The following is a 233,595-nucleotide window of genomic DNA, read 5'->3' on the forward strand; positions in this document are numbered from 1 at the left end:
GAAGAAGAAATTGAGCTTTATGGTATGACCAGATCTCAATCCTATCGAAAACTTGTGGATTGACTTGAAGTGGACCATGAATGCAAGTAAACAACACTATTACTGAAGTAAATAACACTATAATTGAAGTAAACAACACTATTACTGAAGTAAATAACACTATAATTGAAGTAAACAACACTATTACTGAAGTAAATAACACTATCATTGAAGTAAACAGCACTATTACTGAAGTAAATAACACTATAATTGAAGTAAATAGCACTATTACTGAAGTAAACAACATCATCACTGAAGTAAACAATCAATCAATCAAATGTATTTATAAAGCCCTTTTTACTTCAGCAGTTCTCAAAAAGTGCTTTTACAAAACACCCAGTGTGAAAACACAAAGGAACAAGTAAAAACAGTGTTGATGTGGCTAGGAAAAGGAAAAGTTTCCCAGGTAATACGAGTTCCATTGCACAGGCAATTTTTATTTGACAACCAGCTGAATAAAATATCCTTGTTTGGGGTGGACTGCCTACAAACATAAGAAAAAAACAAGACCACATGCAAAAATGAATGAACTTTCTCTTTAACTTTTTTTGTACTTTGCTAAGATGACCTCTCAGAATCTTTAGAATGCTACTTGATCCCCTTGTGTGTGTGTGTGTGTGTGTGTGTGTGTGTGTGTGTGTGTGTGTGTGTGTGTAATGGGAAACAGCACCTTCCCTTCACCCCAGTATTCTTGATCCTCTGCAGTTCAGGTTGAGCTCTGATTCTTATCATACAATGAAGTGCATGGCGACTGGCCATAACCTTGCCTGAATCAGGTGGCTCTCAGCAGTGCTCCGGGGTTGTCATGACATTTTCAAGTAGAAGTTTAATGAATTGAAAGAAACCCATTCAGATTGTAATGTTTCTGTAAGTGCTAATTGAAACCTGTTGAGCCATATTGTTATAGCGTCATATTTAAACACAGGGACTATTAAAACACTGCACGTCTCAGAGTGTCGATTCCCGGATACAAGTGACACCCCATGGAGTTAGACATTTTTTCAGTACTTATCACTGAATAGCGGAGAGATGAGAAGGTGACATTGAAACACAAACAAACTCTTTATTCGCCATGCTTCTCCCACAATGGAGTGGGTGTAGCTGCACGTTTCTCAAAGAAATGAGTGATAATAATATCATCCTTATTGGTCTCAACAGAAATGCCACAATCATCTTGCAGATTACTCCTTGATGAGGAAAATGCAATTAAAATGTCAACTAGGTTTTATTAGATTCTGCCCACCCTCCTTTAGAAGCCCCCTGAGTGCTGGCTGCACAGTCGATGGATGGCATGCCATAGAGAAGAGAGATGGTAGCAACATTAGATGCTTGTTGCCAAAGAAGTAACACATACCGTCTCATTAACTGCTTCAAGTTCTGCTGTACACACAAATGTTTTGAGTTTTTCCACTGGACAGAATCCATACGGAGTTTGAAATTCAATCAAAACCGGATATTGGAATGTTTACGTTTTTTACACATTACAATCCACCGCACAAAATATTTTCGGAATACATTCTTCCTCACACCCTCATCATCATCAGCTACTGTGAGACACAGACACAGCCAACTCTGGCAGCCATTTATGATTGTTTCTGCCTTCATGTCTAGCCCAAAAAACTTAACTGTTTAATTAAGCGAAGTTCTTTCTGTATATTTCCCTATTAAATATGGTTTGGAATATATTTCTCCATTAAATATGGTTCCTGTCTTGCCCTTCATTTTTTGCTTTAATTCTAAGCTTAAAATTACATTAATTATTCATATAGGAACATTTCGGCGTAATGACCTTTAAGAGGAATTTGTTTTGTTATATTTGATAGGATGACTCTGTAGGAAAAAAATCTAAATGAAGAAAGAGGAGGGAAAATAATCTTTTTAATAGAGTTTAACAAGGTCTCTGGTGTGTTCATTAGGATGACCAGTTTGACTTATTTTACAGCCATTGGTAATTAGTATCTCTAGGAGTTATTGCCATAATCAGGCAAGTTTTTCTTTTGACTTCTTTTTGTCAGCCATTAACTTTGGTGTTGCTAGCTCTGAGATGGCGGTCAAATCCGTAAAAAGACAGCAGCGCGGCAACTCATAAAACTCTAGGGTTCCTTCTGGAGAACTTTAATACTTTCAGAGATATGATGATTCCTTTCACTTCAAAGCAGCCATTAAAAAGACAATTCCCTCAGCCTTGATGGAATTGTGGAAGCCAGTTGTATGAATGTGAGGAAAAATAGATCTTCTATTATTTCTTTAGAGGCCATGTGCATAAAATACTTAACAAACACATACAGCAAAGCGAGGATTACAAACTCTTTAATTGGAGACTAGAAAGTCATACTTTTAAGGTCAACCTTTTACTGTAATTGCTTTGAAGGCTCACACCAATGGACACACCCTCCCCCTGCCTCTTTAACACACCTGACCTGTTTTCAGTATGAGAAAAAAATTGGTGGAGCATTCAAAGAAACAGAAACAGGGCTTTACCAAACTAATCAGTTGAGAAACGTACAGGGACTGGATTGTGGGATCAAACTGCGCGGTTTGCTTCAGAACATGTCCGTCATTGCTTCAAGCCACAGCCAACCAAGGTGTTGTTCAGTGCGGAAACACGGTAGCAAATTGAACCCACCCTAGAATTGGTTCTCATAACCACAAATCCTTTCCGCCTCCCGTGGAACCGGGGCGGCCTATTCCCTTCCACTCCCTGTCGTCGTGTCGACCTGAGGTAGAGAATGTGTTTTTATGTGTTTGGAGATTTTAATCCCAAAGTAGATCGTTCATGTGTCCCTTTGAATCCTGTATGTATTGGCTGAATGAACCCCGGGTTTTTCTGTCCAATTAGCCTGTTCTGCACTGTATTGAGTATTTCTGCTTAGTAACAACATTCTGTCTTGTTTGCTATTGTGTCGTATACATCGGTTTCCTACTATCACAACATTGCATGAAGGCTCTGAAAGCCATTCCATACTCTAGTCAATTCCCCATGCACTCCAGTCTTCTTGTGGACTGCCTTTTTTTTTGGTTAACTGGCGATCAACTATTCCTGCATTCTTATGGAAGCACCAGAGTGGCCATATCAATATTCCACTTAGTCTAATGTACAGACCTTTTCTTGAGTGGTCTTCACTTACCTGTGACTTTGGAATTACATGGATGCCAAACAAGTGGCGCATGGGGAGAACAAACTACATTTTGTAAACCTATTATATGCTCATTACATTCCCAAAGACATCGTCAATGGCCATAGTATGCTGTAGTATTCAATATATAAGGGTTCTTGAACATTTTCAGACAGAAAAACCACCAATGGAATGAGTGTCTGGAAAAATAACTCCTTAAAGTGTACACCGAGAGGCGTCGAGTTCGGTCCAGACGTCGTTTTTTTTATTTTTTATTTCCTGCGTTTTCACTGCCCATCAAATGGCTTATTTATTACATTCATTCTTTAGAAGGCTGTTCCTGTGTGGCCTAATTATGGCGCTACTTTGGAATTCCACAATAATTATGAGCTTCGTTGTTTTAATAAGAGTCTTGGCAAGCCGGTTCTTTGGTACATCTTCACAGTTCCCAGAGGGGATTTTTTAAGGGCAGCACCAATGGCGGACAGATGGAATGCAGCCTTACGGTCGGTAAACATTTTGACTGGAGAGATATCTGATATATTTTATCAAGTCTCACTGCAAAACCACCAAATCCTGGGATTATCCTGCTGCGAATGCTGTATTAGGATTTTAAAATCCACAAACAATTTCAACACATTTCCTGATTCTTCCAAAAAATCCTGGTCGAAGTATATTGGTATAGGGAATAGGTAGGAAATCTCTCATCTTAAAAGGATATCTAGAAAACGAATGGTCTGTAATGAGTTATCATATCACACACCAGTCTCACTACATGTCAGTAGTTTAAAATGCCTAAAATTAATTTAAAAAACAGGATAGGTAAGAAATATCCAGCCACTGCTTTCTGGTGAATAATCCTGTTTGGATGAAACAGCCCACGGAGTGCTACTGTAGTAGCATGATTTATGTTCGATGTGACATTTTTTGCTCAATGTGAGACTTTCGTTTCCAGTTCCAAAATTTTCTTCCCAAGACAACCAGTTTTGTTTCCTCGCCTGGTATTAGCTGGCTACGTCTGACATGCACAAACTAAATAACAGTTTTTTTTAATGCATTTTGTTTGGCCTTTATCGGCGGCCCGCTGTTAAATTCTAATTCTCCGTGCTATGTAGAGGTCCTTCCAAGAAATGTCCCACGATCCACTGTAAATCCGTCAAGATACGAGAAATCCTCATCCGTGATCAGTGAGGTATCGCTGTCCAGAAATTCCTGACTTGGGCCTTTGTTTCATTCTTTTGGATGGTGCCAGTGTTTTTTAGTCTGTTGAGATCATTAAAGGTATTAGTTCTTTACCTCTTCCCCCCCGTCCTCATTAGACATGCAGAATAAATTTGTTTAGCAAGCAGCTGAGGGAACCGAGGAGTGCACACCCAAGCCGGGGATTGATTTATTAAGACTGATTTCGGCCTGTGAGACCATCATGATGATGATCATGGTGCTGCAGGAATTTCAATGGAAAGGAAAAACTCACTCGCTGCGACGTTCGCTCGCCTCAGCTCGAGCTGTAATCCACTGTGAGCACTCGAAATCCATCAGCGGAGGGGGCAAACAATGCGGAGGCATGGCCAGACGTATGGAAAAAATACAACGGATCGCGTAATGGATATCAAAAGTGATGATATGAAGTCACGGTGAAATATGAATAAGTTACGTCAAGCAGATGTTTGTGTGATAATAATCTTGGAGAGCTGTGAGTACCCAGCTGTTTGTGGTGATTTTTATCCTCTGTTACAATTCAAACCTCTCCGATATGTTTTATAATGAATCTACATATTTCCATTCTCCAGGGGGATACACATTATTGGGAAGCACTCAATCTCTGTCTCCATTTCCTGTCGGCTTTAATAGCTTCCAGGTGAAAGGTGTTCCTCTGCTCTCTTCTGGTAATGCTTATTAAAACTGTTTTCCTATTGATACAGTTGGTTTGATACTTACCAGATTTGACAAAGTAAAGATCTCATGTTTGGCATAATATAACAAGTGTAACATAACTGAATTATTTGGCCTCAACGACTGGAAATGTAACATTGTTAAGGCGCAGACCCTGAAACTGAAAACGGTGTCCCACACCACATTTGGTTTTCATTATTTTCTCGAAGAATTTAACAATAGCACCCAGGGATTAAGTCATTGGACAGGTCGCAGCCAAGCTAAACATCCTGCCTCCCACAGAAAAAATGAAGACAGATGAAAAAGGGAAACAGGTGTAAAGTGCTTTCCTTTTCGTTTTCCTGGCGAGGTGTCCGTTGCAGTGCCTGTCTTCAAGAAAAAAATCTCGACGTCCAACAGGGAGAAGGTAAAAAAAAAAAAAAAAAGGTCCAAGCAAAACAAAACAAAGGACACGCTCCTCCTTCTGCAGGAACTATTGCGAGTGTGACCGTGGATCTCCAGGGGCGACTTCTGGAAATGCGGAGCCTTCCCTGATTTATTCCATATTGATGAGGTTGGGTTTCCTACCTGAGCCCGGCTGAGGGAGCCCTGATTGGCATAGTGAAATTCATCATCAGCTGCCCTGCCTAAAACACACACACACACACACACACTTGAGTGCATTTATATACATTTGAAATGAATCGTTCAAACTAAAGCGCTTTTTTGTTTCCCGAAGTGTCTGCTGATCGTACTGTCTGTAACAATTTAACACCTGAGGTCATGTGTGTGGACAGATTACCGACAGGCAGTTGTTTCTGAATGGCACGTCATTGGAGCGACAGTGGTGCGCGCTAACCGACGGACGTTTCGTGTAGCGGGGCTTATGTCATTATTCTTCAGTGTCGCAGCTTCTGGCTGGTGCTTGCTTTCTCTTACCGATGAGCCATTTCAGAAGAGAAAAGCACTCAGGCTTTGAGGGCTGGGCTACTGATTTAAGAGGTACTGACTCACCAGCGATGTTGGGCGGGTTTTCTTGAAGAAAATAAAAAAAATGGGTCAACACTGACCCTAACCTTAACCCTAACCCCTAATCATAACCCGTAACCCTGATTCTGGGGATTGGGCAGTTGCTCTACAATTGTCTTTATTCTACTGATCACCAATATTTAGAATACATATGTAGCTACACCAACACACATGATCAGAATACACCGATCAGCCATAACCTTATGACCACCTGCCTAATATTGTGTAGGTCGTTCTTTTGCCGCCAAAACAGCCCTGATTCGTCAAGGCATGGGCTCTAAACCTCTGAGGGTGTGCTGTGATATCTGGCACCAAGACGATAGCAGTAGATCTTGTGAGGTGGGGCCTCCATGGATCGGACCTGTTTGTCCAGCACATCCCAAAAATGCTTGATTGGATTGAGATCTGGGGAATTTGGAGGCCAAGTCAACACCTTCAGCTCATTGTTGTGTTCCTCAAACCATTCCTGAACCATTTTGCTTTGTGGCAGGGCACTTTATCCTGCTGGAAGAGGCCAATGCCATTAGGAAATACTGCTGACGCTTTTCCTTCCTTGGACCACTTTTAATAGGTACTGACCACTGCAGACCGGGAACACCCCACAAGGGCTGCAGGTTTGGAGATGCTTGGACACAGTTGTCTAGCCATCGCTATTTGGCCTTTGCCAGAGTCGCTCAGATCCTTACATTTGACCATTCGTCCTGCTTTTAACACATCAACTTTGAGGGCAGGCGCCATGATAACGAGATTATCAGTGTTATTCACTTCACCTGTCAGTGGTCATAATGTTATGGCTGATCGGTGTATATCGAAAGGTGATAGAGGATATGGGTGAGTGCAATTCAAAGTTTTAAACCTGCATAAAATGTAATTCTTCTAATCCTAACCCTGAGCCCTAAACCCCTAACCCCTGACCCCTAACCCTAAGGGTTCAAAGACAAACAATGGTTTGACTTAACCAGAACTGTCTAGTAATTCAAGGCAGAGACAATCAACTTGGGCAAAAATCCTTTTTGATTCAGATTAATTTATTAAAGGCTTTATTCCATTGGCAGGTGATCCTGAATTTAATTTAATCTGTGAAACCAACACACTCTAACACCTCTTATACACTGAGAACCATCAAGTAGCACTTGTCATCCTTGTGTAAAGGTGTGTGTGTCTGTGTGTGTAGTGTTATGGAAGATGTGTTTTGGAAGGTTTGTGAAGGTGTCATGTTGTCTGGCATCTCAACTCAGTGGGACATCCTAATCTCACACCAATGGGCCTATTTGCTTCCTGAAAGGAACGTACATACAACGTGGCGGCCAAGGTAGCCCCATCCGCTCAGACAAACCAGGTTGTGAGGATGGACAAATCAACAAAGTAGAAATATGACTTTCGTTGGATTAACCTTTACTGATGTTTGGTCTGTTAATGTGTGTCCCATAAAAGGATGAACCAATCCAATAGGTTTGAATGCTGCACATGTTATGTATCGTTTGTTACACAGAAGTGTTTACTGGATGAAGAATTCTGCAAGACCAAGTGTCTAGCTTTGGTTGCTGCAAATTGAATATATGTAAATGTGTGAATGCCGGTTTCTTTGTTTTAATTGTTTTAGCCAAGGTGAGGTGAACCTATTATAGATGCAATGGGGGAATTGGTCTGTCTTGTTGGGATAAATTGGACCGCTTGACTTAGTTCTAGGATTCTATCGTTAAAGGATGCTCCTAGAACACCTTTGTGTTGTGGTGTGTCTTAGATACATACAATATTCTTAGTGGACTTGTAGACGATTTGGGAGGACATTGAATAGTGTTAGTATGTAACTATGTTTTGTATTGCAAATGTATTACTTGATTGTAATAAAATGTATTACTTCGAAATATAGATTACGATGGCATTCCTCATTCATCTTCATACTCGAGCACACAGAGCTGCTGATAATCACACACATATAAGTAAGTGACCAGACTTGGCATTCCTGAGTCCTGGATTTTCGTAACATTCTGTGTAGCACAACAGATGTTTGGCTTGTGATGATTGAACAGCTACCTTTAAGAACCTCCAGCATATTGCGGTCATTTATGATTGCGTATGTTTACAAACAATATGGAGTCAGATTATAAAATGTTAAGTTATCACGTGGGTCATAGATTCTCCCGGCACTAATTTCCCTACCTATCCCGCCAACTTTCTAAGGGGTAACATGAACCCCCTTACAGTCCATGTGCATGTGTGTCTGGTGGTAGGTGGGAGGTTGCGGTGACTTAAAACGTACATACTGTGTCACTCACTAAACAGTATTATGTTGTCTATGAGGTTATGGGACTGCCAAGCCAGTCTCAGTGCTTCGCAAAACAAGACAGGACCATTGTCAAAGTGGGTGGACTAGTTGACTGAGCAGAAATATTGACCGCATATCTATGTGACTTAGCTGTACCCTGGTCTAGCAAAATGTGATATTAGTATTTATATTCTTGTAATTTAAATGTTGCCATTGCAATTGATTGCATCAAGGAATCCTGCAATACTGCTTTTTTTTTATATTAATTTGCTAATGGAGAAGTCGCAGTCGGCACTGCTTTCGTTCTGCTATGGTGTAATAAAGGGTGACGTGGAAAGAAACAACGAACAAAATAATTAACACGCCTTCAACCAGCATGTGGAAAAGGTTTCTTGAAAAGTAACATCCAATTGCAAGCTTCACTCTATTAAAACGTTTTCGAATGAGGCGTGGCGAGATTTGTGGGTACGTATGGCCCCACTGATTAGGTGTAGCGTGACTATGTTGATTCAATAGGCAAAATAGGTATGCGGATCTGTTTGTTCACTCAGGTCACTCAGGTTAATATTTTGGTTTAAGGTCTGCAAGCATTTGATGGAAAGAACAATCCCCAAGGGTTTTGGAGGGTCAGAAAGGGGACAAACACTTTTTCACCACACTTTATTTGAAGATATGAGAGCCTTCTGTATGACTAAACTGTTAAAAGTCAAACAACTAAGTCAGTAAATCCAATGGAAGCATTACGGAAAACAACTAGCCTCTGTCCTCCAAAAACCTGAACATGGGAGAATTGTTCGTTGGAACAATTATACACATTCAAATTATACACCACAAACCCAGTAGGCAAGAGAAGCCAGACAGGATAGCCTACCTCCAAAGGGGTAAAGCATACATAATGCTTTGTGTACTCCATTGGGTTGCTTTTGGGTGCTTGTTTTGGTTTCTTTTGAGTACATTTGGGGAACATTGCTTTGGGAACATTTGGTTATTTTTGCATTTGTGTTATTTTGGGTACATCTGGATTGCTTTGGGTTGCATGTTTGGGGTACTCTGGGGTTGCTTTCAGTTCTTTTGGGTTATGTTTGAGGTATTTTTTGATAAAAATTTTTATACTTTGGGTATCTGTTTGGAGTAAATCCATGTTTGGATTTTGGGTACCGGTACTTGTCTGGGTGCTTTTCTGTACCTTTGGGGTTTTTAAGATTCTTTGGGGGACATTTCGGTTGATTTTGGTGATTACTAACCATCTGACGATAAGGACACATCTGTGAATACAATGTAATATGCCAAATTGTTACAGAGCCAATAGTTTGCAGGACTCAACAATAAACACCCCAACTCTCCGTCCTTGCTCCAGAAGACGAGGAAATCATTGAACCTCACAGTGAAATACTGTATGTGCTCTTTTTTTGACAGGGCATAGCTTGCACAACACATGGTTTTGATGGGCCAACATCATTTTTCTTAAGCTCCTCCAGCATCAGTCCTTCCCAGGAAACATGGCCTTCCCAGGAAACGTGGCTGGCTCGGTTGAACTTTTGTTCGGGTGATTTACATACCTTCTTAACTGTGCAGAGTTGGCGGTGGGCTCCTATGTCATCACGGGCTGAGGCCCAAGGCATTTCCTGTGCAAGATGACTTACAGTCCCTGGTCGGTCCTGAGTGCATTTTTACTGTTATGAACCCCCCACCCCACCACGCACGCTCCCCCACTACCTCACCCCGCTACCTCCTCAGCCCAAAACCAGGCCTGCGGTGTCCCTGTGACATCATCAACACACAGGAAATGTACTAATTGCTCAACATTCCAGAGTTCAGACTTATGGCACATAGGCGTGACATAATATCTCCTAATTCCCTCATACCAAACGAGCACCCACATAACATCTATGCCCTCTCTCATTTTATAAAACATTTTACATACTATTACTACAAGTAATTGTATTGAGGCAGCGTCAATGGCCTAGGTTGAAAGTTCCCACTTGTTTACAACCATCCAGTCCTTTTAGATTAGCAATTTTTCAGTTATAAATTGCTAGTAAAAGAGGTTTCCAGAGGTATGTAGGAGAACCACTGTCATCGTTTGTGGGAGGTTTTTCTCCCTCTCCCTCCTCCTACTACCAGATGCTTGATCCCTATTGGCTGCCAACTTATCTGGGAACACTGCAACGCCCTCCTCTTTTAGGGTGTGACCGCACACCCTTCAAGCATCAACGGCTTCACGCCCTTTTTCCACAAAATATTTACGGAGGAAACCCTTAAATATGTCAGGACCGTTAATGGCTTCTCTACATGACAAACCACTTGTTATGGGAAGCGGGCCATGTTTTATGTAGCCTGGGCTGCACTGCTAGTATATTTTGGCTCTGGAAACGAAGGCTTACAGGGGGAAGGACTCTGGTTCTGGGAGATGGTTTTATATGGCCATGCTCCAGAAGGCTCTGGGTGAAGGCTCTCGCTAACGAGCATAGTATGCCGACAACAAAGAGTCATCAGAACTCATCAAAATACTGCTGACTACCAATTTAAGGTTAATTACTTACAACCTGTGGCTGAGGAAGCTAATGGTATCTAATCAACGTTTCCTTTTTGCAGCCTCAAATGGTCAAGTCCCTCAGATGGCTCATGTTCTGATCCCACTATGTGCTTGAAGAATGAAAAACAAACTTCCTATTAAGGGAATGCCGACTTGATAAAGATTTCTGCTCTACTATAACGACACTGAAAACAGTTAATGGCAGGGTAAAGGGCAGCTATATCAGGAAGTGACCACACCCAATGACATCTGACTAGGGCTTGCAAAGAATTCTGTGAACTTAATTCCTATTTTTCCCCCTCATATCCCTGTGGGTGTATTCCTAGAATTGGAAGGGAATTCTCTAAAATCCCTATTAGCGTAATCCTAGAATTGGGAGCGAGTAAGATAAATAATCCGGAATCCTGAAAATTTGCACAAACTTTGATCGATTGGTTCGAATGAGCACTGGTCAATATGTCATCTGAGAGGCCCAGTTTGAGGTTTTGAGAGCCAAGATTTTCATCATAAAATGTGATCTTTGGAGGTTGTTACAAAAACATCTCCTATAGACTGAGAGATGTTGCCAAGAACTAGATTTGGAAGGTTTCTTAGGAAGCCAGGAGTGCTTGGTTTTTCAGTCCTGTTGCCCATTGATATGTGAAGGAATATCAGATCAAAGATGTGTAGCCAAAGCACATTGACGTCACTGCCAACACAGCACCCACAGCAGGTAGAACACCAGCTCTCCAAGACAGGTTTCAAGCCAAATGTAATCTTTATTAGACTGTTTCTGTACAAAAAGCACTGGATCACAGAAAAAAAAACATGCATCTATTTACAGCATGGTCAAAGACAGAAAAGGAAAAGCTGGGGAACCCCCACCCCCCATTTGTACTCTAAAGACATTAATTAAACATTGTGCTTTAATATACTTTGATGATATATTTCATATTTCACAAAGATGCAGTACCTCTCTCCTTTTTCACATTGAATTAAACATTGAGAAAGTACACTTTGCAGTTTAAAAAACCTTTGCTGAAAACCAGGGCAGCAAAAAGCGAGCTTTCTACAACTACAATGACAAAAAATATTTTTGCAAGCTATTAAAAAAACAAATGGATGGAATGAAAGGAAACAAGATGTGGAGCTGAAGGGGAGAACTGTGAGAAGTCAGCCAAGTTTTAACTCTGAAATACTTGTCTTTTCATTGAAAATGGTTTTGGAATCAATAATATTCAATTCAGATGCTTTGTAAAGTGTACAAGCAAACTCTAAAAGTAACTCTATGAGCTGGCCTTCACTATCATAATAATACAGATGATAAAAAAGATGTCTTATTTAAAGAGTAACAGACTTGACATTTCTTATGTTCCACAAGTCAGATTATGACAAAAACGCGGTATCACACATGATGATTGTGGATACAGAAGGAGCAAAACATCAGCATGTTTACTCAGGCTCATCTTTGAATCGTGACCTATTGTCAGCGACCATTATGTTGAAATGAATATATGTATATGTACATATATATATATAAAGATGTATCGTTCAACATCCCATCAACTACATCACGTTTAACGACAGGCCAGTGACATGAACACCACCGAATTAAATAATTTATTTTAATTATTAGACATTAGCTTATGCATAAACAAAATGTCCTAAGATCACATGTCTATTATGGAATAAAAATGAATGAAAATGCATTGTTTTGGAGGACGCTCCACTGTAAGGCATCAATTACGTAATGTGTTCGTTTGCGCTTCAAAACCATTCCACTGGAATGCGGAAAGACCACTTGCATTGCGGTAAATACTAATTGCATAAGTAATCGACACAGAGTGTGCGCAGTGACAATTACGCAGCCACCCACAACAACACTGACATTGACTGACGTTTCGTTGAGGTCAGTGAACATCACACTCATGTGGTCCCTCTACAGTTACTGACGGTTTACTTGGGTATCAACTTCCAGTTGATTCATACAGGCATTTGTACTACATTCATTCTTACCAAAACGCAAGTAATAGGCCTGGTTCCATTGTAAAGATGGGAGTGGAGTTTAACAGATGTTTTTCTTTTTAAATAACCGATGGGTATGCCTAATGGAAATGGAGGATAAGAGTATTTTGAAATGGAGAAATTCACATGACACTGACTTTGCCAATCCAGCCTCAATGACAAAAAATGTGAATCCAAGAAAAATAAAGAATTGGTGCATATTTGAACTAGTCTTTGTCTTTTCACATTTATTTTCTTCAACTTTTTATTTTTTTTTGTCTTGCTTGCTAAGATGCATTGCTCTTGTAAGTGCCCCAACTAAAATAGTGCTTTAAGAAGTAACTATGAATATACACATTTCACAATAATACACAAAGGACAAGAAGAACTGAGGAAAACACAAATGCTGTATACAAAAAAGTTAAATATTGTATCGGAAAAGCATTTCTATACAAAAGTGGTGGAGCATATGTCCTGCTTTAAAAGACAGGGTGACCATGTCATGTTGATTTTTTTGTTTTTACAAAAGGGTTGTTCTCCTTTTTTCACTCTTTACAATATCTAAAAGGTATTAAGACATCAAATGTGTTTTACATATATATTTGAGACTATCATTCAGGCCTAAATCACAAAAGGAATCCCAAAACATACTTTATAAATACATACAAAATAAGCACAATCAGAGGAAAAACAAGAAATCTGGTACTTAAATGTGATTAAAACTGCTACAAGCATTTCTGGTTAAAATCTACCAATCAACACGCCCGGAAATATATTTATTGTACTGTACTGAAAAAGAAATGATGGTGGACAGCCTTTTTACTTTAAAACGTTGATCTCTCTTGGCATCACTCTGACAATGAGCAAATGTTACTATAACATTTACTATTCACACCTTGGGAGGGTGTTTGCCAACCCTTTCATTACATTAGAAAATTACAGCATTTTCCTTCAAATATGATGACCACCCACATTATCAAAACCTATGATACACAAATGATTTCGGCAGGACCCCGTGACATTACATTTCAAAGGCCTTTTTAAGAGAGTTTTTTTTATAGACGCTTTGGGGAACTGGTTTTGAACTCCCGTCGATTTTGAGAAATGGCAGAGAGCTCCACATCCCTGGATAGTTTCTCCATAGTTTCAAACTGCCGGCCATCACACTCTCACCACTCATAGTGGTTAAACGACTGAAAATGAACTTGTTTCATTGGAAGATCGAGTCAAAAGAGATTTTCAGACATGCAAACAAACCTTGCAGGATGCAGAACAATACTCACACAACACGGAGTACTGTATCTTACCCGCCATTTTGGATCTCGTCTCGTTATCGACGTCGCTGTGGTTTCAGATTCGTTTTAACTACACCGTACGTTATCTATTGGACAAGGCATGACTTTTACGTCCCCAGAAAAAAGGAAGAAAAAAAACAAAAACACAGAAAGTGATGATGAAGTGGACTACTGAACCAACACAAACATATTCTAGCAAAATTCTACAGGTTTCAGGTTACATGGATCCTCTTTGTTGTGCTGTTCTTTTTCCAGGAGTGAGAGGGCTTGGCGGTCCGGCTTCTGGAGGTCGATGAGATTTAAGCTGCTGTCGTGAAGATTCTGTGAGCCAGTATGGATGCGGTCTGGCGGAAGTTCTTCTTCACATGGGTGGGACTATTAGACCTGCCATGGCTGGGAGACAACAGAAAGACTGGTTACCTGAAAATGTGGTGAGGCTGTTTGTATCCATAACACATGAGACATCGATAACACTGTAATATGATGTTGTAAGGGTTCATATCCCGTAAGAAAACATTACACACCCTCTTAAATGAAAAGCCGTGTGTTGACGTAACTATTAAATGCATATGGGTTTGCTGCAAAACCTAAGAATGACAAAATTATATTTTTTAAAATATAAGAACTTTTCCAGTCATGTCACATTGACTTATAATCAGTCACTTTACGTCAACAAACATTCTCAGCCAATTTTGACTGCAATAAATGTTTTTGAAAAGTCACTCAGATTACAATATCAACTTTACCAAGAGCCAGTTTGTTATGGATCAACTTTGACCTTCAATCCAGTCCTATCTCAGTTCTTATAATTACGTTGAGGTATTTTATAGCACTACAGGATCTCCATGACACGCACCACTTTGTTTAGTTTTTTTTTTTTAACAATGACCCAGCTAAAAGTGGGCGGGACCGAGAGGCAGGAGAGGGCGGGATGCTCACCCTGTAGGCTGCTGCCATTGGTGGTGGTGCAGGTGGGGGGCGGGGAGGTCTGTGGCCGCACGACAGGGGCGAAGGCGCTCTTCTGTTTGACTGCAGAGATCATATGGACAGGAGAGAATGAATAAGGGCCTAGGGGTCCACTGGAGAACAGAGGGATGGAGGAGGAAGAGGAGGAGTAGGAGGAGGTAGGGGAGGTGGTAGATCCTGACAGGGAGAAGACAGACAGACAGAGGTTTTTGAGTGAGTGGACTGAGATGAGTTGCACAGTAAGGGCATGCATTGGGGGGCTGGGGCTCCAGTATGGATGCCTGCCTGAAGAAGGGCCAGTCTGCAGTAACATGCTCGGGGCAAAAGGTTCCCAAAATGTGCAAAGTTGATCCATAACTCAAAGGCCCATTTAAGACTTGACACAGCACCAACACCTTGTTCTTGAGGATAGCAGCGACCTCCATCCGCGGTCGCAGGGACATATTTTTTGGTACCTGCGCACGTGAAGAACGTTCATGTCCGAAATGCTGACTGTGATGAAGGCGACATTTTGTTTTTGAGTACAGTTTAAACCCGATTCTTCCCCAAATACTGGCTTGTTTCACTTCTGTAACTAGGAGTTGTTTATTTTTTTTAATTTTTTTTACCACAAACAATTACTTAGTCCAGTAGTTTGTGAAACCCTGAAACAGCTTTCAGTCCCATTTACCTCACAAAGACAAAAGTATTAAAAGAAAAGGGACAGAAAAATGAAAATAAGTCTGTTGGCGTATCCATACAGTACATCATCATACAGGAATAGGTGACTACTCTGCAGTTGAGAGTGTTTTTTTTTTTTACCCAACTTGATGGGTTTGGCCCAAAGCATTAAACACACAATGAGGGTGTTAGTATGTGGGTAGTGGTAAGTAATGAAAGGAGATGGAACAGGATATAGGCAAAGCAGAGGAAGACTTTTACAATGCAAGGACAGACAAACCCAGCCTCTACATTCAGTAGAAAATGTATTGCTTTCCACAATGTTAAATGTTGGACCAAAACCTATTTCGAGTTTACTGTTTAGAATCTACAACTAAAAGCCCCAAAAAAACAGGCCACTGGGAGACTTTGGTCCCTTGTGCCGTGTAGCCAAGACAAAAGGGAATTCCAAGACTCCCAGTGGGAGACTAAATACCTGCGACCTCAGAGCAGAATTGTGAGCCGTGTTAATCAGAGTGGAGCAGTGCAGAAAAGACAGGGACAGAGGTGGGGTCCACTCCAAGAGAGGTAAAGAGGGCTTCTAGCCATGTAATCCATGACATGTGTGAGAGAAATTCCAATTCTGACCCCATTGTAGGTATCCTTCAAAACTGAGTCCCTCAATGCTATATTTATACTGTGGCTCTTTTCTCCGCGGTGAAATTAACCCACAGAGTGGTTTGGGGTACAGTAAAAAGACTGACTACCATGATGACCCAATTTACAAGTAATTTTTTACATTAGAATGTGTGTGTGTGTGTGTGTGTGTGTATGAGTGTGTGCATGCAACAACTATTCCTTATGGAGACCCCACGAAAACATTGCTCGGGTGAGTTTGAACGAATCCTTGCCTGAATCGGTGACACTGATTTAGTTGACCCGCTTAATGCCCCAACTGGTTTAGTGCCCCAACTGGCTTAGTGCCCCAACCGGCTTAGTGCCCCAACCGGCTGTAAAGAGGAAGTGACACGCATTCACCGCATTCCCACCTGGACTGGAACCGAGCACCACAGTCCAAGATAGGACCGTGTGCTAGCATCCCACCACATTACGACTACCCAAACGACACAGAGCAGGAAGTAGACCAGGCCCGTGTGCTAGCATCCCACCACATTACGACTACCCAAACGACACAGAGCAGGAAGTAGACCAGGCCCGTGTGCTAGCATCCCACCACATTACGACTACCCAAACGACACAGAGCAGGAAGTAGACCAGGCCCGTGTGCTAGCATCCCACCACATTACGACTACCCAAACGACACAGAGCAGGAAGTAGACCAGGCCCGTGTGCTAGCATCCCACCACATTACGACTACCCAAACGACACAGAGCAGGAAGTAGACCAGGCCCGTGTGCTAGCATCCCACCACATTACGACTACCCAAACGACACAGAGCAGGAAGTAGACCAGGCAGGAAGTAGACCAGGCAGGAAGTAGACCAGGCCCGTGTGCACTGAGACGCGGTCAGTAACCGTAATCGGTTCAACCACTGACAACGAAAAGCGCTGCACTTACTTGCGTAGGGGGAGTTGGCGGCGGAGCCGTTCAGGAAGCTGGGCGAGCCCGGCACCCCGAGGTTGGTCATGCCAGCTCCGTAGCCATTCATGGTGGACGTGATGGTGTTATAGTTGGACTGCTGGGGCGTGGAGCTGGGCACGTAGCCGCGGGGCGACACGCTGTTGGAGTTACGGGAGTACCCTGGACGGAGGAGTGAAAGGTCAGTCTAAGGTCATCCTCACCACAGTACAGTTTGAACGACGTCGGGTCAGTGTCTGTAAAAGTGAGTGTTCTAACAGTAAATATTAAAGGAGCAACGGGGCAATGTGGTAACTCCTGAATTCTCTGTCTCAGCTGAGATGTACCACCGTGAGAAACAAGAAAAGAAAATCTAATTTTAGCCATTTAAAAGAGAGAGAGAGAGTGAATCCCCGTCTCCAAATGACAGGGTCAGTTTAAGACAAGCAGAGTGTTATTGGAGGAGCTAAGGAATTTCAATGGAGTGATTGGGTGACTACAGTGCATCTTTAAGCCTAACACCCCCTGAAGCAGCAGTCCTCCGCTTCTCAACTCGTTTTGAGAAAAATTCCCTTTACACCTCGAACCAGAACATTGGGTCACATTACAAATCAAAACTTGCTGAGAGCAGTTTCCCACTTTTAAAATGGAACCAAGGTGTGAAATGTCCGTGCAACCCCCCCCCCCCCCACACACACACACACACACACAGCCCCGCACCCACAAAGAACTGCCGAGTTAAAAAAAACATTGCAACTTTTTGGAAGGGATAGTCCCTATTGCCGAATCCTCCTCTGTTCCTTACATATGGTTTCCATCGCCTGCACACTCCCTGATCCCAGGGCAGCGCTCAATCACACACTCTCCTGCTGGGAATTGCGTTGGCTCAAACCAGGAAGTGGGGAAAAGAGAAATGGGAGAGGGAGAGAGGGAGAGAGAGAAAAGGAGAGAGAGGAAGTGAGCCCCACACTATGCTAGTTGGCATACTTAGCCATTCTCTGTGGTCTTTAAACCAGCAGGTCACTAGAAGCTCTGTTGTCCTCGGATCACTGGAAACTCTATTGCCCTCAGCTCTGTTGCCCTCAGCTCTGTTGCCCTCTTGTCACTGGAAACTCTACTGCCCTCAGCTCTGTCGCCCTCACCTCTATTGCCCTCAGCTCTGTTGCCCTCAGCTCTGTTGCCCTCACCTCTATTGCCCTCACCTCTATTGCCCTCAGCTCTGTTGCCCTCAGCTTGCCAAAAGCTCTGTTGCCTCCTAAAGGGAAGAGAGGTATTGCAGGTTTTCGTTATGTCCTAGACGAGTTCTGGGGGTTGGTAAGGTGGAAAGGCAGTCCTCTGTGGCCTGGGTTTGAGGGACAAGACTGGCCCACAGGGAGCGTTCAGTAACCCTACCCGGCAATCGTTGCCTGACGCAATGACAAGGTCAGCCTCTGGAGGTCAATGAGACTGAGACGCAGCACAGGATTTGTGTCCCTATTCGCTCCAGAGGAAACTGTCAACAAGCAGAGCGTATGCGCATTCTGGAAGACAAACTCCAGAGGAGAAATTATACAGGCGTTTTTTCCCTTTGGAGCAAGGACGGGCAGAGCTAAAAATCTCAGTCCGGAACTGCTTCATTAAATTAAGCTGCGGGTTGGTTTAACGTGGCTCACCGTTTCAATATTAGTCCTGAAACGGTGAGGGGCATTTGTAGTTGTGCAAGTCTGGGTAGTAATCTTCTTATGATCATGACATAAAGTATGAAATGAAGTACTTTCACGATGGCTACAGATCTGTTCCCATGACCTCATAGATTCCTGTAGGTGTTCTCTTGTATGTTGATGTAAAACACAGACATGGAGAGGGAGGGTGGGAGAGATGGAGGGATGGAGGGAGGGAGGGAGGGAGGGGAAGTAGAATTCTGTGAGGTGTCAGGGGAAAGACAACAGTTCTAGATATCGCTCGCATTTCCTCTTTCTACCAGTTTCCTCAGCTCCGACGTGAGCCAATCTGTTCAGCACAAGTTCAGACCTATTTCCTGTGCATTAGTCAGAGCTGCTTTGGCAAAGGAAACACAGTTCTCTCTAGGATAGTTGGAACAGTGTGTGTGCACATTCATGTGTGTGTGTGTGTGTGTATATATATATATATATATACATTCATACGCGTCTGCCTGCATGTCTTTGTGTGTAAGTTAATTCAAACTTGCAAAAATGCTGTCAAGCATACACCGAAAAAGACACACACACAAACATTATAATGAAAAGGACACACACACTAAGACACACACGTACACACTGCTCTCAGGAACCTTGGGAAAGCTGCAGTCTCCAGCTGTATGTAGTGTCTAAACCCTGGCTGTTTTATTCATGCCACATCGTCTGCATTTCTGAACTCATTAGCACCTTCTCTTCGCTTACACTCTTCATGAATAGTGACAGGGAGTTGATGTTCCTGTCTGCCGCACACACACACACACACACACACACACACACACATATATATATAAACACACACTTTTGAATGGTTGGACCTGAGGGGATCTGGACAGGGCCAGGCCTGCTACAAGCACAGGACAAAGATACTGTAGCATCGCTACTGACAAAACATGATCTCTGGCATGAATCTATATCAGCCACTATTATTGAGGCTAGGGTATGAACGGGTAAGGAGAATGGTCCAGGGTTAGGGGTATGAACGGGTAAGGATAATGGTCCAGGGTTAGGGTATGAACGGGTAAGGAGAATGGTCCAGGGTTAGGGGTATGAACGGGTAAGGATAATGGTCCAGGGTTAGGGGTATGAACGGGTAAGGATAATGGTCCAGGGTTAGGGGTATGAACGGGTAAGGATAATGGTCCAGGTTTAGGGTATGAACGGGTAAGGATAATGGTCCAGGTTTAGAGTATGAACGGGTAAGGATAATGGTCCAGGTTTAGGGTATGAACGGGTAAGGATAATGGTCCAGGTTTAGGGGTATGAACGGGTAAGGATAATGGTCCAGGTTTAGGGGTATGAACGGGTAAGGATAATGGTCCAGGTTTAGGGGTATGAACGGGTAAGGATAATGGTACAGAGTATCTCTGTAGGGGCTCCTCACACCCACCCTGGTCTCCCTGCGAGGCCTCAGAGATGTTGACGGCCAATTGGCTGCTGAAGGAGTTGACTCCCATCATGCCAGAGTGGGCGGCCGAGCCGCTGAGCGAGGGCAGCTGGTTATGACTGCGTGGGACACTGTAGAGGGCCTCGGTCAGGTCTGCTGCCCGCTTCAGAATGATCTCCTGGGGGAGGGAGAGACAGGGAGAGAGACGGGACCATCAGTGACTGGGAGGTATCATGAGCAGACATTCAACTGATGGTATCTTTTCATTCGTCGTCCTTCATTTGTTCCTGGGCTGCGTACACCACCTGGACACTTTACAGCTGTTACAGTCCTGACCTCCAAGGTCCCTGTGACATGGCTGTTCTGGGATTATCAACGGAATGTTCATGTAATCTGCGTTTGATCAAATGAAGTTAAAGTCGATGAAGATGAAGACTATTCTAGGATTCTCCACGTTAAGACGGCAAGAAAAAAAAGGAGACGTGAATGTCGTGTTCAGAATGATGAACACCGTAGTCGAGGCAAATAAAAAACATCTAATGACATACCTGGTTATTATGAGGCATTCCGTACAGGGCCTCCACCAAGTCTGCCGCTCGTTTTAACAGCACCTCCTGAAATGACACAGAATCACATGCTACTGTTTACTGTATCATCAATTAGAATAAAAATGGGAGTATGTTGAAATATTCCACGCTCGTTACAAATTCAAGGTCCTCAAAATGTTTTAGGATTCCTAGTAAAAATAAGTGAGGTTTGCCTGCTTTTATTAACCTACAACATTAAAACCCAAAACATTTGCTGTTTTGGGTTTTCTGAGTGTAAATCATTTAACTGTAAAACTGTTTAAAAATAATAAATAGGTTGCCTTAAGTGTCAGGTCTAGATTATGTGACTTTGGGTTGTAGAACGGGAAAAACATTCAAATGTAATCATTGTTTTACAGAGTACAAGTCAGACATTAGCTTTAATGACGAGGCCTGTGTGTGATAAACAACCCCAAGAAAGCAGCTGTCTGCATCTCATTTTCACTCCCATCCTCTGTTCCTCTCACACACATGCAGGCATGCACGCGCACACACTCACACACACACACTCACAGACACACACACACAGTCCCAGTCATATCCCCGTCCCACAACGCCCTCCAGCACTTATGTCCCTTCTACCTGAGGGGGGAGGGGAGGGGGGGGGGGGGCTGCATGTGTGTGTGTGTGTGTGTCTGCATGCCTGTGTGCTTGTGTGTGTTTCGTTACAGCCCAAATGTCGTCACGGCACCCACGTTACAATAAATTGTCATGATCAGAGGATATCTGTACTACGCCTCCATCAAAATGGCTGCCGATGCACCCTGGAAGAGGAGTGGGAGGGGAGCAGCCTGAGGTTGGGGGGAGCCCATTAACACTTTCAGACTGCCTTCAGTGCTTCCGATCTGCCACTTCAGAGCCTTGCTTATTAGAGCCACATTGCATCTGTTTATTGAACCCCCCCCCCCCCCAATTCACCCCTCCCCTCACGCGCACACTCACTTTCTTCCTCCGTCACCCCTCCACCTCCCCCATTCGCCCGCAGGCTGTTTTCCCATCAACCCACAGGAGGAAGCGTCCAATCTCTCCCTAGTAGCCCGCTGGGTCGCCGTGGCGATAGCTCTTAATAACAACAACAGGCCTGATAAATAGATAAATAGGGTCTGACGCTTGCAGGGGCTAACTGAAGGGACACACACACACTCACACACGGACTAGTGGCGATTAGAGGAGAGGGAGAGGAGCTGGGGGGGGTGTGGGGGGGGGTTACAATACGAGACACATTGAGAGGAGAGGGAAGTTGTGAAGTGAGACGAACAGAGAGGAAGAGGTGAGCGTGCTGGGTTGGTTGTTTTGTTTCATGTGCTCTGGGGATGAGTGTCGGTGTTGTGGGAGCCTCTGCTGGAGGTCTCTGGGGTATTGCAGTGAGGAGGGACTAGATGTGGTTCATAAGACAAATCTACCCCCCCCCCATCCCCAAAACAGTATAAAAGTTTTACTTTAGTGCCTATTTCTAAACATGTGTCCCAGAGAAGCCCTTTTCTTCTTCTAATGGTTAATCATTTGGCTATGGCTACACTGTTGGCTCAATGTTCAGCGTTTGACATGAGGACGATATTCTCCCATTTCCCACGACAAAACATGACCTCGGGAAAAAAGATCAGTACAGCGAAAGCAGCCTGAGGAATTACCCACATGGGCAGGAGCAATGACTAAGTTATACTGAGAAAGGGATGAGTGTTTTTTGTTAAACTCATGTATTCTCTGAATAAATGCTTTTCATATTATGGTAGGTTTTTAATTTTTTTTCGAGAAGAGCATGAGTTTAATTGTTCATGTGTCTGTCTGTTTGCATCTGTGTCCGTGCGTGTCCCCCTGTGCGAGTGTGTGCACGCGTGTGTGTGTTTCTGCGAAGGGGATCCAAATAACGTGCTTGTGTACAGCTTCACATCGTTGACCCCTGGAGGCGCAGAGCGACACGGGCCCCCACACCCGTCCCACCGCTTCCCGGCAACGCTGTTCTCTGTCCGGCTCCTGTCAATCTCCACCGCGGCCCCTGCCGCTACGCCCAAACCCCCCCACCCCCACACCCACACATCCACAGAGAGCGGGCGCAATCTGTCGCAACCCTGGCACTGGCGACTGTCATGCCCCCGTGAGAAGTGTCTCTCGGACTCCTCCTCTCTCCCCTCATCCTGTCTCCTGTCCTCCGCGCCTCCAGCATGCCCTCGCTTCATTAATCTCCATTACAAAACAGAAGTTACTTAATGTCTCTGAGGCTTGGCGGTTGCAACGCCCAGGCCGCCACAGGGAACTATGGCAAACCCCCCCCCCCCCCCCCCACCCAATCCTTCCATGTGAAATACCAGCGCGCAGACGTGCACAGAACACGATTTAAACAAACGTCAACGTAAACCATCTCGCCGCCAGCGTCCGCGACACCGAAGGCCATCGCCACTTTGAAGTAGCTCCTATTCTTCTTCTACTACCTCCGCAAGTCGAAATACAGAGTGAAAGGGTGCACGCTGCCACCTAGAGGTGGTTGTTTGAACAAGCGTAGGGCCGAGTGTGTGTTCTACTGCCACCTGCAGCATGGAATGTCCGCTGCAGTTGACTCCTGCAAACTGTCAGAAGTCCACAATGGGGTTTGCTCAAGCTTAAATCGACTTCTGGGAACTAGAATCTCCAAGGGACACACGCAAATACAAGCCCTCGCTCGCGAAGCGATGTGCAAAATATCCCAAATACAAATATCCTCTGGTTTCTCGTTTACCACAGCCCATCTCTCTCTTCGCATTTTCATTAGGCAGTGGCGGCCACAATCGCCTCCTCAGGGTAATGACGTCTTTGAAGCCTTCCGGCTTGCAAGCACTACTTGGCTTTTGTTTGTGTGTGTGTTAAATTGTTTGAAGTGTGTGGCCAGTTTTTGGTCCTGAGAACAATTGTCCTAATTAACCAGAAATAATGATAATACACTCTAAGTAAAGATACTACAGAGTATTGTTGTGGAATAAGTCAAGTGTTTGGTGCCATACAGAAAATTCTCAGCCTGATTTGGTAAATTATCTCCGAACAAAAACAACAACGGCATGTCGGAGCAGGAAGTGGCCATCTCTAGTGAGAAGCTACATTTAATCTTAGGTTACTTGACGTGGCTCATTGGAAATATGTCACAGCACTTGTTAAAAGAGTGAGATTATCTATGTCTGGTTCTTGGAAAACTTTAGCTGTGTGTGTGTGTGTGTGTGTGTGTGTAATGTTTATACTATCCCAGTGGGGATACAAAATCCCAGGAAAGAATGGCAGAGTAAGGAAAACATTTTGCCCATCCCCATGATAAACAAAGCTATTTTTGGCTTAGGGTTAGAAGTTAAGTTTAGGGTACAGCTGAGGTTTTTGGGGTTTACGGAAAGTATTAGGGGTCCCCACGAGGACTGTGAATTGTTAAATGTGTGTATGTGGAAATATAAATACCCGCAAAGACACTCACACACACACACACACACACGTACACCCCACCCTCCCAACACCCATTCCCCACCGACACACACCCCTCCCTTTAGTTGCGCGGAGAGAGACAGCGCCATTGGATTCCTGTCAACGCAAGTGCCGGCAATCACCGCGCGGGTGCTTTAACACCGCTGAAAGCTCTGCCCCAATCAATACGGTAATGCACTGCCTCCCAGTTATCATCATAATCTCTTATCGCTGCCCCACACCTCCGCGGGCCGGGGAGGGGGGGGGGGGCGGAGCATGGCTGGGGCCGCCGCCCACTTCCTCTCAGGAACGGACAGAGAGACGCTAGAAGCAGCGTTTGATGGCTCATTCAACAATAACCCCCGGCCCGTGATCTGAACAATTTGGCAGAGGGAGATATTCACGCACGTGGCGTGTGAATGTTGCTTCGGCGCTGCTTTTAAGCCTGAGTGTTGGTTGAGTTACATCCAAAGGCAATGTATTGGATTTTTCTTGATCCTGATTTTTCTTGATCTGATTATAGAGTATATTTCCTCTGTGAATAAACATAAAACATGGAACATGAGTGGTTTGAAAGACTCACTAAAAGGGAAAATTGCTTTTCTTTTCTTGCTTTACTTTAGAATAACAATCTATTCGACAAAATTGTGTTATTAATCTAATGATAACACAATAAAAAAATAAAACACATGGTTACTATGGAGAAGTTTAAATGTGGTCTCTAATGGTATTCTCTCAGAATAAAAAAATAACAAACATCCAGGGACTTATTAGTGGCAGTTGCCCACCAATAGTTGTTGTGTGATCTCTATTACTCCCAGGCTATGGTCTCCCTGTAATGTTTCTAGCTTCGACACTCCAGTATGACCCAACAACCTTTCCACTACACATACACACACATGCAACATATATGGAAACACACAGGCGCTCACACATCCTGGCAAGCACTTTGCACAGACACGGGGAAGGAGAGCATTGGGAAAGACAGAGCAGGAGAAAAGGAGCACCTAACCACAGAGAGGGAGCTCAGCGGCAGGGAGGGGAAGAAGCTACTTTGTCCTCAGTGGTTTTACCGCCAGTTAGGGATGAAATGTTGGCCCAACAGGAGCCTTCCTCCATCTGTGAGAGCAGGAAGAGTCTGTTCCCAGCCTCTATTCTGGAAGCCTCAACACTGATGACTTTAAAATATTTGCTACCCTGGACGGCAGGAGAACAGGTTTTAGCTAGTGTCTTTTATGACCACAGACAGAGGGGGAAATGATTTGATCTACCATGCTGCGTTCTCTCCCCTCATCTCACTCTGGCCCAAGAGAGAACGGCACACACGGCACTGTGACAGACCACACATCTACAGAGGGAACGTCTCTTTAGGGTCCTTCGGGGATCCAGGTGGAATAACTCACAGGGAGAACAATATGAAAGAGCAGGAATTATGGAATCCCTCCTTTCTGTACTGGCTGGGGTCATCGTCAAGTCAGGTCGATGGAGGAAACGAATTCCGGTATGATTCATGAGTGGAAAAATGCCACACTTTTCTATAAGGACTTTTTGAATCTTCAAATGAATTGCAATGAATTACCTACCGTCCGGAAAACCCTGTCAATGTCAGATACACCCACCAACCATTCTACAGGTGGCGTATTTTATAGCTTTTAGTGACAATACAGAAACATGTCTCTGAAGGAATTTAATTTCTTTCACATGTTCAGATAGAGCTTAACAGGTGTGTTATTTTCCCATGGAAGGGCTAAGAACGGCCCCCTGTATCTCACACCATGTGGTTGGGCATCCCTGCCATCAGGCGCAGGAGAAAAACCTCTCCCCATATCTCTTCTAACCCACCTCATTTGATCCAAACCTCTAGAGCATCAGCCCCAGGCCCCCACTGCTCCAGTCCTCCCGGCGTCTGTCTCCAGACATACTCCCCCCCCACCCCCCCACCCCACCCCCCTCCAAACCCCATTCTCTTCCATTGCTTTCCAGGGGCTCAATTATGGGAGGATGGCTCCCCGGTTCGAGAGGTGCCCGAAGAGAACGGATCAGCTGACCTGGGAGAAGAAGCCATCCGACAGGTCCTTTAACAATGATAAATCACCTGGCTCTGCACAGCTAGGCTGCTACAATGCTGAGGGGGAAGCTACAGCTACCACTTCCACAGCACACCATTGATCTCTTCAGTACATCGCCTAGATTAGCGGTACACGCTCTCAGCTTAGGTAATGAGAAGCTACAGGGCGAGCAGGGTTTGGTTCCGGCCCAACACTGCCCAACAGGTAGTGAACGCATCGGAGATCATTGAAGGTCAGAGCTTCTGTTATTTTTTTTGCCAGTAATGGTATACGATAGAATAGTATAACGCCTGATGGGCAACAGCACTGGTCCAGTAAATGAAAGGTTATTGGTTTCATTCCCCAAGCCAAGAAGTTGCTTGAGCAAGGCGCTTCAAATGACCCCGCGGACTGGTTCGGATAAGTACTTAAAATGTAAACATAGAACCTTCCACTTTGGTTTGCTTTCATTTGTGTGTCTGCAGGTCTGGGTCCTCTGCCGCAAAAACTTCTGGGACAAAGTGACGCCTTCAAATATGCTGCTGCCTCCCCGTTCCACTAATCCTACATCTATCTGGACGGCGTAACAGTGCGAGACACAGGGAACGGAGGCAGTAGCAGCATTCTGGGAAATCCTACGAACGCCACAAACGCCTGAGGCCGGGGAACAGCTACAGTCTCTTTTGTATTCCACTCTCTGCTGCCCCAGAACCGCAGCCATAGTGGCCCTTTTAACTCCCCCTGATGAGGCCTGATTAGGGGCCGTCGTGCCTCGTCAGGGGGCAGCAGCCAAGCTGTGTTCAGAGACAGCAACTGGGCTGCGTTCAAAGGCCAGGTCAGGTGGTTTTCCCCGGGCGTTGGCCTGACTGATACTGGAGAGGGTGGGTTCACACCACAACGGGAAAGTGTTCGCTTGTGGCCAAGGCAGACTGGAAATGAAATTAGAGGCGAACCTGATGCAGGCCTGTCCTTCAAGGTCACCAGCGACTAGTTGGCTTTAGCCCTTGTCCTGGTTTGTCTGTCCGTTACTGTAGCTAGGATTTAATTTCTGACACCGGTTCGTGAGTGGGCGCCAAATCTTCTGATCCAATCACTCAACATGGGTTTCTCAGCTACGGAGGAAAACACCAGAAACAAACTGCGCCCAGAGGAACAACGATCAGTGTTTTCCTATCGTTGTTTTCATTATTGACATGGAATCCCCTCTGTTCCATAGACTTTATTGGTTGCTTTCTCCTTCAGCTGGATCCAGAAGCCGGGCGTTGCTCTCTGGATGAACGTTAGAAAGGGGATCTTAGTTCCCTCCCTAAGAGAACAACAGTGTAAAATCTATCCTGGCTGACATTTCTGTCCTACAAGAGAAGAGTGGGGGATAACAAAGAGGGATATGTCAACGTAACAGAGTCAGAGTGACCCCGTGAGTCTGTCCTGGTAAGTCACGTTGGGCGAGAGCAATAAGCTGCTTCGCCATCTACGTGTTATTTCCTTTTATAGTGCAGCAAAAAGGTCGGCAAAGCATATGGCTGGAGGTAAGATGGAGAAAAATCTATATTCTTATTGAGTTCTCTTTTGAATAAATAAATATATACCAGCTGATAGGGATATTCCCCCTCTGACACAAGCCAGGGCATCAAAGGGGCTAGACAATGTACGCTTACTATTAGTATCAATTTACAAATAAACAGCTTTTTTGGTGACTGGATCTCAGATGTCAGATTTTGATAAATGGTTTCAATTTGGCAGCTGCTTTAGACTGTCAGGCCCCATCTGATCGCATCCCCCTCTGCAGCAGTTCCCTGCCCGAAATAATCTCGCTCATTTAGTGGCACACTTTTTTCAGGGGGAAAATAATCTTTTCATGCTAACCAGGCGACGATCAGGCCGGGACACCTGATGCCTGCTTGTGTTCTTGGCCAGACGATGCTGTGTAAACCACCCCACGTGTGTCAGACAGGAAGTGCTGAGCCTCATATTCATATTTACATTTGACATTTTCACCATTTAGCGCACGTGCACATCCAGAACGAATTACGGGGGAACGATTGGGGCTATGTGCTTTGCTCACGGTCAAGCCAACAGATTTTCTGTACTGTTGGTTCAGGAGTTTGAACCGACAGCCAAACACCCTAAGCTCTAGGCAATGCGTGTGTGTACATCTATTTGTATCCATTATGTTAGATGCTGAATATGCATGGCCGTTGCCACCTCAAACCCAAGAATAAATCGGACGGGGAATGTCTCCCACACAACGTCCCACAGACCTGTTTTCATTTGTACTACTTATCGGAAAACAATATGCGCCTTTAAAATCGTTCTTGAGGTCAGGTTTCGCACCGTGCAGAACAAATTAATCCAATCAAACCATTAGGTTTGGTCCTCCATAAACTCAAACATTTTGGCCTGAAATAGTCTGGGACGTCTTTAGGGTAAGAACAGGGAAAGGGGTTCTCTTTAGAGTCCCATGCCGACATGCCACTGACCTTAGGTAACCTCTCAGGGTCTCCTGGGTGTCTGGGGATCACCTTCTGTAGCCTCTGGAAGCCGTAGTCGATGGTGGGCTCATTCAAGGCTGGAACAGAGAAGGGGGGGGGGGGACATAGTTTAAAAAACTGGATCAATTTCGGCGACCCCAACCCACCATGTCTAGCCCCTTCCATTGCTTACAACAGTACAGCCTTTCATATGATCCTAATGGACACCTTACGCCACATGCTAAGCTAACACACAGTGGCCCCGGGAGTGTCGGTCCGGTGTCAGTGGATCTCTCCTTCCAGCGTCTGCTGTTTTATTCTCCGCTGTTTATTAAACGTGAGACCTTCGGCTCAACCTGTCCCTGTTGCTATCCCTTTCACGGAGCATTCCCTAGTAATTCAATTGTGACTCTCTCGCTCGAAGACCCATTTTACGCACCCCCCCCCCCCCCGCCCTCAATTCCCGTTCTCTTGGAACAACGCAATCTTAATTCTTCTCAGTTTCAAATGCGAACGGGGGGGGGGGAGAGAAACACCCGGAAACGAGTTAGGGAGATATTTCTCCATAATCAAGCCCATTAATCATAAAAGGCTGTCAAATTTGACTTTGGGGACAATTTGTCAGCCTTCTTGCCCACTCCGCTTTTGTCACTGGTGCCTCTTGTATTTCGTAAGGATGATTGACACACCAAATGCCAGTGAGTAGAATAGCTAGTTTGCGCTAATATGCATAACCGCCGCTTTCATGAATAAGAATAAGGAGGCCACGGCGGCGCAGGGTCTTTTTAAAGGCCCGCTGCCGTTTGTTGTGAGCGGCAAATAGATGTTATTACCATTATAACAATATTTGTTTTTCTTTCCCAGGGAATGGGCACCCGAGAGCTGCTAAATCAAATTTGTCAAAGGCCCGTTTCACACCGAGGGGGAGAGAAAAAGGGCTTTCAGGCTGTGGCTGGGTGGGGACGGTATCTGAAGGGTGACGGGGCCTAGACGTGTCCTCTCCACAGGCTGCCATTTTGAATCTGGGCCCCTGTCCCCTGAGAGGCCCGCTCAGGAACGGTATCAGGCCCAAACGGATTACTCTCTCAATTTCAGCACAACCAAGGAAAATTCCAGGGAAGGTACAAGAGACGATCCACAGAAAGGAGCCACAGCCAGACAAAAGGAGTCATACACACAGGGAAAGATAAATCAATGTCATAAGGATTGTCTCCAAATGAATCTCTCGATGTTGAGAGACAGGAGGGTGGTGGAGCAGACATCTCTTCCTCCAAAGCCCCTCAGAAATTAAGCCCATTACTTCCCCTTATTAAAATCCCCCTAAACTTTGACCCCAGCGCCCCATTGGCTGCCTGTAGGCCTATGTCCTCTCAGCCAATCGATACGGCTGCCTCCTCGCAAAGAGGCTGAGTAATTGGAGAGCGGCGATGGACCCCCCCCCCACACACTTGTGCGAACCCTGACCCCCTACGCATCACACAGCCCATATGAAGATAGATTGCCTGATTTAGTGTAAACATATGCTGCAATTCCAGCCATCAGTGCCACTTTCTCCATCGTAATTTGTATTGATTTTTTTTTTCCGGGGGCCTGGCCATCTTCGCATCTTTGCAATGTCTGACGTGCATGTTTTTTTCTCCTTCAAAAGAGAAAGATAATGCACTTCGCCGGGTAAAGAAGCAGAGAAGAGGTGCAATGGAAGGCGAGAGGAACGGAGGACGAGAGAGAGGATGGGAGGAAGGAAGGAAAGGAGTGAGAGGGAGGGAGGCGTGCGTGGAAGTGAATGATTGTTTTTTTATTTAATCATCCGTGTGTTGCCCTCACTCCCCACGAAAGTGATCAAACGATCGACTGGGGCCTTGCTAAGCAGTGCGCTGTTATTAGGTGACTGAACGGAGGGTGATGGTGAACGGGATTTCCACTAACACACTCGGCCACGCCTGAGAGGACGGCCAGTGAAACATAATCCCAGGCAGCACAACGCGTAGGACATGGCGTCCCTGACAGCACGAGGCAATCCTGGTGGAGACAGGCATTTTCAGACTGAGGACGGCAATGGAGTCCGAACTGACGGATGGACAAGGCCGACTAAAATATTCCTAAATTCTTATTGAGCATGTTAATGTTCATTGGACGATCTCTTCAATCTTCTGCCTCAGGTAGTCTGATATATCTCTGACTTCCACAGATTCCACAGACACCTGTCTTGGTTGTGAGTATTGTTATATTTTGAACCCCTGGGGGAAAATGTACAAGGTTGTTCTAAAGATTTGGAAGGGGGCTACCTGAAGCTCCCCCAAAATCAATTCCCATGATGCCCTCTGTCTAATTTGCAACAGCTCTGCCTTCAGTTAGCAGGATCATTGAGCGGTTAAGACGGAGTTAGAACACTGTACCTCTAGAAAGTCAAAGCGATCAGAAGGGACGCCTGGCCACTGCTGTTAACAACCGGTACCGTTAACCGACAACATTTTGGAGTTAAGCTGGGCCAGGTGCCAATGTTCTTAAATGGCCTCAACGTGTCTCCTCTGATGATTTACCAGGGCGCTGGATCAGTCCTCACCTACACAACCTTTCTGCAGAAGTACGTTCCGAGACAGAGGTTGCCGACTTTCAGGTTGGATGTCAAACTGGTGTCCTGGCTCTGTGTTTATTAGAGATATAAAAGTAAACCCAGTGATCTGGCAAATTTTCCAATCCGGCCCTTGTATTGTTACGGCCACCTAATCATCCCCAGCTTTCAAATGGCTCATTCAACCTCTTTCCTTCCTGTGACTACATTTTTTATAAAGCACTGTAGGACCTAAATGTTTGAGATCTCTAATGTATAATGAACAAAAATATAAACCCAACACGAAACATTTTCAAAGATTTGACTGAGTGACTGCCAGATACAGTTTGAGGCCGGGATTTGTCCATAAAGAGCACATTTCCCCAGCGTGCCTGTGACCATCAAAGGTAAGACCACTGAAGTCCGTCACGATCTGTTGTGAGGGTCAAGACCCTGGTGATGAGGATGACAAGCATGTAGATGAAACGGTTTCCAAGGGGTTTGTCCAGAAGGTCCATTCAGTTGTTCAGTTGTCTGGTCTAAGACAATCCCACTGGGGAAGAAGCCAGGTTGGCAGGTACTGGACCGGTGTGGTTATGAGGGGTTGGACAAATTCTCTAAAAACAACTTTCGAGGTGAATTGTGGTAGAGAAGTGGACATAACGTTCTCTGGGAACAGCTTGGGGGTACAGTCCTGCACTTGGCACACCAAATGCGCGCTGCCTCGTAGCTGCAAGCGTCTGTGGTTTTGTTCGGTCTGCAAAATTTTCAGAGACCTTCTATTGTACCCAGCACAATGGTGCAGGTGTATTTATCATGCCATCCGCTTCTTTATACATCACACCTGGCATGCGGAAGGATTATCTTGGCAAAGGAGAATTGCACACAAACGCTTCAACCTCTGATTCAGTTCATGAAACTTGGGACCGACACTTGTCACGTTTCTCTTCATGTCCAGTGTCACGCTGGATAAGAATCAGATGAAATATTAAAATGTACAAAAAGCTCATATTTAAGTCCTTATACTCCAACCTGTTTACATCAATATATGTTAAACTAGTTTTCGATTTAACATTTCTCCCCTCCACTGCATTGCCAGCCACTGAAGCAGTGCCTGCTTTTTTACTATGTCGCTTGCCGATTTTTTTGTCTTTACATATTTACCAGGTATTACTGAGGGATGGAAAATGCACTTTGGGAATTTCTTCACCTTGACGCATTTCCTTCTTTCTCTTCACTCCGGTGATGTGCTTGTTGAAGGCATAGTCATGTCCCCAGATGAGGATAATTCCAAAACCCATAAATCTCCACCGTCCTCCCTCAGCACTCAACAAAGAGGCTCGCCGTGGTTTTTCCTATATTGCACATATCATTTGAAATGGATTCTACGTTCCATAAGAGATATACCATCAAGGCCCAGTCACAATCTGCACCCCCCAACTGTCAGAACGGGGCATACCAGGGGTTTGAAGCAGCTTGTGTCCCACAGCAACATGGACTCTTAAATTGTTCCATCCTGATCCTCTATACTCACATATGATTGATGCAGGTCATCTCTGCGTTTGTCCCCCCCCCTGCCCCACCCCCCCCCCAACCAACCTAAAGATGTGTGCATCGGATAATGTCCTCCTCCTTCCGGGGGGGGGGGGGGGGGGGGGGGGGGTTGACGGACGCGTGGCGGTGTGAGCCTTGACTGGAAGGGCCTAAGAACGTCGAGTGGGTGTCCATGTGTGTGTGTCCCTGTGTGTGTGTCCGTGAGAGTGTGTGTCCGTGTGTGTGTGTCCGTGAGTGTGGGTGTCCGTGTGTGTGTGTGTCCGTGTGTGTGTGTCCGTGAGAGTGTGTGTCCGTGTGTGTGTGTCCGTGAGTGTGGGTGTCCGTGTGTGTGTGTGTCCGTGTGTGTGTGTCCGTGAGAGTGTGTGTCCGTGTGTGTGTGTCCGTGAGTGTGGGTGTCCGTGTGTGTGTGTGTGTCCGTGTGTGTGTGTCCGTGAGAGTGTGTGTCCGTGTGTGTGTGTCCGTGAGTGTGGGTGTCCGTGTGTGTGTGTGTCCGTGTGTGTGTGTCCGTGAGTGTGTGTGTCCGTGTGTGTGTGTCCGTGTCCGTGTGTGTCCGTCCGTGTGTGTCCGTGTGTGTGTGTCCGTGTGTGTGTGTCCGTGAGTGTGTGTGTCCGTGTGTGTGTGTCCGTGTGTGTGTGTCCGTGTGTGTGTCCGTGAGAGTGTGTGTGTCCGTGTGTGTGTGTGTCCGTGTGTGTGTGTCCGTGTCCGTGTGTCCGTGTGTGTCCGTGTGTGTGTCCGTGTGTCCGTGAGTGTGTGTCCGTGTGAGTGTGTCCGTGTGTGTGTGTGTCGTCTGCTGAGAGCTGTGGAGCACCAGCCCGTCGACAAGCATCCACAGCTCTCCATTGAACACGTGCGCCACGCTATTGATTTTCTCTCCTTTCATCCCCCCCCCACCTCTCTCACTAATTTGTCCCTCATTCGATACACGAGGACGTCACAGCACACAGGACGCAGGCGTGTCACTCACGCAGACGTGTCGCTCCGGCCGCGTGTGCATGATGACGCTTGTGTGGGAACGCTTCATTTCACAGGACATAGATTATGTAAATATTACACATGCCTCTTGAAGTAGACATACCCCACACGCGCACAAACACACACACACACACACACACCCCTCCCCACACGCACGTACCACAACACACTGTAACCATGGAATAGAGAAATTCAACACGAGGGGCTTGATCAATCACCCTGGCCCACTGTTCCAACAACGCCGCTCCCCCCCTCACCTCACCCCTCTTTTCCAGCCCCCATCCTTTGCGATCGATGCTCATAGAAATTTCATGAACTTTAAACTGTGATTGACAGATAGACAGTCAGGCCCCAGACAGACAAGGCACTCCTTAAAGTGGAGGGCCACCAGGGAAGATGAAGAGGCCTCTTCCACCCACTTCCCTCACCAAACACGCGCTTTTAATTAGTTCCAGAACACAGCGGTGATATGGCATCCATTAGCCTGACTGGTGTTCACGCCTCCCATGTACTCCTGTCGCCCCTGCCGGACAGCACTTCGCTGGACCACATCGTTTTCAGGACAGAGACCAAAGAGGACAGACCACACCTGACTCAGGGAAAGGGAAAAATATTTTACGGATCATTTATGAATAAATATGAGAAGCCTATGGGTTTACCGCGTTCTGAGGGGAATGATGAATGTACAAGGCCTATGGGTTTACCGCGTTCTGAGGCAGGAACACACCCGTGTGTCTCTGTAGATCACACAGAAGTCAATGGGACATTTATATAACTCGTGTCGGGATCCAGCCCCAAGTCAATGAGAACTTCACCTCTATTTAATGCTACCGTCGATGAAGCAACACTTGTACTTATCGTAAAACCTTTGAAGTTACCGGCGGAAGGTTCCTCTTTTAATAGATAGAACAGGGTTCTCCACCGAGGGGAATTTCCCCGTCTTCCACAGAGACATGCCATTCATATATCAAAGAAAGGTCTGATCGCCTGTCAGGATGGGACTTGTGGAACTAATATCAGATCATTAGCATTTCTGCGGGGGGCATATTAGGCTGTAACTCAAAAATAATAACTTAGGTGGAGGGGAGGCTATTTCTTTGAGGCACACTTCCTTCCCAGCCTTGTCACTCCAGTCTAATCAAGGTACCAAGGAGCTAATTATTCGCCACCTGATTAACATACCTCGCCTCCGAAGCGGATGCAAACTCTAATCACGGGGGGGTGGCGTCATTCTCGGATCTCACAGGAGTCGAGTGAGGCAACAGAAGGGAGTGGGAGTGCTGCTGTCACCTCCACTTCTCTGCTGTGCTCTGGAGGACAATAATGGCTGCCATGTTGTGAGGAAATGAAATGCTTGATCCCACCGTCGTTCAGCGTGCGGTGTGTACACTCAATGATATCAAAATCCACTGTTCAACGTCAACCAAAACCTGGAAGACGTCCGGTTGCGTAAAAGGCTTTTTTTTTTTTTTTCCAGGTACAGTACCTGCCAGTTTATTCCGTTCATGGTTATGCATAACTACCTCAGTGTTTCCGTGAGAATGGTTCAACAATAAAAGTGCAAGAGTCAATTAGTCAACGCGCAGTACTTCAAACACAGTCGTCGACTGGGACGGGCCAACACACCACTTTGAGTGAGTAAAATGTTTTACAGAGGTTCAAATTTGACACTATGACGAAGCTGAGGTATAACTTACACTCCTTTGTTACATGCTCACAAGACCTTTAGAGTACCTTATGGAACATTTAGCTAATGTCTTCCATATGGCTGGCCCAAGTGAGAGAGAGAGAGCGAGAGAGAGAAAAGAGAGAGAGAGAGAGAGAGAGAGAGAGAGAGAGAGAGAGAGAGGAATGAGAAAGGGGAACGAGTGAAAACGAGGGAGATAGAAAAGAGAGGGGAAAAAGAGAGAGACAGGAAAGAGAGAAGTGAAACTGTGAAAGAGGGTGAGGAAAGAGAGGTACGGTACAAAGTGGTCCATTGTTTTCTCCTTGCGGCGATAGGACCACTGGCCCTGCCCAGCGCCGCGCCAACCTGCCCTCTGAGGAATCAGTGACTTGGCCATGCTGAAAACCTCTTAAGGGTTTGGTGGCGTCTTAATGGGCCTGGAAGGTAGCGGGCAATGGGTCCACCTCACACAACAAGCAGCCTTCAACGCCAGCCCCGGCACGCCATCCCTGCCACCAACTACTGCCTTTTTCCAGATGACCTCATCTGAGCAGTACCGGAACAACTGCCACAGAATTGTCAGATTGACACAAATAAACGGCTGGCTGGCTTCTCACCTTGATTCTAACACCCAACCTCTGATGTGCTCATAAAGAGTAATAATGTTGCTGCTTTCATTTCCATGCTCCCCTTTGTGTTTCTCCTCTTTTATAGCACTAAGTGTGTCATAAACCGTCTGAGCGCTCTCTCTGACAGATTCCCTCCCAGCTTCTCTCCAAGCTTTAATCCTCTCCCAGCTTCACTCTCTCCCAGCTTCACTCTCACCCAATTTCACTCTCTCCCAGATTCTCTCATAGCTCCAGCTTCCCTCTCTCTCAGCCTCTCTGTCTCCCAGCTCTGCTCCTCAGCTTCTCTCTCTCTCATTCAGCTTCTCTCGCTCTCATTCAGCTTCTCTCTCTCTTTCTTGTCCTTTTCAGCTTCTCATAATATCTCTCCTCTCGCTCTCGCTCTCTTTCAACGTCTGTTAATTTCTCTCTCCCGCTCCCTTTCTCACTCTCTTGCTATACGCCGCTCGCTCTATTTCTCAAGTTCTCTCTCGGTCTCTCGGTCTCTCTCTGAACCACACTCATCATAATAGGGTCACACCTCCTCCCCCAATGGACGAGTGGGTTTGTTGTTTGGGGGATTTGGACAAGCTGAGGCCTGCCTGAAGAAGCCCCTGAGGCTGGTGGAGCCCCAGGCTACAGGAATAGTAGTCCCAGCTCTGACTCAAACCACGCATCCCTCTCTGAAATGGATCTCCCACAAAACGTGTGCTGATTTTACACTGCACTGCCATTCATGAATGTCCATATTCACCTCTGCCACAGTTTCTCACAATGGCTAACACTCTGAAACTGGTTCTCTGAAATAAATATACACAAAGCCAAATTCAAGAAGGAGGAGCATTTACTTGAACCCATAAGCAATATTCACCTGTTTTGACGGACATTCTCACACTTTCTGTGATAACTAAAATCATCGCAATTCTGACACTGCAGACAAACAGCTTTTGAGGTATAAATACAACAAGCATAATAATTCACCAAGGAATCAAGACTTTGGCTTGAATTAAAAGGGCCACACGTAAGATCACCTGTGTTAAGATCACCTGTGTTAAGATCACCTGCGTTAAGTTGTGGAACAATAGATGACATCAGAGAGTGAGTCAGAGGAAGAATAAGAGCAGGTGGACTAGGGAGAGAAAAAGAACAAGAACAATGACCTGTAATGACATTTGTGACCAAGTACTTGACCATGTTCTTGCACGAGAGTGCAGCCAAACTCGATCAGTTTCACTGTTGCATGAATTCTCTGGACTTTCAGAAATAAAAATAGGTACGGCAACCTCAGCTGACCGGACAGAAACAATGCTTGTATGCATATTTTATGAAATCCATCAGTTAGACACTGATTTCTGAATCGGTCAAGAACAGAAACTCAATAAAAAGGCATTTTTCAAGATACACAGCGGAAAGTATAGCCAGAGAAGTGGCTGAAAATCCCAGGCCCATGTCAACTGGACCCAGCCCCCTCCCCCCCATACTATCTACAGGCTACAGTGTCGCCCCAGTTCTCATCTATGGCCCTGAGGTGGAGTGTGTCCCCAGCTTCAAATTCCTGGGTGTCCACATCTCCGAGGACCTCTCCTGATCCCTCAACACCTCATCCCTGGTCAAAAAGGCGTTGCAGCGCCTGTACTTCCAGAGGAGGCTGAAGAAGACCCATCTGTCCACCAAGATCCAGAGTGGTTTGGTGGTTGCACCGCAACGCGTGGTGAAAACCACCCAGCACATCACGGGTACCCTGCTCCCAGTCATTGAAGATCTCCAGCGTAAGCGGTGTCTGCGCTGGGAGGGCGGCATCACCAGGGACCCTTCACATCCATGACACAAACTGTTTGCCCTCCTCCCATCAGGCAGGCGGTACAGGTCTCTCTGTTCTCGCACCGGCAGGCTCAGGAACAGTTTCATTCCATCTGCTGGAACCCAGCTGAACTCTGTGACTTTCCATCACTAACTATACCCACCCTTTGTACTACTGGACTCTGTCACTGCCTTACAAGTCTGATACGGTTTTTCAGTTTCAGTCTTCTACAGGTATGTGTCATTGCTGCTATTCCTGTATTCATTTGCACATGCAAACTTGCACCTCAAAACTTGCCCTCACGGCACATTTAGGACTGCCACTGCACTTACATTTTCAATTGTTACATACACGTCTACCTCGGGAACCTCATTGCTGCTATCCCTGCATTTCAGTTGCACATCCTCTATTTGCACTTCTGGTTAGACGCAAACTGCATTTCGTTGTACTGTACTTGTACTTGTTCAGGGACAGTAAAGCTGAATCTAATCTGTAATATCATGTGAAGTACAAAAATCATAGGGGGAATTCTGGAACACAATGTGGATACTGAGTCATTAGATGGTTTTAGTCGCGTTGGTACCAATCACACTAGTATGTGGTAACATTTCACCACTCTTGGTACAAGAAACACAACAGATCATCAAACAAGCCCTTTTTTCTAAACTCTTAAGCACATCTGACATTGACTGAGTACAACAAACAAGATGGAACATCGGTGTGCAAGCTAGACAGACACGTTTCACATGGAAATACATGATGTTCTTATAACTGGCGATCATAACTTTTGATACGATTTTCTTCTCCATTGTTAAAACACCTTTTACTATTACTGTGGGACATTGTTCCTGATTGATCATCACTCAACCATTTGGGGAATACTGTGCAAAGATGTTTACAAATCAAATGGAATGCATAGTGTGATCAGGTTGGAGTCTTAAAATATGTTTGGAAAAACCACAACACACTATGGATAATAGCACCAAAGCTACAAAAAAAGCTGTGAGAATTCTGTGGTTTGCTGAATATGTTCTGCGGGTTTTGCAGTTGTTACTGCGGTGAAAAACTGTAATAATATTTTCATCAACTTTTATAGTATAGGAATTAGTAACCCTTTAAAAATGTATAGTAGCATTAGTAATAGGAGTATTTTTAAAGTAATAGCAGTAGATGCACTCACAATAGTTGTAGTAGAAGCAGTTTTAGTTGAAGCAGTACAATAGTAGTAATTATAGTAATAGTGGTAGTAGCTGAAGCAATCCAGTAGTATTACTAGTAGTAGTAACAGTAAGAGTAGTAGTAGTATTGGCAGATATAGTAGTAGTAGTAGTAGTAGAAGCAGTAGTAGAAGTAGTAATAGATGTTGTAGTAGTAGAGATGCAGTTGTATTAGTAGTAGACATGGTAGTAGTGGGGGACATAGAGGTACTAGTAGTGGACATAGTAGTAGTAGCAGCACTACTGGTAATAGACTCAAATAGAGACAAGTTGTAGTCCCCATAACACCTAGTAAAAGTAGTAGTAGTATAATTAGCAGTAACAATACTGTGGCGGTCCAGTAAAAGCAGTAGCAGTATTATCATTTAATAATTTAGTGAGGCAGTGTTAAGACGGTGTTGAGGCTGTTTACAGGCTGTGTTAAGGCTGTGTTGAGGCTATGTTAAACTATGTTAAACTGTGTTGAGGCTGTGTTGAAGCTGTGTTTGAGGCCGTGTTGAAGGTGTGTTTGAGACGGTGTTGAAGCTGTGTTGAGGCTGTGTTGAAGCTCGGTTGAGGCTGTATTGAGGCTGTGTTGAAGCTGTGTTGAGGCCGTGTTGAAGCTGTGTTTGAGACGGTGTTGAAGCTGTGTTGAGGCTGTGTTGAAGCTCGGTTGAGGCTGTATTGAGGCTGTGTTGAGGCCATGTTGAAGCTGTGTTTGAGACGGTGTTGAAGCTGTGTTGAGGCTGTGTTGAAGCTCGGTTGAGGCTGTATTGAGGCTGTGTTGAGTCTGTGTTGAAGCTGTGTTGAGTCTGTGTTGAGGCTGTGTTAAGGCAGGGTGGTGGTGGTTGGGCTAGATCCATGCTGCCAGCCTCGGTGCTTGTAATGCATAGATCAATGTGACCTATGGGGATGGGGAATCGATGGTTGCTGAGTTATTGCAGTACTTGGCCACTGATTTTTAGAGAGCTGTGTTTTCCCAGGAAAGTCAATACCTCCAGGCTCCTCTCATTAATTTCACCCTCCCCTCCTGGAGCTGCACCTGGGGATATACAGCCCATGAGAGAGACTGAAAGTCTGGGGGAGAGAGGAGCGAAAGTGGAGGGAATGAGAAGGACTGGAATGAAAAGGAGAGGAAAGAGAGAAAGACAGGGAGGGCTGGGAAGAAGAGAGTGAGGGAAGAGTGTGATGAGGAGGTGGGCTGGGAAAAAGAGAGGGATGGGAGAAAGGAGGAGAGAGGAGGAGGAGAAGATGGAAAAGGAAGAGGGGAAAGAGACAAAGAAGAGGAAAGAAAGTGGGGAAAGAAGAAGAGGACGAGAGGGAAAAAAACAGAAAGTAAGAATAAGAGGGGAGAGAAGACCGAGAGACAGAGAGAGAGAGAGAGAAGGGGAGAGAAAGAAGAAGGAGGGAGGGTGAGAGAAGAAGGGAGGTTATGATGGAGGTGTGGAAGTAATAAGAGTTAGGAACAAGAATACAAGGGGGGGATTTTGTGAGAGAACATCACATCTGTACGTGTGTTAGATATGGATTTCAAGTCCACAACAGGAAGAGTCCAAGGAGGACTCAGATGATTCTGACTGGAGGGCAAACAACACTAGAAGCCCCTGATCAGTCAGTCTCTGTCAGCCTCTCTCTCAGACTCTCTCTCAGCCTGTCCGTCAGCCTGCCTGACTTGTGTAGTTACGGGAGAAAACAGTGCCTACAATATCTGTCCAGACACCGACCAAATACACCTCGTCATCTCCTATGCGAACACGACTCACAGGTAAAGTTAGACCCAGACGTGTTAAGGTACCGTGAAGGTCAGTGAAGTCCTCTGTGTGTCAGTATTTCAGATTAGCTGCAGGTACGTTAACAGCACTGTGACCTGTGACCCTAGGAACAAATACCACCTCAGTTTTACTCTATCGCCCGTGTAGCCAGTAGCAACGGTTGTGCACTCGACATCTGGGATCAAAGGCTGGAGCAGTTCTCAGCTACAGAGGACGAAGAACGAAAGAGGCAGGGAGGAACCGCCGTTTGTGTGAACTAATGTTGGGATTATATTACCTGTAGGGGTCTCTCTCTCTCTCTCTCTCTGGCCGTGGAGTTTAAAGGAATAAAGCATTTTTGAACCAACATGTCCTTCTTCTATAAGTATGGGAATGCTCGGTCTTCCTTTTGGCCCAACATCAAACAAAATAAATGTGTTACATTTTCTCAAACCTTTGATAAGTCATCATGATGTGAGTACAGCCCCATCTACAACTCAACTGATTTGCTGCGCTATTCATCACTGTTCGGTAAAAGAGGCCTGTGTTTTTGGGAGGGGAAGCGCCGAAAGACAAGCTCATTTAGGCATTTGGGGAGTTCCCTGGAGAAAATGACATCACTGAGACTGGATGCATTCTCCTTCCTGCTGAATTATACACAACCCTGCCTGTTTAGATATAAAAGCGTGCCTCATTTCGCATTCATGAAAACAGCACACTCCTGGTACAACAGATATGCATTAGAAATGCACACGGACATTTTCCCAATCTTTAAATATGTATACATACAACAGATGAGCTGTTGATGTGTTCACAACACAGGCCTCAGCCTGGAGGCCTGAACCAGAGGAAAACAATGAGTTGCATCGTTTCTCTTCTTCTGACAAGTTTCTGATACAGCCACCTGTCTGTTTCTGAAACTGAGGTAGCATTCGAGTCAATATTTTCTTGTTCCGTTCTTTACTGACTTGAAAAGTGAATTCCAACCACATTTTTGTCCCCCCCGGTAATTGATGGAGTAGCTTGCCTAATAGCACAAAGTAAAAACAACTTCTTCCAGGGTTTCAGAACATAGTTTTGCTCTGAAGAACACCTCCCACTACCTAATGCACAAATAGAACGGTATAACAGAGGGCCTCTTTTCACCGCAACGAAAAAAGCTAAACACATTGACCACTTGTCAGTCCTATCGCTGACTGGAATCAGATATTACCATCGCAAAAGGAATCGTCCAACGTCAGCCCGGTCCGACGACGATTGTGAAGTTGTCCATTTGCTGCGCTCACTCGCGTGGGTGTTTTGAACAATGAGGTGAGAAGGCTATGTTGAACATAAAGCCTTAACACACTCCCCCCCTTTCATTGGAAACACAGTGACATTTACTTATCTCGCTAAACAGTCATCCATCTGACCTTTCTGCTACTTTGAATGGCATCTGGATATTCTGACGGAATAATCGGGAAGAGCAAAGCACTGATTTAAGCGAGCGATACTCCATTCTGGTGGCGGCCTACACACAGGAATAAAAATCAGACAAAAGCTAGAAGGATAACCTGGGGAAAAACTCCTGGAAAAAGGATGGAACTCGGTGCCCTGGCACCAGGGAACGTGTTTACCACCTTGAAAGGACGGAGGCGAGGGAAAATAAATTCCCCAGCATTATATGTACGATTATAAAGGCGTATGGGAAACAATAAGTCACCCAGGAGGACCTGCACACGCGGTCCACACTCAGTATAACGGTAAGAATGTAAGAATGTTAAAAACAGCAACAATGGCAGAGAAGGAAGAAGAGATGGGGTGGTGGGTGGGGGGGGGGGGTAGAAACAGAGAGACAGAGAGGGTTTACCAGATGGAACGATGTGACGAGGAAGAAGAAAGCAGAAGGACCGAAAAGCTCACCGGTGTAGACAAAGCGTCCTGGTGCCCCTTTGCAGAACTGCTTGGATTTGTAAGAGAGCGTGACCTCCACGACCCCTGGGATGTGACGAGGGGGCGTCTGGACTCGAATGGCGTGGGGCGTGATTAGCTGGAACACGTGGAGACACAGTTTTAAAGCCAAGAAGACTCATGACACATTCACATCACACGCCAGGTCTCAGCACAGAAAACAGTGTTGGTTCGAACTTTAACGTCTTCTCACGGTCTGATCCGCAGCTGCGCAAAATCCACATTTTCATATTCAGAGAAGTCTTTTAGAAGACAATCCGGGGCAACTCCCGTTGCGGTCGATACATGGGAAATGCGGTTGATACATGGGAAATGCGGTCGATACATGGGAAATGCGGTCGATACATGGGAAATGCGGTCGATACATGGGAAATGCGGTCGATACATAGGAAATGCGGTCGATACATGGGAAATGCGGTCGATACATAGGAAATGCGGTCGATACATGGGAAATGCGGTCGATACATGGGAAATGCGGTCGATACATGGGAAATGCGGTCGATAGGGTGCCTGTTACACAGCAGAACGCACGTTGATCAAGGTGGCGGAGTTTGACAGTTCCGGTCAGTTTGCGTAAGAGACAGAGATAAACTGGAGTGGGGGTGTCTTCCAGTCCCCGCCAGGTTGAGCTAATCGGCCTGGTCAAAAAAAATTAAAAAAGCACCATGCAAGTGTGTGTGTGTGTGTGTGTGTGTGTTGGTAAACCCACCTCACTCCAGACCAGCATGGTACCAAAGACCACCTGCAGACCGTCGAAGAAGTTGTCCCCGATGATGATGACAGTGGCCCCACCCGTTGTCCAGCCTTCACTCGGGCTGATGGCTTTGATGCAGGGCGTAGCTGCTTCGGAAACACAGACAGCGGAACAGCTGTGAGCCCTACCGATCATAGCTTCTCAATCCGCCGACTTTCTGGGTGGTTCAATCCAAACAAAACGGTCTGCATGTCTGGTTGCGGGACGACGGATCGTATGCAAGGCTTGGACGGAGAAATCACAATTGTCTCAAGCGCTCAATAATAATAATAATAATAATAATAATTCATTATATTTATATAGCGCTTTTCAGGGACCCAAAGACGCTGTACAAATGTGACATGGAACAATAAAACTAACAGAAACAAAAGAAAGACTATGAGAAAACAACGAAGATTGAGAGTGTGGGACTTGGCGTGGCTATGGGTAGGCGATTTTGAACAGATGAGTCTTGATGTGTTGCTGGAAGATGTGGATAGTCTCAGAGTCACAGATGGTTTTGGGGAGAGAGTTCCAGAGCCTAGGAGCAATGCCCTGTCACCAAAGCCTTTAAGCTTGGACTTGGGGATTATCAAAGTTCACATGGCGGAATCATAAAAGAATACCGTCTTGCTGTTCATGATCTCGATTAGTCCACTCATCAGAAATGCACAATCAGGTTTAGTTTTTATGTCAGATGATCAATAGGCTCAAGTCTGTTTCAGGAGTGAACGGAGGCAGACAGGCTGACTAACGGTTACAGTCGCCAGAGTGTCTGGTCAAACAGCCACTGCCCAGCGAGAAGAGGAAGACGCCTGGCATCAACATATTACAGTGGCTTTGCCATGCCGTCTTCCAACAGATGCTTGGAGACTAGCGAAGGACATACACAGTTAGCATTGGTGGAACAGGAGGGCTAGCTGCTGCAACCAACAGGTTGCTAGCTTGAATACCCAGGCCACAATTTGAGGTTTCTTTATGATGTAAATGAGGCCCCGTTTTCTCCAATGGGAGACTGTTTACCAGAGTTTCTCTCATACCACTCGACAGTCGTTGTTCTGGTCGTTGGAGTTGACTGTTTTCCCTGGAAGTCAACTGTCAATGTTACTAATTTCCCTCTGTCACAGCAGTAAACACAGAGTCAAACGAGGGACAGCCCAAATTTAAAACAAAACAGACAACGCCCTGAAAAACACTGTGAAAACTTTGTGTATTTATCAGGGGCTGGTTTTGGTGTGCGTGTGTGTGACTGGTGGTGGGGGGGGGGGCTTGAAAAAGGAGACAGGAGCAGATGTTGTCTTTATCACTTCCGAAAAACATCCCAATCAGGCTGAGATGAAAGACGGTGAGATTCTCTCAGCGGGGTATCACTGACGGCCTCACAACTTCTGCATCGTGGAGACAAAGGAGCCCTGACTCACATGACGTCGCCGCGCCGCTCCGCTCCGCACTCCTGCCAGCACCATGTCGCCGGCGAACCAACCGTGGAACGGGCTCATGAATGACAGAGCAGGGCTGCGCGAGTGCTTCCCCCCGCGCGCTCTTAGTTATTCTAAATCGGGGACTCTGGGAAGTTACTTCAAAGCTACACGTTTGAACTGTCTCACATTAACTGGCTAGGCCTGGTGTTTGATGGGCAGGTTAGTTATAGGGGGTCAGCGTGTTTTAATGTTGCTCGAAAAGGACAAGAGCGCCGTTCTTTCTAACGACAGCTCTGTGTGACATCATAACCGCAAACCACACGGTGAGGTAGATTTTACAGTGTGACGGACATTTTTGTTGTCAGTAATAAGGGTTCCCACTTCGAAGAATGATATCATCATTCTTTTCCACACCTAAGGACATGGTTACATTAAGCCCATGAAAGGCGACGCTGTATATAAAAGTCATGAATTCTGTGGTGCAAAAGAAAAATTGTGAACCGTTATTTTGAGCACAGTACGGTTTTGTACACTGGGAGGGAGGCGGAGGACGTCAGGGTTAAACCACGTTTCCCGTTCTCCGTGCCGTACGCATGAGATAGTTCTACCTTCAGAGGGGTCCAGGCGCCGGGCCCTCCTGCCATGTTTGGAGTTGTTGTGGACAAACATGTTGTCGGAGACGGCCAGGACGTGGCCATCGACATTCACCGTAGTGGAGACCACCACCTGTGGATGAACGCAGCCGTTACCGTCACATTCCCCTGGCGTTGTCGAGGAATCGGCTCAAACCAAATGTCCGAGTCTCACCTGGAATCGTCTCATGTCCCTCGGATTGCCGGCGTTTTTCAAACAATTCTGATTGCACTTGAGGAAGAACTTCAGGAAGAATCTGTGAACACAAGAACAGACGTGCAGTGTCAACTTTAATCTGAACTCCGGTCCAGCTAAAGGTTACATTTCGTCACTGGGGGGAAAAAAAAGCTGATTACATCTGAACGATGATGTGTTAGGGGGTTAGGGGGTCGTTCATACAATAAATGCACTGTGTTTGTATCATGCGGTTTCAGCAAAGTCAAACAAAGGAAATTCATCCAATAAAAATTCAAACATGTTTTTTAAAAGAGCGTCAGAAAAAAACGGCAACCTTATCAAATAAATGACCCTCCTTCCCCTCCAGACTCATGGTATCTCATTAAGGACGGGTTGAGATTTCTCCTTCTTCCCAGTCCACTCCCCTGCCCCCACGTGTTGATTTACTCCTGCTTTTACAGCGGCAGAGGGGTATTGATTGGGAACGGATATCAATGAGGATGGGCCGTAATAACCAAGTAGTTGGCGCTAGGACACCCAGCCATACAGGAGGAATGGATTGCCATGTTAATGCATTTCCCTCCGCCATGTAATCTCCACACATTCATCACCCTGGACCATAAGCCCCCTGTTTTGATGGAGCGCTTTCTCTTTAATTGCCACATTATCACAATAATAATCCGGGCGGTTAACAACCGGCAAGGTCACAGACAGCCATGTCACATTAACCAGAGGATAACCTCGCCCGGCGCTACCGCCCCCCCTTAAACCAGGAGTCCTCCTTCGGAGGGAGCAGCCATGTTAGGGAGACGGAGAGGGCGTCCGTTCCTTCCTAATCAGAAGGCAACGACGCCCCTAAAACGCACGCGCGGTAGTGCGAGAGGTCCTCTCCCTCCACGGCACAGTGGCGCGAAGTCGCGGAGAGGACGTGCGAATGCAAAGGAGCCACGCTGTGTGAAAAAAAAAAAATCTAACGACGGCCATTTTGTAACGACGCGCCGAGGAAGAGGTAGGGAAAAATGGCTACTCTCTTTAGTCAGTATTGACTGAAACCCGATCTGGGTCATACTGCGGGCTACTAATGCCCTTTATAGCAGTGGAATACAACAATGTGAGGAGACGATCCACAAGCTCCATTCATATGATATTGGAGTCCCTGGGAGGAGAGATAGGAATCAATAGGGATTGAATTAAGACACAGCTGGAGCCAAGGGCCCGGTAAGCCAACCAGCCGCGTTGATATCAGACCTACACTGCGTTTTTCAATGGAACTCAACTGGGGCGAATCTCAGTCAAGCAAGGACTACAATTAAAATAATAACCATAATAAAAAAAAAAGTGAGAATCTGAGGGGACACACTCTCTCAGAAGCCACGGATAGAGTACCAGTTCAGAGTTCAGATTCTCCCCAGCTTTCCAAAATGACAAGAAAATAGCAGGGGAAAAAACACACAAAAACAGGAATGTAGAGCTGATGGTGAGGTTTGTGAAGGGGTGGGGGGGGGGGGGGGTGATGTGGAGTCTCAACGGCCCCAGATCATCCATCTGCCACTGGGCAGGAGTTGACAAGGAATGGAAGATTCCAGGTCTCTTCATGGAAAAGCGGCACCAGATCAAAGACTGGTTCCCTTTGGAACGGTTCCGCGATAGCTGCTCAGAAGCAGAGGGGGGAAGAAGCTACTTGTAGAAGATGACAAGACGGAGGTTGAACGTTGAGCTCAAAGTTGAGAGACGGAAGCGGGAGCACGTGGTCCGTTTTTAGACTGAGCTGGTGCTGTAAATGGTATTTGGTTCACAGCTGTGCAATTATTTCCTAACTCAAAAAAGGATAACCAAAAACAATTGGAAAAGTCAACAGATTACTTTTAACAAATGCCTGTACATTCGGGGCGATTTCAAATTATCGTAAACCACTAGTGTTCTCATAATATCATTAATGTGGACGCCACACACCTGTTCTGTTGGCCTACTTTGAGAGCGCTAGAAAGCCAACCCGAAACAAGCGTCTGACTTGCAACGATTATTTTGTTTTCAGCCTCTGAGTTGGCAGAGAATGGCAGGGAATTTTAATGAGTTTATACGAGACACATGACAGTGGGACCTCATTATCCCGTCAGCGGCGACTGAAGGCGGCGTGAGGAAGCGACTGCGCGCCGCTCAGCGATGAAGCCCATGTGTTTTACCGGGAATGTCACTTGAAATGTTCCACATATGGTCTCTCCGAGCCCGGCTGTGTCGGGGTTCCCCGGCAGACTGTACCTCAGTCCCGTGAAATCAAGCTCAAAAACGTTTTCCTTGGTTACTCCCGCGAACCCACCGAAACCCACCTGGGTTGGCGGCCTCTGGTCTGAGGCACACTGCGGCAATGCAGTACCCTTGAAACTTGCACAATTTTTTTTTTTTTCCAAACTTCCTATCAGGCACACATTCAGAATAATAACCCTGGGAGAATAAAAAACAAAGGTAGACAGGCAGGGAGAAACTTACTCATTCACCATCCGACACATCTCTCTCACCCCTTCCTCCACCCAAGCCTCCCTCCCAATCGAAAACGTATTAAAACACCATAAATAATGAATGTCCATCTACAGGCAGGCCTCCATTATTAGTTCCCGTCTGCAACCCCCCCCCCCCCCCACGCCCGCCGTCTCTCCACTGCTCTTAAAAAGTAGGTGAAGATAATGAGAGAGCCTGCATCTCAGTTTTAAGCCGTCACCTCATTACGCCGCCCTGCAATCAATTACAGACAAGCTGTGTGGTCCTGCCGGGATCCTCAGCCGGCTGGTGGAGGGAGCTACGGCCACTATATCCCGGCAGACCAGATCGGCTCCTTCGCCTCTCTTCAGGCCAAGTTCCCATTCCTAGGAAGCACGTCCTTTTCCCTGAAAATGTGGGTCTTCGGTTCAATCCCTCTGCAGTCACTGGGACGAGGGGAAAGGACTGCGGGGGGGGGGGGGGGGGGGCTCCAACAGCGTCTGACTACAGCACAGGGTTAGTCCCAAACACCACAGTGAACAACCCTGGCACAGAAATGGCACAAAGCCGTCCAGGAAAGAGGTTTGAACAAAGGCAATGTCCAACGCATCACCGGGGCCTTGCTCCCACACATCCAGGACAACAACTCTAGAAGCTATTTGACAACGGAATGCTGCATTCTGGGACCCTACGCGCCCCAAACCCTCACTGGTCACGTCCAGATGTATCAGATGGCGGGGAAGTAGGCTAAAAGGCTCAGAGACAGTGTGTATCTGCACGTGGAACAGAACACCCGACCCGGTCCCAGTAGATGTTTGGACTTTGCTGGGCGCACATCCAGTCACACACACACACATATACACACACATATACACACATATATAAAACACGTTTAGTTAAATACCCATGTGTCATTAATATTAGTATTGTTCTTTTGTTGTTATTATTGTTAATACATATTTCTTAACATTGTAAGGTAATGTCATTGTCTGGTTTATCCAGTGTGTCTCGCACATACAACTAGAAAAAACAAAAGCTTGAGACTGCCTCCGACTTCTAGAGCTAATAAATGATTGTTTCTTTATTACTGGGAGGCTTGATGAAAGCCACAGTTTGTTGTCTGAAACAACTAAAGATTCAGATGTTACATGTAATGTCCACTAACACTGAATGGGGCTGAGTTGGGAATAAGTGAGTGACTCCAGTGTCATTTTCATTACAGCCGTGAGCTAAAGGTCCACTCTGAATGATGTCACTCCAGGACCACACCCACAGCACTATACTGAGGCAATTATTTCTGTCTCAAATTACAAAGCCCTTATGACTTCTTACGATGAACACCACAGACACGCACGAGCACACACACATCAACATACACACACAGAACTTTGAAGGGGGCGTAGCGTTGCGGATCCCTGTATATTGGGCCATGTATTGTTCTCACATACACACACATGCGCACACGCACAGAAATACATAAAAGACACACACACACACACCTTTCCAATCCCCCGAGTCCATCACTTATTATGTTAGGCAAGGGAAAAAAATCAATATTCCAGCAGGGGTATTTTTAAAAGCTGCCGCGTTTCCAATTCTGACCCACCATTCGCCTTTCAGCGTTTGGTGCTTTCTATGAAAGGCGCGTGTCGCACGGTGGCGTTTACTCTAAAACGAGCGGCGCCACGAGACGGCGAGGCAGCGCCACAGATTCTTTGCGGGTGACTTCTCCAATTTCAAAACTGAGGTTGGAATCAGCTGAGAGATGACACGCTGCCGAACTGCGTCATGGTTCACCTGAGAGCGAGAGCTCTAATAGAAACGCAAGAGGACTCCAGCATGTTGAGACACGAGGCACCCTTAGCATTGTCGTTAATTGTCTTGTGATCAGTTGTTATTTAATTGTACACAGTGTACACAGGCATATTGTTGCGCTGGTGAATCCCAGGAACCATTTCCCCGACATCACAGCAACTCGCATGCCACACGCTCTCATTAAGGTCTCTGATATTTACCCGAGCGCGTTGAAAAACAAATGCCCACTTCGCATAATTACTGACAAATTCCGTGGACGCTCCAATTAGGATATGAATTGGGTGGAGTTCACATTGTGGCTGTGTTTGTGTGCATGCGTGCGCGCGTGTGTGTGTGTGCTTGTGTGTGACCCCTCCTCCTGCCCACGCTCCAAGACTAGGGTACTCCTCAGGTCTGCTACATGCCATCAATAATTTAGTAGCCAAGATGGCAATTACAGGACCATGTACAATCAAACTAAATATTTGATGAGGCACTAAAACAGTCCCTGGAACAGATCTCTCTCTCACACACGCACATACACACACACACACACACACACTCTCACTCCTCACACACACACACACACACACACTTGACTGTCTATTGTCTTAACAACGCATTAGAGCCCAGTCCCTTATTCCCCAAACTTTACCAGAGACACAAAAGCAGTTTATTCTGCTAAGAGTGTCTTGCACAATTCATTTGCTACTTCTGAAATATTGAGTGGCCACATTACTCTTTAAGGGTGTTTTGTAAAGGCTCTATTCTTTAAGGGTCTGTTTCACTTCAAACATACTAAGGAAGGCAGTCTCACTGCCTGGAAATGAAAATGTGGAAATAAGAGAATTCAGCAATACTGACTAACTGCTTCAAATATCCTACTGAAAGAACTTGAAACCAGGACAATGCTTCTACCTCACCTTTCATATTTGATTAAATGTATTTAAAACAATGCAATATAAAATCCATTAGAAATGTGTGGGTGATGACTAAGTCTCAATCAGGTTAATTGGCAGTTGGACATTTTCACCAACGAGCTGATTAATAATTTGATTATAGGTAACAATCGACTATTCTGCATTTGCATTGTGTCAAGTCCACATGGTCCTTCAGAAAGCAGTCCCATAAATGGGCAACAAAAAGAATTAACAGCATGCGGTTAAAAAAGGGAAGCGTGTTTAGCAAAATCCGTTACAGTTTCCCCACTTTCAAGGGGTCCATTATTTGAAAAGACACAAGCAGAATTCCTGGAGAACAGATTTGAACAGAACATCATCATTTTAACAGCATCGTTTTATGCAGGCAGCCTGGCTGGCTCCGTTCTGTGTCTGGATGTGAGAAAGTGCTATGGAGTACAGAGAGAATGGAAGTGTGTTTGTTTTCATTCACAACCTCCTGTCTGTCTTTACCTAACCAGTGTTACATCGTCAGCCTTTGCCGACACACACGCGCGCACACCTGCACACACACAAACACTTAAGCACACACCACACTCCCATATAAACAAACTCGCTCTCACACACACACACACACACACACACGTTTCTGCTGCACCAAGATATTCTTTGGTCCCTCAGCTGTATTTTGGTTCTGTTGCCATGGCAAAGAACATATTTGTCTCTCCAATTGAAATCACTCCATGACATAATGTTCTAACAAGAGAAAATAAAATATGTGACTTGCAGTGACCTAACAGCCCAGAGACGGACTCGAAAATTGTGGCAAACTGCAAAAAAAACAGGCCTTAATGTGCTGAGAAACACATTGTCGTACCACACACCAGGACAAAGTTTGTTCAGAAACACAGTCCTCGATATCAAATAAAGATTTAGTGTTTCATTCATTGGCGTTTTGGCCAGCACTTCCTGTGGGAGTGGTTGAGATTACAAAGAATACCTCAGAGCTGTTAGGAGTGTTTGAAGAGTTTGCACAGGCATGGATCTGTTGTCTCTGAGGTAGAAAAGGCATGTTGCTGTTTTTTTTTTTGTCAGCATTGGAATTTGAAGCAGCAACAGTCCAGTTACTGGCCCACTACTGTAACACTGAGGCCAAGGACAGACATTTTATGTAGGTATATATAAAGCAGAGAGCGTCAGACAGATGTGGTCAGGGTGTGTTCAGAGATGTATAGCACCACAATTAAACGTGGAGAATAAGAGAGCCCCGCCCCGCGGAGGGATTCAGCTGGGGTGAAACAGCAGGCAGACATGCACACACACACGCCAAACACATGCACAACACACACACACATGCCAAACACACACACAACACACACACACATACACACCACACACACACACACACACACACAACACACAGACCAAACACACAACACACAAACACACACATGCCAAACACACGTACAACACACACACACACACATGCCAAACACACACACACCACACACACACATACACACCACACACACACACACACAACACACAGACCAAACACACAACACACAAACACACACATGCCAAATACACACACAACACACACACATGCCAAACACACGCACACACCACACACACACACACACACACCACACACACACACACTAAACACACACACAACACACAGACCAAACACACAACACACAAACACACACACGCCAAATACACACACACCAAACACACACACAACACACACACAGACCAAACACACAAACACACACACACGCCAAACACACCCACACCAAACACACACACAACACACACACACACACAGACCAAACACAAAACACAGAAAAACACACACAGACCAAACACACAACACACACAACACGCACAAACACACACACAACACACACACACAGATCAAACACAAAACACAGAAAAACACACAACACACACAACACGCACAAACACACACACAAATAAACCAAACACAAAAAGAACCACACACTAACACAACCACAAACACACGCACAAAGGGACGAACAATACAGCCATGCATGGGCTGCACAAACACACATACATATTCACACACACCCACACACACAGACACATACCCCCACACACACACGCATACACACACACACAGACACACACACACTATGGTAAGTTCCACAGTGGGAGTGGAATCCCCACAACCAGAAGCCCTGAACAGCAATGTATGGAGCTGAATGCAGAAGCAGAGCCCCATCCTTCATACACGTGGCGTTGAATAATTCATTAAACCTTTAACTTGATTAGGACCAGTGACAGCTTGAATCAGGAGGGTTGGAACATCAACGGAGTCCATTTATATAAATTAGATCTCGTTGAGGAGGTCTGACACAAAATGTGGTACTATTCAGATTGAGGCTTTTGGCTGTGTCAGGCTAGAGGATCACGCTATACGATAGACCGGGTGGAGCTTTTCACAAAATACCTATTCCTTCGAAATCCTTACAGGTCTTCAACACACGAGGAGCCCGTTGCCTCTAAACTAGGAGTCAAGGACTTGAACAGAAGCGCGTCCTTTCCGACGTGGTCGAAGCCCCGGAGCCTCTAAAAGGCACCCCCATCCGTGCCGGGGCGGCCGGACGCACGACAACCCAGCGGACGAATCCAGCCGATGGGCGCAGAAAGAAAATCCCTCCCTGACACCTTGACTGACAGTTCCATCCAGGCCCCAGTGCCCAAATCAAGCTGTCAGTCTGGGGGGTCGGATTGGGGGGGCGGGGGGCGACACAGGAATTGTTCCCTCAGATTTAAATACAGCTTATAATGGGACCCCATCTATCAGGCCCACCGCCCTGGTTATTCTTAGACACACACATTAGCCCTTGGCCCAGATAGGAATGTCACCAGATTAAACATCCAATTTGTTAACCGGTCGGGCCAGAGGCGCTGCTCCCTGACAGGACTTACAAACAAGCACAAATGGGCCCATTTTTCACAGCCGGGGCCCGCCAGCTCCTCAATGCACAGGCTGCCTGGGGCCCGGCGACGGAGCGGACAGGCTGTCAGAGCGAGACTGAGGGAACAGCGAGGTGGCTTAGTCGAGGGGCACTCGCTCGCGCACACACACACACGCACACGCACACACTAAGTGGCACACTTGCGCACCGCCAAGCACGCCAGGGTGACCAAGCCCGGGACACCACGCTGGCCGACTCCCGACTATTTCAGTTTTTATTTCTCTCTCAGAAACACCTCCGTTGTTCACCTCCGCCCAGATTCAGGCGCGGCACAACCGAGACAGCGGAATCAATCAGGCCTAATCCGCCGCAGCGGCGCGGATTCACCGTACGGCCCGAGATGAAGCAATACATTCCAGTCGACGTGGGGCCCCTACAGACAGATTGGGAGCATATTGGTAAACAGAGGGAGAGCTGGGAGAGCAGATGCCGCCAGTTAAGATCCTGCAGACCGGGAGACAGTGTGAGAAGTACAGGGACACGGCCTAGCCACCAAGCCCAGCCAGAAGCCACGGAAATGGTCGCCCGGGAGACATCTCACTCGGACGTGCACGAGGGGGGCCACAATCTAGGCCACAATGCGGAACACCGCGCAGCTCAGCGACCAGAGTAACCAGACGAAGGGACTAAACCCAAGTTGTGTCATCGAGCAGCCATTACTGCAGATGTAGCGCAAATGAACTGACTGTGCCGGCGAGTAACGTGACCACGGACAGACCAGAGATAGAAATAATGAGTTTTTTTCCCCCCAGCCAGGTTCCAGTGAGATGCCAGACACTCACCATATGCATTCATAATATTATAAAACCAGATCAATCTTAACAATGGAAACCTTCGGTGTCGACCATTATAATGACCCAAGGAATGGACACCGGTAAGAAATATAATACCGCTTACACTGGCAAACTGTGTTTTTATTATTCCAAACCGTTCTTCGGGGGAAGACGGATTTATCCTTCACTTTGTTCATCAGACAAATGTTTCTCTTTATGTCTATTGCCATTCCAAACGAGGCCTGGCATTCGGGAAACTAATATACTGCGTGAAGTATTTAATTAAGTATCTTGGCAGAGACGGGTGAGCGTCTTGCTTTATTGAACCAAAATTAAAAAAAGAACTTGCCCATTTGAATAAACGGCCCGAGGGGTGCCTCTCACACGTTTCATTTACACATAGCTCATGCCACTTTAACCTCTTTAAGCCTCGGCCCCCTCAATTGTTTGTGAATGGAGACAGAGCACACACATCTCACCAACTGTGGACAGGCATGGCCGCCTCCTAGCGGCTCCGCTGTTTGTTTTGTAGGCTGCTCTGTGTGTGTTGATGAGAAAGAATACATAAAGAGAGGGTGAAAGGAGGGAGGGAGCGAGGGAGGGAGGGAGCGAGGGATGCAGGGATAGATAGATATACAGCCGGTGATATGTTGATACAAAAAGAAGTATAATGATGCAATCGTTAAAAAGTAAATGTAATTTAGGCCCGCCTTTGAAGTCAGCGGGGAACCCCACTAGCCAGAACACCCCAAAAGCCTGGTTTATTCAAACACGTTGGGGGTCTGAATACATGGGGGGGGGGGGGGAAGAAACATCAGCCTAGAGTCAACATAACACCAAACTACACACCACGCTGGCCTTGGGTAGAGAGAGACAATTTAAGTTAGCTGTTGTGTTGTGCTCTTTTTCTAACTGGGGCTATCGCAATTCCAGATGTCCCATTTTTAAATCAGAGAGGGAAAAAAACTCGGTGATATGCTCCATCTGTTTGGCCCGGGTCTTCTCTTAGCTGCTTCGGGAGGGAGGCGGTCATGGACAAGGTGAACTTCACCACACCATCTGCCTGGAACCTGGCCTCGGACACTGTTTGGGGGCCAGTTTCAGCCTTGAAAAACACTCTGGGTCTCAGGGAGCAGATTCAGTTTCATGAATACATTATTACAGCAGTTTCCTGCTGCTTTAAAAAAGGACTGGAGAAAAATGGGTGTTGTGGTTGTGATTGTAATGGTTAGGAGAGCAAGCTACCTGGGTTTCTGAATGTGTCACAAAGTGAAGCTTGTCGGGCGACTTTGGTGGCGAATCAACTGAACTTGTCTCAGTGTTTCTGCGTTACACGAACAATGATTACAACGTGTTAATTATTTTTCTCTGGGGAATTAACGAAAAGTGAAAAATGTCAACTATAAAAAATATATAGAACTGAAGGCATTTCTTTTTTCAAAACGTAACTTCCATTCAGTCACTGAAAACATGAATGTATGAAAACATGATTGAATGAAAACATGAATGCAATCCCTCCTACCTCCCACTGGACCACAACGGAGAGTTCCAGTCACGGTGTTTGAGTTCTCAAGAACCGTACAGAATATTAGTTGGAAAATATCCTCCCTACACTCTGACAATACCACCCAATGAGAGCCAAGGACCACAGCAACGAAACATCAAATAATCCACTGAATTTGAATTTATGCCGCGTTCAACTTTTATTTAAAATTTTAAAAACAATGGGGCCGCTTTTTTCGTCAGCGATGACCGCAGCGTCCCTTATTGTTCAGAGAGCAGGATTGATGTCAACATTCATCTTTTCATATTTCCAGTCAGTGTAAGTGGATTACTCATGAAATCATTCACAACTAATAGCCTCCAGACGCCAAAGTGCCAGATAGGAATAGAGAAGTAAAGCAGAAGTAAAGCATCAGATAATAACTGCTTCCCGGAGCACAGAAATATGGCCTCGCGATTGTCATCCGTATTTTGACAATACACCCAAATATACGAACGGAGGAAAGGTGAAAATATTATTTTGATAGAACAATTGCCTCACGTTTGCGCTAGGTTTTACCCTAAAAACATTATGCAAACACACACACACACACACACACACACACACACAAAGCAGACCGATCATTGGACTTGACAGTTTTAAATAACCTAACCCTACTTATCTAGGTAAAACAAATGGGCCTCAATCAATCGGGCACAAGAAACAAAGACAAAGTTAGAAGTGGCACTTTATTGCAAATATCATGAATATTCATGAGCGTGTGACAAGTGAGGCGTAATGGATATGGGACTGCTGGGAAAGCAGTGGATAATCCAGCAGGGCTGACTGCCATTGGAGACTGGAGAGGGAGACCAGTCCCTGTCTGGGAGAGAGGTGCAGGTGTAGAGCCTGGATCTATCCCAGACACACACACACGCACACACACGCACACACACACACACACACACACACACACACACGCGCGCATACAGACAATCAGACAAGTAAATACAAAAAGACATGCAGGTTCTTTCTCTCTCTCTCTCTCACATACACACACACACACACAGACAGACAATCAGACAAGTAAATACAAAAAGACATGCAGGTTCTCTCTCTCTCTCTCACACACACACACACACACACACATACAGACAATCAGACAAGTAAATACATGCAGGTTCTCTCTCACAATCACACACACTCAAGCAAAAAAATAAGAACATGCTATGCAAACCCACCAAGATTACAACTGAAAATAAAAAGGTACACAAGACCACAATAAGTGTAGACACACACACACACAAACACACACACAGACATATACACACACACACACACGCAATCACACACACAACACACAAACAAGACTAGCACAAATCTAAGACGACAAACAGGTCACTGGTTCAGAGTTCTTTAACACAAACAGCAACACACCCTGAATCACACGCAGCCAGCGCCAAACATCTCCATGACAAAAGCATTATCTCAACATCAGCTGCAGGGTGGGCCTCTCTGGAATTCACATTAACCCTGCGATTCAACCATTCAAATGAGAGTCAAGAGTGCGTTCGTGTGTTTCTTTGTGCTTCATAGGAATCACATACATTAGAAGGACTAAGCCAGACATAACACGAACAACACAAAGCAGAGAACTGAGGTCAAAGGTGTCATCGCAAAGACAACAACTGGAGACAAATTCCCTGGGAACCAGTTTATATCTTGCTGTCATTTGCATCACCGCATATTTCGTGGTTTGCAGTTTGGGGATTGTCAGGATCAGCTGGAATGTCACGTGCTATGACCGGGCTTGGTTCTGTTCACCATGGATTCCTGCGGTTCTACCGTTATCCAGCCATGGCACAGAACTCCATCCACATCAGCCATGTTAGAGAGGAACCAATCATTACGGTTTCCTGAAACAGTCACTAAATAACTCAGAAAGGCCACAACGACTAAGTTATAGAGGCGTTTGAAGGTTTGTGTGTACGCTGATCCAGTCCTGATTGGGTTCCCCTAGTCAGGACCAGGCCCTGTTTGACTGCAACAACGTACGGGAGATTCTGGAGCTGGGTGTGAATCGTCAACAAAACACCAAATTATGGAATTTCTTGCGAAGGATAATGTCTCATCCCTCCAGTAAAGTTCTCAGACACTTGGACCATCTATGCCGAGGCTCATTGAAGCTACTGATACACTTTATTTCCTTTACTTTTTGCAGTGTACTGGGGGACTATAAACACCTGTCGGTTAACCAGATGAGCTGCTGGACTGAGGATATGTCCAAATGGACCCACGAGGGTACAGGTCCGGTCAGGGTAGGCTGAGCTAAGGTGAGCTTTTAGAATACCGGTCAGGTCTAGGTAGGTTGACCACGGATTCATTTAAATCTGGCTATCAATAAATATTTGATTGGCATACGGAGACATGATGTTTAAGTAGAGCAGGGAAAGGGGAAATATTCAACACAAAGGAACAAAACCTTCGGGACTCATCTGGGAATGTCAGGGGCATAAAATGACTACATTTACAGCAAATCTGAAAATGCTAGAAATGTATCAGTGAATCAACAACAGATGTACTTTATAAAAACAATATGCAAAAATAAAAAGACTATTTCTGAACAGATATTTTATTCAAGACTCACTTCAAAAAGAAACTGCAATGGTCCTGAAGCACAGGGAGATGTATTGCACTTCCAGAGTAAAAGCTGCAGAAGGCTGAGATCCACCTGTTTCTATGAACCTCTGTGTTTTAATGCATCTTCAAAGGGCAATCCTATTTAGTTGGTTGCTACCCATTTAGTCCTAAAGGGATATAATTAACAAATGCCTCACAAGCTTAGTTCTACTGTTCTACCAAACCTGAATCCAGAACAAAAGCGTCTTTAACCTCATTGTCCGTGATGAAAGAACATGTTAAGAAACAGTGTAGGGCCTCAAAACGTGATGGCATTTTCTGATAACACTGCTCATCTCTGTCCAGAACCGCCAGTGCATTTACGTTGCTCCAGCAACCATCCCTCAGCATTTTTTTTTTGTGCCAAAACCCAGACGAGGAAGACACTTTGCTACCGTTTCAACTGCTGATTGGCATGTTAAGATGCCTGTACTCCTGTCTCTGAGGAGCTCGGCTGAGAAGAACAACTAGGAATGGAACGCTAGCATAGACACTTGCTTGCACAAACACAAACACACACACACACGCACACCCACACACACAGACACACTGATTTGTAGGTGAAGCCAGTGTGTAATTGAGGCAATTTGTTCTGTGCCGTTTTCGGACGCGAGGACAGCATACATTCCTCCCGGCTAATTAAGGTCGGTGTTTCCCAATGCTGCCACCGCCGCGCCCAAGTTGACTAGAACTTAGGCACCACACGCGGGGTCAAGAAGGTCATACGGGAACTAGAACGCGTTGTGTTGTGTTTTTTTCCTGCATAGTTCCGGTCCAGCTTTGCTTCCATTTCGTCTGGCTCCCTAAATGCCCCATCAACATGTTTAATCAAATTAGTAAGCAGCCAAAAATTGACGCTTTTCATTAATTATACAGGATAATTCTAATTGCAAATTCAAATGTATTCGCTCCGAACAGAAGGTGTTCAGTAATATTTCAGGAAATTTGCATATTAAATGGGGGTCGTTCTGCATTATGTATGGTAATGTATGCGCATTGTCTTTATTTTTAACTCGCGGGCCATATGTGCGGCTGCTTGCCTGAGCAGGTGAAAAAAGTCCAGAGTGTTTAATTTCGCCGAACATACGCATTGAGGCCGCTTGTCAGGCGCTGTATGCTCGGTGTCAATCTTTGTTTCATTCCCGCTCGCCCGGCACTGCCTTTGATTAGCAGCAGCTACGGCGTCACCGGTAAACAAACCCAAGTGTCACCAGGGCAGGAAGTCGCTGCTGTTCATTTCTTTGGCTTCCTGTTTTTCTCTTCCCTTGGTTTCGTCTGGCCTTTTCCCCTGCCGGCAGCCAGACTGGACACCGGCGCCGTCAGCGGATTTCACAAATAGAGGGCATCCATGTTTCACGGCACGCAGCCACCTCTGCGTAACACGAACGATGTGGACAGCCTACGATGGGGTTACGGCCATCAGTTGTATTGACGTGAACGAGCGGGCCTGATGGTTTTGGGTAACACTGCCTGCAACGCTGAGCAACAGCATGCTGCTTCCCCCTTAAAAAGCGTTCTCGGGCTACCTGGTTGCAAAGTACCGGGGAAGAAAATAACGTGCGCGCGAGGGCCCGTCACTGCATTTATGTTTTTCGAACTACACAGCATCCTAAATCTACCTCTCGGCCCAATCCTCCACGTCCCAGGCCAATCCGTCGAGAGAAGAGGCTCTTCTGAAGAAGATGAAAGGATGTTATCCCCCCCCAAGTTACAAGCACTACACCAATGTGAACAACGAAATCATACGCCGCCCCGGTAAAGCTGAACATCATTCACACAGATATTCCTCTATGCCGTTTGAACCTGGCACAATGCTACACAGGCAATGGTAGGCAAATGTACAGCTGCTTGTGAGAGAAAAGCTCCCCTGGTCCAACATCCACACTATCAAAACACATAGGAGGCGGGACCCCTTAATGTTTTAGAAGTCAAATCTCAACGCAGTTCAGCGGGGCAGAGAGACTCGTCAGATCAGTTCAGCGGGGCAGAGAGACTCGTCAGATCAGTTCAGCGGGCAGAGAGACTCGTCAGATCAGTTCAGCGGGGCAGAGAGACTCGTCAGATCAGTTCAGCGGGGCAGAGAGACTCGTCAGATCAGTTCAGCGGGCAGAGAGACTCGTCAGATCAGTTCAGCGGGCAGAGAGACTCGTCAGATCAGTTCAGCGGGGCAGAGAGACTCGTCAGATCAGTTCAGCGGGGCAGAGAGACTCGTCAGATCAGTTCAGCGGGCAGAGAGACTCGTCAGATCAGTTCAGCGGGGCAGAGAGACTCGTCAGATCAGTTCAGCGGGCAGAGAGACTCGTCAGATCAGTTCAGCGGGGCAGAGAGACTCGTCAGATCAGTTCAGCGGGGCAGAGAGACTCGTCAGATCAGTTCAGCGGGCAGAGAGACTCGTCAGATCAGTTCAGCGGGGCAGAGAGACTCGTCAGATCAGTTCAGCGGGGCAGAGAGACTCGTCAGATCAGTTCAGCGGGCAGAGAGACTCGTCAGATCAGTTCAGCGGGCAGAGAGACTCGTCAGATCAGTTCAGCGGGGCAGAGAGACTCGTCAGATCAGTTCAGCGGGCAGAGAGACTCGTCAGATCAGTTCAGCGGGCAGAGAGACTCGTCAGATCAGTTCAGCGGGGCAGAGAGACTCGTCAGATCAGTTCAGCGGGCAGAGAGACTCGTCAGATCAAATCGTCCATCGGTCCCAGTGCCTTTGCACGGCTTAAAGGTTTTCTCTCCCTGTCGGAGAGCGTGCCTCATCCTGACACTTTACAAAAGCTCCGGCGAAGGTGTTAACGCGGCGCAGGATGGCCGAGGACGGGAGAACACGTATCCTTTAGGAAAGGTAAAGATGTATTAAGGTGCAACATGGTGGAGACGACAGCGCTGGCGTTGCTGATGACAGGTTAGCTCTCAGACTGGAGGTTTCACTAAATGAGCTGAGATCACAGCTCCCTTCACTCCTTGTCAGTTACACAGGACAGCTTTTATTAGCCCAGACACACGCGCATACACACACGAGCACATACACACACAGGCAGACACACACAGACATACAGACAGGCAGGCAAAAAGACAGACACACACTCGAACAGATGTACACAAACGAAGATATGCAGACAGACACACACTCACAAACCAACACAGAAGTAGGCCGATACACCTCCAGTGAACTGGCAGATAACTATAACTAACAGGCAGATAACTATAACTAACCGGCAGACAACTATAACTAACAGGCAGATAACTATAACTAACAGGCAGATAACTGTAACTAACAGGCAGATAACTATAACTAACAGGCAGATAACTATAACTAACAGGCAGATAACTATAACTAACAGGTAGATAACTATAACTAACAGGCAGATAACTATAACTAACAGGCAGATAACTATAACTAACAGGCAGATAACTATAACATACATAGCCGCAAAGCGTTCATCACTCAAAGTAAGCCTCTATGATGAAGGGAATCATGACTTCACAGCGTACGCATGATATCAGCATAGCAGAAACACGATTTCTGTCACCTGTCCTGAACAGCCGACGAACAGAGAGTTATCGCGGTCGGTGGGCGGCGGTGCGTGACGGTGGGGTGAAGCGGCGGACGAGATCGTGGGGGGTTGCCAATTTGACCACAGGGCGCCAGCGGGCCCGAGCCACTCTCAGCAAGCCATGGGAAAGTGCGACCTGGCACCGGACGGGCGGGCTGGGGCCGCTGCCCAATCAGGCCGGGCCTACAGCGAGGTGTACCTCTGGCCGGCGGGGAGACGCCAAGGACACATCTCCCCCGGAACAACGTTAGCCGGGCCAGATGGGGATCTGCGGGGCCGTTTCCAAGCCCCGGCGAAACCAGCCACTGATGTCCAGCCAAAGCAAGAACAAATCCGCTCACTCCGTGTCCGGCTGGAATGGATGCGGAGACAGCGGTCGGCCGGCTAGACCTGCGCCAGGCCTCTTTAATGCGACTGTTGATTTAGCTACCAGTGACAATGCCTGACCACGCCACCGCACTGAAGTGATTGAGATCTCCTTCTGAGGTCAATTTAGCTGTGGGACTGAGAGTGCAGCAGAGCTAAGGGCCAATGAAGTACAGACACACAAACACGCAGACGCGCTCGCCTGTAAATGTATTGGATCATTAACCCCGCTTTAACGGGTATTTACATTGATCGACTCCCTGTATACAAGCACTGTGTTAAGACCCCATAATTTATAGGGGTTTATTCAATGGCATGTACTGTAGGGTGCTTAATGGGTGTTATTGTGTGCTTAATGGGTGTGTTAGATACGTTCAGGTTGTGATGCATTATTGCAGTTGTAGCATCACCTGACTAACCGACAACAACTTAAAGATTAATATAATGATTTCACCTGTCTAATACAGAGGAACGCTCATGAGAAGAGAATATAAAGGGAAAATCAGTATTGCCTTGGTTGCATATGGCTTATGTTAGCAAGGCTTTCACTGATATCAACATGGCACCGTTTATCTTGGCATGCATTTCTGACACTCAGAAGGCAAACCAGTGACGACGTGAAATTAGAGACAAAACACAGAGGAACACAACCCTTGGAAAACCTATCCATCAGAAAACATATTTAACTCCATTAAAAACTAAAACTAGGTTTGCCGACTGACCCCGGACCAGCGAAGAGGTAATAAAACCACGATCTCCGATCGGTCCGAACCAGTCAACGCGCTCAGTGAAGGAGTAATATCCGGGTAACACAAAACGAGGCCAGTTAAGAAACACAGCACGGAACGCATAGAGTCGTACAGCGCATGGGGGGTGAGGGGTGGGGGCTCTTTGGGCTCTTTGGGCTCTTTGGGACACGGAACAGGGTGACAGGTTGGAGCAGAGAACGGACCAGTGAGACGGTCCACACCGAGTCACCTGGCTTTGACGTTTAATAGAATGTGTTGCTCCAAACTGTGTATGACAGAGGAAGGCCTTAACGTAGCCAGAGATCACAGCTTGTCAGGCCATATATGGTTCTGTACTATCACGGCACTGACCATATTTACTGTACTATTACGGCACTGACCATATATACTGTACTATTTCGGCACTGACCATATTTGCTGTACTGACTTCACTGACTGTTTCAATTGTATGTTTTTAGTGTACTGACAGTATTTACTGACTGTATTGACTGACTGTATTGACTGACTGTATTGCTTTACATTCTTGGTATGTATTATATAATAATGAGACCACATTTCAGTCAGGCCTGTTGAAAATTTAAATGTTGTATTATTGTAAAATGCCAAAGTATTTTCTACAAAATATATTAAACTGCACTTCAAGCCAGTGAAATACAAATAAAAAAGAGTCAAGTATTTTAAAGCCAATCTCTGATTTGCTCATCTCTAATGATCCGCCAAATAGGTTCTGCGTGTTCTAACAGCTAGAACATTTTGGAACTAGGCAGGTTCATCTGTAACTTGAGGTCCTCACTAGATCACATCACGACGTCAGCAAGAAGTTGAGTGGGAGATGAAATAAAAACCAGCCTGTTTCTCCCTTTAGCATTACGCAGCTGAATGTCATTAAGACACTGATTTGGGCACTGAATATAAAGGGGCATTCTGTAGAACACTGCCTCCAAACCATAACACCACTTGTCCCCTCCTGGTCTTCCCTTAGATAGACCAGTATAAAACTAGCTAGCTGGTTTCAAGGGGTGGTAGTACTGTGAGAGTCTATAACAAGATTACAAGTCAATGCAAACTGATAGAAGGATCGGCGAGAAAGCTTAAATGAGGAATATGCCAGTCACATGGAGCCCTTCTGTAGATGTTTTTTATTTGAAACATTAACTTAAAACATTAACTGTAGACGTCTACTGGTCATTTTTTCTTGTATTCATGCTAATAATACAGTAAATATCTGACATACTGCCTCTTAAAACTGGCGAGTTTTCACAGTTTTTTTTAGGTTTGCTACGGCTTCATCCAATCGCTTCCAATCTCGTGTCAAATCGGCAAGACAAATGCGGTGGAACCGCCTTCCAGATAGGCCGGGCCTCCACCACCGTGGCGCAATTGAAACCTAATTGACCTCTGCTCCAAACTGGGCTTCATCTCAAGCCCAAACGGAGCCTTTCTGCTGCTCTGGACAGACTCGCTGTCCTCCGTGGGCTGAGTGCTCTGAGAGCCTGCGGGTCACGGGGGCAGAAATGTGTTTCCGTTTGTGCAAAAGGAGAAGGCTGTGGAGTCATGCCTCAGCATGGGACAGCGGAGTCAGCTGGATCTGCCGCCGTTTCCCAAGAGAAACTTCAGCCACTTCCTCCCAGCGCTCCCTCACTGTACGAGGAAAAAGACAACATTCCAGGGTTCCAGCCTCTAAATACACAACACATGTTCCTCTAAAGAAGGGACCCCAAGCCACGGATCATAAAGACAGCCATTCTTTGCACATTCACGCTAATGCATAATCTTCTAAGTGTTGCCTGTCCAAAACCTGTTTTCATCCATTTGTGAATTTACAGTCAACCCAAACCCCCCCCCCAAAAAAGTATGGGAATTGCGGTATATGATACCTAAACCAAGCATTACTTAAATGTAGCTTTTTTATACGTCTCTGTTTACAGGTGCTTGGTTAACCGCGGATGAGGTCAATCCTTGTTCATGCCTAATATGTATGTAAAACTAGTGTGAATGAGAGGCCGATGTTTTAACATCTGGACTAACAAAATGCCCTCAGGTTGAAAAGCACCATAAGCCTGCTTATGGAAATGCAATTACTTTCAGTTAAATAAAAAAGGTTCTCATAATAATAAAATGGCCATAAGCAGATTCATTAATTCTTCTGAACAAATCTCTGTTGTCAGAGTGCAAACTGTTGTTGTCGAACGCTACTAAAACTAATAGAGACGTTGAGACAGATTCTACGTTTTCTCTGAATTAAAACGCTCCTACGCCGACAAGAAGCGAACATTTCTTTCATTATAATCTTGTCAAGTTTCCTAGCTCTACTGCAACCAAGGACTACCCTGGTCACTGGAGTAGCTTACAATTAGATAATGATGGGACAAAGCTTGTCCACACTTCATTATCTTCATTTCAAATGTTCCCGTCAGCACATTTCTCTTCACATGGACATTCCAGAGCAGGCTAGTTTTTCTGGTGCATTATTGAAGTGCCAGTGTGTGTGTGCATGTGTGTGCGTGTGTGTGCGTGCGTGTGTGTGTGCGTGGCAGGAGTGACAGGCTAGGAGAAGCTAACGGTGAGAGTGCTTTAATTAATGACTGACAGCTAAACAGCCACAGCATTAATAACCCTTAAGCCTTGGTTGGTCTCCATCAGTCGAACACCAATCGATGGATCGATGCCTACACACTCACACCTCCCACACACACACACACACACACACACACATAAACCATTTCACACACACACACTCACACCTCCCACACACACACACACACACACACACAAACCATTTCACACAAACACACACACACACACCAGTTCCGGTACACACAGACACACTAGCGTGTCCTCTGCAAACTAGGTGGCCCGCTGCCCCTGGCTCTCCTCAGGAGGAGTAGGGGTTCCAGGTGGAACACAGCGTTGATTTGTACTGGAGGTTTTTTTGCCCCCATCCCCCCCGAGCCCCTTCGTATTTTCCCAGCATCCATCCAGGGCTGGATTAGCTAATTAAGGGGACTGGGTCTGGATCTTTGAATCTTTGATTGGTGCGCTGGGACGTTTTGACAGGTGGGATTAGCAAGGCACTATTAGGAGGACGTCCACGTCGGCTTCACTAAGCCCCCCCCCCCCCCCCCCCCCGTAAGCCCTGCCCTGACGCAGAGAGTAACGCTGTGCATGCTGGGAAAACAGGAGACCCGCGGCTCCGGAAAGGGTCTGGCCTGCTGCCTACCGGCACCACCGCTCCGCTGAGGGCTTTGGGGAAGAGCTCGGCCACGCGGACAGTGTGCACGGCCGCTGCCGGCTGGTTTGGTGGGCTTTTTTGTTTTTTTGTGTGTGTGTGTGTTTCGCTCCATGTCGCCCCTCCCTGTGAGCTGGAAGAGGCATTTGGCCGCGGTGGTTACGGCGTGGCCAGGCGCTGGGGGCAGTGACGCCAGGCTCTGGGGGGTTCTCTCACCGCCGCGGCTCTGTGGTAAATGAACACCTGGCTAGAGAGTCCCGTCGGTTGACATCACGCGGGCCAATGTTTTCTCACCAGATGGGCTGGAATTTACTGCGGCGAGCAAAACCGAACGACCACCACAAGAATCACACGGAACAAACTGTGCGGAAATGACAACCGGTGAATAAATGCTTGTGTGTGTATGTGTGTGTGTGTGTGTGTGTGTTAGTGTGCACGGCATATGTTTGTGCAAGTATGTGTCCAGGTGCAGCTACGCACACACACACACACGCACACACACACCCACACACACATCCTTGTGTGTTCCCTAATGTGTTTGTAATCCCTCACAGAGCCACCTCAGCAGGTGAAGAGCATCACCAGAGAAGGCTATAGGATTAACATTATCTAAAACTCTCCAGCCTCCCAAAGTATCATCCAGCATGCTTAAGTTAAGGTGCAGGACCGGAGTGATTTGCATAAGTAATTAGCTAATGTGCTGTTCAATTTCTCTCCCATCTGGCTTCATGAGCCAGACCTCATTTCTCAAATTGACAACCTGGTCTCTATCGCTAGCCACACTGCAACAAGGCGTCCACCAAATTAATTTGTCAACCTTCTCCAGTAATGGGACATTCACCTTGAAAACTCAATTTACCTGAGTCTGTCTGAGAGGAAAAAGCAAGAGAATTTTCTCAAAAAACACTTTGGTGGGGGGTGGGGGGGCTAACCCAACAAAAAGCATGGCGAAGATGTTGGTATATGACAACTAATTGAGTATGTGTTGAGAGTAGAAAATTGAAAGAGGGCGTTGAGCTGGTCCAACACCTCCTGTTGTTTGTACTGTATGAATAACTGCCGAATGGAGGCACAGGAACAGGCACTGGGAACAATTCAATAATCAAAACAATAAGCTATTGATAGAGCTTAATTAAAGACATACAGTAGCTCTCTCTCTCTCACACACACACACACAAACACACACACACACTACCAATTTTTTGTAGCTTAAAATCTGAATGGACATAAGAAGTATCACAGAGACCCGATCCAACAAAATCACCACAGCTGAAGGCCAGAGTTGCTTGACAAACAACTGAAACAGCCTCTCCACCCCCATGCCTCCATTTTGAACCAACGTGCTCACTAAAGCACAGCGGGCTCCTTCTTTCCCTCTCCACCTCCCTTTCTGTATTTTAGCAATTCCACCCCCTCTCTAGCTACCCCTGGTGATTCCTAACGGCCCGCGTTGTGACGGGCGAGACCGGGGACTGGAGGGGATGGTGGGCAGGGGGGGGGGGGGGGGGGGGGGGGGGGGGTGAGGGAGCGGGCGAGAGCGATGCCAGGGCGCTCTGCTCAGGGACCCACTCAGGGAAACGGGCCAAAAAGCCAATCTAATGAAACCCCCAAAATTAATTTTCAGTCTCATCTTTAGCTGGAGGCGGTGTGGAGAGCCAGGGGAGGCTGTTTGTGGAGAAAAGGATGGAGGGATGAAAAGAGAGCAGAGAATATGGGGGGAGGAGGAGTTGAAGAGGGTGTAACACCACATCATATTGAAATTAAAGAGAAAATGACTCCCAGTGTAACCCTCACTCTTTGTATTCTCTGTCTGTCTGTCTCACTGTCTGTCGGTCTCTCTCTCTGTTCTCCTGTTTCTGTCTCTCGATTCTCCCTCTTGATTTTCTTTCTGTTCCTGTGCCTCTCTATTGTCTCTCTATTCCCTTTCTGCCTCTCTCGGTCCCTCTCTTTTACTCTTATTAAATTCCTTTGTGCTCTGCGTCTGTTCCTTTCCGACTGGTGTTAAAACGGCTATTCATTTTGCCAGCTGCCACCCTGGTACTAAAGGCGAACTGTGACTATGATGCCAAACCTCTGGGCATAACATACTACCTCACCCACAAACACAAACAAAGAAACACACACACACACACACACACGGTTCTGCTGTTTAAGCAGTTCTGGCACCGGTACATAACGTATGGAGGTATCGTGGTGTCACGGTTAAGCACAGCCCCGACCTGGCATTTGGTTCCAGACGGTCCAGATATTTTCCTCTGCGCCGTTTAGCCGCGCCACTCCTGCACCAGTCACATCGACCTTGCCGTCGTTCACCGGTGTGGCTGTTGCCATCTGCAGACGGCAGGCTTGGGCAGTAAAGCATCCCGACCCCGAGTTTTTGGGCCTCCACCAGGGGCACGGACAGATGGCATTACCCACTAAGAGGGTTTTACTGCGGCTAAAGACGACCGGGCAGAGTTACCCGCCTCCCTCCTCTCAGCTGGTGGTGCCAAATGGCCCCCCCCCCCCCCCCCCCCCCCTGCCTCACCTCCCTCCACCGCCATCACATCTCACACAGCATTTCAGTCCAGCACCAGACAACAACGATCCCTCAAAAGAGTAAGACTTGCTTAACGGCAGCACATCAAGGACCCTCTGCAGTGATGTGGGCAAACAAGCTGTGGAGGAAGGTCAGCTGGTTCGGTGACAGGGCTGTGAAATGCACCTCGAAAAAGTTAAAATCCCGCCTTATAACTCTCTATATCTTCCTTTATTATCAAGTGTGGACACGAGAGAGACAGACATACAGTGAGACAGACACACCTACAGAGAAATGAAAAGACAGACCGACGTACAGACAGTGAGACAGACATACGTAAAGAGAAATGAAGAGACTGACAGACAGATTGACAGACAGACAGACAGAGGCTGTGCCATTACGACAAGTCAAAGGATGTATGGATCACTTCTCTCAGGTGAGGGAACAATAAGAAAATTGTGCTTGTGGTCTGAAAAATCAATACCTTCATCTGAGCAGAGAGCTGACCGGTGGATGTGCTGGGAGACTGTTGTATGTGTCGGGGTTGGCTAACGAGATAAAACATCATGACAAATAGGATATCCCTAAAGTAAAACCAAGTCTGACCACACATTGGGATCTAATATTGTTTATTTGACTGCTTGTTGTGAATTTCAATCCCACATTTTATTTTGTTACATAAGACTTCTGCCCAGTCCAAACTGCTGTTTTGCCATTATAATACCTTACTTACTTAAGAGTATTAAACAACAATAACTGTCCAACCCTTATTGTTCCCACGGCCTGAAATAATACATTTGGAGATTGTGTGTGTGTGTGTGTGTTTGTGTCTTCACAACATAATTGTACACAATAACTAGACAGAACCGTCTCCACTAACTATAGTTAAATTAGAAACAGTTGACTAATAAGGACATTTTTCCTGTCCCAATATTGAAAAAGACATTTTAGGGTAACAATTAGAAGGTTTAGGGTAAGAATGAGGAATAAGGTTAGCAATTACTGGTTATGTTTACAGCTGGAATTAAACATGTATGGCTATTATTATTATTTTTATATTATTAGATTATTGAGGTTAAGTTTAGTGTTAGGTTAGGGTTAGGATTAGTAAAAGCATGATTTCTTTTAAGGACAATACATTTTGGCCTCCCCCTTTAGAAAGCTAAGTTAACGTGTGTGTTTGTGTGATTGTGTGTGCTTGTTTCCTCATCGAGGTCACCCAGCAAATAGCCTACCCAGCACATCTACCAGCATATAGCTAGTGGAGCACTGATCTGGGGTTCCTAAAGGGGTTAGTGAGCTGAGGACTGCTGGGAACACTCTCCACCTGACCTAAACCTCCACTTTGGCCCCCATTCCCCAGCCTACACCTGCTTGTGTGTGTGTGTGTGTGTGTGTGTGTGTGTGTGAAAAAGAGAGAGAGAGTTACAGTACATCCTGTCTTTCTGAACAGAGTAAAGGCATGCTAGAGGGGTAGCGGGTTCATTGGGCTTTACATTACCAAGTAGTGATTTATTTTTTATTTTTTTGGACTGCTTTATGACATGATTGATTTTCTTTCAGCAAGTCAGAGGCTTCCCCCCGGAGATGTGAGACGGGGGAGGGGTGGGTCAAGAGAAACTACAGTGATATACCTCCAAAAACGATGCAGGGTCATAATTTGAGCCCATTTGCTACCACAGGAAAATAATCTGGCAGCAGGAATTGCAATAATAATGGGCATAGTAATTACTGGAATATGGTATTATTCAGAATATTAAAATAATCTGTGTAATCCATAAAAATCCACTACTACTGTGACTAGTACCTGCAAAATGCGCAGTTCCTGTGTTTTTTCGGGATCCACATCTCATCCGTCTGCTTTGAAAACATAAAAATGAAATCAAAGTTAACCAACGCATGCCCAGCACCAACCAGGGTCAAATCCAGGCACAGCATCTGTACGCGGTGTCTTTCCACACGCTGTCCGCGCTCATGCTCCGCGACGCGTCAGAACACACCGGCGTCCGCCTGACAAAGCGGTGCGTCTCCCGGTGCGTCTCCCGGGTGGGCCACGCCTCCCGCTCCCTGACTCGACCGACAGGCTACTCTCCACCGTTTGCCTCTCAGATCCCAGTTGATCGGTGCCTTACAAGGCCGCAGGTCCACACGGAGGGGCGCGACGCTGCGTTGGAGCCCAGATTGTCACAGCAGACGGACACGATGTACCGCGGACAAATCACTCCACTTAGGACCGATCCTTAGGAATGTAGCCCCCCCACCCCCACCCCCTCCCCCACCCCAGGCTTGCCGAGGCTTCGCCCCACCCTCCCACCCCCACCCACCCCCCCCACGCCCGCCATTATCCACTTTATTTCATTCTAGGGATCAAATCTGTATCCAGTTAGTCCTCTCATTTCTAACTCAAAGGGAATAAATAAAACGAGACTTTATTGCTCAGCACCCCGAAACAAGGAACAAGGGGGGGGAGAATCTCCAATTCATTCGGATCGAGTCAATAACACTGTAATATTTATGAGGGCTGGAAGCCAGCCTGGCCTAAAACCCAAACTCCAGCAATCCTGAATTATAAATTGGTATTGATTTGTGTTGTGGGTGAGTGAGCTTGTGCGTGTGTGTGTGTGTGCGTGTGTGTGTGTGTGAATCCTTTCATGGAGAGTGTGTAGTCTAGACAAGCCGGCTTAAAGTGTACTGTAAGCCCAAATACATGCTTTCAAAAGCATGTTATAAACATTTGGCGGTACTGTATATTTATGACATGTATATAGTCAATTTAAATGTTGCCTACACATATTAGCAGGTGTGGCGACATGCTTGATTGTAATGAATCTGCCCCCAATTTACTAACATTCCAAGAACTGCAGTAATGACACAGTAATTACACTGGTATTACTATTTAACTACACATTAATGTTTGCCAAGGGATACGTTATCACAGGCAGAACAACAAAAATGGAACAACATGTTGGCGGGCCAAAGGCTAAGACACTGATGTCACTGCACATCATGTTGTTCAGTGTTTACATCTCACATTTAACGATCCATCGCAGTGTCTAAACCACACTGATCTAATATTGTCATGACGACACCAGGACGTAGTTACAGTAGATGTAACGCTGCACATCACGTCATACAACAACCCATTACTGTCGGGATGTGCATCTCTGGATGTGTGTTATTACCTGGCTCCAGGGATTCACCAAATCAAGAGAGAAGTAATAGCGTTGTAGTTTAGTAGGCAATACTATTGATTTAATCTGCTGGATTGATGGTAGTGGCTCAGTTTAGTTACCTGTACCGAGAGACACTTTGGAATTAGTTAGCAATCAGGTAATTGACTGGAGAAATGCAAAGTGTGTCATCCTGTGATAACGTCTATAGTGGCCCAACGTGGAAGTGAATGCGTGATTGCACATCCCTTGTTCCAAACAGATCCCGCAACAACCACATTAACGCGTAGTTATATAGTAATACTTAGGTACCAACTATGTTGTCACATCACTCATTAATGTGTTACATGAAATGAAGGCCATTTATTACCAACTGTTGCCATGTGCTTGCAGTACTAGCTCCAGAAAAGCAGTGGGATTTTCAACAAAAACACAGGTAATCAGGAGGAGACGGAGAAGGACAAGGTAAGGGAAGAGGAATGACTTATGTCAGGTACAGCGTGCCGCCTTTTAGATAACCCATAACACGTTAACTTGTGTGTCTGTACTAACATGTTCTCTCAGCCAATCACGGCTTAGCTGTTTACCCATCTCACGCCCCTTGAATCTAGCCGGACTGGGACAGCTGAGTGGAGAATGTGTCCTGTTGAAGAGTGTAATATATGTAAATTTAAAGTCAGCGTTAACAGCCAGCAGCAGAATTGATTCCACCATTCATAAGGTTCGCTGCTCAGTTAGCAGCTAGCGCAAGCAGCTGGCCTAGCCGTTAGCTTTTTGCAACGCGGCCCTCCTCTGATGTTCGTACAGATCGGTTTTAAATAGATGATCACTTTGTCTGTTCATACTTAACGTGTCCCGTTAAGGTCAACGTTGTAGCCCTACTATTAAAAACTGTTACAAGCAACTGCGGAGGTTTAGCCGGCAGGACACCATGCTAGTGCGTTTGCCTTCGTCTCCTGGCCTCGGAAAGTTTGCGTACTCCTCAGTCAGGTGACACGTAAGGTGTCACCTGACACGTAAGGTGTTCAATTTTGTTCACACAGTCCAAATTGCTCTTCGCATTTCATGTAACTAAGAGCTGTGACGACTTCACTGCATTGTGTAATTCAGACTGTGCAGTTAGTACATGTCAGGCCGGTGTGTTTTAATTCAGTCACACTCTCTGTATACTCACAGTGTTATTTAGCTGTACTACAGATGCTCATCACTGTGTATCTTTTCTCAGAACCATGGGCAACATTTTCATTAAATATCCAAACTGGATTGCTGGATTGCTGACATCTTCTTCATATAAGATTAGGTCTATAATTGTACAACCAGCAAAGGAAAATAGAATAACTCACGTGTATATGTGTGTGTGTGTGTGTGTGTGTGTGTGTGTAAATGTTCTACTATCCTAATGAGGGTAGAAAATCCCCACAATGATAGAAAAACAAGGATAAGTTGAACATGTGTGGACAGTCCTCCAGGCCCCATGAGGAACAATACTATTTTCGGCTAAGAATTCAGGGTTATGGGGATTAAGGTTACTGGTTAGGGTAAATAACATTTTCCATTGGAATAAGGTTTGGGGTCCCCACAAGAATAGTAAAACATAAAATGTGTGCGTGTGTGTGTGCTTGTGTGTGTGTTTGTGTGCATGTGTGTGTGTGTGTGTGTGTGTGTGTGAGGAGGGGGTGGTGAAAGCTATACGGTCTCACCCTGCCCCGGCGTCAGAGGAGCATAAAATATAGATGATCCTGCATCCACTGCCAGATACGTACACAGTCCAAAACAAAGCCTTAATTCACACACACAGACACACACACAGACACACACACAGACACACACACACACACACACAGACACACAGACACACACACACACACACAGACACACACACACACACAGACACACACACACACAGACACACACACACAGATACACACAGATACACACACACAGACAAACACACACACACAGACGATTTAAACTGTATTTACCTCCTACCGCTAACACACCCAACTTGACAGACAACCCAGCCTACAGCCTGCTGGGAATACTGCACAGAACTTCATCCGAGCAATAAAGACACAGTGTCACAGGTGGCTTTATGATGGATCAAAACGTCTCCCCAACAGTTCCTCTCTGGTTAAGCCCTATGTGTCATAATTCTGCTGCCGGAAGTGTCCCGTCATGTCGTCTTGTGTTTTCTTTCCAGGTAAAGTCCCAGGAAGTTCCCCACGAGTGTCGGGAACGTGAACGTTGGTTTTATGTGTTCTATGTCTTAATGTGGAGTACGATGGTGCATTCGAACGCTCGTTCTGCGCGTCGGCACTGTCAACTGGTCGGACTGATGACCTCTGGAGACTCGTACTGTTTATTCTCTCCCTCTATTTCTGTTTTTTCCTCTCTCCTCGTAATCTTCTTCTCTCTCCCTCTCTCCCTCTCTCCCTCTCCATATACCTTCTCTCTCTCCATCTCTTTCTCCCTCCCTTTCTTTCTTTCTCTCAGCTGGCCGGCCCCTCTCCAGCGACCCTACTCATATCAAATCTCTGAATCTTTATATAGAAATCAATACCCTCTTAATCTGCTCCTCTTTCTCCTTCCCTCCACCCATCCACCCCTCTCTCCAGTCGTCCACCTCCCCCCATTCCATCTCATTCTCACTCCCTCCCTGCCCCACCTCTCAACTCCACCACCTCTCCCTACATCTTCTTACACACCTCCGACCCCTACTCTATCCTGTTTCGTTCCCTCCTTCTATTCTTCCGTCGCTCCTGGTGGCTGGTTCAGGCATGCCAGGTCCAGATTGTACTCTAACACCACAAAGAAAATGACGTCCAGATTGTCCTCTAACACCACAAAGAAAATGACGTCCAGATTGTACTCTCACATAACTTATCAAAAATGAGACCTGCTTGCCGATTATTAGAACAACGCTGCGTTGCAGGCCATCATCACGTGGAATGACCACCATCATTACATGGAATGACCACCATCATCATGTGGAATGACCATCATCATCACGTGGAATGACCACCATCATCATGTGGAATGGCCACCATCATCATGTGGAATGACCATCATCATCATGTGGAATGACCACCATCATCATGTGGAATGACCATCATCATCATGTGGAATGACCACCATCATCACATGGAATGACCACCATCATTACATGGAATGACCAACATCATCATGTGGAATGACCATCATCATCACGTGGAATGACCACCATCATCATGTGGAATGACCAACATCATCACATGGAATGACCATCATCACGTGGAATGACCATCATCATCACATGGAATGACCATCATCATCACATGGAATGACCACCATCATCATGTGGAATGACCATCATCATCACGTGGAATGACCACCATCACCACATGGAATGACCATCATCACGTGGAATGACCATCATCACGTGGAATGACCACCATTCTCACGTGGAATGACCATCATCATCACATGGAATGACCACCATCATTACATGGAATCACCATCATCATCACGTGGAATGACCACCATCATCACGTGGAATGACCAACATCATCACGTGGAATGACCAACATCATCATGTGGAATGACCAACATCATCACGTGGAATGACCACCATAATCACATGGAATGACCATAATCACGTGGAATGACCAACATCATCACGTGGAATGACCACCATCATCATGTGGAATGACCACCATCATCACATGGAATGACCATCATCACGTGGAATGACCATCATCATCACGTGGAATGACCACCATCATTTTATGGAATGACCATCATCACGTGGAATGACCAACATCATCACGTGGAATGACCACCATCATCACATGGAATGACCATAATCACGTGGAATGACCAACATCATCACATGGAATGACCATCATCACATGGAATGACCACCATCATCACATGGAATGAGCACCATAATCACATGGAATGACCATAATCACGTGGAATGACCAACATCATCACATGGAATGACCATAATCACGTGGAATGACCAACATCATCACATGGAATGACCACCATAATCACGTGGAATGACCACCATCATCACATGGAATGAGCACCATAATCACATGGAATGACCATAATCACGTGGAATGAGCAACATCATCACGTGGAATGAGCAACATCATCACGTGGAATGAGCAACATCATCACGTGGAATGAGCAACATCATCACATGGAATGACCACCATAATCACATGGAATGACCATAATCACGTGGAATGACCAACATCATCACATGGAATGACCATCATCATCACATGGAATGACCATCATCACATGGAATGACCATCATCATCACATGGAATGACCATAATCACGTGGAATGACCAACATCATCACGTGGAATGACCAACATCATCACGTGGAATGACCAACATCATCACATGGAATGACCATAATCACATGGAATGACCAACATCATCACGTGGAATGACCAACATCATCACGTGGAATGACCACCATAATCATGTGGAATGACCATCATCACATGGAATGACCATCATCACGTGGAATGACCAACATCATCACGTGGAATGACCAACATCATCACGTGGAATGACCACCATAATCACATGGAATGACCATAATCACGTGGAATGACCAACATCATCACGTGGAATGACCACCATAATCATGTGGAATGACCATCATCATCACGTGGAATGAGCACCATGTTGGGTATTTGTAAAGATGATTGTATGCCCCAGGCTTGTAGGAAAGGTGTCTTTGTTCAATGGTAAAAAAGCTGCAGATAGAGAATGGTCGATATGTGGAAGATGTATATATATATATATACATACAGATACCTGTTATTATCGTTTATAACAAGTATTTTCAATGAGTGTGTGGTGATAATGGGCACTATCACTGCATTCATAATGCCTTATAAACATAAGCTTCTATCTTGCATCAAATTGCCTCCTCAACTCGTCACATCTGGCAGGACTTGGCTCATGGATGGACCAACTTAATTAGCCACACACCACCCACTTCCTCTTGGTTTAACTCTGTGTGTGTGTGTGTGTGTGTGTGTGCATGTGAGCCAGTGAGGGTTGGGATGGAGGGTAATCTGTGGATTCTTAATTGGGAAACCCTTTGATAAGCACAAGACAGAGAGAGTGAGAGAGAAAGAGAGAAAGATGGAGAAAGATAATCATGGTGGAGAGGAGTTGGCCAGTTTCAGGCGGGGCTCTTGACAGGATGAGCCTGAAGCCCTGTGGTTTCAAAATCAGCCACAGACTGCACCAGGAAGCCAAAGCTGGGGTCAGAAGTCACCAACTGCAACGGGGGGGGGTTGGGGGTTTGGGGTGTCCCAGCCAAGCCTTGGCAGTTGAGTCAGTGGGGAGGCGTGGAGCAGCGGGCTCAGTGGGGGGGGGGGGGGGGGGCAGAGGTGTGTGTGCACGCAGGTACTTTCCCCCGGCGATGGGTCTTTGAAAATCATGGGAGGCGGCGACATGTCAACAGCAGGATCAACAAACTGGGATCGATAGCTTTTCTCTCAGCAACAGGTAGCAAACAGGATAGTGGCAGCATCAGTGACTGGATGGATTAGCAGCTGGCTGGCCTTCGGAGGGGGGCCCTGTTAGGACCAGGGAATTTCCCAGTTCCCGTGCCCACGGATGCAGCGCTATGCTGGGTGGGAGGGCGAATCCGGAGCCAGTATCCGGGAGACGCTGCTGGATCATTTTGGAAAAGTAGCCGACAACTGGTGGGTCAGTGTCGTCTGAGTTCGGTCCGTCCGCCCGCCAAGAACTGACTCAAGGAACCAGGACTCTGAGATGCACAACAGAGACTAAACAAGGACGGAGCTGAAGTCTATGTTGTCTTCTCTCAAGTAAAAATGTTTACGGATCACTCCAGTCCGGTGCACCCCCCCCCCCCCACCCCCACCCCCCACATCACACCATCCCTGCTCAGCCCTGGGGGGATGGGGGGGGGGGCCTGCCGGAGGCCCTGACGCCACCCCACCCAGACGGATATTACCACAGGCTGCGAACGCTAAGACAGGTAGCGAAACACCCCTTCTGTTCACCAGTGCCTGCCAACTGGGTGACTTGCCAGGGGGGGGGGGGGGGGGGGGGGGGTTAGAGCCTCCAGGTTTTTAAGAGACTGGAAAACACCTCTCAGAATGGTAAATGCAAGATGATTGTTTAATGGCAACATCTGTATTTGAATAATTGCTTGAGGAGCTTTTTGGTCTCCTTGAGGAAAACACAAAGATCCAATAACTTGTCGGAGAGTGATATGGGGTGGATATGAATATTGAATCTCCGCCGAAAAGCACTGAGAAAAGGGTTTGTGCGTAAGAGAGATAGGAACAAAAGGTTGTTTTTGTGGAAGCGTTGTGCTCCAGAGGCACCTAGTCGTATCATATCACCCCCAGAGTAGAGTAAGATCACGGCTGTGGTTGTGTGGCTTTCTATACTGGGGGAGCTGTAGTGTGTGTGTGTGTAGATGTGTCTGTGTGTTTGGCTGTGTGTGTGTGTCTGTGTGTGTGTCTGTGCGGGCTTGAATAGATACCCTGCTGAAAGGCGAGAGGGGTGAACCACAAACACATTTCCCTCTTACCCTGTGGAGCAGACATCAAGGTCGTCTGGGCTAACCCAGAAACAAACCCAGAAATAAAGAAGCACACCCACATACACGAACACATGTCTCGGTCTATCTGTCCGTCTATCTCTGCCTGTCTGTCTCTCTGTATGTTTCTGTATGTCTGTCTGTCTATCTATCTCTGTCTGTCTGTCTCTGTCTCTCTCTCAGATACACAAACAGTAGAAGCAGAGGAGCTGCTTGTGGAAGAGTTAATGTGTGTGTGTGTGTGTGAAAATGTACATTATATTGTGATGAAAGAAGAAAATAATCTTAGTATTTAGATACTTAGCAGAGCCGCGGGTGGGGGGGTACAGTGCTGTAGTGTTGGACTGCATGTACCTCACACAAACACCTCTCCCACTCCCACACACACACACACACACACAGTGGCAGAGAGGACCTCAGTCCCCAGTCCCCAGAGTGATTCCAGACACCATCAGTCCGCCGATCAAAGAAATCCTACTCAAGAGGACGATGTCCAAACCACGACCTCCGTCTCTTCCTGTCTCCCTCTGTCTCCCTCTGTCTCCCTCTGTCTCTCTTTTCCTCCACTACTACCTCCTCAATCTCTCTCTCTTTCTCCCCTACCACCTCCACAATCTCTCTCTACCTCCTCTAAAAGATCATTTTGGGGTTGTGATGGAGCCTCGTTAGGCCATCGCTCTTCTGTGAGGGACTGAATAATTGAGCCAGAAGCCCAGGCCACCTGCTGGAGCTACCGACAGTCCCACATACATATTTTACACCTACACCACTGTCTCTGCCCCCCCCCCCACTGCCCAAACACACACACCATACACACACATAGACACACACACACAAACATACCCAGAAACACACACATGCCCGCACGTCAGTTGGTTCGTACACTCTCCAACAACCAACAACCCCCCCCCCCCCACACACACACACATTTCCCGAAACAGCATCATACGATACGAGGCTACCCATAATGCAACACCCACAACTATTTGATCTCTGTAATGTCTGTGTGACAACAAGCCATAAAAACAATGACCAAACGGAGGCGACTGGCTTCAATAACATACATAAAACCCAATGTGAGGTCATGTAATGGCACCACATAACCTGTCTCCTCTAAACGTAACCCCCCCGGACAAATGACCCATAAAACCTGACAACGACCCCCATCCCCAACCTGGCAACCCCTCCGTCTCAGTTCCCAACCTGGCAACCCCTGCCCCGTCTTGCCCTCTGACTCATCCCGGCGCTCCACGTCCAGAACCTCATCTTCTGGGTTTTTTTCCATCTCTACCCGGGCTGCTCGAGTAATGTCCTGGTTTTATTGTAAATCTATACTCCTAATCTGGCCGACCGCGATGTGCTCACTGGCCGATCAATAGGCTGCGATTGCTGGGAAAGGCCCAGAGAGGCTGATAACCCCATCACCCCCCGCGGAGTCCACCTTCACAGGCAGTCTTTGCACGCACGCACTCACACACACACACACACACACACACATACATAAATATATGTGTTAAAACCCGTCCACGCAGACATATATTCACATGCTAGCCGATGTCGGCACACTGACTGATGAAGTCGAACATCTCCAGTCTAATGCTGATCGCATGACAAACGAGGGGCGTTTCAATCAGGGCCTTGGAACCTGCTGGAGGAAGAGGTGCTGAAAAAAAAAAATGAGTGGTGGAAATAGAACCAGGGCTGAATGTTCCGCTAGTGTTCTGGGATTTAGGTATTCTTTTCAATAGCACGAGAAGCGCTTGACGACATACATTCACGTTCCAAAATGCCGTTTCCGTGTTACCAGGTGCTTGCTGAGTTTCGGTTCTACCTGACCCTTTCACCCCACGGTTGAACAGAATTACATATTAATGACCGGGCACTTCAAATCCTGAATGCCGGTTGGATGAACACTGCAATGAGGCACGAGGGGGTGTGGCCATCAACCCATGGCTAAGAGCTGTTCTTAGGCACGACTCATCACAGAGGACATATTGGCAATTTTCCAAACACCCGAGATGACTTAGTGGTCTTATTAGCCGGGTTACCAACACATGGAGAGCAGCAAAAAGTGATGTGACATCACAGCCGTGGTATACAGTCTCATATGCCACATCTGTCCTCCAATAAGTATTCAGGATCATGCCAATAGACCACAGCTAAATGGGGCATCAATCACTCCAGGACAGCTCTTAGAGGTATAGTGAACCGGTACTACACCTCCTCGTGCCTTCTTGCTTAAGTAGCCACAATATGAACACCTAGTCCTCAGCCTGGACCCCTAGCCCTCAGCCTGGACCCCTAGCCCTCAGCCTGGACCCCTAGTCCTCAGCCTGGACCCCTAGCCCTCAGCCTGGACCCCTAGTCCTCAGCCTGGACCCCTAGCCCTCAGCCTGGACCCCTAGCCCTCAGCCTGGAGCCCTAGTCCTCAGCCTGGACCCCTAGCCCTCAGCCTGGACCCCTAGTCCTCAGCCTGGACCCCTAGTCCTCAGCCTGGACCCCTAGCCCTCAGCCTGGACCCCTAGTCCTGCTGATACAAAAATAGATCACGGAAAACGTGCAAGGACACAGGGGGCCGTGAGGAGATATGGAATGCTGAGGAGGCGTCCTTCCATCGCCCATCTCCCTCGCCACTTCACACCCGAGCTAATGACATCAAAAGTCACAAATGGGGACGCTGAGGGGAGGGGAAGGGCATGACTTCCATGTCCAGCAGGCCCATTACGATAAGAGGATGAAAGGGGACGGGGGAAAAGACCGGGGAAAGGTCAGGGCCAGTGAGGTCTAGCGGGGTAATTAGCCACTAGCTGTCCTGTAAGCTCAGACACTCTGTGTGAATTTATGGTCCCGCTCAAGAACTGTCCCGGCCGTAATTACAAAATTAGCTTGTAATAACACCTGTTTTAGGGGCCGCAGCCCAACATTTCACCCCCCAGCCCATTAGGAAGCTTTCAGCTTGCCTCTGCAGAATCTGCCCCATTAAATGACAGAACTGGAAGCAAACTGCTTCCTGGTTTGAGATGGAGGTCTACTGATTAGTGAGAGGGATGACGAGAGAACGAGAGAACGACAGGACGACAGGATGACAGGACGACAGGAAGTCAACGCTGCACTTTTCTGAATAAAGAAATATCAAGAGCATTGGGCCAGCAAACGAAAGGCTCCTGGTTCTGATCTGACAGGATGATAAACCATGTTGTTCCATCCCAGAGTAAGGCAGTTAACACAAAATTGTTCCTAAGCTGTTGCTCTAAATAGCCATGTTTTGTTAGCATACCTACCTGGTAAAATAGAGGGAAAAGAAGGTTGCCATTATAGGGAATGAGAGTTTGATTTAAAGGGCCTTTCTGATCGTTTGAAACAACAGCCAAGGCCAATGTAAGTATGTGTGTGTGTGTGTGTGTAGGGGGGTGAGAATTGCCAGTATTAACCACTTTACAGTGGCATGTGATGGAGGTGATTTGCATGGCGGGTCACCAACAGCAGCCCATCCACCCGGGCGCCGTGGCCAAATGATTCATGGGTGTTGTTTTAAAGAGCTTGAGGTGGCATCCCCATAAATCCAGCATCTCTTAATAGGCCGCTAAAATGCAGTGATACAGGCCATCCTCTAATAAATCAACAGACAGGCATCGCCCCCAGTTTGGAATGGGTTCGGGTGGGCTGTAACGAGGGCAGTCAGGCAGTGCGGCTGACCACACAGTGACACACACTCACGACACACACACACACACACACAGACACACACACACACACAGAGACACACACACACACACACACACAATCCCGCACTACAGTTGATGATGATGTGAGACATTCCTCCAGATTTCCTGCCCGCCGGGATTTCAGAGGGACTGGATGAGTTTGTGTCTGTCATCCCGTGATGTGTCTGTCATCCCGTGATGTGCCTGTCATCCCGCGTGGTGTGTGTATATGTGTGTGATGGGTGGCCGTGTGTGTGTGTGGTCAGCTGACAGGTACAAATTGAGAATGGAGAAAATCGTGAAAGATTTCCTGAAACAGTGCAACACGATCTCAACGGCTTTGAAGAATAACACCTGACACAGGGACCCCATGGCAACAAGAGGTGAGAATAATTGTCTGTGTGTGTGTGTGTGTGTGTGTGTGTGTGTCTCTGTGTGTGTCTCTGTGTGTGTCGTGGCCGTATGTGTGGTTCACTGGTTTCCGAGCTCCAAGCCGTCCTGTCCCCTGGCTATTCTCCAAACTCAGTTTAACAAGCCAACATGGACTCAGTAATGACCCCTGTGCCCTCTGAGGCCACTGCCATCCTTCTGGAGGAGGTCACGACGCTCCAGTCAGCCTGAAATAGACCCAAACACACACACACACACACACACGCGCGCCACATAACACTACGGTCCTGCTCACCTGTCTGGTCCCGCTGACTACGTTCTCAGAAACGCCTGTGTGACAGAACGAAGGAGGTGAGGAGGTGTGTGTCCTTACCTGTCGATGATGACGGGGTCAGAGGGCGTCTCGTTGCGGTTCCCGCAGCTCTTCTTGTCACAACACCGACTGGGAGCGAAAACAGAACAGAATTTACAGTCAACTCAGGGCTTTTCTGGAAACGCTGGGTGCCGTTTGTTTCTGGTTGGACTGTGGGCAAACTAGAGTTAGAGAGGAACCACGTCCAATCTGCCGGGTGCCAGCCACATTTACCGCGCCCCCACCTCCCCCACGCGTTCTCCCGTCTCTCCATGTGAACCCCCGCCCCTTCCAACTCCACCCACACTCCAGCTGGGCAGGGGTCCAGCCAAGGTCAGTCGGCGACATGTTGACAGTTTGGACAGCGCCCAGAGATGGCCCGCCTGGCCCGGGCCGGTGCCGAGACGCCGCTCTCCCTTTCTCTTCATGTCCCTCATCCTCTTTAACTCTGTCTCGCTCTCTTTTCCATCTCTCTCTCTCTTTGGCCCTCTTCCTCTCTCTGTCTCTCTCCTCTCTCATGTCTCTCTTATCTCTCTCGTGTCTCTCTCTCGTCTTTCTCTCTCGTGTCTCTCTCTCGTCTTTCTCTCTCGTGTCTCTCTCTCTCTCTCTCTTCCCTCTCCACTCTGCTGCCCCCTGTGACACTGCCCCTGCCACTCCATCCCCCCAGGCCATCCTGGTCTGGTCTATGACACTGCCTCTCTGCCTAACCGCTCAGGTGGCGGCACGGCATTACAGAAATCTTGTGTCAAGGGTGGTCCCATTCATCGCAGTTAGGGCCTCCGCAACAACAACATGTTGACGCTAACAGGGCCTGTCGGGTCAGTAAATACGTTGTGCGGCTGTTTGTTTTACATTGGTAGTAGTAGTAGTAGTAGTGGAGTACTTCCTGGTAGATTATTATTCCAATTACATGAAATTCTTTGGACATGAAAAGAAAAATACTTTGTTTCACTAAAATACAAGCAGGAGTCCTGATTCCACGGGTCGTAGCGTTAACTAATGTCCCATTTTAAATATAAATGTGTTATTCTGAAGGTAATTGAAACAAACCCTCTTATTCTGAAAAATTAATCATACTGCCTGACCTGCTGAGGACCAATTATTCCCATACACTGACCCCACGCTGTCATGAATCACATTGCCATTTGACAAACAAGCTTCAAATCGAGCCACCGAATGCCAAATGAACCCAGTTTATGAATCATTTATCACACCGTTTGATCTCTAAGTAGAAAAAAATCACATAAACTAAGCAGAGTTTTTTTTTTGTCTGGTTATGTATGTGTGTGTGTGTGTGTGTGTATGACTGTTGCCATAGAACGTGCCACAATAATTTATTCCCCCAGCTACTTGGAACCATTAGCAAAGTTCCAGGAGACCAATTAGCATTGGAAACCCAATGGAGCTGCTGTAGTGACAACCTGCTCAAACTGAGAAAGAAGTGTTATAAACAAACTGGACCCCAGGAGCACTGCCGGGGCCCTCGAGGGAACCGGGGCCCTTCGCACACGAAAACAAACCTTGGCTGAGCGTCCACAATATCGCCTTAATGACGTTCTTCCCCCGGGCCGGGCCAGGCTAACACCCGGGCCGGCTAATGACTAAGAACACAGGCCGTGAGTCAGACGAGTCGCGCTGAAACAACTGGAAACCCGGTCAATGTTATCGCGGTCTCTTCAGCCACAGCAGAGCAGTGGTACTAAAGATACAAGCGACAAACTGTGCCAGTACAACTAAACCAGACGGGCCAAAACAACAGAAACAAAACCGAAAGATTTGTTGATTTAGCGAGAAGGACCCAGGGCTCATATCCCCATGGCGGGAGCCGAGGCTGGCCGCGCCAACGTTAGCCCATGACGGGCACCAGGCGCTGGCTACTCACTACAATCACAACCGATTGGCTTTTCAGCCAGCCAGGCCCACTTCAAATGATCCCCCAGCAGTGGAATCTGGTGAAACACTGAGTAGGTCGCCTCGGCAGGGCTCAGAGCCCAACCATCAAAAGTTCGGCTTTACAAACAAAACAGAACAGGAGAAGCCTTCAAAGCCCCCCCCCCGGGAGGAACCTGAAGACTGGCATGAGAGGGACGGGTAACAGAGGGAGCCTGTTGGATCACAGGTCTGCCACAAGACGTGAACACACTGGCTGTCAACGGAGGGCTTGTCTTCAAAGGGCCAAGCGCTGTAATTACCCAGACCAATCAGGAGGGCCGTGGCCAGACCTAATGATAGGCATCAGGACGACAGGCGGGCAGCCGGCTTGGCCGGGAGGGGACGCCTGTGGCAAGCCCCCCTCCCTCTCTCCCTCATGCGCCGTGCCCTCTTCAAGCCTGGCACAGGTTGCCGGAGCGCCGAGCCCAGTCCTGGCTAGATGGTGGGCACGCCGCGCGGTCCTCCTGTGGCAGGCCTGCGCCAAATGACTGCCACGAAGCCAGTTCGGCAGTTTTGGAAATGAGCGAATTGTGGGTGAACGGGGCCGCGTTGACAGCGTGAGCCAGCCCAAGTCACATTGTGGGGGTACGCAATTACGGGGGGTTACCTCGGTCCGTTTTTTTTTTTAATCAGCTGCTGACAGTGTTAAGTGTGTGTCAAGCAGGGGGGAACGTTGACGCTTGAATAAATGCCTTTTAGAAAACACTGCCGGGACTGAAGGGTCGCCTTGGATTCTACCCTGCGTAACATTTGCCGTGTGTGTGCCGACGCCTGTCTAGGTGGCATCATGCAGAATAGTTTTGCATTGCAACGACAGAGGCGCACCAGATTCTGTGGTCAAACGGAAGAGCAGCGTCCTTCCTCTCTTCAGCTAACTTAAAAACAGAAATTAGAGGTATCCACTTTAAATTCATGGCAAATCTGTAATGACGTAAAACATTTCACAAGGTTCCGTGCTTTTAACTCAGAGATGATGAAATTCCTCTTTGGCATTAGAAAGTTCTGAAGAAGGGGAACGTATCCAAGCAGAACTTGCCCGGGAAAACCAGGGACCACCAGGGACAACCAGGGACCACCAGGGACAAGCAGGGACCACCAGGGACCACCAGGGACCACCAGGGACCACCAGGGACCATGCCTGAGTGGATCCTGAGCAGCTGTCAGTGTCCTCGTATCACTGGCCGACAGTGTTCCTCCACACACCAGCGGCCAGGTAGCATCACCGCGAGGGACCAGATAAAGACACCCCAGCCATCACATCCCTATCGCCGGTGAGACAGAGGGGGAGATAGAGGCCAACGGTGAAAGGCAGCGCATCTCTCATCCCCTTCTCATTAGCGCACAGAAACACGCCATTCATCAGGAGGACGGCTAATAATCGCACTCAATCACACAATGACCGACTCATAATGGAGCCGTCGTTATGAGAATGGAACCCGGTATCAGAGCAGATCTACGAGGAGGAGACAGTGGGTCCTTTGCTCAGAGAAGGTCCAGCGTCTTTGGCTCGACGTGTCTGAAGTGGGCTTAGAGGCGAAAGAAAATGCCTCGAATAACGTTAAGATGACGGTTAGGCATTACACCATACTGCGTCCCCAGCTAGGAAATAAAATAAGTACATTTATACCAAATGATATCAAAATAAAAGACCCAGAGTTTTCAGGGTCAGCCAAATTAGCATTCGCTCAGCAATGTGAGACGCATCGACCCGACTAACATCCTGGCTGGACGAGCTGTTTGTGAGAAGCAGAATAGCTTGGCAGAGCTTCCTTCCGCTGAAAAAACATCTCTCCGACTCCCAGATTCGGGGTTACATATCAATCCACACGGGTTCCAACAGTGACGACCGAGTTCACAGGAAAAGGCAAAGGTCAGTGTGAACCCCATCCGCTTCCTCCTCCACCCCATCTTCCTCCTCCACCCCACTAGGGCCCCTGCTGGCGTGAAGCCCTCCACCCCCTCCATCCCCTCCACCCCCTCAAACACACTCACACACACTTCCTGTATTGCATAATTAACTCTCGATTCCAGGCCCCCAACCAACCCCCTACAAACATGTGCATGAAAACACACGCGCACACACACGCACACGCACGTGCGCACCAAACCCACCCTACACTACAGCCCACTGTCAACATGGACCCCGATCGGGGAGACAGTGGGCAGATAATTACTCGGGCTGGTAGGCAATCCAAATATACTTCTTTAACAGATAGGACCGAGTAGTCCACAAATACCGAGGACTGTGGAGTCTCCCAGCATGCAACTCACCGGTTTGGGGGCAATGGGAGTTCAGACACGTGGAAGTAAACGGTGCCACTACAGGTAACATTGAGCTCAGATAACCTTGAGCATTGTGATGATCCCCTAATTAAACCCAAGGTTAATCCTTACACACTGTAACAACATGCCAAAAAAAAGAAAAGAACACCCTCCCGAGTCGTGGCTTTGATCAGAATACATGCCATTCATATTCAGATGCACCAGTAGGACACCAGATCCAAATCCGCCATTATTCCATAAGTCCCATTCGCTTGATTTTCCGGTGACATAATTGCCTGGGATTTCGGAGAAGCACTCACCTGCACATGATCTCGTGGGTGAGGAGCACGCGACACATCTCTGGGTTTTTGTCCTGGCCCTCGTAGAGGATGGCCTGAGAAGAGAACACATCGTGGTTACGTTCAGCTTCACCGACAAGTCCTCGTCCGTGTCCCCGAACGTTACAATGATGGTTTGTGATCATAGCGTCGTGAAAGAAAAAGGGCTCATTTTGGAAAACGCTTTGTGCGAGTGTTTGTTATCAGGACCCTGATGACCCGCTGTTGCTTGAGCTTGAGAACCCCTGCATTCGCTCGGTTCTAACCGGACGACACGGGACAGTATCACTGAGCCCAGTGTACACGTCGTGTGATTAGCAGTGGAGCGGTTCAGTTCGGACCCCCACCCCCCCACAGACGGATGGCCACGCGAGGCCCGGTAAGAGAGGCCCACCCCCGGGGCCTCCTTCACACGACCTGTCATGTCGGCCCCCGATGACAGGTGACCACTGAGAGGAGCAGCTCCCTCCTTCCTCCTCTTTACACCTCCTCTTTTAGGAGGGATGAACGAAGATTGAGTGCTCCATTCCAGGCTTCACCCGATGACCTCCCTGTACCTCCTACACCTATGTGGTCGGTTACACACACACACACACACACTGACACACACACACAGACTGACACACACACACACACACACACACACTGACACACACACACACTGACACACACACACACACACACACTGACACACACACACACACACTGACACACACACACACACACACACACACACTGACACACACACACACACTGACACACGTATACCCCAAGGGAACAATACTTTTAGGATAACGACCACTTCTGCATTATTGATTCCTCCTTGCCTCTCTTCCTCTATATTAAAATCTTCCAGTTTGGCCAGAAGGGGTGGGGGGTTTGCAACAGGGACCAGGGAGTGTGTGTGGGGAGGGGGTAAGGAAGAGGAAGGAGAGGAGAAGGGAGCAGGTGTACTGGGGGGGGGGCATCCGCTCGATATTTACACATCACCACTTCTGAGTCATGTAGCCCCTCCACCCCGAGGAGCTAGTCTGAGTCTTCATGGGGTATGTAATAAGGGGAGATCATGGAGGGAGATCATGGAGGTATATCATGGAGGTATATCATGGAGGTATATGGAGGTATATCCTGGAGGTATATGGAGGTATATCATGGAGGTATATCATGGAGGTATATCATGGAGGTATATCATGGAGGTATATCATGGAGGTATATGGAGGTATATCATGGAGGTATATTGAGGCATATCATGGAGGTATATGGAGGTATATCCTGGAGGTATATGGAGGTATATCATGGAGGTATATCATGGAGGTGTATCATGGAGGTATATCATGGAGGTATATGGAGGTATATCCTGGAGGTATATGGAGGTATATCATGGAGGTATATCATGGAGGTATATGGAGGTATATCATGGAGGTATATTGAGGCATATCATGGAGGTGTATCATGGAGGTATATCATGGAGGTATATGGAGGTATATCCTGGAGGTATATGGAGGTATATCATGGAGGTATATCATGGAGGTATATCATGGAGGTATATGGAGGTATATCATGGAGGTATATTGAGGCATATCATGGAGGTGTATCATGGAGGTATATCATGGAGATGTATCATGGATATTTATCATGGGGTATATCATGAAGGTGTATCGTGGAGGTGTATCGTGGATGTGTATCAAGGGGTATATCATGGAGGTGTATCAAGGGGTATATCATGGAGGTGTATCATGGGGCAATAGCCTAGTGCTTAGAGCATCTGACCAACTGTCTTTCTGCTCCTTAGCAAGACAGTTAATCCAAATTGGTAAAAAAAGAAGATTTTTAAAAATGCATGTATTTAATGGTTTGTATATCATGGGGGTATTTTTTGGGGACATGTTATTGGGTATATTATAGGGGCATGTTATGGGGTATATTATAGGGGCATGTTATGGGGTATATCATTTGTGGATGATTAGGGTAGATTGTGGAGGATAGGTCAGGTTGTGGTTGATAGTGGACATAAAAATAACCATACCTGCCTACACAGTACTTTACGTCCACCATCGTAGAGAGATGCTGTTATTCCTATTATGTTATTGTTTTTCTATGTCAGGAAATACAGTCAGGACATTCAACAGGAGTTTCTGAGTAGAGGCTCCAAGCACAACAGCCAATCAATAGAGCCGTGCCAGCCACACACCCCGGTCCCGCCCCCCAGTCGTTTCTATGCTCATTTGTCTGCAGGTGGGCTCACGTACCATACTGGAAATCTGCATGGACGTCTGTCTGTCCCAGTCTGAGCTGGAGGGAGGGATTTAAGTGGCGCACCAGAGGTAGAGAGCATCTCGTGTTGTTGTCAGGATTATTGTCTCCAGCGGGCCGCCGCGGCAGCACATTAAGGGCTATTGATTGGTTTCCGTGGCTGACGCTTTGTCGAGGACCTGGTTGCCACATCGATCTGTGACAGCCTGACATGGCGACACAGTGATGGCCCACTGGGCTGGGGGGGCAGGAAGACACAGCACAGCGAATGGCCCGGTGGGCAAAGCCAGGAAACACATCGGTGTCCGCCGCCCACTATGCCTCGTGGGTTCAAATCCCAGACGGGTGTTTTTTAACTCACGGGAGACACTGATTATAAAATGGACAGTAGAGTTGCTGCATGAGTTGGAGTATTGCTTCGTTGGAGGGACAAAGAGAGACAGGGACACTTCAGCTGTGTTCTGTTACAGAGGATGGGGGCAGTGTGGGGAAATGCTCACCTGTTTGGTCATAGAGTCTATCAATCGTACAAACAGGTCTTGTTCCGTCCTGATGCCTGTAAAAATGAAACACAAACAAATGAGTCATCCTGCGTTTACCCTCTGGGGGATTTTGATGATTGAAACGTTAATATTTATTCACAGAGTAACAAAGTCATCCCCATCTGTAAGTTATTTGCATAGAAGTAGTAAGGACGGGGTTTAGCCAAATAAAATGTCTGAAGCAACAAATGTCCCTCCACTAAAATGCTAATCCATTTCTTGCACAGAAAGAAAAACATAAAAGGCTGATTTCTAATAATGTCTTCTAAATGAATTCTGTTATATTTGCGTCCCCACAGAGTATTTATGTTTTTTTTAGCGCTTGTCGTGTAAGCTTTTCTAACCCCCCCCAGCAAAAACAAACAAGTGTTGCTCCGGAGTTTTAGATTATTTATAGTGTTGCCGGCATTAACTGTCAAGTTCCCCCTGCTCCTACAGAATGTTTCCTCTAGGAGAACAAGGAATTCTCATTCACGGACAAATTAAATATCAATCACGATTTTCTTGTCTTTTATTAGCTATGCAATGGAGCGCAAATATGACATGAACATGACAGGGGGATCATGGGAAACTGTTAGTCGGTTGTCCTTTCTTGCCTTTCATTGTGTCAGACGCTGGTGTTTTCTCACCATTTATGTGCGCTTGAAAAAATATATGTTTAGGTTACTGAAGATTTGTACCGAAGCCCAACTAGCTAAGTCTTATGTCTCCTCCCAGAACGTGGTCTCAAAACAAAATCCATGCCAATAGAAATCTAAGCTGTGTGCTTTAAAAGACCACAGAACCATGTTCAAATTTCAAGTCTTTTCCCCAATGACCAAAACAGACTCTGAGATTTGGTGGTCGTTAAATATTATTCCAGATGTGATAAGGATTATCACTTATGTTTGCACTGCCTTTTTTTATTTAATGTTGTTTTTCCTGAAAGTGCTAAAGCTAATCTCTCCGCAGGGAGTTGTGAGAGGAAGGGAAACTCTGCAGCAATATGTTGGGTGAGATTATCAAGGGATTATCATGGTTTTACCGTTACTGTAAAGGAGCTGTAGTCTGTAATGGATGCCGTTGTTGGTCTTCTCTCCATTGTACTCCTGAAAGGGTCCAAGAGAAACACAGAAATGATCAGGATGACTCTTAGCTGTCGCGGCGACATCATCAACCAAAGACAACATTATCCCATTAGTCGTGATCCCATTAGTCCCAGTTGTGATGTAATCATAAAGGGTTTCATGGGTAATCCAACACCTCACAGCAGAATGTACTAACAAAAAAAACAACTAGGTCCTCCTAATCTATGTACATCCGCTTTATCTGCCCTGTCGATGAAATTCTCCACGCAGAAAGGCATTAAACGAAAGTCCTAATCCAAGCAGATGTCGGACCACGTAATCCTGACCCCAACTCTGGTGCCACAGGGAATACCCGGACTACTAATGCCTCCGAATGAAGAAGGACCGGAGAACTAATTACCTGTTATGCGCTCTTATTACTGTTATTACCTTGTAGTTTCATTAGCTCTAATTAACTTGCAATTAGACGGCTGTCGTGGTTTGCTAAGGTACATCACAATAAAAGACAAGTGGAATAACGGTATGCAACCGGAAACAAGACAAATATTTATAAAACACACAAATATATACATATATATTGTCAGGTAGACAATTCTGGGAGAATTTGTTCTAGGGGTGACTTGAGAAAATATTTTCCTATAAACTCTCAGGATAATCCACCCAGTTCTAAGTTGCTAAGCCCTTGCTATTTTCATATATTTGCCCAGGCCCAAAATCCCACCACAGGTCCAATCTTTCCTCCAGCTCCCCTCGCTGACATGCAAATATCAAGCCAGCGTCATCACAGTAGCATCATACAGCCACAAATAAATCAAAGTGGACGGACATGGGGACAGACCTCGCGTCGAAGCGACAACTGTGGCTGGGAGAATAAATCAAAGTGGACGGACATGGGGACAGACCTCAGGTCGAAGCGACAACTGTGGCTGGGAGAAGAAGGGCTACCACAGAGAAAACACAGGGACAGAGAATGAGAGGGGAGACATTGTCTCTTGTCCTCAGGACATGGGCCAGGCAGCATTGGTCGCCATGATCACCAATGACCTCAGTTCCCAGGTGGACCAAGGGCCTCTCACTGTGCTTGTGTCCAATGAACAGATATCCTCTTCCTATCTGTCTCTCTCTTCCTATCTGTCTCTCTCTTCCTATCTGTCTCTCTCTGCCTATCTGTTTCTCTTTCTTCCTCTGTCTTTCCCTCTCTCTTCCACTGTCTCTCTCTCTCTTTGTCTCTGTCCCTCTCATCCTCTCTGTCTCTCTCTCTCTCTCTCTCTCTTTTCCTCTCTTTCTCACTCTTTCTCTTCATCCCTCCTCTGCACGGTGCCAAGTATGCCATGATGGCTTGGCAGGGTACCAGAGGCAGGCTGGAGGTCAGGACAGAGGTGAGCGGGCAGGGAGGACAGGGCGAGCGTCCGTGCCAGCTGGCTGGCGTCCCTCCTGACCGTGGGCGGAGCTGTTCTCTGTAACCTTTTACCGGCTACAACCCCCCGGCAGCGCGGTAGAATGGAGCAGGCGGTGGGCAGAGGAGTGGGCAACCATTACCACAGAGAGCACAGGTACTCAAGAGCAATACCAAAGCATACACACAGACAGAGAAAAAGGAAAAACAGAGAGAGAGAGAGAGAGAGAGAGAGAGAGAGGTAGCCTTGAGTCGTGGACTAGGAAACTATGAAGCAACCAGCCTGTACATTAATGTGCAGTAAATTACACAACAAAATCACTATAAAATAATATTATAAAAATATTATAATAAAATAAGAATAATATAAAAATGTGTTTTTGATAATAGTATCTTTTTTTTCCTGTAGCCTTACATTATCAAAATGATTTAATTTAATAATAAACTATGTAAATATTATCTCTGGTTTAAAGGTGGATCAGAACTGCTTTCATACCTGAACCTTGTGCCTTGAGCTCATCATTGCCCTCTAACAGGTTTTTGGGGAACTACGAGTGCATCTCCTATACATGTGAAGGATTTCTCTCAAATACTAGCTCTCTGGATTACAAAATGTTTCATTACTCTTCACATTTCAAATGACTTACTTAAAATAGGTAAGCCTACTGACAATATCTCAGGCCTACTTACAGTTCATTGAATAAAAGCATTATCTTTATATAGGTAGTTGACATTATATGGTATATAGCATATTGCATTATCTTTAAAAGAAATTCACACAATTCTGATTATGCAAATTAAATTAATCTAATCTAATTGGTGTGTATAAGATAATGTAATACTGTTAAATCATTTCAGAATGCAAATAAGCAAAATTCATAAAAATAGAAATCCCCAAATAAATGCATTATAACATGGAACATAATAAATCAGTCTACATTATAGGACATTATCCTATAAAATATTGATCATGACTTAAATATGACTGTATCCACAGTTTGTACACAACACATCCCATCAAGCCACCCCTACAGCCCTGAATGAAGCAGGAGGAGTGACCTCTCCCCCAAAACACTGGACCCAGCGCCATGCCCCCGAGGCCAACTACACTCATTACCCTCCCTGAGTGGGTCTTACTTTGTCCTTCTCCACAAAGTCTATGTAGGAGGTCCTCTCGATCTCCACGGGCTGGCCCTGTCGATCATACAGCGCCAACACAAAGTGGAAGAAGTTGGATTTGCGCAGGTTGGACGGGGGTTGCTTTTCATAGTGAGCCCTGGCCAGGCCTACACCGCTGTGGAGAAGAGGAAGATGGGGGGGGGGGGGGGGGCGAGAGAGAGGAGATGGGGAAGGAGAGAGGGGGGCCGGGAAGGTGAGAAAAGGGTGTGGTTAGTACTACGTACACCAGGTGCATCACAGCAATTTAAATTACAGCCAACCGCTATTCAATCAAAAACTTCCACTACAGGTAAGACGAATTCCGTTTGCTGTCTGAGATAAACCTGGTAAGTGTAACATTTTAATGGTTCGAATGCGCTGCCCAGCTAACACACCCAGCGTCAGTCGTGGCTGACTGTGGCCTATAGAGCCCAGTAAACTAGGGGTTTCATCTAACCAAACCTACACACGGAGGTTTTCAAATGTGTTCATTGTCCTGACAAGAATGGATCTTCATCGGGGGGTAAACAACCACTTCATCAGAAACGGCAAGAAAAACAAAAAAAACAACAACATCCGTCTTTTTAAAGAAAATGAATTAAAACCGGCGCACAAATAAGGAAAAGACTAAGAGCTCAGCAGAGTGGCGAGAGAGCGTGATAAATAAAAGACACTTGGCTCCCTTCACAATCCCCGTGTGCGCCACGCGTTTCTTTTGTGTTATTTGTCTCCTCGACCACCTCAACAATGTGGACTTGGCTGGGTAGCAGGGACCCCAGAAGGCAGCGTCTGCCTCGGTTCGTGCCAAACACTATGGGGTACCGTTTGGCTTGCCAAACGCGGCACTCCAGTTTTCCCTGACCTGTCAGTCAAACTCACTCTGCTCTGCCTTGAGTCCCCTGAGCCTGGAGAATAAAAGACCTCCGCGCGCGTACACACCCACAAATATACACACACACACGCACACGTGCCTGTTCACCATTGATTTAGAGATGGAGGATGTCTGCTTGGCTAACACACCTCCCACATGCTGCTAACCAGGGTTGGAGTTATTTAAATTAAAAGTGAAATTTTGAAGTAAATGGCAATTCAGAGCTGACAAGATGTGGACCGGGTGATGCATTGGTATGGAAAAGGTTCCATCGTTTTGTAGATGAATTTGAATTGAAGGTTTTTGACCTTGGTTTTTAAAAAGAGAAGGAATTATGTGCAGAAGTGGCTGAATGGGTGATGTTGTGACACGTTCACTGTCAGTCATTTAGGTTGCTAATATTAGGAAATTGCTGTGACAGAAAAGTGCATCTTGGGATGTCTAAAGACCATATGGATTAATTGAATTGTCCAAATTCCCTCAAAGTGGGCTGCAATTATTTTTTTTCTACAAAAAAACATTATATGAATAGTGCTGTCTTGAATTTGTATGAAGTAACATTTAGCTAAATTTGGTTAAATTGAAAAGGCACACTTTCTTTAAAATCTCCGTCAACTTGTTTTTATATGACTGATGATTTTAGCTATAGGCTATGTTTTTTTTACAGGAAGAAAAACGCTGCACAAAATTACAAAACATTAACTTGAATAAATGGATTAAATCTGACAGCACTGCCAGACACAAATATCAATAACCACATGAAAAAATAAATGTTGATGCCAGACAGTCAAGCACACAAAAGAAAGAAAAATTTAAATTAACATAAATGTAAAATGAAAATGTTCCAGAGTCATGTGAACAAAATAAATGAGAGGAAAGATTGCTTTGTGTCAACCAAGTTAAATGATTTACTTTACTGTTGCCTTGTAGCATATGTTAACATGTGCTCTGGAAGAAGCACAACTGCTCCTAGCCAAGGAGTGAAAGTCACACTTTGAGTAAGATATCGTCTGCATCTTTCTGCCTCTCATAGCTTAAAATAAACAGATTTTGAGATCCAAGAATCAATTCGTCATTCAGGAAAATTGTTTAAAGATGCATGAACGTAGTTGCCTTAAATGCAGACAGATCTATAAATATATATATACCCATATATATACCCATATATATATATATATATATATATATATATATATATATATATATATAAACAGATCATTGCAGCCAGCAATAGGAGGTATGTTGTTAAATCAATGAAACTAAAATATCATAACACTTCGGTATCAATCTCTGTTCAACTCGTTTGCTAATATCTCATTTATCTACACGAGAAAAAAAAAACATGATCAATATGAGATTCCAAGCACAAAGCAGTTTATAAATACAAATATTTACTGTTGTGCAGTATTTGTCTTGGAGGGCAGAGATATTGTTTTTGGAAAGCTGCCTGGTTGCTTTCTCTCCGTGCTCAGGGATCCATCCCCCCGAGGATAGATGAATACAGCCATGACCTTTCTACACCACCATTACCAATGCTTAATGCCTCATTTGTAAACCAGTTTGTTGAAAGCTAATTCCTGGACTCTGAGTTGAAGACGCGAAAGACAAAAAGGTTGCACAAGGGAGGATGGAGTTTTACGTTGGGGAAGATGTGAGAGAGAGAGAGAGAGAGACAAAGAGAGAGAGACAAAGAGAGAGAGCGAGAGAAAGAGAGAGAAAGAGAGAGAGAGAGAGAGAGAGAGAGAGAGAGAGAGAGAGAAAGAGAAAGAGAAGGTCAATCTAGGGCCTAATCAACATCATGGCTTCAGAGCTCCTAGATGGAGTGGGACTGACAGAGGCATATTTCACCTCCACTGTAAACCTACTCACCAATCTTTTAGACATTTTATTTTCAAATCTCCCTAACAACGCCCCACAAGAAACATTTGATAAAAATGAAAGATTTCATGAAGCCGCTAGATTTTTTTGGGCAAAAGCAAACTGTTTCACGGCCCATACGCTGAACGAACTACTGACTATTTGACTTGGCATATAATGACTGTATATTGACCATACTACTGACAGCACTGCTGACAAATGTCAGAAAATGGAAAATGTTCAGGTTTACAACCCAGACCACAGAGCCACCTGCCTGCTGATAAAGACTCTTTCGAAAGTTGATCCTTGGAATCTACCCAAGGATCCAACCAGGACCCTTGGAATCTACCCCCCTCCCTCCAACCAGGACCCTTGGAATCTACCCCCCTCCCTCCAACCAGGACCTTTGGAATCTACCCCCCTCCCTCCAACCAGGACCCTTGGAATCTACACCCTCCCTCCAACTAGGACCCTTGGAATCTAACCACCTCCCTCCAACAAAGACGCAAAAAACTTTGACACCGTCTTCGCAGCTACAAAGCTCCACCAGCTGACGCAGAGAGAGACCGCCGCCGACCAGAGACAGCCCGCTCAGGTCTCTCTGCTCTCCGACGCGACACAGAAACCTTGTTAGCATTATTATTTCAATTATGCTAATTGCAGCCACATCCACTCACGCTCGGTGGCGTCGGGCAGGAGAGCATGGCAGTGGCACTCAGTGTAATAAACAGTATCGATGGCCCGGGAGCTTTTATTACACCGGCTCCATGTAAATCAGAGGCCAGTGGACAACAACAAATGCAGCCAACAGCTCTTCCAACGGGCCAGCGCTCTGCTGTGAGCCGGACCCACGGTTCCCCTGGGAAGGTGAAAGGTCGCCCAGGAAATGAAGTGGAAACGGGTCATGAAGTACACCCTCCACACACTGAGCTGATATCAGAAACAAAGTGTACCACGGCAGCGCTCCGGATAGGAACCGGGTTTACAGTTCACGTTTTTTAACCTGGGCTCGTACATTTCTCCTAAATGTCACGGGGCACTCAGTTTTGAGTTGTGGTTTCAATGACTAGGGAGTAATAGTTAGCAATTTAGAAAAAAGTCAAACATTATGTTAATAACGCTGCATTTTCCAGGAGTATATTTATATAAAGGCCCATCATTCCCCCACATAGAATTAGTATGGTCTTCAAAAGTGTGCGCTCCTTGGCTTAATGCAATGCAGTAAATTCTAATTATGATAAATGAAAAAGGTAACCCCAGGCTAAAGTCCTTACGGCTGGAGGGCCTGCAGCCTTCAGGGAACAGGATATTAAGCACTGAGAACCCTGCTCCCAAACGATGTACTGATCAACGCGCCGGACGACCCTGTCTCTATCCAGAAAACCCGAGGTTGTGGACTATATAGTACAGTGAGTCCACGTTCGGGCTAAAGAAAAAACATACAGATAATATACTATTCTGCATATTGGCGTACATCAGCACCTGACAGCGGCTAGTCAAACCTACAGGCTGTGGCTTTGAGGGAGTGATCCATGTGTGTTCCCCCCACCCCCCTCTGGGTAGACAGCCGCCCCAGGTGCCACCAGGGTAGGCACACTGGACGTGCCTCGCGCCCCTCCGGCATTAATCAGCTGGGTGATGGGGCGTGACCGGCCGGCCGAGCGGAGGAGTCCTTAACTGGCTTGGCCGGCTGCTTCCTGCAGGACGGCCTAATGAGCCATATACCATCGCCTTGTTTATACAAATGGGATGCGCGCAGAGTATTAAAGATCTCCCTCACTGGCCTGCCGCCACCATGTTAATCTAATAAACGGTGGAACTGCAGAATCTCAGAACCTCAGTGGTGCTGCTACGCCCCCCCCCCCCCCCCCCCCCCGCGTGCAACGACTGGGTTCGTACCTCGAGTGGGATAGCGGGACTAACGCAGAGAAGATGCTGAGGAGAACACCAAGGACGAAGGAGGATATAATAAGGTTGTTGTTTTTTTTTTTTAAGACTAGAACAGCATTGGAAACTGACGTGAGGAACTGTGACCTGTCTGCCTGTGGTTCAGGCCTACAGTAATTGCATCAGCAAATGTGAATGTTTGGGGCGATCACATGAAATGTGTGTGTGTGTGTGTGTGTGAAGAGTGTCGTTTGTGCTGCCAGCACACATTTACCCAGGCAGTGACGTATCAGCACTCCTTCCCGAGCGCTTCTTTGGTTAGCGCTTATTAGCCGTGTAATATGAGCTAATGAGTGGAAGCCTGAAACACGGCAGGAGGACAGCCCCCTTCTGTGTGTCTGTGTGAGCGCGTGTTTGTGTGTGTGTGTGTGTGTGTGTTTTGAAACACGATAACCTCGGAAGGCAGGAAAGGCGGTCTCAGTTGCATTCAGTCTGGAGATATGTCATGTGATGAAACCGATGATCAGACACACATATATTTCTCCTCTCACTGTTATATGACCAACTACTTGATATTACCCAGGTATTAAACAGTAGTTAGGCCGTGCAAAAAATGAAAACATCACACTTATTGTGGTTGAAGGACCAGCTGAAATTTGTTTTAGCAGACATTATTGTTTTTATTCATTTATTTTACCAAGATTTGCAAAACGTGTTTAACAAGCTTTGAGATCTGATCCCATAGGTTCTAGTCAGTTCAAATCAACTATCCCATAGCAATAACCAGAACCATAATGCACATGAACCAACCCTAAAGCAATAACCAGAACCATAATGCACATGAACCAACCCTAAGGCAATAACCAGAACCATAGTCCACATCTCAGATATAGCAATCCAATTGGACGTATCTCAACCTGCCATTTTAGCCCTCTTTTGGCCAATTCTTTCAGGTCACCTTTTATCCAACCAGCAAACAATCCAATCTCACAGTATACTCAGTATATATATATATATATATATATATTTACTGGGATCAGATCTCATATATATATATATATATAAATATATATATATATATTATACATATACATATAAATATAGTTTATACGTACATACCTCATAAGTGTAATCACTATCAAATGGTCACATCTGAACCAAATTCCATGTGTTGCTATCAAGGGCGTAGGAGTGGGTTGGATATTAGGGCGACAATTTACCTGCTTACAACATTGGGGGGGACATGTACCCCCCCCATGCCCTTGGTTGCTATAACGATACGTGCTAGAATCAATCACTTTGCAGGGAAACAACATTGTTATTTCTCTATCACTGTTTCCCATTGTTTTAACACCTCACTTCAGCAGAGCAATACAGAAAACTCTCTTCTGCCTCACTCTCTCTGTACATGTCACCTCCTGCTGCTACAGGAAATCACTAGAGATTCGTGCATCATAAAACGAGCACCTTCTATTTAAGTAGAAACGAATGAGTGTCTCTTCAAAGAATACGAAATACAACTCTTAAAGGGAACTTGAAAAGTCACCGGCCCAGAAAACCACCCCGACACGTTTACAGCGCATTTAAACACACCAATCTACCAGCAGACCCACGACTGGACGGTTTTCTCACACTTACAACTCGTGTTCACGCACGGAACAGCGCTCACTGAGCACTAATTGGGGCACACACATTGTATTCACACTCGCTCACACTCGTGTTTCACACAATGTCAAAAACATTGTGTGTCCCCCCCCCGTCTGCAAGAAGAGTATTGTCACAGGGTGAAAATAACCCTTTCATAACTCCTCTGTCTAATTGGAAAGTAATTGGAACAAGACCACTTCACTGTTTCTGGACGACGGAGTAACGTTTCTCTCAGATGTCGGCGGAAATGAACAGCGACACGTAATCAAGGGGTTCTCAAATGAAAGTCAAACGCTGACAGTTGGCCTGTTTTCTCAACTAGTCCTGTGGCCTCGCTCACGGAAGGACAGCGTGCTGCACATACAGGTGTGTGGATCAGTTCATGGGACGAGTGATGACAGTAACAGGCAACTTGTTAAGTTAAAGCCCAAATGCAAAGTGAAATGGGTGTGGGCAAGCACTCGCCTAACACTGCCTAGTGTAAATCAGTGCTCTTTCTATCCACAGCTTAGACCCTTCAGATACGTCCCTGTATTTGACATATAGTACCCACCAAACAGGTCAATTACTTACAGTGTGTCTTAAACCCGGAGTTGTTCACGGTTTGGCACAAGCAAGCTAATTCCTCTGACTCCAGCAGTGTGTTTCACAGACACGTCTCCACTTCCCGGCATCTGCCGTTTGGTTTAAACCGAAGGCGCACCCACCGTGCAACTGTAAATCAAAGAAACACCCGAGCAACGCACGTACACCCACAAACCTGTGGGTCACAGCTGAAACCATTAGCTTAGCGGCTCACCTGCACACACCTAATGGGGGCCATAAAGGAGGCGGCCCCACACAGGCCAAATAATTGTTTGCACATTTGGAGCCAGCTGGGGTGGAACACTTGTTTCTGTGGGAAGGACCCAATGAAGTGGCGGTTGAGACGCGGTGTCTGAGACGTAGCAGTGTATGAACGAGGGGCCGTTGGCTAAGCCGGGCGTCTGGATTTATTCACCGCCATTGTTGTTGTCACTGCCGCGCTGTGTCAGGGAGAATCGTCAGGAACACCCTGCGAAACGGGAAATGACCCTGATGTGTGCGTGTCTCGTTTGAACTCACACTTTTTCGACAGCACTCTGTAACATTTATTTGAATTGAATACGGGGGGTGTGTGTGGGTGGGTGGGGGGGGGGGGGCCAGGGTGATATGGCGAGGAGGTGGCGGAAGGGGGAAAATGCTAAATGCTCATTTGACAGTAGTTCCATTTCACTCCTTAAAAACGAGCTTGCAGAGAGCTGACTTATTGACCTGACGGCTTGTGAATGATTGTAGGCTAGAGAGAAGGAAGCTCAGGACGAAGATCTCTCCCGGGGTGACATGTGGTGGCGTGAAGAATGGGAATGCCACCCACTAATGTTTCCCCGGGTACGAACGGGCTTCTCCTTCCCCTGTCCCCAGGGCCAGCGCAGGGGGATTGCCTCCATATTTTGAGCCTGGTGACTGGTGATGATTGAGGCAGTGACGGATGGGGCTCTGGATATAGAATGCCCTGCTGAACACTGAATACTCAGTCTTCTGTGAACCTTGGGAACCTGCACTTTATTAAGCAGACAAAGACGGGGGCAACATGATTCACTTAGCTCGATTTTTGTGTCAGGGTGGCAACTGAGGAGGGTCAAGTTAAATCGGCTCCCCAGTAATACAATCCACTCAGTCACTCCCACACACACGCACACACACGCACACACACGCACACACGCACACACACACACTACACATACAGTCAACAATGAACATATCTTATCAAAAGTCCCTTTTCACTTCACTGTCTTGAACAGACCCATCCACAACCACATCCTTTGTTCTTTGGTGTCAGAGGTTCTATAACCCAGAGGATGCCAGACCTCTCCAGAGAAATTTAACACCCGCCAAAAAAAAAAGCTAATTGACAAGTGTAGAAGTGCAGCTCCTAACTGCAATGTGATTTGACATACAGAGACCATCTCAATGCCCCCCCCCCCACCCCCCCAAAAGGAGTATTGGTGAAATCATGTATTTTTTTTATCAAACTTTTTGTGGTATGTTAAATTGGTTATGAGTAACGCGCATTGCACTTTGGTTAACATTTAATCCCTCAATTCCTCAGAAGCGAATTTCCTTCACATTAGTTTTGGTGCCTAGACCACATATTACTTGCCCAGTGGACTTAGAATAATTTCGTCATACAATTTACATGACAAAATGGCAAAGGCACATTACATTGCACTGCACAATAGTCTAACACAGTACAATAATCCAAACCAGTAACTTAGGGTAATGAAAATGTGTATGTCCTTCACAGAAAATAGGATGGGTTTTCTGATGCTTTTATGCACTGCAAAAGAGAAATATCTGACAAATTTTAATAAAAAACTACAAAATGTCATTTTATATTATAGAAAATAGCATGACATAGAAAATCACAAAATTGTATTGTATCAATCCATTTTAACACATTTCAGATGTTTTCTATCTATAACAGTTTATCCAATAAAACAACTCATGTATGTCATTTAAATAACTAGTGTCACTAATAAAAGCCCCTTCTTTATAACTGCATAATTCCCCTTTTTCAGAATGTTTCTAACTGTAGCATAAGGTTACTCATTTTAAATCATTGCATCATATATCAGTTAATGTAAATACACTTGGCTACGTGTTAGACACACAACTGTCAACCTGCTACAGATCAATAGCTTTTTATAACGCTGACGACCTTATAACTCAATACATATAAATGTATATGAGTCCCCTTTTTGTTACAAGGTAAATTGTGCGCCACGTGAGTTCAATCCACTTCAGCTGAATTTCGAATTAATTGAATCACTATTCTACAGCAAACATTAAAACTGACATTCGGTTATAAACTATCCATCAGAGAGGTCTATTTGCCCCCTAAAGATATCAGAGCATTGTGATAAACGGAAAAATATGAACTCATAAAAGCCAGTTTGTAGACATAAAAATGTATTGACAACGTAAGAAAGTCCATGGCTACATGGTGTCGACGCGCTCACCCGTGAGCCGACGTGTCAATTGACCCGCTTATCGGACTTGAACTCCCGGGTGGATGTCAGTGTGTGTTCGACGGAATGACACCTAACACAGGAAAAACGTCTCCATTCTAATTCATTAAATGCTTAATCTCTTGACCTCCGGTTTTATTTGAAACCTGCAGCCGTTGACCAACAGGGCAGCACCGCACTTAGCCTATAAGGGGTCACCACACACACTGAGCCTATATTGGCCCATATACAGGTCTAATTTGGGTAAATGAGAGCTGTTAAATGTAGTCCACAGATTAGAATATAGTTGTTTATACCACTTTATTTTTTTTATTTTTTTTATTGGGGGGGGTCAGACAATGGAACACGACAACTGTCAGTTATTTAAAAAAAGATTGATGCCAAAAACTGCCACTCGGTATTAACCTCCACAGAGAAACAGGTTTTGTTTGTTTAGGATATATCTATAGTTAGCCTATAATAATAAACATATATTCTGCTATCGCCTTATTTGATTTAGTCAAATTCAAGGGACAGTGCTTTTTTGTAATCTATTTTCGTGCGATGACAACTTTTCGCGGTGAAGAAAATGGACACATAAACCGTAAAACCAAAAGGTAACTAATGGCCTAAACAAATATTCAACATCAGATGTTACAGAAGAAATTGCAGGCATTTACATGGTCTAGATTATTTGCTGTCAGCTAAAGCTTATTTAAACACTTGAGTGAAACAAATCAATGAATGCTATAACACATCATCAATATGTTCCCACCATATAGGATATTATACTATATGAACAGTATTTTTTTTTATGCGCACACTGTCTTAATTCAATATTTAATCAATTCAAGTAATTCATGATAAAGGTTTTTTGTTATTAAAAAAAATCCCAAAAAATGTGTCCTCTCTCTGATCACCTTAAAAGTAATACATTTTGGTTGGCCTATCTCAAAAAATATCCCCTCAACTTGTGTGTCATAGTGTGGCTGTTAACACGCTGTCAATCCTCACTTGAATAACTTATGATGGCGCGAACAAGTCCTCACGACGTGGAGTTGTCCACGTGCACCGCAATCTCATATAGCGTAAACGAGTTACATTCGATTTAAAGTGAGTTGGTATACTTAACTATTTCTGGAAAAGCAATTTTGCTCGTGTTTCTGTAGGAAATTCAATATGGGTAAACACAAATGTCATATTTGAATGCAGGCGACTTTACTTTTAGATCTGATTATATAAATATATATATATATATATATATATATATATATATATTTATTTTTTTTTTTTTTTACGTATGCTAGGTTATACCTGTTCAACACAAAGCTATAGGCCTACCCTACAATATTTTCGGGGTTACTTGGAGGCCATGTGTAAAAGCTTCACTAAGAAACGAACTTATGCATTAGACAGCAACAAATTCTTCCGAGTTAGTTATTGCCCAGGATGTAAAACTGTGTGCGATTTACATTAGGCCAATATATAAATACGTTCCGTAAAATGACACATGCATATCGCAAAGTTGTGAGTTATTTGCTTAGCAGTATCAAGCGTTTTCGTCAAATTGCCTGGAGCACTTTCCGGAATAGGCCAATTCGCCCCTAAACTTCTGCCTCAGAGCTCGAAATTATAAGCGGCTCAAATAACCTTTTTGTCACATAAGTGGAGGCATAGTCGGTTACCGTATAGAGCCATATAAGTATTTCCAAAATTGTGATAATCCATTCAGCGTTGTATCAACGTGAATGCGTATTGCGCTCTTGTGCACATCCGTGCACGCCTTGTGAAGCTAGGCTATTTACACATGCTAAATGTTTTCAAGTGTAACTGTCTGCCGCACGAGTCATGTAGCAAATCATTGCGGGATACGTTAGACTAAAACGAGAACCGTTTCCGACTTTACAGATGACTTCATTTTGGGAACGTATAGCGTATTAAGATACGTATAACGTTCTTGTGTTTTCGTTTAAGGCGTCAGTGCATTGTCTGACAAATCTGCACTGAACTGTCCGCATTATGTCCAACGCTCGTAATAAACATAGTTCATGTTTACCTTTGTGCGGCTGTGTTCGCGTCCAATATCCCCGCGCTCTGCATCCAAGAGCGGACCGGTGTCATGCCACTCGTGAGCGGTTCCTCTTTCATGGTCAAGGCTCCCCGCGGGAGGCTGTCCTGGATGGAGAACATGAAAGTAGCCTTCTGGGATCTCTCTCTTGACCAAATCACGCTAAATAATCCTCCTGCACACTCAAAGCAAGGCCACCCGGATTAACGACGAGCAACTGAAAAGGGAAGAATCTTCCCCAAATTGCAACAAGGGGGAAAGCGATAGCGGTCCTTATCCAAAGACGAGCGTCGACCGTATCCCTTTGGGTTTTCCGCTTTATCTTAAATTCCAACCCCAGTTCAGTTCGCTCAAGCTTAATCGGTCTCAAGTTAAAAGAGGGTGGAGAGAGGGCGAGTGTTAGAACAGTTAAGCATCTCAAAGGAGAAGAATCAGCCGGGATCTAGGAGACCTTTCCGTCGCGAGGAAAGAGAGGGGAGATGCCGAAGTTGATCAGAAGAAGGCGAACATACGCGCACGGGATTGTGGAATGAAAAGTGGGATAAAACAAGCGACTGCTTCAAAAAGGAGTAAAATGAAATGATTAGAAAACAAGAGAGAGGGACGGACCATGGAAGGCTTGCTCTCCCAGGGGAAAAGGGGGATTGGGTAGCAAGAAATCTCATTCCCTCCCTCCCCGTCTCTTTACGCTTCTCTGTCCCAGCGGAGCGCACCTTCTCTCGGGTTCGGAGGCTGTAGTGCTCTCGGGGGGGACAAGCATGGACTTGGTAAGGGCGGAGCCTAGTCCTTATTAGGAAAATCGTTTAACTGTCAATCGCAGATCTAGCTTTTCATTGGCTGAAGTCATCCATTACGTCATTTTTTTGAATTCGCCGCAAAAGCTTTCAGTGTGTTTACCAGTACTACTACTTAACACGCTTTTGCAGGGCTAAGCGCGTGGAAGATGCTGATCTCTATAGTAGTAGGCCTGTTTGCAATATAATAATATGACTGCTACTTATTGGGCCATTTGCATGTTTGCTCATTTATTTTTATGGGCACATAAAGACCTGCATTTGAAATCATTTACATACTGTCCTTCAAGTGCAGCGTTACGAGCGCGGATTATGTGTGATTGATATTATGTCAAGTCTTTGTTGAGGCTTTTTAACTAACAGTCGTCATGTTCTTGAGGAGCAATATATGTCCACAACGTGACCAAAAGCCATTTTAATGTTGATACACGAAGAATGTTGCAAAAAGACGTCGGCAAGAACATTCACATGCACGAACAAACATACGCACGCATTGTCTAGGTTTTTTACAATTGAAGATTTTTTTTTAAATTGCTTAATTAACTTTGGACAAATTGTTGCCTATATATGTCTTGAGGGCTCCATAGTGTTATTTTCCTGCGCCAACATTTCTTGCTAATGTTCAATGGTACTTTAATGCTCGTAGAGATTTAACAGTGCGGCGTCCTTGAAATTCTTTACATCCACTGGTAATGAAATAAATCACAACAGCCTAATAATAATAAATATGATCATCATATGCGCATAATTATTATTAATAATAACTCATATGTATGCCATTAGTTCACTTCATTTGACTGTTCAGTTAATTAAGCGCTTGCCTGGTATCATAAGGTGACCAGAACTCCAATTTCGTTAACTAGAAACCTTCCAAAAGCATCCCCAATTAAATATGTACCCCACTTCATCCTTTCTAACTTAAGAGACCAGAATGTCCTTGGGGGATAATGACTGAATGTCCATTTTCATCTTTTCATCTAAATTAGCAAGATGATTCTTAAAAATATTTGTTTGCACTATCGTAGTATTACTTTTAGAAGAAATTAGGAATATCTGATCAATAATTTAATAATCACAACAAAATACTATATATATTAAATTAATTTGCAATTAACATTAATGGAATAATCAAATACTGCACATACATTTTTCCTGTTAAAAGCTAATTATTATACATAGACTTATATTAATAACAACTGCAACACGAGTAAGAATAACAATAATAATATATTCATCTTCAGCATTATTTAGATAGTTTGGTGGACTGTTAGAATATAACAAAAACGTTGTTTAATAATTAGCCTTTTGTCTGACATAACGTTTTTCAACAATTGATGTAAAATAAATGCATTGATTTAGGCGTATTTTATTTGCTATTGATTTATTGCACTTCAAGGACACAATCAGATGCTGCGATGGTAACTAATGTTAAGGTCCAATATAAAAGGCTGAGAAGTCGGGCATACATCTCTGCACGGTTTTGAGGTCTTGAGACAAATTTATAAAAGGAAACGTTCTGTGACATTCATAATTCAGCCGTACTTTCTAGTGTCGTCAAGGCCCAACGGGACAATTTGGAGGCCACACAACACTCATAGGACCATCGAGAATATTGAACGGCAAACATTTGTAAAACCATTTGTAGTAGAATTGGGAATTGTAATTTAATAGGATCTCTAGGTATCCTTATTTGGTAAAGCAATGTCTTCTCATTTGGCTATTCATTCAAGTAACATAATTGACGCATCATTCCAGCAACATAATTTACGCATCACTCCAGCGTATGCCTAACAGAGGTCCCATGTACTGCAAATTAAGTTAATGAAATATATAAGATTGCACGTTGTCTGTTGTCCAAATTTGGTCGAAAATATCCCGCATTCATACAGGACAGAAATTAAGTAGTTCAAGACCTGCAGTAGAAGTAATATAAAAAAACGAATTTGTAAAAACAATTATAATAATGTCAATCCATCTTACCTGCGGTCATATGCTAAGAGGCGTTTTCTTTTTAGGTTAGTTTGAGTATTTCACTGAAAATGGGTTTATTACTTTTGTCGGTTTTTCAGTTTGCAGGCGATTGCTGCCATCTAGTGGTCGTAAGGTGCAATATGTTACGTTTGTAGGGGGAAATGCCGAGGTAGTAGGTATCCTTTTCCTCTTCAGTGTTTGAACAAAAAAATCGAATAATATAAAGTACGTCTAGATAGATGAACGGTTGAAAAGCCCTAACATGCTGCCCACAGCTATATACAAATCCAAAAAGATGATTGTTTAACATGTAACACATGATTGTTTTTCTCGTTCTTGTCGAAACCAGAATTGCCTACAGGGAAGGAGCCTATCTGCTATTTCAGCAGCTTGATCAACGGCCAACCAGTTTATTTCAGGGCCTTTGCTCATCAGAGAAAATAAAAAATTCCTCTACTTCAATTGAAGGTTTCAGTAGAGTTGGATTAGAACAACTATAAACATGCCGGGGACAGTGACTTCTTTTTTAATTTATTTTTAAATAGATATGCCTGGATTTTGTCAAGTATGGCTTTTATCTACTTCCACGGAGACATATTAACCTGTGGACACTGCCTTCACGTCTCTCTATTCAGTGTGATCGATATTATTAGGGCAATGAATGACAAAATGTACAAGCTGTACAGGTGTTTCAGTAGACTTTCAGTAGACGGTCGTTGTTGCCCTAATCGGCTGGTGCTAGTTAGAGTTGGCTTGTCAAACTACCTCTAACTTCCTTCATAGTGGATGCAGGCATGACATATAGAAATAGTATACACACATGCACCCAACTATGCAGAAGTAAATAAAGTAATTAGTTAACAGAATTCTGAACGACCCTTTAAGCCGCGCACTCCTCCACGGGACACACTTGACACCCGCATTTAACGAACTTAAACAACTCCACACAACCACTTGACATCATACTGCATTAAACCAGTACAATTTGGAAAGCTGTTTGTAGATCTCCAAAGCAAACATTAAAAGCTACAGTACACCATCTAGTGTTCATAAAACGAAACTACTTCTAAATCAAAACAAACGTTATCTGTCACATGGTTACGTAATAACAGCTATCATAAGGCCTCCTACAAAAAGGAAATGTAGGTAAACCGAATGAAATGGATGAAATAAAAAATATATATATTGACATGGAATGTATAAAACATGAGCAAAAAAATGGTCTGTTAGCAAATTTCCGTAGATTATTTATATTATCTTATTATCTTTATTATCTTATTACTTTATAATCATAACCCATTAAATAAGACAAATGGACTGTGAGATCAAATCCGACTTAGAATTCCTCTTTCTTCCTTCCAGGTTTTGCACAGTCCTGCATTGCAACCAGGCAAGAGTAGAATGACTCAGCCAAATCTACAGATGAAACACAAATTATTATTATTATTAATTTCACAGTATCATCTTGATATATATTTTCTTACTCTATAACGGTATGCATTTAGTGCTTGGTATAGTTACTACAGTTAATAGATGTTTTGTGTGTTTCAATATTTTCAACTGCCCAAACGAGGAAATAGTGGCAAAGGATCAAGGGTAACGGGTGAAAGTACAACACCAACCTGACCAGATCTGCTTCATACCCTGATTAGCTTTTGGTTTCCATTTCATTGCCTCAGAACACCTGTCTATTGCACAATGAGCCATATCTGAAAGAGAAAACACCTTTAGACTCTTGATTTAGTAGGGATTGGTCTGCAAATTGACTGAAACTTACGTTACCTCAGATCATGAAAACAACACTTATTATAATTGAAAACACCAGTGTAGAAGGTGTAAACTTACCATACACATTGTCATCACTATTCTGGTCAAATGCTTTAATAAAAAGACAAATGACAGATACTTTCTTTAATATATGTTTAGTAAATGTTATATTCAGACAGCAAGAAGGGACCATGGACAGCAGTCATTAAAGCTCCTGTTTAAATGTAAATCTACTAAAAATACAGGTTATACAAAACACACAGCACTATTCTATCTCACAGTGTTGTTTTATTCATGTAGTGTTTGTTGCTATCATGTAGATATCCTTGCAGAACTAATTTTCACGGTCTGTCCTTTAATAAATAAAGGTGGAGGATCAGTAAATAACTCACATGTGTCTTGGTAAATGACATCATATCCCAGGTGAATACATGGCGGTACTGTTTCAGAGTTATAGTAGGAAAGTCCCGTGGCTGAAAAGAGAAGAGAACAGAAGAATCATCAACCAGCCTGATTGGACACCCACTATTTTGTCTTTCCTCTGGGACAAGACAAACAAAACGTCCACTTCTCAGGAGGTTGGAACCAGTCTAGATGTGGCTTATGTTAAGAGTTTGTTTTGAACTGTCTTCTTCAATACGCAATTCTGAGGCAGATGACAATGTTACTGCACTGGAGCCATTTAGCCATTGGGCCCTGTAAAAAAGGAATCCTAATAACCCCTAGAGATCGCCCCAAAACATTAGGGCATAGTCTCAAACTCATCCGCTGCCACAAAACCTTTCACACATACTGCCTGCGGGAGGGGAGGGAAGTATTGTTACTTATAAATTGCACTGACTTTCCAAAAATATTATGGAAAAAAACATCTGACCCATACCTTCATTGAATTCACGATTTTTCAGTTGGGCTGCTGCAATATTTTTTTTCAGACAATCTGTTATATTTGGATACAAGAAAATCAAATGCGTATGACTACCCATTGCAATGTGCCACAGGACGGTGCCATGGCACCATAAATTGTAAAGAATATGATAATACACAGAGATCCAAGGAACCAAGAACAATGGTTTACCTGATATTTCATCCACAGGGAATATGCTACCAGAACTGACAACAACCACCCCTGTGAAGAGGAACAAAAACCTGTCATCTATTGTCTTCACATTACACATGAACTGGTTGTGCCTGATTAGTCATCAAGTCAGAAAAGCGATAATCACGGTTACAGCAAGAGCTAAAGGGAACAAGTAATGGGCACCTACCTGCCAAGAGTTTCACGAACACTAGAAGACAAGTACCTTTAAACATGTTTACTGATTTCTTGTTATATATATATATTTAGGCTTGAAGAGCAAATTACAATAACTTGGTTGAGCCAGAATCTCAACTCCGCACACCCAAGCCACCTATGACAATGAAACCAAAAGCATGTCACATCACAAAAAATGATCTTGATGTAATGTTATGCAAGCCAAATCTGGACTATGTCTCCCCCTATGGAAAAATAGTATTGTATGCTATACTCTAAATACTAGTATTACCTTATAAGTAGTATTCACTCTATAATTTTTGCTCATATATACATAATGTAGTATTAACTGTAGTGTTTTTGCCACCATTTACTGCACTGTTCTTATCACAGTTTACTGCAGTGGACTACAATTTAGCACAAAAGCCTTAAAATTCTATAATACTATTAGTATAGAACCAGAGTATTTATAAGACAATGACCCCAAACATACATTAAAATAAGCAGAGAAATTTGATATGGCTATTATACTAAATAAATAATCACATAGCACTTAAAATATAGCCTACTGCCTTGCAAACATTTTCAAAGCCTTAACCAACTCTCATATGTATTGGCCAGTCTGAGACATGGCTTTTCTTTGTAATTCTGCCTAAAAGATCAGCATCCCAAAATCAGCTCTTCACTGTTGCTGTTGAAACTGATGTTTTGCAGGTGCTATTTAATGAAGCTGCCAGTTGAGGACCTGCAAGGCGTTTGTTTCTCAAACTAGACTCTAATGTATCTGTCCTAACTGCTGTTGAACTTTAAGGCTTTAGGCTGGGTATCTCTGGTATCTCTTCATGACAACAGCTAGTGAATAAATAAAAAATAAATTAGATTAAAGCTGGACAGGCTACGGACTTATGAAACCTCAAGTGTAAGCCATCTCTATAAAAGATTTTGGTGCATCGTGTTTTGTATTAGTTTTCAACAGACCAGTGTAAACCAACCGGGAATAATTAAATGACCTACCGGATTCAAGTGAGAACCAGCAGACCTTCCTGATCGGATGCTGCGATTGGGTATTAAACCTATCACCTGTGATAATGTGCGGTGTGCTCTAGCATGCAACCAAGACTGGTCTGTGGCATTGTCTACTGTGTATGTTGTTGTGCTTTTGTTAATCGTCAACTAAATACTACTACTAATGGGAAATATAGCCTAATGCCTTTTGGCCTCTGGAGGGCTCTATCAATGTCAGTGATCTGACCACGAATGGGCTTTTGAGAGTTCAAGATCAGTCATTTGTTCTTGCATTTGCCTTCATTGCACATCTATAAATGCCACTTGTAACATACATGATGCTTAATACTTGTACATTTCTGCCCTCTTCTATTTGCACTTCTGGTTGGATGCTAACTGCATTTCATTGTACTGTAGCCTACTTGTACTGTTCAAAGACAAAAAGGTTGAATCTAATCAATTTGGGTTTCTCAGTCTAGACTTGTCTAGACATGTCTTGAAGTCAATTTAAATATATATATGAATATATAAATATATATATATATATATATATTAATATTCATATATATATGAAATTATTCATATATATATATATGAATAAATTTACCAGACTAACCATGGGAATCCTATTTTTTAAAAAATATATTAAAAACGTGATTTCACATTTCCACCGTTGTTGTTTTATAAAATAGACCTGTGAAAAATAAACAAGTGAATTAGATGTTCCTCAAATATCTAAATATATGTTTACTCTTGAAACCTTATTTGTCAATTGCATGTCTACTACGCATGCGCAAGATCCTCAAGCAATGAGCATCCAGTGATGGTGTAGGAGGCTAGAAGGAAAACGGTGTTTGGGAGGAAGAGCATAAAAGTTGGATATATTTTTTCCTTCTTTATCTCGTCTCTTTGGTTATTGACAGTGTTCATGCTTCTCGTTTGTCATTGATAACATACCGCGTTTTTTTATCGAATACTTCACAATCTTGATTTCAGCGACTGCACGGTACGTAGCTAGCTAACGTTAGCTTACTAGCTAACTACTAGCAAGCTAACTTAGCTGGCACTTGAGCTGTTGTGTTCTTTTCAATAATTACGTTTTTTCAGGATAACGACGGTTATTTGTTAGCTTTGTTAGTTTTTCGTTAGTTTTGCTACACAGCTTGGATTCATAGTGTAGTAACTACACAAGATAGTTAGCCAATCGGTTGACTAGATTATCAACTAAAGCAAAGACAAGCTTACGGCAGCAATTTTAGCTTACGTTAGCTAGTTAAATCTCCAGTGGTGTTTGTAGTACTTGTTCTTCCTCACTCCCTATAAAGTTAGGCTGTGTCTTGTTCCACTGATGTATTTGTAGGTGAGTAAATGGTCTATTATATGCTAACAATAAAAATAATTAGTCGTAAGTTAGATAAACTAGCTAGCTATTTAGCTAGCTTAAACGGTTAAGCACTACTGGTTTACAGGGCTTGGACAGTATGAAGATTATGCTGGTAACTAGTTAACGCTGAACAACCTGTATTAGGTAATGTTGTTCATATGTTGCAATTCTGCTTGGCATAGCCCCCCATATCCATCGTGTGATCGTCAAGGCAGGGAACCCATGGCGCATTCGGTGGAGACGTTCCAGACCCACCTCACCTCTGTCATGGACAGTTTGATCCGAGCGTCGGTGTGCGAGATCACCAAACTGTTCCAGGACACGGTGAACGACTATCTGGTGGAAATATCTCTGAACAGGAAGGAAATGGAGGCTCTGAAACTCCGACTCCGACTTACGGAGAACCAACTGAGGAATGAACGCAAGTACGGGATGGGGTGGGCAGAGAATCGCCGCAATGCTGGTTTGATACTGCCTGAGGACGGTGGGCGGAAAAAGCGGAAAATTGAAGTGCCCCGTAAGTGTTCATATTTAGTAAGTACAGCTACAAAAGCATCACACACCATACAGTAGTTGGTTACTTATTTATATTGCGCTCTTCTTATGTATGTGTGTGTATATATATATACTGGTACAGGATATGTTTAACTGACATTAGACATCTTAGTCATCATATAATTGCATATCAATTCAACATAAGTTATATGCTTGGGTGCCATTAAGTAAAAAGCCTGTAATGCTTGTGTGAAGAGGTACTTGTTATGTTGGAAGCCATCAGGTAGAAGCTGAGCCGATTCTCTGTTCTGTCCTCCCCTCTGCTCCTCCTCTCCCTCCCCCACCTCCTCTCCGTGTTCTTTCTGTCCTTCACCTCCCCCACTCCGATCTTTTCTATTCCTCCCTCCCTCTGCTCTCCTTCATTATGCCCTCTCCTCCCCACCCCCAACTCCCCCACACGTCTCTTCTCCCTCCCTCCCCTACTCTCCTTCGTCTCGCCCTCGCCACCCCCTCCTCCCCCACTTCTCGTGCTGCTCTCCTTCCTCTCGTCACACCCGCCCCCTCCGCTCCCCTTCACGTTCTCTCCCACCGCTTCCTCCCCCTCCCTTTGCGCTCCCTACTCCGCCTCCTCTCTCCGATGTGCTTTCTCCCTTCCCCCAACTCCTCCACTTGTCACTGCTTCTCTCCTTCATGCTCTTTCCATCCGCTCCCTCCTCCTCCCCATCCTGCTCTCCTTCAACACGCTCTTTCCCTCTCCCTTCCCCCAACTCCTCCACTTGTCACCACCCCCCCCCCTCATGCTCCCCCTCCTCACACTCTCTCCCTTTTCCCTCCTCCCCTTCATTCCTGCTCTCTGCCATCCCTCCTCCTTTTCCTGCTTCCTTTATCTCCCTTCCCCCACCTCCTCCACTTCAATCACCACTCCCTCTCCTCTCTCCTTCATGCTCCTACCCTCCCTCCCCCTCTTCCTCTCGCCCCCTCCTCTACAGAAGCAAAGCAGAAGCTGGGCCTTGCCTTTGGAGGCGCGTGGGAGGAAGGAGGAGCACCAGCTGGGGTGGTAGCGGGGGGAGGCTGGAAGGAGGCACGCGAGAAGTACCTCATCCACTTCCCTGGGGAGGAAGAGGAACAAGGAGATCTATTGGAGGAGGATGAGGAGGAGGGCTGTGTTTCAAGAGAGGGGGAGGAAGCGGCCAACATCAAAGAGGAGGTGAGCGAGACGAGGAGCCAGAATGTGGTGCACACAGTGTCAGAGCATCAAGGAGAAGTAGTTCATAAGAACAACAGGGTGGTGCGTGTGTCCTACCAAGGAGGACTGTGTTTATTTACAGTTTCTACATCCAATGTATTTGTTTTTGATGAATTACTCTCTGCCTAGTACACCAGTCTTAGAAGTGTACATTCTGTTAACATACTGTGTGCTTTAAGCAAGTTGATGTCTCGTGTTGCCAAAGCAGAACAACTGCAGAATAACTTTTTTTTTTTTTTTTTTAAATCCACCTCATCCAAAACAGACTGTTTAAGAAATGCTGTGGAGAATGACATGCTCCTGAAGAGGATGAGCAGGCCTATCAGAGGTCTGGGGAAGTACAAGCTGGCCAACCAGCAGTCTATATGCATGATTTTTTTTTCCATTCTAACTCAGAAAAGTGTATTTTTTTAAATTACTTGGTTAACAGTTTTTGGGGAGGAATATAATTTCACTCATCAGCTAATAATGGGTAACCTTTAATAAAACTATGAAGACACTGGACAGTATATCTGATATGTACCTAGTTTCATCTTGAAGAATAAATGCCTCGTAAGCTTCAACCCCACCAGAAAGAAATGCAGGAAGCGTTCTTTATCGTCAAGAGTATATTTAAATAAAGACTTTAGCCTCAAAGTTAAAACAATACTTTGGTGCTGGTGATGCATCCACAACTCTTCCAGTGAGTTTCAGAGTGGTACCCCTGAATGACGTGTCGGTGATGTGACTGCCTCGCAGTTTGTTGCATCATTGCAACGTTAAATGTAATTTAATTGTGTTAAAACTCTCTGGTGACTCTTTGTGATGACTTGGGCGCCTATTAGCTCAATCAAGTTAGAAGATCAGGGATTGCATTGTCTCTGGTCTATGCTCCCACTTGATAAGCGCCAAAGTGGTATTGGATGTGCTTCGCAGGATGCATATCTCGACTTCGACTGTCCCACGTACGCTCAGCTTTTGAATTAATGGCACAGGGCTTGGATCACATATTGGATATCGTATAATCTGAGGATGCTAATCTCAAAACAAAAATGTCAGAGTAGTTAGACTTCCCTTTCCCTCAGCTTGGGGTAGTCCAGTTTGTTATAGTTTCATTGCCACCTTAAATGGCTGTGTTCTGCCACGGTGACAGCATTGCTCTGGTGGGCACTGGTGCGGGTGTAGCTCAAATAGGATGAATCACCACTGGGATGCCATTCGGGGGCGGAGTCACTGGCTTGTTGTTGTCTCTCTGTTGCACACTTTTGTGCAATTGGGCTGTACTCTGCTGGCAATACTTGTCCTTTACTCTGCTGGCAATACTTGGCCTTCATGCAGGGTGGTTGCGGTTGGTGGGTGTCCCTTTGGTTGATGCTTGGCAATGTGGGTGTATTGATTTCCTGCCTGTTGGGCCCTGTCCGAGGCCTACCCCCAGATAGGGACACAGTCACCGGACCCCCCTGTCTCAGCCCCAAGATCTTACGCTGCTATATTATTGTGCTGGGGGAGTAGGGCAAGTTCTCCTTTTCCATAATAAATCCTTGTAGATATAAGGAATGCATTTTCTAAATTTTCCCTGTCTCCTGCCGTTTTAAGCGTAGGAGGACATGAGGTCCTGGCCCACACCTGAGGGGTACCTGGCTTGAAAGACCCGTTGCTGTCCCTGTCCAAAGTCCTCCTGGTTGTGTTGCAGATCAAGACGATAACTGACGATTTCAGCTGCCACTGTGCTGACACCTCCCCCTCCCCCGTGTTGTCCCTTTCCTTGTCCATCTGGTCATGCTTCCGACCTGGACTAAGTATAAATAGACTGGACTCAGCCCACATGCATTTATTAATTATTACAATTTGTACTCTTATTATGTTCACCCTGCACAGCCAGAAGAGGACTGGTCACCCCTCTGAGCCTGGGTCCTCTGTTTCTTCCTAAATGTTGGCCTTCTTAGGGAGTTTTTCCTAGCCACTGAAATTCAACACTACTGTTGTTTGCTCCTTGGGGTTTAAAACCAGGTGTTTTATGAAAGCACTTGGTGACAACTGCTGATGTAAAAAGGGCTTCATAAATACATTTTATTGATTGAATGTGGGACGCAACATGTCAGTGTAATTTCAGGACACCGTTGGTCTTCCGTGTCGGGGAGAATGGCATCTAAGCCACCATACAGATTACGTTTGTGCAATAACAAAATGTCTAACCGTTCCGTTTGCAGGATGCCCAAGGAAATGCATGAAGTTCTTCATGTTGCCACTATGCACAGAAACTGTGTGGTGGCGGCCTCTGCTTTGTGTTAATGTGTAGCGTGTTGGGCTGTAATGGTGGGTGATGTAGTCTCTCTTTGGTCTGTCTGTAGTCCGGCGACATGATGGAAGGGGGTTATCAGCCGGCGTCGCTGCGGCTCATCAAAGAGGCCCTGAAGATGGACCCGCCCAACCAGAACCGCCATACAGGATCAAGAACCCATAGCGAAGGTGCTGACTACTGACACTCGCTCCAAATAGATCTCCTGTAGAGAATAGACTTCAATGTCTTTGTCTTGTGTTACTCTGTACCAGTACTGGTCCTCTAATAGTGTCCTCCCCTGCTTGTCTCTTCCCTACAGGAGACATGGAGCTCAGCCCTGTGGCCCGAGAGGCCCTGAAGCGTCCCCCAGGCATGAGGCCCGATGAGGGGGGTGAGGAGTGGGATGTGGGGACCCCTCCAACGGAAGTGTCAGAGGGCGGGCTGAGTGTGGAGGACCTGAGTGGGTTGGAGACGGCCCTGAGGGCAGAGAGAGGGCGAGAGCAGGCTGCCCTGCGGCTCCCCCTGGCATCCAACCATGGTTCCATGACCCCCGACCCAGAGGTTGTGGCAGGCAGCAAGTTCAGCCTGGGTCAGAAGTACATCGGTCTGGACGGGTTGGAACAGGAGGGTGAGCTGGGGAGTCCCAGAACCTCAGAGAGGGTGGCCCGTCTGAATGAAGAGAGGGTGGCCCGTCTGAATGAAGGTCAGAGGGCACTGCCCGGGCTGGCTGGCGGAGATCTGCTGCCGCGCTGCCCGAAGAAGCCCAAGGACAGCGAGGGGAGGGGGGAGCAGGGGTGCTCCGACGAGGGCCCGCACCACCTGTCTGCCCCGGGCAGCGTGGACGACAGCGGCGAGGAGGAGACGGGGGACCTGGTGCATTTCTGCACGCAGTGCGGCGGGGGCTTCGCCAACGAGGCCGAGTTGGAGGACCACCCCTGCCCCCTGGGCGACGCCCACCTGCAGGGAGGCGGGGTGCAGGACACACCATTCCCCTGCGCCTCGTGCGGCCACGCCTTCAGCCACGCCTGGGCCCTGAAGAACCACGAGTGCGTGTGCGCGGCCGAGCGGCCACACCGCTGCGAGCTCTGCGGCAAGGGCTTCACTCACTCGCGCTCGCTAGAGCGCCACCAGGTGGTCCACACTGGCGAGAGGCCGCACCAGTGCCAGCAGTGCGGGCGGAGCTTCAGTCGCCTGGGCAACCTGGAAAGGCACCTGCGGATCCACACGGGCGAGCGTCCGTACGGCTGCGACGCCTGCGGGAAGCGCTTCAGCAGGGTGGAGTACCTGAAGAGGCACCAGCTGATCCACAGCGGGGACCGGGACCGGGCCGGGAGCGCCCCCCAGTGCTCCCAGTGCGGGAAGAGCTTCAGTGAACCGGAGATGCTCAAAAACCACGAGTGCTTTTTATAACATCTGATAATTGAGATTGACCATGATTTTTTTTGGGGGGCGGGGGGGGTTAAAAAGGGGAAATAAATCTCACCTACATTAGAGGTTGCTCCCTTACCATCAAATCTGAGACCAAGCTACCCCAGCCTAAAGTTGAAAATTAGAAATGAAATGTAAAGCTCTGACTAACTTAAACCAAGTCCCAAAAGGTGGTAATTCAGACTGATGTTGTGCTTTATTTATGTTTCTCAAATGTACATTTTATCTTTATATTATAAAACAAGTATTTTCACTTTGAAAACATCATTCATGGCTTTGTTTATCTTAACTTTATCGACAATGATAATAACAATTTGGTATTTTGTACTATTGGTTGGTTTTTCTGTATCCTCCATCAGGAATAAACATTAGACTTTATTCTGTGAGCGGCGATATCCTTGTATCTACTGTCAGTTTTCTGTGTTCTGTCAAAGAGTCATGAGCTGGCCACATCAATGAGTCACGAGCTGCTTAAAATGTGGACATGGACAGACCTATTTCTCTCAATCTTTCTGAATACTCCAGTGTAAAACCCCATTGTCGTAGGACTCTTGAGAATTGTGTCGTGACCTGTTTATATCCTATTGAAAATTGCTTTGACAAAATGGGTACAACTGTAGTCACTGTGGATACGTTGTTTGCTAAATCAGAACAACTTAGAATGTTGTCAGCCAGTAGGTGGAGTAAGCAATCTGGACACTAGGTGGCAGTAAAGCAACAAATTGATTAGGCCTCACTGAAAGTATTCTGACAATCCTGTTTCGACATGGACTTTAGTGCAGTGGTTCCCAACCAGGGGTACGAGGATCCCTGGGGGTACTTTCCACAGGGGGTACTTGAAAACACTCATGACACCATAGACTTACTAGTGAAATGAACATGAGGGGGTACTTCAGGGGTACTCCAAGCAGTGCAAATTCTTTTTGGGGGTACAGTAGCTGAAAAAGGTTGGGAGCCACTGCTTTAGTGTAATGTTATTCACAAATTATTAGGTGATTTTCTGAAGGCGTAGCGTTTCTAGAGTTCTCACTTTTATTATTCCAATTTCTTCCACATGCTTCTGAGCTTAAACGCTAAAAGTTATCGACACAAAGCCAACTCTCAGATGTCTAGACTGCTGGTATTCGGATATCTTGGGACAATGGTTTTTATATCGTTTTTTTAACATAATATTTAAACTAATGCCTTTCAATGGGTAACAAAGGAAACATACACTTGAACAGTGACAAAAAAAAAACATTTTAGACTTCTCTCTTAAGCCAGAAGGACCAAACCAACATTGTTTCACATTTGACCTTCCCAACTTCAAAGTCTTAAAAGTTTTAATGTAGACAAGCTGACAAGCATGCCACATGTACTGTCGCTTGTCTTTTGTAGTCTACATTTTAAAATTATCCAGATAAGTCTCATACAGTTAATCTCTTTTGACATGAACCCACCCATTAACTTCAAACCAATCAAGTGAAATGGATATCTTTCCTTGTAGCTCTGTGGAGCCTGGTGAACCCACCCTGGAAACAACAGTCAAGTCATGTGACCACCCCATCACCAATCAACTGGGTTAGATTCAAAGGAGCATGGCCTGTCACCATAAACAGAGAAGAGGGCAACAACTGTTAGAGTACCTCAGAATGAGTCCCTTTACAGTATATGTGCACTGGTGGACACAATATCTCTTTGATTCTGCTTCACTAAACATGAAAATAACTGCCTTCAGCCATTTCATTTAATATTACTAAGTTAAGATACTGTTGGCGATGTGTGTTCTTAGTGAAGAGCTACTACCAACCTCTATTTCCAAGTGTGTGGCGGATGATGTTATCCAGGTCCAACAGCAGCTGAGGGGCTAAGGCTCGCACCCTTGGGAGAGAAAGCTAAACTCTGCCCCTGGCAGTGGGCCAGCAGCCCACTCACTGGGCCAGTCAGACACACAGCCCTGGGTTATTTGTTTTTTGCGTTGCATCGGCCCTATTTGTCAAACAGCCCACCGTGAAAAGTTCCGGTGCCCCAGGTGGCCAGTCCGTCATCGTTCCATTCTGTTAATGTCTACTGAAACACAAACTTCAAAGTTCTTTACTAAATATGAGATATCATGTTGGAGAATCCCTTTATGAAAAAGGTCTCTTTTTTTGGTGAGCCTATTCACCTCTCATGAATAAATGCATACAAAATATGTTTTCCGGCCCAAATTCAATTGTATTCAATTGTATTATGACGACCAAAACATTGTTAGGCATGGAGCGCCCTCTTATGATGTCACTATGTTGAACACCGAATTTGAATTTAGAAAATAATTTCTGAAACATTATAGTTTATTCTGTAGTTGGCATTGTAGAGTGTGTATTCACATCTCTATCTTCATTAGCATAACTATTTATTTGATACATGTAATCTCGTTTATCGGGTGTTTTCTAGAAATAATTTAGAATTAAAGTGAAGATGCATCTCCAGTGCATTCACACATACTGGCTGCAGTCACACCTTAACGAGCAGGTAAGAAATGTAATCGAAATGTACTTGAAATCATGTACGCCTAGCTACATAAGAAATGATAATAAAAGGGGGAAAGGTGACCATACCTAAAGTTTGTATGTCTTCAGATAAATGGATTGTTAGCTCTCTAATCACTAGCTGTAGAGCTAATGGTGAGCTGTCTGACAAAGAAAGCTCATCAGACAGTTCCTGACTCCTGACAGGAACTACGATGAACTGCTCCCATACTTCACTGTCAATCATATGAGGAGATGGATCATCTCTAACACAAGGAAGGCCTTCCTGAAAGAGAGCTCGAAGTGGAGAAATGTCTCTCCAGACCAATCAAAAGGTGTGACTGGCTCTTGTTTAATTTCTGACCAATTCCAGTACTAGAGTAACACAGCTCAATGAGTATATTCAACCAGAAATTAAAAACGCCCCTATTTCTAACTTAAGTCTCTTCTTGGTTGGTGTCACCTCGATGCTAGCTGTAACCGAGGTGAACATAGCGTAAAGTAGACCGTTTTCTAGCTAGCAAACAAAACGTTAGCTAGCAAGCTAATATATGTCGCAACTGTCGTTCATATATAACGTTAGCCTAACCACACCAAACATGGTAGCCGGTTCAAAAAACACCCTGATCGATTAGCGAAATATCTACCCCATTCATAGGCCATAGGAGATAGTTAGCTAGAGGTAATGTCAGCTACAATCCAGAACTTTCATGGCCCACAGTTCACAGTTGCTGGCAACATTAGCCTCCACGGCAACCAGACCGTTCCAGCAACTACCTCAAAGCAAAGTGGCTGCGTGTGGTCCTAAAGCCAGTCCGATTTACCACCACACCATTCTAAAGAGTTTTTTAGCTTTTCTTATAACTGATTTCTGTTGATAAAAAGTGTGTGTGTGTGTGCCTATTTGTTTTATTCTCAGTTGATTATCAGAGTTTAGGAGTTGGGAGTTTGTTGGGGAGTACACAATATTTGTGTTTTGCATTTCTAGGAGAATCAACAGAACAGAATAGATCCATTGTTTTTTGTGTTTTTATGTATTTACATAAATATAAACTTATTGCAGTGTTGGTAATATATATTTAACATACACATTTTTAAAAATTATTATCTGCAGTTAACTGCTTGAGTAATTATTAAAGTCCTTATTAAAGCAGCTTGGTAGCTGTGACTGATGTGCAAATTGTGACAAAGGTTAAAAAAATATATATAAACATTACATTCAGCAGTAACATTGTCTTCTCCACAGAGATGGCCAGTAACAATCATACCACTCAACTAATCACCTGCTCACAGACATTGGTCGTGAAAGAGGCTGACGTGGAAGCCCAGCCTCTGCTGCAGAACAGTCTCCAAAGTGTTCAGTGGCATCCGCCTCACATTGTAACCCCGGACGGAGGGCTTTGCCTTGGGGTCCACCGGCACAATCTCCCCTCCACTCTGGGCGTCGTTCCGGCCCACGGCAGCATATGTCGGAAAGTACGGCCTCAGAGTGTCGGGGAGACTGGATTTGTAGGTGGGGCAACAGTAGGCAGACCACATGTACTCCGGGACCGCCACCCGGTTGGCCATCCAGCGCTCTGAGAGGTACGGCAGGGCCCCTGTCACCATGTACACCGGCCCCTCGCAGTAGTCGGCCATCCGGGCCCTGACCTCGATCTCCAGCTGAGACCAGGGGCCAGAGTTTGAGGCCGCCCGCTGAGGGACTACGTTGGTCAGGGTGAAGGTGGCTTTCCGGTCCTCCGGGGTCTGGTGGTGCAGGCTGGGGTTGAGGTGGCCCTTGGTGTAGGAGGAGTTGGCGTAGTCCTGGAGTACCGCCTGGCTCTCCACCACATTCTGGTCTACAGTACCTTGCTGTGGAAACCGATGCATCTCAGGACTGGCTCCATGGAACGCAAGCTATAGGAACAGATAGAGAATGATAATCCACTCTGTTTGTTCCATGAAATCAGGGCATGGATCTTAAGAGTCAAGTGGATGGAAGATAAAGTAACTCCACTAATCACAAACCACCCCTTGCTAGCACTAAACATTGCTAACAGTCACCAGATCACTTGGTAAATTCATGGAAATAATTGTGCTTCACCAAATACAGTGCTACATGTAAGAGAGCCGTGTGTCTGTTACATAATAATCTCATGTGGACAGTCTAGGTAAATGAGATAATGTGCAGCAATTCTTCCGGTGCCTTGGACATATTCCCTAAAGTAAGGGAATATGTTTGCTATAGACTAACTAGATCCTTTTGAAAGAGAGTGGTTGGAGGTCTTCTTTCCTTTTCTGATCTCATCACGTAAGACATACTGACAGAACTTATTCCAGAATCACACCTGTTTCACCGACGTTAGTTTGTTAGACATACACAGCTCTGTTGTACGAGTAGGTCAGTGGTGGAGTGGTGGGGCAAATAAAGACTTAGTAAAGCTACAGGTGGCTGAAAGCAAAGCGGCAAACATTGGTCTTAACACACACCAAGCTAGTATTAACAACATCCACGCTTCTCTTGTCTGGTAGCGGTTTGACGTGAGATTGTCTGCACCTCGTTCTGTAGAGATACAATATATGACTATAAAAAAACATATGATACCAACTGCCCAACAATTTCCAAGGCAACCTGCCAAAATGACTGTCATTCAGTAACACTCACATCTGAGGCTAAGGCATGCTTTGAACGGTGATGAGAAGTCAAAACCCACTCCAATTCACATACACCACTTTGAAAGATCTTCTGTAATGCAAACCATTTGAGAATGCTGTTCTTTTCATCTCATAACAAGGACTGTGAAGAACCACACACAGACACAGTTTTATTATTAGTCATATTTTTTTTATTTCTGTGATTCTTCACAATTAAACCGATTTTATAGGAACTGCTATCTTCAGACAAAATCACAACCAAACCAAGAAGTATTTTTACTTGAATTAAGTAGAATGAAGTGGACTTGACCCTGAATGTAACACACGCATACACACTCCTCACCTGGGGTTCATACATCCACTTGCTCTTGGGCCGTTTCCCTCCTCCAGTGAGGATGTAGGCAGAATAGAAGGGGACCCGGCGATGGCACTGGTACAGGCTGGCAAAGTGGTACTGGTTCATGTGGCGCTGGCAGATGGGCTGGTACCACGCTCCCCCCACGCCTTTCGGGGGAGTCTCCTTGTAGAAAAACCTGAGGCAGGGGCCGAAGTCACCCACCTCCCCGAAGACCGGAGCTCCGAGACGAGTTAATAACAGGAGCAAAGCCCCCTTTAATGAGACGGCCATCGTCTTGCTGACCAATCAACTCAGCCTACACCAGTTGTGTGGAGAGAGAAAGCTTCTACCAAGTGGACTGAATCACCAATTGGTTTTTCTATCTGCCGCTTGGACCAGGGATTATGATGAGACACAGGAGCTGCACATGAGCAGTCTTTTATACACATTGTGCAGAAGCTCTGCAGTGACACTTGGGAATGATACCCCCCCCCCCCCCGGGTTGGTTTGTGGTTTTGGCTCTGTGTTCCAGGATTTTGTGTTTGAAATTATGCAACGGCTCTGAGGGGAAATTTTAGACTGACAGCTTTCATTGAAGATGTTAATTCCTGTTAGTTTGTAAAGAATTTACAGCACAATTGCTCCCGTTTTGTTATTTGGTCATATATTCCCAGCATACAGTGAGTACATCAGGTACATCATTTCAAGATATAATTTGCTCAATAGAAATACATGGTAATACATATATTGGATTGTTATTTTGGAGTTCATTTTATTGTAAATAAAATAAAATATCACAGTGAATGTGGATACAACAAAGATTCTAGATAATCCTGAAAGAATTGTGCCTAATGTGTCAGAAACTAAAGAGACACAAATACCAGCAACACATTAAACTTGAATTATTACCATAACAGGGAAGGTTAGTGTTGATCAACAGGTCAGTGAAACTGAGATGATTTTGTAAAACTTGAGTTACTGGCACAGGAGACTTGCTCGGGACAACCACTGACCAGAAACCGACCACAAAAGACCCAAAGTGAGTCATGGAGTTAGTTTCATTTCTAGACCCTTAGGTGTTTCCCTGTTTCCCTTTGGTAGAATGTAAATTTATTGACAATGTGGAAGATGGAAAATGTTCGCAATTTATTACAATAAAAACTTCTCAGAGTCTGGTATAACAGTTGATTATTTAAAGTTTAATTACGTGGCACCACGGGAACAACCTTCATGACAAAAAGAGTACAAGTACAGAGACCAACACAGAGTATGCCATGTCAGATTGTTCTGATTATGCATTATATTCTCTTCCAACAGTACAGATGCCGGAATTAGCATTTGCAGAATGTACATACAAGGCGTAGGAGCCACTATGGTAAAGTCTGAAAATGCAAGGTTGCACAGGCAGAGGCCTGTTCCTCTTACTGCTTAAAGAAGCCAAGGCCCTGCTCAGTCGACCATTCATCACTGCCCCTTAACACAAGATACTGGCCTTATAAGTTGGAGACAGAGAGCGAGACTAGCTTGTCAGCATATGTGTAATTGATCAAACATACAGAGTACAAAACCCTACTACAAAATAATGAATAAATAAGAATGCCAATAAATAAATTTTCTACAACAACCTGCTGATTTCACATTCCGGTGTGTATCTAGTTTCCATTCTGTTTTCTAAAAAGCCTTGTCAAAGTGATGACGCACAGAAACTGTTTTGCACCTCTTTTGGCATTGCCCACACACCAGAACGTTTTGGCAAAACCATATTTACCATATTTATGAAGACTTTGCTTTATTGTGGAAGGATGTTATTTTTTGCTTTTGTAAAAGCCATAGTAAAGAAAAGATGTACTTCATTATAAATGTATTCATTCTTTTGGCGAAATTTCACATTCATAAGTGTAAATTCAGCTCTAAAAAACCTAGTTTTGTACTTTTTCTCCATGAAGTTGAACATTATATTAATTTGATTTCTGTCTCAAACAACAAAAAGGCTGTCAAAACTAAAAATATATGGGCCTCTTTCTTTTTGTAATGGCCTATAAGCTTCCCCTGGCAATCTTATTCTATATTTTATTTATCCCTTTATTGTTGTATGTTTTGTATGCTTTGACTATTCACATGTAACTTGTTCCCTTTATTTGCAATAAAAAAAAAAAAAAAAAAAATACAAAATAAATCATCTGGTTCAAAAGCCTGGCCATTGGTCAATACCAGGGAAACGCTGCAGACCACAGCTGATGAACATAAAAAACATTCAATAGCCTGCTAGGTGAGCCAGTCTAGACTGCTACGTATCTAAAACGAAACTGTTTTTGACCACACCCAAGATAAGCCAGGAGCTGTCCCCATTGGAGACTGATGCAGCAGAGTGGGCGGGAAGGTGGTAGGCGGAGTCTAACATATAATGGATTTTTTTTTTTCACGTGATCCTTATAAACAGTGCAAATAAGAACAAGATGGTTCAGGCTCGGTGTTTGAACTACAGTTACCATGGCCAAGAACTCTATGATTTTAAAAACTGCATCAACATATTGTTGATAATAATAATAGATCTTTAAATATAAATTTCCCTGAAAAGCTGTACTAAACTAGCTGCAATTTAATGTTAAAAAAAATCTATATTCATATTTTTACATAGATAAATTAGTTGGGGTTGAAAAACTTAAAATAAAATAATTTGCTGTAATCAACGCTAACTGACCTAATAACTCCTAAAGTTGTACTGTATGTGACATTTCTCTTGTTTCAATCCTTAAATAGTAACCAAAAACTTCTATAAAAGGCTGGCTTACACAAAGTTATCAAAAGTTGTAAAGTGATCCATCAGTTAGATTATATATTTAAAATAGAAATATGTAATTCGTTTATATAATATTTGGGGGGCACTGAAACAATGAATGGGCCACTGGTCCTCAAGAGCTTTTGATGTTGAATTATTTTTCCTGGAAACGAAAAAAAAAGTTTGTTAATCACCTCGATATCCTTTTTTAACTACAACGAAAATAAACAACCGAAAATCAGTATGAAATCGTCCTGGAACGTTGCAGATTAGAGGACATGCCACAATAAAAGCCGAGATGAAGACTTATTCGACAAACCAGTGAAGCAAGCGTGTTCCAAAACGTTGAGTCGCGCTGAATGCACCCTTGTTTACATTCGCGGCTGCCCACTTGCTCCGTAGACTAGTAAACGACGCTTACGGGCACTCAGTACCGTGAATTCTGCTGTCAACTTCCACAGACTAGAGACCAAACATTACACAAAACAGACCACACCCTCTCTGATAATAAGTACAATTTTCCTCTGCAACAGCCAGTCAGCTATAGCCCTATATACGGATACTGTAGATCGGAATGGCCACCAAGTCCAGCGCTCTTGAGGAGCTACACAACGAACTCACGTGTCCGGTGTGTCTGGAGCTCTTCCGTGAGCCGGTGATCCTCGAGTGCGGGCACCACTTCTGCCGCATGTGCATTACGCAGTGCTGGGAGGCAAAGTCCGATGAGCACCCGACCTGTCCACAGTGCCGGGAGACTTGCCATCGAAACGTGCGCCCTAACTTGCTTTTATGTAACGTCGTGGATAGCTTGAGGCGAGACCGATCGATGGATAGAAAACCCGGGGAACCGTTGTGGTCGCCGGCTACGGAAGAACGTCAACGCGGGGCCAGTATGCCAAATTCGTGCTTTGGTTTTACCGGTTATTCTTTGCGCCACGAGCCAGACCTGTGCGAAGAGCACGAGGAGAAGCTGAAGCTGTACTGCGATGATGACCAGATTGCGATCTGCCTGGTGTGCGGGATGTCCCGAGACCATAAGACACACAATGTCACCCCTATCAACGAAGCCTTCGAGAACTACAAGGTGACACATTATAAAAACTTCTGTGTGTATGAACACAACCAAAATTGCTTGATAATAGTCAGGAAATAAGACACATGGCGTACTGAATCTCACTACTGCGGCCACTTTTTGGGTACACCTGCTCTTTAACACAAATAGTCGAACGGAGGCTGTAAATCAACGTAATAAGCATGCAGACAAGGCTGTGGTATGATGGTTGGTGCCAGAAATGCTGGTTCCACCATCTCAGAAACAGCTTGCTTCCTGATATTTTCATGCACTGCTGTCTTTTCAGTTTACAGAGAATGGTGTGATAAACAATAAAAAAAACATCAAATGAAAGGCATTCCTGTGGGCCCAATCACCTTGTTAATGAGAGAGGGCAGAGGAGAATGGCTAGACTAATTCCAGTTTTCAGGAAAGACCTCAATTATTGAAATAACCACCCTTTACAACAGATGAATGCAGAAGGGCTTCTCTGACGACACAATACTTCATACCTTGAAGCAGATGGAGACAAAAACAGGACTTACCCAATACCAGATTGAAATTACTAAAATGTAAAATGCTATAATAATCAGGAATTATTATGCATGAAGGAATTCTGTAATATCATGCCTGTTGTGTTCTGCAGTTTCGTAACACATTTTAGAAGAAAAACATTTTTATTGTTCAAGTGCCTTTATCCTCACGAGAGGAGCGTGCTGAAGTATGGAAAACAGCAGTACCAATTATTTTGACCTGTCATTCTTATATCTTTCTCAGAGAGAGTGTATTAGAATAAAATATGTAATATTTTTATCCCCCCGACTTTATCAAGAGTGAAACATATCTTGGACCTGTCACTATGCAGCTGTTTGTTTACAGGAACACGGCATATACTTTATGAGATAATACATCAGGAATCTGCCAGATTGGGATGTAGCTACCAGGGGTGCCAGAACCTGCCCATATATCTCACCCTGCTCAAAGTTTGGAAAGTTACTATTTAAAATCGAGTCAGAAAACATTAGTTTGAGCCCAACCAAAGGGTTTATTTTTAAGAAATACTTCACACGGTAGAAGGCGTGACATGACCCTCCAGTCGTTGTGGGTGTAATACTTCGAGCTCGAGAGGAATCCAGCGTGCTGGTGTCAGAGCTCAGATCCCAGACAGATTTAACATTTCATATTTGTTTTACAACGTTGTGAAAATCTTGCTGTAAGGTGGCAAAGAAATGTTTTTTAAAAAGGGAGGTGTATATGTAGAGAGACACTATATGTTGACATTGTATTTTTGGGACTAATAGTTCAAAGTTTATTATAGAACATAATTCATTTGAAAACCTTTTTATGTGTACCACAACCGTAAGAAAAGTGTTGTAGAAATGTGGGTTTTCTCCTTTCGCAGGACAAGCTGTCCTTGGCTCTGGAGAGAGTCAAGTTGCAGACTGAACAGGCTTCTCTCTGTCAGGTCCAGATCAATAACAAGATCTTGCTCATTGAGGTACACCGACTGTGTGTGTGTGTGTGTGTGTGTGTGTGTGGTCTGGTTTATGTCTGCTAGCTAGAGGCTTCAGCTTTGCGGTGTCCGTCATCCTCGAACTAGACGTTGTGGTGGTCAGACAGAGATACCCTGTGTTTTCTCAACCAAGCACACGTGAATGAGTTAAATTATTCTGTTGAATTGTATGTCCCTGTGATGATGTCACTGTGATGACGTCACCAGGTGTGACATCAAATACAGGAGTGTTGTTGACGTTTAATGAACAGTGACTGAGATCATGACACAGGTTATCTAACAAGCGTTTACCCATGTCTCAGACACACACTCACATTCTCACACCCCTAATGTAAACACAGACTTTGAGAATGTGCTTTTGTTAGGCCTCAGCAGTAATACAGTATGTATCCACTGGTGGATTGTGGGACGGATCCTGGGTCTCAGTCTCTTTATGTTCTCATACAGACTTCACCTTGGAAGGTTTTATAAGTTAAGTCATTATGAAATGTGTGGGCTACACAGAGTAAATTAAGTCATTATGAAATGTGTGCAAAGAGGAAGTTAAAGCAATAAGAAATGCCTGGGTTATAACAGAGTATGTCAATATGAAATCTATATTCTCTGTTCAGTAAAAGTGTAAGAAAGATACTGCATCTGTGGGATTTAAAGGGCCGTTGGTTCTTCATCTTAGATCAGAACAGGAGTCGTATCCAATGTGCCTGCAGTAGGAGTCGGCTGACTCACCTTGTCTCGGCTCTGTCCACACCCTCTGTCACACACACACACAGGAAGTTGCAATCAGTGGGGATGTGTAGTCTACTCATTACATCTGTTTGTGTAAGTTTGTGTGTGTTTGTTTGTGTCTGCACTACTATAGTTGTCAGGTCCAGATGTCCTCAGATAGTAACCCATGGCAAATTGTGACTAGTTAGGACATTTTGCCGCTCTTCACTGTGTGTGTGTGTGTGTGTGTGTGCACTGCTTATGTTTGTTACTGTGTGTGCGTGCACATTGCGGAGGTGTGTAGGTGTTCAACATCAGTAACATTTGTGTCGTTCTCTCTCCCCCACATCAGGAGCAGTCAGCACACATGGAGAAGCAGGTGAGTGCAGAGTTTGGATGTCTGAGGGGTTTCCTTCTCCAGGAAGAGGAGAGGGCGAAGGAGAGACTGCAGAGACAGAAGGAGGAGAGGCTCATCCGATTGGCAGAGGCCCTCACACAAACCACTGAGCGGATCAGCCAATTGGAGAATACTGCTGACCAGCTCCGCATCAAACTCAGGGAGGACGAGGACCCAGCACAGCTCAAGGTAAGAGGATGCCATGTATCTGCAGACAGTGACTTTTAATGGAGAGAGTGACTTTTAATGGAGAGAGATACTGTCATGGAGAGAGTGACGTTTTAATGGAGAGAGATACTGTCGTGGAGAGAGTGACATTTAATGGCGATACTTTCTTGGAGAGACAGTGACTTTTAATGGAGAGGATTACTGTCGTGGAGAGACAGTGATTTTTAATGGGGAGATATACTACCATGTACAAACAGTGACTTTAAATGGAGAGACAGTGACTTTAAATGGAGAGACATTGACTTTTAATGGAGAGAGACTATCATGGAGAGACATTGACTTTTAATGGAGAGAGATACTGTCATGAAAGAGTAACTTTTAATGGAGAGAGTGGGGCTTATCAGTTGGTAGGAGATTTTAGATGCATGAGACCAGGGAAAGAACGGGGGTGAAGAACAAAACACAAAGTGAATAGAGGGTTTCTGGTGAAGGGGGAGACCTGTGTTCATGTCTGCAATTGGCTTCATATTGTCTCTGTTCTTCATTTCAGGGAATCAAGGACTTTATTGAAGGGTAAGTAAGCTGATCCATGGTGGTTATCTAACGCCTGTGTGGATTGGCAGAGCTATGCTATGTCCACATGACTCCACATGAATCAGTTCATTAGCAGAGCTCTGCTATGTCCACATGACTCCCCATTAATTAGTTCATTAGCAGAGCTCTGCTACGTCCACATGACTCTGCATGATTCAATTCACTATGGAAAAATACAACCCAATGTATCTTTAACTGTTTTCCTAGATGCAAGGGTACTTCCCAAACGAGATGAAGACGCAAAAACGCTTCTCTCTCTCTCTCTCCTTGTATTTCTCTCTCTCTCAGATTGGAAAGTGTATTTGAGCGCCCCCCAGAAGTGTGTGTGGAACTACAGGAGGGGGAGTGTCTGGGACCATTGCAGTACTGCGCCTGGAGGAGAATGTACTCCGTACTTCAGCCAGGTACAAACACAGACATGTATAGTTAGATCACAGCTTAGCACAGCTGACAAATGTTTTATTTAGGCATACAGGCGGTTTGTATTTACATTGTTTAATTGCTGAACGAGTCTGTCCGTACCCAGGTGTAACAGCAGTGGCCCTGGACCCCGACACGGCCTACCCCAGACTGTGGGTGTCTCCCTGCCGTACCCAGGTCAGTGTCGGGGACATCCAGCCCAACCTGCCCAACAACCCGGAGCGTTTCACCCGCTACAACATCGTCCTGGGGAGCCGGGCCTTCACCTCGGGCCGGCACTACTGGGAGGTAGAGGTGGGCTCCAAGACGGCCTGGGGGCTCGGGGTGGCGGCCGCCTCGGTCAACAGGAAGGAGGAGGTCAGCCTGTGTCCCGACGACGGCTTCTGGACCCTGGTGATGAGGGAGGGGCGTGACGGGAGCGAGTACGAGGCTTGCACCGATCAGGAGGAGAGCCTGCTGCATCCTGGCCGTCCCCCCAGGAGGGTGGGGGTGTACCTGGACTATGAGGGGGGCGTGGTGGCCTTCTACGACACGGCGGACATGAGTCACCTGTTCACGTTCTCCAACGCCATGTTCACAGAGCCAGTGTTGCCCTACTTCAACCCCTGGCCAATAATTAACGGCAAAAACCGTCAGCCCCTGATTATAGTCACCCCGGACGACGGAAGGATTGGTGAACGGTGAAAGGGGCATTGCCGCTAACAAAGAGATATTGTTTGTTTCAATACGACACTACAATTGAAACACACTGACCTTTTTTCCTGTTAATAATGCCCTTTTTGTGGAAGAGCTGTTTGATAGAAAATTCTGGTATTTTCAGGCTCTCCAATGGTATGGACCTTTCCGTTGCAAGGATGAAATGTCCCACACAAGCAACACGCGCTCATCGGTCAAAATGTCTTTTAGAGTCTCTTCCGGGTGTCGGGGTGAGACTGCAGCGCCCCTACTTCTCCAGCTATGCAGCGCCCCTACTTCTCCAGCTATGCAGCGCCCCTACTTCTCCAGCTATGCAGCGCCCCTACTTCTCCAGCTATGCAGCGCCCCTACTTCCCCAGCTTCGCAGCACCCCTACTTCCCCAGCTATGTAGCCAAGTGACCTGGAGTACAGCGAGAAGAGTAGAGGACCCAGAAACAAGCCTTGGGAGACGCCAGTAGTGAGAGCCCCCGTGGCAGACTCAGACTCAGAGTCACCCCCCAGCCCTGAGAGGGTGGAGAGGAGGATCTGATTCCTGGTGTTAAAGACAGCAGATTTTTGTGGTTGAGAACTGAGGAGACAGCTTGGGCAATGCGAGGAGCCTTTGTGACCCAGAGCATACTCAGTTGAGTGACCTGTCTTGTAGCCTGACTATTTGAGGGCTATCATCTCTCTAACAAAGTAATTAATGATGAAAGTGCGCCCAGTTCAGACCTGGTGCCTGTCAGATCTGTAAGTAGATATTATCACTCCAGGGCTAATCAGCAGTAACACAAGCTTTTCGTTTTACATTACTCTTTATCCATCCATCCATCCGTCACCTCCCTCTCTTCTTTCTTTGCCCGTCTCTCTTCTCCCCGCTCTCCTTTTCTGTGTGGTGGAGGGGGAGCTTTTGTTTGTAGATGTAGTTACAGTCATGTGAAAAAGTAAGTACATACCTTGGAAAGTTGTCTGTTTTTTTTTTTTACATAATTGGATGTATGGATATGCAGTCTCCACTTCAACGTTTTGCCAGATAAAGGTAAACCAATTTAAAGGTAAACTGAATTTATAGATTGTCCTGTGCCATTGGTCTGGAATGTTTTCTCCATTTCTAGATTATCCCTCAGGCAGTGGACACTTTTGGAAATGTGTCTGAAACCGTTCCTTGACTGATTGGCGTCAATAGTCTTTCTTCTGAGGCCCTCTGAGAGGTCTTTCGATCTTGGCATGCATTATATCCACACACACATTTGGTTAAGACCAAACCAGAACAGGTTTCGAATCTTTATGGAAGGCTGAACACGTCCACATTACTCTCATGATTTTCTAATTATTTGCACCTATTATTTTAGCTATTTAAAGTCGGGGAAAAATAGGACTGTACTAACTTTTTCCAGATAAGGGAAATGCATTTGTGTTTATTTCTATTGTGTGAATGGTTTCAAAGTGAATTTATTTTGTGATTTGTTAAATAGATTCACCCTTATGAATGAATGTGTTTGAGTTTAGCACAGATTACCATGTGTCAATAAAAAAACAAAAACATGTGTTGTATCATCTGACTGTAGTTGTACATGTGTTAAAGTAAAAATGTTGTATAATTTTTATTTATTTTGGTGATTTCATTTATCGTCTAGTTAATTTGTGTTGATTTCTGAAATGACACCGTTTGCCAATTGTATGCCGGATTTTGCCCAAAATAAAGCATTTCAAAAACTAAAAACTCTCTCCTTCTCTCACTCACTCCAGTCTCCTCTCTCTTTCTGTGTACAAGGGCGTGTTACATGTCTGAGGCTCACTGGTAGGCCCCCCGGGGTCATGGAGAGGACAGTGTTCAGTAAGTAGGTCTCATTTCCCCGCCACTATTGCCATGGGTCTGCACCTACATGATTATAATCCCATTAAACAGAACACACGTCGTATCTGGTGGTCCACCTTTGACCGATGTCCTTCCTACTCCAGATGCTAAGAAACCCCCCCCCCCCCCCCTTTGCCGCAGCTTACTATTGATCTTTTCTGAGGATTCTTACCTTAGGGGACCTGAACGAAGAAGAAGAAACATTTGCCTCCATTGACCCGCTGAGAGAAACCTATAACCCAACCAGAAGCAAGTAAGCCACGGACGAGAAATGCAGCTTGCTTGCTTAGAAAAGCTCTTGCTGCATTCCAAATGCCAGGACTCTGTTTGATGGGTGCTTTCAATGTGACCTGGCGTCAACCAACTGTCTAGCTCATTTGTATGACACATTTCAATCAGTCAAACCACCCGGAACAGGATGGGATGAGGGCAAGACTGCGTGAGGGACTGACTAGTCACCTAAATCTATATTGGACTTAGAGCCTGGAATATGTTAATACCTAAATTCTGCAAATGTTGTTATATAATTCAAGATTTTACACCAATGAAACTATTCCAAAACCAAATCACATATGATCTTTCCGGATACTTCTTCAAACTGCCGCACACACACTGCTCCGTAGCTAAACTACGCTGCTGTTGTCTTTGAGATTCTCTTGGACGTCCTTGAGACTCCGCTTGACAGATCTGCTATTAATAATCCAGGGAAATTCAAAGTGCCCCAAACAGACCAAATAAGCCCCAGCAACAACTAATTCCTTGGAAGTTCCCTTTTAGCAAAAAGATACATATTTTGGCAGGGATAAAATGGGGGGGGGGTCTGTCTGTTTGTTTTTCCTTGTTCGTACCTTTTTGCTTCTAGAAGTTATTTTATTGTTTTGATTTATGTAATAAAAACCCCGCAAAAAGAATACACCCAATGTATTTTTGGATAATGTTACTTTCTTCTTTGTACCTTCAGTATACTGTGTTAAATTAAGAATCTTTAAAAAGCGCAACTATACCCGTCTATTTGCAACCATTTTTGGTTAAGCTGGACTGTAATGCATCTCTTCTCCCCCCATATCTGAGTTTGTGATCCCACATCAATAATTAGTGCCAGGAGAGAAAGAGATGCTTAAGGTGATTAATGGAAACCACATTAGAAACTGGAGAAATAGGCGGTAACATATACTTAGCCTTCAGGTTGTTTACTATAAAATTGTCTTTCAGCCAAAAAAAGGTTGAGACTGACTGAGAAGGGAAGGATAATTGGAGGAGACAAAGGTCAAGTAAAACAAAATGGGACACAAAACAAAACATTTTGGGAAATGTTCCTTAGGTCATGGGAGACACAGACATGGCCGTCACGAAAACACAGCAAACAAACTATATTAGTCAAATAGTTCAGCCTAATACACACATACTGGCCGGTATCTGTCCCTGCAGGAGAACACTATTAAGAACCCTTTTGGGTTCCAGATAGAATTGTTATGGGTTCCATGTAGTCTTCTGTGCAAGTTGGTTCTACATGGAACCGAAAAAGGTTGTACCTAGAAATTAAACCTTTCTACCTGGCTTCTGGGGACCCTCACTAAAGTACTATCATAGTGGGCCCTGGGCTTCAGGGGACCCTCACTACAGTACTATCATAGTGGATCCTGGACCTCTGGGGACCCTCACTACAGTACTATCATAGTGGGCCCTGGGCTTCTGGAGACCCTCACTACAGTACTATCATAGTGGGCCCTGGGATTCTGGGGACCCTCACTACCGTACTATCATAGTGGGCCCTGGGATTCTGGGGACCCTCACTACCGTACTATCATAGTGGGCCCTGGGATTCTGGGGACCCTCACTACGGGAAAGTTTTGGAACCGTACAGTGAGTTGCTGAGAAAGAGCAGATGTAGTAATCATTTAATTATAGGAAGCAGATTATTTGAGCGGAATGACTTATCTCTCTGGAGGATGATTTGTGTGTCCATATAAGGAACAGCATGTAGCTACGCTCTAAACATTAGACTCAGACCAGCTGATTTTGTGTATAGTCTGTGTGAAGGTTCACGCATTTGTCTGTAGACTGTGTGTGTATGTTAGTGAATCTTATATTAGGTACTCATCCATGCATGTATGCCCATATGCTTGTTGGATAGTGATAACATTTCCCATGATCAGCCTGAATGCGTCCCCCCCCCACCCCACCCCCCCTCCCTTAGCAAATGAAAGGCTGACCTGAACACCTCACTGAGAATCCAATTTGTGTTCCAACAATGGCCAGGGGGCAGGGGATTGGGGCCAGACAGAGCGGCGGCAAAAGGGGAGAGAATGAACACCGAGGATTACCACCACGGGCCTGGTGCACACAGAGGGTGTCACGGACCGGAGGAACGGACTGGAAAACCGGGGCAGATGAGGGGAAACCCGTGAGCACGTTGAATTCCTGTCACCCTGTCAGAGCAGACACAACACGTCAAATCACCAGTCACACACAGGCAACCAGCGAGAGAGAGGGGCAGAGGAGAGGGGAAACGAGGCAGAGCGTGCATGTGTTGTTGGAGAGAGAGAGATGGAGAGAGATGGAGAGAGATGGGGGAGTGGTAGAGAGATGGGGGAGTGGTAGAGAGGTAAGTACAGAGACAGGGGTATTGTGTGACATCAGAGGGACTCAGAGTCATAAGAAGAGGGGCAGTGGCTCTGGAACTCAGTCCCTGAGCAACGGTGGAGAATCTGATGATAAAAACCACCTCACCTGGACAGAAAGGACCAGAGATGGAGAGAGGCACATGCTTTCGACACTTGAACAGGGGATAGACAGAGACGCGAGCAGAGAGGAGAAGGGGTTTGAGATTCATGGGGTTGAGAGGGTAGACCATTTTATTTTGTGTTTGCTTTTTATCGCTGATTATAAACTTGAAGGTGGGAGGGGGTCTAAATTATTGGGTGACCAAAGAAGCAGGTCGAAGTAGAAAATTGAAGTCCAGAAATGCACATACTGGATGGATATAGAACTGGTCATTAGTTAGAAGTATAGATTTAGAAAAAAAGATACACTAGGAAAACAAAGCTGAGGAAGATAGGGCGAGAAACCGAGGGAGAAAAAGGGAGGGGAGGAGAGAGGGAGAGAGAGAGAGAGAGAGAGAGAGAGAGAGAGCGTGTGAACGAACGACACCGAGATGTTCATGATCATTCCGAAGGACTCTTCTGCCGGAGGGGGAGGTGGAGCGGGCAAGATGAGCACACCACAGGAGAAAAGCGCCAAGCAGGTAGGTGTTGCGCTGTCAGACGAGCGTTACGGTTTGGGTTTCTTAGTAGGGGCAAATGAATGCTTCGTTTACTGTTATTCTAGTGGTTAATGTGTTGAGCCATTAATCAAGAGGTTGCTGGTTTAAAATCCTAAGCCGGCAACATGAAAAATATGTTGGGCCCTTCGCCCAAATTGAATAAAGAAACCCTGCTAAATTATTAAATACATACAATAATTCATTAATAATTTATCTTCTAAATTGTTGTCTGTTCTTTTCCAAGTAAGCAATTGTGGTTAGAAAAGGTTTTCTTTTTAGAATAAAATATAGTGTGTCTATGCTAAGTCGTTCTGTGTGTGAGCCAGATACTGCTGTCTTTAAAAGAGTGTTAAGGATGGATAATGAATTTGGTAGGGGGGGTAATCCTCTTGGCATTATGGTATATTAACACAGGGAACGTATAGCGTTTGTCAGATGTTACGGGATAAAATTAAGAAACATATTATTGTGATAATAGTAATTACACAGGAGATTCTAAGCATTTAAAAACCCCACAAAAATTATACATCCAAGAAAACATGATTAAATGGAAATCTACCTCCAACATATTTCCCAAACAGTGTTAATACGCATACTTGCAATACTATTATTTGAGGAAATGACCCCTGCCCTGGAACGTCAGGACCACTGTTGTTCTCATCCACCTGTGACCTTTGACCTCTGCACACGCAGGTCAAAGCCGCGATCAGTAAGAAGGTTCAGAAGCAGCAGAGTAAACAGACGCGTCGGCCCGGCGACCAAGGTGGAGCCCCAGACGTCTCCGTGACCGGCGCCCCGCCTCCTCAGGTCAGGAGACACCGCCAGAGCGCCGCTCGGTTCCCTGTGCCGGCCAGAGACGAGGAGGAAGAGGAGGACCTGGATCGGGAGGACCAGGTGGCCGACATGATGAAGACGTGCGTACAGAAGGAGGAAGAGACGGAGCCCACTGATTTCCTGCCTATAATGGACCCGGTGTTTGGACCGGTAAGAACCACTGGGGCCTGGGATGGACCTGCTCTAGCCATTTATGTGTGTGTGTGTGTGTGTTTGTGTGTAATTTACTGCAACCAGTGGTCATTATAGTACCAACCAGTGGTCATTATAGTACCAACCAGTGGTCATTATAGTACCAACCAGTGGTCATTATAGTACCAACCAGTGGTCATTATAGTACCAACCAGTGGTCATTATAGTACCAACCAGTGGTCATTATAGTACCAACCAGTGGTCATTATAGTACCAACCAGTGGTCATGACAATTGTAATTATACTCTGATAGGACAAAGAATTCACAGAGCTTGGTGTTTTCTGGTGCATTATTGAAGTGTGTGTGTCTCTCTCTCTCTGTGCCTGTGTGTGTGTGTCTGTGTAAGCGTGTGTGTGTACAAGTTTGAAACTTTTTTTGTGTGTGTATGTGTGTTCAAGGCATGACTGGGAATGGTCTACCCAGGAGCTTATTGAAACACTCTGAATATAAACCCTGGACTGGCTGTGTTCTTTCCATCCTTCATCCTTTATGTCCCAGGGTGTTTTGACTGACTGCACTGGCTGTGCTGCGTGTCAGGGTTAGCGTCCACGCGAGCTACTTCAGTGTGGGCCTGCACATCCATGTTATCTGTGTGTTCAGGGTTAGCGTCCACGCTAGCTACTTCAGTGTGGGACTGCACATCCATGTTATCTGTGTGTTCAGGGTTAGCGTCCACGCTAGCTACTTCAGTGTGGGCCTGCACGTCCATGTTATCTGTGTGTTCAGGGTTAGCATCCATGCTAGCTACTTCAGTGTGGGCCTGCACGTCCATGTTATCTGTGTGTTCAGTGTTCATGTGAGGTCGCATCTGAAGGTTGAAGTCCCTTGGTGGCGTCTGCTGCAGTAGGACAGTTTAATCCGTAACAGATATCATGCTACGCCCATGGACTAATGAACCCCAAACAGTATGCATGGCCACGTCACTAACCATCAGTGGGTCACCACCACCCATCCACCCATCCACCCATCCACCCATCCATCCACTGACCCACCCACCCAAGATGCAGTGGGTGGAGGAATTACAGAGGAAGAAAGGAGAAAAGCCGATGCTATGTGGAAGCTCAACAGATAAATGTTTGTTATACCACTCACATTATCCATTTATTTACTGGGAACATCCACATGTAGAACATTAACAAGTGACCAAACAAAAACATTATTATTTTTAACTCACATGAAGGACAACAATAAACCCTCTCCTAATCCTTCCTCCTTCTCCTTCCTCCTTCTCCTTCCTCCCTCTCCTTCCTCCTTCTCCTTCCTCCCTCTCCTTCTTCCCTCTCCTTCCTCCCTCACCTTCCTCCTTCCTCCTTCTCCTTCCTCCCTCTCCTTCCTTCCTCCCTCACCTTCCTCCTTCTCCTTCCTCCTTCCTCCTTCTCCTTCCTCCCTCTCCTTCCTTCCTCCCTCTCCTTCCTCCCTCTCCTTCCTCCCTCACCTTCCTCCCTCTCCTTCCTCCTTCTCCTTCCTCCTTCTCCTTCCTCCCTCACCTTCCTCCTTCTCCTTCCTCCCTCTCCTTCCTCCCTCTCCTTCCTCCCTCTCCTCCCTCTCTCTCCTTCCTTCCTCACCTTCCTCCCTCTCCTTCCTCCTTCTCCCTCCTCCCTCTCCCTCCTTTTGGTCCTGGTAGGTTGGATGACAGGACACCTGCAGTATCAGTATCAGATCTGTTTGGAACGCAATACGTTTACACGCATGTTACCATAGCAGCAACAGACGTTCCACTCAAGGGTCACGTTACATGACGCATGTTTACCTGAGTATATCTCAACACACACACACACACACACATTTTGTCCTGTTAGCCAGCAGTGCACACAGATCTGTGTGTGTGTGTGTGTGTGTGTGTGTGACCATGCTGATTATGTGACAGTGTTCTAACTGCGATGCCTGACAGAGATGCGATCATTTTCAGAAGACACAGAACCAGAAACCTTATCACACACTCCGACCCACAGCCTGCCACCCAAACACACGCATATAGTAGCACTATAAACTGATACCATCAATAATAAATGGACAGATAGGTAATGTCTTCATGACATTACCTAATGTCATGAATACATTATCGTTTCACAGTATTTATTCTTTTTATCGGACACAAATGTTGTACACAATGTAATTTACATACCAGTTAGTGAGCATTTTCCCTTGGCCAATGCAATCCTATCGCTTAACAGGTGTGGCATATTAAGCAAGCTGATTGGACCACATCACACAGGTGCACCTTGCTCTGGGAACAATGAAGATTTTAAGATGCCAATTGGTAGAAATCATCTCAGCTCACCTCAGTCATTTATTTTATATAGCCCTTTTTAGATCAGAGGGGGTTGCAGTGTGGGGTTAGGGTACAGCAGTGTGGAGTTGCAGTGTGGGGTTAGGGTAAGGCAGTGTGGGGTTGAAGTGTGGGGTTAGGGTAAGGCAGTGTGGGGTTGCAGTGTGGGGTTAGGGTACGGCAGTGTGGGGTTGCAGTGTGAGGTAAGGGTATGGCAGTGTGGGGTTGCAGTGTGGGGTAAGGGTAAGGCAGTGTGGGGTTGCAGTGTGGGGTAAGGGTACGGCAGTGTAAGGTTGCAGTGTGGGGTTAGGGTACGGCAGTGTGGGGCTGCAGTGTGGGGTTGCAGTGTGGGGTTAGGCTACGGCAGTGTGGGGCTGCAGTGTGGGGTTGCAGTGTGGGGTTAGGGTACAGGCAAGCACAAAGATCCAGCGGGCATTGTTTTTAATTTGAAGTGATGCAGTCACCTTGTGTTTCAGCCTCACTGTACACAGCTCCTGGTACACTGTACCCATCTTCCACGGCCAACATGCTTCCCAGATCATGTTTCTGATGCCCTGGATCGATTTGTTAGACAGTGTTCAGCCTCGATGTGACATCTGTAGATCATGGCCTGATGCAGTTATGGACATTGGCAGATTTCTTTATACGAAGAGTATCTCTGTATATCGTTGGAATTGTTGCATGTGATGTTCATTCAGTGTAGTTCTAGAAAAACTCTTTGCACAGGAACCATTCCTCTTGTCTTCATCTCCGTTCATACCTGCCTCAGACACTTCTTCCACATCCTGTCTGGTTAAACCTACAAGATCTGAACTGGGATCATCATGTTTCTAAATTGGTCCACTGAAGTGTATTAACAAGCACCATCTTGGCATAGTTGATTGTGTGTGCATGTGTGTGTGTGTGCGTGCATGTGTGTGTGTGTAAGTGCGTGTGTGCGTGCATGCGTGCGTGTGTGCGTGAGTGTGGTATATAAATGTAGTTCACAGTATGATATATTCTATGGACACTTGAAGATAAATGGAATTACAAGCTTTTATTTGGCCCTAAATTCTGCCAAACACTACTTATGGTTTCATATTTTGACAAGAAGGTGTCCTCTAGTGGAAATAACTTGACATTACTACGTAGAAATGTCTGGTTATCATGACCTAACTGGCCATCATGCTAGACATGTATTTGATTGATTGAGTAATACATGTTTTGTGTCAGAAACCATTTTTGTGTTCGCAAGGGAAGTATGTACCTTAACACCTGGTACAGCTGGATATTAGGTTTCATGGAGGATTTTGTCATGCCAAAATCTTCATTTGGTTTATTGACAAATCTTTCCCCAAGAAATGGAGGAAAAGTGGTCAGTTGATCTTGCGACAGACATCTGTCACCCAGTAAATCTTGTAACTTGTTCTTTTAATCTGCAGGGTTTGTGTGAGGGTGTGAAAGAAGGAGAAAGATTGAGAGAGAGAGAGAGAGATGGAGAGAGATGGAGAGAGATTGAAGGAGGGCCAGAGGGAAACTTCAGTAACCTTCTGTGCTGTATTTTTTAAATATTAAATAAATGTTCCACAGAATTTGAAGCAAAATTACATTTTTTAAATCCTCAACTCTGAGGGTTTGTTGATGGTTAAATAATTTTGTCCTACTGCAAATGTTATGTATAGACACACACACACACAGAGACACACACACTGATGTGTCGGATTTCCCAATACCAACAAATTTGGAGCGTTAAACGCAGCTCAGCCCTGAGAGTTTTATTGGCAAATTTAAATCATATACACCACAAGGTTGCTGCAGTTTGACAGGGGTTTCATCCTCCCCAAAGGTCCTAATTTATTTAAACCATGTGACCTGGTTAGAAAAAATCTCATCTTTATAACAGATTACTCAAGTTATAAAGGTTTACCTGGTTAGGTTAACAGACCATGAAAACTAAAGGCCTCATTATCCTGCTGTGTCTCTCTGGGACATGTGGCCCTCTGATGTGTAATTAGGAATGCATCACGTCATCTGATGTATCTGGAAATGTGTCATAATTAATGTGTCACATCCTCTGATGTGTTATTGTAAATGTGTCACATTGCATATCTCAACAGAGCTTGGTGTGTATTATTTCAGGAACCTCCTTCATTGGTGCTCCAGTGGAAAAGTGGTAATAAACCAGGGTCACTCACCAAACAAACTACCGCCTTTATAAACAACTTATTTTACAGGAACAGATTAACCAGCAGGGCACATTTTAAAAAGCACTATGTGTTTCTCCCCCGAAGGCCAGCAGCTGTGCATCATAACACGTTCCAGCTGGAAGACCAGAGGGCTTTGCTACCTAGCTTGCTAGATCTACACAGTTAAAATAATCTTTAGCTAGTTTCGGTTAGCTTCAAATTCCAGCTTATGGTTCATGTTGGCTCATGGCCCGTCTAACCCTGAATTCTTCATTCAACAGTCCATGGCTGAGTCAGTGTCACATTATCATTTGTGGAGAATTCCAAATTAAGGAAAATGAAAATTTTCAAACTAGCTAATTCAGCAGGATAATATGCAAAAGAGGCCTTGCTGTGTTAATTTTATTAGCTATCGTTAATAACGTCTTTGATGTGCTTTGGTACGGGCCTACAGAGATACACATCGCGTTTTCCCCTCCTATTGATGAAATAATAGTTATATAATAATAGTCTTATAAACGCTTCACTGTGTTTTAACTTTCAAATGCATTTTGTCATTACCTAATGTGTGATGTCATAGGTATTTTAATATGAAAAAATATGTGTTCATAAAATATTTAATCAGGGTTCTGTAGGGCAAGGACACCATTTTGGCAAGGTAGGGAGCCTGATTCTTATGGTCTTCCACTTGCACCTCAGCCATTTATTTCAGGGTTAGGGTTAAGTCATTTAAGAGGCTCAGTCATTTAATTTGGGATCAGTGTAAAGTTAGTCGCAACTTCACCTGCCCAGGAGAAGATTTTTTGTAAGATGACACACATTAATGTGACCTTTGATCCCGAGTTTGATCCCGAGGCCAGGTAACACGTAACATTGTTGTACTCTTGAGAAAATTATATTTTGGGCAGGATAAGCAGATATGATAAACTCTGGGAATTTGAAGGCTGTTGGGAGACTCCATGGTAGAAAGAAGCCTTGAGTTGCACAGGAAAGAAACAGCAGGTAAATACTGGGATAGATGAGCTGAGTTGGAAACAATGGAGTATCTGGAGCAGAGACTAATTTGGCAAAAATGGGTGTAATGAGGGGAAATCAGTGATGGAACAGGAACAAGGAAGAGGGACTGAAGAACGGGGGTTTCAATGGGAGTTGTAGTTTTTTTATATTGAGTATAGAAAGAGTGAGAAGGGGGACATCAAAAATAAATGTTCTGTGATGTTCTATATTTGCAGTGATTAAGATGTGCCATCCCTTTTCAATGAATAGTCACATCCAAACACTGTGGATGTGTTCCATGAAACACAGCGGAGAGGCAGGAAGCACTGTGAATCTAAGATGGAGGCAGGACTGACTCTACTAAATGGTGGGAAGCACTGTGAATCTAAGATGGAGGCAGGACTGACTCTACTAAATGGTAGGAAGCACAGTGAATCTAAGATGGAGGCAGGACTGACTCTACTAAATGGTAGGAAGCACGGTGAATCTAAGATGGAGGCAGGACTGACTCTACTAAATGGTAGGAAGCACTGTGAATCTAAGATGGGGGCAGGACTGTCTCTACTAAATGGTAGGAAGCACTGTGAATCTAAGATGGAGGCAGGACTGACTCTACTAAATGGTAGGAAGCACTGTGAATCTAAGATGGAGGCAGGACTGACTCTACTAAATGGTAGGAAGCACTGTGAATCTAAGATGGGGGCAGGACTGTCTGTACTAAATGGTAGGAAGCACTGTGAATCTAAGATGGAGGCAGGACCGACTCTACTAAATGGTAGGAAGCACGGTGAATCTAAGATGGAGGCAAGACTGACTCTACTAAATGGTAGGAAGCACTGTGAATCTAAGATGGAGGCAGGACTGACTCTACTAAATGGTAGGAAGCACTGTGAATCTCAGATGGAGGCAGGACTGACTCTACTATATGGTAGGAAGCACTGTGAATCTAAGATGGAGGCAGGACTGACTCTACTAAATGGTGGAAAGCACTGTGAATCTAAGATGGAGGTAGGACTGACTCTACTATATGGTAGGAAGCACTGTGAATCTAAGATGGAGGCAGGACTGACTCTACTAAATGGTAGGAAGCACTGTGAATCTAAGATGGAGGCAGGACTGACTTTACTAAATGTGGTGTGTTATTAGTGGGCCACTAACGTCCTGTTATGTTTTGGCTTGAGGACACTTGTGCTTTGTCCCAGCTGGCTTGGAACTGCTACCCATCGCTCCCACCAGCCTTTCTCAATATGTGCCCTGTCAGGCCACATTTACACACGTAGCACACACAATTTTTGTAAGCAATGTAATTCCTGCTCCCATTAATGAGAAACTGCTCCTTTGTGACCTTGATAATACCTTTAAAGCAGTGAGGAGTTCTGGGGATTCAAACCATAGTGGATCTATACATAGAAGGAGCTGTTGTCCCCTTTGATTTGCTGAAGGAAACCTATGACTTAAACCAGAAGTAATTCTTCAGCTATTTACAGACTGTTTTAGAAAACATCCTCTGCCAGACCATCGGTGTTTTGATGGATGCTGTACAGCTCGTCCATGTAACACATTTCAGTCTGTCAGCCACCCCTCATCAGACATAATCTCAACACATTGGGAGGAGGAACTAGCAGATTCAGAAGATAACCTGTATTACTTTCATGTGCGCTCAGTTAACTCCAGTCACTGTCTTATTCAAGTTGACCCACCTCTCCCACTACTGGACAACTTCCGCAAATTGTTTTGTTGTTTGAGGCAGAAAAAGGATTTCCCTCTATCTCTCCTCTCAACCGCTCTCTTTCTCCATTTCTCTCCCCTTGTCTCTTTTTTCTTTTTGTCCTTTGCCCTCTTAATTTCTCCCTCTCCTGTTTCTCTCTCTTTCTCTCACTCCACTGGTCTTTCTCTTCCTCTCATCACAGTGAATATGTTCCATCACAGAATATATGTAAGTCAGTTTTGTGAAACAGAAACACAGTTTACATTTTGTCCAGGAGTGTCTAATATTTTGACCTGTATTGCTGGATTAGATAGCATTACAGCTCAGATTAGTACCACAGTCATGCTTTTATCATGAACCAGTCAGAGAGAATATTACATCTGAGATCCCTTCTTTCATCAAGTACCAATCAGGGAGACTATTACATCTGACATCCACTAAGAGCATTTATATTTGTTCATTGATGACAAAGCAGGCTAAAAATCTTTTTTATGTTATTTAAGCAACTTGAGAAAATATTCTAATTTTAACGGAAACCAGGCTAAAACCACACAATAAGAGGACCGGACAACAAAACAGAACCACAGCAATAATTTAAAAAAAATTAGAAACCCAAATAAACACTATCTACAAGGGAAACACTCAAAAGCCTTTTTAATTACACCATATCAAGGAAGGTCCGTCCACAGATAGATGTGTTTATTCAGCAGGTGCATCAATCAGAAAGCCGCTCGGTTTCTTTGGTTTTGATGGAGTGAGGTGAGATTCACACACGCGGAGTTCAAAGTGTGTGTGCTGTGTGGGGTTAACACACGTATGCACGCAAACACCCAGTAGGCAGACAGACCTTCCAGGCTGTTTCGGCATCTGTGTCACTCTCTGCTCCTCTGTTGCTCTCCTTCTCTTGTTCACAGTCTCTCACATTTGCTTTTCGTTCCTTGTCCGGTTCCCTGCCCTGGTTCTCCCTGAATGTTCCGTTCTTGTCTCTCCAACCCGTAACTCAGTCGTCCTCTTGTGGTACCTCTCTCTTCCCTGGCCTCAATTCCCCTTTTCCTTCCTCCCAATCTCCTTAATCTATCCATCTCTCTTCGTCCCCCCTCCATCGCTCCCTTTAATCTGAAATGCAGGGATAGGGATTAAATCCCTAGCGTTTGTCCGCTTTAATTCTCTCTCTATCTTTCTATCTCTCCATCCGGGTGCCTCTAGCAACACACCACGCACATGTAGTTGTTTGAACGGTATGACGAGTCTCTCTCCTGGAGGAGTGAGTGAGGGAGGGGGGCTGAGAGAGAGGGCATTAAAAAAGCGGTGTAATTGAGGCTTGATGAGTAAATTGGAGCGAGAGGGAAGAGTCAGAGACATGCGTGTTTGTTTTAGACAACATTGTTAATAACAGGAGGTGGCCGAGGGCAGATAGGATCTGCCAAGCGTGGATTTGAAGTTTCATCTCTGATGTGTACTTGTCAGAACACGATGTGACGGGCTGACGGCGCCTTCTGGATCCCGCCTGAGAACTCCAACCTCGGGTTGGACCTTTAGGGAGGGGGTGGGTTGGGGTACAGGGAAGACGGAAAGTCAATCAGGGGAAGGGAACCACGGTTGAGGGGTAAAGCGTGGCACTTCAAAAACTCCAAGGAGAGGGGATGGGAAATTGCACAAAGCCATCCATGAAAAACAGAACGAGGAAGGTAAGAGCAGCCCAACATTCTTGATTCTTTCAGAGATCCGGGATGGGAGAGGACTTCGCTTGTCTATGCACGGAGGCTCATTACGATACTGACGTTCTGCGAGTGCTCACAGCGCGTCCAGTGTCTTATGAGTAAACCCTTCGGCTGAACGACGGTTTGAAACAACATTTTACTCCAAAAACAACATTTTCGTATTCTGTCCAATAGTCCCTGACGATATTAAACTTTCACCACAAGGTGACATGATGATGATGTAAAAGGTGTAGTCGTGATGGGGGTTTGTCTGTGTTGACGGTGCCCTGCTTTAACCACAGCTGACATGGACTGTACAGTGGGAGCATTATTTTATTTACTGAAATATTGTTTTTGAGTAAAGTATCCCCTTGTGAATCACATTCCGTATTGAACGATGGAAAACTTTATTTGAATATCCACTAATGTGGTGCAGTGTTACACCCGCGGGTCATGATGGCATCAATATTATAATTGATATTATAATAAGACAACTGTTGTCGAAGTATGTGTAGAACATTCTGGACTACGCTGTGTGTTATGTAACCATGTGCTTGTTAAGTCCCTGAGGTGAGGCACATTGACCCCAACTCTTGGCCAAGACTGAGCCTAGAAAAAAAACTGAGCAGAGAAAGGGATGGATTGAGAGAGAGAGAGACAATGGGTAAGGAAGAGAGACAAAGAGAAAAAGACTGACAAAAAGGGGTGACAAGGAGCGAGGGAAAGACAGAAGAGGGTGATAAAGAGAGACAGAGAGATGAGGTGAGAGAGGAAGACAGAGAGGGGGAGAGGAAGGTGGGGGGAGGGAGAGAGGGGGAGGGGGGGAAAGTGGGGGAGTGGGGAACAACTGCCCCCTGGAACCAATACACAGACCAAGATCTCATTAAGATGATGGTCAACTACCCATCTGAATTTGCCCTGTAGAAAGAAAGACAGTTTGACAGTTGCCGGAGCTTTGACAGTTCTGTTCCGCGTGGGTCGACGTAACAGCTGAGGGATGTGCTACGAACAGCTGGCTGTCAAGACCTAGCGGGATGTCAGGACCTAGCGGGATGTCAGGACCTAGCGGGCTGTCAGGACCTAGCGGGCATTCAGGACGTAGCAGGCATTCAGGACGTAGCGAGCTGTCAGGACCTAGCGGGCATTCAGGACGTAGCGAGCTGTCAGGACCTAGCGGGCATTCAGGACCTAGCGGGATGTCAGGACATAGCAGGCATTCAGGACCTAGCGAGCTGTCAGGACCTAGCGGGCATTCAGGACCTAGCGAGCTGTCAGGACCTAGCGGGCATTCAGGACCTAGCGGGCATTCAGGACCTAGCGGGCAGTCAGGACCTAGCGGGCAGTCAGGACCTAGCGGGCAGTCAGGACCTAGCGAGCTGTCAGGACCTAGCTGGCATTCAGGACCTAGCGAGCTGTCAGGACCTAGCGGGCAATCAGGACCTAGCGGGCATTCAGGACCTAGTGAGCTGTCAGGACCTAGCGGGCAATTAGGACCTAGCGGGCAATCAGGACCTAGCAGGCAGTCAGGATCTAGCGGGCATTCAGGACCTAGCATGCAGTCAGGACCTAGCGGGCAGTCAGGACCTAGCGGGCAGTCAGGACCTAGCAGGCATTCAGGACCTAGCGAGCTGTCAGGACCTAGCGGGCATTCAGGACCAAGCGGAATGTCAGGACCTAGCGGGCAGTCAGGACCTAGCGGGCAGTCAGGACCTAGCGGGCATTCAGGACCTAGCGAGCTGTCAGGACCTAGCGGGCATTCAGGACCTAGTGAGCTGTCAGGACCTAGCGGGCATTCAGGACCAAGCGGAATGTCAGGACCTAGCGGGCATTCAGGACCTAGCGAGCTGTCAGAACCTAGCGGGCAGTCAGAACCTAGCAATCAGGGAATGAAACAGAGTGTGAAACCAGGCGCCGGCCCCTTAACTGCTTTCTGGACGGTTTCTGGTTCCAAGGGGGGAAAGGGGAGAGCGGGAAGCCAGGACGAGTCGTCGGGTCAAGGCAAGGAGTTTAAGTCACCCGTGTCGAAACTGATCCAGAACTGCACCATGTTGCACAGCCTGGACGTCCCTGCCTGCATCTTTCTCAGACAAGGCTTTGTAAACAGCCAGCTCGTACGTACCCTCCCCAGCGGAACCGTAACTCACACGCATGACCCGTAACTCACACGCATGACCCGTAACTCACACGCATGACCCGTAACTCACACGCATGACCTGTAACTCACACACATGACCCGTAACTCACACGTATGACCCGTAACTCACACGCGTGACCCTCCCCACGTCACGTCACCCCCACCCCCTCATGGTCCAGACACGACCTCTCCCTGTCATAGTGATCATGAGACAACCATGGAAATTGACCAAAGCCCTCTGAGGGGAGCTGATCCGCGGATCGATGCTGCGCTGCTCCGTACGTCACAGGGACAGAGACATCTAAAGTCGAGAGAACGAGATGCTCGTGGATGGTCTCTACGCAGATATCTCAGTCCAAAAAAGCCCCTTATGATTAACTACACTGAAATGGGCTTCTAGTGTGTGTGTGTGTGTGTGTGTTTGTTTGTGTGCGTGTGTTTTAGTGTTTGTGTTTGTTCGTGTGTGTGTGTGGATGTGTTTGCATGTGTGTCTGTGTGCGTTCGAGTGTATGTGTGTGTGTGTGCGTTCGTGTGTGTGTTTGCATGTGTGTGTGTGTGTGTTCGTTTTTGTTTGTGTGCGTGTGTGTTAGTGTTTGTGTTTGTTAGTGTGTGCATGTGTGTGTGGGTGTGTTTGCAAGTGTGTGTGTGTGTGTGTTTGTGTGTGTGCGTGTCTGTGTAAGAGAGAGAACAATAAACATTATATGTCCGAGGGTCTTGTTAAAACCAAAGCTCACAAATCTCCTAATCTCCAGCTGTTACCAGGGTTCAACCTCACTGTCAAATAATCTTTTTTCTACAGTGATGCACATTTTGTCAGTGTGTCCAACATACCATAATACAGGAATGGCTCAGTGTGTTCTCTATGGAGTTACATTAATTTAATTAGCTTCTTCAGAAGGATCATGTCATTCTGCATCTCCCCCGAATACCATCTGGACACACAACCTACTGAACAACCTACCACACAACCTACTGAACAACCTACCACGCAACCTACTGAACAACCTACCACACAACTTACTGAACAACCTACCACACAACCTACTGAACAATCTACCACACAACCTACTGAACAACCTACCACAAAAACTACTGAACAACCTACCACACAATCTATTGAACAACCTACCACACAATCTACTGAACAATCTAACCCATAACCTGGGGAACAATCAATCACATAACATACCTCACAATCTATCAAACAACCTACCACATAACCTACAACATAATGTATCACACAACCTACTCAACAATCTACCCCACAACCGAGCACATAATCTATCACACAGCATATCACACAATTTACAGTCCAACCTACTGAGCAACTTACTGAATAACCTACCACACAATCTACCTGAAACTGGCCTTACAAGCCATATAGAAATAATAGTAAATAAATAGGTAAAACTAGTTGTGGTAAATTTGCAGTTCACAAAATCAATAATAACACCATTATTGTATCTGAAGCTTAGGTTGGATTCTGGCCCAGTGCTCTGTAAGCACACTGCTCAATAATATCTTTCATCCTTAGCAAGAACATTGCTTTAAATGTGTATACAAACAGTATATGCATAATGTATTTGTTATGCCAAAGCAAAACGTGTCACATATTGTTGAGAACTAAATGGCTCTCTTCTCTAAACCTATTTCTATTTTTGGCTGATTGGTTGCTTCCCATGGTTGTTGTGACTGAAGCTCATTGTGCATCTACATCCATGATGTCAGTGGCTGGTCATTGTGTGTCTGACTTTTGATGAGTTGTGCGTTTGTCTTTAGAGATGGAGTTGTGTGTTTGTCTTTCGATATGGAGTTGTGTGTTTGTCTTTCGATATGGAGTTGTGTGTTTGTCTTTAGATATGGAGCTGTTTGTTTGTCTTTAGATATGTAGGTCTGTGTTTGACTGACGTTTTAGTTTTGGGGAGCAGTGAACTACATCTAGGTAATTTATTAGTCTTTTGTAATTTACGTTTATTTTAACAGCTAACCAATTAAGTCCACGTTATTATTTGCAGAAACTGTCTGGCAGGAGGTAAAATGCGGATGGACAGGCTAGACAGATGCTACATGGCAACACCACAGTTATAAGAAAAACAGCCTTCAAAGCCACATAACCAGATATCACAATACTACTGAGGGAAACTGTTAGAAGACACAAAATGAAAACATCAGTAATAGTTACAATATACAAAATAAAATAAAAATGTCTAGCTTGGCAGCAGTTGAACAGAATTCAAATGTTCATTTGAGAGAGACAGCAGCGTGAGACATGTACAACTGAAAAAAAATACATTAGCATTTAAAAAATTGATACAATGAATTTACCTCATACGAGAAGACTTGAAAAATCTGGACACTACAAATGCTAAAGAAGAGGGGATGAAGTGCTCCCAAAGGAGGTCCCACCCGCCCCAGCAGACCCAACCCCCCACACTGTCACATTTCCCTGCCCCCCCAACCCAGCACCCAAATCAACATCTTGGTTCCCCTACTACCCTTCTCCAACAACCCTCAATTGCTCCCACTACCCAGAGGGCTAGATAAAGCGATTTATGTCGGACAGGGGACATAATCAATGGACCAATAGCGCAAGCGTTGCAACACTGATTCCAAGACAAGCATTCCAAGTGTCACTGAGCCAAGATTTGACAGCATAGAGCTATTCCTCCGGCCAGTTTGAACTTGCAAAGACGGTTTCTACCTATCCTGTGCGTTTCATAACAAAATGTGGCAGGGATTCGTAAGGTCACAAGACCAGACAACTACAGAAAAGTCATTTTAAGCCACTAGATAAAACTGTGGAATAATTCCAATCAAAGAGTAGCAACACTCTTATCCAGAGTAACTTGCATATATTTGTGATTGCGTATATTGTACCTACGTACACTTTTACATGATTTCAATAGTAAAGACACTAAATAAAATATCTGTAAAAACAGATAACATTACCAGTTCTAATATTCCATTAATCCTGTGATCATGTTCCCACTCAGTCTGGAATTATCACTTCATAATCATAATTCCATTATTCATAGCAAACCATATCTGGAAGCAAATGAGGGGCACTTTTGACTTTAGACCATAGAGAATATTGCATAGAATAAGTCTTTGCCTCATTTTGACTAGTTTTTCTTTGGGTCATGGATGTTTGTTTTCCTTTTGTCTGTGCTCCAGTTTTGGATAAAAAGTACTGTTGTGTCTGTTAAACAGAGCCACATTTGACAGACAATACAACTAGAGCGATTCAATAACCCAGACACACTTTCGATATTTGTGATAACTCCCTTTAAATAGCGCAGAGTTATTTTTTGTTTGACAAAAATCCCCAGATAGGAATATTTTTCTGAGGAAATCTGAAATCTGAAACCTCCTAACCATGAAGGTTCTGTAACCATACGTACAGGCTTTAGTTAGTCCATTTGATTCTATAACCAGAGCAGAATGTGCCAAGTCACATTGATTCTGGTACTACAAGACTCGATATTGGGTTAGTAATGGCGACATCACACAACCCTGTCTCGTCCCTCTCTGAATGGCTGGAGAGAGTTGTTGTGCAATTGTTGTAGGTTTTTGTATGGAACCATGTGGAATCATTTCATGAACCCATTTACGATATTACATTTCTGTAGGACCAAGAATACACAGAACCACTTGACTTGGTCAGAGGCCTTTCCCACATCAAAAGGCATTGCACCACTGTACTCACTGGATGGCATTGGGTTAGGGTTTATTTGTTCCCAGTGTAGTCAAAACATATTCACTTTTGTTAAATAGACTATATTTCCCCAGTGTGAAGTAGTTGAACTGTACTTTCAGAGCTTCCCCAATACTACATAAAATCATAGATGTGGGATCGTCTGTAAACGATTGTTGTGTTGTGTCATATGTTTAGTGGGTTTGTGATGTTTTGTGAACATGTATATTGTCTGTGTGTGTGTGTGTGTGTGGTTATTGCATGAAACTACCAGTCTGCTTACTTGTGTCCTGATGTCTCCAACAGGACAGGAACCTGCGACCAGAGGAGATTGAAGGTAGATTACCGCCATCCAACTCACAGTCATAATCACACCACTAAGTTTTACAATAATCATGTCTCTTACCCTGAGTGTTGACTCATATGTTTGTGTGTGTGCAGAGCTTCGTGAGGCATTTGTAGAGTTTGATAAGAATAAGAAAGGCTACATTGGCTACAACGACCTGGGAGAGTGCATGAGGACCATGGGCTACATGCCCACAGAGATGGAGCTCATCGAGCTGGGCCAAACTATCTGTGAGTCTGACAACATTATTCAAAAGAGACCAGAAACACTGTGGATTCACAGAACATCGGAAACACTGTGGCATCACAGAATATCTGAAACACGGTGAAATCACAGAATATCTGAAACACTGTGGAATCACAGAATAACTGAAATTCTACGGAATCACATAACGAATGAAACACTATGGCATCACAGAATATCTGATGTAATACTAGTAAATACACCCTGCACAAAGGATGCACATGGGCTAATCAGTGTCATTTTGTAAATACCAGATCTCTATTAGTAGCTCAAATTAAGTCAAAACCTTCCCAGTGGTGTCTCAAATAGCACAGGGATTACCAAGCCTTGGGATGTGTGAGGTTTGAGTCGGGGTCGCTTTTGGGTTTGAGCATTACCACATAGGGTTGGGTTAGGCTTGGGCAAGAAGCTGCTCACTTATTGGTGAGGATTGGGGTGGGGTCTGGAGCTTGGGCATGGAAAGAATGGATTTCTCACAAGCACAGGAAGAGAAACAGGTGTGTTAGATGTTGTGGGCATGCATTTAAGGGTGGTTGTGTGTGTGTCTGTGTGTGAGAATGTAGGTATGCATGTATGTATATCTGGATATGTGCATGCATTATTTATTTCAGCATTTGACAGCCTATTATTAATGATGTTACAGACTCGATACTCTGTCTTACAAACTCGAGCTCATCTCACTCAATCTCAAAGAAACTTCCGGTTGTCCTCACCTTTATAGACATCCCAACCAGAATACACATCCCAGTACTGTAAGCCCATTGGCTAATTACTGTCGTGCTTTGAATGAACGTGACTTCCTGTGTACGGATAAACAGATGGCATTTTGCTGCCTAAACATAACACGCATACACTTCAACAAGGTCAATGTGGGTGAAGGCCTGCGAAGCATGCAAAAGTATTTGATACACTGCCGATTTTGCAGGTTTTCCTACTTACAAAGCATGTAGAGGTCTGTAATTTTTATCATAGGTACACTTCAACTTTGAGAAACAGAATCTAAAACCAAAATCCAGAAAATCACATTGTATGATTTTAAATAATTAATTTGCATTTTATTGCATGACATAAGTCTTTGATCACCTACCAACCAATAAGAATTCCGGCTCTCACAGACCTGTTAGTATTTCTTTAAGAAGCCCTCCTGTTCTCCACTCATTACCTGTATTAACTGCACCTGTTTGAACTCGTTACCTGTATAAAAGACACCTGTCCACACTCTCAATCAAACAGACTCCAACCTCTCCACAATGGCCAAGACCAGACAGCTGTATAAGGACATGAGGGATAAAATTGTAGATCTGCACAAGGCTGGGATGGGCTACAGGACAATAGGCAAGCAGCTTGGTGAGAAGGCAACAACTGCTGGCACATTTATTAGAAAATGGAAGAAGTTCAAGATGACGGTCAATCTCCCTCGGTCTGGGGCTCCATGCAAGATCTCACCTCATGGGGCATCAATGATCATGAGGAAGGTGAGGGATGAGTCCTACATGGCAGGACCTGGTCAATGACCTGAAGAGAGCTGGGACCACAGTCTCAAAGAAAACCATTAGTAACACACTACGCCATCATGAATTAAAATCCTGCTGCACACGCAACGTCCCCCTGCTCAAGCTAGTGCATGTACAGGCCCGTCTGAAGTTTGCCAATGACCATCTGGATGATCCAGAGGGAGAAGGTCATGTGGTCTGATGAGACAAAAATAGAGCTTTTTGGTCTAAACTCCACTGGCTGTGTTTGGAGGAAGAAGAAGGATGAGTACAACCCCAAGAACACCATCCCAACCGTGAAGCATGGAGGTGGAAACATAATTCTTTGGGGATGCTTTTCTGCAAAGGGGACAGGACGACTGCACCGTATTGAGGGGAGGATGGATGGGGCCATGTATCGTGAGATCCTGACCAACAACCTCCTTCCCTCAGTAAGAGCATTGAAGATGGGTCGTGGCTGGGTCTTCCAGCATGACGATGCAAAACACACAGCCAGGGCAACTAAGGAGTGGCTCCGTAAGAAGCATCTCAAGGTCCTGGAGTGGCCTAGCCAGTCTCCAGACCTGAACCCAATAGAAAATCTTCGGAGGGAGCTGAAAGTCTGTATTGTCCAGCAACAGCCCCGAAACCTGAAGGATCTGGACAAGGTCTATATGGAGGAGTGGGCCAAAATCCCTACTACAGTGTGTGCAAACCTGGTCAAGAACTACAGGAAATGTATGATCTCTGTAATTGCAAACAAAGGTTTCAGTACCAAATATTAAGTTCTGCTTTTCTGATGTATCAAATACATATGTCTTGCAATAAAATGCAAATTAATTACTTAAAAATCATACAATGTGATTTTCTGGATTTTTGTTTTAGATTCCGTCACTCACAGTTGAAGAGTACCTATGATACACATTACAGACTTTTGCATGCTTTGTAAGTGGGAAAATCTGCAGTGTATCAAATACTCTCCCCACTGTATATAACTGATCCGAAGTCCCTGACATGATCATAAGGGACAACTACTAGTAGTACTGTTTTCATTTGGTCTGTAGGTGGAGGAAAGCTGGACTTTGAGGATTTTGTAGAGCTGATGGGCCCAAAGATGCTGGCCGAGACAGCAGACATGATTGGAGTTAAAGAACTGAGGGATGCATTCAAGGAGGTCTGTCTTGTTCTCTGTGTCTGTCTGTCTATCTGTCTCACTCTCTGTGTCTGTCTGTCTATATGTCTGTCTCTCTTTGTCGGTTTCTCTACTTCTGTTTGTAAGACCCTGTGTCTCTCTTTCTGTTTCTCCCTCTTATACATTAAGTTGACAGAGATGGTGCGTGTCTTTTTCAGTTTGATCAGTCCCACTCTCTTCCCTCCACTCCCTGTTTCTCTCTCTGTCTCTCTGACAGTTTGATTCTAACGGTGACGGTCAGATCAGTATAAATGAGCTGAGAGAGGCCATGAAGAAGTTAATGGGAGAACAGCTGACCAACAGAGAGATTGATGAGATTCTCAGAGATGTGGACCTCAACAGAGATGGGCTGGTCAACTTTGAGGGTGAGCAAGCAAAAGAGTGACTGGAGTGTGTGTGTGTTTGAAGTCTATCCTAGTGGCAATCAAAAATCCCAACAAGGATAGTGTGTGTGTGTTTTTATGTATGTGTGTATTGTTTAATGTCTGTCAGTAGCAGTGGCTTTACTGGATCTTTGTGTATGGGATAATTATTTTAATAGTTCCATAAATCTAATTTCTGTTTTTATCTCTGCACTATCTCTCTCATGACCTTCTTCAGAATTTGTTCGAATGATGTCACGCTGAGATGACCAGATGGTGTCTTTGGGTAACAGCTGGAAAATGAAAAATGCAACATTGTTTTACCTCTTTTATGACTGAACACTTTTTATACAGTTATTTTTAAGCAGCACCTAATAAATTAAGTCAATGCCTAAGTTTGCATTGGGAATTAAAGGGCCACAATCAGCAGTTTAACTATAAAAAAAAAAAATATCTTCAACATAATTTTGCAAAGCACTAGGGGATCAAGCTGAAGAAATGTAATCATACAATCTATGGATGCAAGATCTGTCTATCCAAATAATAGTTTTTACCTTGTTTTGAGGCTATTTAGTATTTTATATCAATGTTATATTTTGGGTTCTGATAGAATGGTCTGTAGTTGACTTTCACTGCAGCTCTGTTTGCATATATAAATGTAAGTTGGTATGGTGTTAACAAACATTTGCCATTATAATTGTGAATTTCCTCACCTGAAACAAATATGAGCGTTTCTGCATGTCGCTGAAACGGGCCATCTACATTTCTTGGTTGTAGAAAAACCAGTGTCAAGAATATATAACAAATTCATAGCAATTTTTAATCATCAGAAGCAGCCATTGGTTCACAATCTCAAAAAGACTAGATATCTAGCGAGCTTCCGAGAATCTATAGAAACTAGTATCACGTCTTAAAAAGTCTACTTTAGAAAGTGAGAAGATAATTTGACAAGGAAGTATGGCCCCTATCAGGCTGTAGAGTCCTGCAATGTCCTGGCCGAGAGAGGAACATTGTTGAGAGAAGTCCAATGGCTTTATTGAACAAGGACAACCGAATCTTCCCAAGCAACCAGCAAAAAACCCAACAGACACAAAATATCTTAAGATCATGCAGCAGGCTCAATTAACAAATCAGCTGAACTCTTCCAGCACGAAATGTATAAGGCAAGGCTGTGGATAATAACGTTCACAAACACCTGTCACCAACTGAGGACTCACAATTATCTAAGGAGAGAAAACAGCATCATTAAGCTCATGGGGAATTGGTAGTTCATGTGTCCTATTCTTTAAGGATCAATAGGTACATTTCATGAACGGGTGAACAAAAATGTGTATAGCAACTGCAGATTTCCTGCCGAAATTCAAAACTGATTGTTTGGAATGAAGGAAAATCCCATTGCATGGACAACATATTCTATTTTTTCGTTTTAAAGAGCTTTTTTTTTGGAGAAAGGAATGTTTGTACTCTGTATGTCTGACTATATGTGTTTTAAAGTATGTGAAATGTGACATTATTTTCAAATTAAAAGTACTGTTTACAATATGTTTCAATTGCTTTTATTTTACTAATGATGATTTCATAATAAAACATTGTATATTCAAAATCCACTTAAGAGCACAGAAGGAAAATATGTAGTAAATTATAATTCATGTCTATAATAAATCCCCACCAACACTGAACACAGTATATTGTTTCATATTTGAGTGTACCTTTTTAAGCTTCAATCTGCCTAGATTTTGCTTTTTAATTCACTGGAGAACTCCAGTCAAGACCCGGATGATGACAAAGAACAACCAGATGAGCTTCCCCAAGACGTGTTAAAGCAACTGAACGTGTTGTTAAGAAAGTGAAAAGTGCAAAGAAATATGTTTTTAATGAAAAGGCTACGGTGAAATTTGTTTTATTATGGACGAGGTCCCCAGAAATGGTAAGGCCACAATTTGCCAGTGCCTGCTACAATGAAGTTTGGGAAAGGCTTAAATAAATACACATGTAAAACTTCTTCTAATAATCTCACTAATGCTGTTGGCATTTTTTTAACAAACAAATATAAATGGACGACAGGTGGTAAAACCGGTTTTAAGGAACCTCTCATCTGATGCACTCGCTGCTGTGTTGACCCACACCTCAACAAGTCATCCATGAATCCTCAGTGGTGTCAGAAGAATGACCAGGAGGCCCCCTACTGAGAGTGACTAGTAATGTGCCTTGAATGGATCGCCAACCTTGGACACACAGAGATACACTTACCGATCAATGGACGTTTACGTATTTATTGAAAGACAGATAATCCCACTCATAAAGCATTGAATAAGGCACATAAGGCACTCAGTGGAAGGCACACTTCAGGGAGACAAACATTAAATCATTCATCGTCACTTAAATCCAGATAAAATGAAATGATTCACAACATTTACAGAATCACAACAGTGCTACTGATCGGAGTCAATAGGAACAAAACCTGACCCCATCAATCATATTGTATTTAGTTCATGTATGAGCTATTTTTCGTTATGTTTAAATTTTCTCTCTGTTTATTCAACTTTTTACCTTTAAATAAATCCTCCCTAACACAGGATATGCTAAAACAATGATTCCACTGAACACTTTTTGATAAAATGTTGTCAAAAAATTCCTCTTAGAAAGTCCTCTTAGAAAGTCACCAGAACTGAGATTTTGCTACAAACCCAACCATTACCACCAAAACAGTGTTAGTATTAGAACTTAACTCTACTCCAAATTGACAATAGCATTTATAAACTATTGAAAACACTGCCAGGATTTGAATTATGCTAAACTTCCACCCAATTAAAAAAATTACTAATTGAAGTAGTTCACTTCTTCCCAACATTGCCTATTACAGGACCCATTGTGGAGCAGACTGCTGATTTAATGTGGCGGTCCAGACCTCGTTTACCTGTGAAGCTCTTTCCACAGTCCTTACACTGGGACTTGGGTATACTGCTGTGGATGTAATCCATGTGCTTTCTGAGATTGCCCCTCTCTGAGAAGCCCCGGCCACATTCTGGACAGAGGTGGGGCTTTGCTCCAGAGTGGATGAGCATGTGTTTACACCTGTTGCCCCAATCACTGAAGGATTTACAGCAGTGGGGGCAGGAGAACGGCTTCTCACCGCTGTGAGTGCGGTTGTGCCGGTCCCGGTCGCGGCGGGATACGAATGTCTTCCCACACTCTTGGCAGGCAAAATTCTTTGTGTTTCGGTGATGAGGAGACGCTGCCTCTAGCTCCACCTGGTGATTTTCTGCTCCTGTGCTGCAGCGAAGAGAGCGGATGTTGCCATCTGGGTCTCGCCGGTGGGTCTGGTGGTCGGCAGGGGCCAAACTGGGGTCCTCTTCCCCTTCCTTGTCGTCCGACTCGGAGTCAGAGGCCCGCACGGCTAAAAGGGATCGGCAGACAGACTCAAAGCCCAGTCGGCGCCGGCGCCGGCACTCATCCAGGGCCCCATCGTCCTCCACAGGAGCTAACCAGTCTGCAGGGCCCTGGTTCTTCTGGGACTCCGGTTCGGTCTCATCTTTCTCCCTACACTCGGGCCTGGACCCAGCAGCTGGGAAGGGATGAGAGACGGTCTGAGGCTTTGGACGTGACACTTCTCCACACTCCTCCTTCAGCTTTGCTTTTTCCACCTCTCTGTCTGTGCGTGACTCACTGGACGGATCGTTAGGCTCATGTTTTATTGGATTACAGACAGGAACCTTGTCATCTGTCTCCTGTTTTATAGGTATTAGAAGGGGTGTGACTTTAATTTCAGACTCCTCCTCTTTGATGCGCTGTTGCATTTGTGGCCCAAGTAATTCTTGCCAGTCTTGTTTGACACCTGAGGGAGGGACTGACTTCAGACCTCTGAAGAAAAATTCATCCTCGGACAGTTCACTTTGAGGAGACCCTGACCCATGTGAGATCTCCCTCTTGCAGGCCATTACCACTGTGACAAAACAAAATGTGGTTAGACACTCGTAATTTGGGACTATGGAAAACACGGTTTTTCCTAGGCTTGCTGAGGTTGGTGAGACGAATCGTTTACGGTGTTCTTCTAACATCCAAAATGCATGGAACTGAGCAGGTATACTCGACTATTAGCTATCGCGTATATAATACATATAACAGTTTTTATTTAGAAGTTATATTGGTTAGAAAAGGTTTTACAAAATAGCTGGTCAGTGTAGATATATTGATTGTATAAGTTAGTGAACTGTTGTAAGCTGTTGTAAGCAATGAAGCAAAATATGAATTGTTTGTAATATGAGCTAAAACGGAAGGTGCAAGTAGGACAACAGGACACCCTGTTCAAGCGGTTGCCGGGGAGAGAAAGATTTAGTATGTCTGTCTTTTGAGAAACAGGACACAGGTTAGAGACACACACACATAGTCTGACAGACAAGACAGAAACCAGAAGGGGGGCAAGGGGATACTTGCAGTTATCCTTATAAGGAATAGAACTGGGATTGGGCTAAAGGCACACTGGCTTTGCTAACTTAACGCCTCTATCTTTTGGGCGTAGTTGAAGTATAAAATTATGTTTTGACTGTTGATCCAAAAGCTTTTGTAATAAACGGAATATGCGGTACGGTAATTGACCTAACTCCTGGTGTTTTATTCTCCTTTCCAACAAACCGACTCGGGGAAGTGTTGACTTCAACATCAGTAATAGTATAACGCAGTAATTTTGAACTTACCTCATCTCCTGCTATGGTTAGCAGACTAGCCAGGTTGCAAATAGTAAGTCCACATGAAGCAAACTCGGGCATAATACGGCCAGTAGGAGCGGAACTGCCTAGAGCCGGATGGCGCAACCATAAATATTCTATGATAATAGTTAGTGTACTATCTAGAGACAGTGATAGCTATCATTCTATTCTATTCCAGACTTCCTGCTTCTGCCGCTGCAGTAGGCGTAAAGCCTCCAGAAACGATACTGTTTCATGGGTGGATCAACATTGGACTAACTACTGGAGACAAACACTGCTGAGGATTATCTGGTAGCGCCATCTAGTGGACAATGATGAGGAGGCGGTAATTAAGTGGTCTGCATTCAAATAAGTATATATATATATATATTATTATTTGAAAAAAACGTATATACATCATTATACATATATATTCATTTTTTATTCATTTTTCATTCATATACATTTATTGTTTTTGTTTCATGTCTTTATTGGTGTACATATTTACATGTATATGATTTTTAAACTGTTCTGGCACCTCTGTTCATGCAGTGTCATGTTCATTATTTTAATTGAAATCAAGATTATTTTTTTTCTTTGAAAAGTTGCAAAGTGTCCCGTTCAGCAGAAAGGGAGTGCAACACACGGTTACAAGATGGACAGAGCCGTAGGTAAATTTGGTAAAGAGGTTTGTAATGGGAAATAACCATAGTTTGAAATATTGTTTACCTTGTACTAGATGAGTGAATCTAACCACTGTTTTGTATTTTTGAGTGTAACAGCTCTGCAACCTATTATTCCCATGAGTACCCTAGGATTCATAAACACTAGCCTTAGAACACAGACAGGATTAGAGGGTTCTGCCGTCCAAGATGTTGCCTCAGGTACGTTCATTTATGTTGCACTGGTTCGGATCTGGCCAATTATTCTTCAAGAGAAAAAAAATGCCATACATTTTTCACCACATTTTAGTCATATAAAGGATTGGGAAAATGTCAATGTGAACATATCACACAAATTGTGTTTTTAAATCTATATGTGGTTTTTTAAATGGAGACAATGTTAAGACACATTTTCTGTTCATTCTGAAAGCTTTCTAAATAGCATTCAGTCTCAAGATGTGACAATCAATTTAATATTAAAGGTGCTTATACAGTATAAATGAACAGAAAATCATATTAAACAAATTCTCCTGTCAGTGGTTCCCAACCCTTTTCAGTTACTGTAACACCAACAGAAATTTGCTCTTGTCTTTGTATCCCCAAAGTGCAACAGCATGTACATGTTTACTAGTAAGCCTATGGTGTCATGAGTATTCTCGGGTACCCCCAATTGATAGGCCAAGTACCCCCAGGGGTCCTAGTACTAAAGGTTGGGAACCACTGTGACCTTGGTCATACCGACGTGTCCAATATGAAACTCATTTATTTTCCCCCTCATTGCAGAATGTTTATCCATGGTATTAACGGTCACTAATAGATATCCAAGCCAATTGCTTTCCCTCTATAGACAATGTGATGTCCAACAACTGGTTGCTTGTGGTCATAATCTGTACATTACTAATGCAACTTTGAAAGTTCTCGGCAGATTCCCCAAAAGTATTGCATTTGTCTGAGGCTCGTGTAGGCACTGGTTAACACACAGGTAACCTGCAGGGGCTCCCAAACGGTTCTGTTTGGAGGAGTGTTCGGGGGGGCACCAGGTCACTGTTAAAACACAGTTGAGGACCACCTTTCGTGGAGTCACTGACCTTTTTATATACAATATAATGCAACTCAAATTTCGAGGCAGTGTTATCAGTGAAAGTATTATTATTAAAACAGACCGCATTGTCAAAATGTATGTAAAACTGCATAATACTAGCATCAGTACTACCGATTGTTATTTTTTAAAGGAAAAAAATGACACAAACACCCTCTTGATCCCACTGAGATACTGTAGCATGCCTGGCAGTGACTTCTGGACTTAACAAATCACAGACAGGTACACAGTGCTTGTTCAAGTGATTTACTTTAAAGTAGAAATATCATAGTTATGAAGGACTTATTCACAAGTCATGAAGGCACATAGGGATAGCTTTCTCCTCAGGAGGACAAATGTTTCATTACATTCTGTCATGGTTTTTTATTAAAAGCTTTTAGGCTCTTTTTGGCTCAACAGTGCAACTATTACAACCTGTTGCCAGAAATCACGGATTGCTACTTTGAAAAACAAGTTTTACAAGCCCTCTACAATGTGAAAAATTTACAGATCGCAGATAATTTTTGGGTCCTATGCCAACAAAGTCATTCCATTGCCTTAATTTACCTGTGGCACTATGCCACAAAGAAATTGTTCCTGCAACACAAAAGACTTACAAACATTTTCCTCAGTCATATTTTTAAGAAGCTAAAACAGTTCCATTTCCCTCTGCAAACAAATCGAGTAATGTAAAAGTAAAATAAAAAATGCTTAATCACATTTGAGATCTAGGCAAGACACGCATAGAGGCAACCCCATGTTGACATGTCACATTATGACACAGTTCAGCTTCGTGAGATAAGTCTTATTGCATATAACATACAATAACTGACAATATGGATTATACATAGGTTGTATGCATGGTCCATTTATAATAAAAAAAATATTTTACCAATGTTATTGGGTTCGTTTTTGGAAGTGACCATTATATTTTACATTATTTTTCTTTCAGCAAACTAGTACTACACAGCTATAGAAATGGTAAACAACTGAAAACACACCTGTGTTTGAATTTATTCAAACTACTGACAAACTACTGCAAAATGTCACCCATATGAGATCTCCCTCTTGCTGGGCATTACACCTACAACAAAAGGAACTGTGTTAGACACATGCAACCGTTTTTACTGACTGATGTTTTCAAGTCGTTGACCGAAACGAACAAATTCTTCCACTGTTTTAGTCCATTTGAGCCAGTAAAGCCCAAAGTACCCCCTACTGGCAAACAATGAACTTAAAAGTTTAGTGTCACGACTCTACAAAAAGCCTTTCGTTCAACACATGAAGTTGTGCCATCCTTATGACTGACACTTATGCTTTAAACAAGTTGTGTAATGGACAGGCATACAAATGTTGTATAGATTGGTACATTTAAAATCCAGTCTAGTTGCAGCTGCACCCAGGATGAATGATCCTGTTTTATTATTAAGCGATGTCTGTCGGTAAATTGCACGATTTCACTGAAAGAATTACTCAATCGTCCTTGAGACCCTGTGTTTGTTCAATTTGTGGCTATCTATCATAGAAATAATTCATTATTATTTATTGACAGTCATGAACATATTACACAGTAAAGAGTCATTCAAAAACGACTAATAATTTGCGAACCGCACATCCTTTATAGTGAGGATAATCCATCCGAGGCAGAGGACAAATTGAGCATGAGCCAGGAACCAGGAGCTGAGCACCTGACCCACACATATGGTCGAAATGAGACCTTAAAGGAGTTGAGCTCTGGTATTTCCACTGGCCAGGACTTTGGCATTTTAGATACAACTGGAGGAATTAGAAAGCAGGGCTCCCCCACTTACAAATCCCAATTTAAAATGGTCACAAGGGATTGGTGTCTTGTGAGAAACATAAAAAAAAACTTTTCTGGGTCACGGAAATGGACTATTTCAAAATAAGAGGCCAATGTATTACTTCAAAACAGACAAAATGTCATTTATTCATTGTTTAAGAAAATAAACCTCTCAAAACATTGACAACAACTAATATTTGTTATATATTTAAGAGAAAATGACTTAATATGGAATACATATTGCCTCATAGCTCAAAAACTGTTGTATGTGACAGTGAAAGGATTCTAGGAAATGTTCAGGAGAGAGTTTTATACAGTACCATCGTGCATAACGCCACCTGGCCGTCCCACTATGTTAATTCTTTGGACGGATCTTCTTTGATCCGCCACCGTTATTTCTTATCATTCTGGAATTTACCCAACAAACCATAGTGGTTAAATATTGGTGGCGCAGGCCTTGAAAACCCCATTAGGCCCTTAAGTTTAGTACATTCAACGGTGCTCTGATTACTTCCATTGTAGGACACACACATTGTACATTGATTATACAGATTACCATACTGATTAGTTGTATGAGTGTAATTAACATATTGATACATTAATTGATTACATGAGTATATATGCAAAATGTCCAATGCATCCCCCCTTTGGGACTTTCAAGTCCCATAGTCTAGTCCTGGATATGTTAGGTGAGAACGAGAACTCAGTTTCCATAAATTACTTTGGTTGTCAGGGGCCCCCCTTTCATATTACACGGGTGTCCATACCTGTCCACATACTGGCCAGGATAGCCAGGACATGGAGTAACCTGCAAGTTGTCAGCTGAGTCCTGTCCTATGGCTCGCAGGGGCATTTGGGAAGCTACTGTCCTGGTCATAAATGATTTGGGGAGAGGAACTACGCAGCATGCTATCAGAGCTACGACTACCAGCACTATCCCATTTACTACGCCTACCTTAGTTAAAACGGTGCGCCACTGTCCTAAGTTAGTACCCTTATTCCTATTGTTCTTAACCGGAATGGCATAACCCCTGCTAATAGCGCTGCTGTGCATACCTCATTCCTCCTGTCTAATAGCGCTGCTGTGCATACCTCATTCCTCCTGTCTAATAGCGCTGCTGTGCATACCTCATTCCTCCTGTCTAATAGCGCTGCTGTGCATACCTCATTCCTCCTGTCTAATAGCGCTGCTGTGCATACCTCATTCCTCCTGTCTATGTCAGTGTCTGAGTCGTTACCGTCAGTAGGGGGCGTCGTCATGTCATTCCCAGTCCAAGTCGGCAAGGTTGATGGTGGAGAATTCTTCTCTGACGGCAGAGAGATCTGGTCTTTCGTTGGTATCGTCAGTGGGGGCTCCTCCCGGGCTTTCTGGGCCAGTGGAGTCACCGATAGGAGGTGCTCCTCCGTCATCTCCTGTACCATCTCTCCTTGGGAGCATATCCTGTTTTATCGTTTCAAAAGCTGCTAACGCATCCCTATTCCAATTAAGTTTGACACTCAACTGCTGTTGCCCAGTGTCCTTCAACAGGTCCCGTAGGGGCACTACCTTCAAAGCCTAGTCCTCCATCCAGTCCGAGCTGAAAACACAGAACTTTTTATCAGATCCTTTTCAGGAGAGCAGAGGATAAGTGGATTGTCTGTTTTTTCCCACAGAGTCTGTTGTGCCTTTTTCATTATGGATGAATACTGGTACTGACCCAGGCACATCCAACCATTTATCAACCTTCTCCCTTCCATTGTTGTTCCTTGTTCCCCTATAACAAAGTATTGTGACTCACTGGGGGCTGGTTTGCCATGCACCTCCAACAGCCATAACTGTTCCAAGATCCCATCTTGACATGGGTCATACCTCAATGTACAATGATAAGCCATTTTAGGCATGCTCGCCTGTGGCATTTGTGCCTCAATATATTTACCCCATTTATAAGTGACTTCCCTAACTTTTTCATCAATGTTGCCTATCCAGTATACCTTTTCTAATGATGTTTGCGGCATCATCATCATTTGTCTCTTCACCCCTGTCTCTTCTTATAATTATTCCATCCGGAGTGCACTGAATTTGTAACCCCAATTTACATAGTGTCTCTTTATAGGAGTGTGTTCCCAAACTAAGATGGGGATTTTGGCAGAGCGTCCGCTCGTGGTTCGATTTACTGGAGCAGTCATGGGTATCAGCTGCGTTGTTCCCGATAATCCTATTGTCTTAGCATATTTACCTGACCTGGGCAGGTGAGGCATAAATTGGATTTACACAGGTGTAAGTAGCTCCAGTATCTACCATCATCTTTTTTCACTCTGCCTGTATCTCTCCAGAGCATGAATGAAATAGTCTCTGAACTCCTTGTGTGGTTTGGATTTCATCAATGCCACTTCATCCTCCAGTCTGTTCTTTACAGGAGTTGGCAGCGCTCCCACCAGCGCTTTCCTGAACATGAAGGACACTAAATCATCAGTCTCAGGGTCTTTCTCAGTTTCCAGCCTCCACTTCTCTAGCTGTGTTTGTAAGTATACAGCTGGGTTCTCTGTCTCTCCCAGTGGTGTTCCTTTCAGGACATCAGAGTCTTTTATGGCTGGGTATTCATCCCTTAATGTCCCCCATAGTCGCTGTCTGTATGGGTCAAAGGACTGTCCATCCCCTTCAACAGTTATCATCTATCATCTGTGTCAGGCCACCATCCCGCAACACTGCCTCCATTTTAGTCGTACCCATCACCCTAACCAACAAGGCCTTTAAGTCCCCCACCGCCAGAAGTTTCCCCATAGTTAACTCCTCAAACACCCTAATCCACTTGCCCGCTCCGTTATGGAGGTTGGGTAGTTTAGCTACCAGGCCCTCCACATCCTGTGATGCCCATGCCACATACTGGGGTTGAAGTCCCTTAATCAGGATCGGGTGCATATGAGCGGGTGTCTCCACCAATGCTTTCTGTGTTCCCAAGTTCTGCAACACTCCCTTTGGCCCTCTGCCATGTTCTCCTGATTCGTCCAGTGTTTCCCCTAACGGTTCCTCATCCTCCCATGGGTTCTCCTTGTCACTCTGTTCCAACTTTTTCATCGACTGCTGCAGTAACTGGTCCTCTCTGTCCCTCTGCCTACGCAGGCCCTGTAGCTCTCTTACTGCTGCTTTGTGTTTATGATCCTGCTCATCACTGTCGAAGCAACCTTTCTATTCTCCCTTCCAACTCTGTCTCTCTCTCGTTCTAACAGCCCATTATTTTTCTTTTTCTTTTTGCTTCTCTCTTTCCTGTTTCTTTTCTGCCTGTCTCCTTCTCCTTTCCTGTGCTTCCTATTTACTCTGCTCCCTTAGTCCCAGAATATCCAGGCATTCTTTATAGCAGTCTACTCTCAGTCCAGGTCTGTCTTTTTCTTTTTTCTCTCCCATTGGGGTGGAGGTCCCTACAGGTCTCCCCTTCTCTTCTAATTCAACCTCTCCTTTTATTTCCACCACACCTGTCACCACTGGACACTGTGCCCTGTGGTATGGCGGAGGGTTATCAACCCATCCTATCTTCTCCGCAATCCCTGCCTCTGCACCTTTCTGCAGCAGACTTCTCACTTTGGCTATACTGGCAAGCCGACCTTTCCCCTCCTCCAGGAACATTTTAATAATCTCTCTCTTCCTCGCTTCTCCTCACGCTTCTTGGTTCTATCATCATTCTTGTAGTTCTTAATTATTAAATCAATTTCCTCTCACAACGCCACGTCAAATGTCCCTTCCTTTGGCCATTTTGTTGTCATTTTCCTAGTCATTTTCTCTAGGGCCTCAGAAACTGGCTTAATCTGCTCTCCACACAAAGGAAACCTCCTTGCTAAAATCTCAACTGGTTTTCCTGCCATTTTGATGTCTAATTTAGCAGACTATATCAACTTTTTCTTGGCAGGCGCTCTCCCTCTCTAGGAGTCCCCTAATCTCTTGGCGCGCTCTCCCCTCTGGGACAGCTGCCAGCTGGTCTGGCAGACTGTCTCCTCCCTCTGATATAGCTACCACTAACTTTCACACCTGTCTATTCTCTGATCTGACTCTGCCAACAACTCCTGGCCTTAACAACTTTTACTCAAATAATACAATAAATTATTTTTTTTATGTTTAAACCATATACTCAAATGATTTTTCAGAAGCATTCATCAATTTTCCTGGAATGTTACATCGTTTTATTCCAGTATTTGTCAATTACATTACTTTTCAAATGGTGTTTTACACATCTCCCTTTCGATCAACATTACAGTTCCCCCATCATGCCAGTAAAAACGCACTTTATCTCCTGGTATTTGCTTCTGCCTAATTATTGGCACATCTAATTCTGGGAGACTAGACCAATTTTTTGCTCCTGCCACCTGAACCCATACAACTTCTTCATCTTGAATTCCACAAAGCTGCTCTCTTAATAGTATTTCTCTTGTACGTGGGTCTCGGTCAGTGGTCTCTACTATCCTCAATATTGAGAACGAATGGGTGATGACAGTGATATTACAGCCTATTGGGTAAGTATGCGTGTCGACTGGAAAACAAAATCTACGTTTCTCTGGCAGCTCTTCAAGTAGTGTTTGCATGTCCATATGGATCAGCATACTAGAACCCCTTCCATTGCTGCTCTAACTGTCTAACTACGATCACATCATAGTTTGGCCGGACCAGATTCGAATCGGTCCAACTTCAATCCAAACAAGCTCCACTCAACTTCCACCTGTCCAATTATTGTGCTGTGTCAATGTGCCGAATTACATTCTCCCTTTCTCTTAGTATGGACAATGGAGAATCTAATGATGGTGATGTTACTCGCACTTACTTTATACTTCTATGGGACAAACTTTCTACTTATCCTTAGCCTGTCCTTCTTCTCATACCACTGTCTCCGACTTATTCATCCCATTTGTCAACAACTCCTTTCGATCAGATAACCCCAACTCTCTCTGCTCCTACTTTCCTCAGCTGGCTTCTCTTTGATAACAAACAGCTCAACACTTCTGTCTACGCCTCCTCTTTCTCGGACTCACTTCTCCTTGATGAAAAACCATTCAACACAATTCTGTCTACACCTAGACACCCCTTAACTTACTAATGAATGCTCCTCCTAGCAGGTGAGTGCTATACTCTCCCACTCTTGACCCTAACCATTCACGCTCTACGATCACACAGCAGCGGACACCCACACACCTGTGAGAGGCGGCCACTCTTTCAGCCCCCACCCGTGCTGTCCCCCAAAGTTTATGTCTGAGGCGGTACTCGCGGGGCACACTCATACAGCTAAATTCAAAGCCGCCCGGTCCTGTCCCACAGCAGTCTTCTTCTCCTACTGAGGGTGACTCGGCGCGGTGGATTCGTCCATGCAGTCACTCGGGCCGCTAAGTCGGTGTCACGAATCCTGCCTGCATCCAGCTCTCACAGTTGGCCCCAACAGACCGTGATGGGAGCACAGGACTTAAACTGGTTGCAACCCTCACACTTATTTGTCCTAATCCTGTTGTGCTGTGTCCTACCTAAAATGTGCAGCATGCCATTTAACCCCCAATTTTTGGATTCAAAAGCTCCTCATTCCATCAATCAAAAAAGTTGAGTTTGTTAAATTTGATAAGGCCTTACATGGTGCCAAACTGCCAGGACAGGTGTTTAAAGTCACACAAACCACTAAATTAAAGTAAGAACATCCTTACCTCTCAACGTGGCCATGTGTTGTATGCGCAACCCGACCCACGGCATCTTCTGCTGTCGACAGCCAGCCGGCCCGATGCCAATCCCGCCAACAACGCCAAGAATATGTTGTGGAAAACACTTCAGATCTCCAGCCAAAAATATGCAAAGAACTTTAATGAAGATTCAAAAAAGCTGAGTTGGTCTGCAGACTACTGTCTTTCCAACATCGGACACTCAGTTTTATACAGTACCATCGTGCATAATGCCACCTGGCCAACCCAATATGTTAATTCTTTGATCCGCCACCATTATTTCTTATCATTCTGGAATTTACCCAACAAACCATAGTGGTTATATATTGGTGGCTCAGGCCTTGAAAACCCCATATAATAACAGGGCCATTAGACCCTCAAGTTTAGTACATCCAGCGGTGCTCTGATTACTTCCATTGTAGGACACATACAATATATATTGGTGATTATGTAGGACACACATTGTATATTGGTGATTATGTAGGACACACATTGTATATTGATGATTATGTAGGACACACAGTGTATATTGATGATTATGTAGGACACACAGTGTATATTGATGATTATGTAGGACACACAGTGTATATTGGTGATTATGTAGGACACACATTGTATATTGGTGATTATATAGGACACACATTGTATATTGATGATTATGTAGGACACACATTGTATATTGATGATTATATAGGACACACATTGTATATTGATGATTATGTAGGACACACATTGTATATTGATGAATATACAGATTACCATACTGACTAGTTGTGTGAGTGTGATTAACATATTGATACATTCATTGATTACATGAGTATATATGCTGTATTGATGTTCAAATAATTTGTTTAGTTGAGTCTGTCTTATGACACTCTTGTGGTTAAAATCCAAAACATTAGAACTCATGCACTGTTTGAAGAAGTGATAAATAAAAACAGTTTTATTTATATAGCTATTGTATTTGCGGTTCGTGTTGCATATTGGTACAGTATTCATATTCATAATGTGATTTTCACAATGTCACCTGTTGTAGCACTTTCATTCTTACAGTGTTCACAATGGAAAGACAACATTTTGAAATCAAGATTTTCCTTTTTATTGAAAAGTTGGCCAGGATTCTGTACAGCCGAGAGGTTGTGCGATACACAGGGTGAGGAAGTCGGGGGAAAGGATAGAGAAACATTTATTTTTTATTTTTTACCATGGTGCGTCTGACCCTGAGCCAAGAATCATGTGTAAAACAGCAAGATATTTCTCCTTCCCTCTTTTGTGCTGCAATGGACTAATGGGGCGGGGGGTAAGGGACGAAATAGAAGGGGGGGGGGGTCCAAAGTTGGACAATAGGAGAGAAAGAGAAGAGTAGAGATAGAGACATGTGGTTGTCTGATTGTTGAGGGTCTCTCTAACCAGGTGGTCCTTAAAGTGAGGTTCCACCGAGGACAGAATGTTTAACCTAGCCCCTCACCCCAGCCGTTTCAGGTGGCAAGGTTCAGCCAGGGGGTCCGGCAACGCTTCAGACATCTCTCTCCCTCTTCCTCCGCCCCTCTCCCTCTCTTCCGCTCTTTCTCTTTCTCTCCTTCCCTGAGCCTCACTTGCTGGCCATGGTGTAGCATCCCTGCTGGTGCCACTGCATGTCGCGGATGCGCCTCACCGACTGGAACTGGGGGCAGCGGGCGCCGTACTCGTTGAAGTGCTTGTAGTCGCCCTTCTCCAGCAGATACTGGGAGCCGCGGTATCCCGGGAACTGGTAGCCCACCCAGCTGGAAGGAAACAAGGGAAGAAGACGAGTAAATATGCCAGCCGTTCCCCTGCAGTCTTCCGGGTGTAGCTCTTGGACGTGATTTGAAACTCAGCAGACTTGTTTGGGCTACGGGTCCGCCTAGTAGCACTTACGTTCCGCAGCTGACCATGATGCTGCCGACCCGGTCAGTGAAGCCGTAAGAGAACAGGGAGGGGACGTCGTCATCCATAATCTCCATCTTGCGGCCCTTGAACTCGCCGACCTCGTACAGGCAGATCTTGTGCTTCTCGGGGTCCTGAGAGAGAGGGGGGGAGGGGGGGGGGGGGAGGCGTGACACTTGTCAGAGGTGTAGCGGACACAGACGAAAACAAGTGGGTCGGTGCGGAGACAGCGCCAGAGCCAAGAGGGGCTGTGTGAAATGTGAGACAGTGGAGGACAGACTCGATGGTTGACAGGAAAGGTAACGGCGGACGGAGAGGGGAGTGCCCACCATGCGCACGGGCCTGAAGGAGAGCAGGTAGTCGTTTCTCTGGCAGTTGCTCCAGGAGTCCCAGCGGGGGTACTCGCCCTTCTCTAGGATGTAGTGCTCCCCACAGAAGTTCATCTGCTCGAAGCCCACGAAGCTTTACAACAAAAAAAGACAGTGTCACATCACCGTACAGCCATGTTGTTATCTAATGATAATGGGGGGGGGGGGGTTATATACACAGCCACAATGTTACCATTATTCCACAGTGCCATGCTACAGGGATAGCGGGACCATGTCACATGACTAGAAAGTAATATGTAGTCTGAAAAACCTGATGGGGGAGACTTACGGGCCACACTCCACGCGGAGGGAGCGGACGCGGTCCATACCCATCTCACACACGTTCATGCATTCCTGGCTGATCTCCACCATGCGGCCCTGGAAGTTCTCCTGGTCAAACACGTACATCTGAAGAGGGAACGGAGAGGAGGAATGGATAACTTCCAACAACAAAAAAGCATGCGTCGTGTCGGTCTGTATTAATGACCCCGGGGCATTCCGTTGCACTGGAACCGTCTGAGGTTTGTTCATTCAGATGGCCGTTAGCCAAGGACATCGCGACAACCAGTCTTCCCGGGCTCCAACTCTCAGGGGGGGCGGGGAGACATCGTAGGCTAGCCGAATTCCAGAATTTACGTACATTTAACTAACGTGTTACATTTAAAAAGCCCTGTCAGAGGACTACTTGCCTTGTAGGACATCATGCCCATCTCAGACTTCTTGCTCTGGGCAGCTTTCCCGTCGGTCTGGGAAGCAGCTTTGGACTTGTCACTGGACATAATGACTGAGAGAGGGAGAGGGAGAGGGAGAGGGAGAGGGAGAGGGAGAGGGAGAGGGAGAGGGAGAGGGAGAGGGAGAGGGAGAGGGAGAGGGAGAAGGAGAAGGAGAGGAGCACATTACCGGAGAGAAGACTCACTCAGAGCCAAGAGAAGACAAGAATCTATATACAGAATAAAAAAATTAAAACAAGGGACATGGATGGAGTGATTGAATGGAGGATGTGTGGGGAAATGTTGGCGTTTGGGGAAATGATGGGGTTTGGGGGTGCAGTCTACGTGTTTTAATAGCGATGCGAAAGGTTTAACTACTTCTATTTGCTGATTTCAAAGTGAAACGGCTTCTGAGCTGTTGACACTTTCTTCAACCCCAACTTTCTTTACCTGTGTCTGCAGGAGCACAAATGTGTATCCTGCTGGTGTACGATCTGTGTGTGTGTGTGTGTGTGTGTGTCTGCTGCTCTTACCTGTGTGTGTGTGTGATCTGCTTCACTCAGAGAGTGTGTGTGGCTTGGAGCGCGCCCTGCCCTTTTATACGCTGGCGCCCAGAGGAGGAGGATTAAAGACAGAGAAACAAACCTGCTGAGGTCAGAGCTCCAAGACAATAGAACCCTGGCATCATCAGAGAGGGACGGCCAGTGGGGAGGAGCCAGGCACAGGGACCAATGAGATTCCTATATTTTTTTTAAGAACAGCTGGAGGAGGTTGGACAGTGAAATATTGTACATGATGATTGGCAGTGACCACTAACAGATACAGATATTACAGTTACCATTTCTCTGATTAGCAAACACACAAACATACTTTGGTATAACCAGTGACAAAGACACACTGTTATACACTGTTATTCTTATTTCGGTTTTGATTAAATACAATTTGCTCATGATGATAATTATAACATATCATTTGTAAAATGCAATACACACACATTGCACAGAGAACAAAGACAAAAAAACTGTAAAAAACATGATATTTCAAAAACAATCACAACACATCTAACTATTACTTATTCATTCCAAAGAAACAGATTGTAAATGAAAAGCCAGCTTCAAAAGGTTGGAAGATATTTACTAAAAGGGCTCACTGTTTACATGATATGAGTATATGAATTGGATATGATTGATTGATGTTAGCAGATGATTGATTGATGTTATTCATACATGCTGTTTGACTGATGTATTGACCTCGCTTTATCAGACTATTGGAGTTCAGGAGAGAGTAGAATTGTTGTAGTGTAATATAGTTGCACTTTGCTTTTTTGACCTTGTGAAGATTTCTGTGCTTGAGGGCCCAGGTTACCATGCGCTGTTAGAGGCTAGAAACATCCCAAGCCTAAAACCTTATCTGAGCATTCATGGTGTCCATATCTACACTCAGTTAGGAACCTAAATGTTCATTGTTTGTTAGGCTATTTATATAGGGGTTTATTTTTTAAGCCATTTGAGCTTATTGTGTTAATGCACGGCATTAGAGAACCTCAATACATATTTATTATACTACATGACTCCTTATGTTTGTGTCACATTAATCGTTTTTTTTGTGGGTGTGTTAGAACGCCTGAAATATGAACTGTATATATGTTCGTGACTGAGGCTGTGCAACTGAATAAGTAATTATTTAAAAACCGTTAAAATTATCAAACTTATTTTAATCTAAATGCATACATGTACCCCGGGCTGTTGCGCCTTTAATCCTCACATTCCTCAACTCTGCCCCGGCCTTTGTGACCGGTAAACGCCGGACTGCTGACCCACACAAACTGACCAGGACGCTATTGTCCCTCATCCATTCAGTACAAACCCGGTGGCTGTACACAGAAAGGACTGGTGTTACGTAGTAAACGCTGAGCTGGCGTGTCGCGCGGTTTCCGCGGAACGACCTGAAAGAACATGAGCGCGCTATTCGCCAGTGTCCTATGCGGGAAATGTGTATTGTATGCGCGCCAAAGCGCAGTGCCACGAACGCGCGCTAAGAGACGCGCGACACGATAGTCCATATAAAACTGAAGCGCCAGGACCTCTCAAAGCTCTACGCGAGATAGCGTTAAGCGCGTGTCACACCCGAGCTCATCGCGAATAAGTGCCAAACTAGGTAAGGTGCAAACTCCGTGCCGCATTTAACGAAGGGCCTACATTATAGGGACAGGCAGTCAGATTTCAAACTCACAAAGAAGCACTCACCCATGACTACACGTTAATTTCAGTGCACATTGTATTGATTGGCTACACAAATGTACAGTACAGCCTTGCTTAATTGATCTCTGCTTTCATATTGCTAGAGTGTAATATATTATTTGATATTATTCGAGCTGTAGCACATACACACGTATATACAACTATGCACTTTAGCGTTAAATCACGATATTTTCGACAATTTTCGAGCATTTCTTCGAGCATATAATTGCCTATAACAGAGAGCGAGTTTATCAGATTAAAATTGCGTTGCATCATCATAGATTGTTTGGCATAATTCCTCTTTTATAGGACATATCATTCATTCTAGACTGTCGAGGGACTTTGTCGAAATAGTGCATAGTGGTTAGCTTTAAAAGGAACATTTCCAGCACTGACTTTTGCGGGTAACTGACTGACTGAGTGGTTCTCTTCTCACTGCTGAGTTTTGTGCTTGTTCCCCCAGCTTCTTAAAATGCATGCACCAACTGTTAAGACCCTCGGCTAAATGGCTAAAATGTAATGTTTTTATGAAGTTTTTTATTGTATCAGTGAAGTTCTGATTATAATATTGACACAATATAATGTAAGTTTTCCCGCTGCCTCCAAGGTTTGAAGATGTACAGAACAACTAGATCACCAATGATGCAGCCCCTGGTCAACTCGGGAATGGGCATCGCTCCTTTCTTCAAGGTAACACATGCCTCAGATTTAGACGCATGCAGGAGCTCACAGCTAAACAATATGACCTCGGGCTCCTTAAATGACCCCTTCCTTTCTCATCCTCCATTTGCCCCCCCCCGTAGGTGACTGTGTTTGAGCAGGAGCACTTCCAGGGCAAATGTCAGGAGTTCACCTCCGAGTGCTGCAACATTCACGAGTGTGGCCTGGACACCGTCCGCTCCATCAGGGTGGAGAGTGGAGCGTGAGTACACCCCCGGCCTTTATTACCCACGTCAGGGGGTTGCCGTGCGTGCGTGCGTGTGTGCTCATGGGCGGCGGTGAGCGCTGCCTCGCCACCATCCTGTGTGTGAGGTCGATCAGTGTGCGTGAGGCGGAGGACTGAACGGGTATACTCTCTGTGTGTGTGATGTTTACACGAGGAGTTAGCGTTATGAGAGGGTAGTTGACCCCCCCCTCTTTCCAGCTGGGTGGGATTTGAGCACCACGACTTCCAGGGACAGCAGTTCATCCTGGAGAGGGGAGAGTACCCCCACTGGGACGCCTTCAGCGGCTCCCTGTCCTACCACGTGGAGCGCCTCATGTCCCTGCGCCCTATCTACTGTGCTGTGAGTTCCTCAGCGCGCACCTGTGTGTGTGTGTGTGTGTGCACCTGTGTGTGCGTGTGTGTGTGTGCACCTGTGTGTGTGCACCTGTGTGTGTGTGTGTGTGTGTGCGCACTTGTGTGTGTGTGAGAAACTGACAAGAAGATGACACCAATACCCACTTTTAGTCCTCAACCCCCTCCCTCCCTATTGGATCATGATGTACGTGTGTCGTTCCCCCCCCCCACAGTCCCACATGAGCAGTCGTATGATGATCTTTGAGAAGGAGAACTTCATGGGTCGCAGCGTGGAAGTGTGTGACGACTACCCCTCCCTGCAGGCCATGGGGTGGTCCATGCCCGAGGTCGGATCCATGCACGTGCAGTGTGGCGCGTAAGTGAACCCCCCCCCCCCCCCAAACTGCTTCCAGGATAGCCAGCGACGCAGCCAATCGGTTGGTTCAAAAGAAAAACTTCCAATCGGGTCTTGATATAGATATTTTATTTTTATCTACAGCTCAGGAAAAAATTCACTGCACTTTTTTCTTTCCTTTCCAAAAAAGTCAAAAAGGCAGGTTTTGAGTGAGGAACAGAAGGTTTAAAATTAAGAGACCAATGCAAATTGAACACCTCTTCAGGTCCTCACTCAAAACTTTCCTTTTCAACTTTTTTGGAGAGGAAAGAAAAATGTGCAGTGGCCTCTGAATCTTTCCCCGGAGCTGTATACACGAATGTATCACTTTGCTCCCTGAATGAACACGTTTCAGGGAAGCCGATCTTCAGTGTAACCGCCCCCCTCTCTCTGTGCAGCTTCGTGTGCTACCAGTACCCCGGCTACAGGGGGCAGCAGTACATCATGGAGTGTGAGAGGCACAGCGGAGACTACCAGCACTGGAGGAACTGGGGCTCCCACTGCCAGACCCCCCAGATCCAGTCCATCCGCCGCATTCAACACTGAGAGGGCCGGAGGCCCATGGACGGCAACGCCCCCTACCACCCCCCCAGACCCTGCTCCCTAACCGTGGCCCCCACCCCCAGGCTCACCATGACGTGAGGAGCCTAGCGATTGCCCACATAGTACTTACTGACACACACAGAGCCGCTCTGAGAAACGATAAGAGACTATATGTTAAAGCACAGGAGCACGCACACACATTGACTTGACTGACAGCCACTGTCTTTTTATCAGGTTAGAGCCCCCCCTACACACACAAACACACATCTGGGCTACTCCACCTAAACCCCTCTGTACAGGTCACCTGGGCTGTTCCCCCTAAACCCCTCTGCCCAGGTCACCTGGGCTGTTCCCCCTAAACCCCTCTGCCCAGGTCACCTGGGCTGTTCCCCCTAAACCCCTCTGCCCAGGTCACCTGGGCTGTTCCACCCAAACCCCCCTCTGTCCAGGTGACCTGGGCTGTTCCACCCAAACCCCCCTCTGTCCAGGTCACATGGTCAGATTCCCATGTTGAGATGGTTGGTGCTGTCCTCAGGGAACAGGTCGGCACTGTGGTGCAGCTTTGACGTCAGGTTGTGTGTAGGAGGTTGAACCAAAGGTTAATTAATAAACTCATGTTTACTTCACGTGCTTAGGCCTGTTTTATCATTCTGTGTGTGTCTGTAATCTATTATGAAACAATATAAAATGATCAAACATTGTAATAATCGGCATATAAGCATCTCATGCTGAGCTTTATGGGTCGGGTATAATATTAAGCCGGAAGATTGCATAATAAATGTCAAAACCTCAGACGAAAATTGGGTGGAGCGGAACTGCTTCTCCAAAAAGGCAACGGTAAACATGTCATGCCTTGTGAACGATGCCTCGCGGCCCAGGGGCAAACCAGTCTATTTCTGTAAATGCCAGACATCAGTGACGAGATGCATCCTTCACCCAAACGTCATCAGAACAAGGAAAGTGCAAGATTTTGCGAGATGAGCACACGCGTAGAAAGGCGAATTGTTGCTATGCCAGGCCCCACAAACCGTCGGCCACGTACGCCCTCACAGACCACTTACAAACACCGCCATGAGCAGGGGGTGGGGACATTTGGGCCTGGCGTAGCAACAAAGGGTCGTGGAGTAGGAGCTCCGATCAAGCGTCAGGTTCAAACAGCTGACAGTTGTCATTTAGCAGACGATCTTGAGCGTCCTACAGTTAACGTTTTAATTTTAAGAAGCTAGGTGCAGCGCACAACTTACTAGAAGCACAGTCTTATCGGTTAGTTAATGGTTAATGTCAGTTTTGGGAAGAAGACAATGCAAACATAAACCTAACCAGCGTTAGTTTACGAGGGCGACAGGAGGGGCGGCTGTAGTTGTTTTAGGTGCTCTTTACTTATACTCGCTTGCATTGATTCGTCCGTTTGTCCGTTTGTCCGTTTGACTTCCGGGGAGAGTATCTGCTGGCGTTGTTTCTGAATTGCCGCTTTTCCTTAGAAACTGTCCTTGTAACGTATTGTTTGTCTTTTGTTTTTATGAGTTTGCTTTATGTTATTGTCTTTACCCTCTGGCTATTCTGGATGTGAAGTTGGACATCAGTCGACTGCCTCGTTTTTGCCTCGTTTTGAAAAATCACTAACATCATAAAGCTAGTAGCTAATCTTGGCGTGGTTTGTGAGCTGGGTAGCCGAAACGCTAATGTTACAACCGCGTTGAACTGTGTTGAAGGACTTCCGATTTTATTCCACTTCAATGGACACCTCTGCATTTTGATAACATCAACATCACACCGGATTTCACCTGAAACACGTTTTAAACTTGATTGGCTCATACTTTCCTCCAGACTACCACATTGCTGGCTGGTTAGCTCTACAGTTCATATATCCCTCTTTGGCCTGCGTTGTGTCATCCTGGTCTTCACCTGTTTGTTGTGACCTGGGCTCCAGCAGACGACTTACTCTGAGTAAGTCACCACTGTCTTTTTGTCTGTTGTCTACTGGTGAGGGCTGTGTGTGCTGTGGGGTCTTTTAGCAGCCAGGGTCTGGTACTGGCTAGGTTGGTTTTATAGTCTGTCTTGTGTTTCCGTGTGATTGTTCTGACAACTCAACTGGATCCATAATCTTTGCCATGTATCAGCAACCATACCTCCACCTGCTTCTGCTGTTGACATTGTACCCTGGATTATTAAGGCTCACACCCAACATTCGTCCTCCTATAATATTCTACTCCCGTTTGGATCTACTAGCTTTGAATAACAACTACCCACCTCCTCCTGTTGTAACCCAGCGTGCCCGTGCGTCTGGCATTTTCTGTAGACGTCTCTATCAACATCGAGGCTCCCGACGTAACTGGTCTACCAACTCTAACACCTATAGCAACATAATCTCCATATGGTCTCAGTCCCGTCCTCCTAGATACCCTCCATATCGAACTATAAATCATTCTTTTCTTCGCCCCCTCCAACCTATGACCATCTGCACCCCCACTGCACCCTGTCGAACTACCAATCTTGCTCTCCTCAACACCCGTTCTATTAACAATAAAGCTCCACTGCTACATGAATTAATACTGGATAACAAACTGGACTTCCTTTTTCTCACGGAAACCTGGCAACTGACAGATGATTTTTTATCACTCAATTTAGCTACTCCCCCTGGTTACAATTATCTGTGCCACCCCCGTCTCACTGGTCGTGGTGGTGGCCTAGCTGTATTATACAATTCCACTAACAAATTAACTGAACTGTCATTTACCTCATTCTCCTCATTTGAATACATTGCTTTCAAAGCATCATGCTCCCTGACCACCATTCTTATATATCGTCCCCCAAAACACAACGAATCATTTGTATCTGATCTAGCAGACCTACTCACAATCATTACACCTTCCTCACCCCACCTACTCCTGCTCGGTGATATGAATATTCATGTTGACACACCAAACTCCAAACTTGCCTCTGATTTTATTGCTGTATTGGACTGTTTTAATATCACCCAGCACGTCCATTTCCCCACTCACATTAAGGGCCACACACTCGACCTTGTCTGCTCTGTCGGCCTTAACCTCTCAGATATTTCCCCTTCTGTTTTCCCCCTGTCTGATCACAAGATTTTACATTTTTCTTTCTCCTCCAAAATACCCCACAACACTGATAAGCGTCTAATCTCCTTCCGTAATATCAAAGCTGTCGACCCTCTCCATCTCTCCACTGCCATTTGCTCTGCACTACCCCTGGAACATGCTCCCAACAACCCTGATGATCTGGCAAATCAGTTCAACAGCGCTCTCTCTTCCTCCCTTAACACTCTGGCACCACTTAGAGCTAAGCATGTTTCATTCACCACCTCATCTCCCTGGTTTACTCCTGAGCTCCGTTCTCTGAAGCAGGTTGGCAGACGCCTGGAACGCCTGGCTAGATCAACGGGGCTCACTATTCACACCGAAGCATACAAACATCACTTCTCTACATACAGAGATGCCCTCAGTACTGCTCGGTCCTCCTACTTCTGCAACATTATCAGTAGCTCTAATATGAACTCACATACCTTATTCTCAACAGTCAACAAGCTACTTCAGCCTCGCCATAACAACCATACCTCACATACTCTCCCTGCCAGCACTTTCCTTTCATTCTTCAAAGACAAAATCAAAAAAATCAATGCATCACTGTTAGGTCAGTTTCACTGTTCCCTTTCTCCAACCGCTGATTACTCACTCTGTCCACCGCTTGTCCTTCGCACTCACCTTCATACATTTTCCCCCATTGACTCTGACTATATCACCAAAATTATACTCTCGTCCAAAACAACTTCCTGTTCCCTTGATCCCATTCCAGCCTCTCTCATTAAAGCCTGCCTGCCTGCACTCTGTCCCTACATCACACGCATCATTAACCTATCCCTCACCCATGGCATTGTCCCGTCCATCTATAAAACTGCTGCTGTCACTCCCATCTTAAAGAAGCCTGGACTAGATACCACCATCCTGAACAATTTCCGCCCGATATCCAACCTCCCCTTCCTTGCCAAAACCCTGGAAAGGACGGTTGCCTCTCAACTCCAACAACACCTGCTTCACAATGACCTGTTTGAACCCCTCCAGTCTGGTTTCCGCCCACTCCACAGCACAGAGACTGCACTACTCAAAGTTGTCAATGACCTCCTCATCTCTGCTGATGCTGGTTCCCTCAACATCCTGATTCTCCTGGATCTGAGTGCCGCATTTGACACCGTGAGTCACCAGATCCTCCTCACCAGGCTCAGGGGTCTGGGTGTTGAGGGAACCGCACTCTCCTGGCTGCAAACCTACCTCACAAATCGAACCCATTACATCTCCCTCAGTCACCAAAAATCTGAAATATCTACAGTCACGCAGGGGGTCCCCCAGGGCTCTGTTCTGGGTCCCTTACTCTTCATTATTTACATCCTCCCCCTTGGTCAGATCCTCCGCCACTTCAACCTTAATTTCCACTGCTACGCTGATGACACACAGATTTATCTCAGCACCAAGTCTCTCACCAACCCACCTCTGGCCCATATTGAATCATGTCTCTCTGAAATAAAAAAATGGATGCATCACAACTTCCTCAAACTCAACAGTGAAAAAACAGAACTTCTTCTCATTGGCACCAAATCCACCCTTAGTAAAACTGGCACATTCTCTCTCACCATTGACAACACTGTAGTTTCTCCTTCCCCCTGTGCTCGCAACCTTGGGGTCATCCTTGACTCCACCCTCTGTTTCGAGCAACACATTAAACATACTGTCAAATCATCTTTCTTTCATCTTCGTAACATTGCAAAACTCAAATCCTCCCTCCCCCACCTGCAGCTGAAACTCTGATTCATGCATTCATCTCCTCCCGTCTTGACTATTGTAACTCCCTCTTGTCCGGCATCAACTCCTCATACCTCCATAAGCTCCAAATGGTTCAAAACTCTGCTGCGAGGCTTCTTACTCATTCAAAGTCCTGGCAGCACATCACCCCCATCCTCTGTGAGCTTCACTGGCTCCCTGTCAAACAGCGCATTGAATACAAAATACTCCTCCTGACTTACAAAGCCCTCCACAAACTTGCTCCCCCCTACCTCTCGGACCTTCTTCAACACTATCAACCTTCACGCTCACTCCGCTCTTGTACAGCAGGCCACCTCATCATCCCCAGATCCAAGCTACGGAGCTTTGGTGATAGGGCATTTTCCAGGGTTGCTCCCCGGCTCTGGAACTCACTGCCACAATCCATCCTTGACTCTGACTCTCTTAACACCTTCCGACTACGCCTTAAGCCATTTCTGTTTAAACAAGCCTTCCCATAGCCCCTTTGTTGTTGTATATTTTATTTCTCAGTGTTCTTTGTTTTGCTTGTTTTTGTAAAGCGTCTTTGGGTCATTGAAAAGCGCTATATAAATCCCATGTATTATTATTATTATTATTAAAGAGGAAGGGTGTCGGATGTTTTCTGGACGTTCTCTGGAAGTCCTAGCCTCAAGTGGAACCTGGTTCCATCATCGGGGTGCCAAGACGGAGAAGAGTCTTGACTGGACGGGTGGCCCGATGGCTTCCCACAGTGGCGAGACAGCCAAGTCACCAGAGGTGGCAGAAAGAAGAGCTTGGGGAGGGATGTAAGGTTGTAAGATTTGAGCATTACCTGATGGTGGGGGTGGGGGGTGGCCTCCCAGTTGTCATGGCCTTTGTCAACCATGTCACAAACAATATAACCATATCTATCTAAAAGGCAAATCAGATCCTAGACCAGAACACTACTCTAGATGATGTGGCCGTGAGCTACAGTAAGAACAGACACACACACATAAAAGGAGACAGGGGTGATAAGAACATCTTTAATCTGGTGTTAAGGTTCTAAAACACAAAACGGTTAAACTGCAGGGAGGAACGGTAAAGGTGTAGCCAGTGTTAAAGTCTTGCCTGTGTAAAGGTGTAGCCAGTGTTAAAGTCTTGCCTGTGTAAAGGTGTAGCCAGTGTAAAAGTCTTGCCTGTGTAAAGGTGTAGCCAGTGTAAAAGTCTTGCCTGTGTAAAGGTGTAGCCAGTGTAAAAGTCTTGCCTGTGTAAAGGTCTAGCCAAAAAGGCAGTGTAAAGGCCTAGTGATTGAAATGTAGAAAAACAGAGAACATTACTGAATCACACACTTTTACACCAGATGATTTGAATGGTGAAAACACAAAGGAAAATACTACAAAACAGCATCAATGATTTATCAGGCTGGCTAAGGAGATGAATCAAAAAGTACTATTAATTATTACCAGTAGAAACTATAAACTATAGAATTTTTCATCATTTAAAGAAACATGGAATAGGAGAAGTTATTCCTGAACTTTTAGGCAAGTTAGATTGCTTGGCCCAAATCCCCTCTCACGTACACTTTCCTGGCAAGCAGAAATTTGTACGAGTTGATTCATTATAGCGGTCTATGACGACTTTAACACAGTCCACATGCAGCAGTTGGTCAAAACCTCTGTTAGCTGGCATTGGACAGGCAGGCTTTCCTTGCGAAAGACGACATTGGCCACTATGTAGAAACAGTGTTTAACATTTTGACTGAGGTCAAGATTTCGTAAATGCAGAACTCACTAATGAAAATAACATTCCTCCAAGTAACTGACAGTTGAAGTTAGCGTGAAAGAAAACGGAAGAGAACTGTGATTGGTCATGTGACTGTTGATAAGGTAGATACCACACGCGTCTTCAGAGTACATGCCGTCACGTGTAGCCGCTGATAACGTTTGATAATGCGTGTTCTGAAACTATAGGCTCAAGTGTGGGTGTGCATAACGTAGGCTTTACACGTAGGTCCCGATAATGTATGCTACCATGCGAATCCTGATAATGTATTCTAGTACGTGTGTCCTGATAATGTAGGCTACCGTATGCATCCACCCACTTCAGTCAGAGGAGAGGTCCAATAAAAGGGGCATGGTCCAACTCTCCTCCAATGACATCGACGTCCTCTTCCTCGTCTCCACTAGAACTAAAGCCCTCCCCCCAACAGTCCGCTATTGCAACACGAGGGGCAAGGTAGGGGCTGAAGCTCCCCAGTACATCTACTTCCTCGTCTTCCTCCCAGCTTCCTGTTGACCCCTCGATGTCCACAACTCGCCTGAAACGTGCAGGGCAGACAGGAGGCTTTACAGAATGGAACGGAATGGGGACCTTCCACTGAGAGCTTCTGCCTGGAAGGATGTGGGCTCCCGTGCCCAGTTGTTTTGCCTTGTCCTTCAGCCCTCCTTCATCTCCAACCACATCAACACTTTCATCTGAATCCTCTTCCATAGTTCCCATATCCTCCACATCTACTCCTTCCGCCGGTTTCACCCTCCCTTCTCCCTGATTGGTCTCCAGGGGTTTTTCCCTTTCCTCCTCGTCTTCCACTCTGCTCTGTGTCTGCAGGTCCTCTCTGATATTCTGGGGGGCCGAGGAGAACTGGGTGACATCAACGTCTTCCTCCTCCGTGGTCACTTCTTTCCCAGACTCCTCTCTGTTCACATGGTGGTCCTGCTGTTCACCGATGGAGGGTTCCCAGGCAGAGATGGGAGGGGGAGCTTCTGGACGTGTTTGGGCCAGCAGGACCACTCCTGGTTCCGGACATGACTTCTTGGTCCCTCTGCCCATAGTCCTTCCTTCGAATGACTCCATCACTCTCCTCCTCTTCTGCCTCATCCTGGCTGGTTCTGATCCTCTCTCCAACCCCAGCTGTGGAATCTTATCCCCTCTTTGCTTGCCACCTTTCATTACTTCTCCCTCTCGGCCGGTCTGTTCCGCGGGGTGGCCGGTCTGTTCCGCGGGGTGGCCGGTCTGTTCCGCGGGGTGGCCGGTCTGTTCCGCGGGGTGGCCGGTCTGTTCCGCGGGGTGGCCGGTCTGTTCCGCGGGGTGGCCGGTCTGTTCCGCGGGGTGGCCGGTCTGTTCTGTGGGGTGGCCAGTCTGTTCCGCGGGGTGGCGTAGCCATATAATCTTTGCACACGGACACTTCTTTTTAGGTCTCCCTCTCGGTTTCTTCACAACAGCCCCTGTCTCTGAACCTTGCCACACACTATCCCTGCTGTGTCTGATTGGCTGTGCCCTCTGACCTGTTAGCTTCTCGGGTGTTCTCACTGGAGTGATTTGGGTATTCTGTCCAGGTGGGTGGAAGGTAATTTCAGATCCTGATGCTGACTTTGTCTCGGTCTAACAGAGAGAACAACAAAGGAGACTGACTAGACCGCTCATCCAAAACACAACTACTCCACGGTGCCAACTACGAACTGAAACATTTTAACATTTGAAAAATGTAAAAGCACTCACCTGATTGTTCAGCTTCTCAGCCCACCGGATTGGGCGTTTGACTAGGGGCGGGCCTTTCTCTTTGTGAGACTCCACCCCTGGCAGCACCATGGTCTTCTCCAGTCTGACAATACACACTGTTGGTTGGCGTGGCACTCCCATAGATTGAAAACACCCACCTGGCAATATATCAGCCACCTGAATGGGCGGTGGGCTGAGAACAGGCTTCTTCCTAGCAGCACCGTCTTGTTGGCGTATCACCTCGCCCACATGGACAGACACACCCGGCAACGCATCCGCCACTCCCGGCAACAGACTATGCACATTGTCTTGGTTCTGCTTCTTTCCCCTCCTCTTCCTCAAGGTCGAACGCTTCTTGTTCCTCTTTATCAGCGGTTGGGCCAAGTCCCGATTCTTCTCCACCACAGGCAGGATGCTAACCTGACTTGTGGAAGGTGTTTGGGGCGCCAACCTGACCTCTGACCCTGGGCTGGACGGCAGACTGTTGGTGTGTGGAGACACGTGTAGATGGGTGTCAGTGTTTGTGCTGGTGTGTGTAGGGTGTGTGACTGTGTGCGCAGCGGGTGTGGAAGTGTGTGTGGGGGGTGTGTTATTGTGTGTGGGGAGTGTGTTAGTGTGTGCGTGGGGGGTGTCAGCGTGTGTGTCCGAGTGTGTTGAGTGTGCGTTAGTGCGTGCACAGTGTGAGGGACGGTTGGTCTGCTCTGCTCGGACCTGAGTGGGAGGCCCTCTGTGTTCGGCCGTACCGGTCTGGATCTGGGTTCCGTCATACCTCCTGGGGGCGCTGTGGGGCTCTGAGAGTCCGCCGGTTGTCTGGGTAACTTCCCCTGGGTGCAACACTGCCACCTGCTGCTCAAACGACCGGAGGAAGTGATCCAGGATGTCACTCAGCTCGCCCCCCGCCTGCCCCCGCTCCATGGAACCCCGGGCACCTCCAGAACCGCCCCCTGCCCCGGTCACCTCGGTAACAGCCTCCGGGGCACCAGGGGCTGCTCCAGCGACGCCCCTGCCGGCGTCCTGGCGACCACCACAGGGGAAGTCCAGGTCCATCATGATGTCCTCGAGGAGGCGGTCCAACTGCTCCGATGAGTCTTCCTGGTTTGGGGGTTGCACGGGGGGGAGGGAGGTGTTGTGGAGGAGGGCCCGGGAGGGGGCCAGGTAAGGGGCCGGAGTTTGCGGTTTGGATGACGAAGGTTGCCCGTAGGTCATATCCTGGAGTGGCGTTGGAAGGTCTGGGATGGGGAGGCGTTTGGGCTGCCCTCTCGGCCTCTTAGTCACGGGCAAGACATCCTGAAGGGGGGGAATCTACTGTGACTACATTGTGACGTCCGACACAAACAGTGTGCGGTAACGACAAAAGAAATACCACAACAAGAACACACAGCGACACATTAATGCTGCATTCCCATCCATGTGTGAGGTCATCGCATCCACGTGGATGATGCTCTGGGTGGGAAACTCCTCTAACACCCCTGGACTCCCACATGATGACCTATGATGTCACCTGCAGTGAAAAATGACCTTGAACAGCATTCTAAGCAGTAGTTGGCAGTGTTAAAATAACGGTAAGAAAACATATATTATAATAATAAATATAATATATTTGTTTGTACACATTATTTTGAAAAAGCAACCTATGAATCTTTTCACACAGGTATGGTGGATCCACTATTAGCCATATGGTTGGACATTTAGCCAATTGGTGCTTCTCAACGAATTAAAAACTTGTGAACGCCCCCAGCTGGTGTTTTTGGCTGGTGAGTTCCCACTTCCCACATGGTTAGGGATGCAGCATTTCAAAATGTACCTACCAAGGTGAAGGCAGGCAGACTCACCGGGATAAACTCCGGCCCAGGCTTTCGCTGGCTCCTCCCTGCCGCTCTGCTTTGGCGGGAGGCCCCGCCCCTCTCCTTCTTCAGACCCGTAATCTCCCACACTTTGCCCCGCCCTCGCCTCCTCAAACATATCTTTATTGGTCGAATCACCTCTCTGGGCTTCAGACAGAGTTTCCTGCCAACCACACCCCCTCCTCTGCCCGTCCGGAAGGCCCGGACCCCACACCTCCACAACCTTCCTCTCTGGGACACCTCCATCACTTCCTGCTCAACATCTGACCCCGGTTTCTTAGCCCCTCCCCTTGTGCAACTCATTCCTCTCGGCCTCCTTGCTCTCCTCTCAGTTCCTCCCCTCCTGGCTCCTCCCGACACCCTCCGCCGGGACCGCCTCCCTCTTGGGTTCTCCTCTGCTGGTTGGGCAGAATCCAGGAAGTAACTGATGAATCCAGCTATGTTTCCCTCGAAGCGCTCAAACCCTTCTGCCTCTCCATGCCCGTCATGTCCAAACCGCCCCCCTGCCGACAGCCCCGTCACCCATGTCTGTGGGGACTCAGAGATGGGAGGTGGGGGCCCCTCACTCGCCTGCACTGGGCCTGACATGGAGTGGGACAGGGAGGGGTCGGATGGAGGGATGATGTAGACGGGCGCAGATTCCCCGGAGGGCATGAAAACTGCTAGAGGGGGCTTGTTAGGGGTGTGGGTCTCAGCAGGGGGGCAGTAGAAGAGGTGAGACAGGGGAATATGGGAGACATTAGGGAAGAGGGGTACAGGAAGCGGAACGGGGACAACTGAACCAGAGGCCTCTGTTCCATGGATCGTGGTGACATCATCAATGTGCGACGCACCCTGCAGAACTGGCCGGCCGGTACCAGTGAGTGAGCTCACGAGGTCCGAGTCCACAGTGGAAAAAGGGAAAAGTCCAGGGGAAACCCGGCCACTGGAGTCGCCAGGATCCGTGTTGTATCCCTTCGACTCACAGTGCCTGGCCCCAGGGGGTTCCTCAGTGGGGTTCCCCGTCTCTCTGAGCCTCACATCAGGAGCTTCTACCCCCCTATTATCTCTCCTCCATCTTCCTCCTTCCCTGGTCTCCTGAGCTCCAGTATTCTGCTGGGGGTCTGTCTGGACCCCTACATCCCTTTGTGGCACCTCCTCCCTCTGTCTCACCTCTGCTTCTCCTGTCGACAGCCAGCCACCATCTTCCGCCTCCTCCACGTCCTCCCTCCTTCTGACCTCCACCAGTCCTTGGATTCCTAGCCCAGCAGCGGCAGTGATCGCCTCCCGCCTCTCCGCCTCCCCCTCCCCCACCATCTCCCCAGAGTACAGGAGGCCCACCAGCCTCAGCAGGGAGCTTCGTCCAAAGGACTGGAACTCCAGGAGGTGGCTCTGCCCAGAGGGAGGTGCCGGTGAGGTGGACAGCGCACGAGAGAGCTGGGGGCTGAGGGCAGACAGGACACAGCTGTGGGCCGGCACTGACACACCTGACAGAGGGGGGGGGGGGGGGCAAGACGGATGAGTGGTTTGGACGGTTTTGCATGTCACTACACGTGTGTTTCACTCCGTACCGTCTGCTCTGAGCACCGTGTCACAGAACTGGCTGCCGCTCTGCTGCCTCTGGAGCTCAGCCAGTAGTAAGGCCTTGAACCCTGGCCTCTGGTAACGCCACATTTCTCCATTCACTGACGAACTGGGCGGCGGGGGGTGAAAAGGGAAAAAAAAAGGGGTTTGATGAGAGAATGCATCAGTGGACAATGGGAGGACTATTGGTTGAGATTGAAAAGTGGTGTAGAGTAGTAAATGTTTAATTAGGCTACATGAGATGACACACTGGGCAATCAGCCTAGGGTAGGTAATGACTTTTTTGAGAGTTTAAAATCTGGAGCAAAATCATACTATCTGTCAAGGGATATTAATAACAAGTCTCCATTGAATTGCATCTTTATTACTGGTTCCACCGTCGTATACATTGTTGACACGTGCGGTGGGTTGACCAATAGGTACATCACTGCAAAATGAGCATGTTGGACAGCTAGCTTTCCTTCCCTCTACTAAAACAAGCAGCATATGTAGTTACATTTCAAGATGTTTGCCATGCGAATAGTTTGATGTTGTTCGGTGGTTTTTCTTTACCAGCGTCATCAACGCGCTTGTAAAAATAAACAGTACGTGACAAGATTGCAACACCTGCTAACATTTGCTAGGCTAGTTAGCGAGTTCGCAGAACTTCTTCATGCATCACTTTCTCTACTCACCTATCCAACAGTCCCCCGATCGAAGTCTTTCTCAAATTAAAAGAAATTAAAACGTCAAAGTATACAAAATGTTAAGCGTATAAATCTTAAAAAGAATTTACTTTAAAATATGATATATTTCTTTCTGAAATGATAACTCTTAATTCTAGAGGCTAACGTGTTCTCACGCTCATAGGCGTGTTTCATTCCAGGTCATCACGATGGTCGCCGACTTAATGCAAAATTGATTGCTCTGTATAAACCTGTGGTGGAAATGTTCATATTTGTGAATGTGCAGTAAACAGTGCAGACAAAATTTATTCACAAATAATTCCCCCTCCCATCAAAAAATATATAACCATGATTCGTCCATTTCATAGCGTTTATTCATGTAAAACAAATAACTGTACAATAAATCTAGGCCTATAGCCAACTGAATTTAATTAATTAAATGAAGTAAAAGGTGGGGGGGAAACTAGATTAAGACATTGGAGCATTGTAGGCTAAATATAATTATGGTCCAGTCTCCAGGTTCTCCTTATAATGTGCACATAGTATCTAGCCCAATGGGCTGTAGAGAAGAAACGGGCACAGTCAATGAAATACAGAATCCTGTGGGAGTCGAGTGCAGAACTAATCAACATGATCTGATTTTTAAGTTCCACTGGATATTCCACAGGGAGACTCAATAAACCTTTGATCCACATTAGAATAGAATCATGTCACAAGTAAGAATCCATCCGCATTTCAGGACTAGGGATCAGTGGGTTCCATTCCCAGTGTATTCAAACCGGTTAGGGAAAAGCACCGGGGTTAAGGTTGACGTATCCTTGCGCGGTTTGGGCCTTGGCCAACGTTCTTCGAATTTTTCGAAGAAGAGTGGGTCGGTGAATGGCCCGGAGTAGATAATATGCTGAATGAGGTAGATGACTGCCACCACCATTGCACTGATTAGAAAGAACGGTATGAGCGGCCGCAGGTGAGCCCAAACGATGCCCAGTTCGTAAAACAACGATGCCAACGCACCTTCGTTGCCGGTGTGAGAAACACGACGAGAAGAGTCTGGGTACTCCGGAGAAACATCCCGCTCATCCCGCTCGTCGGAAGAGGGAGACAGGTACTCCATTCTGGAGTTGAATGAGCAATGACGCAAAGCTTATATGTATGTTGTTTTTATGTCCTCTGTCTTCGGTTAGGCTTAATAATCCAGGAAAATAAATATCCAAACAACATTCTCAAATTCAGATCATATCTCCTGTCTCCGTGTAATCCCGTACAGTCGAGACGTCCTTGCGCAATAGCCTGGGTAAGGTAGTTCTGTCTCGCAGTCACACGTACAGAACTAGTAACCCTAGTTTCTTGTCAGTAGTCCAGGGAACTTTGCGGAGTTTCACTTGAACCTTCAATGGTCAACATGTTTTAATCACTACCATATTGTCTGTATCAGATGGTATTACCTCTATCTGAACTAGTTCTTCAGTTTTGTCGTCTCCTCCGGACCCTGTTGTGTGGACTCGGGAGAAACATGACACTGCGCATGATTGAAAGAGCAAATGAAGGAAAGTGGGATCTTTAAATAGATACAGTACAGTGGCAGGAAAGAGGGAGAGTGTGAGACATGGGAGCTTGGAAAGAAGAATTTGCTGTATTTAGTGCTCGTACGTTTAGGTTGGGACACAGTGTGTATGCATCAGCAGTGCCAGACACCCCTGCACGCCCGTTAACAATAAACACACACACGACAATGAGCTCCCTGCTTTAAGTTGCATATTAATGACCTAGCACAAAAAAAAATAACACTACCACATGGCAACCCCCCTTTGCTCCCCGGTGGGCAACACTGACCAATGGCGGTTGACGGAATTTTCACGAGTCTAGAATTAAAATTAGAAGCCAAGTACTTCGGCGTGAATAGATGAGTGGAATGTCCAGTGGCAGCAACGTGGCGCGCCATCCGACAGTTGGCTGAGGTCTCCACATACAGTAAGGCTACGCACACTTTTCGCGATCCATCATCCTACGGTTAAAGTTTAATTACATATGCGTGTACCGCGGAGATTTCTGAAATGCTAATAAGCGTTTACGGGTAGGCTGTGGGAGGCAGACACGCAAGCCCTCTAGTTCATCTGAGTCACGTACCCCCCCCCCCCCCCCCCCCCCCAACGGTGTATCTTGTCACAGTGTGAGACACGAGTGAAAGACGTCTGAGCACGTCAACACTCGAAATGCACCTGTCTTCAAATGTTCCCCAGGGTCAAGTTAACCGAGCGGACTAATCCAAGTTTCGTTCAACACAACAGTAGGCTACTAACGGTTTTGGCAGTAGTATGCGCAAGGTGCTTGGACACCAAGCGAAAATGTGGAGGCCTAAACACATTCAAGGTATCGCGAAAGCATATTTTAAGGGCGGCAGGACACAAGGCCGTGCGGTGCATCCAATGCTTAAGCCTTTATTGACATTGGCGTGTGAATGTCTTTGAAGAGAGGGTGTCTGGTTACCTACACAAAATTAAGCGGCACCATTCCAATTAGGTGTTTACTCGAATAAGAATCTCCAGCTGTCAGACACGAAAATCACAACATAAAATCTTGTCTGAGAAAAGATCTTTAATTTTTATAAAACAGTATTGCCAGTTACATAGTCTGACTGAAAAAATGTCAACTTTTCAGAGCCAAGGCAAGTATGACAGGTTCATAATTGTACATGAATAGGCAAAATGCTGCAGAGAAATGATGTATGTGGAAACAATATTTAATAAAAAAAATAACAGATTGGTCTCCTTTGTCATTAAAAGTGGAATAGAAAGCACAACTGAGATTGCATGAAACATCATTTAACAGCTATCCCAAATCAGAAAACAAACATTGTAAAACACACAAAACGAAAAAGGTCAAAGAAAAATCGATCTCGTTACATACCTAAATGTACGTTTTGTTTTCCTACTAGTCTACACTCAAGTCTCACTCCCTTAGGGTCCATTTTATCTAAACTCAAGTTACCTCAGCAAAAAAACAGCTTCTCCCCGAAACCTCTCTGGGTAACAAACTAGTGTTGTTCATAGAGACCACCGACCGACCGACCGACCGACCGACCCCCCCCCCCCCCCCCCACACACCCTACCATGCCATTGCAATGGGCCCAGGTAACACTGTACAGCACATTGCTCTGGTTAGTGTAACAGCATGCACCGACTGAACTGACATGCGATCCAGAGCACTGCAGATAAAGTGTGCTTCTTAGAACAGACACTAATGAAAGTCTAATGGGGAAAAAAGCCTGTCAGTTCTGCGTGCAAAGGTCTCCAATCACGGCATTCAAAACCACCCCGAATGACTCAGCTGGCCCCGGGTCTGGAGCCGGAGCCGTCCTGTGCAGGGGACTTCCTGGTGTTCCGTGTTTGAACGTTATGTAGTGTATTCGCAATGCAGGGTTAACAGCTGTGCTGCTTTGTAACAGCTAGAGTTCCTCAAGGTAGTATCCCAGCAGCCGCAGCCAAATTCACTCACTGAACTACTAAAGATCTTAGTAACATCCATTGTTAACCACCTAAAGAAAGAAAACGCAGTCCTACGGTCACATCTTTACATGGGGGGGGGGGGTGGGGGGGGGGGGGACATTACAAAAAATAAAGGTCTCACTGGACAGCACAAGGCATTTGGTACATCAGTAAAAAGACAGTTTAAAATAAGGAAAAATAATTAAAATAACTAAATTGCCACAAGAGTAGAAAAAACAAAATTACAGTCCTTGAAGACAACAGGGTCATATGGGTTTTGTTAAAAAGCAATGATATCTCACATACACAGCTGTTTAGCCATACACACTCGTTCAAAGCAACCAGACTAAGACCTCTAGAAGAGATGAATATAACTCCTATACAAACTCAAACATGTTGAATGTATTAGGACCTTGCCCTGGCAGGCTCCTAGCCACTTGTCCTCTCCTCTCACCAATCCCAATTGAGATGCTATTTAAATTAAAATCAACCTTTAAAAGCACAGACCCCTCCCCCCCGATCAAACATGTCCTCTTTTTATATACATACCCTACAAATATTAAAAATACATTTCAAATCAGGGTTCACGTGATAACACCTGACTCACGACGATGAGAGAAAATCAAAAACGAGGGAAATGAGTATGATTGAGGAAGATGAATGTTGAACGCAGGCGGCCGTAAAAACAGAAATAAACAATGATTGTCAAACGAACACGTTCGCCTTCAGAAAGTGAATATCAATATAATTTAAATAAGGGAACATATTTGTGATGCTACTAATGATCCGTGTGTCAGTTTGAGTGTTTCAGTTTCACTCCCTGATTGCAACACAACCTCTTTCTTTGGATGCCAGCCCTCCTCTTCATAACTAACTAGAGAGAGTGAGAGAAAACAGAAGAGAGAGATAGAGAGAGAGATAACAGAAAGAGGGAGAGCACGAGCTGTGCGTCTCCACTATCCCCTCAGTAGCAGTGGGGGGGCCGGGGCAGCTCGCTGGGGGTGATGCACACTATCAGTTTTTCTGGAGGAGAGAAAGGATGAATAATACACAATTAGTGCACGTCTTGATGTCGGAGTAAAACAAACAGCACGTGTGTTATTTTAGGATCCCATTGGTAGATGCTATTGCAGCAGCCAGGCTACTCCTTCTTGGGCCCAAATGGGAGAAAGGCTGCTTCTGGCAATAGCTAATGAGGATCCTAACAAGATCCTGATGGTCGTTAGCGAGACTAACAGGCACACAAAGACAGACACACCAGTCTCGGGAATGTTGCTTCTTCTGAGTGTTTTAGAGAACAAGAACCGTCGACCCACCTGGATCACAATTCAAGTTCCACACACACACACACACACACACACACACACACACACACACACACACACACACACACACACACACACACACACACACACACACACACACACACACACACACACACACACACACACACACACACACACACACACACACACACACACACACACACACACACACACACACACACACACACACACACACACACACACATCAAACGCAAACAATTTGATAGAAGAACCAAAACAGAACTAGTACTGAATCCTTTTTCACAGTATGGATGTTATGGATTCTGCTTTTGGACGCATCGTGCAACAACACAGTTGTAGTCTAAATACCAGGAGACCAAAACGGACAAGAGTCCATGCAGGACAAGAGGTTAAACGTACCATGCCGTTACATGCAGAAAGGGGAGAGGGGAGGCGGGCTAACCATCGTATGAGTCCAACAGGGGCAAGGAGCCCTTTCTGCCCCCATACACCCCACGCTGAGACAGAACCACAGGGAGATGGTGTGAGAGAGAGAGAGAGAGAAAGACACTGTGAGTAGAAGTGGTTTGTTAATTCTAGGGGTGTGCCAACCTCGTCATACTCGTATCCGCCATCGTATCTGTCAGAACACTTACCAAGGAGGTTTCCCGAGGTTCCCTCAATCACTCACACATCGTCTATAGTTTTAAAAGCCCTGACAGCTGAAATGGCAAATTCACATTTTTATAGCGTTTATTACGTTAACACGCCAATAATTCATGGCTGCTGGTTCATTTTATTTTGCTCATTCAATCCCTCTGAGGGGCACCAGCCTATGCCGCAAAATTTAATCAAACTGCACTTCTGGAATTCGATTTCCCAATAACCGAAGTTTGGAAAACATGTCTGGGTTTAGTAATACAATGAAAGTGCTGGCTCACATAACCGCAACAGACCCTTAATGTAGAGAAAATCCAGCTGACCCACTACAGACCGTTTGGCCTGGAGAGACAAACAGAACCCTGAGCTGCGTGAAGAACCGCCAGCCACTGGCCTGTTCTCGTCTAGGGAGTGGAGGAAGAGCGTCTTCAACCCTGTGTTTGCTAGGTGAGAACATAACGCACATTTTGGCTGATCATGACTGTAGGATTCGGATGGACAAGGATTCGGATGGACACAGCACGTGTCTGAGGAAAGTGTTCGACGAGTGAGAGGAATTGTAGGAGGCCTGTGGAGGACTTTGGGAAAACGAGAGGGGGACAACTTGTCCAATCGTAGCTGCAGGCTCAACAGAAGCCCTGGCCCGGTTTTGACTGACAGACAGATGAGCCAATTGAAAGCTCAGCACTCTGCACCGTGTGAGTGACTAGAGAACATCGGGTCGCTCTCATTCGTATCGATAATCACTTTGTCCGAGTACTCGGCACACCCCATTATTAAAAAAAGGGGTGAAGGAGAGAAAAACGGTTAATAGAGGCAAGTGTGTGGTGAAAAAACTGCCCGACCAAACGCTGGGGGGTGTGTGTGTGTGTGTGTGTGTGTGTGCGCTACCTGTAAAGTGTCTGTAGTGTCCAGGGAGTTATCGAGTGTGTGTCTCCGCTCTCTCTGGTCCAGTGTAGAGTAGGCTTCTGGGAGGTATGGAGGAAGAGCGTGACTCAGTGCTGACCGGACAACAGCCCTCACTTTGGAGGTTCCTGACAGTGTTTCTATGGTTACTCACCAGGGCCTATGTCGCTCAGTGGAATCATGTCTCTTTTCTCCCCTGTCAAAAAAATAATAATAAAGTACAAAAATTTTATTATTTTTTTAACGTCCTCTTAATTCCCACACACATTCGGTCCCTGTTTAACCAGCCTGACCTCTGTCCAGCAGGGGCATGGTGGTGTCCTCGTAGGTGCCGTTGGTGCGGGCCGACGGGCCGTTGGCGGGCACCGTGTGGTTCACCATGAAATCGGTCTTCTTCCAGCCGTCTTTCTCCAGGGGGCGCCGCAGCTCCTTGTGGCCCCACACCAGCTGCAACACCTGGCCAGCGCCGCGCACCTCCCGCTCTGACCGCTTTCTACAGAACCGAGACAACACACACCGCTGACCACCTACGGCAGAACAACCCTCAGGCGTTCTGTAGGGGCACACTCGCCCATCGGTCTCAAAACACACCATCAATAGGAACGGCGCGGTTGACGGTTGCCAGGGCCGACAGAACTCTCCCTTACCCGTCCTTGTTGATGAGCACCAGCCTCTCGATGCCCTGGGAGGCCCGGAGGGTCTTGGCAGCCTCCAGGCTGTTGCCCAGCACCTCAGTGAGCGTGCTCAGTACAGACACCACGGTCTCCTCAGACAGGGGCCGCGCCGACTGGCTCTGCGCTCCCGGCAGGTTGGCCACCAGGTGGGGCACCGCGTGCTTCCCTACAGGAGGACAGGACCATTCAAGAAACAACGCAACGCGGATCTGAAACGACCCCGACGAGCAAGGTCTTCCCCCATTCGAAGGAGCCGTACGACACGCGAGGTCACGACAACACAAAGACGCGGACCGTCTTACCGAGCAGCTCGCGGTTACGGTTATCAATGGCCAGGTTCCGCAGGGCTCCAGACATGGCTCGGACCACGCGGTCGTTCCCGTGAGCCAACAGCTCCGCCATCATGGGCAGGCCCTTCTCCAGACGCACCGTGGCCCGGATGTAGCGACCGTACTGGGGGGACAGAGGGGAAGTGGTTCCACATCAGGACCGTCACGAATGAGACCGCTGGGATCAGATGCAAGGAACAGAGGTTTTATGGAAAAGGTCACAGGTCGGAGGTTGTCCACTCACCGTCCAACGTCCAGCACACAGATTCTGTATGGCACCGGCTGCTGCCTCCAGAACAGAGGGGTTCTGGCTCTCTCGGAGCAGGGATGTGTACACACGGACCACCTCCGGCTGAAATAGCAGCTCATAGCCTGGGAACAACACAGGCTTCAGACACCAACTCTGTGTAATGTATGCATGTCTGCATATACATGATTCAGTTTACATACGATGTTTCAGAGATTACCTTTGGCAAGCGTCGTCCTCTTTGGAATATCAACCTGGTCCGCGCTGCCATCATCCCCGTCTTTCTTACCTGGAGAGAGAGGATGAGTGTGGGATGAGAGGTACCTAGAGGTAATACTAATAGGAGGTAAATTCTGAGGACAGATGCCTCAGAATTTCTTTTTTTTTTTTAGATGCAGATTCCCCTCAGTGGGAAACACGAGCATGCGAATATTGTCACTAGCTGAACAGCATGCTCTCAGGGTGTGGAGACCCACCTACAAACCTCTCGGGTGTATATGAAGACAAAGTTAAGACCAAACAGCGTCAGAAAAAGCTCTCGGCCACATTACAAAAGAACAGCAAAAAGAGAATCTTACCTTTGGAAAACCACTCATCTATACAGGACAGGAACAGAGGATGGAGGGGGCGGAGACAGTCGTGAGAGAGAGTGAAAAACAGAAAGTATCCCAGCCACAAACAAGCACAAACCCATCAGTTCACAAAAGCAAAACCCAGCCCCCGGCACCGCAACATCATACACAGACAGAGCAAGATCCACCTGATCATAGAGCCACGGTCAGTTTGCAGCTTTAGTCTTATTAAAGAGTCAGGAAATCTGACCACAGATCCAGTGTCACATGCAACTGTCAACCTCCGTCCACAAACACCCCACAGGATAAACCATGACCCGTTGCAACAGGCGGGTTACTGACCTTTGCCCTTCCGTGAGCCGAAGCAGCCGGCCTTGTTGGGGCCCAGGGGCGGGCCCTGGTTTAGGGGCGCGGCCTCCAGGTAACGCTCGCAGCCAGGGACCTCTCGGTGGACCTGGTAGGACAGATTCCTGAGCAGACACACACTGTTCTCCACCAGCTGCAGAGGGCGACATGGGGAGGGAAGGTTTCAAAGGCTCTTTATTCGCACGCGTAACACGGGGCGGGGTGGAGAACATTCTAAACAGAGCATATATCAAGCTGAAACCATCCAATCGGAGGGGGGTGAGGGGGCGGAGCTGAATACCTTGTTGTCCACATCTTTGCGGTTGATCTGTGATTGGACGATGTACATGAGCGAGTCCACCAATCCGGTGCATTCTCTCAGCTTCCTCCGAGCTTCACTACGTTCCGAGCTCACATTCCTTCATAAGAAAGACAGACACCCGTTCTAAATGCCAAGCCCTCAAATCCTCAAGGAACAGAAATGGAGCCAATTCCCCTTTCCCTTCTGCCCCCCCCCCCTCACACACACACACACACACCTCAGACAGCCAGCTGTGTTGGTGAGGGCCGTCTCCCACTCCAGGTGTCTGGGTTTACAGCTGTCCTCTCCTCCTTCACTCCCCCTCTCCCAGCCTGAGTGGGGCACCATCACCTCGTCCGAGAGGGCGTGCAGCGCATGGTCCACAATCTCCATCTTCACAGAGTCGTGAGACGACAGGTTCCATAGTGTGCCTGAGGAAGAGCAGGGGGTTCATTGTCATCAAGACGCCGCCAGTACGTCAATAAATGTAGTAGTTGATGAGAGCTGATGAAAGAAGAGAATACCACCCCTGCAATACACTCCCTGTCCGATAATATTACCACTTAGTCCTGGTCTTGTTAAGTACTATGACGTAGTAGTTTCAGTAGTAATGATATAGTAACAGTACTATTACCTGTAATAGTATCCGTGAGGTCCTGGTCTCGGGTCTTCCTCAGTAATCGGACCAGGGCAGGGATGCCGTCGCAGTTCTTGATGGCAATCTTGTTGTCGTGGTCGGGTCCGTACGAGATGTTCTTCAGAGCCCCGCAGGCCGAGTGGTGCACCTCCTTCTTGGGGTTGTCCAGCAACGAGACCAGAGCGGGGACCCCCTTCAGGCGGCGGACCTCTGATTTGACCTGCACACAGCGACCACGGTCACCCCAGACAGTACGCTAACACTTCCGCTCCGCAACACCGGGACGGAGCATGTCTTTTCAGTTGGATGATATGTGGGTGTGCAAATCTAATTGGGTACAAAAAATGTGCCCAGGAAGACTGAACTGTAATCACTGCCAGAGGTCCGTTCCTATAATGCACCCGTTAGAGGGCCGCTGAATTAGCTGGGAACAAGTACCTCTTCTGGCGTGAAAGATGTTCACTGTTTTGTCGAAATATTTCAAAGACAAATATAGAGGGTCCTCGTTATTAGCGGTTGCCCCTCTTTCTAGCAGTCCCCTTGACAACCAGCACAACACCACTCCCTAATCAGGCCTTTATAAAGGTTTCAGATACAACCGTTTGAAAGAAAACAGGTCAGTCAACAGAAGGTTCTGGGTAAAAACAAACAACCAATCTTTCTGCGTGGCGACTGAAACTCTTTGGCCATCTCAAAACAGGCCCCGTGGTATCCCGTGGGCCCCGAAAACTACCTTGTCGTTCTTGAAGGTGAGGTGCTGGAGGAAGGCGGCGGCATTGGTCTTGACCGGGTCCAGTCTGTAGCTCAGCATGGCGATGACCTCTGGAAGCTCCGGCTGCCTCCAAGAAGCGGGCGGGCCCTTCCTCAGGGTGCTATCCAATGATGCCATACTTCCCCTCTCCATGGCCATGTTGACCCCCCACGTGTAGGGGTCGACCCCAACAGTGTCCCCGTCCAAAGTGTCCTCACAGCTCCTACGGTGGGGTCAGGTGATGAGCGTGTTGTAGTTTAAAACGGTGTGTGTGTGTGTGTGTGTGTGTGCATACGGTCTACCTGAGGCGGCGCCGGTCCAGTCCTGCGGGGCCTGGCCCGAGTCGGGGCATGGTGCCGTAACCTGGATGCATGGGCGGGGGGGCCATGTTGTACTCCATGTCGTCGTATCCCAGGCTCCTCTGGTCGTCCTCCAGGACGTAGTGGCCCTGGGGGGCGTAGCGCATGCCGCCCAGGTCCACGGCACTGCCCACGCCCCTCACCCCGCGACCCACCTGGGGCTGGGCCGCGTAGTGGTCCAGCTGCTGCCGGCTGGGGGCGCGGTACCCCGAGTCCAGGGTCCGGTACCCGTCAACGGGCCTGGACACAGAGAAAGGGGGAAACGGATCGATAAAGTACTGAAGGAGTCTCCAACCTTTTTGGGTCAGCGAGAAGAACCGCACGGTGTGCCGTCAGTACCCCTGGGTATATAAACGACGTTAAACAGCACCCATGAATGCTGCTTCTCCTAAATTCAGCTCTTTCAGTTATTTTTTTTTTTATTAAAGACAATCCACTCATATTTCAATCGCACCAGAAATTCAACTACAGCGTAGCCCCTCCCCCACCCCCGCTGACCTGTAGCGGTCGTCCATACGCGTCCCCCGGCTCAGGCTGGCGTAGACCTCGGAGGGCGGGGCGCTGCGGTAGTCGTCGTAGCCCCCGGCAGGGCCGTAGTGGTAGTTCCGCGGGACGGTGGCGGTGGGGTAGTCCATCCCGCCCCCCTGCCGGTAGCTACGGTCCAGGGTGGCGCTGTAACACCCCGACACCCCCCCATCCATGGACATGTTGTCGGACGGCAGGACACTGCGTGAGGCGATCGGCTTCTTCATCTGAGGGAGCACATCACGCGGTAAACGCTGACATCCCGGGCCACCGTGGGGGATGGTGTTTTTAGCTTGACGTGTGTGTGTGTGTGTGTGTGTGTGTGCGTGTACCACATTCTCTGCCCGTCGTCCGTTGGTTCCGTCGTCGGAGAACACAGAGTGTACTTCGTGTAAATCCTCGTCCGGCGTGTAGCTCTCGTCCATGGCTCCATGTACCGGGTCCACCATCCTGTACTGTAATACACAGATCGGGTTACACACAGCGCCAGCACGCCAAGCACGTTAACACGCCAGCAGCGGCCCTACACTCACCTGCGTTCCGTTGATGTGTCCTTCACTCAGCTGAAGTCGTTCTATGTCCGCATCCCCCAGACGCCCGTTCTGAGGACGACAGAGGACGCGTCAGCACAGAACACACTAAAGCCCGGCGTTCACGGACATCAGGGGATCCAATCAGAACGCACAACTCCCCACACGCTGCTGACATGTTGACATGAAGAGCGCGAACCCCATCCGTTCCCCCTGCCCGTTGTTCTCCAGTACCTCCCTTCACCGCCTTCAGATCACTTCAGTGCCTGTGGCTTCAGTACCTACTCTGTCCACTAGGGGTCAGCCAAGCCACTCCACTAGACGGAGACGGGGGGGCAGGCTATAAACGTCACTCCGTAGGCCACATAAAAACAGCTTCAGGTACATTACCAACACAGTATGTCGTTTTTCACATGTCTCCCAACCAGGTGTGAGGGTTTTCATCTGATGTCAGACTAATCACTTTTAATGACTAAGCAGTACCGTAAAAATGGCTTGGTCGATTTGAAATTGTGAACAAGTCCGTCATACCACACGCTACTTTCCACCCTGACTTCTCTTGGTATTTTTGTGTTTATCATTTTCAACATTAGAAAATAAACACACACCTTTTTGTATGTCTTCTGAAGTCATGAACCCACAGAACGAACGCATGAGCAGCCAAACGTAACCCAAAGTAGTAAAGGTTTGTGTTAACCCCAATCTCTCGACAGGTCGGGACGTTTGTGGACCGTGGAGACGCAGCGAAGCGTGAACGGCAACAGTCTTCTCAACGGTCTCATGACAAGACCAGTAAACCAGTACTTCAAAATATTCCTTTCCAGGCTCTGAGGTAATAATGCGAAGGGAATAAAACACATTGCCAGCTAACTATGTGGCAGTTCAGAATCTGGGGCTTTTGGTTCCTTTTTAAGGGCATCCTGTCAGTGTCCACTCTGGTTTTTGGTCTCACAGCACAAAACCAGGGATTTGGCAAGGAACCCAGTTAACCACTTACCAACAGGCGGATGAACCGGTAGATACTATATTTAGGACCCTCCATTTTGAACAAAGTTAGAGGCTGTTTTGAGAGCCAAGTAGCATTGCCCAGAACAGCCAGGTTGCTTTGACCTCGTCATGAGACTGGACAGCATTAACAAACCAGTTAGCCCAGTTAGAATTGTAAAAGCAAAGTTAAACCCCTCACCACCATTACAACTTGTCTTGTACTCAGTAAAACAAATACATCCATTCGGGCTCTTTGTATGTTAAAGCATCAATCTCACAGCCGTGACTACACAATGTCAGATAACATCAGACGGCATCGCACCAAGTCATTGAACATAAAGTATAAAGTTGGAATGAACTATTGAAACAATATAAAACCCATTTACCCATGTCAGTTTACGTCAAATCAAACTACCCTGAAATAGAAAGAGAGATGCAAGGACTGACCATCCAGGACTTCAAAATAAACACCTGCAACTGTAGTGTGTTTACATTTCCTTTGTTTAGAGAGTAGCTAATATTTTGGGTTGCAATTGGATGGCCACATTAAGCCCATTCATAATTTATAGGTCGAAACATTGCCCGAAACTCCAGACAGCCTGTTCCACAAAATGGAATTTTTCACATTTTAGCTCTAGAATCATGCTGCATGCATGACAAGTGACAAAGGCATTCCAGGCACACGTAACATGCTGGAGCACATGAAGAAAGATGTAATGACAGATGCCTGCAAAGATATATGGGATGGTAGGAATGTGTGTGTACAGTAAGGAAGTTGATGAGTTAAGCAGAGCGGTGATGTAAAACACATGGCATGTTAAAAACTGTGTAAAAGGACGAGCGGATGACAGACAACGCGCACACACACACGCACGCACGCACACAAGCGCTGGTGGAGGAGGGGTTGGATGCGATGGATGGAGGAACGACGGACAGCCAGCTGAACGGATGATGGGGGGGCGTGTCCCACGAGGAGGCGGGCCGAGGCTGTTACCTGTGTGTGAGGGAGGGAGCGGCCCTGGGGGTGGCCCACTCTCCTCCGCTCCTCCTCCAGCGCTCTGGTCAGCTGTTCAAACTGCACCTCCTGCTCCCTCACTGACTCCAGGAGGGCCGCAGCGCTCGCACACGGCTCCATGCACTCTACACAGAGAGACCCAGGTTACACACACACACACACACACTTCCCAGGAGGGACGGACGGGCTCAGGAAGAGGGCGGACAGAGAGAAAACGAAAGAGGAGTCTCTAGACCACGCATTTCAACCAAGACCAAGTTCAACTCAGCTTTGCACCACAGACCGTGTGCATACGGGAAGAAGTGCACGGCGACTTTTAGAGGAAAAAAAAAAACGTCCCATCTGACCATCTATGTTTGCATGGCCAGCTCTTCAGGGTCAGAGCTGGGCGCCATCTGTCGATGCAAAACGGTCACACAAAAAAACCATTGGATTGATGTGGTGGAAGCACACAGGGAGTGCCAGGCAACGTGGAAGACATGGACATGACCGGATCGACGAAGGGATGATCAACACATGGAGGAAACTCAAAGTACTGGTATCCATTAAAACTACAGATCATATTAACCTGTAAACTACATCAAATATAAATTGTACCGTTAACACTAAACAAACACATATTAGTTCCCCAGCAGGACGCAGTGAGATCCTTATCGCAATTCAACGACAGCAGAAAATTGTGGGTTTATCGTCGCGCCTCCACAACGAGGACACACACATTACAGGAGCCTTATCAACCCAGAGGAAACACCCAGCCCTGTCCCGGGCCAGCCCAAACACAGTCAGTGGAGAGGTTGGAACTTCCACGAGCTGACCTTCCTCCCCCCCTCCTCCCAACTCCCTAAACCTCCCCTTTTTCCTCTCCATCTCCCCGCCAACACCCCCCCCCCCCATCAGTTTTTCATTCCCGCCCCTCTTCAGAACACACAACGTAGTGTATAATCAGAGCCAGACAATCATGTTCGCAGACAGACAGTAATTTGCTGATAAAACATCAAGCTCCACCTGGTTCCTGGTTTAAAAGGTTACTACACCACGGCGCCATTCAAGAACAGACGCGTCCAGCTGTCAAACCAGTTGGGTCAGGGAGGGGCTGACGAAGGGGGGCGGGGGGAGGTAACCCAATTTCACTTGAATCTTTTGGTTTGACACCAGACATGGGCGGGCGCGCGCACGCACGCACGCACGCACGTCTTTCTCAACAGCTGGAAGACATCCAAATGCGGTGCTTTAGGCTGATGTACGCCAAACTCATTCACACGGGACCCCATTTCATGGCATGGGAGCATCGACATGTTGAAGCACAAACAACACCAGTCTTGGTAAATCAACCGAATCGGCACATGAAAACAAGTAAACGGTTTCCCTGGTATTTAAAAACAAGAACCCTGACAGAAGAAGCATCTTCATGCTGTGCCAATGCAGACACATCCCACCTATGACTAGTATCGGCTCAACTGTCGGAGTTTTACATCCAACCAAAAAGGTGGTTCTGAAAAATCCCATTTAGTTACTATTCACACACGTGGCCTGGAAATTAGGAGTCCCTGCACTGGGCCAGAACCTCAAAGGCAGCTGGCGCCCCGTGTACCTCACACAGTATGACGCCGACAGTCAAACAGTTTCTCGACTCAGTACCACGACCACGAGCAGCGACCAAGTCTTTTTGGTTATCGAACGCACCGAATAACACCGCGTCGTTCCGAACAATGACATTCTTGTGACACGGCACACGACATTGACGCAGAAAATCTCAAGGAAAATAGAGCAAAAACAACATAAACCAGCAGCAGTTTTAAAGAGTGTAGAATGGGCAAAATGAACAATAAGGGCAGAACATTATAAATATCATATAAGTGTAATATGCCTATGAACGGTACAATATAATACGCTAATGTGCCTTCAATATACATAGAAAGACCTTCCGAGCATTGGGAACATCCATGTGATCAACAGCCCCGTGTTGACGTCAGCCCCTACAGGAGTTTAATAACCGACTACACAAAAGACCCGAACACACATCCAGCAGCAGACATGTTAGAGGGACCAATGGAATGCAGGACACTGACGAGAGGCATTAAGAAGAGGAACCGTTGTGTATTGTGATATGTGAAGGGCGGGAGCTGAATCACAGTTTCACCAGTGGAGGGGGCCGAGGGGGGGGGGTGCATTGACACACACAGACCTTCACCTGAGACGACTGACTCTGCTAATGGTAGACTACAGAACCACGCCAGAGACTTACAATTACAGGCCTGTACTGTGAGAGCGATGTTTACAACTGTACACAGCTTATAATTACATTCAATAATAACATATAAAATGCCCATATCCTTTTAAAACAGGGCGTGTAACGTTGTATTGTCATAGCCTTCTAATTTCACTTGCTTAGGTAAAGTTAACATTTTCCAATGCCAATGAAAACACTTTACATTTTTATTAAAAATAGATTGCCATAGACCGATAAGAAAAGGGATGACATCATGAACAAGATAAGTAAGAAGAAATAGGGACACACACACACACACACACCTATGTAATCTAAGACAGGCTGATTCCCGTTCCCTTGGCACACGCTACTCCAGAAGAGGAGTGGTGAACGTGGGCGTGGGAGAGAACGGGAGGCCGGAAGAGAAACCGAAAAGACAGACATGACAGGGTCAAGGGGTCACAGACATTCATCAAGAGGGCGGCTTCCCCCCCACCAACCTGAAACAGAGGTGTTCAGAAAACAGCCAGGGGGAATGTGGAGAGGAAGTGACGAAGCCTGATGACGACGTCACGTCTTTCAAATACACACACGCACGCACACACGCACGCACACACGCACCTGCCCACCTGGAACAAAGCCTATCCTTATATGGGCAGACACAGAACTGCAGCAAAGAGGGCACTTATTTACTCTACAGTCACAGGGAGAAAGCGGAACAGGGGGAGCGGGGAGAAAGCGGAACAGGGGGAGCGGGGAGAAAGCGGAACAGGGGGAGCGGGGAGAAAGCGGAACAGGGGGAGCGGGGAGAAAGCGGAACAGGGGGAGCGGGGAGAAAGCGGAACAGGGGGAGCGGGGAGAAAGCGGAACAGGGGGAGCGGGGAGAAAGCGGAACAGGGGGAGCGGGGAGAAAGCAGAACAGGAGGAGCGGGGAGAAAGCGGAACAGGAGGAGCGGGGAGAAAGCGGAACAGGAGGAGCGGGGAGAAAGCGGAACAGGGGGAGCAGGGAGATAAGGACTGTTGGATTTAAGAAATAAACACAGTTCACATTCCACCCAATGTGTGGAGCCACTTAAACACAGTCCACGGCCCTGGAAGACCATATTAGACAGAGTGCCTGGCGTTACACTGTTTTTCCGTTTTACTGTCTTTGTTTTTTCACATTCATGTGACTTTTCACATTCAAGTGAAATGGCTATGCCTTCGGCTAGGTCAAGAATGTAAAGATGTGGTTCTTAAATCAGCTTCTGTGGTCCAATAAAGATAAAAATGTTTTAATTAAAACATGATCCTAAAACATACATGAAGCAATGATCCTCTGAACACAGTGTCATGTTAAATGCGGGAAGATACTTTTTTTTTAAAGTGGGAAACACTTTGTTTATTGGGCTCCCACTGTGATTAATGAACCCCTTCTTTAACAGTCTGCACACGGTGTAACTAGCAGTGCTTCCCCTAGATTTTGTTTTCTGCAGCAGTGCCAAAGAAAGTCAGGTGGCACGCATAGAAGTGCCTGGGGTGCTACTTTCAGTCTGTGGTTCTGGGTTGCCCAGAAATCTGCCTCCAATGCTTTTTGACCTCTAAAATATTCCAATTAATAAGTAGTATGTATTATGCTTTGTCAGCAACACCTGCAAAAACGGTAACAGGAAATCAAGGGTAGTTGAATTCACTCCCTTTACATAGTCATCACTAGCCAATCCTGTAGTCCAAAAAATATTATTTAATTATGAAATGGGTTGTTCGGATGCAGATTGCTTAGGGAGTTAGCCCATTTACTACAATCCCCACAATCCTGAGATAATGCCTTTTCAAGCTCCAACGGATTTGCTGTTCATTTAGAAACATTATCCCAGTGTACATTATCTCCCAGTGCTACCAGTCCATCACTTGGATCACACCGGCAGCAAGACCCTGTAGCCTCACCCATTTGACACACGAAAGACACACAATGCCAGACAAAGACGACAAGACCGACAGCCCCTCCGATCGAGGAAAATGTATTTCAAGATACTCATCTGTTGCCAGACCCCCCCCCAAAAAATGCCCCATCCAGAAAAGTTTCAACTACAAAGAGCGTCAGCCTTCCAGGCAGGTAATATCCAGGTGATGCGTGACATGTAACAGATGCAGCTGAACACGGTGCCAAGTCCGCCAGGTGGAACACCCGACCCGTTCATTTAGCAGAACCACAACGATGGCATTTAACTCCAGACTACATGATGGGGCAGCTGAGGACACACAGCTTATTAGTGATTGTTGACGATACTTATTTGAAGTAGGTTATACGGGCCAATGCTAAAGGAACTTAAATTGCTGTAAGAGTCCTGTCTTTGTAGTGTCCATTTTATTTTTACTATTAAACAAGCCACATCTGAGGGAGCCACATAATCAATGTGGTCATGCATTCCGCCTGTCATAATATAGCTTCTGTACTTTTATTCGAATAGCTGGATATTTTCAACAGACATGAAAGGGCTGAGTTTTGACCATATGGTCCATTAGAAGCATTTGAAATTGAAATAGCCACAGTCACGCTCAAACACTGGGGCTAAAAACATTCCAACTTCGGCACTCCATTCAATTCACCTGGTTTATAATTAAGTAATTTAGCAGATGCGCCTAACCAGAGCATCCAGTAGAGTCGCACTCATGTTCATTCTGAGACCATGGCTAGATTGCAGTGGATTCTGTTTACATTAGATAGCAACATCCCAGGGTCACAATGACACATTCACACACCAAGCAGAACACTGGTATTCTGGGGTCACACAGACACACAGTGAAACATATCAGCAACTCAACGCCACTCAACGCCACACAACAACTCAACACGTAACCGTGGACAAAGAAATTGTATGTTCATTCCAAAAACACGAACGACCGTGATTTCATTACTGGCGTGCCTCACGTCAGTCAGCCAGACTGAGTGGGAATGTGCACCTGTCTGTTTGGAAAGCCCCCCCCCCCCCCCCCCCCCCCCGAAACAGTGATAAGTTTGTGTGAGTGCACAAGTGAACAAGAGTTGGTGTGTTATTGAGGCACCACGCCTGTGTCTCTGTCTCATTTCAATAGACTTTGCTGACATGGAAGGTCAGGTTACTCACATTGTCAGAGAACACAGGAAATAATAGTGACGAGACCAATGGCCAAACAAAGAATGACCATAGCAGTAGTGTGAAAGTTCCCACTAACAACAACAGCCACAACAACAAGTGTAAGGAGAGTAAACAAAACACACAAATACAATACTAAAATGTCAGGATGCTGGTGTGCCTGTCTGCGTCTCCTCTCCATGTCTCTTCAGCAGATTCCTAGCCATTATTTGCGGCTACCCATCCCCTCCCTTTCAAAGAAGTCAGATATTTCAGCCTTGACGCCGATCGGATGTCAGCTGCTGGTTTCGTTGAACAATGAAAACACTGCTGCAACCCCCCCCCACCAACCCCCACCTTCCCTTCAGAGGAAACAGGATGTCATGTATTCACCATCACTGACTAAACAACCAGAAACCCCTCACATTACACAGCGGCAACCTTCACCGGAGACACCCAGCTGTGTGACGAAAAAAAAAAAAAACTGATTAGGTTCTACACGATCCGTTCCAGCGTAGAGACGGTTAGAGGACTCTACTGGGAGAAAACATTCCAGGACGGACGTCGCCGTGCAAGGCAAACGCACGTTTCCAACAGTCTCAGCGGACATCCAACTTCCCCGGGCTGATACCGCAGGGGCGGCCCGGTTGGAACTTGTGATCACAACTCCAAACAAATCAGCAGGAAGGATAAACCAGTGATTTACACTGAGACGCACGTAAAACCGCCTACTTCAGCGCGTAGACGCCATCCACGGCCTTGTTCGCGCTGGCACAGGCCAGACCTCTCGCGCGCCGTGTACCACGCACGGGGTTAGATCCTGAACACAACTAACGGTTACGAAAAGGTTAAAAACCTGCGAGTGTCGCGCTACAGGCCCGGAGCTGTCTAGCCAACCCTGGACCAAGGTGTAGCAGCGACGGTAAATCGTTGGCCCCTCTATCGTTTTGAGCCTTCCGCCTTCAACAGTAATCCGCTTCCTGGTCGCGTTACAGGGGAAGTGGACTGATCAATAAATCCCACGAGAGGGAGAAAGAAAAGAGGACACTACAGCCACAATTAACTAGGACTCTGACCTCCATGTGGTGTCATTTCCAGGGCACTGGGGAAGCAGAAGCCCCCCCCCCCCCCCCCCCCCCCCCCAGGCAGAAGAGTCAGAGCACCAGGGAGTCAGGCCAGACAAAGCCCTGACACACCACGAGTCACAACACCCCATCTGATTTTGCTGCAGTCAGGCAGCATGAGTCATCCGAGTCAGGAGATGTCTCTATATAGCGTCCCTTTAACCATCCCCACACGCATCTAAAACTATATGGCACGTGTGATGGTTTTAGCCCTCAGCTGATCAGCTCACCTCTGCATCCAAAAAGAAAAAAAGAGCACTTGATTCGTGGCACATTAAGGGATAACAACATGCATCCTATGCAGGTGTCCTTTCACAAGGAGCTCCTAGGCACCCATTCTTGAAAAAAAGACAAGCAGCAGCACAACAAAAAGTATTAAGGGTGTTGAAGCAACAATTAAAAACATACAAAACACCATGGCCACACGTATCCCAGTACAAAGATTCATTCCCACCCATGTTTGTCAATAAGTCAAGGTAAGGTCGTTTGCGTTGGTTTGATTGAGATTTGCTGGTAATGAGATTGAAGCATTAGGCTTTTAATCCACTTAGCCCTAACGCACACAAACACACACCTGCTGATCCCCCAAACTCACTGTGCAGTGTACACAAATGCCCAAGCATGAGATACAAGGCACTCGTTAACCCAGAGACTTGAGTGGTCAACACATCCCTGTCTCACTACAGTGGCTGTAGGAACAGGCGGCATCATTTTCCCCGTTTCACAGGACCACCTCTACACCTCACCTGGACACTGAAGCAAATCAATCTCAGGACATTCACAACAGCTTGGAACAAGGTCTATCTGTGTACACAGACACACACGTGCCCTTTACACACACTCCATATTTATCAGAGGGTTAGAAGCAGCACCTGCCCCACCTGCACAGCATTAGAGAACAGGGCAGCACTCGTGGAAATCCACTGGTGACTGCACAGATCAATCAGATCATGATCACACAAGGCGCCTACACTGAAGACTGAACCATCTTACATAAATTAAGTCCAACATTGTCAAATGGACAAGCAGCAGAGAGTGATTTAACTGACTTCCTTGGTTTGAAGAGAAATACAAACATCAGCATTAAACGAAGTTGGAAGCGTCTTACTCAAAGCACAGTTAATCCCGCCCAACATTTTTTTTTTTTTACTAAACAAGTTCACTCAGGACCCACCCAACAGGTTAGCTTACCTGTGGCGGAATGTAACTGTAGGACCCCTGCACACTCAACGTATAACGGGCAATGGGGGGTTTTTGGCCAACAAACACTAACACATGATCGACTGAGAACTGGTTTGTAGTTCTAATGCTTGATTCGGATCGGGTGAAAACAAGGGACAACTCAATGGAATCCGACGTGGGGCTTACCTGAGTTAGCTGTGATCAGCACTTTATATGTCGGTCGTCTCGTTTAAAATTAGGCTGTTGTCGTCGCCAACCTTCAGACACTAGCTAGCTATAAAAACAAGAACATGGAAACGACAGTATTGTAACGATTAAAGCTGCTTTAGAATAACGCAATCTTGCACAAACTCAGTACCTCATTGTTTAGTGAAAAAAATGTTTTTCCCAGAAATAGTGAAATACGATATTCAAACAAAAAGCTTAGACAGCAGAAACATGGCAAACCTAACTGCAGGTTCAACTGGGGTTTCATCAAAACAGCAACATACTTAGCTAGACCAGATTATCCATCTATCAAAACAATGGAATATAATTGCCTAGCCTACCGTTATGAATTCCAAGTGTAGCTACATAACGTTTTCAAAATGATAGCCTCGAGCTAACGTGAGTTAGTTAGCCGAGTTGGTTCGGTTACTTGACCAATTCCAGTAACTAGCGACCTAGCTAACGTTATTTATCAAGTGAAGTTAGCCAACCAAGCTATCGGTCGCTATTTAGCCCGTATGGCTAGCTAGGTAACCATTTGTTTAAGCGTAGTCAGTGGCCGCGCTAGTTTAGTTTGGCGTGGCTAGATTAGCGCTGAATAGATAACGTTAGCAGCCAACACATCGAGCAAATTTGAGTTTAAATTTAGACGAACCGTCCACGCTTGCTCAAATATTTGAATAATAGTCCATAACTGGTCCGGTGACGTTTCCACTTGTGTTGAGACGCTGGCCTAGTAGACAGGCTGCAAACTAGCTTTCAGTACTAAGCGGAATGTGTCGTTTAAACCCGAAACACTGGAAGGAAAAGTCGTGCGGATTCGTGCCCGATGACGACCACTCCTTGTGTAGGCTTCGTTTTGTAAATCAAAGTAAAACACTGACCAACGATCCCTTTAACTACTAGTTTTTTCTTTTCTTACCTGCAGACACGTCTGGTATTCCCTTCCCAGCGTATACTTGGCGTAGCTAGATTTCTTTTCTTATCGTTTCTCCTCCTTTCCTGGTTTCTCCGCCAAGCCTGGTCAGTTTACTAGGAGCAAACTCATTTTAGGGAGAGGGCGGGCACAACTGATGGATATTACCGTAAATACAGATGCCAGTTGACCAATTAAGATTCCCTAGTTTTGGCGTGTCCCCAGTAGCAGTAGAATAAAGATCTTCCCCACAAAAAAACAACTAAATGATTATTTCAATTCATTAGGGTTGGGTTCAAGGGTTGATATTGAAGATGGGGGCCTGGCCTATCCCTCTAACCACAAACACATGGTTTGCAGAATTTATTTCACAATATAAATAAAATTAAAAAAACACACAGCAGAGCTCCAGACAGAAAACAACTCCACATTCAATGACAAGTCCCTCACACTCACTCAAATTCCACTGATTGCCTCGGGAAATGCAACAGTAGGAGGGCGTTGAGCTTCAACCAACAAGGTTGCATCCAACATGAACAAACTAAGCGCTCTGACACATGGACACAGCCATGGAGTTTAGTCATTTTCTGACAATACAGTACAGTAAGAGTGGAACTGCAGCAGTAGACGATGTGCCGCTGGCACTGTCTGCTTCTTGGGAAAAGCAGATGCAATTATGTGGTACAAAATCGTCTTTTTTATCCTTGTGATGTTTTATGACAAGGCATTTCCATCAAAGCGCTGGCAGCGTTTACCTCATGCTCTGCTATTTGCCTTAAAAGGAATGTGGATGCCTGAGTATGTTCTGATAAACAATAAAAAAAAACTGCGGGCTGGGGGCGGGCGGATTGAAACAATGTAAGGAATGTGCTAATTTCCTGAGAAGACCCCCACAAGGGTGAAGAATCTCTAGGTTAAAAACACTGTACAAAATTGCTTATAGAAGGCAACACTGCACTCTAGAGGTAAAAACAATAAACAACTGTGTGGTGAGGCCGAGTGAGACAAACAACACTGGTCTTTCCGTCATTTCAGGACACATCGTTTATTAATTTGGGCCAGAGAAAATCTACTAAAACTAGTCATGAGATAACTTTAAAGGGTCCCTCTGCAGTTTCTACGTCCATTTTGTTTAATTTTATATTGAAGATGCACTTTGCGACTACTGGCCACTGGTGGTTAAAGCTGCGCTGTCGAGCCAAAACACGTCCCCAAAAGGTGTGTACTGTGTCAAGTATGTGCTGATATCCGTCCATATCATCATAATCACTCAGTTTCAAGGCTAACGGACTTGTGAGTGATTCAACTTATAGACACATGCACATTTAGACAACATACTACACACTGAGTCCAAAATATGAGATTTAAAAAGGTTGTCCCAGAATGCATCTCTAATGATATGTATCTACATACCCATTGGTCAATATATACCAGGAGTTCAGAAAACCTTCCCTGCGGGACCACCATACGCTGTTGTAGCCCTGATCTTGCACACCGCAAGACAGAATTGCCAAGTAGAATCAGATGTGCCAGCGTTGGAGTAGCTCAAACACATGAAACGTGTTGGGGTTGATGCATCTTTGTGGGATGCCAGACAGAAAACTTGAAAACACTTATGTTTTTGTTTCATTCATTATTTTAAAATGGAATATATCTCCATTTTAAAAGCGCTGGGAATTATTACGCAACCACTTATCACCATCTGTCATTCTGGATATTTGCGTCTGTCTGTTGGGTCATGTGCCAAAACATGGACTCAGGCAAGGTTGAGCACCTTCTTCTTGGCAAACAGAAAAAAATCAGAACTAACTGAGCTGATGTGAACAATTAGGTGCTTGCCACTAGGAAAATGGCCATACAGCACCCGCATGCTGTTTTACTTAGGGAAAACCTCTTCATGCTACCACTTCTAGTAGGTGTGACTATCAGGGGGCGTGGTCTGAATTACACATAGAAAGCTACAGTTTGAGGCGAGGAGAATATCCATCAGCATTACTCAATCATCATCACCGGGCAAAACAGTGTTTCACAGCAAGCATCACCTTAAAATCAACCAGCATTCAAGCCTAACTCCAGTGGGTTGCATTTCAGAAGCACCAGTCTCTGCTTAAAGAGGGCACAATCCATTGTTAAGGAATTGACCAAAGCTGGCTTCAGTGACATGAATTTCTTGGTTTTGTTAAACTAACTAATTGTTAAGTTTACTTAAATGTGTTCTCTTTACAGATTTGTACTGGAATTCATCTTTTGGCAGTGAATGCGTTGCATACAAGATTAAATGAACCAACAAAAACAATAAGCCAGTCATACATAGCCTATAGGCTATACATGGATACAGTTGGGTCATTTATCTTTCCAATCAACTCTAAATAGGACTATACTTTACTATAACTGTGCCATGAAACATCTGATATAATATATCCTAGTTATACAGATACAGACTAAAATAAGATTGCACGTGGGAACCTCTAGTCATTTAAACATTCTCTTTGTTTTTTGCATGTTATATTAACTTGGTTGCCAATCATGCTTTGTAACATTGAGGGACACTGTTTGGATTCTGGTCAAGTTGTAGAAATTGGTCCCACGCAGATCTCTAGCTGGGGTGTACCAGAGGAAAAGTCTGAGAACCCCTGATTCATACAGGTTAAAAACATCATTTTGATAAAAATTGATGGAGGGAGACAGACAGGGGACGAGAAATCTGAAGAAAAACATCATCTAAATCTCCACAAGCCGTCGGGCAGCCAGCGCGTGTCAGAGCGCCAGTGTCTCAGCCTGCTCCGGATGCGTAACCATGTGTCGGCGCAGGTTGCTGGGGTTGTTGAATGAAGCTCCGCAGTGCGAGCAGCTGTAGGGTTTCTCCCCGGAGTGGGTCCTTAGGTGGATGGTCAGGCTACCATTCTGGGTGAACCCCTTCCCGCACAGGGAGCACATGTACGGTCTCTCCCCCGTGTGGATGCGCATGTGGACCCTAAGGGTTGTCTTGTTGACAAACGAGTTCCCGCACAGGCTGCACACGACCGGTTTCTCTCCTGTGTGGACCGCCCGATGGCGGATCAAGTCAATGCGGCGAGAGAAGCGCTTACCGCACTCGTGACATAACAGAGGCTTGGTGCCATGCGGGGTACGGCCTATGTGACTAGGGCGTCTCCAACCTGCGCCCAACGTCGCCATGGTTGTTGTTGTCGGGGTCGTTGGTGTCGTTGCTAGAGAAGCAACCTGGACAATTTTTAGACCACGCCCTCCTCCGTCCGCTCTCGTCAGGCACGGTCTGTCAGTTTGCACCCCCCTCAGTGGTTGGTTGCCCGGCAAGGGTTCACCAATCGAATGAGGGCTCAACTGTAGAGGATGGTTGGCGCTAGGGTCAGGAAGCAGGACAGAGTGTGAGGGCAAAGTCTGGGGCAGCTCTGGCGCTCTGAAGAAAGGGTAGCTGTCATTGCTGCTCCCAGTGCAAAGTGGTCCTTCGCCTTGACCGTGAGTGTTCATGCCATACAGTCCCTCATCATGACCTAGTCTCTGGGCGGGAGGCTCCAGCTGCTGAGTCACCATTGCAACATGCTCATCGTCAATATCGGCATGACGACCTGCAGGGAACAAAATTATAATGCAACAAAAGCAAATGATCAATGTCAAAAGTTATGTTATGTCAAAGTGGTATACTGTGTCATATCCATTACCGTGGCATTACTAATCACACCATCTACAATGGTATCAATTAACTTCACGGCTCTAGCCCTTAAGGCTGATTGGATGTACCACCTGTCCCACCATTAAGACAAAACACTCCTTTTATCTGTTCCAATTGCATTAGTACCCATTTTATAACAGTAATAAGCTATCTATGGTGTTGGCGGTATATTGGCAATATACCACGACCTAAGTGCTGTATTTAGCTGAGGTATAGTGGCCATACACTACACCCCTTTGCTCAATGTTGCATGAAAGTAACATCCCATAATCACCATCCTCCTCCTCAACACACCTGCATCAGGACCATGTCCATCAAAGTCATCCTCTGGTCCTTCCTCATCCTTTATTAAGATTATATCTGGACTCTCCACCTCTGCACACTGAACCATGAAACACATAGACACAAGTCAGACAGTTAAATCCTTCCAGTAGAAACAGTAGCCACGTAAGCAGTGAAGACGAGTTACACACCTCTTTCTTGACCGCGGATGGACTCTCGTCCTCCGTCACAGTAATAGCCGCATCATCCCTGCTGTTAACCGTGGTTTGGTGGTCGGGTGCCGTATCTATGATGGAGAGTAAAAGTAAAAACTGGTTTTTGCAACATACTGCTGCGATCTATTGACTGGCAGGTCAAGTTGCAGTTCCGAGAATCCCAACCCACCTGTCGGTTTTGTCCGAGGCCTGCAGAAAGTTCTGCCGAAAGAAAAACGATTGCTCCGTGGAGTACTCGCCCGCTGCAGCCGCAAGGAAAAAAGCTCGCTCTTCATCACCTTCATCCTCATCTTCAGCGCTTCGTTTTCTTTGTAGCTGCGAGAAATTTCCAAGTGTAAATCAGCCGAGCTTTCGGAAAAGAGTTGACTTATTTCCGTTACGGCCGCTCTTGCAAGCACGTCCATTATCGAAGCGAGTTGTGTCTGTACAGACAAATGAGTCTGCATGTTTGCCGACATAGATACCTGGCTAAATAGAATACAGCGACAGACAAATTGCCAAAGTCAAAGACCAGACAAGCTGTAGCCGTTTCCGTGTAAACAAAACTACTTCCGGTGAAAGAAAAAAAAGCAGTGCTGACCGTAGTTATACTAAGACAACCGCCGAATACTTTGGGAGGACTAGTGCAAAACTTCTGAAGCTATCTTAATTGAATTCATTAATAATACATTTTAATTCAAATGTTAACACCCAAATGTAATCTTCAGTTTGTGCAATTTGATTGGAAAGGCGCCTCTTCAATCTCTTCATATTTTTGGAACAAGGATCCTGTTCACGGAAAGTTAATATCGCCCTCCTCTGACAAGCAATGAGAATATCTGAAGTAGGTGATGCTGGACTGTCATGCCAAGATGTGAATTTTCATGACTCAATCTCTGTGAATGTAATAAATGTGTACATGACATACCCTACTCCAAGACCATGTTCATAAATATCATAATCGTCATAAATCGTTCTAATTCAACAGATATATCCTCATAAAGTGTAGTGCTTGTGTAACTTAATACATTCGGTTGTCCGTCCGAAAAATATATAGTAATAAAACATTGGTATATGTATTATATAAATTTATTTCTCTGTGCACACAATTCCACAACATGTGATAAAAAAAACTGAATGACTAGTAATACTTAAAATATTACAACAGGTTACAAGTTACACACTTCGGAATCTGAGCATAATTCCAAACCTTCGCAAACATCACACCAGTCATATGTGCTCAATTTGCTCAAATACGCTAAAGACGTGTCTTGTAACAAACTGTAAGACTTTACTTCAACATGTAGCCTATTTGAATAGCCTATATTTTGCTCTCTTAATCTATATCATTTGGTCTGTTCACTTTCTAGTTAAGATTAGCTTAAGCCTGAGTTTCAACTAACGCATCCACTTCTTTTCCCTCTTGCTTTATCTCTTCATCTCCCTCAACTGCGGAGCTCTCGCCACTCTCTTTCTCTTTCCCATCTTTCCTTTCCCCGCCCTCCTTCTCCCGCTGATCGTCTATGCTCCCACTTTCTTTATTATCGTCCTCTTCCTTCTCCGTAGTTGTTTCTACTTGTCCGTCTTTCACCGTTTTACTCTTCTGTTCTTCGGCTCTGTCCTTTCTCTCCTTTTCTATTTTGGAGAGGTGATGACAGAGGGCCTGGACATACGTGAACACGCACATGGGGTCTGGCTTGTCCCCCATCAGGATCATATCACCAACCTCCAACAGGGGGCAGCAGTCAGCCATTGTCCTGAGAGAGAGAGAGAGAGAGAGAGAGAGGGAGGGAGGGAGAGACAGAGAAAGAGAGAGTGACCAAATAAGAAATAAAGACTAAGAAAAAAAAAGATGGAGAGAGAACTAATTTAAATCACACAGTCAAACAAATACAGAGAGAAAGAGAGGGAGAGAGAGATTCGTACTCTGCCGTGTGGAAGGCAAGTGTAAAATTCTTCTCTCTCTCAGCCGGATTCAGCGTAGAGTAGTCGAAAGCGTCAGGAAAGAAGCGATGGATGAGAGCACAGAAGGCCATCCCGTCACACCACGATGATGAGAAGTTCTCTATGCAAACGCCCTGGTAAAGAGAAGTTGGCAGGAGTTGGCAGGAGTTGTGGAACGTCAGGTCTGATGTCCCTGGAAGACAAGACCACCAAAATCCCCTCACCTTGTAGTTGCGTGTTTTGTTGGCACACCACGAAAGCACCTTCTGTTTGATTGACCCCCCCATCGCCACAGACACAGACGATTTCTGGAGTTTAAAGTTGCGGACGACCGGCGTCCTGAATTGAAAGAAATAAAACACCATTATCCCACGTTAAAACATTCAACAAGGCCATCTTTCCATCCGTCACACACTAGACAAGAGAACTTACTCAGGGGCATTTTGCTGGAACTTGGCTATGATGTCATTTTTGGTGGATGCCCGGGCAGAGCGGGCACTGTTCCGGGGGCGGGCCGTGGGTGGAGCTGCGGTGGATTGGGTAGCGGCGGTGGGATTCACGCCGCTCTTTCTTTTGCTCTTCCCTTGTTGCTCCGCCTCCTTGCTCTTCCCTTGTTGCTCCGCCTCCTTGCTCTTCCCTTTGTCTTTTCCAGCCAATCCCTTCCCTACTTCAGCGTTGGTGTTTTCAGCTCCTTTTTTCTTCTCTTCCTTTCTTCCCTCCCTTTTCTTCTCCCCCCTCACCCCTTTCCTGGCAACGTTTCCCCTCCCTGTCTCTTTGGCCTCCTTCATTTCGTCTTTATTTCCATCACTCTTTTCATTTTTTAACAATTCTTGCCTCTTTCTGTTTTGGTCCTCCTCTTTGCCTTCTTTGTCTCCACCCCCCTCTTGCCCTACCTCCTCTTCCTTTCCCCCCTCCCCCTTCCTCTCTACGATCTCCTCGTTTTCTCCCTCCCTCTTCTCCTGTTCATCCCCCTCCTTCTCGACCTCCCTCTTCTCCTGTTCATCCCCCTCCTTCTTGACCTCCCTCTTCTCCTGTTCATCCACGTCCTCCCCCTCCTTCTCGACCTCCCTCTTCTTCTGTTCATCCACATCCTCCCCCTCCTTCTCGACCTCCCTCTTCTCCTGTTCATCCACGTCCTCCCCCTCCTTCTCGACCACCTTCTCCTTCGATTCATCCATTTCTTCCCCCTCCTCCTTCTCTACCTCCCCCTCTTTCTCACCCTCCTCATTTTCTTCATCCTGTCTGTTTGTTAATTTGGGGTCTTCCATCTCTACTGTGCCAGCACCATGAGGTAACCCCTCGTCATCCTTGTGTACCCCCTCACCAGTGTCCTCATTTGCGTGGGCTTCAGTTTGAGACTCCACCATGTTTCCGTTTCTCGCCACTGCGGCCTGTTCAGGAGCTTTCTCCCCATTAGTCTCTGACTTGACCCCATGACCTTTGACTATGACCTCTGCCAGGTGCTTCACCACGGGAGGGGCACAGTCCTGCCCTGGAGCCTCCTCCTCTGTCTGTGAAACCAACCAGGTGAGATCACAACTGGTCATTCTGAGGTAGTTTTGGTTAGGTTTAGGAACTTGCCAACATAGTCAGGGACCAATTGAAACCTGGTTCCAAATCAGATGTTAAAGGAAGGTTATGTAATAAGATCCCATGAATAATTCTGAACCAAAATAGAAAACGCATCCACTGCCCTTGAGGAAATCCTCATATTTACTTTTGGGCTCAGAACATACACCTCTAGCTGTCCAGTGTGGTAAAAGCAGTAATATCACTTACACGTTTTGTCATTGCAGATAATGTGTTTTGAAGTCATAACCGCACCTAAAGAACTCTCTCAAGTGTCTGATGACTCAGAGAGGTTGCTTGACAGTGAAAATAGAGTAAAATCACGTGTGTGTGTGTGTTTGTGTGTTGAGTGAGAGGCAGCAACGTTCTTGTGTAAGACTTTGGCAGAGGAACAGGTGTAGACCATGCTGTAGAATGGCACCCACAGGCCCTGACACTATCGCCACTCTAAATATTACATCTGACCACACCACAAACATATCTAACAAGTTAGCCTCCTCGTAAGGCTAAATGGCTCATTTGGTGTTTTTATTACTGTGCTGTTTATTGCTAAATGTTAGTATTGTTTTGTTTGTGGTTTAGGTCTGTCTGTTTGCATACTGCCTTATGGTTGTATGTAACTGTGACAGTTTTTCCTTTCATCAACATACACACACCTGATTGTTGTTTTTGTTGTCCTCTCTCTGGTTGGCTGTTGGTTCCTCATGGAGTGATATATTGTCCATGGTTTTGAGGACAGTGTCTGTCAATCCAACGTCCTCTGAAACAATGTCGAACCAGACTTTTCCTCTGAAACAATAAGAAATCACTCTTCCCCAGAAACTTTGTCAGGTCAGACTCTTCGCCTCCACTGTGCTCAGATTTCTACAGATGACTTCTAAAGGTCGGATTCCCTTCTCTACATCAGTGTTGCCTTAGTGTTCTGTTCTATGTAGAATCCTGTCCGGCTCTCTCTACCTCAGGGTACCCTGTCTTTGTCTTAGATAGTGAATGTCAGTGTTGCCCAGTGTGTGGGGGTCAATGTGTTTCTGTGTGAGTGAGTGTATGGCCCCCCTGCCCCCTCCTGCCTCACGGGGATTCCAAGCCACTTCATTTGACCTTTAGAACAACACAGGGTCCAGAAATAGAGACAGTAACAGGGACACAGTTCAACAGCCAGGACAGCTGCTTCTGCTCTGGAAACCATGGGTACGCAGAAACACACACACACACACACACACACAAAAACATGCAATCAAACACACACATTTTCTTTTGTGAACATACGAAGACAGACGGACACAGAGTCTCAAGTGAAGACCTGTCGCGAGCAAACACGCACATTTCAGAAATTACAATGAGTTATCCCATTCCCAATGACCCAGAGGATTGATTTAGTCTAGAGGCGAATAGAGTCCTTTAGACATAATAACAAACAATACCGTTCACACACACACACACACACACACACACACCGAATGAAAGCCTTTCAACAAACACTCAAGACGGTGACCACCAGCTCAAAGCCATGTAGGGTGAACATGCAAAGAATGTGATGCTGCGGGGAGAGTGTGAGGATGCTGGGAGATTTCCAACTCTTACCGTGTTTAATACTTGTAGCCTCCTGGGTTCAATGTGGTCAATGTGTCCAGCTTTTTCTCCGTCGGTCTCTCTGGCTTTGTTTCCGTCCCTCCCCATCTGTTCCCCCATCTCTCTTTCGTCTCTCGTTTTCACTCTCACTGCCCCCCCCCCCCCCCTTCAGTGCCTCTTCACTCCTGTTTGTCATGACACCTGTCTGTTTTTCTGGCCCTTGGTGTCGTGGTAATAAAGTCCAGAGACTGGAGGGTCAGTGGAAAGCATTTCTCAGTAAATCTCTGTCTCTCTCGCTGTCTCTATTTCTTTCACAGCGCAGTGGCGATCTCCCACAAGATCCTAGAGCTTTGTACTTATGGATGTACAGTGTGTGTGTGTGTGTGTGTGTGTGTGGGTATACACCATATTCGCCCCCCCCCCCCCGTCCACTCTCCGTCTCCCTGCCCATTAAACCGTTTGTCTTCTCATTCAACGCGAAGCAGTTGGCTTTAAAAATAAGCAGCTATCATTCCCCCCCCCCTCTCTGTCATCATCTTCTCCTGAAGCCCCCCACCACCCCTCTCCTCTCCTCATGTCAGTGGCTAAAAATGAGCTGACACCTTCCTGTGTATCTCCCTGCCCGTGATTCATTCTCTGGTGGACATCAATCAGTGACCTCATCCCTCTCGAAGATGGTCCCAATAAAGAGCTGGCTGCCACTGCTCTGTGAAGTAAAGACTGCAGTGCCACATAGGAAAACATACGTGGTAGCAAAACTGTAATGAACTTTAGTGGGGAGTTTATGAAAAAGACAGATAACTGAGCTCCACTCTTATCTCTGTCACAGTTCAGGCATCACATCACACTCTGGCCCTGCTTTCATCACCTGCTTATCGTAACATGTTTGAGAGGTTTGTCTTCAGTGGTTTGTCTTTGCTTCTATCTCCATGCATATACATACACTCAGTTGTCAGGTTATTGGGTTATCACCATCTAGTACTAGGTCGAACCTCCTTTCCCTCCAACAGCTGGACAGAAGTCTTCAGGGCTTTGTCTCAGCAAGAATTCAGAAACGTTTTTGCTGCAAACTGGACGGCATGTTATGAATCTCCCACACCATCTCCGCCCAAAGGTCCTCCACTGGGTTGGATCTGAGGACCAAGCAGAGCAATTCAACTGAACAGGATTTTTTGGCATCCAGGTGTTTTGGTTTCCCAATCTCAAACTCAGCCACTTTAATCCCAATAAATGTAGGTGAATTGTTCACACAAGATTTTGAGATATTTACACCCTGTAAGGGACATACACATAACTATTTGAAAGTGTCACCAATGTATATATTCATCTAGATTCACATTTTCAAGGACATCAGATATCCTATATTCTATCATATCTTTTTTCTCTTCTTCAAATTATTATTAAACTATAATTATTGAGTAAAATGAGTGCTATATTTCTAATATGGAACATAATATAAAAGTTTAGCTGAACCATTCAATCTCTAAGTTAACACAAAAATATTCATAAGAAAATGTGTGTTATTGTTAAAAATCTTTTTCAAAATATGATTTGAAAATACCAATCTAATGGGATAGAAATAAGCATAACAGAGTGGAAAGCAATACAAATAATTGTGATTTAACATAACATTTGTTTCGAAATATGCATCAGTAATGAAAAATAAAATACATACTTATATGAACTATTAATTGTATATATTTCCACCTTGTTAGTGAATATTCCTAACAGGGTCCCCAATATTGGGTTAGAATTGTGATAAACACGTCCAGAATTTGAACTTAATCAAATCTATATTTTACAATTATGATTATGATTAATTTATTATATAATTTAGCCTAACAGGGTGGAAATGCATAACAATCCTTTTCAATAACAATGTGTGTGTGTGTGTGTGTGTGTGTGTGTGTGTGCGCGCGTGTGTTTTTAAGGTAAAGACACGTGCCCCCATATTTAGGCTCGTTGGCTGTAATTTTACAGTGTAACCCTACGCGCACACTGTCCGCTCGCTAGAGCTACAAAAGTTTTTGACTAGCTCAGCCACCTAGCAGCCTCGCTATTATCACCTCAAGCCACCCCAGATATGTGAACTCAACGTTAGCTAACGTTATTTATTGTGCGAGCCAGAGACGTCTGTAATACTGTGCAGTACACCTCGAGCCTGATTAAGCAATGCGTAAAGCTAATGGGAGACGGTGACTGGCTCGCCTGTCGAAGTTCTTGCATTTGTGGAGGGTCAGTGCAGGATGTGCAAGCCTGGGCAGATCAAAGAGAGGAGTGTCATTTTTCTCCGTTTTCCAATAACAGCCCCGTGTATAATAGCAACTGATAACACCACATTTGCCAGTAACAACGCACTGTAAAAACAATTGACATTTTACACGGCGAGAGGGATTAATTATACACTTTGTGGGTCGTTCCCACTTCTGTTTGTGATATAATCCCGAGAAGGTAACAAATACTACATAATAATACTGTTAATGTACATACATATATTTTACGCATAGTGACGTGATGGCACAACCAGATTGCTGTAATCTCAGGCTGCATAGATACACCGGTGTAACCTTAAATGGCTTAAATAAACGCGCTGGTAATAATCGCAATCCTCCTCGCGTGACAACATGAACACTTCAGTTAAATATAGTACAGTACTATGCTTAATAAGCTCATAGCTAGATTTTGACACAAGTCAGATGAACAGACAGAAAAGCATAACGGTCTGGTATCACTGCGGTCCGTCGTGTGGCAAATTTATTTTCCTGGCAAAATGTAACAAGCGAGGAAAAGAAATGTTGCCTATCCCGTTAATTCGTTTTTTGAGAAAAAATATTAAATTAAAATATTTTTTGTTGTCTTGTTTTTTTTTGCACATACACAAAAAATACGTATTACTTATTTTGGTGTTCAAATATGGGTGGGGCTAAATGTTTAATGCCGGTCATTGGCCAAATGCACAGCCCACATATTTTTTCCCTTCAAAATAGCAGTTCAGCCTTCTTACTTCATATATTAGCAACAACAATTCTAGTCTTTATTAACTTATGAACAGCTGTTACTATATATAGTTAGCTATATATGTATTTAATATGTATTGATCTATTAATAGCTATAGTGTCAAAAAAAAGTTACATTCTATTTTCGTCTTTAAGATTACATGATCACGGCAACAACAGTGTTTATGGCTAATTTTTGCAGTGCCTGCAGAATGTCAACGCCCCCTTGACATATTTTAACATTTTGTTTTGTAAGCAGCTCAGATGATTTCTTTTACACTTATCTACACATCATATTGCATAATTTTAATGTCATGTTTGTACAGTAAAAAACCTATACCAGTCAAAAGTTTGGACCCACCTACTCATTCAAGGTTATTTCTTAATTTGTTACTATTTTCCACATTGTAGAATAACATAATTTCAACTATGAAATAACACATGTGGAATCATGTAATAACCAAAAATGTGTTCAACAAATCAAAATACATTCATATTTTAGATTCTTCAGACTAGCCACCCTTTGCCTTGATGACAGCTTTGCACACTCTTGGCATTCTTTGCAATTGTTACCTTCTCGGGATTATATCACAAACAGAAGTGGGAACAAACCCAGAAAGTGTATAATTAATCCATCCAACCGTGTTAAATGTCAGTTGTTTTTACAGTGCGTTGTTACTGGCAAATGGTGTTATCAGACGGTTGTTATTATACACGGGGCTGTTATTGGAAAACTGGAGCCAGTCACCGTCTCCCATTAGCTTTACGCATTGCTTAATCAGGCTCGAGGTGTACTGCGCAGCATTACAGACGTCTCTGGCTCGCACAATAAATAACGTTAGCTAACATTGAGTTCACATATCTTGGGTGGCTTGAGGTGATAATGGCGAGGCTGCTTGGTGGCTTAGCTAGTCAACAACTATTTGTAGCTCAGTGTGCGCGTAGGGTAACACTGTAAAACTACAGCAAACAAGCCTAAATATGGGCAGTGGCGTTTTTATATGTAAAAAAAAAACTGTGGGGCACAAGCCATTTCAAAGTGTAGGATACATACCAGTAAAGCTACAAAACTCCCTCTTTCTACTGAGGTGTTTATTTAACACATCAACATACAGCGTGGCTCCACAAAACACTTTTAATGACAGAGCTGCTTGCTTCTACCAGGTGTTGTAGTACACATACTGGAGAGAGAGAGAGACCTTCTTGTGTAAATGCTCTCCTTCTCTCTCACACACATGTAAAATTACCACTCTCGCATTTACACACCTAAATTAGGAATGCAACCAAGCTCAGAACCAATGTGCCTACAGGGCCATACACAAACAGCAATGAGCTCAACACCACTGAAGGCCACAACGAAGCGGAAAGACATATTTCTAGGGATACAGATCCATTCTATGACAACAACCTTAATAGATAAGCATGGACACACTGACACTCGTCATCATCTACATCAATCGATCCAGCACAAAAATATGACCAATGCATGGACCAGCACCACAAAGGCAGGATGATAAAATATGCTTTCACACACCAAGGCTGAGGGCTCACTTGAAGAGGAAGGTGGCAAGGCGGTTCTTCCTCTGGGCAAACCTTTCAATGACTTTGGGAATTAAGTCATGTAGCTGCTGAATCAACTGGCTTTCGATGGACAACATGGCCACTGCGTAGAGTTGCAGATGTCCCATGGTATTGCGAGTGAAGGTTTTTACCCTCTTCAAGGTGGAAAAGTTCCTCTCTGACTCGGATGTTGCCACAGGTATTGTTATGATAATTTTCAGTAGAGTGATGGTCTCAGCAAAAGCCTCCTCTAGGTTGTTCTCCTGAATGGATCTTAACAGAAACATAGCCGTCTTACCAGTGTGAAGCTCAGTGTGGCGGTACAGAGTGGTCAGCTCAGACTTCAACTTTTCCTTGTTTCCTAGAAGCCATAGTTTCACCACACAGTCAATCCCAGATATAGGGAATAACAGGACAAATTGTGGGAAGAGCGAGCTGTCAACCAGAAAGTGAAAAGCTCTGCTCCACCTGGGAGATGACTGTGTCACATGCCTCCTTCATCACCGGCGCTGTGTTGGTTACTCGTCAGCATGGCTCGTCTGTTCCTTTGTGAATGGTGGCAGCCCATTCATCAGTTTGCTTCCGCATATTCTGAACATTGTCCTTGAAATGGGTGAGCGCACTGCTAATCCCAGATGCATCGATGCTCCGTCTTTGCAGACTGTTGTATAAAACATCAACTTCTGGCATAAGGAATAAAATAAAAACCAGAAGCTGCAGAAAGGCTCGGTCCCGGAGTTTTTTTGACAGGCCGTATGCCTCACTTATGGTGGCTTCATCCCATCCTGGTTGTGTGCGTATGTCCTCCATACACAGGAGCAGCACAGTGCGGTTTTCCCAAACTGCACTGACAGTTCTACTTTTAAAATTCCATCGTACAGGGGGTGGCCTTGGAAGGCGTCTCTGTGTTGCCTCAGCAGGTGCTGCAACACGTTTTGGAACGCCAGAGAAAAAGGTGGCAAAAGCAGTTAAATCTGTAAAAAACACCTTCAGGATGCTCATCCTTGCTGAACAAAGTTGCTGCAAGGTCAGGTTCAGCTGATGAGCATAGCAGTGAACAAACTGGGCATGTGGGTATGTTTCTTTCATTAGCATCTGTACCCCTCGGATGTTTCCACTCATTACAGCCACTCATCATAAGTCTGAGCGATCAGCTTTTCTCCCAGCTTCAGTGGTTCCAGCACACCCTTGATGCTATTAGAGAGGCAGAGTCCAGTTTTATCTTTGACTTCCACAAACTCCAAAAACCTCTCAACATGTATCGCAACGCAACCACCATTTGTGATTTACAGGAGACATCAGTTGTCTCATCTGCCTGTATGGCAACAAATTATGTCTCGTCCACTTGCTTGGCTCCTCCATGTACACTTCATACATACAGTCTAACAGCTCGTTTTGTACAGTGCTAGATGTCCATTTGAAGATGGGCTCAGCGTCATAGTGCCTCTGAAGGCTTGAATCGCCCTCACACATGGAAAATGCATCTGGATATTCCAGGTTTCAGGGAGTCCACCGACTCGTCGTGCCCCCGCAGTTCGGTTTTACATTTAAAACATGTTATGATCCGACTGAGAACGTACCTGTTTTCCTCCACCTGTTTGTTATGCTGCTCAATGGAGCGCCTGTATGCACTGTCAACTTGGGCTGCGACATTTACCCTTCCAAGTAAGATCAATGTCATAGCATTGTCCAGATGACTCCTGCTGGTGTCATGTTTTCAATCCTCTCAGAAAGATGTTTCAAATCTTTGTAACCCGTCCTTGACCAAGTACCATCTCCACCAAATAGCAGTCAGGAAAACAGAAGAGTGTCTTCTTTTGTATGCTAACCGTTAGCCACTTTTTCTTCAAAAACCTTTACCAGGAGTTTGAGTAATGACAATATCCTGTGGCTGATGGGTACCAAGTTCCCCTCCAAATTAAAGGTTTCAAACCTGTGCTCAAGTATGAAATCCACTTTATTCATTTTCTCCAGTTATCTGGCATTTGTGAAGCTAACAAGCTAGCTAAGACAATCTATCCTCCTTGCTCTTCTTGCCGACTAATGTTGGCGCCAGACAGACAGACAGCCAATCAGGTCTGAAATACAAAATGACACTGTAGGGGGCTACCGGCTGTCAGCCCCACTTGGCATCAAATTAGTGTGATCTACATTGATTACAATAACATTCTGAGCATGCGTATTCATATTTTCACACGTACAATTTACGCTTAGCCTATGGCCTACTACTGCGAACTCGAATCGGCAGAACGCAGACTGAAGCAGCAAGGCAGGGACCAATGAACACTAAATAAAATCCTAACACAAATGATATGCAATTTAGGAAGATGCTATATTCATAGATAGTAAATTATAGGAAGTAATCTTCGAGAAATTAAAATAGAAATTTTCTTGCAGTTCTTTCTGTTGACAACAGGTGGGGCTGTGCCTCAACTGCCCCTAATGACCAGTCGCCCCAGAATATGGGGGTATGTGTCCTTTACCTTAAAAACACACGCACACACACACACACATACACACACATTGTTATTGAAAGGGATTGTTATGAATTTCCATCCTGTTAGGCTAAATTCTAGTAGAAATCAATCATAATCATAATTGTATAATATAGATTTGATTAAGTTCATTCTGGTCATGTTTATCACAGTTCTAACCCAATATTGGCGACCCTTTTAGGAATATTCACTAACACGGTGGAAATGTCGTTAGAAAATATATAAAATGAATTATTTATAGTGTGTATTGTATTTTTCCTTGTGTATTGATGCATATTAAGAAAAAAGTGTTGTGTTAAATTACAATTATTCTAATTGCTTTCCATTCTATCCCATTAGATTTTAAACAATACCACAAATTTTTTTATAAAATTTTTTGTGCTAACTTAGAGATTGAATGGTTCAGCTTAACCTTTGTATTATGTTCCGTATTAGAAATAACAGAGTGCTAGTTCTGAAAATAGCACTCATTTTACGCAATCATTATAGTTTAACAAGAATTTCAAGAAGAGGAAGGAGTTCCCACATGCTTAGCTCTTGTTGGCTGCTTTTCCTGCACTCAGTGATCCAACTCATTCCAAACCGGGTTGGGATGAGTTGAGGTTGGGTGATTGTGTATGCCAGGTCATATGATGCAGCACTCCATCACTCGTCGTCATGGTCAAATAGCCCTTAAACAGCCTGAAGGTGCATTTTGGCTCATTGTCCTCTTGATAAACAAATTATAGTCCCATTTAGCGCAAATCACTTGGGATGGCGTATAGCTGCATAATGCTGTTGCAGCCATGCTGGTTGAGTGTGCCTTGAATTCAAAATAAATAAAACATTATTTCACCAGCAAGGCACCCCCACTGCATCACACCTCCTTCTCCATTCTTCATGGTGGGAACAACACATGTGGAGATCCTGATTCTAAGTGGGGTAAATCTAATGAACTGATTCTAAGTGGGGTAACTCTAATGAACTGATTCTAAGTGGGGTAACTAATGAACTGATTCTCTGCAGCAGAGGTAACTCTCTTGTCCTGTGGTGGTCTTTATAACATGTAGGGTTCCCCCTGCCCTGATTCCTTTAAACATGTGACTGATACGTGAAAGAGGAAGTGGTGAGTAATTCCTGCCAGTGTCACCAGATATGTGATGATCACAAAGGAAGAAAGTCTTGTGGTTGCTGGTTAAAATAAATGTGGACCTGACAATGACTTCCCTAAAAGCTGTTGATCATACCAGCTTCCGGGCCGTGACAAGAGTGCGGAGTCAATGGTCTTCAAATATGACTGGTGGGGCCTTTTGGTTCGGGAGAAGAAGCATCTTATTTCATGCTCAATGTCAACGAAGAAGATTAATCCGGCTGTCTCACACATGAAGTGTCCTAGATCGGAATGTATATAGTTTATTTAGAATGTCTCAGATTCCCTAGTAAGTATTTACAGTATTCTAAAGAACAATGTGACGAAGACCAAAAATGTCAATGAAAAAAGCTCAATTATTCTTCATCAGATTGATCTTACACTAAAAATACTTTATTTGAGTTAAAAGTTGATCATGGCATCCTTCTAATAGCCATTCATATGTATTGAATAGAAGTATTTTCGATATATTTAAAAAAGTTAATCTGATTCATCTTGCGAGTTCATTTTGCCCCCACAGTGAGTAGGATCGTTTGGGAGGAAATACATCTATCCAACAATCACAGTTGGAGAATTGCAATAGTTAGAGAATTATCAAAACTACAAGCAGATGCCACCTGCATGCCAACAAGCTATTATGATTTCTAGCCAGAGGAAAACTTCTATTCTCATCAAGACCTAGACATCCATAAACACTAGATTCAGGTTTTATATAAAAAGAGGGATGGTCATGCAGAAACTAATTACAGCTGTGATGTACGAGGATGGATATGCAATGTTGTGGGGCTGTTTTAGTCCTGAACACCCTGGCAGCCATATTTGGATACTGAGAAATCTGCCTCTGGCCGAGGCTTGAACCGGGTGGTCATTGGGTCTTCCGGCAGGACAAGGATCCGAAGCGTTCCTTGAGAACTGCCAAATGACCGCAGAATCTAGCTTTTGAAATTGATTTCCCAGTTTCCTGAACTAAACTCGATCGAGACCTGTTGGTGAGCTGAAAGGGTAATAAAGCTTCATGTACTTCATGTACTAATTACTAATGTTAGCAATTATACATACAGTGGGGAGAACAAGTATTTGATACACTGCCGATTTTGCAGGTTTTCCTACTTACAAAGCATGTAGAGGTCTGTAATTTGTTTGTCATAGGTATAAAAGACACCTGTCCACACATTCAATCAAACAGACTCCAACCTCTCCACAATGGAGAGAGCTGGGACCACAGATTCAAAGAAAACCATTAGTAACACACTATGCCATCATGGATTAAAATCCTGCAGCACATGCAAGGTCCCCCTGCTCAAGCCAGCGCATGTCCAGGCCCGTCTGAAGTATGCCAATGACCATCTGGATGATCCAGAGGAGGAATGGGAGAAGGTAGATAATAGTGTGCTCCTTATCTCAGCTCGTTACCTGTATAAAAGACAACTGAGAGCCAGAAATCTTTCTGATTGAGAGGGGATCAAATACTTATTTCACTCATTAAAATGCAGATAAATGTATAACATTTTTGACATGCATTTTTCTGGATTTTTTGTTGTTGTTATTCTGTCTCTCACTGTTCAAATAAACCTACCATTAAAATTATAGACTGATAATTTCTTTGTCAGTGGGCAAACGTACAAAATCAGCAGGTGATCAAATAATTATTTTCCTCATTGTATCTATGTAAGAAAAATACAACACAATCTCCTCAACACAATCTATAATGAGCAAGTCAGTATAACAGCAAAGTAACTATATTTGAAAAGACTAAGGCTATACATTTTACAGTAGAATGCTAGCCACAAATCTCAATAGTTAATTCCAACAGGCACAGATCGCAACTATTGCAGTTTTGACAAAAGTAATAAAAAATATTATTATAAACATATTTGGCTTGATTAAGATTTTTTTTCTTTGAACAACTTAATCTCCATTAAAGTTTAGATTTCTCTCATATTTTCAGTGTAAGATCAAGCTGAGAAACAACAAGGACATTTTTTCAAAGCCTTTTTCATTGCCAAAGGGTTCCAATAATTCTGTATTTTCTCTCAATCTCGGCTTTTCTCTCTCTTTCTCACTCCTTCTTTCAGTCTGTCTCTATCACCGTCTTCCTCTCAATCGCGTGTGAGTGCCAGTCCCCATGCTATCACAGATTTCAGGAAGTTACAATATGTTCTTGCCAAGAGTATCTTGTGATCCGAGGTGTAAAAACTTGATTATGGGGTTATGCTCCCTTTTGGTGGTTATTTATAATTTACTTGCATCATCCATTGAGGTGTTTCCTTTTTTCACTTCACTGACAGATGACATGAGCGAGAGAGGAAGCATGTGGATGACAAAGGTTACCTAATAATACCTTTGATAGGCATGGAATGATATTGGTAATGAACTATCAATGT

General features: G+C 45.5%; 11 protein-coding genes and 2 long non-coding RNA genes across 35 annotated transcripts; 5 read left to right on the top strand and 8 right to left on the bottom strand.

Moving 5' to 3' along the window:
* Window positions 1-11,599: 11,599 nt before the first annotated feature.
* On the bottom strand, window positions 11,600-106,709 carry LOC105028844 (transcription factor COE3). 9 transcript variants are annotated; one of them, XM_013133623.3, is made up of 17 exons: window positions 105,956-106,709; window positions 94,588-94,744; window positions 92,012-92,075; window positions 90,946-91,001; window positions 88,175-88,248; window positions 83,682-83,750; window positions 45,934-46,015; window positions 45,735-45,852; window positions 43,682-43,815; window positions 42,925-43,051; window positions 28,936-29,024; window positions 20,952-21,017; window positions 20,407-20,581; window positions 17,323-17,505; window positions 15,079-15,168; window positions 14,664-14,726; window positions 11,600-14,532 (listed from the first exon to the last, which is right to left on the bottom strand). In XM_013133623.3, the coding sequence occupies exons 1-16, from the start codon at window positions 106,087-106,089 to the stop codon at window positions 14,668-14,670; spliced, it is 1,677 nt and encodes a 558-aa protein (XP_012989077.1). In that variant the 5' UTR covers window positions 106,090-106,709; the 3' UTR covers window positions 11,600-14,532; window positions 14,664-14,667. The 9 variants fall into 9 exon arrangements, with proteins under 9 accessions (XP_012989077.1, XP_012989076.1, XP_034147885.1 ...); XM_013133622.3 differs by having other exon boundaries at window positions 15,079-15,282; XM_034291994.1 differs by having other exon boundaries at window positions 43,682-43,812; window positions 105,956-106,089.
* Window positions 106,710-113,524: 6,815 nt separating this feature from the next.
* si:dkeyp-121d2.7 (zinc finger protein with KRAB and SCAN domains 1) lies at window positions 113,525-119,893 on the top strand. Of its 2 annotated transcripts, none has more exons than XM_010901832.4 (5): window positions 113,525-113,762; window positions 114,323-114,657; window positions 115,625-115,842; window positions 118,212-118,329; window positions 118,461-119,892. In XM_010901832.4, exons 2-5 carry the CDS (start codon window positions 114,363-114,365, stop codon window positions 119,549-119,551), a joined length of 1,722 nt encoding a protein of 573 aa, XP_010900134.1. In that variant the 5' UTR covers window positions 113,525-113,762; window positions 114,323-114,362; the 3' UTR covers window positions 119,552-119,892. The 2 variants fall into 2 exon arrangements, with proteins under 2 accessions (XP_010900134.1, XP_010900142.1); XM_010901840.4 differs by lacking the exon at window positions 113,525-113,762 and adding an exon at window positions 113,780-114,116 and having other exon boundaries at window positions 118,461-119,893.
* Window positions 119,894-121,624: 1,731 nt separating this feature from the next.
* On the top strand, window positions 121,625-123,472 carry LOC105028805. Its single transcript, XR_829420.4, has 3 exons — window positions 121,625-122,062; window positions 122,266-122,393; window positions 123,305-123,472. It is a non-coding gene; the product is annotated as an uncharacterized LOC105028805 (long non-coding RNA).
* On the bottom strand, window positions 123,129-126,045 carry LOC105028811 (endonuclease domain-containing 1 protein-like). Its single transcript, XM_010901822.3, has 2 exons — window positions 125,036-126,045; window positions 123,129-123,954 (listed from the first exon to the last, which is right to left on the bottom strand). The coding sequence occupies exons 1-2, from the start codon at window positions 125,318-125,320 to the stop codon at window positions 123,346-123,348; spliced, it is 894 nt and encodes a 297-aa protein (XP_010900124.2). The 5' UTR covers window positions 125,321-126,045; the 3' UTR covers window positions 123,129-123,345.
* Window positions 126,046-128,104: 2,059 nt separating this feature from the next.
* LOC105028798 (E3 ubiquitin-protein ligase TRIM39) lies at window positions 128,105-135,014 on the top strand. Its single transcript, XM_010901804.4, has 6 exons — window positions 128,105-128,892; window positions 130,262-130,357; window positions 131,430-131,663; window positions 132,193-132,215; window positions 132,525-132,640; window positions 132,763-135,014. Exons 1-6 carry the CDS (start codon window positions 128,383-128,385, stop codon window positions 133,338-133,340), a joined length of 1,557 nt encoding a protein of 518 aa, XP_010900106.1. The 5' UTR covers window positions 128,105-128,382; the 3' UTR covers window positions 133,341-135,014.
* Window positions 135,015-137,772: 2,758 nt separating this feature from the next.
* cabp2b (calcium binding protein 2b) lies at window positions 137,773-159,302 on the top strand. Of its 4 annotated transcripts, XM_034292004.1 has the most exons (8): window positions 148,249-148,305; window positions 148,880-148,981; window positions 150,270-150,428; window positions 154,452-154,482; window positions 154,587-154,721; window positions 157,271-157,380; window positions 157,616-157,763; window positions 157,999-159,302. In XM_034292004.1, the coding sequence occupies exons 3-8, from the start codon at window positions 150,363-150,365 to the stop codon at window positions 158,022-158,024; spliced, it is 516 nt and encodes a 171-aa protein (XP_034147895.1). In that variant the 5' UTR covers window positions 148,249-148,305; window positions 148,880-148,981; window positions 150,270-150,362; the 3' UTR covers window positions 158,025-159,302. The 4 variants fall into 4 exon arrangements, with proteins under 4 accessions (XP_010900073.1, XP_010900082.1, XP_010900093.1 ...); XM_010901771.3 differs by lacking the exons at window positions 148,249-148,305; window positions 148,880-148,981; window positions 150,270-150,428 and adding exons at window positions 137,773-138,434; window positions 139,146-139,436; XM_010901780.3 differs by lacking the exon at window positions 148,880-148,981 and having other exon boundaries at window positions 147,473-148,305.
* A 717-nt stretch (window positions 159,303-160,019) lies between these two features.
* On the bottom strand, window positions 160,020-162,759 carry LOC105028782 (gastrula zinc finger protein 5-1). Its single transcript, XM_010901763.3, has 2 exons — window positions 162,455-162,759; window positions 160,020-161,703 (listed from the first exon to the last, which is right to left on the bottom strand). The coding sequence occupies exon 2, from the start codon at window positions 161,696-161,698 to the stop codon at window positions 160,595-160,597; it is 1,104 nt and encodes a 367-aa protein (XP_010900065.2). The 5' UTR covers window positions 161,699-161,703; window positions 162,455-162,759; the 3' UTR covers window positions 160,020-160,594.
* Window positions 162,760-172,725: 9,966 nt separating this feature from the next.
* LOC105028768 (beta-crystallin B1) lies at window positions 172,726-178,260 on the bottom strand. Of its 2 annotated transcripts, none has more exons than XM_034291660.1 (6): window positions 178,244-178,260; window positions 174,613-174,707; window positions 174,213-174,331; window positions 173,885-174,017; window positions 173,547-173,689; window positions 172,726-173,413 (listed from the first exon to the last, which is right to left on the bottom strand). In XM_034291660.1, the coding sequence occupies exons 2-6, from the start codon at window positions 174,700-174,702 to the stop codon at window positions 173,242-173,244; spliced, it is 657 nt and encodes a 218-aa protein (XP_034147551.1). In that variant the 5' UTR covers window positions 174,703-174,707; window positions 178,244-178,260; the 3' UTR covers window positions 172,726-173,241. The 2 variants fall into 2 exon arrangements, with proteins under 2 accessions (XP_034147551.1, XP_012989055.1); XM_013133601.3 differs by lacking the exon at window positions 178,244-178,260 and adding an exon at window positions 175,167-175,264.
* On the top strand, window positions 176,690-179,715 carry cryba1l1 (crystallin, beta A1, like 1). Its single transcript, XM_029119213.2, has 6 exons — window positions 176,690-176,790; window positions 177,481-177,563; window positions 177,677-177,795; window positions 178,018-178,159; window positions 178,386-178,528; window positions 178,945-179,715. Exons 2-6 carry the CDS (start codon window positions 177,489-177,491, stop codon window positions 179,090-179,092), a joined length of 627 nt encoding a protein of 208 aa, XP_028975046.1. The 5' UTR covers window positions 176,690-176,790; window positions 177,481-177,488; the 3' UTR covers window positions 179,093-179,715.
* A 5,176-nt stretch (window positions 179,716-184,891) lies between these two features.
* Window positions 184,892-192,958, bottom strand: LOC105028762. The gene is made up of 5 exons (XR_002196666.3): window positions 191,450-192,958; window positions 190,763-190,884; window positions 189,201-190,678; window positions 187,369-188,655; window positions 184,892-187,251 (listed from the first exon to the last, which is right to left on the bottom strand). It is a non-coding gene; the product is annotated as an uncharacterized LOC105028762 (long non-coding RNA).
* A 2,063-nt stretch (window positions 192,959-195,021) lies between these two features.
* On the bottom strand, window positions 195,022-214,585 carry LOC105028728 (catenin delta-1). 10 transcript variants are annotated; one of them, XM_020045937.2, is made up of 22 exons: window positions 213,789-214,585; window positions 212,846-212,933; window positions 205,029-205,174; window positions 203,051-203,119; window positions 202,850-202,972; window positions 202,491-202,744; window positions 201,936-202,232; window positions 201,616-201,856; window positions 200,880-201,102; window positions 200,484-200,676; window positions 200,246-200,363; window positions 199,942-200,098; window positions 199,606-199,623; window positions 199,248-199,316; window positions 199,025-199,152; window positions 198,754-198,904; window positions 198,425-198,617; window positions 198,071-198,270; window positions 197,932-197,973; window positions 197,763-197,836; window positions 196,675-196,729; window positions 195,022-195,948 (listed from the first exon to the last, which is right to left on the bottom strand). In XM_020045937.2, exons 3-22 carry the CDS (start codon window positions 205,167-205,169, stop codon window positions 195,890-195,892), a joined length of 2,805 nt encoding a protein of 934 aa, XP_019901496.2. In that variant the 5' UTR covers window positions 205,170-205,174; window positions 212,846-212,933; window positions 213,789-214,585; the 3' UTR covers window positions 195,022-195,889. The 10 variants fall into 10 exon arrangements, with proteins under 10 accessions (XP_019901496.2, XP_019901493.2, XP_019901494.2 ...); XM_020045934.2 differs by having other exon boundaries at window positions 197,763-197,839; XM_020045935.2 differs by lacking the exon at window positions 213,789-214,585 and adding an exon at window positions 213,522-213,749 and having other exon boundaries at window positions 197,763-197,839.
* A 4,435-nt stretch (window positions 214,586-219,020) lies between these two features.
* smtnl1 (smoothelin-like 1) lies at window positions 219,021-220,842 on the bottom strand. Its single transcript, XM_034291664.1, has 4 exons — window positions 220,326-220,842; window positions 220,118-220,232; window positions 219,876-220,027; window positions 219,021-219,706 (listed from the first exon to the last, which is right to left on the bottom strand). The coding sequence occupies exons 1-4, from the start codon at window positions 220,679-220,681 to the stop codon at window positions 219,331-219,333; spliced, it is 999 nt and encodes a 332-aa protein (XP_034147555.1). The 5' UTR covers window positions 220,682-220,842; the 3' UTR covers window positions 219,021-219,330.
* LOC117594430 (spore wall protein 2-like) lies at window positions 220,698-223,020 on the bottom strand. The gene is made up of 3 exons (XM_034291985.1): window positions 222,119-223,020; window positions 220,756-221,404; window positions 220,698-220,702 (listed from the first exon to the last, which is right to left on the bottom strand). Exons 1-3 carry the CDS (start codon window positions 222,185-222,187, stop codon window positions 220,698-220,700), a joined length of 723 nt encoding a protein of 240 aa, XP_034147876.1. The 5' UTR covers window positions 222,188-223,020.
* Window positions 223,021-233,595: the final 10,575 nt, after the last annotated feature.

This window comes from Esox lucius, chromosome 4 (genome assembly GCF_011004845.1).
Source record: "Esox lucius isolate fEsoLuc1 chromosome 4, fEsoLuc1.pri, whole genome shotgun sequence".
NCBI classification, from domain to species: Eukaryota; Metazoa; Chordata; class Actinopteri; order Esociformes; family Esocidae; genus Esox; species Esox lucius.

Bases quoted from the DNA above. Each gene is read 5' to 3' on its own strand.
- LOC105028844 (XM_013133622.3), bottom strand. From the start codon at position 106,089: ATGTTCTCCATCCAGGACAGCCTCCCGCGGGGAGCCTTGACCATGAAA. The intron at 43,816-45,734 runs GTAGAACTATCT...GTGTTTCCGAAG, and splicing joins GCGCCTGGACCCCTCTGAAG to CAGCTACGCCCTGCATCAAA. The intron at 14,727-15,078 runs GTGAGCATCCCG...TGTCATTCTTAG, and splicing joins CAATGGCAGCAGCCTACAGG to GTTTTGCAGCAAACCCATAT.
- si:dkeyp-121d2.7 (XM_010901832.4), top strand. From the start codon at position 114,363: ATGGCGCATTCGGTGGAGACGTTCCAGACCCACCTCACCTCTGTCATG. The intron at 114,658-115,624 runs GTAAGTGTTCAT...CCTCCTCTACAG, and splicing joins GCGGAAAATTGAAGTGCCCC to AAGCAAAGCAGAAGCTGGGC. The intron at 115,843-118,211 runs GTGAGCGAGACG...GTCTGTCTGTAG, and splicing joins CGGCCAACATCAAAGAGGAG to TCCGGCGACATGATGGAAGG.
- LOC105028811 (XM_010901822.3), bottom strand. From the start codon at position 125,320: ATGGCCGTCTCATTAAAGGGGGCTTTGCTCCTGTTATTAACTCGTCTC. The intron at 123,955-125,035 runs GTGAGGAGTGTG...CTGTTCCTATAG, and splicing joins AGTGGATGTATGAACCCCAG to CTTGCGTTCCATGGAGCCAG.
- LOC105028798 (XM_010901804.4), top strand. From the start codon at position 128,383: ATGGCCACCAAGTCCAGCGCTCTTGAGGAGCTACACAACGAACTCACG. The intron at 130,358-131,429 runs GTACACCGACTG...CCCCCACATCAG, and splicing joins ACAAGATCTTGCTCATTGAG to GAGCAGTCAGCACACATGGA. The intron at 131,664-132,192 runs GTAAGAGGATGC...TCTTCATTTCAG, and splicing joins AGGACCCAGCACAGCTCAAG to GGAATCAAGGACTTTATTGA.
- cabp2b (XM_010901771.3), top strand. From the start codon at position 138,345: ATGTTCATGATCATTCCGAAGGACTCTTCTGCCGGAGGGGGAGGTGGA. The intron at 154,722-157,270 runs GTGAGTCTGACA...TTTGGTCTGTAG, and splicing joins CGAGCTGGGCCAAACTATCT to GTGGAGGAAAGCTGGACTTT. The intron at 157,764-157,998 runs GTGAGCAAGCAA...GACCTTCTTCAG, and splicing joins TGGGCTGGTCAACTTTGAGG to AATTTGTTCGAATGATGTCA.
- LOC105028782 (XM_010901763.3), bottom strand. From the start codon at position 161,698: ATGGCCTGCAAGAGGGAGATCTCACATGGGTCAGGGTCTCCTCAAAGT.
- LOC105028768 (XM_034291660.1), bottom strand. From the start codon at position 174,702: ATGTCCAGTGACAAGTCCAAAGCTGCTTCCCAGACCGACGGGAAAGCT. The intron at 174,332-174,612 runs GCAAGTAGTCCT...TTCCCTCTTCAG, and splicing joins TGGGCATGATGTCCTACAAG to ATGTACGTGTTTGACCAGGA. The intron at 174,018-174,212 runs GTAAGTCTCCCC...TTTGTTGTAAAG, and splicing joins CTCCGCGTGGAGTGTGGCCC to CTTCGTGGGCTTCGAGCAGA.
- cryba1l1 (XM_029119213.2), top strand. From the start codon at position 177,489: ATGTACAGAACAACTAGATCACCAATGATGCAGCCCCTGGTCAACTCG. The intron at 177,564-177,676 runs GTAACACATGCC...CCCCCCCCGTAG, and splicing joins GCATCGCTCCTTTCTTCAAG to GTGACTGTGTTTGAGCAGGA. The intron at 178,160-178,385 runs GTGAGTTCCTCA...CCCCCCCCACAG, and splicing joins TGCGCCCTATCTACTGTGCT to TCCCACATGAGCAGTCGTAT.
- LOC105028728 (XM_020045936.2), bottom strand. From the start codon at position 205,169: ATGGAGCCGTGTGCGAGCGCTGCGGCCCTCCTGGAGTCAGTGAGGGAG. The intron at 202,973-203,050 runs GTGAGTGTAGGG...TGTGTATTACAG, and splicing joins GACACATCAACGGAACGCAG to TACAGGATGGTGGACCCGGT. The intron at 198,618-198,753 runs GTAAGACGGTCC...GTCCTCCTGTAG, and splicing joins CCGTAACCGCGAGCTGCTCG to GGAAGCACGCGGTGCCCCAC.
- smtnl1 (XM_034291664.1), bottom strand. From the start codon at position 220,681: ATGAAGGAGGCCAAAGAGACAGGGAGGGGAAACGTTGCCAGGAAAGGG. The intron at 220,233-220,325 runs GTAAGTTCTCTT...CTTTCAATTCAG, and splicing joins TTCCAGCAAAATGCCCCTGA to GACGCCGGTCGTCCGCAACT. The intron at 220,028-220,117 runs GTGAGGGGATTT...TCTCTTTACCAG, and splicing joins ACAAAACACGCAACTACAAG to GGCGTTTGCATAGAGAACTT.
- LOC117594430 (XM_034291985.1), bottom strand. From the start codon at position 222,187: ATGGACAATATATCACTCCATGAGGAACCAACAGCCAACCAGAGAGAG. The intron at 221,405-222,118 runs GTGTGTGTATGT...TTGGTTTCACAG, and splicing joins ACAACAAAAACAACAATCAG to ACAGAGGAGGAGGCTCCAGG.